The sequence below is a fragment of the Tachysurus fulvidraco genome, chromosome 9 (genome assembly GCF_022655615.1).
Source record: "Tachysurus fulvidraco isolate hzauxx_2018 chromosome 9, HZAU_PFXX_2.0, whole genome shotgun sequence".
NCBI lineage: Eukaryota > Metazoa > Chordata > Actinopteri > Siluriformes > Bagridae > Tachysurus > Tachysurus fulvidraco.
This window is the reverse complement of record NC_062526.1, coordinates 8,554,002-8,811,501: the sequence shown is the minus strand read 5'-3', so window position 1 is coordinate 8,811,501 and position 257,500 is coordinate 8,554,002. Positions and strand designations below refer to the sequence as shown.

The 257,500-nt window shown below is 37.0% G+C and overlaps 10 protein-coding genes, 1 long non-coding RNA gene and 1 pseudogene across 26 annotated transcripts in view; 5 read left to right on the top strand and 7 right to left on the bottom strand.

Moving 5' to 3' along the window:
• The window catches only part of rtkna (rhotekin a), a 56,850-nt gene extending 55,408 nt beyond the window's left edge, over nt 1-1,442 (bottom strand). Inside the window, exon 1 of one of the 2 annotated variants that reach the window (XM_027138561.2) lies at nt 1,149-1,442. In XM_027138561.2, the coding sequence (XP_026994362.1) occupies nt 1,149-1,259 (111 nt within the window). In that variant the 5' untranslated portion in view covers nt 1,260-1,442. The remainder of the gene's footprint in view (nt 1-1,148) is intronic. The other variant, XM_027138557.2, reaches the window with a different exon arrangement.
• Nucleotides 1,443-3,902: 2,460 nt separating this feature from the next.
• smn1 (survival of motor neuron 1, telomeric) lies at nt 3,903-8,382 on the bottom strand. 2 transcript variants are annotated; one of them, XM_027138516.2, is made up of 9 exons: nt 8,242-8,382; nt 6,985-7,056; nt 6,733-6,852; nt 6,070-6,267; nt 5,834-5,995; nt 5,545-5,619; nt 4,809-4,919; nt 4,624-4,697; nt 3,903-4,019 (listed from the first exon to the last, which is right to left on the bottom strand). In XM_027138516.2, the coding sequence occupies exons 1-8, from the start codon at nt 8,287-8,289 to the stop codon at nt 4,644-4,646; spliced, it is 840 nt and encodes a 279-aa protein (XP_026994317.1). In that variant the 5' UTR covers nt 8,290-8,382; the 3' UTR covers nt 3,903-4,019; nt 4,624-4,643. The 2 variants fall into 2 exon arrangements, with proteins under 2 accessions (XP_026994317.1, XP_026994318.1); XM_027138517.2 differs by having other exon boundaries at nt 6,079-6,267.
• A 13-nt stretch (nt 8,383-8,395) lies between these two features.
• Nucleotides 8,396-10,097, top strand: hspb11 (heat shock protein family B (small) member 11). Of its 5 annotated transcripts, XM_027138518.2 has the most exons (6): nt 8,396-8,579; nt 8,661-8,767; nt 8,839-8,907; nt 9,121-9,164; nt 9,268-9,342; nt 9,776-10,097. In XM_027138518.2, exons 1-6 carry the CDS (start codon nt 8,488-8,490, stop codon nt 9,800-9,802), a joined length of 414 nt encoding a protein of 137 aa, XP_026994319.2. In that variant the 5' UTR covers nt 8,396-8,487; the 3' UTR covers nt 9,803-10,097. The 5 variants fall into 5 exon arrangements, with proteins under 5 accessions (XP_026994319.2, XP_047674669.1, XP_026994320.2 ...); XM_047818713.1 differs by lacking the exon at nt 9,268-9,342; XM_027138519.2 differs by having other exon boundaries at nt 9,268-10,097.
• mccc2 (methylcrotonyl-CoA carboxylase subunit 2) lies at nt 9,743-15,837 on the bottom strand. The gene is made up of 17 exons (XM_027138514.2): nt 15,592-15,837; nt 15,086-15,152; nt 14,891-14,975; nt 14,704-14,805; nt 14,448-14,575; nt 13,956-14,068; nt 13,400-13,513; nt 13,200-13,264; nt 12,991-13,090; nt 12,793-12,888; nt 12,176-12,248; nt 12,010-12,086; nt 11,450-11,516; nt 11,137-11,293; nt 10,546-10,660; nt 10,217-10,302; nt 9,743-9,981 (listed from the first exon to the last, which is right to left on the bottom strand). The coding sequence occupies exons 1-17, from the start codon at nt 15,718-15,720 to the stop codon at nt 9,864-9,866; spliced, it is 1,692 nt and encodes a 563-aa protein (XP_026994315.1). The 5' UTR covers nt 15,721-15,837; the 3' UTR covers nt 9,743-9,863.
• Nucleotides 15,838-16,554: 717 nt separating this feature from the next.
• On the bottom strand, nt 16,555-31,123 carry LOC113637547 (transcription factor TFIIIB component B'' homolog). Of its 5 annotated transcripts, none has more exons than XM_047819127.1 (46): nt 30,787-31,098; nt 30,133-30,369; nt 29,417-30,029; nt 29,186-29,289; nt 28,993-29,049; nt 28,496-28,618; nt 28,256-28,389; nt 28,041-28,135; nt 27,841-27,895; nt 27,546-27,674; nt 27,195-27,419; nt 26,912-27,094; nt 26,447-26,596; nt 26,293-26,371; nt 26,013-26,193; nt 25,807-25,880; nt 25,438-25,714; nt 25,314-25,350; nt 24,951-25,225; nt 24,794-24,848; nt 24,610-24,702; nt 24,062-24,530; nt 23,815-23,975; nt 23,591-23,731; nt 23,019-23,130; nt 22,843-22,921; nt 22,714-22,753; nt 22,445-22,631; nt 22,066-22,323; nt 21,616-21,975; nt 21,119-21,526; nt 20,859-21,033; nt 20,400-20,511; nt 20,174-20,301; nt 19,975-20,068; nt 19,774-19,881; nt 19,614-19,698; nt 19,329-19,503; nt 19,141-19,237; nt 18,855-19,050; nt 18,609-18,775; nt 18,251-18,476; nt 18,055-18,160; nt 17,886-17,970; nt 17,365-17,765; nt 16,555-17,174 (listed from the first exon to the last, which is right to left on the bottom strand). In XM_047819127.1, exons 2-46 carry the CDS (start codon nt 30,366-30,368, stop codon nt 17,052-17,054), a joined length of 7,668 nt encoding a protein of 2,555 aa, XP_047675083.1. In that variant the 5' UTR covers nt 30,369; nt 30,787-31,098; the 3' UTR covers nt 16,555-17,051. The 5 variants fall into 5 exon arrangements, with proteins under 5 accessions (XP_047675083.1, XP_047675082.1, XP_047675084.1 ...); XM_047819126.1 differs by having other exon boundaries at nt 23,591-23,734; nt 30,787-31,093; XM_047819128.1 differs by having other exon boundaries at nt 23,591-23,734; nt 26,293-26,353; nt 30,787-31,091.
• A 742-nt stretch (nt 31,124-31,865) lies between these two features.
• On the bottom strand, nt 31,866-54,620 carry si:ch211-204c21.1 (disabled homolog 2). Of its 5 annotated transcripts, XM_047818456.1 has the most exons (16): nt 54,333-54,620; nt 48,508-48,596; nt 44,248-44,449; nt 39,293-39,441; nt 38,484-38,582; nt 38,249-38,380; nt 38,079-38,162; nt 37,536-37,559; nt 37,373-37,405; nt 36,871-36,933; nt 35,363-35,938; nt 34,710-34,863; nt 34,064-34,564; nt 33,881-33,957; nt 33,177-33,273; nt 31,866-33,080 (listed from the first exon to the last, which is right to left on the bottom strand). In XM_047818456.1, the coding sequence occupies exons 3-15, from the start codon at nt 44,327-44,329 to the stop codon at nt 33,205-33,207; spliced, it is 2,043 nt and encodes a 680-aa protein (XP_047674412.1). In that variant the 5' UTR covers nt 44,330-44,449; nt 48,508-48,596; nt 54,333-54,620; the 3' UTR covers nt 31,866-33,080; nt 33,177-33,204. The 5 variants fall into 5 exon arrangements, with proteins under 5 accessions (XP_047674412.1, XP_026994226.1, XP_026994229.1 ...); XM_027138425.2 differs by lacking the exon at nt 48,508-48,596; XM_027138428.2 differs by lacking the exon at nt 48,508-48,596 and having other exon boundaries at nt 31,866-33,077.
• An 11,572-nt stretch (nt 54,621-66,192) lies between these two features.
• On the top strand, nt 66,193-67,236 carry LOC113637589 (transcription factor Adf-1-like). Its single transcript, XM_027138305.2, has one exon. The coding sequence runs from the start codon at nt 66,433-66,435 to the stop codon at nt 67,117-67,119; it is 687 nt and encodes a 228-aa protein (XP_026994106.1). The 5' UTR covers nt 66,193-66,432; the 3' UTR covers nt 67,120-67,236.
• Nucleotides 67,237-72,269: 5,033 nt separating this feature from the next.
• Nucleotides 72,270-190,002, top strand: tmem8b (transmembrane protein 8B). Its single transcript, XM_027138603.2, has 13 exons — nt 72,270-72,611; nt 110,285-110,474; nt 121,624-121,831; nt 129,662-129,795; nt 133,001-133,269; nt 158,075-158,454; nt 171,844-171,940; nt 173,240-173,363; nt 173,896-174,038; nt 176,172-176,350; nt 177,915-178,061; nt 179,101-179,217; nt 189,042-190,002. Exons 1-13 carry the CDS (start codon nt 72,527-72,529, stop codon nt 189,375-189,377), a joined length of 2,409 nt encoding a protein of 802 aa, XP_026994404.1. The 5' UTR covers nt 72,270-72,526; the 3' UTR covers nt 189,378-190,002.
• A 5,021-nt stretch (nt 190,003-195,023) lies between these two features.
• si:ch73-337l15.2 (glutathione hydrolase 6) lies at nt 195,024-205,777 on the bottom strand. Its single transcript, XM_047817980.1, has 4 exons — nt 205,453-205,777; nt 199,955-200,229; nt 199,731-199,844; nt 195,024-197,736 (listed from the first exon to the last, which is right to left on the bottom strand). Exons 1-4 carry the CDS (start codon nt 205,566-205,568, stop codon nt 196,481-196,483), a joined length of 1,761 nt encoding a protein of 586 aa, XP_047673936.1. The 5' UTR covers nt 205,569-205,777; the 3' UTR covers nt 195,024-196,480.
• Nucleotides 205,778-234,227: 28,450 nt separating this feature from the next.
• On the bottom strand, nt 234,228-235,345 carry LOC113637548 (annotated as a pseudogene).
• A 705-nt stretch (nt 235,346-236,050) lies between these two features.
• Nucleotides 236,051-254,851, top strand: tars1 (threonyl-tRNA synthetase 1). 2 transcript variants are annotated; one of them, XM_027138508.2, is made up of 20 exons: nt 236,051-236,242; nt 237,164-237,244; nt 238,755-238,835; nt 239,366-239,556; nt 241,470-241,593; nt 243,134-243,255; nt 244,445-244,562; nt 244,671-244,735; nt 245,719-245,797; nt 245,979-246,125; nt 248,413-248,511; nt 249,675-249,841; nt 250,164-250,326; nt 250,546-250,683; nt 250,801-250,878; nt 250,980-251,080; nt 251,473-251,577; nt 251,827-251,899; nt 251,990-252,104; nt 254,027-254,851. In XM_027138508.2, exons 1-20 carry the CDS (start codon nt 236,183-236,185, stop codon nt 254,173-254,175), a joined length of 2,256 nt encoding a protein of 751 aa, XP_026994309.2. In that variant the 5' UTR covers nt 236,051-236,182; the 3' UTR covers nt 254,176-254,851. The 2 variants fall into 2 exon arrangements, with proteins under 2 accessions (XP_026994309.2, XP_026994310.2); XM_027138509.2 differs by lacking the exon at nt 238,755-238,835.
• A 970-nt stretch (nt 254,852-255,821) lies between these two features.
• Nucleotides 255,822-257,500, top strand: part of LOC113637567 — a 3,946-nt gene continuing 2,267 nt past the window's right edge. The window contains exons 1-2 of the long non-coding RNA XR_003439404.2: nt 255,822-256,160; nt 257,300-257,349. This is a non-coding gene — a long non-coding RNA (uncharacterized LOC113637567). The remainder of the gene's footprint in view (nt 256,161-257,299; nt 257,350-257,500) is intronic.

Sequence of the window (257,500 nt, the reverse complement as noted above, 5' to 3'; positions counted from 1 at the left end):
TGTACTGGTGTATTAGTGTATTAGTGTACTGGAGTATTAGTGTACTGGTGTATTAGTGTACTGGTGTACTGGTGTATTAGTGTACTGGTGTATTAGTGTACTGGAGTATTAGTGTACTGGTGTATTAGTGTACTGGTGTACTGGAGTATTAGTGTACTGGTGTATTAGTGCACTGGTGTATTAGTGCACTGGTGTATTAGTGCACTGGTGTATTAGTGTATTAGTGTACTGGTGTACTGGTGTATTAGTGTACTGGTGTACGGGTGTATTAGTGTACTGGAGTATTAGTGTACTAGTGTATTAGTGTACTGGTGTACTGGTGTATTAGTGTACTGGTGTACTGGTGTACTGGTGTATTAGTGTACTGGTGTATTAGTGTACTGGAGTATTAGTGTACTGGTGTATTAGTGTACTGGTGTATTAGTGTACTGGTGTATTAGTGTACTGGAGTATTAGTGTACTGGAGTATTAGTGTACTGGAGTACTGGAGTATTAGTGTACTGGTGTATTAGTGTACTGGTGTATTAGTGTACTGGTGTATTAGTGTACTGGAGTATTAGTGTACTGGAGTACTGGAGTATTAGTGTACTGGTGTATTAGTGTACTAGACAGTAGGCTATAAGCAAACATTAAGCCGTTGTGTCACAGTTAATACACACTCGAGTGAATACTATTTAGTACGCTAGTATGAGAAGCTCTGTGTAACCAAAGCAACCAGTTTCCGTTTTTTAAAGCTAAAGCTAACATGCGTTGTTTGATTATAACCTTTTTACATTTTAGCTTGAATATAATGTAATATAATAACATAATATAATATAATATATTAGTGGTCTTAACAATATAATATAATATAATATAATATAATATAATAATATTATAATATTATAATATTATAATAATATAATATAATATAATATAATATAATATAATATAATATAATATAATATAATATAATATAATATAACAACTTTCCTACTGAGCTAGTATTAAACACTATGCTAAAGTTGTAAACAGACCACAGTTGTGGGTCAGAATAATACAGTACCAAATAAGTTTAACGTGTTTATTTGTCATGTTACTGGATGTGACTGATAGATTAGTTCATGTATATAATAAGTGAACACATTAGAAGGTGTAAGGAAACTTACCTGTGGTGTGTCCATGAAAACGCTCTGTCTGAACTTCCCCCTGCGAAGCTCCATCTCCAGAGCCGAGCCTCGGGCTACTGTGGCCCTGGACGACTGGTTTCGGCAAAACATTGTGAACGGATTAAAAAGAAAATCCTTCCACAACGTGTCTTATGAGCACGACCTTTTCCCCACTCTTTGGGTTTGAAAAGAGCTGAGAATCCCTTCGTTAGTGAAGTGAAGTGAGCTCAGAGACCAGCCGCAGCCTGCGCCTTACGTTAACACTTAGCGGATTAGATTTAGTGCGCCCTCTTGGGGACACCCATGATAACGCAGCTTGACTGACTGCCATGTGTAGCTACACTGTGCCACACCTACTCTACTGGTCCACTGTGTAGGTGTGTGTGTGTGTATTGTACAGTTCATCTAATCTTTTTCTTCCTTTTCTCTCTCTCTGTTTGTTATTAACTTACTCAAGTAAGTATTTGCTTGGCATTCTGACCTTGTATCAGTACTGGATTTATTTACATCATTTAGCAGACACTGTTATCCAGAGAGGCTTACTTTTTTATTATTATTATTATTATTATTATTATTATTATTATTATTATTATTATTATTATTATTTCAATTTAGTTGAGGGTTAAGGGCCTTGCTCAGGGGCCCAGCAGTGGCAGCTTGGTGGACCTGGAATTCGAACTCACAACCTTCCCATCAGTAGTCCGACGCCTTAACCACTGAGCTACCACATCATATTCACAGTCATATTTTTGTATGTTGTATTATTCTAAACCTTGCAGTGACATTAACTCGTTTAAAATGATATACATGGCATAACATCATTTTTCATTTCTGACAATGATACCAATATGAAAACCTTAAGTATGAGCGAACACCAACACCAATCCGATATCTTTTATTTTAAAACCTGCTTTAAGATTATAAAAAAGAAAAGAAAAGAAAAAGAAAAGAAAAAAATCCCACTAAAATAATTTAAATATAAATATAATAAAGTATAATGATAAAAAAACTGAATCACATCAAATCGATATCAAATCATATCACTTTATTATATATAAACATGAACCTTTAAAAACGTTAACAAAAGTAATCACAGTCTTTTGCATATGTTACAGGACCATGTTATATTCATTCTTAATCAATTCACTCTACAGCCATTTGCTAACAGTAGCCCTGATTCTAATATAATCATCATTATTATATACTGTATAATGATAATAATAATAATAATAATAATAATAATAATAATTATTATTATTATTATTATTATTATTATTATTATTATTATTATTATACAGTATATAATGATTATATTAGAATCAGGGCTACTGTAATAATTATTAACAATAATACTAATACTAATAATACTACTACTAATAATTATTATTATTATTATTATTTTCATATTATTGTTATATATAATAATTATAATAAAAATATCATTATTATTGTTTTATTATTATTATTATTAGTAGTAGTAGTAGTAGTAGTAGTAGTAGTAGTAGTAGTAGTATTCAAAACACTCTTCTCAAACCTCAAAACCTTTTTAACCCTAATCTTAGTGAAATGCATAAACATATCGTTATAAGATCTACATGCTTCTAATAGGATTTGGGAGACCCTATTGTAATAATGTCCCTACAACTACTTACTGGTCCTTAAGTTAGTGCTTCTTGCCCTAAGTATCTATTTACAGTCTGTACATGTCTATTTAGGATCAAGGTTAAAAAACATTCCCAGAAGTGAAAGCAGCAGGGATTAGGGAGGAGCCCAGAGACCTTAAGCTTCAACACCATTCTGGAGTTGGCCTCAAAGCTGGAATGCCTCTTTTATTAGATCTGCTTGTCCATCCATCAGTGTGTGTTAGCATGTTTAATGGCACCTGCTGTCAAAAGAATTTAATAAGTGTTCAAACTATGAAACAGAAATAGCGTGACATATTGTTACGTACATAATAGTGAAAGCCGTTTATTCAGCTTTAAATCCTTAAAATAGACTTAAGTATATTGAAGTCCTTAATCTGACAGGTTTACTGACCTAGTCTACGTTACATTCAAAATGTGGCTTGTTGCCTGATCGAGTGCATCATCCAGGCTCAGGTTTTTAAGGTTACATTTTGTGTCTTACATTTTCATCCATGGATAAAGAAATCTATTACATTGAGCAAAAAATCTTTCAGAATTCATATATTAGCTGATCACACAAAAACATTTAATTTTCAAATTTGGTAACCTTGAAAAATAATTCAAAACTGCATTAGAAGTTTATTCAGACAATAGAAACAGATATGGGTTTGGTAGCATTTAAACATGGTCACAGTATTTCTTTTGTTGTCCTATTTCATGTTAATACAACCCTCTGGTAGTGGTGGCTCATGTGGTTAAGGCTCTGGGTTATTGATTGGAGGATCAGGGTTCAAAAGCTGCCACTGTTGGGCCCTTAAGCAAGGCCCTCAACCCTCCCTTCTCCAGGGGCGCTGGATCATAACTGCCCCTGCACTCTGACCCCAACCTCCTCAGTCGGGGTATGTGAAGAAAAGAATTCCACTGTGCTGTAATGTATATGTGGCGATAATAAATGCTTCTATGCCACATTCTATTCTATTCTATTTTCAGATCATACTGCATTCTGCCAAGTATTCATTCATTCAACCATTCATTCATTCATTCATTCATCTATCCTGAGAATTTAATCCATTTCAATTTCAAACCACAAATGATCAGAATAAAATGACCACACTTGGACACAAAAAAGTGAAAAAAGAACATAACATTTTATTAAATTATGTACAAAGAATTACAAAACAGGAAGTGGAAGATGGGCTTCTTGTGTAGAACTTCAGCATCATCAGAGACTGAAGTCAGTTTTAACCTGTGGTAATGAAAGTAGAACTTGGTAATGCACGATATATGAAACAGAACCAACTCCAGAATTATTGGCACCCTTCATGAGAACTGGTAACTACTGCAAACCAAAGATTCCAAAGTTTCACTCCATCAGTTTTAGAAACTACTCAAGTTTGATTTGTCTGATTTGCTAGAATCATTGCTATTAATGTTGTGAAACCAAATACTGCACTAATGATTAACAAACAAACATGATGCTCTGATTGGAGAAACCTACAAATCTGTCAAACTTTGTTAAACGTTAGAAAAACATTGTGGTTATTCTCTCCATGTATGAAAGCACAATATATTAATTATAAAAAGAGGTTTCAGTCATTTTAAAACAGTCCTGTTGATGACAACTTGGGTTGGAAAGTTTTAAAAGTAAGCTCAAGTTATCCCTCGGTGACTGTGTTATTCATGTATGCTTACTGTTGAGAAGGGTGCCAATAATTATAAAAATCACAAAGCATAAACAAATATAACTCAGTAAGAGAGCTATGAAACCTTTCAGAGTTTTATCAGGCATGTTCACATATTTACACCCAGTTCTTAAAGCAAGATAAAGAAAATAAATATTAAAGACTTACCAGAATTACTTCTTATTGCATCATTTGTGGTGGGACTTCTTAGCAAGAGCTTCTTTGCGACCTTGTTTTAAACCCTTAAAGACACCAGCAATGCAATTAGAAAACAAACAAGGAAGTAGTTTTCTGAGTGAAATGGCATGTCTTCGCTCAGTGCCATGTATGTAGTGAACGCAGGCAGAACTCACCAGGTAGTATCCTGTGTGGTAGCCGCTCATGTACCAGGAGATCAGCATGCTGCCTAAAGCCTCATCATCCTCCAACATGTCAGGACTTATCGGTGGTGGCGGTGGGATCATCTGTGCCAGGGGTCAGAACTTTGCATTAATTACGTTGTTAACCCGAGCAATGCTAGACTTTTGGAGTATTTTGTATATATGTAGCTTTGGCTTGCCAAATTTGTCGTGTCTCCTTGACACCACATGCACAGATGCAGAACAGTGATTAGCTTTGTAAATAAACCCGACTGTAACCCTCAATTTCCTAAAAACTTCATTACAAAATTTGATGCGAGAATGTAACAGTCGATATAATTAACACATCTCCAGCACACCGTGACTTGGCTAGAGTTGGCTTTTTAATGCAGCGATTTGTGTATGAAGTTCTTCTTAATAAAAGAGTTTAGCCTCTCATAATTGTTGTACACATTTGTGGCCACAACCTTCCTCTTCTAAAAAAAAAACAAAAAAACAAAAAAAAACCCTTAATTCTGAAAAAAAAATCTGATTGGCTCCCTGCACTAAAAAAAAAAAAAAAAAGGCAAAAAACATCTGGAAAAAAAAGGATCAAAATTTGACAGATGTAAGCGCAAGTGTTGGGCTTGTTTGTTAAAAAGAAAGAAAGAAAGAAAGAAAGAAAGAAAGAAAATTGAGTGGACCTCAATAAATCAATTGTTTAGTGTTGGGCAATAGTGCAGTTTCTCACCGGTGGACCTGGAGGCATCATTGGGGACCAACCAGGCACAGTAGGTCCAGAGCCTCCTCCTCTTCTGCGGTCAGACTGGAGAGAACATGGTATGGTCTTAAACATGGTCTGTATTAGTTATGGTTATATCCATCACTCTGTTGCAAGCATGTTTGAACCACTCATGTGTACCAGCACTTACTGTGTTTCAGACATATGGAGTTATAATCCCCCTCTCTTTAATCCCATAATAGCAAAAAGTCTGACTATTAAAGTACACACAGAACATCCTCCACATTCATTTACTCACCATTCTAAAGTGAGAGCCAGGAGGAGGAACAGGAGGAAAGCCAGGGCCCCACATAGGAGGTACCACTGGAGCTTTGCCTTTAGCTTTGTTTTTTTGTTGATTAGATTGATGTGGAGTAGAAGACCGATCACTATCCTCCGTCGAAGACTCCACGACTTTCCCCTGCAATTTAGTCAGTGGTAGAATGTGAACACGAAATCATTGTGCTTATTCAACGTAATAAACAGGTCACGTACATCTGCCACCTTTTGTGAATCTCCGTCTAACTCTACAGTTTCTGTGAGAAGGTCGCTTAGATTCTGTTCCTCTTCATTCCCGTAGTCATTGTAACATACGATGCAGGTGCCCTTCTCGTGGTCGACCGAGGAAACGGTAGCAGCATACAATTTTCCGTCTTGAGACCAGTACGCATAGCAGGCATCCCCAACATTCCACTATAAAAAAAACAATTACAATTACAAGACTTAGTATATCTGAGTATTTGTAAATCCTGCCATGTGACCTGTCAGGGAGCTTGTAGACAAAATAACACACAAGTTACTCATTTGAAATTTTTCACTTCTGGAAAAAGCTATAAAACATGAATAAATTCAAATTCGGTAATAAAAAATAAAAGGGAAATGCTTCAGCATACAAACATCCTACAGATCTGTGTGTTATGGTCAGATATCTGTATAATACTAAGGACAAAACGTGGATAAAACATATACTGTGTGGTTAAAGTACACATCTCCTAGATGCCAAGATGATAGAGGACCTAAGGAAAAGGTGATCTTTTTATTTCCCAGTGCTCAATTTTTCCCCTCTGTAGTGATGTTATCATACACCAATATAAAATCTAACATTGAAGATAAACAAGAAGCATGTTCAGATACAAATATCTGTGCTGTGTGATTTACCTCTCCGTCAGGAGACGTGTTACACTTCTTTCTGCTTTTGCTCTTTTTGTTGTTTTTGCGTTTATTGCCAGGTTTCTCTTTTGTATCTGGAGGCATATCATCTTCTCCTTTAAGCGCATTCTGCAGTAGAAAAGAAATGAGGCACCAAAGAAAAACTGGTTATGGTAAAGAGAAGAAAACTAAAATCCTCAGTCGAAAAATTCCTCAGCGTATGTTTCTGAATGGACGTTAAATTGCCTACAGTGAGAATACCTTAAATGATGCCACGGCTTTATCATAAGCTTTAATCAATGCTGTGTCGTCCCAAATGTCCGAATCGTCACTCTGTGCAGAAAAGACAACAACTATAGTCTATATTTACAGGCTGTTATATAGTGACAGCTCATTACTTGTTAGGTTAATCCAGTTAAAATAAGACATAAATAAACACACACACACACACACACACACACACACACACACACACACACACACACACACACACACACATCAGAATCAGGTTAATTGGCCAAGTGTGTTGACACGCACAAGGAATCTGGTTGCAGCTGTTTGTGACTCAAAACTACAGACATAAAGAACACTATAAAAGATAATACAATACAGGCTATACAAGACAATGCAGATTAAATAGAAATACAGAATATATGATGGATAAGATATGTAGATAAAGTGTGAGAAGTGCATGGTAGTGCAAATAACAGTATTGTGCAATATTATGCTTTTGTGCAAAATACAGCAGCAGTAGTGTGTGTATCATACACGGATGACGTGATGACTGACAGTTCTGATAATGCAGTACTTATAGATATGAAGCAGGGAATATAATTATGGTGAGTTGTTAATCAGGGTGATAAGGGGCCTGGGGATAGAAACTGTTCCTGTGTCTGGCAGTTTTAAGCAAAGTTTTTAGTAGCGTCTGCCATAAGGGAGGAGCTGAAAGAGGTTGTGTCCAGGGTGCGAAGGGTCAGCAGTGATTTTTCCTGCCCGGTTTCTGGTTCTTGTACAGTGCGCACACACACACACACACACACATACATACATACATACATACATACATACATACATAAACAAACGCAAACACACACACACAAACACACACACACATACATACATAAACAAACAAACGCAAACACACACGCCAACACAAACATACACAAACACACACACACACACAAACACATATGCAGACACACACACATATGCACACACACACACATATGCACACACACACATATATGCACACACACACACATATATGCACACACACACACATATGCACACACAAACATATGCACACACACACACATATGCACACACAAACACATATGCACACACAAACATATTTAACGAATTCTCTTATAAATATATAGCACGTTGTAGTAATTCACTAGGATGTTTTCACTAACTAGTAAACCCATGTAGCGAACAGTTAGCAAAATTAGCATCCAAGCTAAATCAAATACAGCTAACTCCATTAAACTCGAGTAGATACATTTAATCACCGCTTACCTGACCAGTCCCGCGACAGAACACAACTTCACCTGTTCCATTCGCCATGAAAAATACGCATACGGACCCAATAACAAGCTAAACACGCTCAAAAACACTTCCCGAATGCAGCAGCGTGCGCCGTGACGTGACGGATGTTAATGACGTCAACGACATGCGACGATCTTAGCTTGACTGGCTGCTTGGCAACGCTCTCTCGTCTGTGTTTATCAGCCGTTTAGTCTGATCAACGATAACAGATTAATCATGTTAAACACCGCATTAAGCTCATTCGGTGCTCAGGTCGTGCTAGCAGCGTCCAGCGATGAGAATCATCTACCAGAAAACATGATTGATGGGTGAGTTAAAGTTAGCAGTTTGTCTTTTAGCAAACAGAGACGTTCAGAATGATGTGAATCTAAACATGTCTATTATTGTAGAAATACAGAGACGTTCTGGATGTCGACCGGGATGTTTCCACAAGAGTTCATCATCCGTTTCCCAGATAACATGAAAATATCAGTGATATCCGTACACAGTTTTAACGGTAGGTGTAGAAATAAAGGCAGAATGATGAGTTTACTGAACACTGCATAAAGTCTTTACTTCTCGTTGCAGTAAAACGCTTAAGGATAGAAAAAAGCACACAAGCAGAAGCTGAGAAATTTGAGGTCATGACAGAGACAGGTAGGTACATGGTGTTATTTCTACATTTATTTGAAACCTAGACCAGTGAGGCAGAAAATCAGTACAGACACAAAAATACTAATCAAAACATTATAACAGTAACAGTCAGTTTCCAGTAAAATATGAATTTTATCACTCATTAAACAGGATAACAGTCATTTCAGTTTTGAAGTGTTTCATAAAATACTGACTGAGACACACTTTCTCTTTTAGAGTTTGAACAAACAGAGGGAAGTCTACAAACAAATGAAATAGCAGTGAGTTTTTTTGTTTGTTTATTTCCATTGCTGCTCTCTAATGCCTATTTGAAACGGATTGTATTATGTGACTATATTATCATATCGATGTGTTTTTTTGCAGCTGGATGGCACCAATGTGACACATCTGAGGTTTCTCATCCTGTCTGGATATGATCATTTTGTCTCAGTGCACAAAGTGGGGATACAGGCATAAGAATGAATTTTGCTCAGGATTTGTAAAGTATTTTATATTATGTACAGCAATCACTTTTCTAAACAAAAACAATCTTACTAGATTTGTGCATTAAAGCAACCTGTCAAACATGTCAGAAAATCAGACTATGAGTGTTAAGACTCACTTAAAGATAATCCCAACATTTTTAGCACTGTAGGATTCAATAAGTAGAATCTCTTTATTAGTCTTACACTAGGATTATTGTACCCCAAAAAACCCCCACACATTTAATGACTTGACATTAAAAAGCAGCTCAATAATGCCATATTTTATACATTATAATTAGCTTACTATACAATTTGCATAATTCTTTTTACAAAAATGTCAAAATCTAAAGAAATAAAGCTAGAGAATACTCAGCTGAGGGTTGCAACCTTTTTACTGTTCATATCAGGAGGAAAAAGAAAAACAGTCACAGTGACAAACAAGACTGTTCTCTCTTCACATTCACCAAAGAAATCATGGTGTGTAACTGTGAAACTTCACATCCTGAAGATGCCAAAGCGAGTCTTCTGCGTGGAGGCGTTGAGAGCGGCACTTAAACTGAGTCCTAAGACGAGGCGCGTGTCAGCAGGATCGATGATTCCATCATCCCAAAGTCTGATTGTAGAAACACCGGATAAAAAACATTTTGAATCTTAGAACATGATATAATGTGAGCTTAACATTAAGATGTGAAGATGCATTTCCATATAAAAATGTATCCAAATACTGCAGATGTGTGCTGAGTAGATACGTGTATAGCGACAGAATATTTTTATTATTACAGAAGTTGTGGTTCTAACTATTTATTTGAAACTATGACACCAATAGTTTTCTGTATGTGATGTGTTACCTGGCACTGGAGTAATACGGACTCCCTTCCTCCTCAAATCGTTTAATAATGGGTTCCTTCATAGCAGCCTCCTGTTCTGCTGTGAACTAGAGGAACAGGTGCCAAATATGAACTTTAAACTGCCATTCCAAATCCACAGAATGCTTTCATTCTAATATAATGAAATATAACCAAATACAAGAAAAGACACAATATTGAGGGCGATTATAGTCTACTGTGAAGTGCTACATATTATAATGAGTCTACCGAAGTAGAACGCTAAAAACCATCCCAAAGTTCATTTTCAAAGTTAATCTTGGAGATCGAATCAGAGAGAAGCTTATCCTTACCTCTTTCCCTTCCCTGGCTTTCTGATCTTTAGTAATGGTGGCCAGAACATTTGCTGCTTGCTCTCCTCCCATCACTGAGATGCGTGAGTTCGGCCACATGTACATGAATCTGGGACTACAGAAGATGGATGAAATGAGAAAAGATTCAAATATGAGCAGAGCCTGCTGTCATAGGAAAATGGTCAACTACTGAATGGTGTCTTATAGCGTGGCAGAAACACTACCATTATTTATCACAATTTACATTACATTTGGGCTTCTAGAATTAATTCTCTCACAAGCTTCTCTCAGCTCTTATAATAAGTGCAAGATTTTATTTTCCTGCAAAGAACAGACCATCAAATATTGGAAAACTTAAATCTTTGCCTGTTACAAAACTCTTCCACTTGAATCGTCTTCCAAAACGTTACATAAATGTCTCATTATATATCGTTAGCGATTATACATTTTGTTAGGAGTTACATTTTATAATACATACAGATTATGTGGCAAGTCATTCATCCAATAAAAACGATGCCACTGAATCTCTCTCCTGCTCCTGCGACTTTAGTCCTAACATCAATTATTATACAAACAAGTAAAATGAAGCACCTGTATGCTCTTCCACACATGCCATAGTTTCCAGCTCCATAGGATCCTCCAATGATGACAGTGATCTTGGGCACATTAGCGCAGGCCACAGCGGTTACCATCTTAGCGCCGTCTTTAGCAATGCCGCCTGCCTCGTACTCTCTCCCGACCATAAAACCTGCAAAAAAAGAACATACAGGGCTGGGCTTTATAGTAGTGTGTATATACGTTCAGTGGTGGGACAAAGTTAAAAAGGTACTTATGCAGTATAGAATTACTGCTTGAGAATATACATGACTGGAAAGTGTAGCTGTGTTCGGTAGTCCAGACTTGCCTGTGATATTCTGAAGGAATATCAGGGGAATGTTCCTTTGACAGCAAAGCTCAATAAAATGAGTTGCCTGTAAAACAAAATAAACAACTCTAACAATATTGCATCAAAAATCCAGTGAAAAAAATCCTTACACAAAATATTAGACAGCATCCACCTTTATATCGATCTCTCCTGCTGTCAGCTACAACTTTTTTAAAGAGATAAAACAGTTTAATTCTCTATAATACATTGTTTGGGACAGTTTTAATTTAAATTAATAAGTAAACAAACCCCTTCTACCTACTAATAAACCAGTGTTGCTTGGTACATGTGTAGACACAAGAAGCTAAAAGGCTCTTACATTTTATGGCACAGTACAAACTGCCCCTTATGTATTGGGCTCAGACTTTTTAAAGAAATGTTTTAGAATGTGACATTTCAGAGACCTTTACATTTTCCTAGTCTGTGAATTCAGATTAGTTCCTGTTTAAGACCAGGAAAAAATGTCATATACACGTTTTAAATAAAAGACTGACAAGCGAAGCCAGCAGATGCAAATTTATCAGAACTCAGCAACTCACTTTCTTCGCCGATTCGGAGAACAGCACTCCGTTATTGCCAATGATCCCGACCGGATAACCGAATATCCGTGCGAAACCTAGACAAAAACACCAGCACCGTCAATGAGAACTATATTTATAAAGTGCCGAAATATACAGCTTTATACATAGCACACGAGATATGCACCTGTGACCAGTGTGTCTCCGTAGAAGGCTTTGAATTCATCAAATTTACTGGCATCGACTACACGAGCGATCACCTGTAATTACATACAGCTGTCAAATGTCTGCATTAATGTAATTAAGTAAATCAAGCCTTTTCTCAAATGTCCTGAACAATAAAATCAGAAAACAGGCTTGTTAAACTGAATTATTATTAGATTTTTGGTTTCACTACAGAAAATATTGTTATCCTGTAACAACATTGGCTTAATTGTACAGGATCAAGAATGTCCAGTTTCTGAATGAACACGGACTGTGAGCCTTTTTAACAAGAACAATAAATTAGATGAACACTGCCCCACTGCCACTTTGTGTATAAGACTAATGTGGTCTGTTTAATGTTGTAGTCTACAGTTTTTACAGTTGTTACCAAAAAGGACAAAAATCACATGGAATCGTTTGAGCTACTGTGAAAGGAATTTAACTGATGTCCCCAATGACATAAATTAATTTAGCTGGCTAGATAAGTTGGACAAAATGGCACCATAATCATCATGATCAAAGCTGTCTAGTATTTACAGTTCCTCATGGAATAAAACAACCAGATTGTGTTAAAAAAAAAAAACTATAAACAAAAGGAACCTCTCTGATGTCGAAGTTTCGTTTCAGGTTGTCTCCCACAATGCCATAAAGCTCATCAGCAGGGAACAACGGTGCCTCAGGAGGTTCCACAGTAACCTAAAAAAATGGAATAAAGATGTAACTGGTGACTGATATCCATTTCAAATACATTTCCAATAAAATAAAACAACAAGCTCTACACTTTTGTTGCACACTTACGTCGAGTTTCTTCTGGTAGTTCAGGTTGCGCACTGCTTTCCGTGCCAGGTGAAGAGCATGATTATCATCTAAAGCGTAGTGATCAGTTACACCGGACCGCCTGAAAGAAGAGGGGATTAATCACAGAAATTTACATTAAATAACAAATAATTAAATATGGAAAGAAAGGAAACATACATTATATTTTCAACAAATAGTATAAAGTCAACCTGCAGTGAAGGTCAGCACCTCCAAGGTCTTCAGCAGAGACTTCCTCACCTGTAGCAGCTTTAACCTACAATACACACAACCAGGATTATTTAAATCTACAACCATAAGTATTTACTGAATCCGAAAGAAAAGACAGGCCATAGTCCAACCTACATAATGGAAGTCTATTATAGTCAAATTTTTGTCAAATTGAACATACCAGTGGAGGTCCCCCAAGAAAAATGGTCCCTTGTTTGCGCACAATAATACTTTCGTCCGCCATGGCAGGGACATATGCGCCCCCTGCTGTACAAGAGCCCATCACAACAGCTATCTGCAACAGAAGCATGTGGTCAGATGCTTTGTTAATTTATGAATGCAAACACATATACACTCACCAAGCACTTAAGTAGGAACAGCTGTACACACACTCATTAATGCAACTGTCTAAATAAGCCAATCATGTGGCAACAGTGCAACGCATAAAATCGTGCAAAATTTGTGTAATGTTTACATCAACCATCAGGATGGGGCAGAATGTGGTGACAGTGATTTTGACTCTGTCAGTCAGGCTGATTTAAGTGTTGCTACAATTGTTGATCTCCTGGGATTTCACCACAAAACAGTCTCTTGAGCAGAGGTGTCCAATCTTATTCACAAAGACCAGTGTGGGTGGCCCTTTCTGGATAAGAGTGGACACCCCTGTTCTAGTAAACTGTTACAACAGCAAGGTAGTTATGAATGAATTGAACACCAAAAAGACCTTAGATCCTTACCTGTGCAATGCCCTCTGAAGACAAGCGTGCCTGGTTGTAAAAGATGCGTCCAAAGTGATCTCTATCAGGAAACACATCAGCTTGTCGGGGTAAGTTGGCCCCTCCAGAGTCCACTGGAAATAAGAGAGACTATTAAAGTTTCCAAACTTCCACAACACAACCAAAGCATAAAGAGAGGGAAAGAAACGAGTGTTTTATATGTTCCTTTGATTATTTCAGCTAATTAAGGCTCCATAGACCTCTCAAGATTGAAACTTCATAATAATAAAGCTCAGTTAATGTATCTGATGTCACTTTGACCAAATATCGAATACACTGGTTCAAATTTGGGTTCCCTGTGAATCCATGTACAATTTCTTCAAACAAAAGCTGACACTAATTTTCAGTTTGGAAAGCACTTAGAGTTCCAGATTAGACTGCAGATCCTGACTAGAATAAACTAGTAGCTGAAAATTAAATGGAAATGAAAGCATAAATGAATTTCCAACCCACCTAGGTATATACATGGCAGGTGATTCTGCTGTGCAATCTCCTGAGCACGAAGGTGCTTCTTCACGGTAACTGGATAATAGGTGCCTCCTTTGACAGTGGCATCGTTTGCAACTATGATACACTCCACCCTGCAAAAAAAAATAAATTTGAAATTCAAAATAGCTAAATTAGCAAAATTTCTCTCGTATTCCTAGTCTCTACAGGATAAAATATTTGTAAAAAAAATTAATGAAGGGAAACGGTTATGAATTCTCACCCGGACACCCTGCCAATGCCAGTGATGATTCCTCCGGCAGGCACCTCCTCTTTACCATACAATTCATAAGCAGCAAATTGGGACAACTCCAGAAACGGAGAGCTGCATAAGCAAAACAAAACAGGCGTCAAAACAAACAAAAAATAGTGAAATGAAATGTAAACACTTTAACATCTTTATATTATACCCCGGGTCCAGCAGCCTGTCAATTCGCTCCCGAGGCAGAAGCTTTCCTCTGGATGTGTGCAGTTTCCTAGCTCTCTCTCCTCCACCTGTAGAAATAAAATATTTTGTAAACACACTTTGCAGCTCTTCTAAGGTCACGATGTCAAAAGTTCATAGATATAAATATATTCATTATAGGAATGAGGCATTTGCTTACCAAGCTTTATCTTTTCTGCTCTGTCTTTCAGCTCTTTGACCAGTGCTTGCATACGTTCATAGTTTTCCTGTTGTGAAAGGGGTTGTTTAAAAATAACAGCATGTTTACATATTCTGATATTTAGAATCTATTTACAATTGAAAGCTAACTAATAAAATTGATTCATTTCATTAACTTTGCTGAGTTTAATTGACTGCGTTGCTTCATTCGTTCTATGATACATTATTTGCAACTGCATTATATTTGGTTTTGCATTTCATTCATGTTATCATGAAGAACGTAGAAAGAAAACTAGCTAAATACGAAATTTTTTGTTTACTCCTCTATATTTATGAAGAATCTAGAGAATATAGAGGTATTTTCTGTATTTGCTAGTGCACTCAGAGCCACTTGACATCCAGCCACAATCAGAGCTAAGGGCCAAGGACGTTGCAGTCAACCGACTAAGGTTCACTGTTCTCGGGTAGAGTCGATTACGCCAGCCCGAGGCTTCTTGCGTGGCCTACCTGATACACAGAAGACTGTATGTCCGGCTGGGAGCCCACTGTCGCGACTTTCTCTGCATGATAAAGTCTTGATATGGCGCTTCTGCTACGAAGAAAGGCCACAGCCGGTCTGAAAGTCTGTAGTATCATATTTTCACCATGAATGTAGAACGCAAAAACTACTGCTTTAGCATATTAGCGTTACAGCATTCTGGCTATTCAGCCCGGTGACAACGTTAAAGCTCCGCCCCCACACTCCAGCCAATGAGAACCGTTTTAAGAGTAACCGCCTACATCGCGAGTCCCTTGACTGACAGGTACGCTCTAAAGCCGCCCTTAGCTTAGCTTAGCATAGTTTAGCGTAGCTTGGCATAGCATAGCATCTGTGCATGTATTTTTATTTTTTTTTAGTATCTGTACATATAGACACTAGTATACCAAAACTATATCACGTCACTTTTTAATTCTTGACTCTGATCAGAAGGTTTTGACTAACTTTCTGTAACAGCAGGAGGTTACATTCAGAGTTGGATGGGGGGGGGGGGGGGGGCAATTTTGAATGAAACCCAATCTCAGGATTTATACAGGAACTGATATGATGAAATGATTTTCTGAACATCATGACAGTGGAAATACTTCCTAAAATATTCTGACACACTTCTCATTTAAATGCTGTTGAACATGCTGCTCATGTTACAGGCAGACATTTAAATGATCATGCTTGATTCATAAAGATATGCAGTTATAACTTAGATGTTTGGATTTGACTGCCTGTATGCAAAAGGGGCCCAGATCTGATTTTTCTTTAGACGTGATCTCCAGATCTTTTCAGGGCAGTTTGAACACCAAAAGTGACATTTTCCTTCCAGCCTTCTTTAGATATTGACAACTTTCATAAGCTCTACTTCATTTCATGTCATATCACCCCACTCTGTGATACTGCCTTCCATAAACAGCCATTCTTTGTAAAATATAATAAGCAAGCATGTTAATATTTTTTTTTATTTGTGTTCTAAAAAACAAACAAACAAAAAATCATCCCCAGATATCCACATGCTTAATCATAAATAATAAATATGGCAATAAATATCAAGAACTTCAAGAAAAGATATGTATGTATTTATCATAAATTATACTGCCTAGTGCATTGTGCTGAGTCGGTAGGTTATAATTTGTTACTAAGCACTCGCACTGTGAGGTACTAAAAATATCTCATATTTTTACCATTTGGCAAATTGCCCTGAAGTAAAAATTGGCTACAATCGCTTAAATACAACAGAACATAATATACAGTCAGTAGAACATCTCAAAACAGTGTATTGCAGCACTTCTAGAGCTTAATGGGAGCATAGCACATGAGTATTAAGATAAACAAGCCTAATTTTAAAAGTATGCTTTGGTTATTCTCCTTGATTGGAAGTAGCAAGGGCAAGATCCACAAGAATCTCTGGTTTGTTTGTTGTTATAGTTGTATATATCGCTCATTCGGACTCCTCTACTTCAGTGAAAATATCACAAAGGAAGAACTGGGAAACTCTGGATGGGTCGTCATCGAGATTCTCACTGGCTGTGGGAGAGCTGCTTTGTGTAGGTGATTTCTTTAGCTAGTTAAGGAGAAACAAAAAAAAAAGGGAATGATACACAATATGGGTGTGAATAGCATGTGAAAGTGTTGACATCTGTCTGACCTCATGCCAATATAAGATGTGAAGTTGTATATATAATCCAAGTCAACCAAGTTGACCACACAACCAAGTATGGAAACCTGCTACAAACTGCAACCCTTATCTTTACCTGTGGAGGAGTCACTGGTGGAGATGCACATTGTGAAAGCCTGGCTAGAGAGGATGTACATGTGGATGAGGTTGAGTAAGTGCCTTCTTCTGTGGTCCGTAATTTTACGCGTGGCAGAACCACCCTCGGCCAAATGTCATTTGAGTTTGGAGAATCCGGACCACTTGTTATCAAAAAGCTTTCTTTGACCATTGAGTTTGTTTCCATGCTGGATGTATTGGTAAGCTCTTCTACAGATTGCTTTTTTTTGTCGTCGTACTCCTCCTTCTTTCTGGCTGCTCGTGCATGCTGCCTAGTCGGTGAGGTGAAGCGTGTTGGTTGTGGCTGATCAGACGTTGAAGTATTACCTTCATTTTTGATACATGATTTTTTTGAAAGTATAGGTTTCACCTGTAGTTTGGCTTTTTAGAAATAAGAGGAGTCACTGAGTCAGTGTGATGATTATCAGAAATGTGTAAAATTACTAATACACTAAACCATGAGTGCAGAGCTACAATCAGGATGGTGTTAGATTGCCTTACCTCTCCGTCTAACAGGCGAGTTCTTCATCTGTGACACAGTTGGGTCTTTGGTTAAATCCTTGACCATTTCTGATAACCTTTTCACCTACAGCAACATTGATAGAATCATCATACAATTTATTTAACCTTAGGAATAACTTTTTTGTATTAAAAAACAATATGCTATTACATCTTGGATCTCTGTAGAGACTCTGTTCACGTCTTCAGTGTCTTCCAAGGTAGGCACCAAGTCAGAACCCTCAGGTTTCTCCAAATCTTTATGTTGTGATTTTGAACTTGAAAGTCAGATTAACATTCAATGTTTCATCATACCTTCACAAACAAATGTAATTCTTCCATAATGAATAAGAATAAAATTCTTTTACCATGTCTTTTCAACCAAGAATTGTTGTTCCTCATTGGCTTTTAGGCCTGACTGCATGTGGGAAGACTCCATGGGTTGTTTTTCTTCCTGTTGTTTTGCAGTCTGATTTATTTTTGTAGACTTTTTCTTCACCCAATCAGTTATGGTTAGCTGCTGAGTTTGTGAAACGGGCTGAACTGGTTTTAAATGACAGTGTTTTGTATCTGTTGAGGATTCCTTTTTTTTGCCTGTTTTGTAAATGAGAGTTTATTTATTATAAGAGATTTTTTTTAAGATTAAAAGGGTTTGCCTTGTCAGAAAATATAAATAATGACTCCCATCATGAAATAACATCAAAGCAGCACAATCTCTTTTTCTACCTTTCCTACTTGAAGGGGATTTCTTATCCAATTCTGGTGTGCTTGACTCCTCTGATACAGTCGTTCCACTTGCATGGCATGTTGGTGAACTTATCCCTATTGACTTATCACTTCTCGTCATATCTCCAAGCTGGGGAGCATTGAGACTTTGGGCTACAGTGTCAAGACTACAACATAAACAAATTAGTCAGTAAGTTGCAGTAAACAATAAATGAACTGGATAGATCTTTTTTTTTTTTTTTTTACCTTGACAGTTTAATGGTGCATGGCATGATATTATGCTTTCTCTGTAACTTTTCTTCTAGAAGGAGCATGTTGTCTTTCTGAGGTACACTAGGTACCTGTGCTGATGGTGTTCTGGCTTGTGAAGATGTTGGCTGACTCAGGCTTGTTTTTGTTGAGTCATTTTCAGTGCACTTTCTCGTCACCTCCTGCTTGTCCGCTGGAGGAGATTAGATAGAAATGACTTAAATTAAAATAAAGAGGGATGCTCAGAATATTTTTTTTCTTCATACAATATATTTTTTTGTACCTCTCTTTCTGACAGGTGTTTTATTTTCCTCTAACTTTGACAGACTCTGTGTCGTCTCTTCGATCGATGTTTGGGACTCATTTTTAGTTTTTAACTCCTGCTCAAGATATTTGAGTTTCTTTAACTTACTTTGCATTTAATCAATCGATTTAAGGTTGCAATAAAAAAAAGCAACAAAAATACACAACCTTTTGAAAGTGAGTGCCAGCTTCCTGTGTGCTTTCTATAGGTACTCTCCAGTCATTGCTTAAGTTAGCGTCCGTCTCGTCTGAGACAAGAACAAAGACATCATCCAACACCATGTGAGAAACACCTTGAGATTCTGCCTCAGTTTCCTTAGAGTCCACAGTCGAAGAGGCAGAACTAAGCAACAACAATCGTTAAGGCTTCATTAGTCATTGCATAGTTTTTGATCTTTTAACTAAATAAAGCTTTCAGCTTCATAAAACTTGATATTTATAATGCTTTCTTACCCTGAACTCTTCATCAGATTAAAATGCACGTCCTCGCAGCATGGCTGTACTTTTGCTCCTTCACTGGATGACTGTTCTCTTTCCTCTGCAAATAAATCAATGTCATCTTTAATTGTATATTCTTCCATTATATTTTTGATGTTTTCCTGTTCGAGCTTACGTTCTTTGGATAGGTGAAGAGCACTGGGATTTTTCTCTGTAGGTACCAAGTTATCCTTAGAAATTTTTGGAGATTCGTCTGCAATGGATTTGTGCTTTACCCCCTTAACTTTAGGAGAGAGTAATAAAATAATAATAAACAAAGGCGACAAATGATCCAGTCAGATTTTACACAAATCAATGTTGAGTAGTATTCCCTCACCTCTACTAGCAGAGGTTTTGTTTCTTCGGATAGAGGAAATTTTCTTTCCTGACTCCTCGGTAGAAGTATTTGAATTACCTGGAAGGTTTTCTTCCTGTAAAAAAAATAAATAAAAAAATTATCTGTAATCTGTAATATAATGGATAATCAGGAAAAAATTTCAAAATCATTTATAATACAACATATAAACGTTGGTTACATGAGAGGCTGGCAAGACGGCATGTGTAGTAGAGTTTGGCTGCCTCAGCTCCTTTGCAACCTCATCAGTTTTTGAGAAGGCAGATTTAGAACATGCCCTTTTCACCAGTTTGGGTTGTGGCTTAACTTCTTAATCAGAAATCAGAGACAATCTTATCAATATTATCTGCCAAGTAACAGAACATTTAAAGCCATGGACAACAAATATGAAATGCACACTCATGTACTTCTCCTTCTAGCAGGTGTTGTTGACTTCTCTGACAAAGGAGGCGTGTCCTTTGCCTCTTCTGTGGAGTCAAAACATAACAGTGGGTCGGACCCTCCTGGTGAATTTCCTACCTGTAGGAAAACATTTGTTTAAATCCTTGAAATTAACTTGTGGGGCAAGTCGTGGCCTAATGGTTAGAGAGTCTGATTCGTAACCCAAAGGTTGTGGGTTCGAGTCTCGGGCCAGCCACGACTGAGGTGCCCTTGAGCAAGGCACCAAACCCCCCAACTGCTCCCCGGGCGCTGCAGCATAAATGGCTGCCCACTGCTCTGGGTGTGTGTTCACGGTGTGCGTGTGTGTGCACTTTGGATGGGTCAAATGCAGAGAACAAATTCTGAGTATGGGTCACCATACTTAGCCGTATGTCATGTCACTTTAATCACAAACAGATACTAACACAAATTATTTCAAAATGTACCTTAGTTAGCTCTTCATAAGGAAGGTCTTGTCGAGAGTCTTCCTTGCATTCTACAGCCATTGTCCAGTCCTTGCTTGAATCGTCTCCAGTCTTCTCTGAAGCAGGGACAAATACATCGGCCAGCAAAACATGTGGAACTCGCTCACTGTCTTCAAAGTCTTGATGTGATGTAATGCTAAAAGAAACAAAAGTTAATGATACTTTTAATGATAATCCCAAACTCATACTATCACTTTGACTGAAATTTTCTGGCTCCTTACCCTGTTAAGATGTTCAATCCGGAAGGTATGCTATTAGTACTGGATGCCAAAACATCAATGGGGGCAATTTCCGAACCATGTTTGCTCTCTGTATGGGTGTCGAGATGTGGATTACCAGTTTCCACATCTACACCAGCATCACTGTCCTCGTTCTTTGTTTCCATGAATATGGGTTCATGAGATGTCAAGGGTTTAGAGATTTGCTCCTCATCATTTTGTGCCAAATACTCGGTGACACCAACTGTAGAGGCTTCATAGCTCTCAGGCATACATTCTCCAGCCATTTCCCCATCTTTGCTTGTATCGTTTCCTGTCTCCTCTGAGACAGGCACAAAGACATCACCCAGCATCACACAAGAAACCCTCTCACACTGCTCATTGTCGTCCGAGTCTTGTAATGCTGTAATGCTAAACGTTATTGAAAAATTAATGACAGATGTAATGATGGTCTCAAACTCATATCATTGTGACAAGATTTACGTTTTCTGGCCTCTTACCGTGTTGAGATGTTAAATCCAGAGGATGTGTTTTGAGTCCTGGATGTCAAATCAAGTGGGGCAAATTCTGATCCTATTTTGCACTCTTTGATTGGAATACCCGTTTCCAGATTTCCCCAAGCATCACCCTCCTCATCCTTTGTGTCCAGTAATATAGGTTCATAAGGAGATATTTCTTCTTTCGTAGTTTTCGCAAAATGTTCAGTGACACTAGCTAAAGTTGCTTCTTTGCTTTGAAGCCTCTTTTCTACAGCAACGATCCTGTCTTTGTCTCTTTTATCCTCTGAGACAGGCAGAAAGTCATCAGCCATCTGCATATGAGCTCCAGTGTCTGTGGAGTCTTGAGGTAATGTTGTGATGCTGCAATATACAAAAGTTAATTATAAAATAATCTCAAATATAAAAACTATAATACTGTCAAACTCTCACTCGAGTTTTCTGGCCTCTTACCATTTTAGACCACTGAACCCTGAAGAGCGATTGCTGGGTGCCAAATCAAGCAGAGCAAATTCGGAACTCATTTTGCACTCTGAATGGGGGTGAATTTTTGGAGTATAAATTTCCTGATTTGCAGAAACAACACTGTCTTCTTCCTTCATGTGTTGTGAAATGATATGAGATGCATCAGCTGAGATTTGCTCCTTGCCATTGTCTGTCAAACCCTTAGTGAGGACGTCTAAATTATTTTGTGCCTGCAGAGGATCTATTCTGGAAGGTTAAGGAGCAAGAATTTGTGTCCATAATAATAATAATAAACAACAACAACAACAACAACAGTATTCATACAATTTTTGGAAACACTAAATAAAACAAGCCTGATGAGACTAACCTGGACGATTCCGATGTAGATGGTAAACTTTGTGCCTGGTCAGAAAACCCCAAAAATGATTGGGTTTTAGCTGTGGGAAGGTCAGAGTTCATCTCAGAGTCATTAATGGCTGAAGGCAGGTAGGTCTCGGTGACAGGAATCTCGTACAGGGTCAAGATAAAAGTGGGCTCCTCATCATTGTGACTCTCTGTGTAAACAAAGTGACAGTTGAAGAGAAGAAATGGTCCATCTTTGTACTGACTCAAGTTACATTTCATACAGAAGCTCACCTTCACTTAAATGGACAATTTCTGCTGGGACGCATATATTCTGTAAATATATAACTGGAAATCAGTTCTTATGGTATCGAATAAACAAATGCACTTCATTTAACATTGATGCCACAGGGTCTTAATTACCTCAGAAGGAACAATCATCTGCCCCACGCTGGTATGTTCTCTGGTCTGTGAAGGCGGAGGTGAAGTAGAAGGTGGTATCCTGTCGAGAGAGAAAATGGTCTTCTCTCGGTTTAAAGGCATAAATTCTGTCATTTTATTTGTCTCAGATTAGTTTGTACTGTGCATTGGGTACATACATGTCAGCATCACTTTTACTACATTCTGAAGCCACTTGAGGCTCATCAGCGCTGGTCAGACTCAGATTTACTGTAGTGTTGTTCTCCTGATCTGGTACTGTAGCACTGAGATCTGGAAATATAAGCAAAAGGGGTACACGTTTAACAAATGTAACATACGTCAGTCAAACCATTTTTCACATCCCATTTCAGTTTGGATTCGAGCTGAGAAGGTACAGAGGATATTCATAGGATAGGTACAGAGTAAGGTATAGAGGATTTTCTCTACTTGTATAGGTGGATTCTTGAAAATTCACATTGAGATTTTGGTATATCATGGTCACTGTGCAAACAAAAAAGGGCTAATCTTACTAGCCAGCCTGGTTCTTGAATTTCTCAACATATGTGCTTTTTGTAGGCAACACAAGAGTACCATTATCTCAGACAAAAATTCTGTCTGGGTTTTATTTGATTACTTTAATGATCATGATCTGCTAGGTCAGTTTAGTTTTGTTAAACACATGGACAAACAAAAAGGACACAGATGATAGAACAAAATGCAGGATCGGCAAAGAAACTAATTTGAAGCAAACCCTCTGCTGAATCAGACTCCATTCGATCCGTTGCATTAGACCAAGATGTTTCCTTTTCTTTGAAGAGGTTCTGCTTACTGAAGTTTTCTAATGAATGATGCTGGTCATTAGCAGGGCTATAAAGTACCTTCTCAGTGAAGTCTGCTAAAATATGAAGAAAAGAAGACGGTTATTCACAATACGTTATTTAAATCAATGTCGATTCTTCTTTACATGAATCTTACTAGGCTCACTGCTCTCGGAATTTAGAGTACTAGGTGATTTGTGGTGTTGTCTCTGGTTTTGGAGAACTGTGGCTCTTGATTTCTGACTCAGGTTAGGCTTAGGCTTCAGAAATTTGCTCCTCCTTGTTGGTTTGATGCCATGTTCAGAAGAAATGGATGCACTAATAGTTAAAACAAAGGCATCATGAAAAGACAATTTTCAAAATTCCTACGTTGCCATTTACAACATTTTATGGTGATTACAAACCTGGATTGAACAGACACCTCTTTCTGGGAGTCCTCCTTGACCTCTAGTGCAACCGCACCACTCTGTGTTCCTGCTTTTATTTTTGGTCTTGCCATGGCAGGTTCCTGTGTATCCTCTTTACTTGCTGAGGAGTCCTTTAATGTCTCTAAAGTTTGAGAAGGCCCCTTCAGAGACATCTGAAATTCCCCTTTCACTTCTGTATCTGCCTGCAAAGGCCGTGGAGATCCCGACCCTCTCCCTAATGAGGTCAGCTTTGATTGTGCAGTGATTTTAGAGGAAGCTAGTCTAGGCTCTTTGAGTAAGGATGGCAGCATAGCTTTCTCAGATTTCTCTTTGACATCTAAAACCACCACTGAAGTGTCAACTGTAGTAGCTACAGCTTCATCTGTTTTCATGCAGAGAGGATCTACATTATCCAGAACAACCAGAGGTGGAGGAAGGTCAAGCACTGCAGCTGCGGTGGTCACATCTGTGAAAATTGTTCATTATTTTATCAAAGGACTAGATGCCAAATTCAGAATAAGTCTAAATCATACTAAGAGTTGTACCTTTGTGAGCCATTGGGTGGACCTGAGGTTCAGCCTGCTCTACTGGGCATGAGATTGTTATGTTGCTTAGGCCTACTTCTGGTTGACTGCACACTAAATAGAAAAAATTAAAAAACTTAGAAATACTCTTTGAGATATGGCTAATCAACTTGTGAACACAAATCACACGGTTTAAATATCTTACCCTCTGGTTTTATGGAGGTAGAAATGTCCCTGAGGTTTGAGATATCAGGCTGCACCTTTAACAAAAATAAAAACAAAAGGATTATGAGTAACAAGCCAAGGTTATTGCAATCATCATTAAAGCCAGTAACTGCTAACATTTAGGCTTTTTTGCTCACCAATGCAGGCTCCAATTCTTTACAGTTTTCTGCCTCACTGGAAATGCTCTCATTTGTTCTTTCCTCATGTTCCTCAAACATGCAATCCACCACAGCTTCTTCATTATCTTCCAAAATCTTGCTGCATTGAAGTGGAAAAGAGAGCTCTGTGTTCAATGATAAATCCAGAGGACTCACAGATGGATCCTCCTCATCACTTTGTTCTGAAGCATGAAGGATCTTATCCACCTCTTCACGGGATAACACAACCATTGGCTTTCTTTGAAACGTCTGACCTTTTTTGTGGGAAAGAATTTTTTTTTTTTAGGAGTGGGACATAAATAAATGAGAAAAACATGTGCGTGATCATTGTGGGTGACTTACTATCTAGATCACGTAGGCATGACATGTCCATCAGGTTCTGGAAAAAAAACAAGCTGATGTCAGTCATTTTCACTGAGATTGAAAGGTGTATTAGGAATGAAAATTCTAGGGTAATCCATTTCACCTCATTCAAGGTGTAGTCATCCTCTTCATCTTCTGATTCCCGAGTGATAGCCTCTAACAGAACCATTGGGTTCTCTGGCTCAGGCTCATCCCGAGCCATTGTTTCTTTTCTTTTACCCGCCTTCCGAATAGTAGACAGATCACGCTTTACTTTTCGTGCTCTTCCCATTCTTGTCTGCGTAGTAGAAGAGCTCTCACTGCTAGATGGAGATCTCATTGAAGGCTCCAGTTCATTATTTGTGCCATTGTCTTTTGAAGGGCTGAGCAAATATTGATGCCTGTAATAAGGGGCAGTCAAATCAATAAATAGTGGAAAAATGACTAAACACCTGGGTGTACACAGTATTTGAAATGAGGAGGACTGATATGCCTTGGAGGAGTCTTTTCCAGCACCACCACTGCTTCCATCTGGAGCCTCTCATCCTGCAAAGGACTGCTTGCTGCCTACAAAAATAAAAATTACACATTGCTGAAAGCCAGAAGTGGCAGTGATTTATTGTTCAAAATAATAAAAAAAATGTAGAAAAGAAAAAAATTGCTTTCATTAGACCACCCAAATCACCACTAAGTTCATACCGTCAGAATGGATTCATGGATCTTCTCATTTGGATTCTCATTTTGAACTTCAGCAGAAGCTTGTGGTTCATTCGTTTTCTTGCTTCGTGCTCTAGCCAGTTTAGGCAAAGGCTTCTTACTTCGCCTGGTACCTTTGAGTGAAGCATTATCTGCTACTTCAGCTGTAACTGTAGCATTTAACCTAGCCAGTTGGAAAATATTTTAAAAAATCCTGTTTTATTATTAATGTTGAATATCTACAAGCATGGATTAGATCATTTAGGACAGAAATATTTATTACTGTTCAGCCTCCTGTAAACCTGCTGAAGCATCTCCTCCTTCTGCAGTTCCTTCCTCTTCTACTGTACCAAAAGAAAACACTGGAAACTGGAAACTCTTACAAAGCAATGCGTAGGAGGATTAAGAAGTCCCTGATTAAAATGGAAATGGCTTACTTTTCGGTGCCTTTTTTCTTTTTGTGGTCTTTTTCCCCTTGACTGGCTCATTCCCATCCAAATCACTATTTTTGACTCGCTTTTTTTTCTGCGGAATAGCAGAATCCTCCTCATTGTCAACGCTGCTTTCTTCATGTTGACTTAAAGACTCTTCATGATCACAGACAAGAAAACAAGTCAGCAGTCATTTACATTTAAAGCATTACATTTAAAGTATTTGGCAGACGCCCTTATCCAGAGCGACGTACATAGGTGCTTAAATCTCTAGCATTGAATACATTAATGCTGGCTCACTAGGTTACATACTTAAGATACCATGAGTTTAAAACATTTGTTCAAAGTGTTTTGTTTTTTTTCCATCATAAAGTAGTCATAAAGCCATCGTCTTCAAAACCAAAACATTGAGCACTCCTCATACCAAGCATGCAAGACAAGTAGGTTTATGAAAAGCTAACTGTAACATACCTTTGAGTGATTTTTTGTTTCTTTTGTGCTTTATCTCTTTAACTGGCTTTTCGTTTTCATTGCCCTTCGAGCGTTTGCGCCTTCGTTTTGAAGCTGAGGTACTGCTTTCAAGTTCATCAACCTCATTTACATTTATAACGTCACCCTCGACATTGAGGTTCTGTTCACCTTCAGTATCATCCTCTAAAATGACACGAAATAAATAATTAAATAAATACATAGGTGCCAATGATTATAGAGTTGGCTGTGCAGTTTTACTGGATCATTTTTTTTATATTCATACCTCTTGTTTTCTTGCTACATTTTCTTTGCCTTTTTCTTTTGACTTCTTCCTCGGTGGAGTTGTCTTTGTCTCTCCTGCGTTTGCACCTCTTTTTAGAAAGGACAGTCACATCTGCTTCTTTTACATTAGACACCTTTTGACTTTCTTTTTCTACAGTGACAGCCCCATCGTCCTCCAAGTCTTCAAGATCATCATCATCAACACAAATTTCTTTTGATGTTTTTCCTGTGAAATAAATAGACCAAAATCTTGACTTGAGTTTAATTGCCTAAAGAAATACAACTGGAGTTTATTGGGCTCTGCTGCTTTATAAGCTCACACTGCTCTGTACTTTATAATATGAAGTGTTACCTTTGGATCTTCTTGGTTTCTTGCTTTTTGGCAGTACGAGTTTGATAGTTTTTCTTTTGTCTTTATCTTTTGCCAAAACCTTCTCCAGCAAATAGCTGAAGAACTCTTTGTCAAAGGGTCGCTTGTTTCCTTAAAGGGAAAAAAATAGCATATGCCATCAACATTTTGTATATTAATTACCAAATGCAACTCCAAATCACAAAAGAACAGGTCTTTAACAGAGGACACTAAATGCTATTATACTGTATTAAATATGTTATTTTTGTGGTTGCGGGGACGACGACGGCACACTCACTCAAAGCTTTGTCTACTCTCCATGAGTTGACTCTCTCCTCCTTCTTAAATTTACTCTATGAAAAATGTCATTGAATAAAGTGATTATAAACAAAATGCCATGTGACCTTAATTAAGCACTATATTGCTACCAATTAAATCATTAAAAAAAAAACAATTTGGGCAGAAAAAACAAACAAAAAACAGCAAATTAGAAAATACCTTAATTGCTGCACGGCTACGGTTGGTTAACAGCTGGCCAATCAGAGAGAAATCTGTCCCCACCATGCTAACGGCCAAGAAGAACAAGTCTGTCTCTGAAACACATACTCAGGTTTTAAAAAGTAAAAAATCAACAATTTTATAAATCAGCAGCACAAAATGGTATTGTGAAGGTTTCAACCACAAAAAGGCAAAAGGTCTTTGAGCTGTGCTACCTCTGACTGACCAGCTCTTTACATGGTTTACTGCTCTGAAGCTGGCGTAAGTTGTAGTCGAGCCACGCTCAAACAGTGCAGCAGAATTCTCCACCACTTTTGTGTCTGAGGTCCTTTGTATTCGTACTGTCAAACTGAATCAGAAAATCGGTTGACTTGATTTTAAATATTGTATGTTTGTAAAAAAATATAAGAATAAAAATATGAATGAGGCTGTGACTGTAGCTGGAGTAACAATACCTTTCTTCATCCAGTATGATTGAGCCGTCCTCTGCCACTCTGACCTTTGGCACTAGCATATCTTCATTTTCGAACTCGTCGTCTTCTTCTTCTTCTTCTTCATCTGCTGTTTTTATTTGTTCCCTGAATAGTTTTAATGAATGTACTAGTTTAGAACTGTAGTTTCTAAAAACTTAGGGATTAATGCCACATGCGAGCTTAGGATTGACTTGGGGCTGCTCCAAACACACCAGATAAAAATTTGTATTTTTATTTACAATACTTATTATTTCATATGACTGAAAAAAAAGTAAAAAATAAATAAATACATAAATAAATAAAATAAAATAAACAAGCCTATAGAATGTCTGTTTTAAAGGGCTGTAGTTCCAACTGGAGTTTATAGCTAATATTATTTAAGATGGGAAAACATTGTTCTAGTGCATCTTAAATATAAGGATTCTGTGATGCACTGTTTTTCATATTGATCTTACTTCCGAGTTTTGACTATAACTTACTTGGGTGAAGGTGGAATATTGCTCTCTGCTGGGTTCTCCTCATGAACTACTGAAGACCTGTTGGATTGATAGTGGACCACAGAGGACTTCTTATGAAAATAATTAAAAGCATAGGGTGAAGCTCTAAAAAGCACAGCAGGAATACAGATGTTTTATTTCTGAAAAAAAAAAACAGCACTAAACATATGCCTACCTCATAGGACTGGTATTGGGTAAGTAATAAATAAGGTCCCTCATGGTCATCTTACTGCGATCCAAAACTGTGTACGTCTTGTAACCGACTTTTCTCTTCTCCTTCTAATGAATACAAATTAAGTTTAACTTGGTAAATGTTACATACAGGTATCTGAGAGGAATGTATAGAATTTATAAGTAAAGAATAGTACATAGACAGTTAAAAAAAGGTTTCTTAGGTTCAGTTTACCATAATATCTTTTCTCCGTTCAATCTTCATCAGTTCCTTCAATTTAAGAGCCCTTAATATTTGGTCTTTGTCTGAGGATTTTTCAGTCAGCTCAGAAGAACCTGCCTTATTTGAACAGGAAAGCTTGGTCGAAGCTGAAAACAAATCTGATGTAGATGGACATTCAGGGGATTCTGGTTCTTGTGGTGGTTGATGTGGAACTTGACCAGGCTGTGGAGATGGTGGAGAATCCTCAACTGATTTTTTCCCATGGAATGGAGCCTTTTGAAGACCAGAAGTGGAAGGAATGCACAGAGATGACAACTGTGTCATTGTACAAGACTGTGTAGGCAATTCTGAAGCAGATTTGGAATTACCAGGTGTCCCTGATTCAGACAGCTCACTAGAGATTAGTGAAACTGAATCCTGAGCTTCAGGAACTGAATCATAAATCTGGACATGCTCTTTATTGGGCAGAGGTGATTGGACAGAGCTAGGCATCCTGGCAGACGGTCGAGATCGAGGTGTGGAACTGAATTTGGGCCCAAGAAGTTTTGGAGTAGCTGAGATCCTCATTCTTCTATGTGGAGCTGGAGTTGAAGTGGCAGCTCCACTAGAGGGTGCACCATCGTGTCTACATTAAAGAGGGAGCATAGAAAAATCTCACGTAACATCCTATAACCAGTGTCAGCATGCATACTTACAGTAGATATTTTTATCACGATACAGATACATACTGGTTCGATTTTGAAGGCATTTCAGGTGTCTCTTTTAAACCCACATCATCAGGAGGCTCTTTAAGTGTTACGTTTTGCTGCTGAGATGGTGCTGGCTTTGCCAGTTCTTCAGCATCAACTGTTAGCAAGGTGTCACCTGCTACGCTCGCCCTCTGGGAGGCCTGCTCACCTTCTGTACCAGTCCGATTTCCAGGCCTGAAGTTAGGTTTAACGCTGATTCTTGATCTTCGCATCATCCTGAAGAAATAGAAGAAATTTTGTTTACTAAAAAAAAGTGTCATGTATTTACTCGAGCATAATGAAGAGAGTGGAGAGATCATTCCAGCACCAACACCACACCATTAATACCTACCAGAGACATGACATGAAGCACTAATGAGGCATAAAGGTGCATATGATGAGAATAAGTGCTTAATGTAAGAATGTTAATTAAATTAGACTTGCTTAAATTAAAACTGCTTAGGTTTTAAAAAACAAAAATTTAAGACACCCATTAAAGTGAACATTATCTGTTGTTTGCTACATTAACACTAATTTAAATGAAACCAGTTCTGCTGAGACAGCACACTGCCACACACATGCTTCACAACCTATATCCCTACAAACACACGGATTGTTTAAAGCAAATGACAACCAGAGGATATTATGACTCACTTTAACACCAAACCTCTTTAAAAACGCTGAAGTAAAATAAACAAACAAACAAAAAATTACTAAATTTCAGCCATGTAACTCTGTATCACACTCAGTCAGCACCACACCGGCCGGTTAAAGGCTATTCATGCTGCTGCACTCAGCTGTGTATCAGGGAATTGTGGGGATTGTAGTTTCACTTCTGTTTATTTTCGTTCTGTGGACAGCTGGAAGACTTCATTTCCCACAAGTCATAGCGAAGAGTTCTCACAGACACCGATGATTGATTGAGCGCACGTGTTAAAGCCAGGGGGTTTAAACCATTTCTATGCATTAAGTTCAACTGAAAAATGTCTGCTTTAATGTTATGCAAGTTATCAAAGACTACATTTTAGAGATTTTATCAGAAAAGACACGCAGAAATTAATTTATACAATCTCTCTCTCTCTTATGCCAAGTAAATTGCCAAAGCGGGGGCACGGCGGCTTAGTGGTTAGCACGTTTGCCTCACACCTCCAGGGTTGGGGGTTCGATTCACGCCTCCGCCTTGTGTGTGTGTGTGTGTGTGTGTGTGTGTGTGTGTGTGTGTGTGTGTGTGTGTGTGTGTGTGTGGGTGTGGGTGTGGGTGTGGGTGTGTGTGGAGAGCTTGCATGTTCTCCCCGTGCCTCGGGGGTTTCCTCCGGGTACTCCGGTTTCCTCCCCCGGTCCAAACACATGCATGGTAGGTTGATTGGCATCTCTGGAAAATTGTCCGGAGTGAATGAGTGTGTGTGACCTGCGATGGGTTGGCACTTCGTCCAGGGTGTATCCTGCCTTGATGCCCGATGACGCCTGAGATCCCCGTGACCCGGTAGAAAATGGATGGATGAATGAATGAATAAATTGCCAAAGCTCTCACCTTTTCAATGCTAGTAGTTACACACCTCTTTAGTTCCAAATACAGTAAATTATTTATAATATCAACACTATATTAATAACCATGTTTGTCTAAAATATCCCTTAACTGTCTCCACTGGAAGCTTATATATATATATATATATATAGTGAGTGTGTGTGTGTATAATGTTTGTATGCATTTACACAAAAACTGACACTTGGAACATTATTAAAGAATTTTTTTTATTTTATTTTAACATATACTCCATAAAATATGAAATACAAATTGTTACAGATAAACGCCACTTTTTTATCCCATTCTATTAAATGTAATTCCAGTTTACTGCAACAACTACAGTTACAAGATAAATGTCATAGTGCACCACACACACACACAGACACACACACAATTCTATACACACAAACACATAAGTCATTATGACAAGACTTCCAGTACAGTACAGGCAAATCGTCTTTCAGTCTTCCTTCCGAGCTGAAAAGTCACTGACGTGAAGGCACACTGATAATCAAAGTCTCAGACCTTACATTTCTCAGTGCACAGCACACTCCTTGCTTACTTGTTGTCTTTGATATGTCACTCAGGGTAACACGGCAAGAAAAGCGAGTGTCTGACCATCATCTTAAAAATACATGCATACATACAAGTCTTAGACGTTCTTATGTCAAGTACATGAACGATTTGGGTTGATCAGAATCCATATAAAAGAAGTGAACACTTTTTTTTTATTATTAAAAACTCAAGCTTGATAAAATTTCAATAGAGTGGAGTACTCAATCCGAGACATTATCGTATCAGTAATAGAGCGATGTGAAACATATTGCCAGCTGTAGCTTGCAACTTTTTTTCTAACATCTCCATAGGAGTGACTGTACTCTGCCCATCATTAAAAAGAAAAAAATGACATTTTAATCCAGCTAGTATACAGATATATATATACGATAAACCGTTTGACCATAAACTTCAGTGTGGATAAATGAAAAAGAAAAAGCTTAAGAAAATAGCACTCCTAAATCACTAAATAGTCTGGCATGAAAGGCTATTGTCTGTAAAAACATCTGAATTAACAAGCATCTGCCAAGTAAGTGAAATAAAGACATAAGCATTAATATTGCAATGAACAACACAAATCTGACCTTTTACCTGCGCAGTGAACACTCTGTGTTCTTCTCTGGTACAGTTTGTGCTTTCTTGCCAGTGGCTGCATTAACCACTAGTAATAGTGCCATATAAAATGAAGCAACATCAGTGTACATTTGCACTCTGCCATTTTGGCCTAGGGTACTACAAAAAAGGTCATCTCATATTGTGTTTCTGAAGAAGGAGGGTTTCATGGAGCTTTTGGGTGGCATCTTGGTTGACGGTATACACTGGAGAAGGCAGAAATTTACAGGAAATCCTTGTGCCTTAACAGGAACTGCTGTGAAAGTAATGGACCATAAGATAAGCAGTAAAACATGTAACAACAGATTCAATCACAAAGTAAACATTGTAGATTAAAATTAGCTTGACTAACTTTGTGGATCCATGATCATAAAGGGTCATCATGCGAAGGGGTTTCCAAATGGAGCTCTAAAAGGATCTGATCCCACAACCTTGATAGCAGGAGCACTCTGTAAAAAAATATTTATCACGTTTCATCCACAGCACAAGTTATTAAACCAGCATAGATCAAAGGAACAGAAAAGGCAGTGATCATTTTTAAAGATTATTTTCAGTTACCTTACAAATAAAAAATGAATGGGATACTTTTATCGGGGGGAAAAAATCAACAACACAGTAGTGTAATGTGTTTTATTCTTATTACACCACAGCAATTTGTTGTTACACCACACATTTTTGTTCATTAAAAATGACTTCATTTCAAGTACAATTTAATATTACAGAACATTCATGAAACTACATAATTCCTGTTAACACATACTATAAGCAGCTTGCATTCTACTGAAAAGATTCTTCATTGGACTTAAAAACAGCATAAATGTTAACAAATACACTTAATTGGGAATGCAAATGGTTATAAAATACTGTACAGCATCTCATTCATGGAGGAAATGGAAGAATTTACCAGTATAAATCTAGTGAGTGAACATATTACAATGCATACTTGAAAATAAATAAATACATATTCATATATAATAATAAATGTGAAACCAGGCAAGAGTTGCTCTATTGTAAGATAACAAAATTGTATAACACTACAGGAAAAAAAAAACTTACTGGAGTAATTGCTGGTGCTCCAAAAATAGATCCAAGAGGACTATCAAACAGGTTCTGGCCACCGACTTTTAGCGGTTCTATAAAAAGACGACATCTATTAAAACAACTAGCCCAGACTCATGTATATTCACTGCAATTCCAGGCAAATGGAAGGCAGAAAAACAGTTAAATCTGTCTTCTCACCATTCTTAGCCAAGCCATTAGGGGGCTTAGCCATTCTAAAATCCTTAAACATTTCCTTTATGTCCCTTTTCTCTTTTTCCCCCAAAGGATCCAGGTCCAAAAAGGCATCAGTGTCAACCTTAGGGACTTCTTTGACAGGTCCTGCCCGTGGCGGGATCAGTGGAGGGGGGCTTGAGCTCTGCTGTCCTCCTGATGTTAGTCCTGAAGTTGAAGGAAAAATGCTGGAATGGAAAGGGTTCCCCAAAGCTGAATGCTGAGTCCAGCACCCATTAGAAGCAGGAGTATTGTTTTGTCCCCAGGAAGGAAGCTGTGGGGTGGATGAGGTCCCAAAAACTCCATGGTTGCCTCCCCAGTTTTGTACTGGAGCGGTGGAATAGGATGAAGGCTGTGTGAAAGCATTGGCGATGCTGGTATTTGTGGGGAACATGGAAGAGTGGGACTCATTCCATGTGGCTGTACCAAGATTAGAGGAGGAAGATGAGTGTCCAAGAGACAGCCCTCCTTAACAGAGACACAACATGCCACATTTAATTTAACCAGAAGATGGCGCTAGATATGAATTCTCTATTGCATCTGAGATGCCAGAATGAGATGACATTTTAAGAATCAGATGAAAGGACAAATGTGAAAGTTTTGAGGATTTTACCAAGGCCTGTGAGGGTGTCTGAGGTGCTGGTGTTGCTCTTGCTGAAAAAATCAACAGAGCTCACTGGGGTACAGTCTGGTTGAGATGGAGTTGGAGATTCAGACTTGGTGGGTGAAGTGAATGGATCTGAGGCAGCGTTTTCATTTGTTGGCGACTGAGAAGTAGATAGCAAACCATTAAAAACACTGTGTATAGAATACATTTTAGTGTTTTAAACCCAAACGTTGACAGTCATTGATTTCACAAAGGCAGATAAAAGAATTTAAGTGCAGCACTTGGTCAGTTCTTACCTAATATTCTCTCATTCACTGAAGCATTAAAAGATCAGATCAAATCATTAGGACAGCATGTAACAGAACCTTGTTCAGGTTTGTTTTGATAAATCTGACAATCAGAAAAGGTGACATTGTGGTTTAAGTTATACTTGGCTTGCGTACTTAAAGCTTTTTTGTTGGTATAGAATGGACAACCTGTGTGATTCTGCCACCTAGACATACCTCTGTGTAAATGCGTAGGCAAAAATTCATTTCTAACCATATTACTGTTACTGTATGCAAACAACAGTAAATAAAGGCTCCTAAAGAGATGGTGCTTTTGGAAATTCCATATAATACAACCTCACTGTGCTTCTGCAAAAGCCTTTCCATCCTCACCTTTACACCCCTCCTTCCCCGGCCAGCTTTTGTGTTAAGAGGTGGAGGGCTTATGATAATAGAATCCTTGGCTTGGGTAACAGCAGCTTCAGGCTTGCTTCCGTTTTCATGCTTCACTTCATTCTGAGTAATTTCTGGTGTCACTTTTCCACTGTGGCCGTTCTGTTCGCTTTCTTGTATATTATTTTGAGTCCAGGCATTTGTCTCTGCTGGCCTGCCATCTAGTGGCCACTGGCCATTACTGAATGTCTGGACCGTCGTCCTGCTTGAGAGCTGGTCAAATTGCTGGCCCAAGTAATCTGAATCACCGTTTTTGGGGTCGCCATTGAAAAATTGGTGGGAGTCGGAGTTGTGATTGAGTGCTTGGTTGTTGCTTTTGGAGAAGGGGTCGTCCCGGAAGGGATCTTGGCTGGGGGTGGGGAAGAAGTTGAGCTGAGAGGAGAAGGGGTTCTCAGGCGAGAGGCTGGACTGGGCTCTGAGGGTAGAGGATGAGTTAGTAAATGGATTGCCTTTCACACAGTTCTGGTTGCTGTCTATCTCTGTGGACAGATCTAGCAAGAGGATGTCCTTGGATTCCTGAAACAAGATAATTGACAAGTCTTATCAGTAAAGAATGGAATACCACTAAGCAAAGGGAATGTAAAAACAACACAACACAAACGTGCAACATGCACAGATGCGAAAATGTAAAATGTGTTCATGATATGATGTGTAATCACTGACAATGCCATGCTATGATGATCAACCAGTTCAATACGTGAACTGACTACACAGACATCATGTTTATTAGATAGTTACCTGAACAATAACTCTCACGGTTATTGCGATTTAATAGAAAAAAAAAATACACTTCATTAAGACACTAAACATAAAGACACATGCACAAATCATGTCACTTGACATAATTATGGTAATTACTAGGATTTTCAACTTTACTGCTTTCCAGATCAATAAATTCATTAATTCTACTCCTACAGCCATAAATCTTTCTACTGTACAAACCTTGTTAATATCACAGGTTCTGACTAATCAACACATTTGTTTATTGTTCTTACAGTCCAAAAATATATATGTTTCATGTGCTAGAACCTTTAACAACTGAGCTTTGTGTAAGGCACAACGTCAGTTATTGTTCTTGGCTTCAGTCAAACTCCACTACTCCCAAAAACCTCATTTCCTTAAATCTGAGGCCAATTTGACAGTTTCTTAGCGGACCAGAGTCTTGACAACAAGGTCCAAAAACACAGCTGGAGAAGTGAGCGGGAACCAGACATGTCTAATTCATTTGACATACCACAGTTCTGCTAAAGAGCAAGTGGATATAGAACAGAAAAACAAGAATCCTGCTTAGTATTTTATTCTGATCTATGTACATTTCACATGACATAGTTAGATGTATGACTGGCTCATTTAGATATGACTGGCTCATTTCATAAGTCTAAGGTTGCAGTTATTTTTTAACTTTAACTAGTGTTTTACTGGATGGTTCTGTTTTGATTTTGTCTTACCGATGGAGAGTTCATGTCTGGTGGGGTTGACATGTCTCCAAACAGGTCCAGCTGTTCCACACCCTACAGGGAATGGGGTAGGGAGGAAAACAGGAGGTTTTATGATTAAGTGATTACATGGGGGCCAATCTATGCAAGTTATACAGACTTTATACAGCCACAAAACAAAGAGAGCTTCAAGTCTTAGTTATTCAAGAAAAGTGAATGTGATCTTTTATTTTTTTATACAGTCCAGAAGAAGTGACAGGAGGCTGAATAGATATTGTTGGTTTGTGTATATGATTTCCTTTTTTCTGTCTTAATTGCTTCAAACTGCCTATTAATGCTTTAGACTTGAGTTGATGGTATTTTTTTTTTGTTTTTAGATTTTTTGAGCAATTGTGATAAAATAGAGACTCATCATGTTCATGATTATCAGACTGTTACGCTGCTGTTGTGATGATGTAAAACCCATCACCTTGAGCTCTAACCATAAAACACAAAAATATAGCATAATACTTACTTTTCTATTGCCGAGTGAGGCGTCACTTCCATTCTGGGATGAAAACAAAAAATTTATTTCAATATTTTTTAATATTGAATGTTCTACTGAATGTAGTACTGTATACTTCATTACTGATTTCAAATGCAATTGATTTCCAGTCTCTGTAATAGTAAATACTTACCTCTACCACTTTGTTTGTTTCTTCCTGGAGAAAAGATATAATCAGATCAACAATGGATCAAAGATAACAACATAAGAGCTGCAATAAACTAACAGTGATTGAAGGTTATTCTACTTCTGACTACAACTTGATACAAAAGGTGATATTTCCTTAGTCAACATAGATTGGGACTGAACATCCAGGTTGGTCTGAATTTTGTTTGGTACCATAATAAAAAGAAAGGCAAAAATAAAATAAAATAAACAAAGGATAATGCAAATAAAATGTGGATTGAGTCATGCTTATTCCAAACACAGTCACTAATGATTACTCTACAATCTGGTGCAAATGAAGCTTTTAGTATGAAACTTGTTTTCAGAACGACCAACACTACACTTTTGAGGTGTGCTAAATTTTCTGGATGACTGGCTTGACAGATTTTGTTACTATTTACACAATTCCACATAATAGCTATAATGATACTGTAATAATACTTCCTGATGTGAATGCCTGCGGTTTTTGGGATGTGACCATTTAATAATCTAATGTAAAGACATCCTTTACCTTTTTTGAACCTTCGGCTTCTTTTTTCCTCATGTTAAAGATGAGCTGAAAGAGATCCTTCAGGTCAATCACAAGAGGCTCTGCCTGAAAGGAAACACAACTGCTCAGACTTAGAAGGTTTTCCAAAAATAAGGATGTGAAAAACAAGTCCATTAGAAACCTGATCAGACCTGCTGAGCAGTTTTAATAGCAAAGAACTGATGCTGGCCCTCTGCACCACACACATAGCCGAACGCTCGGTTGTCTGTGACATCTCGAGCTATGAATGAGATCTTGTTCACAGCATGTTCCATTAGTATTGCCTGCAGAGTTGACATCATATATATAATTAGTGTGGAAATGCAATAAACATATTTTTTTAAGTGAGAAAGCATACAGCTCTGCCGGATGTCAACAAAGACTCACCCCTGTCTTCTCTTCTGTAATAGCGATTCCTGAAAGAGAAATGTTCACCCAAACTCTCTGCTTGTGTTTGCCCTGCGACCGAGCAGCTGCTGCCTTGCCCTGAGAAACAGCCAAAAGCATAGACAGAGCAAATATATTTTCATATCACTAAACTCAAAAGTGCACCAAAATGTAACATAGTGTTAAATTAATATTTCTTCACTAACGATTCAGTTGCTTGAACCTGTTATGATCTGAAATACAAACTATTATGGATGACATAACACACAAAAAAGGCCACAATAACTAACTCCTTGTCATCCATTATTTACGTTATTTAGCAAAAAATATCCAATATTTAATACTATAATATATAATACTTTGTACAGCGACTAGAAATGGGGCGAAAAAATAAAGCGCACAACTAGCTACTGTCAAATAAACTGCTGAGAATTGACAATGCAAAATTTGTAATATGTCAAAGTAGTATGTACTACTGTATAGGTCTAGGATTAATGGTCTTATATTTGTTATATAATAATCACATAACGATGAATTACATGAAAATTTGTTCCTTCAATTCTTCAAGATATCTCCACATGCTAAGATTTTTTTTCACAGTGCTGTACAAATGCTACCTATTTGAGAGCATTAAAGCTGTATCTTGAGCATTAAAGAACATTTTACATTTGAATAAACAATTTATTATTAAATTATATTTACATCTATCATTTAACTATAAATTATTAAAAAAAAAACACAATCAGAATACTTTTTCAGAATTTGTTAAAAGAAAAATCTATTTCTTTAAGCATTCAAATTTCTCATACCTTCAATTTCATCATGGAGTCTTGGCTCATTTTGTCCCCTCTGGCCTCAGGTACATCGTCCACGCCAATCAGCTTGGCTTTGTACCGAACACCATCACCTTTGAACCTGGCCAGCAGGAACTCATCTGTTTTCTCTGGAGTAGCTAAAGCTGAGATAGAGATAAGTGTAAGTGCTGATAAATAAAACAAAGACTGAATACTTGAATTAATTTTGTTGTTTAAAGATTAGAATAGATTAGACATAAAGATATATTAGATATAAGATATCAGATATGTTGGCCAAAATCCGGTTCTGTACAGTTAGTATGTTACAATGAGATCTGGTCCTCTTATCTTTGTCATAAGCATTTAAAATATAATTTAAATTTATATGTAAATACATTTATGTATAATATGTATATTAATATACATATATATATATATATATATATATATATACATATATATATATATATATATATATATATATAATTTTAGAGCATTTCTAACCAACTTCCACTACTTATATATTCATATTGACTTTCTGATACTAGCTCCAATCTGATCAAGACTTATTTTTGTGCCCAGCTACAACAACCAATCATGCATTTTAGTCTCACTTGCACTCACTCTATGAATTCCAACATGAACACGAATACTAGATTACACTAAAGTCCGAATCTAATTGTAAAACCTCAAATCTCAGTCTTTTTCTGTTATCCGTTAACAAACTGATGAAAGGATAACACATTATGTAATTTTACTCCTAATAGATTACTTTGAGAAACCATATACAGAGGGAAAATAGATGCATTTCTTGAAAGCATTAAATGAAAAGACAATATTTTCCATCTGTGGATTAACTGTCACCTGGAACCACACCACACACGAATTAATGGCTCCATAGCCAAAAAAGAACCAGTGGTTTTGTAAGGTATTCTGCTGTAACTTGTAAATCCAACAAAATTTTAATTTATGTAATTTATGAGTTATGTATCTTATGTAGACCAAAGGGAATTACAAAGCAGAAAGTACAAACTGTTCACAGCAGCATGTTTATACTGAAACAAAATGCTGAGTGTTTCTTGGCCGAGCCTCTCTGTTTGATAGTTCAAAAGGGGAGATAAGGTCTTCTGCAATTCCCACAACCCATCATTATGTTAGGCGGTTATTAGGCACACTCTGTAGTTCACTTAAAGGTCTTCTTATGTCAATGACTTTGATTTAACTGATTCATGTGGTCAATGTTAATTAACTGGCTCAAAACCGGTCAGAAATACACCTTCGTAATCCAGACCTCTTTTATGGTGTTTGGCCATGCACAGCGGTTTTTAGAGACTGTCTTTCAATATGATTCAATTCGGGTTGATTTGATTAGATTCAATTCAATTCAGTGCAATTCAGCTAAACATCTTGACCGAAAGTAAGCTAGAGTTCGATTCATAATGAGCAATACAGAGGCAGCAGTTGCAAAGAAAAACTTTAGACATAAGGCATTAAATTTGAGAAGCCCTCCCTTTTCTGGGTTGCTCCTAGACTCTGAATCATTACAGTATATAGTTTTACATTTACAGACTTACATTTTCCTCTTTTATGCAGTTGAGGGTTAAGGGTCTAAAATCAGAGACCCAGGAGTGGCAGCTTGGTGGATCTGGGATTCAAACTCACAACTTTCCGATCAGTAGGCCAACACCTTAAGCACTGAGCTACCATTACCCTCAGTTTTAAATAAGAAAAGACAGATGGTATGCGTTTTAGTAGGATTTTAAGTACGATTAAGATGTTCAGTAACATATTGCTTTTATTAACATATGTTACATTTATATTTGACAGCAAAAAAAAAAGCAAACCTTCTTCAGTCAGCATTTTTTCCCGCTGATTTTTTTCTGTGCTTAAAGGTAAGTGCGTATGTGTGTGTATGAGTGTGTGTAATCTTTCTTGATATCACTTCCACAGTGTGATCTACTCACTAGCTGATTTATCTATTTCAAGCCTATAGTATTTTGGGATAGAGTCTCTCTTGCTATGAGGCATCACTTTTCTGCCATCTTTCTCTTTCATCTTATTTAATTTATTTGTTTTCTCCTTTCTCCTATCCCTTTGCACCCTCTCTTTCTTTGCATCTCAGCTAATTGTGTTGGGGTTCTCCACTCGAATGTCTGCCCTGTTTAGATGGCAGGGGCGGAGAAAGGGAGTGAAAGAATGGGTATAGCCAGACAGTTTGTGAACAAACTAAGGGATGCTATTGACTTTCAACACATGCATGGATTCAACAGGCTGGCAGTTCCCCCCTTATTATCAACGGGACACAGGACAACCCCCACACCAATGAATGTGCAGGCCTCTTTCAGTCACTTCCTCCCCTTTTAAACAGATCAGACATCAGACACAACTTCCTTTGATGCTTTGGTCAGTGAAATAAGATGGAAGGCTTGGTGAAGTGTGCCTAAAAAATTAAGATTTTAGTTCATTTTCAGTTAGTTAGACAGACAGCAAACATAAAATAACTCTCTTCACTCATCCTATCTGTCCAAAACAATTCATAATTATCTTTAGAGAAAGCTGTGAATGTGATTGTTGATTTGTCTGAAATTCATGTTATAAAGGTTACTGGTTAACCCCATAACAGCTCCCTAGAGAGTTACATGTTCTCATCATTTCTGTACGAGTTTCCTCAGGGAACTTCAGTTTCCTCCCACCTACTAGAAACATACCTGTAGGAGACCTGGCCATGCTAAATTGTGTAAAATTGTCTAAAAGTGTGTGAATGATCAGGTGTCCATAAAGGTTGAGCGGAATATATTCTCTCCTCACGTTCCACGGTCCAAATCCACCAAAGCACTGTCCAATACAAAGCACTTACTGAAGATGAATGAATGAATAAGTAAATGAACAAATAAATCAATGAATCAGAGTCAGTGATATAAAAGAAAAAGTGAATAGCTCCCTCTTCATAAATGGAGTATGGTGTTGCAATGGTGAAACATTACTGCTTCTTGTCTGCAAACACTACCTCATTGAGCATGTTGTTTATGATGTCACCCCTGACCTGTTAAAGGCCTTGGGTGCAAGACAGCATTATTTGCAGACTAAACATTTCCCACTGCAATCCTGATATGAGGTGCTTTGACGTTAGCAAGTGACAACTACCTAGAAATCTAGCTATTTACAAATGAGTCTGCTGATAAAGCAAGTGATACCAGTAGGCTTTTTTTTTTAGCAAATGTAGTCACACCACAGCTGGAATACATCGGATTTGTCTTCTGGTCTTCTGAAAACTAAAGCAAGCTAGCAAAAACAAAACCTATTCAACTTATATGATCTAGCTACATTTGTTTTCTGAATCGGAAATGCATTACTGACTGAACTGTCCAGATGCACTTTGTAACCCAAGTCATTGTTAGAGCTTTAGTGAAAAGGGATCATAAACAGACAGGCTGGGGAGGGATTTAAACTCGCAGCTGGAAGATATTGTGAAGACAACCCTAATGGAATCCATCACCGGTGCACTCTTCAGCTATGAGCAAGCCTGGCAAAGACAAACAATATCACTATGCACTAGGTCCAGCTTAACAAAAATAAATCCAGAGAACTATTGGGTCAAGGAGGCCCACAAAATCCTGCATAGAGGCTTTTAATGTTATGCTTTTTTAGCAGCATTGAATTTTCTATAATTATTTTTTTTAACCTCTTATACTCTTAATGTATTATTCAGTTATTTAACTTAAGTAAATAAAACAAGGGGTATACTGTTACAAAAAAAATTGGCAACAATTAACAATTTTTACTGAACAATGTCAGGTCATAATTTTCGTTTAGATGTAGTTAAATGTTAAAGATGGAATGCCAATTAAATAACATTGCAACTGTTCCCTCACCGGGCTCTCTGTTCTCTCTCTTGAAGATGAAAAGACAAAAAAGAAAACTGCAGCTTTTCATATTTATGAAAAAACACAGTGCTCTCCAGCCTAGAGACGTGTCGCTGTACTTAAAGTTACAATGCTAGATCTCAGTGTCACTGGAGATTCCTTCCAAAAATGTTTCTTCACAGAAAACTCTACCATGTCAATGATTACACATTTGTTAATTTGTTCATGTGGCACAGCTATTATAAAAGTAATGAAACTATAAGGTATCAGAATTAACCTAGACCATATGATATACACCTCTGACCAATCAAAATCACCAAATCAACAGTCTACTATGTTCAGCAGTATGAAGTATTATACTTCAACATTCCCAGTAAATACAGTGAAACTATTTAAAATGTACATAGTAACAAGAATCAGGAATATACAGCTGGACCTGTAAACAGGTCTTGGTAGATGTAAATGCGTCAGAGCTAAAAGCATTTCAGATAGCTATTTTAGGATCCGGATGTTCTGGAGAATACGTAATGAGCCATAATGAACACACTTGCCTCAAAATAGTGTGAATACTTGAAGCATTATTTGACGTCTGTGGTTTATTTGGATCTACACCCAGTCATACTGACGGCCTTCTGTTTTTTCCAAGTATAGGAAAAAAAAAAACAAGAAAAAGAGAAGTCCTGTATTCGTCAAGTTGAATGGAGTTTCTGTTAAACATTACAAGTCTGACCATTCAGGTGTTCCTCTATGTAAGAAAACCAGTATAAACATATATGTAAAAATGGGTGATATTAGTGACCTAATAAATAGTTCTACCATCCCTGATGTTTTCTTGCATGACAGGAAAACAACAGCCAAAAAAATGATAGCTGTTTCTTTGGAAAAGCGAAAGAAATTACAAAAGAAAGAGGATGTATAACGTAACACTAAACCACAATCCTAGAGAGAAGCTCCATACATAAAACACGAAAACATTAAATAAACCAGATCTGGCCATCAGATTTCAAATCCTGACTCCCAATGTTGCAGTAAGAAAAATAAACTGTTTGCAAATTCCATTAGCATGTACCATGTTGTAACCTCTCAGCACCGAGCATGTTCACATACCCTTCTTCTTCTCTTTCTTGGAAGGCGTCTTCACGGGTGCCTGCTCTGCTGGAGGCATGCCGGACTCCACCTCTGCAGACATTTTTTGAGGCCAGCCTCACGTGACGGGGTGATCGAAAGCGGCTCTCTGTCCTTTTCTCCACTGCGTAGTGTGCTCGATACAGCCTGACTCAGCAGTGGGTCATGTTCAGCAAAGCATGAGCTAGGGGGACATGAGAGAAGAAAAGGTTGAGTGAAAGAATTTAGGGAGAAAAGAACAAAAATCTAAACATGGTTGAGAGCATAAAACAGTAAACCGTTTGGGGAAAAAATGGCTTCACTGTTATTTCATAAGGCCAGTAAAATTAAGATTTAATGCGTGAAGCTGACAACAATGAAGCTGATGAACTAATAATATCTCTTTTTTTTAAGAAAACCACACTCATCCATCACTCAAAGCATACTGTAAAACACTAGGTGACTGCTAACAACTTGATTCATAATTTTGTGTTCATAATATGAAAAATCAGGGGTAACATGCCTTGCCTTTTTTAAGTGAATACCCATTTATCTTTTATATAAAATCTCCTGACAGAAAACGGATTACAAATGTGCTTTCTAAAAATATCACATAAGCCATGATATTCCACATTATTCATTTATGTGGCAAATACAAATATAAAATGAGGCTCTATACTTCCTGTAGCCATCACCATAAGGACACTATTTAAAACGAAATTATGCTCATGGCGAAGATACTTCTCTTTAGAAATGCTAGCCTTGCAATTTTCTTACCATTTCACACAGTATTCAGTTACAATAGTGCAAAATGTGGAAGTCGTGTAGTGTTGCAAAAATGGGGAATCTTGCTGCTTATATGAAGTAATGCTAGCTTCCATGGCAAAGTGACAAAGATGTCTCTTTTCCTGACAATAAAACTTCTAAAACTGTGATTCCTCACAGGACATACTGTACAGTACAGCCATACTTTGGACTGAAAACAACATTTCAACAGTTCTGACACTAAGTTCCTTATTGTTTCTCTTTGGTTCTTAGCAAAGTTGCTTGGAGTGTGACTGTAATGAGTCTGTCTGTGTTTTCCTTTGTTTCTGTCTGCTGCCTTGCCCTGTTGTTAATTGTTTGCTCCGCCCACTTCTTGGTTACCATGGACACTAATTGTACTCAATCTTTCCTCCAGATGTGTTGTCTTTGTCTCTGATTGTCCCTGCTTTGTTATTGGTTCTTGTTCACTATATCTACTCTGTTTGTTCACTTCCCTGGTGTTAGTCGTTGTCTGGTGTAGTATGTTGTCTGTTCCTGTTCAGTGTTCTGCCCTGTTTTGCCTGCTTATCTGTTGCTTGTTTCTCGTTTTTGTTATTAAATCTCAAACTGCAGTTGGATCCTCTTTGCCTCACCGTGACATTAGGATGAAATCATAATATTATTCATTTAATTCTTACCACTGGTAAACAGCAGACCATTCTGTTTTGCCAGTAAAGTTTCTAACATTTTTGCTTCAAAACCAAGGTGAAATATTTACCTTGTTTTTGGCACTATTGTTCCCCAATCAATTTGTATCTTAGAAAGTGTCGAGGAAAGCAGGCACAAGTGCGGGATTATATATTAATAAAACACAAACAATACAGAAAACCTAGTCCAGAGACACCAAAATTATATAATTATATAAAAAAAAAACTACAAACAATGACAAAAGCTGGATCATGAGTGCTGTGCAAGATGTGACTTACATACTAATCCTCATTAAAAACAAAATGTGAACTAGGTGTGATCAGTCATGTGAGATGAGCTGGTGAGGTACAGTGGCTGATCGGAATTGTAGTCATGTGCAGTTTTTGGGGTAACGATGACAAAAGCAGGCTAATGCAAGCAATCAAATTTTTAAAATGATGTAGTTTTTCTTCATTTTTTTTGTAAGGTGTTACTGTTTGCTCATTTAATGCTGTGAGACATCAATTCTCTAATTATAAGCTTGATTTTAAATGTTTTCAACACTGAGCAGATAGTTAGATAGATAGTATATATATATATAATTTATGATATAAGCAACAGCAATTAGAATGCTGAAATCAGATGCTGATGCAATGGCACATACAGAAACTGAACAAAGCTATTGAATTTGGTTGCATCTATAACAGCTGTGCTGTTATGCTATAAGAATATGTTTTCCATTGTTTATTACACCACACCAAAACATTCAGCTAGCTTATCTCTCCAAACACTTTTTCATGTTTCCTCTATCCTAACAAAGCCATTGTTTAACGAGCACTGCAGCAGTTATAAATTCTCTGAGCTTGAATAACCGTGCTGCAGTCGTTTTCAGTCTGTCTTAATGGGAACTGTAATGCAACAGTCAGATTTCCTTTCCATAATCTATACCACACCTTAAAGAAATTAAAAAGGGTTACATTACTGTATTGTTAGAAATATGTGTTAAAAACCTAAGCAAGAAGAAGCTAAAGGAAATTGTTGTTTTTTTTTTTTGTTTTTTAAATGCTGGTATTAGAGCAGATAAACGAACATATGCTGTCAGTATTCTTTGCCTTGGTATTCAAGCTATTAAGAATGTCACCAAATATGTGGATAAAGGAAATGGGAGCTTCCCTTGCATCTGGGATCCATAGAGTCTCCACCTTATTCAGAACATTGGCTGATTGTTTTCTTGCGCTTGTTTTCAATCTTTAAAATCAGAGCAAGACCTTTGCACAAATATTTTGGGGTGTTTTCCTTTTGGCTCGTGTCAACTTATTTAAGAGAAGAAAATGTATGTCAATTCTATAAATAGACTCCTCTGTTCCCAGTGAAAGCAGTGGAACAATTCTCATTAATCTCAGAGCACTGAAACACCGAGTTGGTAGCTGTGGTGTGAGTTTTGACTAATCAGAATGAAATGTTCCCAGAGTTTAAGAAGCAGGATTTACAAATCCTCGTCTAAACACACGAGTTGGATTGCCTTGTTTACGGATGAGTAGTTCCCGGAACACAAGTAGCAACAAACTTTCCTGAACATTTCCCAAAATGGAATAGGTCATCTTTTATTATCTTACAGCCTCTTTCCTTTCCTGTGCTTTTTCAGGCTGGGTGACCATAAGCACTTTTCTCTCCTACCTGACATTAACACTTCCTCTTGCATGCTATAATCAGCTGCACCTCACTGAGCAGTAACTGACCCACAACCACAGCTTTTTTTAGCAGGTAATGCATGTAAATTTAGCTGTGAGTCTATAAATGAAGATTAGATTAGATTATAAAGAGAGCTGCTGCCACAGACTGAACCACACCTGCTCTATCTATGGTGTACAAAACAAAATATCCCACAATCATCATGTGGCCAAAATCCGTTAGATCCTTTGAGAGAATAATAATTTCTTAGAAATTGGACAAACCTGTTGATACACATAATCCTCTAAAGCTGTATACAAAGATGTTTCTTATTGAACTCTTGCTGGAAGCATACACACCTTAATCACGCCTGACAGCTGGTACCAGTCTGTGACAGAATTTCAGAAGAATTTCATGAAGCAGAGCTGCGTTCTTATACGATGAATGCTAACTGTTATTAGTTGCAGATATCTAGAAATAGCATACGATCGCTTGAATAACTGAAAATATTGGGCTGAATATTAAACCTTCTAATTTAATTACCTGATTAAAGAATCATGGAATCCTGAGTTTGAGATACAGCATGGCTTGTTTCGTCATATATTTTTAAAATGTTTTGGATTTCTTGTTTTTCCTTCAACATCACACAAATAAACTCATTTTACCCGACTCCCGTATAAACTTTATAGTAATTTAGCACCACCCATTCACTTTATAACAGATATGCACCTCTTTTTTTAAGATTTGCTAATCTATCTGTCAGTTCCATAAATAGCTATCAAGTCATTTGCCTGTTTTTTTTTTTTTGTGCTTTTTTTTTTTTTACACAGTTTTACATGTGTGTACCACATGTTGTGTCTTATTTCCATTCAATCTGAACAGCAGTCATTTACATAAATTCCGAGGGATTACAAGGGTTTATTACCCACAAAATGGCTTCTGAATTGTGATTTGATTCCCTGTGTTGATGTAGTTCCTTGTGAAAGGGAAATCAGCATGCTGAGCAATGGTATTCTGAAGTGCCTGACTGACTTAATGTCAATATGGGTCAAAATACGCCACACCCCTTTCAAAAATACACAAACCTGATAGTAGCTTCAAATATTGAAGCTTCTCAAATATTGAGAAAAGCAAAGAGATTAACAAGAGCTTTGTACTTACTCTTACTGATAGATCCATCCCAGTGTAGAAAGATGGAATCATGTTGTCACTCAGTTTGAGGAAACAACATATTCCAATGTTGAAGAACCCTAAATTAGTAAAACATCTTCTGACATTAAATGCCACATAACCACAACTTCATACAAATTTCACCCTAACACTTAAGGGTGAAATCACATCAACACTTAACATTTTGACAAAGCGATGTAAAGACAGGAAACAGTGTGAAAGAAGACCGGCAGCTAAAACGTGCACCTACTGTACATACTTTACTATACCACGTTACTGCTAACAAGCTACTGCTCAAGAGCAAGAACTTCCTCAGCGTGGAATATATATGTTCTAGATCTGACTGGACAATCACAAAATTTGGATTTTTTTTTTCCTGTAAGTGACAAACCACATATCTGAACAGAAAATATTTTCAAACTATTCTTTTAAACATTTTTTTTGAAATGACATACTATTTTATGGTGTGCGTAACATACAGGGACAAGTACAGCTCTGAAACACCGATTTTAATTTGAGAAGAACATCTTAATAGACCCTTTACAACAACTCAGTTCACTCAGGGACACTATGCTTAAAAGAATTATTTAGAAGTCACTTGGAGACATGAATTTCATTTAAACCCTCTTTCCTCAGTGAAACAGAATATTCCAGGATTTCCTGGTTATATCTAAGCCCCAAATCCAACATCTATATTTACACCTAGTTTCTGGTCTGATATGACCTCCAGCCGTCCAGGATCTAGTTCCTGAGTAGAAAGTGAACAAGACGGCCAGATCTGAAGCCACCAGTCTGAGGATCCTTCCATTGAAGGAGAACAATGAGTGTACAGTAAACAGCAGCTTTTCTCTCCCCTGGCTCCATGCCTCTCTCTTCACACAGGCTGCACAGATCCCTAAATACACACATCAAGAAAAAAAGGCTGGAAGCCGAAACACATCTACCTCAGCCCTGTGCCAGGAATGTTTCACAGAGGACAAGTCTCTGAACAAAAAGTATCTCAGTGGGTGTAGAGTGAACAGTTACCCCAAACTAGGCTGCAAAGGTTACAGGAAGGTCTGGCCACATATATTTGATTCCCTAGAGACTGTACCTTAGAATTAAACTGTTAAAGAAAGCACAGATTGCAACGATGTAGCAATTAAGCTAGCACCAAAATTAAAGTAGCCTTGTTTGCACAAGTTACAGTCTTCTTCAAGGACAACATACGCCAGAGTGACAATACACACATAATGAGAGGTTTGTATTTTGGAGTGGAAAAAACAGCATTTTATAGTACATGCTGCTAACTTAAAGAGTGGATAGGAAAACATTACGTTACAATTTGTGGAATTATTGAACCCAGCTTTGTGTACTCAACCGATAACATTGTTTTTCATTAACATTGTATTTCATTATTTTCAGATACAGGAGCTAAAACCTCAAGTGACAGCTCGTACCCATACCCATCCGATATAGCTTTCTTTTCAAAGCAGCTGCAAATTTAAAAAAGCTATAAATTAAACATTCGTACTTATGATCATATACATAATAAAGTATAAAGTATAATAAAATGAATCCTAATAAAAAAAAAAAAAGGCATGTCCCTTTATATGTAAACATTTCCCATTTCAAAAATCCATATATCTGATATGTTGTGTATATTATCCAAGACGTCTTTCCTATTATTGTTCTGATTTCAATACCGGGTATTAGATCAATACTATCTTTAGTTTTCACACTACCAAACCTTAAAATAACACGTACTTAAGAATGTGTTAATGATTAAAAATTCAACATGAGTATATAGATTGAGTATCTGCTCTGAAAAACTGCTACAGGTTTAAAGAAGTTCTGGCCATGTTGTTAAAAAGCAAGGACTGCCAAGTTATTTCCAGTCAACAATTAGTCATCCATAACTGAGATATAGAGGCATGTAAATGAGAAAATAAGAAAATAAGGATAGATGATTTCCACAGAGCACATTCTGGAGAGATGCCATGACTCCCACATGCTCCTTAGACAGGTACTGGCATAACTGTTCTACTTTGAGTTGTTATGGTCTGGCTTTACACAGCAAACACACAATCCATCAGCAGAGACACAAAATCAAACAAAATGGAGGGAAGACAAACACATATAAATAGCTTTTGGTGGATTCTTCTGTTCAGTTTACTAGTCACAAGCTTACATCAAATGATTTGGTCTTTGGAACTTTACAGAACCTGGCATGCATGTAAATAGTAACAATAATTCAAAGAAACAGGCTGATGAGCATAGAATATCCTTTTCTGTTACAATCCAGTCAAATAGACTGTATAGCACAAATATTTCTGATATATTGCAGAATACATTTCTGAATAGTAATGCAATTAAATACCATTTACAAAGTTCACATAAGCAAAAACATCACCAACAAATAACATTGGCATATGTCGTGCTGATCCAATAGAGTAATATGCTAATTTAGCAAACGTAAGCTATATCTATAAAAGAAGTTTACAATTACCACGTGTAGCTTATTTGTTGCTATGTAGAATTTTTTCGTTCCCTTTTACCCTGTCCATCTGTAGAAAGGACCACCACAGGAACATTCGTACCAGTGAAATGCACACTAGCATTTAAATAAATGATAATTTATGATGAGAACAGTACACCTCCTAAATACTATAAGCTCTGTGGAGGTCCCGTGGTGGTCAGGCTGCCAAATTGTCCATTGCAACAGATCATAGAGATACAGCTGAACAGAACTACAGTCATACAGTAAATATATACCTGTGCACCTATCTGGGAGGTGCAGGTAATAACTGCAATTTAACATTTAAATAGTAACAAGATAAACATAGCTTCTCATTACAGTGACGTCTATAACTGCTTAGGATAATCTCCCCCAAACCCAACCCCACCCCCAACCCCCACTGTAAAATCTACCAAAAGCAGTTGTTAACATAACTACCCCAAATTTATATTGTTTTTACTCACGATAAAATGAACTAAGTCTCGTTCCATGGGAAAGGGACAGTGTATAATAGTTCCCACAGTAAGTAGAGACTTTAATTTATGGAATAGTGAACAGTGGACAAAGATAACAAAATAGTTTTAAGCTGTCATCTTGTGTGGCCTTAAACGTCAGTGGTGTTGGAGTTTAAAAACATAACAACACCAAACACCAGACAATGCCAATTTACAATGCCGACTTTTGTAAAATGCTTGTGTTTACTTTAACTGGTAGTGAGAAAGTCAGCTCTGGCCATTCGTTTTCAATTATGCTGTATATCCTTTTACAGTCTCACAATGAACTATGGGATGGAATTGTTTGGGAAACTCCTGACAAAGCGTTAGTGGGATCCAGTCCTCCTCAATTCTACATGCCTCAACAAATGGCTTTGAGGTTATTAAGGAGTAAATAAAGTAGATATAACCTTATTTAATACGATTTTCAATTCAAGTCAGTCATTGAGTCAGTACAAATTTGCAAGTGTAAGAACATGTTGGGTCACCATTACAAGAATTCTTTACACCAAAAGGTGTTAAGGACAAATATTTTTGTCAAAAAGAGTTACAAAAATTACACAAGAACATTTACTCAAAATGTTACACAAACTGAGCAGAACTCTAGTTTCAATCCATTGATATGATGATAAAAATTTATATGAAATGGAGGTCAAGCGTTATTCTCTCTTATAGCTTTAAAGTGAAGAAAACAAATGGTCCCACATCTGGTCTCAACTCTTTTCTCTTTTTTTCCTACCACAGAGCAATGCTGAACTTTAAGTGATTGTCCAGATTTTCATTCTTCCTTCACAAGAGGGGGAAAGTGGGACACAAACAAACAGGCAGTGCAAAGGTCATTTACCACAGCATGTGGCCACCCTACTGAAATACAGCTCTTTGCGTAAAAAAGATACCACGACTTCTCTAGTGACCTGTATATGTTGCCAATGAAAGACAATAGTACTACTTTTCTTCCATTCATACAGACAAAGAAAATTCAAATGAGAAAAGTTTCTTAAGTCCTGTATTCTGAATGGGACCTTGCATTATTTTATTTGTCCTTGCTGAACTTTCTTCACCAAACTTTATTTTACTTCTACTGGATAGCCTAGGAGAAATGCTTCAGAGCATGCCAAAGAGAAGGAATGACTCAAGGAGGGAAATTAAGTCGAGCGCCAACATCTGGTTCCAATAAAACTGCACGCATTGTACCAAAAGTGAAAAAAATTCAAGTGTCTTGCACTGAGTCATACTCAAACATTGCTATTTCCCCCCCAAAATGTGATTTCACTTCTTACAACATGGTTAAACACATAGTGATGACTTGTGTTTAAACACCTTACTCAGCTAAGATATTTAGGGGTGTTTAGATGGGGGTGTGGTTAATTTCTGTGAGATTACATCTTTATCTCTACATCCCTGGCCATTTGTAGAGCCACAGGGTGAAAATTAGCATTTTCCCTTGACATTTTTTTTGGTAATGTTTACCTTACAGAACTCCAAACTGTTTGAATTCACTCTAAAACTTCCAGGTTCTGTCAGCTCCTTATGACATGGAGTTCCTTGAGTTTGCAGTGGCATTTCCTCCATTAGATGGAACATGAAGGGTGGCGAGGTAGTGGGCAAAGACAGAAAAGACAGAAAGAGAGAAAACTGCCATAATTATGGTTATTTCTAGGCCTCCCTGACATTTTTTCACCCCTCCTACTTGCTCTTCCTGTCATCTCTCATTTCTCTTTCTTTCTACTTTTCCACATCCTGAACTGCTATAAAGTTCCAGGTCTACACACACACACACACACACACACACACACACACACACACACACACACACACACACACACACACACACACACTCACACACTCACATTCCTGCAGCCTTAGATCATTACTGCAGTCAGGGAAAAAGTGTTTGTACACAATTTTCTCTTAAAATAAACACCATAAGAAGACCCTGGTCATATGTTTTACCAATAGATCGTAGGTTATTCAGTAATGAGTAAAGTTCTTGTCTTTTGTGAACCAAAACAGTAGGCAGAACCTAAGACATAATATAGGACAAGGAATTGACCAATTAACCAATTTGTATTTTCTTGTCTTTTTAGGTTATTCTTTACAATCCAAATCAGTTGAGTTTTTTAATGCTATAACCACAGAATAAATCCTCAGGCTTGTTAATTAAGCTTGATTATGTATGAATAGATCAGAATACAGAGACTGACAATTTGTGAAGCAAGAGCTTGACAATTCCTGGGGGTAAACACAAAACTCATAAAGGGATGGTGAACTAGGCTATAACACACACTACATTTGATCACACCCCGGGCAACATTTTTGAGCTCGCGCCTGGCACGCGATTTGAAACCCAGTCCTCATACACACGCGTCGTGACGAGCAAGAATAGCAAAGCTTAAAGGTCAAAATGTGGCAAAACGAAGATGTCAAAATATAGCACGCAAGCATTGGGGCAAAACAGACCGGTCGTTTCGTGTGTCATATGTAAATAACGCGTTACAGACGGACAGGATTGATAGGGCGCTCCGTTTAAGGCTGTGTTGTTGGTGAGATATGTTGGCTGCGTCCTATTCATGTCGGGTGGTGACTATATTTCTAGCCTGAAATTAACATGTTGCATGCAAAGGATACAATTCAATACAGACATAGACCGCAATTAAACTCACAATATTATAAGAGACGATTTTATTTCCTGGGGCGTCTTAGTTTAAATGCATTTATATATGACAGGTTGTCTAATGGTTCGATTTGGTCATGTGAAAATCGTGCAGTATTTTTTTCCCCCAGGTTAAAATACACAAATAGGTTCTAGTCATCGTTGTACTCACCGACGTGTTGTTACCCAGTGGTGCTTGGACCATGCATAGTCTTCACTGCTGCAACCGTGGAGCAGATGGCTGTGTTTGAATAACCCAAAGTGCAGTCGGTTTGAATGAGATTAGATGATATGAGATGAAATGATATACGATGAGATGAGATGAGATGAGTTGTGGGAGTCAGATGTTAGCAGCTCTACACAGCTCTGCTCAGGAATGTGCTGTGATGTTGCAGCAGCGGCTCGAGACGCAGTGACTCCCCCACAGAGTGCCGCCTTCAGCACGGCTTCCAGTTAACTCTGTAAGAGCCGGAGCGCGTAGGTACTGTATAGTGTCCAGACAGACTGACAGACAGGCAGACACACAGACAGGAAGGAAGAGAGGCAGACAGACACAGGGACAGACAGACAGACTGCTTGATAATGTGTTCCAGTGAGAAGTTCAGAAATAAAATAAAATGCTCTGTAATGGCAACAAATATATTTGCAGAATATAATCGTACACATTTCAATTATAAGCCTAATATTTTGTATAAAGGAAAAAACAAAAAACAAACACACACACACACACACACACACACACACACACACACACACACACACACACACACACACACACACACACATATATATATATATATATATATATATATATTGGGTGGTGTTTTTAAGTTATGATTTTTAAGTTGTGATTTAACAGAAATTCTCCAGCTTTCACTGCTTCAGCTAGAAATGTGTTTCATACGCTGATGTCTCTGCTGTCTGTCAACAGAACAACATGCACATTGTACATAAAGCTTGTTTTTAGTTACATATGTCTTTAGTTTCTCTTGGCAAGTCATAGTCTATGGGCATGAGTGAAAACAGTTCTCCAGGTTTTAAGGTGAACAAATTTATTAGGAGTTTGCATTCTTATTTTTGGTATTTATATACAGAGATCATCTTTACTGGTACAGATACATACTAACTATATGTTACATACAGATACATACTAACTATACTTACTCTTTTTAATACATTTTTTTGACAGCCACAATTGTGTCACAAGAATTCAGAAGAAAGGGAGAGAAAAGGAAATGTATGTCACACTACCCTGGAATGACACACTGCCTTTCTTGCTCTTCCTGTGTCTCTGAATTTTGCTGACACTGAAAATGACTTCTATTTGAACTGGCAGAGGCCATTCAGGCTTCCAGTAAACCAACAAAAAAAAATAAAAATAAATGCTAAAATAAATAAATTCACAAACAAATAATAATTGTTATTATTACTATTAGTAACAACAACAAAAAAAATCAAGTGAAAAAATAATATCAAATAAAATAACATGCAGAGGAGTGCTTGATCCTCTATTATTTATACAATGTACATATAATATGATATAATTCATAATCTATTCATAATCATTTGTTTTAGAGGTCAGTAGTTTGGATACAGATATGATGTCCAATTAAGGGTAGGCAATTTTCAGACAGAATGATCAACTTTTGAAAGTACATATTTATTTATTTATTTATTTATTTATTTATTTATTTATTTATTTATTTATTTATTTTTATTTAATATTTATTTTGTCCCCTATCCATGTTCACCTTTTTTCAAGAATGCATTTAAAATGTTAAACATAAAGTTGATTTTTTTTATATGTGTATTTCAACATTACAATTATAATTCAAATAAAACTCTTTTCTACTTGAGATGTTAAACAGCTTCAAGTCAACCCGTAATCAAGTCTTTCTGCTTTCTTCCCACTGTTCTAGGTTATAGATAAGCAATATCTCTATCTAGTTCCCAGGAGATTCTAAGAAATGTTATCATAATTACTCTAAGATAGTGTGAACCTTTTAACCCTTTCCGGTTGTGGGCTCACCAACACAGTTTGGAGAACATCAACTGAACTTGTTGTAAATGTTTTTCTATTTCTCTTTCTGTAGTAAATGTTTTACCAGACATTCCAGTCAAGCTGTGGAACATTGTTGCCATGGCAGAGTTGACTAGCTCTGTGTTCATCTCACACTTTGACTGTTTAAACAGCAAATCTGAGTCATACACTGACCTCTAAATGTATTTTCTCTCCAAGTATATTTCTAACCAAAAAAAAGCAAGATAGGAAGAGCAGATACGTCAGAGCGATGGAAAATCCATGAAAATCCATGATGCTCTCTATCTGTGAACCACTTTCATGGCTTCCCGGAAAGCCTCTCATTCTTCCGTGGCATCCAGCGGTTACAGGCTGCATAATTTCACCTCATCTTTTGCCCTCGATCTTCACTCACAAGAACCTCTTTAACAGGAAGGGCTTCATTGATAAAGCCTACATTCATTGTGGGGTCATAATCTGATGAATTTCTGCGATGTTCAGTCTGTTCTTTGTGCTTACAGTGTTGAAGCACTGATGAGTCTTTGTGGGTGAATTGCATTAGACCAAATGTTTGGGGTTACGAATGAGGCAGCATATCAAAGGCATTTGCTTTACAGTGGAGTTCAGTGCTGTCCCATCATTAAAATGACCTATTACTGTGTCAGTACTTTAAAAGTTGTTATTTTTCTCTAGATGTTTAGTGGAACTGGTAGGGCCAGTGGCTAATTGGCTAATTGTGCACAAACATGTTGGGTTTGAGACCCAGAGATTCTGAACTTTTGCTTGTGTCCCACACAAGTACAGCAAAATGAAATGGACTCATGTTTTCATTGTGAAGATCCACTATTAGGCGGTTATTGAAGATGAATGAAAGAATATATTTAGAATATTAGTACTTGTTCTAAATCTCAAATAAAGGAACTAAAACAAACACAGTCTGGTGATAACCTTCTCCAGATGTTTTGCTGAGATCCCCAAACTGTATTAAAAGGTCAGCAAAGTCACCTTTAAAACCACTTACATCATATCCTCCTCTACACAATTCTATCGTCACTCAAGCTGCCTAGAATTGCACAATGAAATTCAGAGAAACACAATCACAATCTCACACACACACACACACACACACACACACACACACACACACACACACACACACACACACACACACACACACACACACACACACACACACACACACACACACACACATATATACTCTCTCTCAATGGATGGCAGTTGTTCTCTCAGTGGATTCCTTTCCTGAAATTCTGCTTGCTGACTTGCCCCTTTGTAGGTTTGTGGCTCATTCCTGGTAGTGTTTTTCACATCCATCAGGCACAGATGTTCTCTCCCTGTAGTCTTGGAAAGAGCTAAGAAAACAAATATTTCCCATAACTCCTGAAACATTTTGTTCCATTCTAATGGGTTGTTGTAATCATTAGAAGAAAAATGTACTTTACAGAACTAATAGTTCTGTCATATGATTTGTACAGTATTTGAACTTAGACTAGTGTTAAATATATTGTTATAAATCCAGTTTTGTCATGTGTGTTTACAATACTGTTTGAGTTGTTGTACAGACTACACATTTAAAGGATTTACACTGCAATGATTTTGAGTAGAATTTTCCTGGGTTTGTATGTGTGTCTGTCTGTCTGTTTTTCCATATTTATGTTTACTCAAACGTACCACTTGTTATTTTTTCTATGACGCAAAGGTTTTGGCAAATCTGACTTCATCATAATGCTAATACTTAATGTTCCAAGAGACACCAGGTCAGAGCACTGTTCAACAGAGTAGAGTTCAAGCTTGCAATTCAGCTGCAATTCAAGTGAGCATTAACAGAGACGCAGAATACTGTCTGAACAATGGTAAGTAAAGCTCTTGGGTTCTGCCACAGCATCATTTCCTCTGGCTTTGCTAATTGACAGTACTTTTAACTACACAAGAAATGATGGTTTTAATTAATCTAGTGTTTTCAATATACTTTTTGTAATGTCTTACCAAATCATGAACTACTGTGGATTTCAATGGGGTTCAGATCTAAAGACCTAAGGTATTTGCACATTCAGCTTGTTTTAATTTAAGTGGACTCTGTGCCCTCTATCTGGGCCATATGTGAAGTCTTCAGATGAACACAGACCCCCAAAATCTAGCCAAAATTATACCGTCTTGGGAGGTGGTCTGAGTATGGTTCATTTCAAGTTTGCTTTGTGGTTTCGTATGAAGCACGCCCAGCACACTTCTCAAAAGGTTTTTTTTAATCATTTTGATCCTCTAATTGTCTTCTACATTGTTCAGGTCACGTTACAGCTGAGCCGAGCTAACAAATGTAAATGTTATTGTTCTTATTAAGTTGTGTGGTCAGAGGATAACACAAAGGCTCTCTTTGATAGTTGTAGTAAGGATTACAACTCATTCAAGTAACACAAAAATGTTGGAACGGTTTTCTAAAAGAAAAAAAAAAGGCCAACAAGTTCAACAAGACCTATATAAAATGACAGAACATGGTTATTTGGAAAATTCTTTTATTCCTTTTTTTATTATTATTGTGTAAAACTAATATGAAGTACATGGCAAATGTAGGTGCAGGCATACTGCTCCGGAAGAAATTATCCACAAATGTAAGTGTTTGTTGGTCTCAATTCAAAAGTAACATCTGAGAATGGGAAATAGTCTGAGGACTCATAAAAGCTAAAGAAAACCAGCAAGTGAGCCAAGTGCACTTTCAAGACCAGGTGTGAATGCAAAGAGTTCTCTTTTTCTCACCCCAATTTTTAGTGCACTAAAAGAAGCTGAGTTTAGTTCTTTTATAGAGGTCCACATGTGGTGAAAACATACAACTGTGTTGATTTATAGGTAAACCTGAGGATCGTTGTCTTTGATCATTGTTATAAATGTCATTGTTACAAATCATAACCTACAGTACCAGAACAGACAACTGGGTTTTGAGCTAAAATATCCTAGGAGTTAGAGTTCAAATGATCTTATGAGATAGATTTCTCCATTTTGCTTTGAAACCATTTGAACTATCATAGATAAAGTTTTTTTTTTTAATAAAATTGATACCTTGAAAAATTGCTTGACTTCAAAAATGTCATAGTGCATAAGATATTTGGAAAAGCAACAATGCCTTTAATTTTCTTTTTCAAGAGTATACAATTTACACTTAAGTCAACAGGTAAATATTTTGTCAGTTGAATGTTTTTGGCATTTTATCCGCAGTGCATGCCAAACACTGTCTTCCCTTTGCTTGCCCTCTTCCTCTTCTGTTAAAGCCACCTCCCAAGTGGGCAACAAACAACCCAGAGCTTGTGCCAAGTGACTGGGGAATGCTTCAGGCTTCACATCACATTCTCCTTCTACAAACACAGCAACAAACACCCCAAAGACTTAATGCCATGTCCACCCCCATGTTGACTGAGTGGAGTGGTTCTGAGTTGAGTGGTTCTCCCCCTCTGCAAGTGATTAAGAAACTGAACATCCTCAGACTTACTCTCTGTTGTTTTTTCCTGTTGGAAAGAGGAAACCAATAGCCTTTTTCCCTTGAAGTGTGGGTCAAAGTCCTGGCTTACAAATCAAGCACAACTGACCCTAAGCACTTGGGGGTGCATGACTTTCACCAAAACAATGGTGCCTAAACACGACCAAAGTACCTTTTTTCACACTCAGCCAGCGGCTGTATTAATGTATTAGGTGGGATAGTTTGGCTTGTTGCCCAGCATATAACAGAGGCGGCCTTGTTGCATACTAAACGAGGTGTACCATGGCGCTCAGTTGCTTTTGCAGAATCGAGCAAAACATTTCTGTGTTTTTGTGGGGGGGAGAATCAGCTTAACCTCACATATGGAACTTGTTACTGTCCTTAGAGACGAAGCAGTCAAGGCCAAGACAAATGCTATAATAAGGATCACACACCAACCCATGCAGAGATATAAAACAACCTCCTGAAATATTAGACAGCAATGCTGACTTGGGGGGGTAGAAAGGTGAAAATAAGGTATGTACCTACTGTATACGAGACTGTGTTTACAAGAGCTAAATGAGCAGAAAGAATTTAGGGGATCGGTTCTCATCATTCAAAACACTCCCCTTACTCACAGTCTCACAAATATATATGTATGTGTTTACATAGATTAAAATTATGTAAGCTGTCCTAGTTTTTTCTTCTCTGTCACACTTTTTGATCTGTTTCTCTTCGGAAAATGAGCAAAGATGTATACATATTATCCTAACTATACATGACATATAAATCTTATTTCCAACTTTCCTTTATATATACTTTTTCATTGATAAAGAAAAATACTGCATCCGCGTTGTATAAAATGTGCCTTCTGTTGTGTCTGGTCAGGCTGTCGCTGCCAGCATTATTAAGCTAGTGTGAAAATTATATAACACACTCATGGTAATCTATGCTGGACTAAACAAATACATAATCACAGTGCTTTTGGTTCAGGAGATGTTACCAGCAACTGCTTCATTTTGAGTTATTGAACCACTTGTGTATGGATTAGTGTCAAAGCCTTTTTCATGACAGGTTGACAAAAATATATCTCATTCACAGTCTAAAGGAATGCTTCTGCTGGTCAGTAATTATACATTTACATGGCTCTCTTTGAGTATAACTATAAAGAAATTCTCTTTACTTGGTAAGACTGTGTTAGATATAATGTCGGAATTCACATGTAAATAATAAGATGCTCTCAAAATGTTTTAAAGGTGCAATAATAGACTTAGTATAAATAATCTGTTAAGCAAGGGAATAATATTAGTATTTCTTATATGGCTGAGAAAACCTTGTTCCAGACTGGACTTCCTGTCTTTGGCTATAAGTGCTTCATGTCAGTCTTTTAGAGACAATCATTTACAATAAGCAAAAAAACAAACAAACAAAAAAACAACAACAACAACAACAAATAAACATGTAGTGCTTATAAAAAAAACTTCTAGAAATAACAAGATATGCTCCAAGATGGTAAAATGTATTAGTGGTTGTTGTAATCATTTTCTACCGCTTATCCAAACTACTCGGGTCACGGGGAGCCTGTGCCTATCTGGGCATCAAGGCAGGATACACCCTGGATGGAGTGCCAACCCATCACAGGGTTGCACACACACACTCTCATTCAGTCACTACAGGCAATTTTTCCAGAGATGCCAATCAACCTACCATGCAAACCGGAGTGCCCGGAGGAAACCCGAGGCACGGGGAGAACATGCAACATGCAATGGGGCACGGGGAGAAAATGCAACATGCAACAAGGCAGAGGCAGGAATCGAACCCCAACCCTGGAGGTGTGAGGCGAACGTGCTAACCCCTAAGCCACCATGTCCCCTGGTTGTTGTAACAACCCTTAGCAATAGTTACTAATTGAACGTGCTGGACACTGTAGATTTAGGCAGCTGATATTTACATTCATGGGAAGGAATGGAAAGTGGAAAGGTATTAAAGGAAAAATAGTTCCAGTGTTGTTGTACTTCATTTACTTAACTGCTAGAACTACAATCTTGACTGGCTGACACATTTTTTTCCTTTGCAACATGGCATGAATATTGAGAATATGAAAAAAAAATACTTAAAAAACCCCAAAACTTTTAAATACGTGTAGAGTGCCACATTTAGACACTTCAATTGTCTGTAGGGGGACACGGTGGCTTAGTGGTTAGCACGTTTGCCTCACACCTCTGGGGTTTTGGCTTCGATTCTCGTCTCCGCCTTGTGTGTGTGGAGTTTGCATGTTCTCCCCGTGCCTCGGTGGTTTCCTCCGGGTGCTCCGGTTTCCTCCCCTGGTCCAAACACATGCATGGTAGGTTGATTGGCATCTCTGGAAAATTGTCCGTAGTGTGTGATTGCGTGAGTGAATGAGAGTGTGTGTGTGCCCTGTGATGGGTTGGCACTCTATCCAGGGTGTATCCTGCCTCGATGCCTGATGACGCCTGAGATCCTGAGGTAGTTCGGATAAGCGGTAGAAAATGAAAGAATGAATGAATTGTCTGTAGAACAAAATGAACCCTTGAGGATCATTAAAGCCTAAAGATATCTTTCATGACATGAAGCAGCTGCATTTCCATCCACATTATATCATGCTTTATGCTGAAAAGGGAAAAGAAGAAGATTTTAGTTAACTTCTTTGCCACTTTGTGAACTGACAAGCCTTAAATTATTAATTTAATGTGGGCTAGAGAAAGATTTCAATTTGAGTGTTTATATGCCTGTAATATCAGGGAGGGATACAGGCATTTAGTATCTAAGACCATTTATTGAAAGAATGCTGGAGGATTCATTCCCAGAATTTTATTACAGAATATGACTCACTAAAAAGCATCTGATCTCCAGTACAATATCTCACTGCCCCTTCCAAGTGAGCCACGTCACATGAGTTTCTCTTCCTTTGACAAACCTTGCAGTTTTGCAATAACCCATAGTGTAAGCTTAAGTTCAGAAAAAAAATCTGTCATTTTAAAGTCATCACTTTTATTTCCTTCGTGTGTTTATGACACAGAGGCGAAAACAGGTTTGAATCCTGTTGAAATCTTTTCAGATGCAGATGTTGGAATGTTTTCAAACACCAGCTGTTTGAGACAGTCTAACATCTGGGTTTAAATATGACTGGTATCTATGTCTTTAAAAATAATGTTTCTAAATGCAAACAAGAAATTAATAGAAATATAGAACATCAGAGCTATATACTGTAGGAAGAAAAAAGAGAGATAGAGAAATCATACTGTGTATGAAATACAACTAAAGACCAATGCAAATTATATAGAAAGAGGCATCAATTGACTCCTAGAAGTAAATCACTGCAACATGCAACTATTTAAATTATTTGGCCTGTCATTGTTGTTATTCACTCAACAGCCACATTATTAGGAACACCTTACTAATACTAGGTAGGATCCCCTTTACTCTCAGAACAGCCTCGGTTTTTCATGGCATGGATTCCACAAGATGTGGATTTGGGAAATTGAACATATTTATGTGGGGTTATTAGAATATGGGTACACTGTGGCCATAAAAGACGTTTAGCGACAATTCAACAATAGGATGAACTGTTCACAAAAGGTTAGGTGGATACATGGACTTGTGCTTCTGATCTTATCACATGCATGTGATTATTTATCAGACTAGTCAACATTTTCTAATCAATCTTCAGCTGCCCAGTCGTAATGAATATGTGCCCGCTCTAGAAGATTTTTCTTTTTCACAGACAGAAGTGAAACCTGATGTGGTTTTCTACTGTTGTAACCCATCCGCCTCATATTTTGAAATTCTGATGCTTTTCTTCTCAAGACATTTTTAAAGGGTGGTTCTCAGTTAGTAATTTGTATTGCACCGCTATCAAACTGGATATCTGCTTGAATGATCAGTTGTGCTGCTATTCCTAATAAAGTGTCTCATGGGTGTACTTATATTGAACTTGAAAAAGTGCAAATTTGCAAAAAATGCAAGTAAGATGCAGCAGGATTTTAACTTCATATGAAAAAAGGTGTGGTGTATGAACTTTATCTCTGACATCCCTAACCATGTATTTTTTATATGAATTGTGTCATGCATATATCAACATATTCAGACCCACCCAATAACTTGTGCTAGTTAGGCTTAGTTTTTTTCAGAATGCCTTTGCGTCTGCAATAAATATATCACTCCACATCTGTATATGCTTAGAGGAAGTTATGGGAAGTGACTGTGTTGAAAACGTCCTATGTAAACTCCCATTAGTGCTGGATCATCAAATCTGCCCACATATTTCCAGAAAGTTAGGCAGTCCTTTTTTTTTTTTTTAAAGTGTACATAGATTTCCTTAATGTACATATCATAATTTCATCACTATTTTCTGGTGTGATTTAAATGAACCCTGTTGGATTCCTTTTTTAGTGTATGTTTTTTTTTAGAGTAAGTAGGAATCATATTAGTTTTAATTTTTTGCAGATAAAATGTATTATTTTTGTGATGTGATTACAAGACGCTTCTTAATGATTACAAGAATTTAACAGATGGAAATAAAAAAAAAATATGCAGCCATACAACATGCTGGAGGTATACAGATAAAAGGCTTTGTGTATTTATGGAAGGATGTATGTGTGAATATACGAGAGACTGATTGCTGGAATTGCTTGTGTTGGTGGTCCTCGAAGTTTACACTTAGCATGTAATCAGTGATAATATAACTGTTATTCTGACTTACACACTTAGAACTTATTAGAAATAATGTAAATTATACGTACTTAAACAAAAACAGGTCAAATAAACCATGTGAATTATTAACCTGGATTTGCATTCTTTTAAGAGGCAATGTAAAAAAAAATATCATCAATCCTTTGAGCTGCCAATGATCGTTAGACTTAAGAACAGCCTTTGTGGGGAAGAAATAGGGTGGATTGTACTGTAGCTTGGATAAGAGTGAGAAATGTCATGTCCTTCAAATAATAATATGCCGTCTTTTAGATGGTACTAACAAACTAATAAACTTGAGGCAAATACCAAGACCTTTAGGTTTCACAGAACCTATAGTATCATCAGACATTAGGGTGACATCTCAAAAAGAAAGTTTCAATTTCTCCAAGTTTTCCTGTTTATTTTGTATTTAGCCAGGCTTTGATAGATCTGCCAAAAGCAGATACACCTAGGAGGGACTTTGATTCTATCAAAATTAAGCATAACTTGATGAATAAAATATAAGAAAAAAAATCAATGGTGACAAACACTGCACTGACAGTCTCTCCACTTAAACAGTTTGGAAACATTTCCACAGTCCTAGAAAATTAGGAAAGCAGTTGGTCACTGACCATACAAGAATGATTTTAGAAACCAGAACTGCTTTACTATGCATATAAACCAAATATATGAAGAAAGAAATATGTGAAAAAGGACACACAAAAGTATTTTGCTGCTCTCTAGTGGACTCTATAGACTCATGAATGTAACTTACTGAGTGTCCATGAGTGTTCACTGAGGTCTTCATTTTTCATTAAGGATTCCAAGCGCACTAAGGTTGGACATTGAAGCCTTTCTGATAGTGAAACACTGTTGTACATGATGTACACTGTCTGATAGTGAACACATTGTTGTATATGATGTATACTATCTCATAGTGAACACATTGTTGTACATGATGTACACTGTCTGATAGTGAAACACTGTTGTACATGATGTACACTGTCTGATAGTGAACACATTGTTGTATATGATGTATACTATCTCATAGTGAACACATTGTTGTACATGATGTACACTGTCTGATAGTGAAACACTGTTGTACATGATGTACACTGTCTGATAGTGAAACACTGTTGTACATGATGTACACTGTCTGATAGTGAACACATTGTTGTATATGATGTATACTATCTCATAGTGAACACATTGTTGTACATGATGTACATTGTCTGATAGTGAACACATTCTTGTACATGACAAAACTAAGGATTCCCCTGGAGTTCTTCACCAAGTAAAGAAAAATATTATATTTAAATTCATGCACTGAAAAAAGCTCAACAAAACAATAAAATAGTTTAATGGCTAAAAAAACAATTCTGACATACCTAATAAATACCTTCTAACAAATCACACCCATTTTTACATTTCAAGCATTTGGCAGATGCTGTTATCCAGAGCGACTTACATTCTCATAATTTTTTTTATACAACTGAGCAATTGAGGGTTAAGGGCCTTGCTCAGGGGCCCAACAGTGGCAGCTTGGTGGACCTGGGATCGAACTCACAACCTTCCTTTCGGTACACGTTGGTAGCCCATCACTATAACCCCTTTGTGAATAAGATTGGACATAGTTGCTAACTACTAGGCTACCACATGCCCCATATGTGGGACCTCCCCAAACTGTTACCCCAAAGGTGGGGGCACAAACGTGTCTAGAATTTCTTTGTATGACTGACCAGCATCTTTACCTATGATAATTAGAAAATTGTGTTCTACAACGACGCAGATGTACAAGCAAATAATGAGCTCTTTGGCGTTCCATTGTTTTGACCCTTTTCGTTTTCCACACACACGCCTCGTATAACGCGTACATACGCACGTAGCGCACGCAGTGACTCCGAACACCACATAGCGGCGACGCACAGACCGCCAAAAGACCTCCTCTGTGTTCGCGCGCGTGTGCGGAGCTCTGCGTCAGTACGCGCTGATTGGTTAAGCGTCAAAGCACATCCGTTAGCGTTTACGGAAATGTTGAAACGAGAACCCAAGAAACTCTCAAGCTAAAACGCACTAAAACAACTTATAAACCGAATGGGGCAGTTCGAAGATCAGTTATCTGAAGAAGTGCGACGTTATAAGCACTTATACGACCCTTCTTCGAAACATTACAAACAAGGTGACGTGATGTTGAAGTCCTGGAAGGAAATAGGCCAAAGACTGGGAGAAGATCCGGAGGTGTGCATGAAGAAATGGAAAGCCATTCGAGACAAATTTGTGCGTCTGAAGAAAAGATTAAAGAACAGAAATTGCGATTCTGGACCGGACGAAGAGAAAGAACCGGAGTATTGTATGAGGTTGTCGTGGCTTAATGGATTTATTAAACACCGAGACGCGAGGAACGACTTGGTCCCTAAAAGTGAAGCTGGAGAATGGAGGCGGTCTTCAGTCCAGCAAGCGACCTGCAGCGACGACGACGACGACTCGGCGTGCACGGAAGTGACGTCAGTGAGCCAGCCTGTCAAGAAGAGGAAGCGACTCTCCAAAGGGGAGGATATCGTAGACAAAATATCGACTCTGCGCCAGGAAATGGTGAACTGTACGACTCTGGTGTCCCAACTGAGCGCCATCACGGAATCCCGTCGATGCAGTGACGAGTTTTTTACTTTTGCTCAAGCTGTAGCGGACTCTCTCCGGAAACTTCCGCCTGAGCGCGTGGAGGCGACCAAAGTGAAACTGTTTACTGTGCTTGGAGATGCACATAATGCAGCAGGGCTTTAAATAAACACACACACACACACACACACACACACACACACACACACACACACACACACACACACACTCTCTCTCACTCACACACACAGATAGACAGAGACAGACACAAGCACACTCTCTCTCTCTTACTCACTCTCTCTCTCTCTCTCTCTCTCTCTCTCTCTCTCTCTTACTCACACACATTCTCTCTCTCTCTCTCTCTCTCTCTCTCTCTCTCTCTCTCACACACATACAGAGAGACAGTCAGACACAGATAGACAGACAGACACAAGCGCGCACACACACACACACACACAGACAGAGACAGACACAGATAGACAGACACAAGCACACACTCTCTCTCTCTTACACACACATACTCTCGCTCACACACACACACACACACACACACAGTCTCTCTATCTCTATCTCTCTACATGCACAAGTATCCTATAATCACATTTCCTCTGTTTTTCTTAAACAGTTCTACAAATTAGATATTTTTATATGAAACTAAATTAAACCTTTGGTGTTCTAAAAGTTTCATTTATTTTTGTGTGCGCTCTTACAGCACGAACATTTATCCACAGTTTTATTCAGATATATTTGTGGCAGCCTGGGGAAAACCCTTCATATACAGTATGTGGTGAAAACATTTTCTACTCAACTTCTGAAAATTATAAACTTTTTTGAACTAAATTATCCTTTACTTTTGTAATTACAAGTACAAATATTCCCAAATTTTCAAGTGGAGAGAGTAACCATGGTGCAGGAGCTTCATAATCATTTTGACACCTAATATATGCTTGCAAACTGAATTCTTTAGACAGACAGACTGTACAAAGTGCCTTTTTACCCAATGTGGATCTTTGCAGAAAGCACAGGCAGAATATGCAAAATAAAAAATATATTTCTGTTTTCTGAGAGTTGAGTCATATTGGTTAAAACCAGATTCTTATAATTTTCATAAAATTGAGGGGTTTGCTCAGACTGCCAGATATACTGTATATTTTTGAACAGCTCAGTAATTGTTATACTTTAATCCAGTTACAGAATGTTGAATCAATCGCTCGTTTTGTAAAACGATTAAAATAGGACAACGTAGTTAACTTGTGTATGCGTGACTGTGTAAGTGGGGAGTGCTATGTCTTTTATGGGTGCCAATGAGCCTCAGTCATGTGTCTTTGAGTAAAGTTGTGTGTAAAAACCACACCACAATTGTATGCAGAATTTACAAAAGTTTGCTGATTTTTTTTCAATGTATTCATGTGTGTATGTTGATAAATGGCCAAAGATTCATAAATTATTGGGTAAACAGTGTAAAAAGACTGAGTTCACAGAGCGGAAATGGGCAAAAAAAAGATGATCACAGGCAGAAGTGAAAGTATTTGCTGATCTTGAGAGAAATTACGAAGGTAAACTTAGTGTCCATTAAGTAAGAAATGTTCTGACAAAAGCTGAGTAAAAGTATTAATGCTAATTTACAAGGTTTCCCCACAGTCCCCACAGTCTCTAAACATTGTTGCCTCTGAAAGTGGTCTCTAAATGAACTCTAAATTATATATTAATTCTGCCATTTGCACTGCTTATTTTTCCCTCTGTCCAGACCAGCCTTCTTTTATTTGGTAGCATGTCATCATAATTTAACAATATCTGTATGTTTCTCTGAGTCCTGTGAACTTCCTTGTGGGCTGTTGATTATAATCTTATAGCAGCATGTCCTCAAGTGTTGTAATTCATAATTAATCTACAGTATGGGATGGAGTATAGTGATTTGGAAGTGTTTTAAACTATAATTAATCTGGAAACAGATTCCAATCTGGCAACCCTGATTTCAACATAACCTCTTCTACAGCTGTATGCTTTATAGCCACTTTACTAGATTGATATTTGAATATAGTTCTTAAACATGGATGATACTAAAATAGACCTTTGTTTATACTGATTTTACATAACAACATTCATTGAAATGGGATGGAAAAGGTCGATTACAAATAACAAATAATTAATATATATATATTATTGAAAACTAGTTATTTAGTTTTTCTAACATTTCTAATTAAACCCTACATATTTAATTTTAGGCTGTCATAGTGGTTTAGTATATACAACCCCAATCTCTGACCAAGTGATTCCATAATCACATTGAGAGTAATATTAAGCACATAGGAATAAGTAGGACAGTTACAGTTACTGTGTAGGTTTGAATAGAACATTAAGTGTCGTCGGTCATGTCTCAGTACATTTCTGCAGGTCTCTGAATTAAACAGGTTCATCCAAATTTGAGCAGCACGCAAAGCTCTAGCGTTGAGAGAAATCCAAGGTCGAACGACATTTGCCACCGGTGCTCTCCATTTCTCATCTCCAATCCTACCAAAATGATGGAGTATTGGGTCTCCAGATATGCTTGTGACATCAGTACAGACGATGAAGTGGTGGAGGGTAACAGCAGCCCTGAGCACTTCAATAATCTCTTGTGGGCGGAGGAAGCTTTAGGAATATTTCATGCTGCATCTAGAGTTCCTCTGTCTTACTGTGACAAAGTGGTGAGGTCCATGCACAAGACCGGGAAACAGTATCATTTACAGCCACTACATAAAGGTTTTCTGGTAAAATAATGTGGAAAATCCTACCTGGGCCTTTACAAGCCCTATTACCTTCATCCAAGTAAATCATTAATTTTGAATAATGGGTAGGATTCACAACAATATGGACACAAATGCTGCTAAGGTATTTAGCATTTAAATTCTTCCCTTGTTTCTATTTTTTTCCTGTTACAGTGCAATGTAAGACTTACTTATTTATTTAATTCTCTGCTTTCTGTACATGTTGGATAGCTACACTGAGCATGAAATTCCTGACAAAATTGAACTCACCTTGATAGCTGCACAGTTACGACACCTCATTACGCTTCTTTTGTTGTACTTCGAACTCATTTTCCAGCTTACATTCAACACTGTTCAGGTGACTACAGCTCTATTCAGTGTAAAGAATCTGTATTAAGAACCTGAAGTATATTAAGTAAATTAAGTAAATTTTCCTGTAGATTAGTCCTTAGCTTTAGTTCATATTTTGGTTGTATGTCACCTTAACATTTCATAGATAAAGAACAAATCATAAACATTTTTTCTGCTGCATATTGAACTAACTGTAGCCTATTTGTTAAAGATGCAGGATGACCACCTAGTAATGCATTACAATAGTCCAGTCTAGAGGTCATGAATGCATAAACTAGATTCTTAGCATCAGATAAAGATAGGTTGTTTCTTAGCTTGGCAACATTTCTAAGGTCGAAGAAGGCTGTTTTTGTAATATGGGCAATATAATTTTCAAAAGTTGCTGTTTAATATAACACCCAGGTCTTTCAGTGATGAGCTAGTAGTAACAGTAGATCCCTCTAAATGGAAGTTGAATTGTGAGAGCTTCTCTGTACTGGTATTTGGACCAATAAGTAATATTTAAGTCTTATCAGTTTATAAGTAATATTTAGAAGTCTTATAAGTATAAAATAATTTAACAATAGAATATTTATCATCCGTTATCACCTTTAACACACTCGGTTAGACAATTTCCATATTTCATCTGGTTTTGATGAGATAAATAACTGGGTATAATCAGCATGAATGTATATTGAGAAAAGCAGGGGTCCTAAAACTGATCCTTGAAGGACCCCATAATTAACTGGATGATTCTCCATTTAAATCTACAAAATGGTATAGATAAGACAGGTAGGATCTTGTCTTATATATACTGTATGTTATATAATTATTTAAAGTACTGCTGTAAAAATCTGTTCTCCATCCTGATTTCATCTTGATATTTCTAGCTGTCTCAGCCAAAAGACCAGAATGATTCATCATCTTTTCTCAGTATGTTCATGCTGGTCAAGCTGGCCTCTCAGCGTGATCCTGTTTCCTCACAAGCTAAACCAACCATTTTCCATTTTGCCCCTTAGATGGTCTTGCTCCCAATATTCTAAAGGCTAAATGAGGCTATACTATCACCATAATGGGTTCTTCAGAACCCATGATCCTAATTGAATCCCAAGACTTTTGTTGTAATGGTGTAGAGCAGAACTATGTTGTACCAGGCAGTAGTGATGCCTCACAGTTCCAGGGTTCCCAGGTTCAACCCTGAGCTCTGGTTATATTCGGTATGGAGTTTTGTAAATGTTCACCATGTCCATGTAGTTTTTCCTCCAGTTTCTCCAGATTCTTTGTATATTCCAAATACATGGTAATAGATGATTTTTTCTACTCTAAATGGTCCCTATGGATGATAATCTGTGGGCATGGTGCTTTACAATGCATTAACATCCAATTCAAGATGTACAGTATTCTCAACTTACATCCAGTGGGCAGGTCATGAATACTGTACACTGCAACCATGACCAGGGAAAAGCAAAGCTGTTACTGAAGATGGAAAAATGTATATGTAGGCCTATATCTAATGTCAGTAAAGTCTGAAATGCTACCAAACAGCTACTGCAGTAATATTATGGGCTATAATGACTAGGTAATATTAGTTGTGATTATTATTATTATTATTATTATTATTATTATTATTATTATTATTACTATTATTACTATTATTACTATTATTACTATTATTATTATTAAATTGAATAATATTTCAAATTGTGTGAATTCCAGATGCAGGGTACAATCAGATTTATAAACAATTATTTATATAAAAAATAACTACTTTTAGTCTGTGTGCAGTACATCGTTAATTTGTTAAAGGCTTGTGCTGTTTTTGTGTGTGAAAGTAATAAAGCCTTTTATCAGTCCACTCCAACAGAGCTGCGGCTTTCAGCGACTCCGGTAATCTGATTAAAAAAAATAACCTTTTCCTCATGTTGTGCTGTAGGGGGCAGCATTCATCTTCTTTACACAATGAACTTACCAACTTCGATGCAACTATCAGTTGACGATTAAAATAAAGACATCACTATAATGCCCTTTGTAGATACTCTTTATATAAAGTTTATTCTTATATAACTTTAAGAGAAAACGTCTACATTTGTTAATATGTAAAGAAACATAAATGAGTGAAAAAGTTTAAAACAATACCAAATAACAAAAAGAAAGTTTAAAACAATACCAAAAGTAACTTTTTTTTTAAGACGGTTAAAGCTTGAAGCTCAACGGTGACAACGAACCCACGCTAATTTCCTCTAATTCCGCGTATCGGGTTTGACTGAAGGTTTCCTCCTTCAATGAACTACTTTGGAAAGAGAGAACCATCCAATCCCAGCTGCAGGGAGGAGGAGCCTTCTCGGAATCGCTCCCCACGCCACCCCTCCTTCCACCTGACGTCATGCGCGAGCGGCCGGTCCGTCGCGAGACGCGAAGATGTGGACGGGCGCGGTAATATAAACTGGCGGCCAGCCGCTCTCGGAAGGTGAACCTCTGGTCGTTTTTTAATCGCGATGCGGCGGCTCGGAGATGTGAGGTCGGAATCGGGCCGCCTGCAGCTCCTTGTGCTCGTTTGCGCTCATCTTTGCTCCATCACAGGTGAGTCCGTTACCGCGAGATGTCCGGTGTTGATGCGGAGGAGCTGTCCTTTGTGCTGGTGCTGAAACACTTCGCTTAATGTCGCTGGTAGCAGTAGCAGTGCTGTTGTTCCGGATGTTTTAATTGCTCATCGTGTAGTTAAATGAACGTTCCTCGGTGTTGAAAATTCACAGTTACGACTATTAGCGCTCTCTTTATGTTCTCCAAGCTTTACTTTTACTGAAACGCACTGATCTGTACAAATAAACTGGCAAACAAAGTGAATATAAGATATTTCCGAAGTAGTGCATCATTATAAACATCAACATTAGAGACAACACTGAAAAACTTAGCTCTGTCCTCCTGAAACACATCAGTGTACTGAATATTTAGAAAAACAATAAAAGTCAAGACAGATTCGCTAGAGGATTTATGTCACCTCTATATCTTCCTTCCTATCTATTTCTATTGCTGCAAAGGAAAAGCATGGCATTTAAGTTCTTACACACACATTAAACTGTGAGATCTAAAGTCAATAAGACAGCTTTTAGTCAATGCGCCTCATCATCATGTAGTGACTTACACAAACATCTAAAACTAATCATTCATTAATCATTAGCAGATCTTAAGATATATGTGTATAAAGGAATTGTTTTTCCTTGCTGTTCTAAGTGTTATTGGTTATATCCTCTCCCTAAATATAGTTTGCGTTAAATGTTGTTATACCTTCTTTGCCAGGGATTGTTTTTTTTTTTTATATCTTTATCTTTAAATAAAGATGAACAAACAAACAAAAATATAAACTAAACAAAAACAAACAGAACAGAAACTGAAGCATATGTAAAGAAATTCCTTACAACAAAAAGTCTTCTTTGTTATATGTACACCTGCAATCCATATGAGCTGATATTTATTATAAGTAAATTATTAGAGCAAATCGTTTCTCTCTCAGACGGTGTAATTTTAATTCCAGAGAAGACACTGTTCATTGTTTACAGCAAAATGTAGATCATTTGTAAAGATACAGACAAAGATAGCAGATGAGATACCAGAGTGAGACAATAATAACCTTTGCAGTGTGATGGTGATTAATAAATCCCACTGTTGACATTAGCATCTATGTAGAGAGTATCATGTCCCTCCATGTGGAGCTTAATACATATAGGAAATGAAAGTGTTCATCTGATACTTAAACCCTGGTGGTGTTCATTCAACATTAGTCCATAAGAAAATTGACTTTTCTTTCATTCCTATGAGAAAAAAAAATTCCAGCATGTTATACATTTCACATCAGGTTTATCTGCATGATTAATGCCTTAATGCTTAATGCTTTTTTCTAAAAAGGGATCTGCATAGAAGCTTTTCTAAAAGCAATCCCCTCAAATACACACCCAAGAGCCTGAAGAGGTGGTAGATGGAACCTTTTTTTCTAAGAATGTGGAAATTGGCTCTGGCTCTTGCAAGGCAGAGATCTACGAGATGTAACAATGTTATTTTTAAAAGCTGAAAATTATACATTGGGCTTAATATCACAACATCAGTTCACAACTTATAAGTTGGCCTTTACAAGGCCAAATGGAGGAGGTGCTGGTGAATTGCTTGGATCACCTCATGCTGTATGGTTTGTATCAGTTTACATCTTTAATTCACAGTTGTAAATGTCTGCGTGTGGTACATTAATAAGTAGTGTATATCGGTTTAACAGTACTTGTGATTTCAGCACTGAACTGAAGTGTGATTTCAACCAAATATAGAATTATTACCACACAGTATCCACTGAAAGACTGCTATCAAGTTGAGTGTTGAAACAAATTCATAAACACTATTGAACTGATAAACAGTGCAACGAGTGATATGTGACAGTGAGGGAACACAGAAACCATACGCAAAGCTCTTGCGTTTACTCACATTGATTGCGGTATCGATGAGTAGCTAGAGCAGAGTGATCCGCAGAGGCACACATAACCACGCTAGAATGATAAGCAGCATGGTCTCATGGGAGAATGAGTCACAGCAGACTGAACGTGGCAGTTTAATCAGATAGACTTCCATGGAGAAACAGATGTCGGCAAAGATCTGTGTGCATATGACTCTGTTTCAGAGAGGACTCTTCTGCCTTACTGCTCTGTGTGCCCATATTGCTTAGAAAGACGGGTGGCAAATTAAAGAAAAACCAATATGATGTGACTTATTAAGGTGTCAAACCAGCATGAGTTGACAGAACAGATTGAATGTGCTGTTAGGCATAGATTCAAATCATACTTCTGAAATATATTTCTTTAATTGGGGTTTGTTCGAAAGAGCTGTCTAACAAGTCACTCCAGAATCACCCGTAGCAGTTTATTAAGGTTGAGATCAGTGAACAGTGAAGAAGGTAGCATATGAATTACACCATGATCTTAGTCATCAAACCATTCAGTGAGCCCCAGTCCCCTTGTGTCATGTCCTTGGGGGTGGAGTCATCCTATAAGAGACCACTTCCATCAGATTAGAATTGTTTCCCAATAAGCAGAAGAGCTTTGCATTCTTTTGCAGTGACACTTCATTCTAAAGAAACAAAACACATAACATAGCCATCATTTTTTTCCTTTAATTTGTTACCCACCTGTACAACATCCTTGGAGCATTTTTATTAGGCAAGAGTGGAAAGAAGGAGAAAAAGGAGCGCAAGAGAGAGGAATGCTAGTACAGTGGTAGCATTTAATTTTGTTTTCCGGGTTAATGTCATTTCGCGCTGTTGTTTAAACCCTCATGAGAATAATACAGTCATGTAAAATTTCCCTTTGACTAATATTCACACTCTTACTAAGATCATAAAAAAGCTCTGTTTAGATCTATTGTTATTGCCTGTTGTTTTGGAATTTGAAACCTAATGATGTTTTATAAAGATTAATGAAACTGTACATACTTTAGAAAATATACTCTTAGATACGTGCAAATTCTAAAAGAATTCTACCTGAAAACTTTATTGTTAAGAATAAAAACACTTTTGTAATGTAGAAGTTTCAATGGCTTAGTCCTTTTATTTTTCAACCAGCATCAAGTATAAATAAATAAAAATGTATGTATTAAAAGCAAACAAACAAACAAAATCACCAACAACTAATTAATAGAACCTGCAGGCCAGTGATATATAATTCTAAATTATTTTTATAATTATAATTGATGTTATAATTTGTAGATTTTTGGAATGATTTTCTTACAGCTTAATGCAGAATGCTAGGATAGAGCATATTCCTACATTCTTAAAGGAAGAGGTTTTTATCTAGAAGTCTAAACAACTCTTACATTCGTTCCTTTAAGGAAACAATTAAAGGTTTGTTTCTCTGTCAGAAAAGGTTCCAAATAAATTAAATAACTAGTCAGTAATAACTATTTAAAGATTCTCTCTGATTTAGAGAAGACATAAGCAGAGTAACTTTATGAAACTTTGTGTTGTCCTAAGAACCCTTAAAGAGCTTTTGTTTTGTTTGCTTTAAAGGTGTGCTCATGAACTTCCTGCTTTACAACAGGTTTTTGGATCTCTTGCCCACTGAGAATAAACGCACACCTGTTTTTAGTCAAATCAAGGAAATTACCCAGGAGGTACCTCCTATTAAGCATCAGAAGATTATTTAGCTCTTGTGTTTGTTACGATATCCCTGGAGCTTCAGGGAAAGTGTGCAAGAGATTAGTTACTTAATCATTGGTGAGACAGACGCACAGCTTGTCTTGGGCTTGTTTTGTTGAATGTATGATCGTATCATGAGGCCGAAAACAATTCATCTGGTGCAAAATCTGTTCCATGTCTTAGAAATCTCATGGTTCGGAAAATGTAAATGAAATTAATCATGAGATTAAATGCTATGAAGTGTTTATTTTTTTGCGTTCTGCTGGTTGTTGCAAATGAGATATGTTTTGTGCCATCACAATTATTTTGAAATGAATTCTTCGCTCTCTTTAAATTGTCTTTTTTGTCTTTTCTGAAGTAGATTAAGCAAACAAATGTCTAGATGTAGTAATTAATATATAATAATTTCTACTGCTAAACATATCTCTTTATCTAACTCTGTATTTTAAATAAATGTTAATATCAAAAAATATATATGTATACATTGTTATGCAATATGGAATGCACTTTTTATACAATATGGAATGCACTCAGGACATATCCCTTGACAACCGGGTAGGAAATTATGTTTAATAGGCTTGTATTTTTTTTCACAAAACCAAAAGAACAACACTTGTTTAACTGATTAGTTCTGATTCCTGTAAGTAGTGTTATGTCATGCATAATGTTCTCATTCACGTAATGTCCAGAACTGGTTAAAACCATGAGATAACCGGCGCCATGAGAACCCCACAGGGAATTTTGGGCATCACTGCTTTGTGCAAACTTGATCAGAATACCATCTGACAAATGCATATTGCAGCACCCTGATTGATGTCATGCCAGAACAAAACTCAATATGTGCTGCACTGAGTTGCTAATCTGGTCTTCAGCAGGAACTAATGGAAGTCTGGCTCTGTGAGTTCGTCGGGCTTGCGGTAATCCAGACAGAGTGAGGAATCTAACAAAAACAGCATCAGCTTTCACTGTCTGGGCCAGGAATATGACCAGTATGTGACAGGTGTGATTAAAAAGGTGATGGCTTGGAGTGGCCAATAAAAGTCAATACCAGATTAATAATTTAGCACTACAACTGTGGGTATATACTATATGCATGATAGCATTAATGCATCAATTCAGTGTAAGTGATTTAATATTAAATGATCCAGTGTAGAAGATTCAGTATAGGTGATTCAGAATAGATTAATCTGTTTGCATGTTTATGTGTAGTTGATTTAGTATAAGTAATCCAATATAGATAATTCAATATAGATGATTTAGTATTGCTGACTCAGTATAGATGATTCATTGTAAATTAATTCAATTGAATTCAATTCAAGTTTATTTGTATAGCGCTTTTTACAATGGGCTTTGTCTCAAAGCAGCTTTACAGAACATAAACATAGAACATAAGGTAAAGATAAAGAGAAATATAGAGAATTAATATAATAAAAATTCAAGATATACAGTATATAGTTCAGTGTGTATGTATGTATGTATGTGTATTTATCCCCAATGAGCAAGTCTGAGGTGACTCAGGCAGCAGTGGCAAGGAAAAACTCCCTTAAATTGGTAAGGAAGAAACGTTGAGAGGAACCAGACTCAAAGGGGAACCCATCCTCATATGGGTGTCACTAGAGGGTGTGATTATAAATATACAGTCAAACAAATGTTGAATTGGTGTAAAGGTCAAATGGAGTTCAGATCTCCTCTTGGTATCATAGAGTCCAACTGGAGCTGGTAGATCTGTAGATGTGAATTAAATTAGGGATGAGAATCAGTGTTACATTGTGATGTAATATGGGATTTCTTTGCCAGTTTGGAAGTGTTAGTTCTTTATTCATATGCTACACACCCTTTGTTTACGCTCACTCACACAGACACACGGTTAGAGTTTCAAGTGACCATTGATAATACAATGGAAGCTTCCAACTATAAAGACTCCATTAAACATCTGACTAAATAATGTTGCCAAAATGATGTGTTTTGTTTAATTTGCCTTCCATGTTTAAGTGTAATATTCATTATTCATGAACTGTAGCCATGTGACATAAACACTTTTTACCTAGCAGTTCCTTAATTACCAATTAACAACGATAGAGTTTAAAAAAAAAAAAAAAAAAGTTTTATTAATGACCAGGAGCATATGTATGTATGTATACACAGTAGCTACATAAAGCAGCCACAAAACATTAAAACCACTGACAGGTGAAAAGAGTAACATTGATTATTTCGTTACAATGGCACCTGTCAAGTGGTGAGATATATTAGACAGCAAGAGAACAGTGAGTTCTTGACATTGGTGTGTTGGAAGCTGGAAAATTGGGCAATCGGAAGGATCTAAGTGACTTTGACAAGGGCCAGATGACTGGATCAGAGCATCTCCAAAACAGCAGATGTTGTGGAGTGTTCCCTGTATGCAATGTTTAGGACCAACCAAAAGTGGTCATTGGTACTCAAGGGTTATTGTTGCACATTGGAACTGAAGGTTTAGTCTGTCTGGTTTGATCCCATAAAAGAACTACCGTAGCACAAATTATTGAAAAAGTGCTGTTGTCAGAATACACAGTGCATTTCTGCTTGCTGTATAGGACTGCATAGCCTTAGACCAGACATGCTGCTGCTCACATACAACAGTGCCAACAATGGGCATCAGAACTGGACCAATGGAAGAAAGTGAGCTGAGATGTGTGTATGTGTATGTTGCTTACCTGGTAATGATCTGGCATTGAGATGCAACTATAGGAAGAAGGCAAACTGGCAGAGGCAATGTGATGATTTGGACAATTTTCTGCTGGAAAACCTAAGTTCCTGGCATTGTTGCAACCCAAGTACACCCACAGTCGTGGCTATGGTATTTCCTAATGGCAGTTACGAAAATTGTTCAGAAATAGTTAGACAAGCATGATAAATAGTTCAAGGTGCTGCCTTTAAAATCCAATTTCAATCCAATCGATCATCTGTGTGATGTGTTGGAAAAACAAGTCTAATCCATGGAGTGGATCGCATCTTTCAGCTGCTACCGTCTTGTTGCCAGATACCAAAGCACACCTTTAAAGTTGTTGTGGAATCCATACCTTAGTGGTTTTAATGTTAAGGCTGAAATAAATAAATAAAATAAAATAAAATAAAATTCTGATAGTTTTCCATTGTACATTGCACTGCATGGTTTAAGCCTCATGATTCAGCTAGTCTATTAATTAGTCCTCTGTGAGTTAGGTGTATATGAGCAGGGACCACACAGAAATCTGTAATACAGAACTTGTTCAAAATTGGAATTTCATTTAGCTTGTTACAAAGTTTGACTGATGAAAGGCATGAAACCCTCTTGCATCAGTGCGGTCTCAGATGTGTTTCGGGCTCCACTATCACTCGCTCTTCTATATCTGCAGTTCACCTCTCTGAGAATCACAGAGCGTGCTGCAAATTTCCCACCAAAATGAGCACTGACAAGCAGCCCTGCTGTGTTAGAAGTGCGTTCATAAGGGTAGAACAGTCTGCATAGCAATCTGTCAGCTCATGCCTCTTGAATTGAGTCATGCTTAAGAGGAGACATGCTAATTTCTTGTGAAACTAGGGCATGCTACAAATCCCACAGAAAAAAAAAATCTTTCTAGAACAATGGGAAAGTATCTGTAGCAAGCAAGACGTTGACAGAGCATAGGTCAGACAATTTCTAACCCGACCATTACTCAGAAGGCATGGATGATTACTCGAGTAGACAATCTGAGTTACTACAGAAATTCTTTTTTTTTGAACTACAGAAAAGTGGGATTTCACATTTATGTGTTTTTTTTATAGCAATAGGATATTTAGGAATAGAAGTCTTCCCAAAAACACGAATACAATAAATTATTATATTTAGCCATGCACAGCATCCAAGTACCTTTTACTGATGCAAGTGATAGATGGATGTGTTTATCTTTCTGTCACAGTGGTAGCCCATCACCTAGCAGAGTGAAATTATCTCCTTAAAATAACACGCCAATAGCAAGACCTGCTTTATTAATCAACGGCCTTGTCATCTCAGGGTTCAGTGTTATTAAACCAGCAATGGCTTGCCCATCCATGAGCTGTCACCTGGGATGAAAAACAAGAAAATTAAAATGACACCAGGTCAAGGCTCATCTATGATCTATGTGAGGTGCAATGAAAAATGCTTTAAGAAAAGTGGGAGCTGTAGAGCAAATCACAAAGAGAATTCATCTAAGCGTGATCAGATTGAGTTAATACACCTGTGTTATATCCACTTACAAATACAAAGAAGCAAAGGACATAAAAGTATAGTGAAGCTCAGAGAAAAGTGTGGGATGGATAGCAATTTATTAAGCTATAGACAAGCAAATACAGCTCTGGCTATATTATATTGACCTTTCATATCATGTTTGCCTTGTGCAAGTTATTTACACATAATCCAGAGAAGTGAACAGAGGGCTCAGAACTCAACCAATTTGCAGCAGATTTCTGATCCTAAATGGCAAGCTTTGTTTTGTACCAGCCCATGCTGAGCTGACACTTGTGTACTCGCGTGAAGGGCACATCCTGCTCCAGAGGGCTATACTGTCAGCCTCTGCTCCTCTCGCCGCCTGGGTCTGGCATTAGAGCTGCTTTGCTAATTACACTCATCCTCGCATATCCGGTCCCTCGCTGACTCACCAACTGCCACTAGGGAAAAGAGGTTTCCATTTTCTGTCAGGACCATGTTCTCTCTCTCTCTCTCTTTCTCTCTCTCTCTCTTTCTCTCTCTCTCTCTCTCTCTCTCTCTCTCTCTCTCTCTCTCTCTCTCTCTCTCTCTCTTTGTATCTCATGCCCTGCATCTGCCTTTTGTCTGCCTCTGTCATGTATTTCATGCAGCTTTGGTAAAGGTTACTGCAGCGTGTTCCTCCCATCCTCAGGGAAACATTAATTAGCAGGAGTGTGCAAAGAGTGTACAAAACTTTGCTTTTGTGGCTCCAAATGAAAGCTTTCTTGATTGCGGTCCATGTCAAGACTAATGACAGAGTAGTAGCTAACGGTTTAAGGAGAGAAAGAGTGAGAGATGAGATTGAGCTAAATTGCCACTTAGGCACCCCATTTGGAAAGGGCTTTTAGGAACCTTTTGTCTAAAACAGCTTCAAATAAGGTTGATAGCACATGTATGCAGGTGGTGGGGATATAAGAGGTGAGTGCTTGAGCACATACCCCTTTACTCAGTGATGCCCTTTTGTATTTTGTTACCTTCTTTGAAGGAGCCTTCAATCAATCAATCAATCAATCAATCAATCAATCAATCAATCAATCAATCAATCAATCAATCAATCAATCAATCAATCAATCAATCAATCAATCTGTCAATCAATCAATCTGTCAATCAGTCAATGTCAGTCAGTCAGTCAGTCAATCAATCAATCATAATTTATTATAACTGAAAGGTCTGCCTGTCTAACATGACCTGATGTTTTTCTCCAGCTATAACCTGTGACCCTACATTTGTCGTATGGTGGCTCGGTTGTTAGGGCTCTGGATGGATGGCAGGATGTGAGTTTGTTGTGTTGTGTACTTCCAGTCTTAGTTCCTTGAGCAAAACTTATAATAAAATTCAAAGTAATACATTTGTGCTCTGGTTAGAGATATTGAGCTTATTGAAAAAGATTCACACCTTTAACTTTTAATACTGAACTTTATGCCAGTTTCACTTTAACCTTGCTTCTCATTGGTTACTTGAGCCAATTCTGGGAAAGGATCTTAACTTTTACTCAAGCATGACACCATGGTTCTTTATAAAAAAATCTGTCAGCATTCCAGTCTACATACAATGGCGAGGAGGCTCTGTTGCATCAGTGTTCCTGAAGAACTGAGGCATGGCTCAAGTCTAGTCAAATTCTGTCTTATCAAGGTTGCTGAACCATGGGACACATGAAACTAGGAGACAGGACCTAGCTGTAGAGAGTGATGATTATTAGCAACAGGGAAAGCGAATTCAAAACCTAAATCGTTGTACAAGTACAGTATGAGAGCAAGAAAACAACAACAACAACAACAAAAAAATACAACAACATTTTTTTTAATATAAACAAATCTAAACTGAAATTCACAATTCTGTGGACACTAGAAGAAAACCACCATATCCAGAAAGCAGAATTAGTTAAAAATATATTTTTTTATTATGGTATCATCTATTAAATATTAAACATACAGTAGATATCTGCTGTTTATAAATAAGCAGAAAAAAATCAGAGTAATTATACTACATTTTGCAATTTTGAAATGGTTTATTGATTCATTTTCTATAACAGTGTGTCTCATGCAGTTGTTGATATGGTGAACTTTTCTGTCAGGAGACATATTTAGCATGTTTGGAAGGAGTCACCAGTGTCTGCGTTTTGTAACCGTCAAAGTGTTTCTTCTCCTTTTCATGTTCCAGCACAAGAAAGTCTTTATGGCTGAGCCATTTTCTTTGTGTTTTATGGGTCCAATGACAAGCAGTATTTATTTATTTATTTATTTATTTATTTATTTGTCTATTAAAATGCAGGACAGATAAAAAGAAATGCTAATGAGGAAACAATGTACTACAGTCGATAGAGAAGTAGATGGTGAATGTGCAAAACAGATTGAGATGAAATGATTGGTGTTTGTTATTATTAGCATGTCTTTCTACATTCAGCAAGCAGGTGTTCCCGGATTTAATGGTATCACGATCGCCAAGTCAAACAAACTGCAATATTTAGAGGAGCTTGCTTAATTTTCAAAATTTGTAGATTTTCCACATTTTTGCCCCAATTCGTGTCAAGCGACATCATCACAACACACATTCTGCCACAACCATCTTCAATGCATAACAAATTTCGCAAAAAAAAAGCTACACAAAAAACAAGCACTTTTTTCCACAACACACAAAATACCTATGAAACCTGGATTGCGGAAGGAGGATCAGTGTAAATTTTGAAAGTAATCCAGAGCCATGGCATAAGATTGGTTTACTCAGCAGCATATGGCAAATGATATAAACAATTTGAGATTCTGCATGTGGAATTCATATTCTTTCTCACAGAGGATTGATTGAATTAGTTTTCCCGATATGTTAATTAATGAATTCAATAACAAACATATCTTAACACTTGCCTAAGTGGTCGTTATTCACGCATGAATAACTCACGTCGTAGTTAAGGTTAACTTTTAATTGGTACGTGTCTAAAATCATCTTAACTGGTGCATGGCTATTCATGAACAGTTATTGCAAAATGCCACCTTAAAATGCTCTATAAAGAAATAAAATTTACAATGTGTTAGTCTTTAATTAATATTAACATTCTTTGGGACATGCTGTTTTAGGAAGATATCTTCAGGATGGTGATGGTAATGCGCCAGACTGCATCACACCACGCCATCATCGATTGCATTCCTATTTTCACAGCGCACCCTGTAGTATTTTATTCCTTCCACATCTTTGGGTATTGAAAAGTCTGAAAGGCTGAAAAGCACTCTACAGTGGTATTGACGTTAGTCTGCCTCTTTACACAAGGAAACCTTCAATCTACCACTGTTTACTTAAAGTAATTACACACACACTCAGAAGCCTGACTTTGCACCTCCTAGGCTTGACTCTGTTGGAGACCTGCTATCTGTAACTAATAAATCATGCTTCGGTTAATTTATAGGTAAAATATGAATTCATCGATGTGTAAAATTTAATACATTGGTGTGTTTTGGAGTGCTTGTGCATTCTTCTCAATGAAACAAGAAGCTCATCTGCTCTAAGCAGGTTTTATCTTATTTTCTCTCTGAGAGCCATAAAAAGGAATTACGCTCAATATACTTGGAAATGCTTATAGGCAGGCGAGTTTAATTATATGAGTGGGGTTTGGACTGGGCTAATATTTAAAGTTTTTAAGAGCTGATCCACACCATACTGCTGTACCGCATTTAAGCTAGCCTTTATAGCACCTACATGTATTATGATGTGCAAATAACTATCACAGGACATACATTCCATGAAGCCGTACTTTATTCTACCACCCACAGGTTTTTGCATTCTGCACAAGGCAGCTTTTGTTTTGCCGGTGGTAAAGCTTTCCCCACTGCTGCCTGCTGTGGATGTCCAATCAAAAACACATTACATCAATGGAATATTAGGTATATGAGGTTGAACATAGCAACAGAGTCAAGAACCAGACAGACTCAAGAGCCAGAAAGACAGACCATGAAATAGTAATGTAAACTAAAGAATTTTCTGGGTCTGTCTTTCTGACTCTTGAATCTTTCTGGCTCTTGACTCTGTTGCACGTTCGGCCTCATAATATTCTATTAATGTAATATACTTTTGATTATAAATCTAAATATCTAAAAAAAAAAATTTATATTGTAGCTGCATATTTTTAGACTTTCTAGCTAATATTTATTACAGCAACTGTTTGAAATTTGCATTTGACATGAATGTGATGTAATATATATTTTTTGTTTTCATAAATAATAATAAAAATGATAATGATAATAATAAAAATGATAGCGTAATAAATATTTAATTTTACGTAGAAGGATGGAACCAAAAAAATCAGAGTTATAGTCAAAAAGTATCTACATACTAATTAAACATGCTCAATAATGAAAAAAGTCAAATAAATTGTTTTTATTAGAATTCTAACTAGTCAAAAAGTTAAATACATGATTTTAATTGATTAATACATTGAATTTATTTGTTTATTTATTTAAGAATTCTGCTAGCTTACAAAAACCTTGCTGCTTGTCACAAGACACATGCAAGAATTAGTGAACAACCTTTTGGATTAGGCAAATTCATAATGAGTTATACAGGCACAGGTCAGGTGATTGTGAAACAGGATAAACAGAACGAGTCCAATCAGAACTGTGAACACACTCAAAAGGCTTGGTATAGCCAGAACTCAAAGTAAACTGGGTGTATACTTCATTATACTGAGAATGAGTCTCTTACAAATGGTGACTGTGTGTGCACATGCATGTGTGTGTGTGTAAATGGGAACAAGTCCGTCTGATTAAAAGTCCGGTGACTGAGGGTGAGGCAGTGTGTGTGGTGTGTGTGTGTGTGTGTGTGTGTGTGTGTGTGTGTGTGTGTGTGTGTGTGTGTGTGTGTCTTCTGAGAAGTGGAGTCTGGTGTGCATGATGTGCATGATGAGAGTGAGAGTTTGTAGACTAAACTAGCTAGCAAATCTAACATTAGCTAGTTATATAGCTACCATTAGCTAGTTATATTTGATGGTAAAACTTTAGGTAATATTTAGTATTTAATTCAATAATAATTCAATTCCATAATTGGTGGGGCTTCAGTGCTTCACTTCGCTGATCAACAAAGCTGCTAGCACAACAAATTAACACCTCAAAGTCACATTAGGCCTAAAATATTGAAACAATCTGAGCTATAAGTCACATTGCAATGTCTTGGCCTTGTCCTTTATAATGCAATATCATGCCTTCTAGTTACATTCTGTTTTTTCACAACGACCAGATAATGCTTATGCTTTTAAGATTTCTTAAATTTCATGGATAAATAGCTAATATTTTAGCTAATTTTACAGCTGAACATCACAAATTATGCTATTTATAATCTTTAGGTTGTACTTGTGGTTAGACCAATATCTTCTAAAAATCCTTTAAGAACAATATGTTTTTCTCTGAAGAGAAATTTTGTCCAAATTATACAGCTGAAAAATTGTGTATTAGAATTGATTTTGTCTTGGGGTGTGTAAAAGTTCATGTAAGATATTAATAGCACACTTGAAGTTGCGCTGCGCTTTCTTTGTTTTAGTCTCTTTGTGTGAAAAAACAAAGAGAGGGCTTCTGTTGAAGTCTTCTTGCATCTTCTATGCTGCTTTCTTTTTAGTACCCTTTCACGTAAAAATGGATAAAGATGCGTTTAGATCTGCAAAAAAATGTTATTTATTGTATGCATCCTAAATTTGTTTTGGATATTATGTCTGCATTTTACATTTTTATGGCCTAGAATGAAAAGAAAAGGGAAAACAACCCCAAAGCAAAGCCAAGATCTTGAGTTTCCAAGTTTTAAAATTTCACAAATACAAATACAAACAAAAATATAATGACTTCAATTCTTTTGCAAGTTTTTTAAATCAGTGATGCTCTGCATATTATATAATGCGACATCACAGAAAGAACAAAGACAAATATTTAAATGATAAGTATTTATGTACAAATGCTAGATAATAAGAATAGATATTTATTTATTTTTTTAGGTGATATCACATGAAATTCCTATAAATTAAACTGCTTTTTGATTGAAACTATATATTTTTTTAACATTTAAAAATATATACACTATGGAAAAAATTGGATATGTGTGGAAATGCCCTTCACAGAAATTTAACAGATATTTGAAAGCTAAGTAAAGAAGAAATTGGTCAAAGAAATCACCCAGAAAAGTTTGCTGTTGAGTGAGTGGATAAAAAATATATTAAAAATAAATCAGAGATTTACCTACACTTAAATTGGGGATATTAAGTATATTTGCTTGGCGCTGCTAAATTTGGTGGCATCAGCATCGTTTGCATATTTTGAGGAAAGTCCTTTTTGCAAATGTATTTTTTGACAGGATGTTTTATAATAATTTATAATGCTTTCCTAAGACTAATTAATAAGGCTAGTGAGACCGGTGAGTTTGCTTTATCCAGTTCGAACAGATGCTAGGAAACATTTACATGGGTTTAATTACACAACAATGTATTTATGCCAGCGTTACACTATCTGCAGAATTCATCCATTCTCTAGGTTTGGGTTATGCAATTATTTGCTTCAGCCAAACAATTTCACCTGTTATCAGGCTTACAAAATCCACAGTGAGTTAAATACAGCATCCAGACTGGGATAATTAAGTGACATCCAGGCTCAGCTGGCTTTCCAGGCTACATCCCAGTTTCTCACACTTCATTCTCTGCATTCATTTTGACCTGGAATAGTGCTATCTTTCCAATATAATCCACCCCTCACTGCTGCTGGGGTTCTCACCTCTGATGAAGGTGGCCAGTAAGACACTGTTCACCCAATGTCCTGTCAGGTGCAGTATGTCAAGTGCCACAGATTAGCGTTTTGGCAGGAGTTAATTGGACCGTCTGGTCTCTTTTTCTTTAATCTTAGAGGCTGTAGTGAGACTGTATTTCGCTTGAGTCATAGGAATGGAAATGTTAAAGTGTTGGAAAAAAATGGTGAAAAAAAAAGTGTTAAAGTGATCAAAGACATTCTGGATGGTTGGTACCTTACGGAGATAATTTACAGGTTGTATTCATGCAGGAAAACATCATTTCTGTGTAAGTGGAATATGGACTTATTTATTAGTTGATGGTTTACATTAACAAATAATATGTACAATTACAGTATAAATGTCTGATTTGTTATGCAAAAGTAATCAAATAGTTTATTAAATAGGGTTTATTATTATTATTATTATTATTATTATTATTATTATTATTATTATTATTATTGTAGACTTAATAATATTGTAATTTTATTGTTATATTATTTATTAGTATTATAAATAGGTTTTATTATTAGTATTGTAGAATTAATAAAAAAAACATTCTGATATTTATTGCAAAAATTTGGAGTGAAGAGAAAATTCTCTTTAAGGTTATGTGAATTTCTCCCTCGTGTGTCCTTTCACCTTATTGCTGTATCATTAAATCTTCTGACATTCTTACTTGTACGCAATTAAAAAGCAAATGTTGCCGAGGAGGTTTAGATTTTCATTTTTAACCTTTAAAGAACATCAAAACACCAAACCAAAAAAAAAAAAAAAGTAGCACAACAGTAAAGAATTTACTTTTTGGGTTAAGTAGAATTTCAAGTGCTAGAACTACCGATTAAAAAAATTAAATATATAATGTAATATAAAATAAATCTAGTAGAATTTGCTACTATGTTGTATAATTACATCATAGAATTTGTCAAAATGTCACCACACAGATCTTTATACCACCTTTGCTACTGTATAATCAAACTAAAACAAGGACAAAGTTCTCTCTTTCAGATTTGAGGTTATCGCTCTACCTGTTCCCTTCTGCTATTGTAAACTCAGCTAAGAACAACAACAAAAAACCTCCTCAACAAAAAGACTTTTCTTCAGCATGTGTATGAGATCAGGATGACTCCTGTGTGACTGAATGGTGCAGCTGATGTCCCTGCAACCCTGCAGCACCAGATTATAACAGATGTACCACCACAAACCCTCTGACAGAAAAGCTCTAGGGAGACTGATGGCTGTTCAATGTGCTAGGACTGAAAGGCACCGTGAGACAACCTAAAAGCCGATTCCCTCTTGGTCATTTAATAGTATTTCAGAAAGGTCATTAATACTAATCATAAAACCCTTCACTGCTTCCCCTCTAGTGAGACGTCTAATTAGATTACACATTTCCCTTTTCTCATCTTTTCATTTTCTTTCAAAAATCATCCACCATTATTGCTTATCTGATCTAATATTCCTTTTTCCCTTGCACTTGTCATTTAAAATGAGAATTGATCGCTCCTGCGCGCCGTTAATAATACATTCGAACGTGTTTTTGCATCAGTGGTAATGTCACTAGCTTAACCCCAGCTATAGTATAGCTGAAAACAGCAGCATCAGCACATCACAGGTTTCTCTGCCAGCAAGCCACTTTCTTGTCATTTGGATGGCAACTGAAAGCGGATGTTTGGCGGATATGATTGGCTCGAACAGCTGCCACTCAAACCCTCCAACCTGCACACAATCACACATGGATTGTGAAGATGATTTGGCAGTGAAAATGACCTAGAAGTTTGGAAAGTCAGCAGTCAGCCAGACTTCCCTCCTTCAGATAAGATCAGTGATTGAAGACATCCTTTTCAGACACACAGCATTAAAACCCATTATGTCATAAACTTTATTTACGGAGCACTTGGTTAATACCTGTCATAAACAGCAAATCAAATTTCCCCTTGGTTTTACACTGGCCGTGAGAGCACTTAACATTGCACTCTTTCCCTTCCCTCTTTGCAAAGGTGGGAACCCTGATGAATTGCTCTGCTGTTAAATTTGAAATATGTCCCTGCTGATTTTAGCATTTGGGGCCTTAAAACAGGCCTGTTGTCAGGTAAAAGTGCATTTTCATCAATTTTTGCTTTGTTTTTTCTGACCTTTTATATTGCCAACAGTTATATGTGCACTTATTGCTGCAAGATATTTGAGTAACATAAAGTACAGTCATATTTCTGTGCAGAAGAATGTCTTCTGTACGCTGACTTTATAGGATTTGCTCCTGTTAAATGAATTGCATGCAACTAGCTTGAGGTCAAATCTTAAAAAATGTTGTTTACTTAAGGTAGGTATGAAATTGCAGATACGTACCCGCTGTTGAGGCTAAGAGAAGTTCATAAGCTGGAAAAAAAAACCAAAGGCTTTTGGGAAGTTTGGGAAAAATTACTTTGTATCGCTATTTGTCCTGTCATGCATCTAGCCATGCATCATTAATAATAATAAAAATAATGTACAATACATATACATTCAATTAACATGAACTACCTTCTTAGGTTACATTTTGAGCCGAACTGATTTTTGTTCTAATTATTTTAAATATTGTTGAATTTATTCTCTCTCTCTCTCTCTCTCTCTCTCTCTCTCTCTCTCTCTCTCTCTCTCTCTCTCTCTCTCTCTCTCTCTCTCTATATATATATATATATATATATATATATATATATATATATATATATATATATATATATATATATATATACACTTTTGTAAGCATACTGTACATGTAAAGCTAACATTAAATTAACACTGAGCTCATTAACACTTTCTTTGAATCCCATTACTCATTACTTTCACAAAACGCGAAGCAACACCACATTTTATCCTGCCACAATTTGTCAAAATGAAGGCTCTATGGATACTCATCTAAATACTCGCCTCACCTCTCTGTAGACGCTGTCTCAGATTTGACATGCAAAACAAAGAAACTGCTTGTCTATTTTATTATTGTCCAACTTCTTGTCAATTTATTTCTATTCTCTGAATATTTTTATTCTTCCTGAATTTGGCAGACAACCTGCCATACAGCATACACCCAAAAATAGGGTTCCTCCATATGTGACGCTACAAGGGATACTGGCAGTGCAGCACGGATTCACACACTGAAAACAGGTCTGACGCAAATAAGCCTGTATGTTTTCCGGTGCATTATGAACTCATACAGTAATCACAAGGGGTTTTGTGTTGGTCTGAAAAAATTGCCAAAGAATAGAGTCTTACAAATATACTAATTTACAGACTGGATGTAGGAATGTAGTGAAAGTGTTGGAGAACTCTGAATTCTCTGGCTGCAGAATTCATGAATATTTTTCATTTACACAAGATTTCATTAATACTGTCAATTATTATTATTATACAACAGCACTGCTGAATGCCTGATTTTGATTGGTCAGAAGCTGTTGATTTATGTTCTATAGCAACTTTGACAGATCTTTTGGCTTTTCATAGGATGGGTTTCCTTCTAAATTTGGTCCCTCTCAAGAAGTTTTTCCTCACCACTGTCACCTCCGGCTTGCTCATAAGGGATAGGATGTTAGAGATATATTGTTTTTATATACTTCTGTAAAGCTGCTTTGAGACAGTGTGAATTGTCAAAAGTGCTATACAAATAAACTGAATTTAAAAAATGGAAAAGCCCTTTATAGCTGTTATAATGCAAGTGATAACAGGAAACAACTTGCTTTATTGGTGTTCTACAACATTAAATTTAACTATAAATATAAAAAGTATGACATGTTCTTTTATATATAAAATATATATAATCTATATATAAAATGTTTGTATATATATATATATATATAAAATGTATGTATATAATGTTTTATTTACAAATTGTAATATGGATGTGGTATAAGAGGTGTAAAGCACTTCAGGACATGTTGTTATTGTAAAATAACACACCACCTATCACTGATTCTTGTTCTATAACAGCATGACCCATTATGCTTTATTCCGTAATTTAAAATATAGTAATTAATATAGCAAAATATACTATAGAAACATTATATAAGTTCAAAAAACGTCTTTTAATATAACAGTTTTAAGAGTTTTGCCCAAGAGATAAAACGTTGGCACAGGTTTAGCTCTTCAGGTTTACTTTGTTCTTGCTGTAGCAGAAGACTTAGAGTTGTTATTAATAATCGCTTCTACCGCTCTTGAGCACCCAGCACGGCTTATTGCAACAGCATAATGAAGAAGTTACTCTTTCCTTTCTGTTACTTTAGGAACGATTGTCTCTGTTTTCAGTTGATTACGAAACATTAAACCTCTAAAAATAATCCACTGCTGGCAGAAAAGTTCGTCTGAATTTATCGAATCTTGAGATGTAGAAGTAGTTGATTTATGATCCCTTGGAATCTTCGCTAAAACATGCATGCTTTGCAGAATCTTGAAGAAAACCTAAAAGCCAGGCAGATTTCTTGTGCTTTTACTTCTCAGAGCCTGAGCATGAGGAATGTCTCAGCAGGAGCGCTAAGGTTTTCAAGGCGAAACATGGCAGATATGCAGGGTTATGCAGCTGAAGGATGAAATGACTTTGTTCTTCTTGTGGAAGTAAGGTCTCACCTTCTCTCAGGCAGAATCAGATGCAGGCCCAGCGCAAGATGTACAGTTGAAAAGGGAAGTTGAGGAAAGCAATAGCAAGTCTGTGAGCTGGATGAGAGTTATTCCTGCTTTGTTCTATTACCAGACTGTCTAGCCTGCTGGGCCCCCCAAGCATAGCTTTGGAGAAGGCACGAGACTTCCCCACAAGAGCACTTAATCATGTATCCATACTCATACTCTATTTTTTCTTCCTTTCTGTTTTTTCTATATATATATAATATATATTTATTCATCCCAGCATGCACTCTGACCTACTTTGAAACTTTTGGCTCTCCAGCAATCATTGTATAAGCTCTTCTAGTTTGGCATCTGTTTAGTCTTAATTTTCAAGTACAAACCTGGCTGATTATGCCATGCTTTTAATTTGAAACACAGTAAACAGCAAGACTATATATGTCTCTGAGATCCGTATTTGGTGTGCAGACATTTTATAGTGTCTGAATTCCCAGTGGACAAAAGAACTTCCGTCGATATGTACAACTGATACACTATACTTCCACACCATAGTGTCTCTCTGTCCTTTAACATTCAATCTATTCAGAAGATTCTGCCTGGATACAGAAATGCATAAGATGCAGTAGTCTAATCTGATTTTAGATAGACAACATTAGAAATGTTCTCTTTCTTTTTTTGTGTTAAAAGGGGAAGTAATGGGGAGTAATAAGGTATTGTTGTCTTATACTTTTAATTGTTGAAAGTATTAGTTTCTGTAAAGATTTAAAATGATCTGTAAGTGTTGTGTGATCCTTTCTGCGAGGCAACATTATTTAGCCTTTCTAACTTGGTAACAATTAGAAGTCAGGCTGTTCCTGTTACTTCGCTGTAACATTTAACTTCAGGAGTGAAAAAAAAATATAGAAAGGCTCTTTATAGCTGCTATAATTAAATGTAAGTGTTAACAGGAATCAACTTGCTTCATGCAAGTTATACAACAATAAATGAACATATGAACATAAAAATTGTGAGATGTTCTTCTTTAATATACAAAAAAATGTTAGAATTGGAGGAGTACAGCACTACAGGACATGCTGTTATTCTTTTTCTATGACAGTAATTAAATAATAATAATGTTGATGATAGAAGTGCATCGGTAAACAGAAGTGAAATCAATGTGATTGTCTCTTGTCCGTTATCTTTGTCAATAAAAAGATGGAACACAAAGCACACATAGTTGGTACACAAAGAATAAAAAAAAATCTCTTTTTTTTGTTGCTGTGTGTTGTTTCTAATTGTTTATGCAATGCAAAGTCACAGTGATATGCTTCTGGCACTTTCCCAATCAGGTATTGTGTAAATTTAGTCCAATGTCACCTCGACTGCTGTCTTATCCACTACCTCAGATTAGAAGAGTTTGTAGAGTGAACGACTGCACGAATGTACGCTATTGTTTTGCCACAAGGTCTCCACAGCTGCAAAATCTCCCATAAAAAAAAAAAACATTTTCAACCGCTGAAAGGTTCATTTGTTACAAGATTACATGTGAAACATGGGAAAGGAAGCCCTTCTACACTATAAATGGAGTATCGAATATTAAGAGTAGAACCAGGGTCTTTTATAATTGCTGTCATACTGTGAGTGGATTATTGAAATAGATTTGTATAATTGAATTAGTTCTTGTTGTCAGGTACAACTAGAAGTGTTAGTGAGCATGGAGGTTTTCTAATGTAGCCTTATGTGTGTTTATGTTATTTTTTATTTAAATTGAGTACAGCCAAAAAAAAATAAATAAATAAATAAATTTTAATGAACTGATTCATTAAGAATGTCCGCTATTCTGTTAACCCTCTGAAGCTATTCACTGCACAACCTTTTATTACCTTCTGAGTTCATTTTGTTGAATTATAATTTGCAATTAGCACAGCTTTGGATTCTAAAGGTGTACACGGCTAGCTGGGGAAGGATTCGGATGTGTCTCGATGTAGTGTTCCCTGCTGCTGCTCTGGTCATATTTCCCGGTGAAGGCGAGTATCGATTTGTGGCAGCGCAGGAGTGACAGAGCCCTCGACCAGGCTCTGCAAACTGTTCAATAACACAGATGGACCAGTTTATCAAACGCCCTCTCCATATCATGCCGTGTTTATTACCCTAGCCATCCTCATAAAAAAAGAGTGCGCCGCTCACTTCGCTCTGCATGCTGAAACGTGATTTCCAGCCCTTAGCAGCACATAAGCAAGTGTGCACATTAGTTAAAATGGTGCAGCCATGACAGATATGGAGTCATGAATCAATACCCACTTTCCCAGTTGAAAATTTACCAAAGGATTTCATATCATATTATTGTAGATTCACACAAACTTTAATAAAGAGGTTATATGAATGAATGCTAACATAGTAATAGAAAAAGATGGGATAGATTCTAATATCATCCATGCAATATTACAATAACACATTATCTATTAAGATATGCACCACACATAGGAAATGACACTATGACACTAATACAGGTTGCCACATGGGTATAAAGTAGTGTTGCTGTGCTTAATTTGTGTTGTCTTACAAAATTCTTCATAGTCTGACATTCATGCATGATGTGAAGTTGTTCACATCACCATAGCAACCAATATAGTGAATCTCGGAAAGCATGAAAGATTTGGAAGAATCGTGGCTTATTTTACCTCACCTCACCTTTTGCAAGACATTTGTGCCTCACTATGGTTGCAACCTTCTGATAAAATTTTTTTTAGACAAATATTCATTTATATCAATTATATTGACTACAAATGCAAAGCTAATAAATACAACAGTGGGGTTTTTTAATTATGCTTATTGTGGAATCTTCAAACAAATGTGATAATAGCATGTGCAGTTGTTAAAATGGTAAAAACGTACTTTAAAAGAAATATTTTTTAAAGATTACTTTTATAACATGGGAAAGTCTTCACAATAGAAAACGTATTCACAATAGAAAAAAAAGTCATTAAAAAGTCATTATTTAATTAGAAATAAGTACTGTATTGCGGTACTGACAAAATGCGGTGTAAGAGGAATAAAACAGTTAACACTGTAATGTTACATATAGTTGCAGTGCTTTTTTTAAGCCATATCACATCGACTCTGTTGTTGATTGTTTTCCTATAACAGTTTATTTAGTCAAGGGTCTAAATAACTGCATTTAGAAGTAAAGCAAACTTCCATAATCCATACTCTAGACCATTAGGTTATATGTTATGCTTCAAAATGACAAGCTAACTAGGACAACTAATTTCTGTACTATTCTGTAAAATACAGAATAAGACCCCTTAAACACCTGTTACCCCAAAACAGTAAAATTTACAAGGCAATTTGGAGAAGCAGTGAAAAAAACAACAAATTTTACCAAGAAAGCAAAAAAGTAGATTAACTTTATTCTTCAGTAACTTCACCAAACAGCCTCAATGTTGCTGAGCCTCAGGCTGTTACCTGCCTGTTGTGTAGCCTAGCTTCTGTATAGAGCTTTGTAGAGGCAGGATTTGCTGGAAAAGGGTTTGGGATAAAAAAAAAAAAAAGGCCCTGCTGTATATTGCTGTCTACAGTTTAGATGTCCTGAGTGACTAGTAGAGTTGTTCAGTCAGTAAGTGAACAGGCATCTTTAAAGCCAGCGCAAATATTATTAAATAGTTTATTACCTCCTAAATTATAGATTAAAGGTAAGGTTGCTGAAAGCAGTGGTGTAGCTAAGGGTTGGATTACAGGTTTGATCTTACAGATAATATTTTGATTCCTTTGAAATTAATTCCTTACAGGGCCACAGGCTCATAACTATTTATATAGTCTATTATTCCTTCTATCTATTCTTTTAGTAGTTCTGTAACTATTAATATATTTCGTTTTAGGCTTCATGTGGTTGGTTCATTATCCTTTAACTGCTTATCCATGGTGGATGATACATTTAAAGGGAAAGACCATTTTACAGCTTTTCCATTAGTAAATGATTTGTTTTGTATTTAAAAAATGGAGCAATATTCAGGTAAGGGTTTGTGAGACTGATTAGATTTTATTAATAGCTGTCTGCGGCAGCAGGTAAAATGGAATAAAGATATTTTTACACCGGTTTAAATTTGTTCAGTCCCTGTGAGTCATACTTACGTAACTTTTTCCACTTCTGTTAAACACAAACTAGGAGGCATACAATGTTAATAAACATAGTACTTAATAATTCAGAGCAATCAATTTAAAATTCACATCAGGCTAAGCCATCCTTGGCTCTATATTAATTGTAGGTATGGACAAAATCCTCTGCAAATCAATATGGTTCCTTTAAAAATGTATGGCTTTATCAATCAATAAAGGGAAATGATTTGGACGATAGTGGAGTTAACATGCAGGGATTTGTGTCGGTATAGTATATGGAACAGAGCTTTGAGTCAGTGAACACGCATGAGCACGAGTGAAATACAGGATTGAGTAATGTAATAGAAATTCTTAAGGATAAAAAGGAAATCAACTCCAACCTGTTCATCTTGCTTTTTCTTCTTCTTCTTCTTCTTCTTCTTCTTCTTCTTCTTCTTCTTCTTCTTCTTATTATTATTATTATTATTATTAATTGTAATTTATTTATATAGTTCTATGTTAAATCTGCTGTATTTTCTGTGAAATTTGAATGAAATCTGTTTTGCAAGATAAATAAAACATTCACGATGCAACAAGCTGAAGTCCTTTTCAGTTTAAATAAACTCTGTGGGCCAACAAAACTCTTGATAAACTAAACCATATACAGTAGAGAATAATTAAGGCATGTCAAAGTCAGAACTAGAAACATCTATTAAAGTGTATTGAGATTAATCTAAATTTGGCCATTCAAATTTTCAATCAAATCAAATATGGAAAAATTTTATTTAAGAGTTACAGTATAAGTATAAACTCCAGGCAGAACTTTGGCATAAGTTTCCAGTTTAATCCTTAACCTGGGTTACTGTCTGAGTAGAACTGTTCTTACAGTGTCTATGTGAATTTACTCCCCAAAACATTTTGAAAACTTTAAATTGTCCCTATGTTTGAACGGGTGTGTGGGAATTATATGTGTAAATGGTGCCTATTGACCCATCTAGGGTGTTTTCTCAACTTAATTCCAGTGTTCCTAGGATAGACTCTAGATCCACCATGACCCTGACCTGAATAAAGTGGCTATTGAAGATAAACGAATGGAAAAATGGTATAAATCAGTACATATGGGTCATGGTAGGTATGCACATACGGACTTAACTATACCACATCTATTCACATATTCAGTAGCATGTGCAACATTTATCAAACTGACATACAGTAATGCCCTCTGGAGCTGCACCAACAGTACCCAGTCCATATATCGCTAAATCTGCCGCTTCTTTTCACCCCTGCCGATGCAGCCACCAATGCCATCTGGCTTGTATTCATCCCTTAGCATGTCCTTTTCCCCAGGGCTCAAAAAGACGGCACAGACGACTGAGCAAATTTCCAAGGTTAGACTGTGAAGTGCATGACGAGGACTGTGCCAGCTCGTCATGTCTGCCAAGACAAGTGCCAATGTCAGACTCTTCACTAGCTGCTTTGAGGACTAGCTGTAGAAATCCAGTCAGTGGAACTGAGATCAAGAGATGCAGATAAAGCAAGTGGTAGAAAGAGCGAAAGAAAGGGAGAGAACAAGCACGCAAGAAGAAAAGTTCTCGCTATTCACCTCTCTCAAGGACCAACATTTAGGATTTAGCAAACTTTTTTGAAAAGTCACCTTCACTGTTGAAGGCCCACTTCACTTTAATTGCATTAACCTTTATCCATTAAAGAGCCTGCTATTCACACACCACATTCTCTCGCCGCCTCATGAGGCTGTGCTGACCATGAAATGGACTTCAATTGCTGAGCCTAAAGGTTCTGAAGGCTTTATTCAAATCTAAATCAATGGGCTTTAAATAAAGCAAGAAATCCTCCTCAATCCTGAACTATTATGTGAATATTTAGATGAGACATCATTAATGTGGGAAAAGTATGAATACTGGCTGAGGTGCTCACCTTAAATACATCATTATAAATGATTTATTAAAAGGAAGATTAAAGCAAAGTGAATAGGATTGCTATTTTGTTTAGTTAATGTCCTAGTTGTAATAAGACTTCAAAGGCTTTGATCATAGGGCTTGTGTTTTACATGACCCAAGGTTAGAACGAACCTGTTTCTTGATGTGTGTGTGTACCGTATCTGGATTTTCATAGAGATAATCAAGTGGTATAATACAACAATAAAATATACAGTTTTTTTGGTCTGGTATCACAGTGGCCATCTTATTTTCCTCTATCGAACGGCCTCCAACTGATGAGAGAGAATGAGAGAGTTTTGGCAGCCCAGTTTATTTGCTCTTGCTGAGGCCAGAGCTGGTGTTTACAGCCTGCAATGATCCACTCTGAGGCACTGGATAGATGAGTGATATGAGACTCATTACTCCTGATTGCATTTATCTACTCTGAGCCTAGACCTTCTGAGGAGAGGCCATAGTGCTGATGGATGTAAACACAACCGAGGTCAAACGCTGAGGAATTAGACCCTGTTAAAGCAAGAATTTAATTAATTTGTCACTGAAATAAAGCATGATATGTTGTACAAGTTGTAAGTCTTTGTGAACGAGTTTATTTATACTTACACACATATAAGTAAATAATACACCCTGACTGTGTGCTTTTCTTTCAATAACAGGATGTTATTTTACAAGTGTTTTAATCCTTTCACTACACAGTGATTTGCCAAAGATTAAAATTTGTAATTGATTTAAAAAAAAAAAAAATGACACATCAGATGCTCAACAATTTGTAGTTTAATTTAATGTTGTGGAACGCCCTCGAGTCACTCGTTTTCTATCTAGTGAGGTTAATTAGATAAAAAAAAAAAACACACAGCTTGTCATGTTACCTAGAAACTGGATAGCACAAGTCATCTGACCTGAAGACTCTCCAGTGAAGGAAAACATGTTACTAACACCGAAGAACCCTTTTATAAATATTAATTCAACACCATGTCAATGATTACATTGTTCATTTTATAGTTTTTTTGTAATTTGAACTGTAGTCTGCACTATTGGTAACACCACCATAATTTAAATACATTTATTGTGCGGATGATCTGAGTTACTGTTAGCAACTTATCATGTAGTTATTAGTGTACAAAACAAAACAACGAAATTAAACAAAACAAAAAACCTTCATAAATACTTTGAGTGACGAACGGGGATTGACCATGGAGAGAAGTTTTGTTGCTACTGGTTTGTAGGATTGAAAATGGAATATCTAGACCAAAAGTCAAACACTTTACTGCTACAACAGTATAGATTTAAAACCATCATTTAAAAAAAAAGGAAAAAATGCAATGTCTTCTGTTCACTGTTTAGATGCTTCAGTCATGTCATACAGCACATTATGTTTAAATAATAGACTATTACTAAAAAAATACCCACACACAACAAAAGACGGTTATAATGGATCGATTTTCCTCTCCTCTGGTAATGAACATTATGGTCAAGTGGCTTTGGGTGGTTCTGCAGAGAAGTATCATGACCATGGCAATAGAAATGTCATTCATGTTGATGATAACAGCTTTCAAAAATTTTCAAATGGCCATTCAAGCAGGCTTGTTCATCCTCATAATCATACTGTTAATGCAAATTAACACATGCTCAGAACCTTTCACATATTTGCTAGGTCTGTTTTTTCAAATTCCACTGGAAATAATTAAAGCTTAAAAACAAGTGTTTAAAAATGTCCATTAGACATTGTTCTTACTCAGACAGCTTAAATACCCAAAAGCAGTAGCAGTTTGAAGAATGCATTTATACGGCCAAAGGTTATACCCCCCCCCAACCCAAAAAATTAAATAAATAAATAAATAAATAAATAAATAAATAAATAAATAAATAAACAATTTTACATAATTACAGCAAAATCTAGCTGGTTTTCATTATTTTATCCAGGATGCTGGCATTTGCTGTAATTTTTTTTTGGACATTGCAAAAAATTACACTATTATGTGTTACAGCTCCTCTTTTAATCTCACTTTTTTGTAAGTTCAGTACTTGACAGTACAGAATCTTACATAGGCGAAGATCAGTACATTGAGCTTTATGGCTAGCAGCTATACAATGTTATGTCATCCTCAAGCAGTCACTGCAGCATACAGGGATTCAGCTATAAACGTATAAACATGTTAGGTTGAATGAACAAGGAACGTAACAGAGACATATTATGTACATCTAGAGATCACATGCTTTTAACAACAATAGCAAGCTTGAAGCTCAGTCAGGGAGTCAGACAGGCACTCACTGCTATTAATTATGGAGCAGTCACTGGAGCAGTGTGCTTTTTGAAAAGGGAAAGAGCAGACCACTTTGGGACAACTGACATGATTCAGTCTTTAATAACAAAAAGCACTTCATTTCAATCTTCTATTCTTTGACTTGCAGAGTGGAAGAAGCTTGATCATCTGTTACATACCAAGATGGCCAAGTGAGCGATTACAAAGGCAGTGTGGGTGATGCTCAGGGTGATAGATTTTTACCCCCTTGATAGAAGTAGCTGGGAATATTTATTATGCCTTTAGTATTCAGGGAGATCAGTGCTAATATCCAAGCCACAACCTGAAAAGAGCAGTGTTCAATCTTGACATTTGGCTGCTGAGTTTCAGTGATGCAGCCAACCTTCACAAGGAAAGGTGGCATCGAATTAGGTGGCATGAGAAAGAGTAAAAGATGGAATTCATAGCAGTTAACCAATTTTCTATACAGGAATAAGCACTTATTTTTGTGTCTGATTTGTGTTGTAGAAGGTAAAAACAGTGATATCTGGTGAAGTTAGAAAAAAAATGAACAAATATATTTAATTGCATTGATTTTTATCCCACTTTTAAAATTAGCCAATGCCTATCCAACCATCCCAACAGCTACCAACCAGATGGGGTGGGATGAAGTGGGAGGTAGAGCATTTCATCCTGGCAAGTCGTGGCCTAATGATTAGAGAGTCTGACTCGTAATCCTAAGGTTGTGGGTTCGAGTCTCGGGCCGGCCACGACTGAGGTGCCCTTGAGCAAGGCACCGAACCCCCCAACTGCTCCCCGGGTGCCGCAGCATAAATGGCTGCCCACTGCTCTGGGTGTGTGTTCACGGTGTGTGTGTGCACTTTGGATGGGTCAAATGCAGAGAACAAATTCTGTGTATGGTTCACCATACTTAGCCGTATGTCACGTCATGTCACAGAGCAGCGTAACACAGTCAAAGGAAAATGATATCTGCCCTCTTCCACATACATAATCACACAGTGATCTTCTTTGGCTTCTAGCCACAGATGTCTATGGCTTCATCTAAATTTGAACTTGCATCTTAATGACAATAGTACAAATTCTTTTCTGTTGCACCACTTGGGATCCCATAAAATGCATTCATAAAACATATACTTGCTCTAGCACAGTAGGTAGTGCTGCTGCCTTTGCAGTCTTGTCTTTTCTCTCCGTATACAGATTGTTTTCCTTCAGGTTTAGCTATGGTAAATTACCTATATTGTAGTTGTGAAGGGTGTGTGTGTGTGTGTGTGTGTGTGTGTGTGTGTGTGTGTGTGTGTGTGTGTGTGTGTGTGTGTGTGTGTGTGTGTGTGTGTGTGAGTGTGGTGCCCTGTGATGCACTGGCATGCCATACAGCCTGTAGTAGGCCTGTGAGCTGAGTATTCCTGTGCGCTGGTTCTGCCTGACCTGCAACCCTGAGCACAATAAAGCTACTGAAGAATTCTTATGTAAGGAAAAAATTAAAGAAACCGGACAGAACATGCCCAAACTGTTTGTTAAGGTGTTATACTCCTCCTTCTGTAAGGCATTGTGTAATGGCTTGGTCAGGAGTTGCAGCATTTTCTCATTCTTCACGGCTTCCTTACACGTGTCAGCCTGAGAGATGTCCAGGTAATGATGGTGGCAGAGCAGATTACACCTCGCTCTGCTGGAGGAGGCTCGTGTGCATGGCTTTGAAGGATGTAATCTGGGGATTTGGGGTTAGAAGGAGGAGGATGAGCTGTTAGAAGGCAAATTGAACTTTGGGCAAAGCTTCTGCCATGCTGTACTGCCGTTAGAGCTTAGTGTCAACCTTGGAGTGTGGAGTCATATAAAATCTAAAAAAAAAAAAATGTAGTAAAAATATGGAAGCAGTCCACAAACCTGCTACATAGAGATTGTGATTTTTTTTATTCAATCAGTTCATGGGGATAATGTGTAAAAACCTATTATGTGATTATGTGCCCACAAATGTGCATGTTGTTATTATTATTATTATTATTATTATTATTATTATTATTATTATTATTATTATTATTATTGTTGTTGTTGTTGTTGTTGTTGTTGTTGTTGTTATTATAAAAAGTTATATCATAAAATATTATATTTATATAAAAAGGCATATAAAATTTTAATTATATTTAAAATCCCTGTAAATACTAGAAACACTTATAGCATTTAAAAGTGCAGTTCAAATGTAAAAAATAATTCTTAAATACATTTCTAAATAAATTAGTTCCTAAGCAGGATGTAGTTGGAATCCTATCTGTTTGTGAACTGATGATTTGTTGTAGAGCTTCAGACTTCTGGGTGTAACATGCAATTCAAGGCACTGAGTAAACTTTTATATAAAAAAAACTTTTATTTTTATATAATATAATATATATATATATATATATATATATATATATATATATATATATATATATATATATATATATATATATAAAAATAACAGCACTTTCTGTCTTGAAATTAAGAAAGAACTTACTAATGATAGTGCAAAATGTTTTGAATTTCACACAACAGCATGAAAATTTGTTTTATTTCTAAGCCGAATGCTCTAGAGGTCACTGATCCACAATCATCAGTACTTTCATTTCCCAGTAGAGGGGACGGACAACTTTAATGTAGCTTAAAAGGGCATATTTGATGTATTACTTTTTGAATTGCTACTTGGTTCTCTCCACACGAGTCACATAGGCAATGCAGTCTTACTTACAGCATGATACAAAATCTCACAGAGTTCTAGGTGCAAGGATTATCTGGTTAATAGATCTCAGTTTTCCTTTCAAGATGTGATCTCATAGTAATTCTATAACGATTACTTCATGTCAGCCCCTCATGTTTCCCAGCATTGTATCATGTGTCATACTAATAGTGATAGAAACACTTCCACTCTAATATTAACTTCAGAAATGACAGCCAGGAGTGGATAAAAAGAGAGGCCTGTTTTAGATATTTTTACCCTGTCAGCAGTTTATTTATTTTCTGTGAGTTTTATCTGTCTATTTCATCCACTGTATGTCTTTTAAAGCTTTCAAAATTGTCAGCTGTAGATGTCAAGTACATTGTTTGTGAGTGGGAAAATGTAAACTGACCATGATGGAGTTATTATGAACCCATAACGCTAAATACAGTACCACGCTTACATTCCTAGTAGGACATCTATTCTTAATTTGTGAAGGTGTTTGTGAGCTGTGTATGTCTACTTCATAGATATATATTTCAAAGTGGTTTAAAAAGACAGCTGTAGAAGTCAAGGACGTTGTTTGAGAGTAGGAAAATGTGAAACGACCACGGTGGGGTTATTATGAACCCACAAATGGATGTGGATGTATGAAGAAGAATTTGAAGCAACAGTGACAAAGTTTGGACAAGAAAAGAAGACCTACTGTACATAACTACATACTGTAGATACAAGTAGGATCGACGCAAGAATCAGTACAGAGAGAATTAATTTGAATTAATTAATTAAACCTGACCTCTTTTTACTCACTTTTTTTACTTTCTAATTAAAGTAAAAAATCTGAAAAAAAAAAAAGAGGATTAATTGCATTTTAATCGATCGCCTTAATTGCGTCTGACTTGTTTGGAGACAGAAAATTAATGATTATTTAGTATTATTTAGTATCTGTTTATAAGATATCTGCTCAAATTAAGGATTTTTTTGGCTACCCAGTATTTGTAAACAGGAGTGAAAATATCAAAATGATTGATTCACACATCGATTTATAAAGATCACAAATAACAAGTGCTCATGTGTTAATGAGTGAGGTTGCTGTGGAATGGCTCCTAATGAGTAATTCCAGAAAAAATGGTAAGAAAATATATTTAAAAATGTCATCAAACAAAAAGAAGAAAGGAGATGAAACCTGTGTGAGGTAGAATTTCATAAAACAAGAAACCAGATCTATATCGAAACAAGACAAAATACTGGAAATGCTGAAATACCGAGCATATATATAATCAGAATATATATATATATATATATATATATATATATATATATATATATATATATATATATATATATATATATATATATATATAGTGTAGTTAAACCTAGTGTAGTTAAAACATATTTGTAAATACACTACTTTAAATATAAAGTGCCTGTATCTGTGGCTCTGTATTAATAATGTTGTTAGTGGTTTAATATGAAACTTGAAAATATTTCAGTTCAAATTCTGTGATAAGGAGAGATTCGTTTTTATCTTCAAATTGCAGAAAGGACTATCTTATTTAATATCAGCCACTGGTCAGGATCATTTTCAAGAACATTCTCATAGTGACTTTCAGGCTGCAGTAACTGAGTAAATGAGGTTGTCAGATTAATCTGTTTTCATAGATAAAATTAAGCAGGAATCTGTCCTAATACAAAATGTACAAAATGGAGAAGAAAGACACACTTCTCAACACACATTGGTAGTAAATCTATTTATTTATTTAGTAAAGCTGTTACTAAAGTATGTATCTGAAGGAAGCCAAGGCCTGTACATATAAATGTACAGTTTTTTTCCCCCTAGGTTTTTCCATACTCTTTTAAATGCCACTTAATTAATAAGCACTAAAAGATAAAGCTGCCTGAATAACTGGTAAAATGTCTGTTTTTTTTATTATAATATGTATATTGTAGAGTGTAATGAAAGCACTACAGTATACTGTATATTTAGATTACACATATTAATATTAATTTAGCTCAATCGTTTATTTCTTTTCCAGGTCAAATCTATTCTTTTCTTGATATTCCGCTGTCTGTTGCCAGAATGTGTTTGGTGTTGTTTGTATGCACATCTGGTTTTACAAAATGTGTACAACACTGTTTACCCTCCATCCTGTATGTGTCCCAGTGGGTTGGACTAAGCCGAGGACATTCAATGTTCTTCCTGGCATCCTTCCAGCTGCAGTAGGAGCTTTTCAGACACACACCCACACACACACACACACACACGCACGCACACACACGCACACACACACACACACACACACACACACACACACCCACACACACACACACACACACACACACACACACACACACACACACACACACACACACACACACACACACACACACCCACACCCACACACACACACACACACACACACGCACACGCACACGCACACGCACACGCACACGCACGCACACGCACACGCACGCGCACACACACACACACACACACACACACACACACACACACACACACACACACACACACACACATGCGCGCACACACACATGCACACTCTGATGGACTTGATCTACTGTCTATTCTCCTGATGCTCTAATCTGTCCTAATGTTTAGGATATTGCCTTGACAAGTTGTGAGAAGCATGAATTAACAGGAACATCTGTTCTGCTTGATGTACAAGTCGTCCATTATAATACAGACACCTTGAAACGAGGGATTATGAAACCAACAAAAACATGTGAAAGACCAGATTTTAAGAAAGAAAAAAAAATGTTTTTCCATTCTTTTCCAAAAACTGAAAAGAACGGACATAATAAAAAGTTTTTGCACTCTAAAAAGTGGACCAATATGAGTGTCTTGAATGTTTTCTTCTTCATTTATCAGAGCCTTGAAAGTACTTGGAAATATGCTGTTACACCAGAGATGGGGAGAAAGAAAGAGTCATCATCAATTATTGATCTGCCATCAATGCTGTAGGCAGAATGTGGCTGGGGAAGGGGGAGGGGGCGATGTGGTGAGGGGGCTGATATTAATTTTAATGCCCTTCAATCCCAGGGTGAAATTGAAAAGAAGGGCACCTGTATTGAGCCGCAGTAAACTTGGTTGCGTGTGAGATATTGACATGAAATGTAATAAAAAGCAGCCCGTGATTTATCACCGGTCCCTTTCATTGAGAGAGGATGGAGAAGGCTCATGAGGTTTGAGGAGGAAAAACAAAGACGTGACTAGCCTTGATGCTTACCATATGAGCCTCGCTCGTTTTCATTTAATTATCAAACATATTTCACTGTGGAACTTTAACGTTTTCCCTGGTGGTAATTTTGATGATGCTAAAACATCGAGATGTCAGTAACTGACATGTTGAAATGGGAAAGACGGTCATTAGGTATTTGCAGTATGAGTGAATGTGTTTTCTACAGGTTTAATTAGTGTTGCAGTCAATGTATTCTTCTGTTTTTATGAGAAGTTCACTTAATGTAAATTTAAGTTACTGCCATATCTAATTTCCATAGGGTTATTGTTAAGGAAGATCTGGGTTCAAGCCCTGACACTGCCAAGCTGCCAATCATTGGGCCCTTAAGCCTTAACCCTCACTGCTCCAGGAGCGATATATCATGACTGACCCTGCGTTCTGGCACCAACTTCCAAATGTGGGTTATTGTGAAGACTGCTATAATGTATACTGTATGTGACAAAATAAAGGATTCTATTCTATCTATAAAAAGAAAGCTAATATTAATGTATGATCCAGCTTGGCACTGATATCTATGAGTAGAGGATATCTTATAGTGGCAATGGTGGCTTAAGTGGTTAAGGCTTAAATGGTGAAAACAATTGCCCAAAGTTCAACTTGACATTAGCAATAGCACACTATACTACCCAGCATACTCACAATAAAAGTTTGTTGCATTGAAGAAGCTTTCTTTGTATACAGTACAACCAGTGCTGTAACTAAGATCAAAATTGTAGTATGAGCCACAATGTATTCCATGTAGTCTTTTTTTTAGTTTTATTTCGGCCTATTTTATACACTGTACTGTATGTCTTTCAAAGTTGTTTAAAAAGCCAGCTGGTTGTGTGTGGTAAAATGCAAAAAAAACCATGATGGAGTTATTATGAAACCACAAAGCTGAATATCATGCTTGTTTATAAAGGTGTTTGTGAATGGATGTAGATGTGTGTAAAGGGATTTGAAGGAACAATAACAAAGTTCTGTACCTTTTTCACTCTGCACTTCTATGGTGTAAGAAACGAATACCTACCGACAGTAACAGTAGTTTACAAGAATGTTCTAATACAAACTTCCTGGTTTATTTTTTCAGTGTGAACACAGTACAGTACTCATGCTAAAGGTAGCATTTTAAAACCAATGTACTGTATTTCATCTAGTAGTAAATTATAGAATTGAGATGTTGTTATTTTGTATATCCAATATTCAATAAAAAACAATTTTTCTTCTTGCAGTGAACTAATGCATATACTATTTTAGCAAAAAGATACATACAGTAATTGAGTAATTACTAAGAATGTGTGACTTTACAAACAAATAAGTGGAAGCTTTTTTTTTTCTGTAAATGCATAATATTTATTATAAAGCCCTATAGATCTATACTCTCCATATTCTTGGCTTACCTGTGGGGTGATGATTAAGTCGATGAGCAAACCTAAAGTCTCTTCAGTAGCTCTGAGATCCATGGAAAGCCAGTCATGCAGTTTTTTTTACCCACCTAGTAGAGTTGATTTTGCTACTACATAATCAGGATGTCAATCGCGCCATTCTATTTTTGGCAACTACAGTATGAGACTGTGAGTCATTAAAAAAAAACCTTGCCGTACATACAGAAGCCCTGCAGATTGACTGCAAATATATGACAAAAATATCCTAGAATATTTGTATTTATTTTTAGCAACACATTATCAAGCTTTGGTGCTGGTATGGGGAACATGAATAAGAGGTCATATGAGCTAGCATTGAGCTGTGTAAGCATCACATCAGCGTATGTAACCGTCAAACACCATGGTGTTGTGTTGCTACTTAACTGGCAGGAGGACAAATCAGCTTGTCAGAGGGTTACTGTCAGCCCACCAGTTTTACATCTAATAGATACACAATGGTTCAGAAATTAGATTGCCTAATGGATATTAAATGCGTGTAATTTTTTAACTATGTGTTCTGGCTAAATGTGAAAAATGTCTGGCCAATACTTGGTAAAAGCCGGCTCATTAAAATTCATGCTAAATTGTTGCTAGTTTGGAATAACAGTACCCCAGTAAGCAAAGATCCAAATGCTCTCTGCCTGTCTGGATGGTTGTTCGCACAGTAATTTTGTTCACACTCTGATGCTTTTGTGCGAGGAGCCGACGTGTGGGAAGCGACGAGGCTGTCGAAGCTAACGGATGAAAAGCCCATGCTGGTGTCATACATCTGAGAGTCCATCAGCTTAATAAAAGTGTCAGTGTGGCTGATTTGTTATGCCTGTAAATAACAGGGGGTAACAGTAGAGAGAGAGGGGAAAAGAGAAAGCGGTGTAGCATTTAGAACCTCAGGTACAGCTGCAGTCCATGTAATTGTTATATTGCCTCTCGGTTCAGTTCTCAGCTGCTGGAAGCTAGACAGATTTACTTTGACAGCTTCCTCCTGCATTGTCCTGACCCAGACCGCCATGTTTGCACATTTTCTATAATTGCCTCATGTGGACCAACAACCTGTATGTGAAACAATCCTCTCTGTGAAGCTATAGTGTAATACTTACTGAGGCCCAGAGCTACCTTCAAGCCCAAAGCAACCATTGAAAGCAGTTAGAGTTGAACAATGGTATTGTTTTTTTGGCAAAAACTTTCAGCATCCTCAGCTCATGAGGCTAATTTTGCTGGATAAAAGCTACTCCTACCAATTAATCTCTATTCATTTGTACAATGAGCTGGTGTTTTTGGCCTAGTGATGTGCAAATGCTTCAGGAAATGTTAAAACCATGACTGCCTTTAAAAAGAGTCTGGTGTTATAGGAACTGAGAGCTGATAAAAGACTTGTTTACTCAGAGATACTCAGAATAACAAGCTGGTATAATAAGGCTTAATGATTATACAAATGATGACTATAGAGCCTAGTAGCTGTTTTTCTTTCTTTAGTACTTGCTAGGGCTTTACCTTTAAAAACAAAAAAGCTTTACATTTAAAAACACATATTTCAAAATGTTTTGAGATTTGAGGAAAATTCAAATCCAGAACATTGTGATTTTCTGTAAATTATTCCAAAGATGAATAATCCAGGCTTCCTAAGGAAAAGTTGCTTCAACATGATCAAAATCAGCATTTAGCTGATCAGAGTAATCTGCCATACTTACAACCAAGATCGCAAAGTGAAATAAAGAGACATGATGTCAAAATGGAAGCTATGAACAGTAATGAGGTTGATTCCTATTAAACAGCTAACTCTGGCTGCTGTCTTACTAACAATTACCAACAAGATAATGTTGCTATAACCTAATGAGCTAGAACTTTATCTAAATAGTTACACCAAACATCATCATAGAAATTTGTCCAATATTAGTTTGACCACTCTGAAAGTGTCTACTTTTCCCTGGGAATCATGGATGCTTCATCTTTGGTCTTATTTGCATAAAATCTGTATGTATATTTAATCTGTATGAGTAACGAAATCAGTCACAGAACTGTAACTTATATAGTATTACATTGAATGTTTGTAATGGGAAATCTAACTCCTGGCAAGTTTAAAGCAAACAAACAAACACTTATTAAAAATGTATTAAACGCACAACAGAAACAAAAATATTTGATGTGACATAATGTGATATATAATTCAAAAACTTTTTTCAGCCTCCGAGCTCCATAGATATCGTAGATGCCTTGTTGAGAATGCTAAATATCAAAATAACCATGATGAAGGAGTAGTCAACATCCAGAACAGGAGCATTTATAAGGAACACTTCTTTTTGCCCTTGGGAGACAAATTGCAATAAATCGGGCTTGCCTGTTGAACACATGGGGAATAGAAAGTAGAAAATACCTAGTTGCCAGTGTATAAATGTTCTCCCTCACACGTAACAAGAAGATTGCTAGCCATTACGGTTGCTGACAGTGGTGCCACAGGAAGGCAAGGCTCATTACAGCAGATTGCGAAATGTCATCTTGGTGTCTCTTCTCTGGCCCTGTGCTGGAGGATAAGAGCAAAATTAATTTTGCATAGAGATTGTTTTGAAGGGGAGCCAAATGGATGAAGGATTTGATTAAATCACCAATAAGGAAGGGAAGTTCAATCATAACTGATCATCATATGTGGTTCCTCCAAACCCTCCATGACACAGATGGTAAAGATACACGTCATCTCAGAGGTTCTCAGCTGTAGTCGTGGACATTCATTACCTCATGGTCCATCTTAGTGATGAGCTTATTATTATGATCTACATAAGTTGAGTTAAATGTTCTTTGTTGGATAGTAGGGAACACATTCATTGAGCGAGCATGACTGGAGTTAAGAACCTTGGATCTAATCTATTCACTCCTCCTCTCTTCTTGTTTGTGCAGGTTGCCTGTTCGTGACAGATTATTTCACCCGGACACCTCGCAAGCTGAATGCTTTCCGCTCATTCGCCAGCGTGGAGCTCTTCCACTTCACCGTGCCTGATGACACTGTTGTTGCCGTCTGGAACCTCATCACATTTAAGGAGCAAGGAGGAACATTTGGAGACAACTGTCCTGACCGCAACGTGACAGTGTGAGTCTTCAAGACCATCAGCTTTTATTAAATAAGCTATTATTTATTATAAACTCATTTCTGGCTTCAACAAGAAGTCAGAGGGGCCAACATTCCTAAAAAAAAATACAGCAGGCAAGAAAAAAAAAAAGAAATTTAATAAAACTCAATAAAACAAGTTGGTGTACAAGGTGTTTATCAGCTGTGCACCAAGCAACAGTAAGGTCTGGTTTATACTTTATGGACATCTTAGGTATTACATCTGAATTTCACTAGATAATACATCAACCATATAAACATAATAGGCAAATAAGTTAACATTAATACATCAGTCTAGAATCAAGCAAGAAGGAAACAATTTAAGACACAACACTAGTTTGTTTAGTCTCTTATAGACACAGGTTTATATGGTGCTTGCTTGCTCATTATGTTAGTATTACAATATGCGGATATGTTAATTTCTGTTGATATAAATTACAGAAATCAAATAATAGCAACGAAAAACAACTGCACAATATCATATGCATGACTTTTTGCTAAAAAGCTAAAAAGCTAATGCTTTTTTTTTTCCTGGTGAGTTTTATTTACACTGCTCAGTGTACTGTACATAAAGCACCGGACTGAGATCTATCAAAAAATGTCAGTTGAGGTCTGTTACTCAGTTAGTTTGACTGGTTATTTTCTGCTCTTTCAGCATTTATTACATCAGTGCAGAGGCCAGGTTTCTGTAACTGAGTGCAGTGTACACTAGAGATCCATAAATATTATATGGGTGATAACATTGCAAGTTTTATCCATAAATATTTCACAAATGGATTTTCAGCAGTTCCTCTTCAAACCTGCTATTTTTTAATTGAACATGGAATCACATGTTACTTTAAGAACATAGAAAGGAATTGAACCAATTTTAGCTATTTTTTAGATCTATTTCCAGTGGATTATTGAATATTAAAATGTCTTGCTTCTTATTGGAGATTAATTGAAAAGGTCGAAAACCTGGGCTGAAATTAAAAGAAGGCATTTTACCCAGAGAAGAGACACGTAACTGACTCTTTGGTTACCCACGAATTTAAAACAGATGAACAAAGTCCAGGCTTCAAACAGAAATGCAAAGTAGATCAGATTGACAGAACTGAACATTTCACACTGTACAAAGTGTTCTAGCTTGTAATTGTCTCTTTTCTTTTCTTTCACACCATTCGAGTATGAGCCGTGTGCTCTCTTTGTCGTGTTGTGCTGGAGCACAAAAGTTTGTTAGCACTGATCTCCTGCTGCATTAAAGCAATTCACAGGGACATTAACAAAGCATTCAAGTCTTCAAGGTTCAGCCTTCATTCTGTCATTAAACATCCATCAAATACGCAACCTTGCTTGTGCTTAGTGTTGACGTTTTTGGGTTTAAACACTGACAATATATAATGAGAAAAAGCATGTCCTTGAGCAAACATTGCAGATATGACTGGTAGCGATAACAAAGCCCATCTCGGTGGGGTGTTAGTCATGCCTTTGACAAATATTAAAGATAGAGAAAGTCTGTTTTATGGTTCAACTGCTCTTTTGTGTTTGTATACTTTAGTTCCTCCGGTGACCTTAAAGTCAAAACACTGTAAATGAAAGGTTAAGGCGCTTAAAGTTAAGGAAAAATTCTGTCCATGCCAAAGATGCCAAAAATGATGATAAAACAAGAATTTTCAGTGCTTCCCATAATACACAGAACAGTGAATAAGCTATTTTGCTACCTAAAGGGGAAATACACATGGATAGTATAGAGCTTTGTCAGAATCTTTTATACATTGCTTAATTTCAGATATAACTTTATACAGTAGGAGCATAATGCAATAATTACAGCATGCATCTTGTGTACTAAGGAAAATGGTGAACTTAAGACCTGCTCATGAATCAAATGTTTTATCTACTCATGTAAATGGAAACAGTAGGAAATAGAAGGAATAGTAGGAATAGAAACAGTAGTACACAACTAATGAGCTTAAATCTCAATGTTTATAAAAATATTTGTCTTTGTATACATATATCTCAGTATATAACATTGGCTTATTTACAGCATTTTGAAGACACCCTTATCTAGAGCGACTTGCATCTCATTTTTTATAGAACTGAGCAATTGAGGGTTAAGGGCCTTGCTTAGGGGACCAGCAGTGGCAGCCTCGGATTCAAACTCTCAACCTTCCAATTGGTAGTCCAACACACTAAACACTATGCTACCACATCCCTATGTGCTTATCTTCATCAGATTTCCAGTTTCATTGACTTTGTGCTCACTGTAGCCTCAGATTTCGGTCGTGTTTTTCTGCTGTTGTAGCCAATCCACCGCAAAGTCTAGAAATTTGGCCATTCTGAGATGTTTTTCTGCTCATCACAGATGTAAAGTGTTATTATTTAATAGTTGTGGTCAATCAAACAGGGGTCCCTATTAAAGTGGCCAGTGACTATAAGTAAGATTTGTCAGTAAACAGTATTAAATGTTGATGAATAAGTTTTTCATTCAAGTTTTTAAACAAACTGAGAGAGCTACTAAAATGGGATGACATGCTTTAAAACCAACCCTTTGGTACTTTTGTGTTTACATTACACTTATGATATACATGCAGAATGGCAATTTACTAGTTAAAGTACTTTGCTGAATTGTTTCTGTATATTTTTTCTCCTTCTACTCACCCCTAACCCCCTACTCCTCCAACCACCACCATGAGGTCCCATTACTGCTGTGCTAACGTACGGGGCCAGGCACTCGTTCTGTCAGTTCAGCTGTCAGAAAGCAAGCAGGGGGTGACACAATGAGATGGTAATTAAACGAGGATGCTGTTGAGTACTGGGGAGAGATAAAGCAGAGAAGATAACACTGTAGGGAAGGTGGAAATGCTCTGTGATGACTAGGGGATAGTAGAAAACAGCTGCACACCCCCACATTGAGATCGATATCTTATGGTAGGTCTAGCCATGACAGCTTTAATTAGGTCCAGCAAACACCCAGGAATTGGAGTGCAGAAAAACCCCTGAGGTCTTACTAGCTTTATACCTTTGTGTTAAGTGTTGACTTATGGTCCTAGGAAGGATAATCTAACTATTTATAATTTTATTACTTTAGTCATTACATTAAAAAAAAATCACAAAACACTTCTGGTATTAAGGATCTGAATGATCTGATCTGGAAGATCTCAGATTCTTCTGGGAGCCATGCAGCTAGAAGACTCTTCTCTGTTCTGGCACTAAGGTGGTATAATGAACTTCCCCTAGAGGTCCGGACAGCTGAGTCACTGGCTATTTTCAAGCGGTGGTTTAAGACCTACTTATTCCGGAAATACTTCAACTAGCACTTATTTCCTTATCTTTTGCATTAAAAAAAAAATAAAAAAATAAACTTTCATTGTAACTTTGAACAAATGTTTTAAACTTAAGTATGTAACCTAGTGAGCCAGCATTAATGTATCCAATGCTAGAGATTTAAGCACTTATGTACGTCGCTCTGTATAAGGGCATCTGCCAAATGCTGTAAATGTAAATATAAATGTAAAATGGAGCAAATCCAGGAGGCTGGTTATGTTGTAAATGTACTCATTCAGTTTGACTGAATGGGTTAAACTCAGCAAATATTGTTCTGTTAGACTTGAATGTTTTCCACCTGTGGACGGAAGTAAATAGACAAAACATTATTGCACATACAGTACAATGTTGGGTCTGGGGAATTTAGATTATACTTAAAAGTTTCCATGTCTAGAAAAAGTTAAGTACCTCTCAATCCAGACACCAAAATCTTACAATCCCATCTTTATCATTCACCTGATGCATCAGAATGCGTGTTATTCACCAACCCCTAAAAATGATTTAATAAGAGTGAAAACAATAACAAAGACATGTACAAGCCTTACATGAGAAATGTAAGTCTAGAGCCACTGACTGGTTCTTGATGATGTTTTGCCTTCACTGTAATTACACTGTTGGTCTGATATTTGAGAGCTTAATTCCCATCACATGGCTCACTGAAGCACCATCTCTGTGTACCTTTTCAACATGAGACAGAGAAACAAACCCTTGCCTCAATTAATGTCTCCAGCTCAATCTGTATTCTGTGCTTGTTTGTTTAGATGAGAACAAGAACAGCCAGATTTATGCCATTCATTTGCATAATATCAGATTCAAAGGTTGAGCACATCAACAAACTTAATCAAGTCATAAATTGCAAGACAAGTGACAAGAGCACAAAAGCTCCCGGGGTTTCATTTTGAGTCTGTTTTCAAACTTTGGCTGTTTGGTATCTGTGACTCTGTATTTATGTAGTCTAGTGTGATTTATCATTCATGTATCATTCTGTAGCTGCAGGCAAGTGTGGGTGCCCTAACAGTTTGTAATTCAGCGTGCCATTATTGTGTAGTAAAGTGTAGTACCAACATTTCTAGATGTAAGAAGGTGAGCTGTAAGTTTGGTTTATTAAATTGGTGATTATTACACTCCCAGGACCTGTTGGTGGGATTAGACTTACAGTCCTCACTCTCTTAACTACTGTATATACCTTTATTTTTAATAGTTTTTTTGTAATTACAAAAAAAAAAGCTTTAAGATAAACTAAATCATAAAATGGGATTAAGAGGGTTAAAGTACAGGACTAGAAATGTGTAATGAAGTGTCAAGCTTCCACTTAAAGCTGCCGTCCACACACTAACAGTAATGGACTATAAAATACAATATATCAGGAAAACTAGAGAGTCAGACATTGCCATATTCTAACAAATGAACCTTTTTACCCTAAAAACACTTCCTGCTCTCTCTACTCTCTTTGTTTAACCTTTGAGAATGTGAGATAATGTGTTTCAGCTGCTCAGGGCTGCATTTCATGAACATTTTATAACGCTTTGTTAACTTCATCTTAAGACAGTTGTTTAATTAATGAGAATTTCTTCAAACTCTTTTAAACTAAAGGATTAATAAAACACATTAGTAAACTAACCTGACTCGTTCATCATTCAGCGTGTACTTCTTTATTTGGATATAGTGTTAGGTAATGTTCTAAGTTCAACAGTCCAAAGCAAGAAAAACATTCAACCTAACAACATAATTAAATCTAATTATATAGCTCGTCTTTACTAATTAAGCTCATATGGCAATTGTTCAAATATAGGAAGTCAGATGATTATGGATTAGAAGTGGAAACGGGGTCTGGATTGTGGAGCTGTTTTCCGCAGTGCTGGGGGGTGATCAAATATACACCAAATGGGAATAAGGCATGGTTTGCTTTGTGCTGATTTCCTTTCCTTTTGCTTCATCTACCCAAGCATAATGTGTAACCTAAATAAGTATGTAGCTTAAAGGATAAAAGAATCTTCAAAAATCTTAGTCAGGTAAACACATTACACACATTATACAGATGGTGTTTACTCTATTCATATTCAAATGTATTTGTATAGCTCTTTTAATAACGGACATCGTCTCAAAGCAGCTTTACAGGCCATAAGAAATATAGTGCAGAAAGATTAATATTATAAAAAATTTCAAGATATTATTTATATATTAGATATTAGATATATTAAATGTGTTTGTATTTAACCCAAATAAGCAAGTCTGAGGTGACTGAGGTGACTGTGGCAAGGAAAAACTCCCTTAGACAGACGGAACCTACATTTGAGGCTTTTCTAATTCCGTCTGTGAGAGCTGAGATGCTTTGCAAGAATAGAAAATTTTCTAGATTAATATTAATTTTCCTCGTAATTTTTCTCATTGTTTCTCAATCTCAAGACAGGGGACACTCTGGACAGGGTGCCAACTCATTGCAGGGCAGAAATAGACACACGTACACATTTATATGCTTCGGACGATTTAGAGATGCTAATCAGTCTGCAGTGCATGTCATTGGACTATGTGCAGAAACCAGGGTACACAGAGGAAACCTCTTAAGATTAGGAATATATGCAAGCTCTGCACACACACACACACACACACACACACACACACACACACACACACACACACACACACACACACACACACACACACACACACACACACACAGACACACACACACACACACACACACACACACACACACACACACACACACACACACACACACACAGACACACAGACACACACACACACACAGACACACACACAGCAGGGACAGGAATTGTATCACTAAGCCCCCATGCCCCCTAGTGCTATAATTGTTTTGTGGGAATCATTACTAATTTGATTGTGAGACCTCCGTAAACAATCTCTCTTTTACTTTTTATCTCCTACTCTTTGCATGCCAACCTACCATTTAGAAAATAATATAACTCTCTTTCTTTCACTCCTCTTGTCTTTCTTGCTTCCAAGTGTAATTTCTGTTTGAAGAATCTTACATCTATCATTTGCCATTTGAAAATACTATTTACTGATTGATTACTGTCTCGGTTGCTGATCCATGTATACACTTTACCTTCAGACTTTAAATTGATTTTTAAATATTGACTTGTTCTGCTTCCCAAAAAAGAAGTAATTCAAACTTTTTTATATTGTTAAATTTCTGTTAGCATTTGGAAGACAAAGGCAAAAGTTTTATTGTTTGTTAGAAAATAAGATTAATCATTTTTTGCAAACCTTATCGTGGTCATATTTGCTAAAAAACTTTCCGGCATGTCTGACATATGACAGACTTCTCAAAAATGTGCCGTATTATGCATGGAGGCAGTGCTAATTGGTTCATAACAGACTTTGACATGACCTGCATCTGAAAATGAAGCTGGGGATTTACAGCATGTCTCAGGCCAACCAGTGGTGCACAAATCACAGAGGAAGTGACAACCGATTGTTGTGTAAATTTAAAAAATAAAAGCAAGACAGAATAGAAAAACAGCACCTTGGTATCTAATTAGCCCCCAGATGTTGCTGAGGTTAAATTAGTTTTTTGTCTCATGGTATTTTGAATGATTTAACTTTCCACGGCAGGGTGCGGGTGCACAAATAAGACTTAATATATGAACATAAGGATGAGGATCTGCAGTGAGCCAGCTGGATCCTACAGGGGGAAGAGCTGAGTACTCTTAATATGGAGTAGGACGCGGCAGCATAAATAAGTGCTTCATCATCAGAATGCCGAGGCACAGCTGGTGTCAGCTCCACCAGGGTCCAGATAACCAGTGAAGCAAATATGTGCAGACCTGTTCTAAAATACCTTATTTAACGGACACTACATCAGAAACTGCTGATTTGGCTAATTATGGATTAAAGCAAAGTGCTTTATGAGCTTTAAGAGTTAAATCTATGATCAACAAATGTTTCCTCAACTAATTTTACTCCCTAATTTACAAAGAATGGCAAACGCTTTTATGTGTGATTTATAAATTACATAAACAATGCCTCATATTAAACAGTAACAGAAGCAGCTGGTTTATACAGTAGGCTATTATACATCAAGTATAAGGTTGATTTAAAACATTAAATCTTTGAATGAATGCAAGAAGTGTAAATATGAGCATGTGTATGTCAAGGGAAATGTGTGTGGAAACTTTTGAATTTTCTGCATTTCGTGGTTATATAAAATGTGACATAACAGCGTCATAAAATGTCACAAGTATAAACAAACTTAATGTGCCTAATCTAACAGCACCCAAACAATTATAATCTTTTATGTCTTTATTGAACACATCCCTTTAAACATTCACAGTGTTGTGGAAAATGTAAGTGAACTCTTGGATTTAATAGCTGGTCGATCGTTCTTTGGCAGCAATAACTTTAACCAAGCTGCACAACATTCAGAAAAAAATAAACTTCAGACTTCCTTACAGAACTCTTTCAGTGCAGACGTATTCTTAGGATATCTACGTGAACGGCTCTCTTGAGGTCATTCCACAGCATCTCTGAGGGCATAAATGACTGGTCTCTGACTGAGGCTCTCTGTAGTAAATTTACTTCAATGATTGAGATCATTGTTCTGCTGCATCACCAACTCATGCTGAGCTTCAGCTGAAGCACAACCACAGTGATATTATCCTGTAAGATATCTTGAAAATCTTCTTTCCCTTGATGCTGGAAAGTGGTCCAGGCCATGAAGCACTAAAACAGCCCCAAATCATGATGCTTACTCACCAGACGTAACCATTAGGATTATGTTTCCATGTTGGCATCCGGTGCCCTTTTTATGCCAAATATAGTGTTCTTCACAAACAACACAGTCTTAGTTTTTATCAGTCCAGTAGCATTCTCAAGTGTCAAGGTGGTCTTTTGTGGCAAAATTCAGGCATGCAGCAATATTTATCTGGAAAGCAGTAGCTTTCTTTTGGTTTTCTGCCATAGAAATCATGCCTGTGCAATGTTTCTTGTATATATTGTATTACAAATATTTATCTCTCACTCTTTTTTTTTTTTACCTTTATGGTGTCCAATTTTTGTAATCTTATCTGGGCAGCCATTTCTTGAGAAAGTAGCCTAGCCAGCGTACTAAATGTCTCTATTTCTAGAAAATTTGTCTACCAGTGGACAGATCAATATCTAAGCTCTCTAAGATAAGTTTGTAACCCATTCTAGCTTTATGCAAATCAACAGTTTTTGACTGTACTGTATGTCTTGAAATCTCTTTTTTTGAGAGGCATGGTTCACATTTGCAGATGCTTCTTGTGAATAGCAACCTCAGAATGTTTAAGTCAAAGTAGCTCTAACCCATGCAAATAAATATTAAATAGTATTTTGCTCACTTAAATATATGGTCTGCTACCAAGGGTATTGTTTTCTATATTGTTTAACACGGGATGTAAATATCAGGAAATGAAAGCTGATATGTCCTGTCACATGGAAATTTGATGTATGGCCCATTTTAATAGGGCTGCACAATTAGATGGAACAATGTCAGGATGTTTGTGATTTGGTGTTTAGGTGGTTGTGTAGTAATTTGCAATTGAGTTCTTCTGAAAAAAAAAATATTTGAAGCTAACATTACACATGCGGTCTTCAGAGTTCAGATGTAATTATGATCCTTGTTCATTTTAATGTATCTGAATGATTTCAGTGTGCAATTCTGTGAACTGCTTTTTATCCACTTTTGTGAGATGACAGTTTTACAATGGGTTTCAAATCAGATTTGGCTTCAGTGAGTTTTAACATTTCTGATTTTTAAAATTAATTTAATGGTGTCCATAATGGATAATGGTGTGTAGCATATCCAAAATTATGCATGTTTCAATTTTCTCATTAAGATACACATTGTAGCGTGAGGCACATAATGGGATAAAAAAATCTGACTCATGAGTAATCAGGCTCATTTCATTTTACAATTCACTCTTCTACAAAAACCTGACTCGTTATAAAGGTTTCTTATTTTTTTTGTCTTGCTGGGACTTTTCATAGTATCTTGATTTTCAATTGCTCAATTATTATTTATCACAATTATACTGAAAATAAGACTAAGGTAAACTCACACAGCCACGACACTCTTTTTTACTCATGGACAAAAATAAACCTGTACACCACAAGGACAAAAGCCTCTCTGCACTGACATGCTCCAGACATACAAGCTCCTTGGGTGAACAGAGAGACAGAGGAGGGTGGTATGATTTTGCGAACAACCCTACAGTTGCAGTTTGAGTTATTATCTGCCAAAGACTGTAGACAATGAGATCTGAGCACTATACCGCTCTGGGATGGTGTCTGTGTGGGAAGTGAGGGAGAAAAACCCACCACATCCACAGTACAGTGGCCCTGTTGAAGAAGATATGCTTAAGGATATCATTACAATCTGCTGCTGCATTTGCACATGGACTTGTATTGTTAAATATTAATGGAGCTGAGACACACTCTACAGAGCACAGACCTACTCACTGAGAGCAAGATACACACACAGATAATAAGTGTTCATTTCTATTACACAGTGTTCTCTCTCTCTCTCTCTCTCTCTCTCTCTCTCTCTCTCTCACTCACACACACACACACACACACACACACACACACACACACACACACACACACACACACACACACACACACACACACACACACATACAGAGAGACAGTCAGACACAGATAGACAGACAGACACAAGCACACACACACAGAGACAGACACAGATAGACAGACAGACACAAGCACTCTCTCTCTCTCTCTCTCTCTCTCTCTCTCACACACACACACACACACACACACACACACACACACACACACACACACACACACACACACACACACACACACAGTTTATTTTAAGCATGCACATATTACTAATTCTTTTAGTCTGCTACATAGTATAAAAATAAAAAAGAAGAGTGAGAAAGCAATTGTCAGCTGTTATTGTGATTCCTATTCACAAGAGTATTTTGCATTTGAAGCCTGTCAGGATTCCAACTGACATAGTACAGGATCCCAGCTCACTGGGCCAAGCGAAAGAAATCATGGAAGGTGAAGGCTTTCATGTCATATGATCCGTGGCAGATTCCGGCTGTCAGACCTCTTTTTAATCTTGAATGGCAGCACTGAAGGAGAAAGGCACCATTTTAGCCCTCTGTCTCTCACATAAAAAAATAAATAACAAAAGACTTTCGAAAACATGTAAGCATTCCACTCATTGATCTGCATCATTTTTCACCACTTTAGCTAAGATTACGGCATAGCAAAAAGCATTGTTCTGCTTGAGTACCTGACAAATTCCTGAATCGTTCCTCTAAACATTAAAAATAGCTCAATGTTGGAATATTTATTTTACACTTCAGTTTAGTTCATGCATAATTTAGTATTAGTCGCTGTGCTTTGTTTAACTTCCTGTAAAAGAGAGGGAAATTGGAGCGTATTTTGAATTCTATTTGACGTCCTTTTTCCGTCTCTCTCTCTCTCTCTCTCTCTCTCTCTCTCTCTCTCTCTCTCTCTCTCTCTCCCGTACACAAACACACACACACACACACACACACACACACACACACACACACACACACACACACACACACACACACACACACACACACACACACACACACACACACACACTGTGTTGCTTGTTCACCCAAATCTAATTAAATGTGCTGAGCTTATTGCTTGTTTGATTTATGAAAGCAGTAATGACAGAAGCACAGCTATAATTTTAGTAAATCAGAACTTTAGATAGAACTAAACAGTGATGACTTATGAATCCTGTATTGTTCTCCGTCTCTTCCTGTCAATGCACCTCCATATATCGAATGTGTTCTCTGGTTTGCAGGTATTTTAGGTCGGGAGCACCGCCAGTCATCAACCCCTTGAACACCCGTTTCCCGAAGGACACCATAGTCCCAGGGTCCTTTGCTGTCACGCTGACATGGACGCTGCCCAACCGTACCACCGGTGTGTTCAATGTTACCAGTCCTCTCCCTGGAGACTGGTTCTTGGCTGCACATCTGCCAAAGGATGAAGGGAAAATCTCTGTCAAGGTGAGAGCAGACTGTGAGCTCATTATAAAGCATTTTATGCAAATGTTATTGATTCTGGTGGAAGCCTTTGGTTCATAATGCTAAATCAAACATTCAGACCTCTTGGATAATGGCTGTCGTCCTGTTAGCAAGCTCTGGAAAATTAAGAGCAAATGTGTTATCCTTGTCGGTCATGAATTATTACTAATGTGCTCAGGTGCCAAATGTGTCTAGTTATTAGAATCGATTTTCTCTGTTGGAAAGACAGAATATACAACAGACTGTTCTTGTATTCATATACAGTACATACAAGTTTTATGAACTAAATGAATTTTATAAACTTTTACACACTAAATGTCTGTACACATTAAGGACGCAAAAGAAAACAACCCAAGCACATAAACTCAAGCACTATATCCTTAGCAATCCTAGTTTATCCATCCATTTTCTTAGCACTTTTACTACACAGTGTTGTATGGAACCTGAGCAAATTAGGGATATAGTCCACACTACAGACAAGTTAGAGATGCCAATGAGACTACTGTGTAGGTTTTTTGACTGGGGAGGAAACCGGAGTACCCAGAGGAAATCCCCTTAGCACAGGGGCAACATGATCTGTGCATACAGGGCAGATGTTATAATTAACCACTAACCCCAAACATGCTAACTACTAAGCCACCCTGCCTCCTGTGTTTACAGTCATGGTGGTTTAATTTCGGCATCTTATTTGATCATATTTTGGGCAATAAAATCACAGACATTCATTAGACAATATTACAGGTACAGTAGGTACAAACAAAATGTCTAGTTGAGACTAATGTTAATTTTTTTTTAAAATGGAGATGTGAACATTTGATGCACTAAAGAGATTGTGTTACATAACTTGGTGTTGGAAAAGTCATTACAAACACTTGCAAACCTTTCATTACTACCAAAATATTGGCTCCAACTTAAAGCAAATGCATCCATGTCTCATTTTTTCCAATGGACAAAATGTGTTGACTTTCCCAGAACGATAATCAGGGTTATAGTCAGGGTCAATCATGCATCATGGGAAATGCTTAAATTATTTGGTGTCAGCAGCAGCTAAATTGGGATCTAATAATGGCTTTCTGCAAGTTAAAACAAATATATAGCAGGCTGTGAAACTGAAGTAAGAAAAAGAGACGCAGCAAATGGAGCACATTTAAAAAAGGCATGTTCATACCCTAGCATTCTGAATAGTCATACACAAATTAGTACATGTTGTGCACTTATGACCACCATTATCCGGCCCATAATGGATATAAAACTAATGGTGTTGCTGCACATAAACATTTTAAATCAAATGTGCTTTTTATTGTTTGTTGACACAATTTCTTTAGTGTGCAATAAGTGTGCATTTAGATACAGGCTTAACGATGTGCAGAAAACACGCACAATCAATAACGAGGAATGGCTCGGCTATATCAGCTAGTTAGCGTTGTCTTTGCACATAATATAAACGCTTTTTCAGACCTAACCTAATGGTTGTGAAATTGCTTGTTGTCAAACTCTATTTTGTAAAAAAAATCATCCTCTTATGATCTACCAATCCATATAAATCCCAGATTCTCAAAGAGCCGAGTTAATATGCGGAGACTTTTCTGTACCCCGCCACCGCATTTATAATTGGCTGCTTATATTGTGGTTCATCTCTGCATCGTATATAGACAGTAGGTTAGGATTTTTCTTCCAGTTGTAGTGAGTAACAACAGCTTTACTCTCTGTGTAGAGATGACTGTCTCAAAATAGAAAGTTTTCTCTAATGTATGCAATATTTTGGAATATTATACCTGGAAATGGACTATATTGCAATGTGGCCATGATAAATGGCAAACCCTGGATTCAATACACCATACTCAACCAGGAAAATATGTTAATTTCACCTGAATCTCTGAATGATAACGGTAGTGCCATTTTGTATATATTGCACTATTCGGGATTTTTATGTATTTATATTTTATATCCAGAACGGTTCACAGTGCATCTGATTATGTCTAGAGGTGTGAGTCTCTGGGAGAACAACGCAAGTCATGTGAATGGTCAGATATAAAATTTAGGAGCTGTGCGATACGTTCGTATGCTACCTTCATTCATCATTAGTCTCTGCCTGGTTCGTGTTGCAGTTCTTTACATACTGTAAGTCTACTAGTTTGTTCAACTTTGTGAAATACAACTCGCTAAATTAACATTAAAGTATATCTCAGACAGGTTCCTAAGAAAATAATAACTGCATGAGTGGAATTAAAAAAAGGAAATTGGCTCATGCACGCTCATTTCCATGTGAGACCAATTATGAACTGTCAGAGCAAGAATTCACAGAGCATGTTGATATGCTGGTATTTCGATCTCTTTTTTTTTGTCCAGGATTTTCTGGGTGCTTAGTGGTATGGATTTATTATTTTTTTAAATAAAAGACCTAAAAAAACTTTTTAGCCTATTTTGGGCTTAAATCCGAATATGTAATATATACTGATATTTATATAATAGAGCACTAAACAGATAAAGATACTGATACACAAAGTGCCATTGCATTACAGCCCTAATCTAAAGTTATATTTTCCAGGCTGGAAGAATAATATTAATACCTGTAGAAGAAAGTCATATGCAAGACAGATTGAGTTGAATGACAAATGTTTTTATCAGCTACTGTGTACAACAACTCAGAGTCAGTTATGGAGACTGGCCATTTTTCTCCAACGCTAGACAATGTCATCAAGAGGTTTGACACGGTCAGAGAGACCCAGCTGTCCTGTAAACAGTAAACAACAGCTGTCTCATAAACATAAAAGTCAGCTTATGAGTCAACATGTGAGCTGTTCGACTGAACCGGTTAGACATTATGAGGTGTAATATGGACTCTGCAGCCTGTTAGATTCAGCACTGAAATCTAGCGTAGATTCATGTGGGATAAGATTAAAGTCATTATTTGCATCTTGTTAAGCAAAAATTGGCCATTAAATTTCTCTAGCATCTGTGTGACTAAAGTAATTGTGATAAACAGCAGGAGTCATCACCTGATGGACTGGGGTTTGGATGTAGTTCCAGCAAAATATTTCAGTGGATCTGACCAAATACTCAAAAATAATTAGGCACATGTTAACAAAATGGTGGTGTTATTCTTGTTTAGTGAATGATCGCAGCTTCTGTTGTGGATCCTCTGTCGCATCTTATCCAGTGGATGTCGCATGCATTTACGCAAATGATTTATCTAAACGTAGCAGATTGGTAAGGAGAATAGTTTTCAAAGATTTGCACAGATTTGACAATAAAACCGTCAACTACAAAAACAAGATATAAAAAGACAATTAGACAGAGACATATGTGTTATTCTCCAATTCAAATCCATCTTATCTTGGCACCAAAAGTGAAACAAAATATGACCACTTAAAATAGTCTTATTTATACACATAAACTAGTGACAAATGGTTAAGCATTAAAAGCCAGCTGTTGTCGCAGGTCAGTCATGTTAGTAGCATCTGGGGTTTTGTAAGCAAGAAAAAATTTATGTAGCTGGAAATTCCAAAATTTCTTACACTGTGGTAAATTGTCAATGCTTAGTATGCACGAAGGACAGAAGACCATTTCAGCCAGCCCCATATTGGTGTCTAATCAGTGAGCACCTCTGCAATGTAACATCTAGAAAGTCAAAGTGGCACAGTTCACCGGAGCATCTCTGCTAACTCAAGCTGCTATTATGGATCAGCAATGACCAAACGCTCAGTGCAATGACAGTTTGTCTCCAGCTAACCACACTCTCTTCCTGAATCAATGAGATAATTGGGAGCTGTCAAGAGCCTGGAGATATGATTTCGCCCAGTACACCAAGGTTTGATTTAGACTGTGGCCACACAAGTGGAGGAAATCTGTCAATTTAGTGCTGGTTTGTCTCTCTGTAGCATTTTCAATCAGCTGCTGTTGGCAGGAAAGTTATTCATAACACTCATTCTCACTGGTCTGCTGTGCATTATTAAGCCCAGTCAGAGATTTGTTGAAGCAAAGACCAAACTAGAGAATGGTGAGAATGGTGCAAGGTCTAGCTTAAATCTCTAGTTCCCCAGAGTGTTGGCCTTGTATGGTTCAAAACACACTCTAATTGTGTTTCCAGGTGAGGAGGCAGTGGGGAAGCCATTTAGTCTACTCAGGTTGCGTGGCAACAAAATTTAATAGGGTGGCACTTAGACTAAAAAACTGCTAGACGGTAAGATGATCTGAGTCACAGCTTCTGTTCAAGCTGTGCAGGATTTTATTTTTTTTTTCCAATGCTTACCTAACTAATACAAAGTGAGACGTTTTGGGCAACAGGGAAGACTTTTCAAGCACATCCATGCCATTACAGGAGCTGGAGATGAGAAAAGCACAGGGAAAGACATCTGAGACTGTGGCACTTGTTGCATGCAGAGAGACTATATGAGATTTGAAGTATATTTGCATGTCATATGATTAAATAAAGCTTTTGTAAGGATGCCAAGCGGATTCAGTTACACAATGCTGAAATGATGCAGTGGAATCATAGAGATGTTGGGAGTTGGATGTTTGGAGGGTTTAGGCAAAGCTATATTTCTTCCTCCTCCCATTTTCAGCACCAGCTGTGCTTTATGTCTGCAGCCATGCACAAACAACAGATGGGGCTCCTTCTCCAGTTTGTTATTTAATGGTGGAGGTGGTTTTCACTTCTCTTTCCATCCTTATTATCCTGCCTTCATTGCCAGTCTACCATTTTAAGCCGATGGCAGATCTGCATCTGTGTGCTTTGTAGGGTGTTGATCAGAAATCAGCAGCCACCACAGTAGGAAAAGTATGAGCTAAGAGAGAGAGAAAGATGTTTGAGAATTGTAATATCTAAATAATGCTTTTTATAAGGATGCAAATGAATCATTAAGATATTGCTAATGAATTATGCAATCAAGGTTATAAGAATATCAGAAAGCAATGATAAAATCAAGCTAACACTATTTTTTTCTGCATGTCCAGATTTAAGGTCTGAGATATCACATAGCCAAAAGAAATCACCCAGTGAGACAATTTTAGGTCTGGTGGCTGGTAGGATAAGTGATTGCTAGATAGATTGTAACAAAATGAATGAGCACACTAATCAAGCTGAGAGCGAATTAGACCATGATGATACACAAGAGATAATGAACACTTCATGACTCCACAAATGGCTTGTGGAATGACACCTGTCCAACAGCACTGATCCACAAATCAGCCTATAAAGATATGAAAATGTGCTTCATGACCATTAGCACAAAAAAAAAAAAAAAAAAAACCACGACAGTCCAGAATGAATAAATTAACAATGGAGTTACTAATGAGATACTATATAGTAAAGTATATAAAAACATACAGTATATACATATTATCTATCTATCTATCTATCTATCTATCTATCTATCTATCTATCTATCTATCTATCTATCTATCTATCTATCTATCTATCTATCTATTCACTTTCAGTAACTTCTTTATCTTGGTCAGGGTTGTGTTGGATCAGTGCCTACATCAGGAACACTGGCATGAGGTGGGAATACAGCCTGGTTGGGCTGCCAGTCCATCACAGTACCACATCCACACACACACACACACACACACACACACACACACACACACACACACACACACACACACACACACACACACACACACACACACACACACACACACACACACACACACACACACACACACACACACACACACACACACACACTCATACCTAGGGGGATTTTAGCATAGCCAACCCACCTAGGACTTTTTTTTTTTACAAACAAAACCTCTGAATGTATTACAAAATAACTTTTCAGCCAATTTGTATGTTAAATAATTAATGATGATTAGAAGATTAATTAAACAGTAATCACTGAGGCACTAAAATCATTACACAAGTCATAGCACTCCACCAGAAGACTATTAGTTCTTTCCTTCCTCTTACTTTAGTCCTGGTCATTTTTTATACTAGTACATGAGTGTAAGGAGTAGTGTGCAGTTTAGGTAGTTTTCAGTCTCAGGGTTATTGTTTTGCTGCATTGAGCCGACAGGTACAGCGATAAATTAGCCACTTGTTCTCTACCGTATGTAGTAATAACATGGCTGACTGACCTCAGTGGGAAAGCGTCACTGATTTGCACTATGTCTCTGTCAGGACTGTCTCAAATATATGAGAATCCCCTCATCACCATATCTGGAACGTACAGTTAGCCATGAAATAATATATTCTACCTCAAAGTGCCCTCTGAACTGTAACAGAAGAAGTCAATAGAAATAAGAAAAGATGTCACACAGAAGCTTTTTTGCTGCACGAACTCCAGTGTTCTCACCTGAGAGGTTGGGGTGATCATGTATAAGAGAAATGTTGAGGGAATTTCCGTACTCAGCATGAAAAATCTACCAGAATGGAAGGAGAGGGGGAAGGATGAAGAAGAGGAGGAGGGGTGGTATTTGGACGCAGTTTGACAATGATTAATGTCTTTGAGGACAGGGCTACCTGCTACTGAGAGAGGCCAGAGGGTGAATGATGAAATGCTGCATTGTAATTTGGCAGCATGTACCATAATAAATAATACAAGCTCCGATGGAACACCCCTCCAACCGCCTCCCTCACTTTTTTCTCCCACCTTTCTCTCTCTCACCTCATTCCCTTGTGCAATCTCCATGTGAAAATTTGTCCTTGCGAATCTATACAGCACATCTGTTCTTTAATTTGAGCTGATGTGACTTTTGGATGCTGTGGAAATTCTTTGTTTTTCTTGCAGTCTTTGGATCTCAGCTGTGATTCTCTTGCCAGTGGCTTCCACAAAAGCAAACAGCAGCTGAGAATCGTGCAACATGGTTATACAACTGGGATTTTACATCAGCATACATAAGAACTAGGGCATGTATTGATTACATCTGTAGGCCTATTTGGTTTGGGCCAAACACATTTAAATTCTCGACAGCATACTGTACTATATGCTAGATTTAAATGTTGTCTTGCATTCCCACTGGCTTCATTTTCTAATGTCTAGATTGGTCTCTAGTGGATTGGTTCCTTGGCAGTGCCTGAATAGTATTAAACGTCTACACATAAATGCATAGCCAATTGCAGAACATATACAAAACAATGTGTCCAACTGCAAATCTATGTGGATGAAGCCCCTGACACATTTCTATCTATCCTGCTTATAGCACAGAGTCTACCTTGTCACATTCTTATTGGTTGTCAACCCATTGCTTTGCTTCTTACTTGCATAAACTCTGAATAACCTTTCCAGGTTGCTTTCTTCCTACTTCATAGAATTGCCAACTCTCATTGAAAATGCCATTGTCTTGTTGGTGCCTATGTGAGCATTTGACAAATTAGACTAAAATCCTTCTTTATTTGTTTTTTCTCCAGCAATCTCTTTGCTAGCAGAGCTTGTCAGTTCCTGCTATAATATAAAATTCACATTAAATCCTAAATATGATCTTCAGCTGAAAAAATGTTATCCTTTTAGATGCTTCCATTACAGAAAAATGGATGAATAACTCATTTCTTTGTTGTATAACAGCTCAAATGTCAAGGATTTCATGTTCTTGCAAAGTAACTAGCGCATGTGTCAGTTTATGCTAGCCGTGTGTTTGATCTGTTTCTGCCATGTGAAGCGTGAGTTGCGAAGCAGCATCCAACGCAAAGGTGTTGTCACACAACAGAGTGATAGCTGACAGTTAAGGAACATGATGCTGCCTCTTGTTTAGACAGTAACTTGGTCTCAGTAGGTCCTGATGATTGCTTTGATCTCAGTTCACAGCCAAGCGCAAGTTGAATTTAGTGATCAGGACAGCTTGTTTATGTTTTTTCATCTCTCTCTTTAGGGTCTTCATGAAGAATGTCAGTACCTCTTCCAGCCTCAGCTTATAGTCCAGAGGCTTATTGGGATTTCAGTGCTCTACCCTGGCTACTTCATAGACCAGATGATTCCAGGTCACAACAGATCTGTTCTCTACAAGTGAGTGGACATTTTACTCTTGCACACCATCACATGGAGTCTAAATAAACAGAAAGATGAGCACATATACAAATGCAGATAGATGAGCACACACAAGCATGCAAATATACTCAGGCAGTAGTCCAGCTAGGAATGAGAGAGTGCTCCCTGATATGATGATGCTGAAAGGCTCATTTTTTGTAGGCATACTCCACAATCATGAGTCTGATATCTTTTTAGGTTCCAGTGCTTTAGTGAGGCTGATAAGGACGTTTGTGCCATTTGCAGCACTCCTCAGCATACTAACAGCAGGATGTCTGTACCACACACACACACACACACACACACACACACACACACACACACACACACACACACACACACACACACACACACACACACACTTCATCATTCTGTGCACATCTTTTTCTGTTCTCTTGCACGGGCCTCCATCATTATTATGTTCAAATATTAATTAGTGTCTCAAATAGCAAGCAGCACTTTCTTAAAATAGAAATGAAAGCATCTAAGACACATAGGTGTGAAATCAGTGCAGTGCATAACCTTGGAAAATTAATGGTGTGAAATTTTTTAACACTTCAGTTCAATAAACAGCACCAAATCATATAAAGGGTTAGTGTTTATACCCTTTCCTGTGCATGAAATTGAACAAAATAGAAATTGAAATGTTTGTTCATGATATCTGGTTGTTGTTTTTTGTACCTTCAAACCATGAAATACAAAAGTTTGAATTTTATATACTGTAGATAATATTTTAATGCACTGTTACTGATTATTTTGTGGGTGTCATTCTATTAAAGAGAATGGACCAAAAGTGAATGGACAAAAAGTAGAGTCCATGATTTTTATGTCAGAATATTTCTGTAATTTATGATGAGCTTCTCCTCACATTCTGGCTGCTGTCAATAAAATACTGTATCTGCTTAGAGGACACTTTCAGCCTCTGTAGTGCCTTGGATATTGAAAACAAACAAAAAAAATATGCAGACAACTAATATTTAATCATTCAGGATACAGAGACAACTCTAGAGATCACCATTGAAAAAGAGCATTATTGTGTGCTGTACAGTACATAGCCTTATAAAAAAAAATGCATTCACAATTCATGCCATATTTAGTTACCAGCACTCAAATTCTCATTATTTAAATAGTTAATTTATACCGAAACATATAATTATTTTATTTATTTAATTCACCAAAGATAACCCTGAAATCAACATGCCATTATATACCACAATTATAAAAACGGGGAGTTGCAGCCTTTTCTAAATATATTGTCCAAATATGGGCATCAAATCAAGCTCATGTCAGGCTCACTACACAATTTAATAAACTTTTCACCAGAATAAACATTACTCAGAAATTGAAATTATTTAATTACTTGTGAAATAAACATAACGGTGCAGAAAATTGGAAATAGCAATACATCATTTAAGCCTGAATGAAATGGGAGCAGATTCCAAAGAGACAATTTAAATTCAAAGAAGTCTGTTTACTGGAACGGTCGTGATGGATCATGTAAACAAAATGCGTTCTGTTTGATTAAGTGTTTGATGCCTTGTTCACATTGCTTAATTACCATGCTACAAAAGTGGAGACAGAATGAACTGTGTCATGGGTGGAAAAAATGGAAACTCGCCTAGGTCTGTAATTAGTTTATGTCTATGAATAACAAGAAATCCTGAGCCAGTTATCCTTCTCTTTAGGGTTCAACATAACACAATTAACCAATTTCAGTATTACATGCAGATATGACATATTACATGTGAGAACATGATATACAATATATGGCCAAGATTGTTAACATCTGACCATCACACCCATAATGCCTTTCCCAAAAGTAGGTAGAACATAATTAGATACACGTAAACACTTGCTAATTTTTTCCTGCTTCCAACACATCAACTTTAATAACTGAATGTGCACTATTGCATAATATATACCACCCACTGACAGATGCCACCATAATTAGATCATCAATGTTATCAATCTTTTATATGCTGTATAACATTAGGTTCTTTTGTATTCACTTTCTGAACAGGTTGTGGAATTCAGTTTCCTATGTTACTATTCCTTATATAATACTCTAAGCCTATTACACCTATTAATAACTGCATGCTAGAGAACATCTTAAAGCATTTGAGCCTGTTCAACTGCATTTGTGTTGATCCAAGCCCAGGAAGGTTTGAGGATTTATTTTCAACCCAGTCCACTTTCCAGCCCACTTTAGAAGAATAGATATTTTAGAATTTAATGACTGTTATTTTATGAACAGTAATAATATTTACATTGCATTTCATTTTCACATGAAGTTCCTCAATAACATGTAAATAACTGTGACCTCTTGACAGTGATGTTATTACCTCTTTATTCTTCTGACTGCTCAGCGACTGAAAATGATAGCAAAGTGATTGGTCACATGGGCATTATGCACTTACCAAATCTGTTATTTCAAACAATTATGAAGACATATATATGTATAAAATATAAGCCTTGCATGTCACAGATAGTTTGTGCCACTGCAGCTAGCAAGTATCCCACTGAAATGTTGACAACATTGTCAGCAGTATGTGGCCATGGCTTTGCCAGCTGTCAGGTTTTGTGGACTCTAATTACTGTGTTTGGACACATAACCACCCAAAAGCGTCCTTTTATTAAGCATTGCTTTATCTTTTTACTCTTTATCTTTATCGCTTGCGTATAATCTGTTCTATTGCTGAACATGTGAGAGGCTCTGAAACTAGCATTCTCATTTTCTCACTTCTCAATATTTCTGTACTCAATAACTTGCAAATGAACCTTTAATTGTCTATATGCATAACGTTTACTTCAAGTGTGAAGGAAGTGGGTAAGAAAGCATCTCGTGAAATTATTTTTTTAATAGTGTATTAGTCTGATTTAGATCTAGTGATGTATATTTGTAATATTTATATATAAGCATATATATTCCATATACTGTATATAGATACATAGTATTGATTATATTAGCAGTGATATCAATGGGCAGTATGATAAGCAGAATTTCCATCGAATATTATTTGGACAATAGTAATAATACTGTATGTGTAAAATAAATATGCTCCAGGAGATTGTCTTAGGACTGAAGGTTCATACATATTGCCACACTTAATACTGTAGAACATAAGGAATTGTGTCCAAACATACCAAACAAACCACTTAAATTTAATTCCTGTTTGTCTTACAGAGTATTTATCCCCAGCTACATATCTTCAGTAAAGGTTCAGCTGGTGGACTGCAACACCCGGAACAGGAGCACTGAGAGCTGCCCAGTTCTGTTGAAGTTGCGAGCTAGAGCTCCACCAGTCCACAACTCCAGTGCTGTGGATTGCAGAGAGAACATGCCATGTGAGCTGGAGGTGCCACTGCTTTCTTGGGAGCAATGGTACTACATTCTGGTGGAGCGCTACCTTAGCACCGCAGATGTCTACTTCCGAATTGGTGTACAGGTGAAAGGTAAGAGCCTAAAGAACTATTTCTGTGATAGATATTTTTCATCAGAGTTATTTGGACTGTATAGTCAAAGGAAGTTGTAGTCATAGACTAGTGGTCATTAGAGCACAAGACCTGAAGATCTAAATGTTCTAGGGGTCTAAAGGGGATCTTCAAAAAAAAGTTGCTCAAATAATATTGGAGAGCTAAGCTAACTGGCTGAATAAAGAGTACATTCATTAGCATGAACAGGTGTCACTAATTTATGAATGACTGTGTTCAGGTCCAAGTGGTGTAAATAAAGCTTTGTCTATATTTTGCCAAACAGAAATACATTTATTAGAAAGCATTGCAAGCAAATACACACAAAAACAATAACTGTGCAAGATAGATTAAATAAACTGTCTAGTTAAGATAAATTAGTTGAGACAAGTTATGAACCCTATATCAATCATATTTGTATTTTCATTTTAATTATATATACATTTTAAATATATATATAAATAAAAGTAGTCACAGTAAGATAAAATCTCACAATAGTATAATCTCACAATAGTATAATAATCTCCCCAAACAGCAGTCAGCCACAAGAAATAATAATTAAAACAATGACTTAAATCTTCAAAATAATTACAATTCAGAACATTTCGTACTGAAACAATAATTACAACAAAACAAAACAAAACAAACTTCCATAACAACCTGGTCATGAGTGCCTCATGTTAAAATGTAAGTGCAGATACAGATACAAATACAGATACTGTATAGATATGGTATATATACTGTAGTATATATACAGAGATATAAATATGGTGCACTAAACAGATACATATCCTCCTTTTAGACATTTAATCAGGTTGTTGTGACTAAGCTCACAAACACGATATTTTTCACAAGAGTCAAATATAGCAGGTTTAAGAGAGACTGGTTTGTGACTAAGCCAATTTATTACCAGACTTCTCTGTATTAGAAAACTACACAATGTTTGGTAACTTCTTCTACCTAGTCCTCATTCTCCCATTAGAATTGTTTTCATCAGTAACTCATGCTGTGATATTTTGTTGTGTATGTTACAATATAATTTGTTCCTTGGGAAAATTTATGTGCCATTCCTTTAATTATTAGCATGAATTAGTGCCAGCTGGAACTGAAAGATCTCTCTGTTTTGGCCTCTTCATGTCGTATTGTGCCACAGCATCCTCTGTGGAGCACTTTGATGTAGACATGCTGTTCTGTTGTTGTATATTGCATGAGAAAATCCTTGAGACGTGTGAAGTCTGTGGCAAGAAAAGGCGCGTGTGTGTGTGTGCTTGGGTGAGGGTGGGAGTGTGGGTGGTTTCTGGAAGACATTGTGTAGTGCCATTTTGTCCAAATAGAGTGCTTGAGGGCACAACTCAGCACGCCAACATCTCATCTAACGTGATCCTAGACAGGGAATTGCCACTAGAGCATTTGGAGGCCTGAGCTGGTGTATATGCTTGAACCTGGAAACACTGAGATTAAAGCGGAACAGATTGATAGTTTGATGTGGGATTCATAACTTATTTATTTGTATTCATAAGCATACATATTGAAGGCATGTGGCTTAACAGCTTATTGTTTTCTGATGAAAGCATTTCGGCCATAGCAACGTATCAGGATATTGAAACCATGAGAGGGTTTTTTTAATACTGATTTTTCTCACTTAAACCAAGTGGAACAGGAAAATTAAAGTGGGCTTGGTGATGAAGGCTTAGCCATGAATCTTGATAAAAAATTGGAGCCTCACTGGGCTGAGCCAAAGCCACTGTCACGCAGAGGAGTCGCTGTTATTTTTCTGCCTGTTGTCACAGTGAAGTGTTGATGAATTTCAGTTCACAGTGTTTTTACTAAAAATGATAAATATAGCAATTGGGTTATGTGGAAAGTAAAATAGATGAGAGATTCATCCACATATTTCTTTATCAGAAGGGTAGGACCCGGTCCAACACTTACCTTGATGAAAATTTAAGACCAAAATATAAATATTTCAGTCTCTGTTTTCTCTACTCTCAATCCCGACCAAGGATAAACGTGAAGGTAATACTATATTAAATACAGTATTTTGCAATAAATCTTGTATTTCTTTATAAATGCATTCTCAATACCATCTAGTCTTCATAATACAATATTTCTGGCAAAAGCTTGTATAAATGCTTTTATAAAAGTATATTATAAAGCATGAGTTTAGAACTGATGGCCTGTTATAATGCCCTATTACACAGCCCTTGCTTTAGGCATTAGACCATACACCACTGTCTTATTTAGGTCAACTGAACATGTTTAAATATCTAAATGTGCTCAAGTGCTTGTTATAATCCAGAACACTATTAACGACATAATAGCAATATTATAACACTTCCTTTGAAAACCTAAGCCTATTTCATGCATTATAAATGAGCGTTGTCATAACGGGTCATTATTGCTCATAAATCACAAGTGTACACAAGTGTATGACTTTGTAATGTCACCTTACATAACGCATTATAATCTGTACTCTGAACTGCACTATAACCTCTACAGTGTTTTAATAAAGAAATTATATATGTTTGCATTTTTTTGTCATGTTTATATTTATATTAAATGTTGTGCATTCAACTATGAGCATTATGCTTTTGACTTTACACATTATCAATGAACTTTTAATGGCTTTTTTTTTATAATGTATGATAGGCTTCATAGGTCACGTTACAGGGTTCTAATGATTATTCAGTATAATCATGTACAAGTGTCATCACATGACACTATAAACATATAAGCTCAGGTTTTATATATAACCATGACAACATATGAGTAGTTATAGAGACGTAGGCTGTTTTATTTTATGGGAAATATGGGAAATACTGTATTAAACGTATTAAAAAAGCTGTTTTATCATTATTATTTGTAAATCCCCCAAATCTTGCTTGCATATATAAGTTAATATCAGGTTAGGGACAATAATCCACAGGCTGAGAAGACGTGTTCAAAATCCTTAATAGGAAAAGATACCTTGTACACATGATATTTAGTGTCTGCTTCATTGCTTAATATGGGTTGAGAGTAAATAATCTGTAGCATATATTAAATCATATTAAATATTCATCATTTTAAAGTAGTAAGGTAGTGAAATGCTCAGAATGATTGCAAGCCAGTGAATAAATTTGGTATAATGATCAGAAAGCATGCTGCTTGGCAGACCACAGTGGAGTCCACAATGTCTGACCCCAACAGTATTAATGCAGCGCCGTGTCATATGGGAGATGATGAAGTGGCTGCACTGAGTTGAGTGCATTTTGGAGAACCTTCCATAGCTCAGAAAGAGAGTGATTCACAGCAACGTCAATTTTAATATAAGAGGGGTTCCATTTATTGGAAAGAAAGTGGATATCCAGATGCTGTTGCAACATAACTAATGCTGCCTCCAGACTCTTGGAGACCCATCATTCATTCAGACTAATGGAGCTTGAAGATTCACTAATATGATTCAAAATTCGGCAGCGACAAATCACTTTGAATCTTAGGCTTGTGTAATAGAGATGAATGGATATTATAGTCACCACCACTATAAATTTACTCAAAGAGGAATCTGTTTGAATGAATTGACATCCTTATTTTATTAACAGTGACCTACTTTTTAAAATTTGAAATATACCTTGTAGGGGCCACGGTGGCTTAGTGGGTAGCACGTTCGCCTCACACCTCCAGGGCGGGGTTCGATTCCCGCCTTGTGTGTTCGGAGTTTGCATGTTCTCCCCGTGACCCGAGAAGTTCGGATAAGCGGTAGAAAATGAGTGAGTGAGAGTATACCTTGTAGAAATATACCTTGTAGAAGTAAAGGCCATATTACAGGCAGTAAGCAATAACTAGGTAATAAATAGAAGTCCACACTCTAGTTCAGGTACTAGTCACTACAATTAAAGTGTTATGTAGTGTATATTGTCCTAAGTAAAGCAAATTTCTTATTTCTGGTTCTAATTAATGCTTAATGAATATTAATGGAAATGTCAGCATGAGACTTATGTCGTTATGTAAATTTCCTGAATCTAAATTAGATTTTGTTTTGTGTTTAACAGGTCACTCCATAACCATTGTGTGAGTTCAACATAACAGAATTTTTTCTTTCACTGGACAGTGTTTAATACTTGATATTATATTGCTGAAATAATTATTTATAAGAGCTTAAACCTTTTGAAATAAGCTTGTATAAATGTATATTTACAGTACAATTATACGAGAGGTCATAAGCTGCTTATGCAGGTGTTCTGGAGCACTATGAACGCTGCCCTGAAGTATCCAATCCATTCCTTTGTGCATCCATCCAATCATCCATCCGTCCTTCCATTCGCCCATTCAATCATCCATTCATTTATTCATCCTTCCAATCATTAATCAATCCATCCATTCTTCAGTGCCAGCTTTATCCTTATTAGGGTCAGAGTGGATATGGAAACAGAAACACTTGGTGTAAGAGCAAAATACACCATGGATGGGACAATAATGCACACACGTTTACACACTCATTCATAGTAAGGGGCAGTTTAGGATAGTCCACCTATCAGTGAATATTTGAAAAATAAACTAGAGAACCCAGAGGAAAGCCACATAGCCACAGGGAATACGTGCACAAAAACAACACTGAGCATAGAACCAACCAAGACATTATACAAGACGGTGCTTCTGCATCTCAATAAAAATAAATGAAGCATGGATAGTTATTTTATTTCTTTATAATAATTCTTTGTCTTTGTGCATTCTCTTCACTTTCACCTAAGTGTGGTGCTGCAGTATCCCTGAGTATGTTGTTAAGGTAAGCAGGGATCAGGAGGGGGCCATTGATGTTCAATGAGGCTGAAAAGGTCTTAGACCAGCTTAGATGAAGCATACGCAAGGGAAACAATTGGCCATGATGGGCTGCTCTACCTGTGGACCGTATTATTGCTCTTGAATGAGGAACAAAAAAAGCTGTGAAAACTGTCTTCCTCTCAAATTGCATTGTGTATTGAGCCATTAAGAAATGGAGCGTGGCTTTACTGCAGCACACTTTATTGCTCTCAAGTCCGAGAGCCCGGTCTATTCTATCAAATACACCTCCAAAATATGATATTCTCATGATTTTAGATGCTTAAATTTGTGACTGGCATTTAAAGTAAACCAAAGGATAAAAGAGAATGCTAGTTAGGGAGCTCATGCTTCGCGGGAGTGTGTTTAATAGAGAAAGGGAGGTCAGATCCTTCTTTCACAATTTACATGCCTTATTAGCAGTCTTTGGTTTGTCATTGAGGAAAAGATGTGCAAGCATGAAAAAATTAGATATACATAGTTATTAAATTTGGAACAATTTCAAGTTTAATTATCTAAATATCATAAATTATCATTGATCGGAATAAAGAGAACAAGCATCTTAGGACACTGTAGACTTCATTTTGTCAAAAAAAAAAAAAAAAATTCTGACGATCCACTGCATAACTAAAAATATATGCACAGAAAGTTTTAGCAAGTTTTGAAGGTACAGTATAGTTTAACCGCTTGGTTTATTGGGCCCCTGTAATGATCTTGCTTCCCTTGTTCATGTGTTCCTGGCTCATCTATTCATTCCTGCCTCGTGCATTCCTGCCTCATGCTTAGTGTTCCTGAGGTAGGCTTATATGTTAAAATCTTTGGAGACAAATTATATATTCATTATGTTTAATGTTGTTTGTGTAATTGTTCTTGTTACCGTAGTTGAAACAATAATGAATATATGATTGACTCTTGAAACCAGACTTATGCATTTTCTCTTCATTCACACAGTCACAAGAGCAACTATTTTCAAAATGAGGAAATGTTCTGAATTTTCTGTATATTTCAAAAGAAATTAGGAGCATTTAAGTGAAAGATTGATAGTTTGTTTCTGTGAGACTGAGTTAATTTAAATTCACTTTTCCCCACTGACAAAATTTGCTGTAAATCATGGAAACTCCAAAAAAAAAAAAAAAAAAGAAAAAAAAAAGAAAAAGATTTATATATTCAGCTGAAAATTTCTTTGTCAAAGTTACAGAAAATTAACTTATACAAAAAGTTCCAGATAAGTGCCTAATGGTGATAGCATTTACCTTTATAATATCTTTTAACGGATACCGATGAGTTTATTTCTATAAATAAGATGGTTCAGACCACTTAGGACTAGCTTCATGGATTAAATCCATCATTAGGGTAATCAGACTAGAAAGCAATAATATAATAATAAAAATCATACCTATCATGTATCTCTGGAAAATTGTCCGTAGTGTGTGAGTGTGTGAGTGAATGAGAGTACATCCTGCCTTGATGCCTGTTGACGCCTGAGATAGGCACAGGTTCCCTGTGACTCGAGGAGTTAGGATAAGCGGTAGAAAATGAATGAATGAATACTCACCACGTTCATCCATGTAGCCCGTCTCTGGTCCAATAAGCTGGATTGTATGTGAATGCATGCATTTAAATAAGTGAAGAACTGCACCAAATTTTGCCATGTATTTCATACAGAACATTGTCATCCCATCTACTATATTTTATCAAGTATTTCATTTAGTCTGTTGAGAAACAGTGTTGGCTCTGAACCTAGTATAGCACATTTTCTTCATCCATTCTGATTTCTTTAATCTGTCCTCAAAACAACATTCACTTCAATTCTTTTTGCATCCTTTTTTTTTTTTTTTTTTTTTTGACTTACTAGAATACACTCAGTGTATTGCCTGACCTTGTAGAGTCACTGTCTCTCGGATCTAACCTCTAGGTCAGCGCTTTTGTCAGACTTAATTCTATTACGCTGTATCCTGCTCTCCCCCCACTCTTCAAATCAATTTCTTCTAACAGCACACACTGGCATTGTGCCAGGATTCTCAGCTCTCCTACATTGACCACCCACCAGCTGAACTCTTCATCTTCCTGAACCTCCTTTCCACCACTGCTCTGGGACCTTAATTAGCAATATATCCAGGGTCAGTGGAGAATAAAGATCATCTTGGGGTTCAACGGAAAGCTTCCTGAGTGAAAGAGAAAGCGAGAGAGAGAGAGAGAGAGAGAGACTTATGGGAAACATCAGTGCCATGGGAGCAAGTTTCGTTTCTTGCTCAGCTCTTTCCTCATGAACTTTAAATTGTATGTTAAAGCAAATGCCAGCTTCACATAGAAATGAGACAGTTGTTAATTAAAACTCAGTGTTGCTCTGAAACCCTGATTTTCCAGCTTGGAATTCTCAAAATTGCTAATTGCTGTTTATTAGCAGGGCTTTGAATTCTTAGTGTACAACCATATCACTGCTTCTTATTTACTTTCTATAAAATAGCCCGAGACCCTGAATGGTACAGTACTATTGACATGAACAGCAGTATTATTTCCTGCTATTATTGTGTTCCTTTTCCACAAATACAAAACCGCTGTAGCCGCTGCAATTAATAACGGCTAAAACTGTGAAAATACAAAACCACTGTGTTGACCCTCTTGATGGTAGCTTTAATTGCGATCATTGCTCATTAGCTCTAGGCATCAGAGAGCCCTCATTTTCCCTGCTCTGTGTTTGAGTGACATTCAGAAAGGCAAATTGAAGCTGGCAGTTACTAGTTTTCAAAAGCAGTTTCCAAGACAATGGTTACCAGCTTTCAGCATAATGAGCATATTTCATCACACGTCTGTAATTGAAACATCAGCCACAGATACAAAGGGTTTAGCAAATGGCACATATGCTAACGTTATTTTGCCCATGTTTGTTTGAGACTTTCAAAGAGAACAGATGTAAGTGTGAGTATCCCTGCAATTATCATAGATCTTTATCTTTTTTTTCCCTGGCTCTGGAATACAAATGACTTTAATTAGGACATTGAATCGTGGTAAGCTCTCCACATTAACGTGAAGAAATCATACTGAAGAGAAAATTAATTCGAAGACTAATCCATCAGCTGTGAGATTCAGTGTCTAAACCTGTAACTCGTTGAATAAATACAGATTAATGCTATGAATTTAACTGCTGTTTGTTGTTCAAAATCAGGATTAATCTTGGTATTGTAAGGTGTTCTCAGATTGCTTCAGTTACTGATGCAGAGGTTACAACATCAGGACGTTTGACGCAACAATTTGAAGAGGATCAAAACAGGCCAGTTGTTGATCAACAGGCATGAGGAGACAAGGCAGATCACAGTACTTACAGCCCATTCACATGTAGCACTTACAGTGACATTTGGTGAATTTATAACGAGAAGGAATTTCGTTCTATTCGTTCCCTATTCATTTCCTAATGTTTCTCCTAATGTTAGTGACAGGTTTGACATTGTCAAAGCTTTGGTTATTCTTTCAGAAAGAGGAAATGAAGAGTACTTTAATGCTATAAACATATAATTAAATTGATTGACAATTCCCTGACATTAACCACTGGGTAGCATGATATCCTGTAGGCAGGAGTGTCAAGGTCCACCGTTTGGGTTAACAAGTCTCCCTTTTGTCTGCTTGCATTTCCTTTGGGTTCTCTGGTTTCCTCCAGCCTACCACAACCATACCAAAACTGATCCTAAGTGTTCATGTGTGTGTAAGCATTGTGTGTGACTAACAGAATAAATAAATGAATGTTAGTTACAGTAGCTTGCTAGTGCTTGCTTTATAATTACATTATTTTAATTTGTATGTTAGCATTAGTCTAATGTTTCCTTGAAACCTGGGCTGGGCACAAAATTCATATAGCATTTATTTTATAGCTTACACAAGTCTCATAGGTAGCTGGCTATCTTGGGAAAAGTCGTGGCCTAATGGTTAGAGTGTCTGACTCGTAATCCGAAGGTTGTGGGTCCGAGTCTCGGGCCGGCCACGACTGAGGTGCCCTTGAGCAAGGCACCGAACCCCCAACTGCACCCCGGGCGCCGCAGCATAAATGGCTGCCCACTGCTCCGGGTGTGTGTTCACGGTGTGTGTGTGTGTTCACTGCTGTGTGTGTGCATTTCGGTTGGGTCAAAATGCAGAGAACGAATTCTGAGTATGGGTCACCGTACTTAGCTGTATGTCACTTTCACTTTCACTACACTTCACTAAATAAGGAGGAGCTAGTTCAGTTCAGAATGCAAACTTTTTTGTGGTATGTACTATAGTGCTATTCTCACCAAGCTGGAATATAATATCTACTAAAGAGATTTTTCTATTCTCACAACACTGCAGATGGACCAACGTTTATGAAACAATTGAATGATTCCACACAGCTGGATAGCATTTTTATTGTCTATTCTGGAATTAAACTAGAAACTGTCCAGGAAAAGTGACTCTGGGGGAATTCAGGGATTAAGGACAAAGTTGGATTAAAGTATATCAGTGGACTCATATTGGAATTTGGTCCACAAACTGACCTGGAGCTAAAGATTCAGATGAGCATTTAGGGTTCATTGACATCATGATTGTGTTCACACACAGAGAACAAGCATGAATCAGCTGTGAGATCTGACACCTGCCAGAGAAGGTAGGGCAGCATTCATCCTTAATGTTGACACACTGACAGCAGTTAATGGCAGGCGATAATGAGAAGCAGACATGTTTTGAAGCTTGCGGCTGTGCTTGATGTACGAGCAGAAAGGTGGTGTGAGCATTACCCTTAAGCCTGAAGGTTGAGCAGGAATACCAGCACAGAACTCTGGGTTCTTTCACATATTTGGCACAAATAAACCAGACTGTATTCATGAACTCAAGGGCACTTTTGAATTTTTTTTCTTTTAGAAAGTCAGGCTTTCAGGCCAAGCACTCCCACCAGTCTGGCCAAAAGGTTTGTATGGACGGTGGTGTGTTAGCCAAGGCTATTAGTCATTGGTCAACAATCACTAAAGAGGCACACCACAGGCAAATTTTCCTGTTGTAACATGTCCCTTTTAAAAGAGCCGATCCTTCAAAAACAATATGTGTTCTAGAACTGTTTTAAGCTCAAAGGTAGGAGTTACTACTTAATGTGCCTTAATGTTTGGATTTAAGTGCTGATCAAACAGTTGCATGGGCAGTGTGAGGTTTGCCTCAGAACACAGACATGACTCAATTATTTGCTGCTCACAAGAAAAACTAAACGGATTTGTAAAAAAAAACACAATTCTCCCTCTGCTAACAGCTGGCAAAGTGTTTCCACCCGTTTCTTAAGGTTTCTTAGGTTTTCTTATTGACCGGCCGGGTGTAGTACCTTTGAGACTTCTGACACCCTTTAACCTTGGCTACTGGCATATTACACATTACACAGTATAATATCCCAAAATTTGTTATGTACCTTGATAGTACTTGTTTAATTACATTTTAATAAATTGATGAGACTTGAAATCCATGGTACCGTAATAAAAATAATATTAATAATATTATATTGTATATCAAAATAATATTAATTATGTCTTAACTCCAAACTTTCTAGTGCTGTTGGTATAAAACCAGTTTGAATGAAACTGAATAAATGAATAAATCTTTGTTAAAATTATTATAACAGGTGCTGTGTATTAGGCTGGCAGCCTAAACAGGGGCTGCTGATTATGAAGCTGGCAAAAGTTAAAACCGGGAAAGATTAGCAACACAGAGTACATAGTAGTTGGGACTGCTGTGGTTAAGCATGAACCAATCCACAAAATAGCACGAATAGCAACAAAAAGGTTATGTAAGGTTACTTCAGAGTAGTCCTTTTGCCCTGTAAATACATTTGACTTGTTTGATTTGCTTATTCTTGCACATTATACCCAAACCACAAAGAAAGAACAAGTGGGAGTAGAAGCCAATGTCCTGCAGTGGTTGGCATGAGAACAACACTTCAAACGAATCAATGGATCCATAGTGCATTGTAAATCTGTTTATATATGCTATATATGATATTTTGTAGCGCCTACAATTAGCCTGAAAAAAATGATTTATAAATGTTTGTCGTTGCATGCAAAAATACTTTAAATACTTCTATAAAGTGTTATAATGCCTGGCATAAATATATTATTCATACATAAATATTCCTACATAGTTACATACAGTAATGTACTGTATATAGAAATGTCTCCTCTTGATGTGCAGCACATTATCTGTGACATGATTTTTTTTTTTTTTAATTTCCTGTCATATGCACTTTTGTTAACACTGACATATGCCTTTGTGGTGATTCAGGTCTTGTCTCCACCTCCGCCCTGTTATTGGTGTTCTTTCCTGATTGCGTCCATGTGTTAAGGCTTTGATTATTCTGTCTATTTATATCCTCCTGTGTCTTTGTGCTTTTGTGTAGTCTTCCCATTATTGTGTATTTCTGAACCTTTGTTTCTGAGCCATTTCTAGTTTCATTTTTTTTTCTGACTATGACTATGAATTGTCTGACAGTGGATTAGTATCTCTTCGATTAGTATCTATTGCCATCCACCTGTGATGTGACTCCCTGCTGGTGTTATGACCATGAATACTGGATATTACCATTTAAAATACATTCTGAGGGACATGCTGATTTTATGCACTTGCATCCTGCCTATACACACACACACACACACACACACACACACACACACACACACCACAATGTTGCGATGCATTATGACGTGCACAACGAATATTATCACAGCCTGTGTTATATTATGTTACATTAATACCTATGATATTTCTTTCGGAATAGAAATTATAATATGGTATTTACCCTGACATTCTTATAGCTACTTATGAGCATTGATGTATGATCATGCAAAGCATGATGAAGTATTATGTATGCTGTATAACACTGCATATATTTTATGCATGGCCCAGGCAGATGCTAATAAACAGTCAGCTTATACCGTAGTTAATAAGAATCTGAAAGGCCTCAGGCCCAGTACAAACAAGAAGGTTTTAGATGCCCTTGTTATATTTCAATGCCTGTGTAAATGTAAAAGTAAATAGTTAACACACTAATGTACAGTACACAATAATGTAATAATGTAATTATAATTACAGCACAGGTGCTGTTTATGTAACCACATTTCATAATAAAATTAAGCAAGTTTTCATTTTCATTGATGTAAATGGAACAGCTTATCCTTTACTATATTGGTAATCAATATATCAAGAGAGTTTAAAGAGCACAATGAAAATCTGTTGCATCAATTTCTCATGTTTAGTATATTGAATTTCTAATACTCACAATTTTGAACTATTTTTAGGGCTCTCAAATTTGTCATATTGGTGACGTTAACTGTTTTCCACAAAAGTTAAATTCTAATCCCTTAACACACATGTTCATGTGACACTCTCATAGTTCTGGTATTATGTAAATCTTCAGGTTTCACACAAACTTGTGAGGTCCATGCCAGCTCGAGTGCAAACTGTCATTCAAATAAAATAGACACATACCTGTACCATTTATCTTCCTAAAAAATAAAACCCTTCAAATTCATGAAATAATTCTAAAAATCTCACTATTGTTATTACTGATAATATAATTTGTAGTTCTGTATTAAATTTAATGCTTGCAAAATAGAATCATTTTGTTTACTGGTCTCAGACTTTTGGTTCACAGTGAATTTAATGAACCTATATTATAAATGGAATATTCAAAGACATATAAAAAATGGCTGTTATATTGTTTAAGGAATGATTATGTTTTTAAGGGAAACAACTTGTATGTTTAATGACAATAGCTTTACATACACAAGAATAACACCGGATACATGTTCTAAAAAAGGAATGCAGGGAAAAAAGGAAACATAAAGCAGTATTTCCATTATCTCTAATTTAATGGCCTTAATTTGTGGTGATATGCCTACAGAGCACCTATTGCACTGTTAATTAGTGAAACGAAGCAAGGCTAGGGCAGGAACACAGGCCACTGGTCTTGGTAAACTAATTACCTGCAGTATACTCCACACAGCAAGACAAACAATTTAGAATAGAGCCATGGGCAGATGTTGCAGGGCTTATTTAATGCTGCAGAAAGTGTGAAGGATTGATCAGAACATGAATGATCACAAGCATAACAGTGGCATTCTGAAAAATAATCTCTGTGCAAGTAAAGAGCATTATTTGTATTGTTCCTTCGCTCATTTCAAGCTCTTTGGTCACAGAATCGTAGCAGTCACTTCATTTCATTTCATTTTCTTTGCTGTCTACTGCTGCTTGTATTATGAGTGAGCACGAATTCAACTTTTTATGAACCATAGTATTTTATTTAATAATTTACAAGATCAACAAATTTTGGCACACCTTCACAAAACCGTGTCCAAATATTTGTAAGAATTTGAATATCAATAATTATAAACAAGATGTTGAGATTCGTAAAGTAAATAGCTACCAGATGCCATTCAATTAAATCGGTGGAAAGAACTTGCTGTACTGCGTCACTGTGGCAATTCTAAACATGTCTGGATTGTTTTAATACATGGCCATCATCAGCTAAACTGCTTTAGCAAGCATTTCACAATGTTAGCACTGAGCTTCCCCCCATCATTTTAACAGTATTTTCTGTATCTATAGCCTTTTAAATGTTCTGTATATTTTGAGGATTGGACCACACAAATCACCACTTCCAAATAAATGTATTATTATTATTATTATTATTATTATTATTATTGTTGTTGTTGTTGTTTTTGTGTTTTTTGTATCTTATATTTGAGAAGATTCCTGCAAATCTGCCACTTTTTCCACATTTGCAGGGAAGGAAATCTCAATAGTGAAGTATGTAAATAATTACGATTTTTGGCCTGACATCAGAATTCATGTATAGTTCGGTGTGTGATTATTAAGTATGAGGTAATACTGTATGATAGCCTCATGATGTCATGGTTTCTGATATGGTGAAGTTTGGAAAATTTTCCGCCAATTAAGATTTGAAGAAAGCAACCTTCCTGTAGCCAGTTAATCAGTTTTGAAACATACCTTGACATCCTAGGACTTAAAAAAAAAAACTGAACATGTACACATTTGTGAAAATGCACACAATAATCTACAAAATGTGTGCTTGAAACTCAAGCACTGTGGTACAGGCCCCTTTTTTCTTTTATAATTGCTGTCTGGAGTGCCAAAAAATTTGGAGCAAAAACTATTTACTGTGTGCAGCCAGTCAGAGAGAAGAGTCAGACATATGTATGAATTAACAAGTCCATCTTGTTTACATTTTCCTCAGGCTTATTAAACTGGCTCTGGTGCAGACGCCAGGGTGACCCACAAATCGCTTTAATACTAAAGGACCACCCTTAGGTTTATGGGTCATTTGTCTAGTAAGCTAAATGCTACTCGTAAGAAATGTGTTGAACATAAAACAGGACGTATTCACATTTCTGGAGGCTTGAAATGCGGAGAATTTTAAAACGAAGCCTGATAATCTTCTTTTTCAACATCCAGCCTGATACTTATAGTGGAGGAGGCAGGAGAAGTAGGGCAAAAAAGGAAGAGTAACATTTATTACAGAGTAGAGAGAGAAAGAAAAGTGAAAAGAGTCAGATGTGAAATGAAATGAGCTTCCTTCTCACCACAAGAACTCTTATCAAAGCAGGAGTAGAGATAGTCTTTCTTGAGTCTGCTTACCCATCCTTATCAAGACTCGGGGCCTTGAGAGAAGCAATTAAATAGGTTTAGTGTGTTTTGGTTCTGTGGGCTTGTGTTAACTTAAAGAATAGCATTGAATTCACTGTGCAGGTAGCAGGATCACAAGGGAACGTAGAAAATGCAAGGCAAAGGATTTATTCTACCATTAAAGCACAACATAATCCAAGGATGTATTTGAAAATTGTTGATAATGTTATAGAAAAACATACAAAAGATAAAGCTTGGAAATGCACACCAGAATAAAAGCAAGAATGTACTAAACTAACAGTTTATACACAACAAGCTAAGAAGAATTAACTACGGTTAATTGATTGAGACCGTGTTTAGTGTTTAACTGAGAAAAATCCCACAGTACAATGTTTTAAAAGCAATAAAAGTTCCCAAAAACTCGTACCTTGTGCTCTTTATGTTTCTGTCCTCATTCTGTGAAAGCCTCACGTACAATATTAAACTTTAAATCCACTCTGTGTGGACAAGCCTTGCGCATTAGATACTAAAGACATTCCAGAGGATTCTCATCCATCTTACAAGGTGCAGGAAGACCTTGGTTGACATTGCTCTCAGATAATGCTGAGACACAGGAAAGAGCTTTTTATCTTCGTCACAATATAGCCAGGATAGAAGCGACTACATTTTTTCAGTCCAGCGGAAAACTCTCATGTAAGGTTGACTGTCAAACAAGAGGAGTTGTGTAGTTCCTGTTGTTGGAAGCCCGAAAGGAAGCTCAGTAGATTTAAGCTGTGTTCCCACGTCATGCCACAACTACCACAACCCTAAAAAATAGTAACTGAAAATGAATGAATGTACTTTTGGCCCAGTATCTGCAGTGGTTATCCCAAACAGACTCTATCAGCTCTCCTAAACATTTTCACTAATTCTGGATCTGGAAAATATGCAATTTTAATAAGGATTGTTTTATGTCATGTTATCAATTTAGAACAACCAAATATAATTTTAACTGAACAATGGTGAAGTCTGTTTAATATAAATTGCATACCCTTTAACACTTTACATAAAGTTTATATAAAGCTTCATGACCTACATAAACGGCTTATTCCATCAGTTGTTATAAAGACTACTTTTGTCAGTTGTGGATGTGACAAACATAACACTTGGGTCAAGTGAGCTTTGGTGTACAATGAATTTCTTGACATCCTGACTTTCTGTCTTTGAGAAAACGTGGCATGTCAAAGTCACATAATAATGATGTAGCACAGGGGTATTCAATTAAAATTCAAAGAGGTCCAGTTACTAAAATTTCCTCCCAGCAAAAGGTCCGAATCTTATATTGTCACTTAAAATAGTGTACCCTCATGTTAATAAAATCAATAACGCACATACATTTCTATATAATTTATTGTTAAATTTCAAGTGTTTTCACAGTCTGAACTTGTATGGCACTTGAATGGAAAACAATACTGTAGTTGTCTTTACTACATGCCAAATAACAGACAACAGACACTGAATTTCTTCTGAATAAAATAAATAAAAAGTGCAAACACAGCTTTGCTTTGTGAAGCCTGAACTTAGGGCCTATATTTCAAGTAATGTAAAACATTCAGAATCTTTTGAATAAAATAAAAGTTATTTTAATCTTTAAGAAAAAAATTAAACAAAAAGACTTTTGAGTTGCCCCTTTTTTAAACATTTACATTAATAACACAGGAACCTTAGGCAAAAGAACATTACAGGTAAAATAGAACAGGGCAGAATTTACTGAATAAAAGAAAAGTGCAGATCTTTGAGCAGCTCCCTTTTTCCTCTCTCCTTTCCACCTCTCCTTACTCCCTTTCCATCTTCCGTTCCTAGTGAGAGAAATGAGCATGTAACTGTCCTGCCAGCAGTTTGAATCTTAATTGTCCTGCCAGCGTAATTAGGTGCATTACTGCCACCTTCTGCTCTGGAGTATGGAACAGAAACAATGTTTTTGGCTTGGCTTTTGATGATGCTCCTGTCGTAATCCGGACTGCGGTCAACCATTTGGTGATGCCCGATGTAGCATATCAAACATCAAAACCAAAATCCTCCAGACCAAATGCGCATAACTCACTGGTCACTTAAAACCCATAAATATTATACACAATTTCATTAAATAATACAATTAGCAATGTGTAACTTGTTACACAGTTTCAAGGGCCTAAAAAATAAGTATTACTGTCGTACTGTATGTCGTATTGTAAACCTGAACATAATGGAACTGGATTTTCAAATTCTGCCCAAAATCCTTCAAACTTTTCAGATTGATTTTCATTTAGTAAGTTAAACAGGAGCAGAAAGAAAGGTAATGAGCTTTTGTATCTGTGTTTAAGTGCATTTGATCATCTTGCCCAAGGCAGAGATTCACTGTCGCTAATGAAAGGCTGTCACTTTTAATTGCATGTAATCATACTGCATAACACCTTTTGACTGGATGAAGGCCTCTCACCTCTGAGCCTCATAAAATATATCTATTTATATTACCATCTATTCAGTTATTGCTTGGTGACTTCTGTAAGTCAGTAAGTTGTGTGAAATGGATAAGTTGTGTCAACCTTGCACTGCTGAGTTTTTCGTTCTCTTCTTTTCTTTTCACGTTTGCATTTACCGATGATAATTGATATGTTTCAGATATCTGGCAGGCTTTATTTTAACATATCCTTCTGGAAATCATTTGATATAGTGCTGTACAAGATGTATAATACACTATGTGAAAATAAGTGAAGTTCAGTCAATAATCATGACTAACCTCTTGGTATGTAGAAGTGTAGATGTGAATACTGGGCTGTCTGAAAGGATGTTGCTTAACCCCCATAGTCAATGCACTTAATTAGCATGCATACAGAGGGCAAATCAATTCCTCACACTGCTTAATATGGCATGTCTTCTGACTCTGCAAATGATGATTCTGAAATACCACAAATACCAAATCAGGAAATGTCAGATAACACGTCTAAAGATCAATGGCATTCTTACAAGCCATCAAACTCATCTGAAAATTTCTGACCTACTTAGGAATGACTGCTTGTGATATTCATAACAGGAAGGCTAAGAATCATTATATGGGCAAAAATATATGGACAGCTGAGCAGTACAACTAGATTAGTTTTCCTCCAAACTGTTGCCTCAAAGGTGAAAGTACACAATTGTCACAATTGCCTATTATTTTCCAACATGACACGGCCTCTGTGCACCATACGAGCTCCGTGAACACATGGTCTGCCAAGGTCTGTGTGGAAGAACTTCAGTAGCCTGCACAGAGCCCTGACCTCAACTCCACTGAACACATTTGGGGTGGATTAAAACATTGACTGCAACCCAGTCCTCCTCGCCTAACATCAGAGCATCAGCCTGACCTTACTAATGCTCTTGTGGCTGAATGGGCACATACCCCACAGCCATGCTACAAAATCTAGTGGAGAGAATTTCCAGAAGAGTGGAGGCTACTATAATAGCAAATGGGGGACTAAATATAGTGTATCTGTTAATAGCTGAACAATAAGAAATCTATTAGTAGGGCTGTACAGTGCAAAGTCTTGCTGATGGTATAATAAGACTGATATTTGGCAAAACACTACACACACACACACACTCACACACACACACACACACACACACACACTTAAAAGCAGATAGGCAGAAGATAATATGGTGTTAACAGATTACACTGAAGGTTCTTCCAAAATCCAGAGGTTGGTGCTGTACCTGGTGCTCCTTACTGTAAGAGGTCTGCGGCTGCTAGAATATTCAGCCTCAAGATTCTAGACACCTGCCAGGAGCAAACATTGGTCCATTTATGTAAATAATACCCAGAAAGTGACATACCAGACCAGGAGTTTTAGAAAAACAGGATAAAAAATGGAAATGTATACAATATTCATACAAAATGAATATTTACTGTATGTCTCTTAATTTGTACTGCTTACTTCTTATGACTGCAGGTTGTTGTGATACACCCTTAATTAATCTGTAAATAACATACAGTACACCAGAAAATAATCTATAGTTCCAGAAACAAGCGCTGGTGTTTCTACAAAGGCTGTCATCAGACTATGGAGCTGTCATTCACCTTTTGAGCACCAGACAGAAGGTTTTATACAACAATAAAATATTTTAAACACTTCAGAAGAGATCCAACTGCAAGCCTGAGGCAGATTTTTAAGATGCTCTTTCTGAATACAAAACAATCTCAATTTAGCACTAAGCCTTTGCATTTGCATTTCTCACCAAAAGTATCTAACCCTATGCCACTATTAGAATATGCATTTGCAGCTGTTTAGTACTCTAAATATCTATTTGGATGTAAACCTGAAATGGAAGTTGCCTAAACAGAACGGCTTTTATTTAAAAGCCATTTAGCTTCCCAAAAAAAAAAAAAAAACCCCACAAGAAAACACATTGCTTCATGGTATAAATAAATATCTCACATGACATGATGCATGTTTGCCTGTGAGCTTCATATATGAACAGGATCACACTTAAGATTCATTCCTTCAGGTCTAGGAGTCCAGAAGGAAAAATAAATACTGTTCCTCCTAATTATATCTGTATTTGTATCCATATATAACATGGTATCTATTTAATATGTTCACTCTAAATAATGTATTCATATTCACTTATATCTCTAGTTTACAGCTAGTAGTAACATTGCAAATATTCCTTCAGGAAATGCTTTTTATGGTCCAAAGCCTCTTGCAGTTAGGCTGAGCAGATCAAGGTGAAGGGTCTTGCTCAAGGATCAACAGGACTGGCAGCTTAGAGATTTCAGGATCTGAACTCACAACTTTCTGATCAGTTGCCCAAAGCCTGAGCCAATGAGCCTCCACTTGCCTCATCACAGAGCTGTGTGTATCATAAACATGATTCAGATGAGTCAGTAATCTGCATTGCTGAGAGAAATATCGAGTTGCCATGCAGATGCCACAGTAATAGCTTTGGGTTAATGTGTGTCACTAATGATGGTGTGGTATAACCAATATACTGTTTGCTGTAGCTGGTGCTGGTGGTCATTTCCTGAGAAGGAAATATAAAACCAAGCAAATTCAGTTAGACTGTCCAAGTGTCAGTATTACACAGAGGCAGCTGTATTACGAAGAGCAGCCAAAGCAGTGCACCAAGAACATAACCATAAACTAGATATGTGAGGATGAGGAGCACATGACAACACACACATGACAATGACAAAAACTTGCCATACTACAGTACATGAAACGTACAGAAACCTGGACATATGTGCAGAAAATGTTTAGTGATAACAGAAAACACATATGAGTGCTCAGTGAGACATGTTATAAGGTCTTGTGAGACACAGTGGCTGATGGGTAATGTCATTAAGGGCAGATATCGGCATGATACGAGGATACATAATGAGCTGTATGGACTGTGTACACTGTCGATTGTCGTTGCATGTTTGTATATGTTTCCAGGTATTTCACTAACATGCGTAACAATCATAACATGAGAAATATGTTGAATAGTAGCCACTGAAAATGGCATCTCATAAATATTTCATATAGATGTGCTGTTTAAGTGAAAACTGTCAAAGTATAGGTAGTCATCAACTCACTGTCTAGCTGTCATGCTAGTCTTTTGAAATCTCGGCTTTGAAATGAGAAAAAGATAAAGCAACATATCAAATATTCATCAAGTGTCAAGTGATTTCCTGTCCATCAAAATTCAAAATGACTTATATGAGAATTTCTTCTTCTTTGGAAGCTGCCTATATAAAACCCTTGTGGCAGGAAAACAGGGCTAGGTACCGGCTTTAGCATTAAGTGGCTTGCATATTGAACCAGAGTTTTTGAAATTGATAGCACTCATACCAGAGCATTCAGCAATACATTGATAGATGTCTGCAGGGAAGAAGTCTAGTCTTCAGACGTAGCCTTGTCTAATGTGCTCTTTTCCTTGCACCTTGTCTCTCTTAGCAGGCTCAGTTACCATAGCAATGCAGCAGGAGCCGCGCTGTGTGATATTTTGCTTGACCTCTGCTGAAGTCGAGCTCAGTCAAGGGCCAACACAGCCCCTGGATCTTCATACAAATGATTACATACTGCATCTCTTTTCCTATACTGGCGCTCTCCTGCCAGCACTGCAACTGCGAGATTACTGAGGAACATGTAAGGAAGAGAAAATTCTGTTGTAAAAAATAGTGCTAATTCGAAATACACAATGGATTCGACAGCATCACTACTTAGAGGTGCGATTTGGCGTAGGTGGAAGTCTGAGGGTGGAAGTTACTCCACAAACATGTGCCAGCCTCCCACTTCTCAGCTGTCCACTCAACTCATTCATCTTCTCTCAGACCCACAGTGGGAGTTTTGTGGAAAAAAATCTCAGCTTACTCTCAACCCTAGCTCACATTCGATTTATTATTCTTTTAATACTTCAGGATCTTTGAATTATAAAGGTTCTATTTGACAGTTTTATCTGTGATTTAAAGATATTAAGTCATTAATTTCTGACCCTCAGTATGGTCAGAGCGTATTCTGTTTTTACGTATTCAAATTACGTATTCTTTTTAATGAATCATTTAAACTAATATTTTGTTAAAGGTAAATAATATATTCATGACACTTACTCAAAAGTATAATATAATCCAGTATAATTTTAGTTTTAACTAAGATTTTTCTGTTCTGATGTAAACTTTGAATTTTGAACTACAGTGACACTTTAATATTAGTAGTATTAATCTTTTTAGGATTTAATATATACTATAATATAAGAGATAAATGCTGTATAATGGCAAAGTGACTTACAGTATAGAAGATGATGACGGATACAAAGCAACAAATAAAGTGTTGGACTAACACACACAAACATGACAACAACAAAAGCTTGACAAAGAAATAGGAAGCAACAGGAAACAGGTGTGAGTGATCAGTGGGTCATGTGACATGCTGGGGCAGATGGGTAATGTAGTTCAATGCTAATTTCTGCATCACTATGACAGAAACTACTGCTCAGGGATACGCTTCAGGTTCATTGACCAGGATAAAGTGGTTAGTGAAGATGAATGAATGAATAAATATTCTAAGATCATCTGAGAAACAGGTTAAAAAAAATGTTTTAGCACCTTGATAAAAAAATCTTTAGCCTTGAAGGAAAATGTGAAAAAAGCATGTGCGGGAATCGAAATTCCATGTAAAACAAAAACCTCAAGAAAGTCTTAAAAAATCTTAAAGTAAATGTCACAGTTTAAGTTTAATCTTTATCTTATATCTTATATCTTATATCTTATTATCTTAATAGATATAGAGCTATTACATTCTTTTTTATATGGGCTTGTGTCCCAAGAGTAAATGTGAAACCTTTAGCTTAACAAAATTGGAGATTTCTTACCGCTTACTCAGCTTGCCTTTGGTTTGCTTCACGGACACACACACACACACACACACACACACACACACACACACACACACACACACACACACACACACACACACACACACACACACACACACACACACACACACACCTCACATCTGATAGAATGATTGAGACGAGAGGAGAGAAATAAGAGATCACATAAATTTCTGTGGGATAACAGGTCTCAGGTGTGACACTTCAATCATTACCCCACTAGCTTCCAGTACAGACCCATGTTAACAACCCCCCACCACCACTCGATGCCCCCATGTTAAAAGACAATTACCAGAAATAGTTTTATAGCTGCACACCTACCCATACTCGCTTAGACGTTTTATAGCGCTGTTAATCTCACTGACATTATCCACTCTTTTCACACACTGCTTTTTAAATCTATATCAGGTTCAGCGCTCCTTTCATTACCTGCCAAAAGATAACATTCACTTCGGTTTTATTGGTGTGACCCTGTGAGGAGACAGGAAGTCATGAATGGAGCAAAGGAGGAAAAACATGGTTTTGTTCTGAAATCCAGAACAGAAAAGTGCAAAACAAACAAAGCAAAAAAAAAAAAAAAGTGTGAGAATGCAACTGTTCACACCAGTTACAAGCCCAGGTCTATTTACAAATCAAAGTGCTGTCATTGCTCAACCAGATCTGTATTGATTGAAAAAGTTAATGATAGTGTAGTTTCGGCTTTATCTCTGCACTTATTACTGATGGTGTGCATTTTTATTGTCACACAGCGTTGCCTATTTCATGGTCTGTAAACAACGTTTAATTAGAACTAGTGTAGGATAGAGTAAGTGTGTCTTACCTAGTGTGTTAGGTCCTAGAAATTGCTTAAACACTACCATATTTGTGTGTAATTTCTTCAATGTCATCATTTTCATTTTTGTGTTATTTTGTCTTTTTTGTGTGCAGCCGCTCTTTGTTAAACTCTTGGTCTATTAGTCCTGAGCCTGAAGCCATAAAGCACACTTTGATCTCTGCATATATTTTCATCAATCAACTAGCTTTGCTATAAATTTCCAGAAGGAATGAAGCTACTTTAAACTGTGAGATGATGCTGGTTATTTCCAATGGAGTGAATTTCCTGGGCGGTCATGCGAAGTTTTTTCCCCTGCAAATTGCTTATTTGTGATGAATGTCACTCTTGTGGACAAAGCTGAGCACCTATTACCCTGTAATATCTGCAGAACACAGGAGGACAATTGCATGTCACTGCTACATTGAGAGAAAGCTGGAGGAATACGAGTTTAATGGGCACTGGGAGTAGCACCTTATGGAAAATAAAATACTTTTATTTTAGAGCCTAGATCCTGAATGTTTGGTTGTTAATCTTTGCTTGTTTGTCTTGCCATTGTATCCACATCCAAATTTTTGAGATGCAGGAAGTGCTGAAAATGTCAGCGAGCACTCCCACTGCTACAGCAATATGTTCATCTTTGTTTGAAAGCAAACATCCAGCGGGAATGAAAAACCAAACGTTGGTTTTTGAGGGTTATGATTAAGGCAGTGCCTCGACGATTTGCACAAACCGGCTTTTCTCGAATTTTACTAAAACAAAGGATTTTTTTCTAAAAAACCAACTGCCAGAAATATTGAGATGCTGTGGCATCGGTTGCTTAGTCATCCCCTCATTTATCCAAAATACAGTTTTTTCCACTATGGAAAAATGATACATGATAAAAATGGAGGAGGGACATAAGTTATATTTTTTTTCTTCTTCTGATAATGCGTTCCTCTTGCAGCACCACCTGTGGTCTCACATGCTGAAAACTGTGTCCAGCTGGTTGAGATGCCGTAAGCATCCGCTTGTTGATGCTTCTGGTTCCCCAAATCTTCACAAAAATCTCTAATTGCATGCCTCAGCCCATTATCATTTTCCAATGGCTTGGCAATAATCTTGGAGGAGTGGAAGAATGGCTTGATTTGATCAGAGACACTGGCTAAATGGAATACAATTAACATACTAATGAAGGGTTCTTTCAGATATGACAGATAGGTCCTCTGTTTCTCCCTCTGATTTTTTTGGCCCCGTTGCCCCTGGCTATATGGGTTACCACTGGTTCCCAGGATACAGGCCACATAATTCCTGCAACTATTCCGTATTAATTAGTTTTCATATATTTAAATAAATGTAATGTGTTTAGCATTAAAAATGCTTATGCTGTTGTTTCTTGTTTATTTTTATCTCCTGTGCCACAGTTATTATCTGATTTACAATATACAATGTTTAAATTGTGTACTTTGAAGAATGTACAAGCAAAAAATATATATAAAATGTGTGTTTTCTTAAATGTACTTAAATAAATAAATAAATCATAACGTCTTACTTATTAATGCCTATTAAACCACATTTAATCTGAACAACAACTTTTTCATTTTTTTCTCTAAAACTGAAATCCTGCTTGGTATGTTGTCAAAATCTAAAACAATTGATTATTGATATAAGATTGAAAATAAGCCAATTAATATGAGGGAAGGTACTTTGACTTTACCATTCACCTTTTACTTCAATACGCCTTGGCTTGTTTATTGTAGGAAACTCTGCTATTGAGACACTCCAATGTTCGCAATATACAATAAATATACAATACTCTCTCACACACAAGCACGCGCGTGCACACACACACACACACACACACACACACACACACACACACCAGCAAAAACTTTTCTCAATCAGAAAAGTAAAGCTGGAGTTGAATTTCTGGATAAAATTAGAAAGTCAAAATTGAGATATTCCTACAGTGATAAAGCTCTGAGGTGTAGCTCACGGTTGTGGAGGATTGACAGGTAGAGGCTTTTATCTTTCCTCTGACCTGATGCTTAAATCACCTTGTCGCTTTTTCCTTAGAGAGTGCAACATCTTCATTTCACATTAACTTTGGTTCTTTGTCATCCTTTATCATTCTCATACTCAGTCAGTGCACATCTTATGAATTTCAACCTGAATCCTGATCCTCTGATCCTCTCCCTTTAGACTGCTCCAAGCCGAGCATCACTAAAGGCTCATCTGCCATGAACATGCCCCAGTCATTTGGCACAGCGATGGGTTTTTCTCTGTCGGAAACACTGCCGGCTGCCAGCTTGCCCAACCTGGCACGGAACAGCTCAGATCAGAGTCCACTGCTGAAGGCTGAGAACAGCATCATCTACTTGGCTCCCACAGCTGACACCAATAAGTGCTGGCCAATACGACCTACATTACGCAATGAGTTGGATACCTTCTCTGTGCACTTCTATATTTTCTTTGGGCCCAACATCTCTATTCCTCCAGACCGGGCAGCGGTTTTCGCCATTAATCTCATGCCAGTCCTGGACAGCGGAGGGGTTCTTAACATGGAGCTCAAACTCAATGTGGTAAGCAACGATTTCTAACATATTACACATTCAATCTTTCAAAGCCGTCCAGCTTTTAATGAAAGGATTAACATGTTTACTTCAGGAAATGCATTGTAAAATGCCAACCTTTGTAGTCAATTGTGCCAATTGACATCCATTGTAGATATAGAATACAAATAAATGTTCTTTTATTTTGCTGTTTTCTATTCAGTTGTGTTAATTATGTATCAGAGTTGCATATTAAAATAAACCAAAACATACAGATAATGTAAGGCCTATTCCATCTCCATCTCTCAGGGTAATATAAACTTCTCTAAAATGAGCTAGTTGCTAAAATAAAGGCAATACCACTTTTACTTCCACGCCAAAGTTGATAATTGTCCTATAAAAGCACATCCAATAGGGTTTTAATTGAATTTAAGTTTCTGTTATCACTTGCCTTACAGCAGCACACCAGACTATTTTTTTTACTTCTCTCTTGATAAAAAGAGGATAAAAAACAGCTTGTATTGTTACAGAGAAAGCAAAGCCCATTTGTTTAGAAAACCTTCCTGTAGCAGAATACTTACCGAATGTTACAAAGTGCTGACAGTGCCGACTCCTTCCCTAAATGTTAAATAAATATGTCTTTACTGAAAACCTCATTGTAAAACAGAAACAATTGTTTTTTATCATTTTACTATTAGTTCTAGATAATGTGGCACTTCCACTATACACAGGCTCTCTGACTTACTAAAAATACAAGCACATGATGTTTCATACTGTATGGTGTGAGCTTTAATGGGACTGCTATGTTCTCTGACATAGCAGTGTCTCATGTGGTTGAAATATTAAATCTTCAATAATTCAGTTCTTTATATTTCCCTTGTACCAGAGAGAACAGATATAAAAGAGCATGTGTGGAATATAAAAGGCCACAGTTAGGCCGGTTGCGGGTTTCAACAATACACTCTTTGTCGATGACTGAGGACTTCTATACAGTAATCTTACTAATAACAAATGCTAGGAACTAATTTTCTCCCAGTTCCCATTGGAAATTTCATTTGTTACAACACAGCATAATAGAATCTGTTTCATTGATTTTCAAAAATAACTGCACTAAAGCACTAAAGCAAGTGCATTAAAATAAAACTCAGGTTTAAATTGCAGTTGGAATTTCAGCTTCATAATCAACATCTACTGGCCAATCACAATCAAGAATTCAACAGCCGTCAGGTATACAATTGTATATTTACAGCATTATGAAGACGTGACTACAAGACAAACCCTTTTTCATAGTAGTAGAACTAAATTGAAAGAAAAATGATCATATAGCATAGGAAAAAGTATCCATTAACCAACTTGTGCATATAAATTCAATCACAGAAGTGCCTCAGCATTTCACCTGCTTGTTTTTTTTCCTGACGATGCCATTAACAGGCATTATTGGATATCTCATGCAGGACTATCGCCAAGAAATATATGCGGAAAGCTATTTATAAAATCCCCGCTGAGAAATAGACAATAAAGACCTGAGCATGAATTTTGAAAGTGTCTAGCTGTCTAAACATGTTCATAAATTCTAACGTCTTTGTACATCATACGTTAAAGGATGATTTGTGTTCTGTTCAGGGATGATTTTGGCCCACACCACACTATCACTAATCAGTAAGCAAGCAAGAGGAAGATAAGCCTCATTTTTAAAAAACAATACCTGATCTGGGACTATACAAAGTTGTTCTCCAGCACAGTCATTTTGAATAAAAGGATGTAATATTTGCCACACATAATCCTGAATCCGATTTTCCACTGTTCCAGTCGAACTTGTTCAACTGGGAAAGGGTGTAATTATAAACGGTCCTGTATAATTCTGGTCAAGCCAATGGAGGTGAAACGACCCGTGCCAGGGAGCTAAAAAGTCATTTTCCTCAATCAGCACTTTAGAAGCTAGCTGGAGATTAGCTTTTCTCTTTGTCATTTAATGGTAGAACTGGGCATTGTAAAAAGGCCTGTTTTAAATTTGAAGTAAAGACTAGCCTCTTGAGTAGGTGCAGTAAAGTAAATGATTTCCGCCTGCTGCCATATGCTGTCGAATAGGAATTATCTCGCAAGGACGGTGAAGTGATGGATGTCGTTGTACAGGTTTATGAGCAAGCAAGTTAATGGGAACCATTTGTGCTTCCGACCTTGCGTTATTGGCTTTGCCTGAGTCAGGGCTTGTGATCAGAAAGTTGGATAAAAAGGATTAGAGTCATGGAACCAACAGGTGTTAAAGGAATTATCCATACTTGATGTGAAGACAATGTGAATAAGATGTTGGTAAGAATTCACTTGCTAACCTTGAATGGCTGACAACTTAAGCAAAATACTCAATAAAATGTTTTCAATTCAGTCAAGGTTAATGGTGGCATGATGACAGCACTGGTCAATGCTCATTCTCACTTTGCGTGTAGGCACAGCTGGTCTGTCATAAAAAAAGTAGCAACCTCATTACACTTTCCTATTATGGCCAGAGATGAGCTTTTTGGCTCGACTGCCTGCAGATCTGGGCAGAACAAATGTCTGGTAGGCTGTGCATCAACTGCTTTTCCTAAAAAGCATTTTGTATCGAGGCAGCTGGGGGATGAAATGTGACAGGAAAAGAAACCCATTAGGACACAGATCTAAGTGAACATTTGAAGTGACACCATTCAGACATTACTGGTAATGGATACACAAAAGTAAACAGATCCATATTAAATAATCATGAATAAAATAATGAATTACATTTTTGATAATTATACATTATGAGATGGTGTCCTTTATTGTGGTTTGTCTGTAACTGGTCATTATATAAAAACATAAATTGATACAAAAATTACACATTTGTCCAGATATCTTTAACATTTATTGTTCGTTGAAATCCACCTGCTTCATCCATTTCATACTTCAACCACTTGCTGACTGCATATGCCAATGAGGATCCACATAAACAGAGGAATATGAAGAGTCACCAAGGCCCCATCCCTCCATCTGGGCTCTATGAAGCTCACTGCACTTCACAACTCTATCTGTCTTCTTCATTATCATTTGTTTGCAGACATTTCAGTTCTTTAAGTAAAAATCTTCTTAGCCTGTGACCACTTTTGTTGCAATGGCAACGGGGCTGTAATACATGGGGGAAGAGAGAATCGGTAGAGGCAGAGCCGATCGGCCCTATACGCTCACTACGCAGGTTGCGCAGGGCCCCGCAAATTACGCAAGGCCCCGCCTCCCCTGCCTCATTTTACAGTGCGTGTTAATGTTTACTGTGTAGATGACAATATGAATCGGAGCTATCCATCTGGCCATGAAAAGAGAAAAAATAAACAAAATGAGAGTGGAATGCGAGAACTGCAATCAGGTAAACTTGTGTTCTATTCAAGTTTGATGTCAGCAAGAGCAAATAACAGTAAAGTTAAGTCGATGTGATTCTGCCTCTAGTCTCTTTCTGACTAGCTAAATTAGCTGTGCAGTGCTTCCAGTGCAAGTGTGAATGTGTGGCAAATGGTTTACATGGCTCACGGGTCAGGTAGGAGGGCCCCTTAGCAGAATTTTGCTTAGGGCTACAGGGAGGTCAGGATCGGCTCTGAGTAGAGGACATGGCTAACTATCTCCACTGCCAAAACATTCTCATTCCAGTAGTGATGAATCCAGTGTAAGTCAGTTTAGTTGCTGGAAATGTAGTTCCCAGGCTGACCTTTTGGAAAGCAAAAATCATTATATGTCAAAGCATCAAAGAGGTAAACTTAGTAAAAAACTGTTACAAGCTTCTATAAAATTCAATGCAGCAACTGACCTGAGGCCCTGTTGCAATTCTTTGGACTACTTTAACTTTAACAAATACTTACAGTACAGAGCATGCTGCTCAAAACTATCTCTTGTAGGAATAATTACTCTAGCTCTTATGCATTTTCAAGAAGTGTGGTAGTTTTGCCAGACCATGGTATATGTAAGGAGCAAAACACAATGGGGTGTTATTAAACTGTGCAATCCCGATAACACCCTGAATTTGATTATATCTTTATAACAGCATGCCCAGTATATTTCATTCTCAGTATTTTGAGAAATTTGCAGTCTTGCTATACTGTATTTACAGCCCACTTTCAGAGAAAAAACAACAACATAGCAACATGTCAATATTCCATATCAACCAAATTCACATCTACTACTATACTATTCGAATAGGCTCAATATGTAATAGATTGTTTGACTTCTTTTTAAAACATATTGAGCAAATCCTACTTCAATCACATTTTTTGCTCATTTATGACATGTGATTAAAATAACCAAGTATATAAAACTATTTTCTATACAAACACTATTTGACACAAACACAAAAAGTCATGTGGTTGTGTCAAAGCCCAGCTATGTTCAAAAAGAGAGGTTTGAGGCAATACATTTTTTAAGCTACTGAAAATACAGAGACTTTCTGAGTTTTGAAAATAGCTGTCTGTGTACTTCATGCAGAGATCAGAAGTATCATGAGCCTAATCATGTCATGAAAAGGACAAACTTAATGCATGTAGTGAAGCTCAATATGTTTATACAGAAGTACAATTATTTATTACATATTGATCCCATTAAAAAAAGGTGAGCTTGCTTAAATAAAAAATGCTTTATTAGTTATGCATTTTAATACATTAAAAAAACAGTCTTATTAGGCTTAGATTAAGTCCTTGTGTAAAAGGCATTACTATTTACCTTTGATTTGCCTTGCACCTTGTAATCAAAAATGAATTTCTGCACTGCAGTATAAGTAAAGCCTATTGACGATATAAACTCTCAAACACAATTTAATGGTACATGGTTGATCTAGAATGAAATACAATGAATAAACAACCTAGTCCATATTGGCAGAAATTTATTTGGTATAGTTAACCAATATTTAATTAACCTAAATTCCCCTGAGAAGTCTCTCTCCTATGATCCAGATTCATGGCCATAGGCATAAGGACAAAACTGGCCACAACTTGAATAGAACACTTCATGGACATGATTTAAGCTTTTGGCTTGAGGAAATATCACAAGGTCAGTGCATAGCTCCATTCTGTACTGTAGTCTATGTTCATGGTAGTAATATTTCTCAGGTAGCTGTGAAAATCACTAACTCTATGGTTAATATTACAGATTGGTTGAAACATTCTTGCCTGCACTTAAATACATCAAAAACAGTAGCAATGTTCTTCACCAAATCCAACAATAAGTTCAGTGTTGAGCCAGATGTTTTTGTGTCAGGGGAAAGGCTACAGATTGTGTCAGAGTACAAATATTTGGGGATTTTAATTGATTCAAAGTTGTCTTTTAAATCGCATGTAAAAAAGTAATATAATATAATAATCTGTAATATAATCGGATTCAACCTCAGTAACTTCAGACACATTCGCCATCAAATGTCAACACAGGCAGCAAAAATGTACATGCACTCTATGATTTTTTCACATGTCTCTTACTGTTTGCCTGTTTGGTCACAGGCTAGTGTTACAACCCTGAAACCACTTCAATCACTTTACAAACGAACTGTAAAAATTCTGGATAAGAAATCAAACATTTCTCATTATTGTCCAATATTACAAAAATATAGATTACTCAGCTGGGAAAACATGGTAAAATTCTCAAATCTATGTCTTGTTTATAAAATTATTCATGGTTTATCATCCCTTCCCCTCCATCAGTTTGTCAACATCCGAACGGCTGATCATCGTAGAACCAGAGGTGCGGTGAGGGGAGATTGTGTCATTCCCTTTAGATAAAGTGTATTTGGCCAAATCGCTTTTTCTGTTCGAGCTGCTACTCAGTGGAACCTTACCCCTATAAACATCAGAACACATTTAGTACATTTAAGATCCAGTTAAAGAAGTGGTTCGTTATTAACCAGAGCTGTCAACATTAGCTTAGTTTTTGACCTGCTCTTGTTGCCCCCTGATGGTTTTTTGTTTATTGTGTGCGTGTATGTGTTCATGTATTTATCTGATGTTTGTTTGATTGCTGGCGTCTCGTCTTTCTAATGTACATTATAGCTAATACTTACAGTAGTACTTTTATTAAATGTATTGTAGCTTATTTCAATATGTACTTTTATTTACTTTTATCTTTTTTAGGGTGACTATTACCATCTGTCTAGGGACTACAGGTGAAAAATAACCATCTGGCTAACTCTGGCATCCTGACAGAAATGTTTATTAATGTGCATTGTCCCTGTATTAAATAAATAAATAAATAAATTCATGTAGTGTACAAAGAAATTGTAATGAGTGTTAATGTGTAAGGGATAAAGTGCAAATTGAAGCCAGAGTTTTAATCCTTGGATGTGACGTTAGACAATTTCTGGTAAATTTTCAGTAGGGCTCATGTGTGAAAAGATTTTGAACATTTTTTAAAAAGCTATCATTTTCAGAGGTGGTTGGTTAAAAACATTAGAACAGTCAACCAAAAAAAAACAAAAAACAAAAAAAAATCTTTAAAAGCTACAATTTCCAAGCTAGCATTTTCATACTGCTCAATTCAGTGTTTACTGAAACTGCATCCAAGCCATTGATTTTTGATACATCATGCAACATGGGATTTTCAAAGCAAGCATGTAGGGGTACACACAGACAAAATGCTCCTTGAAAGCTGTAGTTATGAACAATGCAAAGCTCTCAATATTATTATTACATGAATATCAATAATGTCATGGGCAGTTAGTGTGGACCAAAACAGCCTGGAATGTATCGGTCTACTCCTCATAACCCTGTCATTGCCTGCTGAGTTTCCTGCAGAGAGATCCCATTAATATAATTACATGGAGATTATTCAATGTTCAACACCAAATTGGTAATGCAGCCTGTAAGGACCTGCGATATATGGCACTATATCAGGGTCAGAGAGAAATCAGTTGAAGAAGAGGAAATCTGTGCTTGTAATCCTAGCCAGGCTAAGTAGTAATACATGGATAATACTAATATTGTATTAATACTTGGGTTCAGTACTTGGGTTTCCTACTGTACTTTCAAACAAGAAAATCCCTCACAGAAAAAAAATGAAATGTCACTTTTACCTTACCCACAATGAAGTCCAAGATAATGCAGCAGGGTGCAGAAAAAGATGTAGACCAAACAACACCAGGGTGAGTTGATTCAGGCTCCTCAACACCCAGTGCATGAACACCAAAACTCTTTCCCAAGTTTATATCTAGCTCCAGAATATTCAACTCCAGAAATTTAGTCACTGATAACCAAAATCCTAAATAACACAAACTAATTTTTGCATAAAGGATAAAATGCATTGCCATGTTGCAGGTGACTGTAGCATTAATGAATGCAGACTTAGTGTTGGCAGCATTTCTATAGTAAAAAGCAAAAGTTGATATGTATGATATAAAACACAACATTTTATGCCTTTATAGTTTTGTTTTTCCAATAATTTACCATAGTAAAAAAGACAACTTGTCTGTTGATATCTGTATATCCAATGCTCACATAATTGTAGGGATGTAACTGAAGGTGAAAACATCATTTGAATTAAACAGATGTGTTCTGAATAGATACAAATAGAGATATGAATAAGAGATGCATTATTCTGTTTAGTTTTCGAAAAGCTTGGCAGAACATTTTTTGTGACACAACAACATTAAAAAAATCGGAGACTCAAAAGACAAACAAAGGCCATGTCCATTAACCAAATAAAAAAAAAAAAAAAAAGCTGTGCAAAATGATTAAAAATAAATAAATAAATAAAAATAAAAAAAGCCCACTGCACATGTGTAGTTTGGATCGATTTTGAATTGGAGTGATGAGAAACTAAGAAACAAAAATAAAGGCCAGGTAAAGGTCACATCCAAGTAGAAATTCAAATACTAATACATAAAACTTGGAAGAATAAAATAGAAGATGGAATTAGTGTTTACCATCACATTTATTCTCGATTTCTCGACATTTTGAGCTTGATGCAATTGATCTTCTTTGAAATCAATATTTTATGACTATTGGATAGCAATACATGTCATTATATACCAGTGAATGTGAATAATTCAATGGAATACAGTTTATAATTCAAGCATCAGTAGATTATTATTATTAGCCTGAATTACTATGAGATCACACTGAAACAATCAAGTGACAAGTTTTGCTCCATTCTCATCTTTACTTTTCACGTCCCTCCATCTTATAAAAGCTAATATAAAATGTAAAAGGTCTATTTAACCCTGCCATGGCTGTTTTTTGCTAATATTAATATGATGAATCCCACACACATACTCACTGACACACACACACACACACACACACACACACACACACACACACACACACACACACACACACACACACACACACACACACACACACACAAATCTATTGTCCCACTAGGCACTAGATTTGTCCTCGAACAGCTGTCAGTGTGCGAGACAGAAGAGTGGAGATGGGCGAATGAGCTAGAGCAAAAAATAAAATAAAAAACCCTCTAGCCCTTGGCTTTGAGTGCATGGCTGAGAGAGAGGCAAAACACGAGAGAGACAATTCTCTATGAAGATAAGTCGACATGCCTGTATGTGTGGGAAGGGAATGGAAATGTTCCCCTGGAGTGTTTTAAGTGGCTCTTGTGGACAGTTTGAAGCCAAACCTAACAGCCTAAGCCTTGTCAGAGCTGCATGTGGTCTTAGGTTACTGCTGCAGGACCCAAGAGCCTGATGCTCTCATACAAATTATGTCCTTCAAGATGAGAATTGAGATTAAGAACTGAGCTCCATCCAGGATATTTGAGACAGAAGAGCTGGCATGAATCATCCTCAGTTTTCAACACATGGAAGAAAAACTGAGGACCCCTACAACGAATAGTGATTAACACTTGGCTCTGATTTACTAAGATCTCAAATAACACAAGCTAATTTGCCCATGCATGGACACAAAGTGGGTATGCTTCTGGTGATTTACAATAATTGCATGAATTATGTCAAGTGCAAAGTAGGGGTTGGAAACAATATGTAAATAAGGTTTGTGTCTGTGCTGTTTATTCTTGATATCCACAGTGAGATCTCTTAGAGCTTTCTTAAAAATAGAAGCAAAAGTAAAACATGACATTATTGCATATCCAGTATTTCACCTATTAAAGGTGGTAAGAATTGTTAAAAAATATAAAAGCAAAATAGGAGTGTGCTTTTATTAATAAGATTCATGCGAATGAAAACCTTTGTTTGAAAGCAGAGGCGTGTAGCAAATATGCAGCGAATATCAAATATGAAACGTTTGCTGTGGTAATATTTATTCATCATTTTAAGTCTCTTTGTTTATTCTGAATATACCAAGACATAAACTTGATGCACTTTTTTAAAACCTATTTTAAAACTATGGATTTTTCCCAGAGGAAATGGATTTTTACTAACTTAATACATGCTTTTCAGTTTGGCTTTGCTAAATGAATCCATTTGCATCTATTTTGTGCATTTACATTTCATAGAAATGCTTCACAAATCCATATTTAGTAAGCCAGGTTTTCAAAACAAACATCAGATATATGTTTATATAAAAACCCACGTGCTCGTATAAAAGCTATGGCTATGGAAATTATTTTTGCACATTTTTTACATCACAATATACTCACTCACCTGAGTCCCACCTCCAGCACTTATTACCAGTCTTACCAGTGAAGTTTGATTTTTTTGGTTGAGAATGTTTACTGATCTTTCCTGAACTGAACTTTGCTTAATACACACAAACCAACAGTAAACAAGGGATTTAGTGTGTAAGCTTTTACTGCTTTAAGCTAAGAAGATGTGGATGGGTTCCCTTTTGACTCTCTTTCCTCTCATGGTTTCTTCTCATCTCTGTACGTTTTTTCCTTGCCACCATTGTCTCTAGCTGAAGTAAAGCTTCTGAGGAAGAATAATCTTAAGACCAATATCTGTTCAAATAATTATGATAAATTCAGATTCAGACATACAGTAAGAGGAAACTGCACCCAAAAGGGTTATGTAAATGTCTATAGCCTAATGAATCTGGATCTCGTCATATACAATGATAAATGGTAGACCATCACTGTGTCTGCTGCCATGCTCTAATGGGCCTTGAAGGGCTTTAGTCATTTTTTTATTAATTACATATAATCCAGTAATTCACAGCTAAAAGATAAGCAACGTGACAAGTAAAGCTTTGGATATGGACATTATTTTATTAAGTCCATTTAGAAATGATAGGATTTCATCCATCACCTGTTTGATCCAAAAGCTCACCAGAAAAAACATGAACATGAAAAGTTGACTTTTTAATTGTATTTATTTATTTATTTATTTATTTATTTATTTATTTATTTATTTATTGCTTTGGCTAGAATAAAACTCTCACCAGCAGCAAACAGAAAACGGTACACAAAAAATTGCCATCTGTATTTTTGAAGCTGATAATCTTCAGGAACCAATTTATCCTGGTCAGGTTAGAGTTTGATCTGGATTCTATCCCGACTAAATGATAATTAGAGCAGATATAACAACTGAACCTAAAAGGATAGTAGAGTTGAAATTAAATGGATTCCAATGCACTTTAAGATATTGTAATTCTTATTGAGGGAAATCCCAGAGACAGAAAAAGATGTTGTCACTAGATAAATATTCTCCTAAATCAAGTGCTAATACTAAGAACATGTACACACATATGAGAAGTGAACCAATGGTAAAAGAGGGTCAAAGCCAAAACAATAGCAGCTTTATTTTTCTAGCTTTTTTCCCCCAGTAGTCTATAATCTTAGTTTCTAAGTGAGGTAACTTACTGTGACCAAATATCACAAGTTATATCGGCCAAGACAAGTGGGGACTTAATATTACCTTATTTTATAAAATGCACACAAACATCCAAGACTGTGAAAAATAAAACTAAAAATTGAATAAAAGGTGGAAAAAAAACTATGAGTAAGGTTGTCATACACAGAACAAAAAGATTCAGCAACAAAAGCTTGAGAATGAAACCATGCAGAAAGCAGAAGTTAAATAGAAGAGCTAATTCAATATCAATTCAATTCAATTCAAATTTATTTGTATAGCACTTTTTACAATGGACTTTGTCTCAAAGCAGCTTTGCAGAACATAAACATAGAACAGAAGGTAAACATAAGGAGAAATATAGAGAAATTATATATAGTGACATATAATTTGCGATCATTGACATATAACTTGCTGGGGCTGATGGGAAATGTAGTTTAGTGCCAAATTTACTAAAAAGCAAAGTCATCTTCTGCTTTGCCCTTACATAGCAAAACCAGCCGGTATCTGTTCTGTGGTTTAAATACATAAGTAACATGAAGAAGCAGCGAACATTAATTCCTTCCTGTGATAAGCTTTACTGGTTTGAAGGACCTTTTGTGAGCCATATTGTGACAAATGTGGTTTTCCAATTTGGTGGCTGATTTGGACATTATCCTGCAAGCTTTCTAACTTAGATGTTGGAAAAAACCCTTCATGTTGCTTGTTAACTATGAGGACGATTTGAATGACGGCCAAACAGTACCCTAAGCTCAAACCTGGTAGTCATCAGTCATTTTTTTGAAAGAGTATTTCTCAGAATGGAGTCTGGTCTTTGGCCAAATCAACACAGGTGCTTGGCACAGTATCAACAGAAAACATTTTAAATGGCAAGCTGTTATGATTGTGGTGGCGAATACAATGATAAGGGCTCTACATATTTCTGTTTGAGCTTTACAGCATTTGCATATATGGTTGAAGAGAATGACAGATACAGACAGACAGATATGGCATGTGGAGACAGGACGGAATGAGGCACACATTGTTACTTTTATTCCAGCTAATACTTGTGTACTTTCTGAAACAGAAGTCACAGACCAATCAAATGTAATGTAAAATTACATATTTATAATAAATAATAATTACTTATATTGGTTCATTGGTTCATGATATTCGCTGTATTTCTACCTCCAAATGATCAAACTTTGTAGAATGACTTTAGGTCCTCCTTGTTATAATGCGTAGATATTATTAGCTATTACAGTATGGTTATGAGCAGGAAGTCAGAGAATGAGCAAAACCAAGCTAAACTAAAAATAAACTCAGTTGTTAATCCCAAACAGAAACTAAAAATCATTTACAGAAATCAGAATTGCTATTACGGGATTGATAATTTAAACAGTAAATACAGTATTTTTCACCATAGTATTAGAGATCATGTTTGAATCGTGGTTTTATATGACTGAGAGTCAAGCAAGCAATAATGACCATGATTTCAGTCTTGGGAAGGTGGGCAGGATACGCTTTCTCTTCCTTGTCAATCACACAAACACAGGTCTCTCTGAGCTCATTTCCGCTGTAGAGGATAGATAGTGTGTTACAGTCCCCTGTGACACAACAGTTGAAAGATGCACTGAAAAGGTTGGTTTATTGTGTCAGAGGAAGCAAATGTTTCAGTCCCAATAATTTAGTCCTACATAAAGTAAGTGCCTAGTATAATGCTTCTTTCTCTTTGTGGAATAACACAGCTTCGTTTCTTTGTGTTTGAGGTTATTTTAAATGAAGCTTTACAATAGTAACACCAAATAACAAAAGGATGAATCAGCTATTGAATATTGTGCGATGTGAGCTTGAGTCATCTAAAAGGCAATGCAAGATTTATATTTAAATATCAAGACGGAGTCAAGAATGAGAACTCTATTTTACATGAGCATTAACCGTGACCTGGCTGTGGAAGTACCTCAGAGATGTTAAACCCTTCATCAGTGGTTGGGTTAGAAGCCTAGATTTAAAAGAAAAGAAAATCTTTTCCAAGCCAGCAGGCACAAGCCGCTTCTTTTTAGGGCCAATCATTAGTTGTTTTGCTATAATAAGGCAGCAGCAATAACGCAAGGTGCTTCATGATTTAAAATCCTTTAGAACATCATTCAGAAAGCATAATGCTCACAGCATGAGTTACAATGCTGATTAGCTAAAAAGGACATGACACTTTCTCTTTCTCTCTCTCTCTCTCTCTCTCTCTCTCTCTCTCTCTCTCTCTCTCTCTCTCTCTCTCTCTCTGTGTGTGTGTTTGTGTGTGTGTGTGTGTGTGTGTGTGTGTGTGTGTGTGTGTGTGTGTGTGTGTGTGTGTGTGTGTGTGTTTGGATCCCTTTCTATAATTCATGTGCCAAGGGAGATACAAGGATGAACATCTCTATTTTCAGATGGCTGCAAACGTTCAGAGGGCATATGCTGCCACATGCTCGCCCATTGCCCTCAGAGTCCCACAGTGCTTTAGGCACAACATTGCCTTTAATAATTATTGTGCAAAATATTTTAAAATATCAAAGTAGTAATTCATTCAGTTTTGCCAATTTGGCCTTAAGGCAAGCATTCGGCACATAATCCATTTCAGCTTTTATAATGTATGTGTGTTTAATGCTGATGCCCCTGTAATTGAATATTAATGAATGTTTTTATATATGTGTTTTTATTTTCCAAAGTCATCAGTTAAAGGGGAGAATATTACAGTATTTGGCTGTCTGCATCATGGAATGCCTCTGGCCCTTCGAGACAACTCCTCCGTCAAGTGCGAGTCTGGTAAGCCATGCGTCCTGTATGCTTAGCCCCAATCATATGAATAAATAAATGACTCCCTATAGAAAACAGGATTTTATTTTATTTTCATTGGGCTGCTGATTTCTTTATCCAGCTCTTAGTTACTAGACAGATATAATTGGAAATCTACAAATACATGGAGTTCAGGAAATATTAATACATTTTTTTTTTTTTGTTTGGACCAGAAAAGCTAGAAAAAAAAACAAAGCTGAATGGTGACCATGGTTACCTTTTTAAACCGAAACTATTAGGTCGAGTTTCTTAAGTCATTTTAACTGGAGAGAAATGATGATCATTTACTGTTTATTATTCAATTAATTTAATTAAATTGATCATTTACTGGGGGGGGGGGGGGTGGTTAGGTGGCAGCTTAGTGGTTAGGACGTTTGCCTCACACCTCCAGGGTCCGCCTTGTGTGTGTGGAGTTTGCATGTTCTCCCCGTGCCTCGGGGGTTTCCTCCGGGTACTCCGGTTTCCTCCCCCGGTCCAAAGACATGCATGGTAGGTTAATTGGCATCTCTGGAAAATTGTCTGTAGTGTGTGAGTGTGTGAGTGAATGACAGTGTGTGTGTGCCCTGTGATGGGTTGGCACTCAGTCCAGGGCAGGGTGTATCCTGCCTCGATGCCCGATGACGCCTGAGATAGACACAGACTCTCCGTGACCCGAGAAGTCAGATAAGCGGTAGAAAATGAATGAATGAATGAATGAATGAATAATCATTTATTGCTTATTTATTTAATGTTTTGGCATTAACCAGCAAAGCCATATTTACAGATTGACAGTATGTAGCACTGTGTTTGTTAAACTGACGGCAAAACCCAATTTAATACTTTAATACGTAAGACAGATCGCCCTAAGGCAAGGTTACACATTAATAAAACCTTTTCCATTTTAAAACATATCCAGATTATTTATCATGTTTACTCTATGTGTTTAGAAATAATAATGGATATTGTTTTAGTCATTTTTGGCCAGAATTTGCTGCAGTGAAATCTGACAATGCAAAAAGAACTTTTTTGGAGCACATTTCCCTGATATCAAAGTTAAGAACACTAAAGCAAAATTAATTTAAACCAAACCATATTGTTTTCAAAATGATAACAGAATGAAAGAAGATGGGCAAGTGGTCTCTAAAAATTCAGATTTAATTCTGCCAAATAAAATAAAATTAAATGACAATAAATTGCACAAAAGTGGCGCTTTACTTTTTAGTTTTCTTTAACATTCACCTCGAAGTCATAACTGTAACAAATGTCATCTATTGTTTCTCTTCTTAAAAGAGTCAGTTTCTGGATTCCTTTTGTCCGTGAACACCACTACAAACATCACCAAGCTACGAATCCCCTACCCCCAGACTGGCACCTGGTTCCTCAGCCTCCGATCTCTACGTTCCACAGAGCATGGGTAGGTTGAACTAATCCTGATCAACTCCATACACGTTTAAAGCGGCATATAGTCCACACAGTTTTCCTCAGAGACATTCATTTGAATGCAGATAATATTTTCTGCACATGACTGGCATGGACTATCGAGCAGTACAATCGAGGTAGACGTTGACATAAAGCCTTTCAGATACTGTGCAATGTTGACAGCTACCATGCCAAAACTTTTCAGCACTTTCAAAACACGAATGCAAATTAGCCAGTGAGACAGAGAGTTCATCTCAAGTTTGAGACCACAATTTCAGATACAACAGAAAGACGTTTGTACTCGGAAAACATTAGGGAATATACCTCCATATTCGCTTCTATAGTTTATAGATGCCTTTAAACTTAAGTCATTTTCATCTAGTTTTACAGGTTTTCCCTCGTTGCCAAGCAACGTTCAGGATAGACATTATATTAAAGTCAGAGAAGGCTTAAAACAATCCCAGGAGAGAGTTTATATTCTGTCCAGTGAATTTGTACTAATGTCCTTATTGTTGTCCTTGTTGCAGGTTTGAGGCGTGCACTAATATAACAGCAGAAGTTTATCTTCGCTCCTATCTGACCCCATGCATCAATGACTGTGGTACTTACGGCCAGTGCAAACTCCTCCGCACCAATAACTACTTGTACGCTGCATGCGAGTGCAAAGCAGGTGATCAATCTTACCCTTTAAAACAGCTTTTCTTGGGATACTTTATTGCTTCTTAGATCCTGCCTACATGCATACAGATATTTCTGCAGTTCGCTCTGCAATTTGACCTTCAGATCCAGAGTGGAAACTGTGCAGGGATTTTATCAGAGCACAGCTTAACAAAAGTGCTACAGTTTTTCAGTTGTTGTTTACATGCTTACGTGCTTCAAATGTTTTTGTTTTTTTTTTGGTATTCAAATGTAACATTAAGCAATAATTCACACGTATTTATTTATTTATTTATTTATTTATTTATTTATTTATTTATTTATTTATTTATTTATTTATTTTTACAAGTCACTCATAAATATGGTCATGCTGTTGTTTTTGAGCTAATGCGCATTGAAACATGGGTGGAATGAGCCACGATAAGAAGAGTTTACTGAACTTTTTCTGGCGTATGACAGTTCACAGTAACCAATAGGAGACTAGAACACAGTGTAGGGTAAAAATACCTAAATGTTCTCTTTACTACAATATATTGCATCTAAAATAGCTTAAAATGGAATTTATATTTACTTTACAGATTTTTCTGAACACTTTTCTTTGTACTTCAATCAGTTTAAAGGGTAATGGGATGTTAATCGCCAAAATCTTTCCCTAATTTCATGATAATCACCCTCTTGACAGTTAAACGACAATCAGACATAATTGTCAGGTTAAGTTAAATGATGAATCACATGTATGTCACTCATCTCACCTTGTGAATAAGGGGTCACGAATCAAATAGTAGCTTAATTACAGGACATGGGACAATGCTGGGAAATATGCAAATCAATGCCTCTCAATTACCTCCCAATTAAGCATCCTCTTGTGTCTCACGTTTTGTTTCTCCCTCTGGATTCTGTCTTGCGATTTCAATTGGCAGTTGCCTAAACTAACTTCCCGTTTAATGGATATTTGTAGGCAAACAACTGGCATTGAAACATGTTCTCTTTAATCTAAAGAAGGAGCGCTCTGACTCCTTACACAGGCACAGCATTTCTTCTCAAGTGTCTGCAAGAGCTCTGAATGATCGTTGCTGTTGCCACTCAATTTGTATTCGAGCTGTGAGAGATGGGGGAATTTTTGTTTGGGAATTGTACTGATTAGACAGCCCTAATTAAAATTAGTGTCTTCAGAAAGGACTGTGATGTGCCTATTTTCCACAGCATTTCATCACAGCAGGCTTACAGTATCCAATCTATATTTATGAACCTGTTCACAAAGACACATACTGTAGATGAGCCAGCAAATGTGTGTAAAAAATCTTGTTCTGCTGTTTCAAGCATGATATGTAGGTGTTATTTGGTTGAGTTCGTATGTGTAAGGAAGCAGAAAACAAATTCCAAAACTTTAAACATCCCGATGACCATTAATTAACTATGAGAACACAGTGAAGCATGGTGGTGGTAGCATAATGCTAAAGGTTATCTCTTGGCCTCTTAGTTTCTTCCTTGAGTAACCATGACCTGATCACTAATATTTGGTGAATGGTCTCCTCTATGCAGAATTGTGCTTGTTTAATATTCTTGACACTTTATAATAATGTATTTACTAGTGCTCTGACAGAATCACCAGTTTGGGATTAACAACACCCTACTTTGGGATTTGGGCTCACACTTTGTTCCAGATTTGTTCTGATAGCTCATTAGCCTTCATGATGCTGTGTGTTTAGGTATGTTATCTAACAAAATGTGGGGCCTTCCAGAGATTATGCACACTGGTGGACTCCATTCAACAAATTATGTGAGTTTTATGAGAGCTAATTTGGGAGTTTTATACCAATGGGGTTAATACTTATCCAAAACCCAACAGTTATGTAAATAATGTCCCAACCAATATTGCTTTTTACTCGTACTTCAATATTCTGGTTATTTTGTAATACAAGTTGACAAAGAATGCCAGCTAATTCCATTTCAGTTCATAACATAACATAACATTCTACATAATGTGGAAAAGATTAAGAGGGCTTGAATACTTATGCCAGGAATTGTATGTTATACTGTCTGTTATGACAAGCCTTTAATCATAACACTGTACTGTGAAACATCCCCAATGAATTTACAGTGGGTTTTGTAGAGCGTCAAAACCTTTAATGTGTGTGTATTCCAGGTTGGGAAGGCTGGGGCTGTACAGACAACACAGAAGCTTATTCATATGGATTTCAGCTACTGTCTACGCTACTGCTCTGTCTGAGTAACCTGATGTTCGTGCCACCAGTGGCTATCGCCATTCGTAGCCATTACTTGCTCGAGGCCTCCGTCTACATCTTTACAATGTTCTTCTCTACTGTAAGTATATATTTGATTATCTGCATTGAACATTGAGTCTGTGCAGGAATTAATAAGCAGTGATGATGAGCACAGTCATGATTACAATAGGCTGGAGCTTTTTGGAGTAAAGTGCCAAAATGACAAAAAGGCTGTTATATTTTACAATTTTATTTAATTTTTACACATAAGAGTTGATAGAGTTTACACAGATTGTTGAAAAAACATAACCTCCATCAACCAGCAGTTCTGTAGGTGGAAATGTTGAAGAGAGCAGAGAATGACCGGACTGGTTTGAGCTTACAGACAGTAACAAAGTTAACCATGATGATCACAACATGCCAAAGCTTGATGGATGTGGATGTGCTACATACAGTACAACAAAGGAAAACCACATCATGTTCCAGCCCCATCAGCCAAGAAAAGAAATCTAATGCTACACTGAAAAAAATCTGAAACTGGTCTGATCATATGGAATAATCAACCTGATGATTAACATGATCGGAATATGATGCGAGTATGATTAGTGTGTATTCGCTCAGGTCTAATCAAGGATCTAAAAACAAAGTCTAAAAGACAACCATGTAGGTTTCAGAATCATGACGACTTGAGTGTTTCTGTTATGACTCAGCCCGGACTTTGGCCACGTGCATTTGTTTGCTTATGTTCCTCGTCACATGTCTGCCCTGCCCTTGTCTGCCCTGCCCTGTTTCCACGCCTGCTCCGAATTGTATCTGATTGTCTTGTGTATTTAACTGTGCCACGTTGCCTTGTGCAGCGTCTTTAGTCCGGGTTATGTTTCGTGTTCCTCTGTTATTAAACCCTGTTTTGTTTTGCTATCCTGCGTTTGGGTCCGCTTCCTGCCCCGCATCATGAGAGTTTCATTGCTCAAGATATTGATGCTTACATTAATATTAAGATTAAGAGTGAAATATCAGCATTTGAATGTGTGATAAAGTATGATTAAGACAAACGTAAGTGGTAATTTGCATTCAAGAATAAAATTAAAAAGCAAACAAACAAAAACGAGCTGAGTGAGCTGTCCAGAATTCGAAACAAAATATGAGAATAATGAGGAAATTGTGGAGGTTGGTTGAGGTGTGATTAAATGAAAAATGGATATTTTTTGTTAGAACTGTAGTAAACTATTCACTGGATCTGTATCTGTATTGATTTAGATAATCTGCAGAAATCTCAACTATGTTCAAGCATTTTCGATAAAGTCAGATTTTTGTATAAGTCTTAAACCCCTTGTCTTTGAAAGTTTTGATTTTTGATTACAAAGAGATTTTCCACAAAAGTGATGACTGGAAAGACATCACCTGCTTTTTTTTTAACCAGTCTGGCTATTCTGCTCTGTGAGGAACTCTAGAGACTGTTATATCTGTAAATCCCAGGAGATCAACAGTTTCTAGTACTTACAACCATCTGAGATCTAATTTTCTCCCAATCTGATGAAAATGGTCAACCAGGGGGAAAGCAGCCTCGTACTTCCCCTTAACGGAGTCCTGATTACATCCAGCTGTATTACTGGTCAAACATACATAATAGCTCTTTTTCTATCCTTTTTTTTTTCTTTCTACAGTTCTACCATGCTTGTGATCAACCGGGCATTGTAGTGTTCTGCATTATGGAGTATGACGTCCTACAGTTCTGTGATTTTCTCGGCTCCCTCATGTCCGTCTGGGTTACGGTTATTGCCATGGCCAGACTTAAATCCATCATTAAGCAGGTAATAGTGACATGACGTGTACAGTATGTTTACAGTGTCAAACCTTAAATCAGCAATACCAAAATAAACAAGCAGTCTTCACCCTCTAAATTATGATTTAATGTACTGTAACTATATTGAGTCCTATACTAGAACTGATACTGGCCACTGTGAATTTATTTATTCTTTTTTTTTTTTTAGCTCTGATATGTTAAGAAGTTGTATAGCTCTGATTTAGTGCTGAAATATAAAAATGTGAATATTAGTACTCATCTTTTCAGCAAAATATGCATTGAAGCGAATATTTCCAGCATTTCCTTCAGTGGGTGTAAATATTTCCTTTTATTTTTCCTCTGGAGCGCTCATGGCCATTGGGGAATTTAAGACAGAAAGAATGGAAACAGAGGAGACAGAAATTGTGTTTTTGCTGGAGAGAGACAGAGAGAGAGAGAGAGAGAGAGAGAGAGAGAGAGAGAGAGAGAGAGAGAGAGAGAGAGAGAGAGGTAACTCATTTTTCAATAAATTAATGTGCCAGAGAGACTATATCTTGACTAAAAATTATTTTTCAAATGGTTCGTTATGGGTGGCCATGGTGGCTTAGTGGTTAGCATGTTCGCCTCACACCTCCAGGGTCAGGGTTTGATTCCCGCCTCCGCCTTGTGTGTGTGGAGTTTGCATGTTCTCCCCGTGCCTCGGGGGTTTTCTCCAGGTACTCCGGTTTCCTCCCCAGTCCAAACGCATGCATGGTAGGTTGATTGGCATCTCTGAAAAATTGTCTGTAGTGTGTGATTGCGTGGGTGAATGAGTGTGTGTGCCCTGCGATGGGTTGGCACTACATCCAGGGTGTATCCTGCCTCGATGCCCGATGACGCCTGAGATAGGCACAGGCTCCCCGTGACCCGAGGTAGTTCGGATAAGTGGTAGAAAATGAGTGAGAGAGTGGTTCGTTATGTTAGGAGTGTGTCTTAGCATTGGAGAGATACAAGAGGACATGGACTCACAGTCTTTCACCTTTTAAATATTTGAGAGACCTAATGTTATTTATTTTCTTTTTGTGTAGGTGCTGTACCTGCTAGGGGCTATGTCTCTGTCTATGGCTCTTCAGCTGGACCGTCATGGCCTGTGGAACCTTCTAGGCCCCAGCCTTTTTGCCTTGGGTATAATGGCTATTGCCTGGGTAAGAATCCTCTAATACATGTCCTGCCTGAAGAGATACTCTAATGCCTTCTCAAGAAATGTTTTTAATAGAAAGTTACAGCATAGAAGTTGCCTAATCGTGCCAGAGAACATACTGTAGATGAAACTGGAGTTGCAGGGTTAGGACTTTGCAGAATGCGTGATGTATACTGTAGGTTTATAAATTTAGAAATATTTGGCAAAGATACCATCTGGCTCAAACTAGACCTCGGAAGTTCTTTATGCGACTGCTGAATCATGAAACAAAAAGTTCGAAAGTGAGATTAAAAAAAAATTAATTTGCCCACTCAAAGTTTTTAGAGTTTATTTTCAACTTTGGAGTAATTGCTTGTATTAAATGCTTTGTGGTAGATGCTGCAATGCACCACACTCCAAAAATAGCCCATGAATCTCTTGGTCTGGAAATCCGTAGTTGTTGGTAAAGCGCTCATTCTAAGTGCTAGGTCTGGCCTTTCCTCATCCTGGCTAATTGCAAACGTAGCACCTCGTTATTTGCAATTTGATAGGTGATTTGAATTTATTTGGTTCAACATATGGCCCTTTCGCTTTTCACTAGCACTAAACATCACATTTATCTTAGGTAGCGGTCATTAGCATGTCGGCTAAGATAAAATGGAGGGCACTGACATTGCTTTATACAGGCGTTATTAGTCATGCCTTTATAGTTCCATTACCAGCCAGCTTGTTCTTTCTCTATCACAATAATGTGCTTCCTGAAGTAAGCAGATAAAAAATAATGGGTGTTGGGAGAGGAGAGGACTTAGCTGTAGCCCCCGAACAAGAGAGATTGATGTGATCGGTGGCTTGAGAGAAGCCTCCCTCGAGCTGAACAGTGGTACATGTAAGACAAAATGGAGAGCCGAGGCGAGATAAAGTGGAAAGGAGTGAGCTGTGTCTTCATGAGGTGAGTCGGCAGTGACGAGTATGAATCATTCACTACATGCGGTGACCGAGCACACAAATCGATTTAGAGGGAAAGAAAGGAGGAACCAGTCACGATCTACTGCACAGAAAAGAAAGTTTCAATCTGTGAAAGTTTGACATTTTTAGTCTGGGATTATTTCTTCTTAGTGGTTTATATGGAAATAAGGTTTTGAATAACGTGTAGGCTGCATTGTACTCAGCACGCATCAGACATTTCATTACAGAAAAATGAATGTGCTCATAAAAAAAAAAGGGGGAAGGTTTTTAAACACTGCCACAGATACAGTTTATGTTACAAAATATTATTATAGCACATAATCATACATCGGCGATTACACAGCTTTGTTGTATACCTCATTATAGATACTATACATATGTTAGATTGTTATATCACAATAGTTACTAGGGCAATATAAAAAGTTGATATAGTACACAAATAAAGAAGCTAAGACTGAATACAATGGATATAAAAAGGTTTACACACCCCTGCTCAAAATGGCAGGCTTTTGTGATGCAAAAAAATAAATAAAGAAAGAAAGAAATAGAAATCGTGTCAAAACTTTTTCCACTCTCTGAGGAAACAATCATAAACTTTTTTAAGGGAAAGAGGGAAAAAAAAACCACTTTAAATAAATGAGTGTGTACATGTCTAATGAACTAACACCTTGTTAAAGCAGCTTTTGATTTTATTCCACCGCTCAGTTATTCCATGGAAGCGTCTATCAACATGGCACATCGTGACATGCCAATATTTTCCCACTCTTTCTTGCAAGAACATTCTTCACATTGTAAGCGCTTCAAGTCACCTCCAAGATTTTTAGCTGGATTTAGGTCTGAGCTCTGGCTAGCTCATTCAAACATTGATCTTCTTTTGTTTAAGCCATTCCTTTGTTGTTTTGGATGCATGCCTTGGGTTTACCGTTGTGCTGAAAGTTGAATTTCCTTTTCATCTGTAGCTTACTAGTAGACTTCTGAAGGTTTTGCTCTAAAAATCACTCTACTGTATTTGCAGCTATTCATGATTCTCTTCACCTTGATCAAAGCCCCAGATGTGGGAGGAAAAAAACAGCCCTAATGCTGCCACCACCATGCTGCACCGTGTGGTGTATTTCTTGTAATGTGCTTTTTTTTGTACCAAACATACATTTTTCAAGTATGGAATTATTTTAACTTTTGGAATTAGTCTTATCAGACCATGCCTCATTTGGTCACCTGGGGTGATTTAGTTAAGCTTTTTTTCAGAGAAAAGGCCAAGATTTGAAAAACATGAGATATTGTTATCACAGTGAGATTGTTATCTCAGATTCAAAACACTGATGCTTGCCTACAAAGACAAAAATGGATCAACTCCCTCTTAACTCAAAGCTCTTATCACTCCTCACACTGCACCTCGCACCCTCAGATCTACCAGCACTACCAGCACAGGTAGGTGCTGTGATCAATACATCATGACTCTTTTCTCTTCTGGCACTGAGGTTCCCCTAGATGTCCTGTGAGATGAGTCACTGGCTATTTTCAAACAATGGGTGAAGACCTACCTTTTCCTGAAACACTTGAACGAGTACTTTTTCCCTGTTTGTTGTATGTCCATAATTAATGAAATTAAATACCTGAACCTTGTTTTAGGTTGAAGGTATCTTAAGTCTGTAACATAGTGAACCAGTGTTAATGTATTCATCAATAGAGACTTTAAAGCAATTTCGTACGTCAGTCTTACTAATGTCGCAAATGTAAATGTAATTTATGTGCTTGTCAGATATTTCTGCTGCTCCTTTAACATTGTAGATTTCTTAGCAGGCTCCCTGGTTCGTTTCTGTCTTGTATTTTTTTCTACATTTTGAAGAGACGTCCTGTTCTTGGTGATGTCACTGTGGTTTTCACTACAGTATTTCTTGCTGACTGACTTTATGATGTTACATAGTACATCTAATGTTTTGGCAGTCCTTTTATACCCCTCTCCAGATCAATACCTTTCAGCAAGTGTGATACCATGCATGCTTTGTAAGCTCTTTTCAGACCATAGCTTCAGCATTCGGATGAAAACGAGAAGATGTGAAGAATATCTGACTTTAATTTCACACTGAATGAGGAACAAGTTCTGATATGATTGATCTTGGTTTCATTTTTTTTAAAACTGCCATTTTAATAAGGGTGTGTAGACTTTTTATATCCATTGTATCTCTCTCTCAAACAAATATTGTTCAGAATGGACAGATAATGTATTCTAAATGAATACGGATACGGATATGAATACACATTTTTGTTCAAATTCTTGCCAGGAAGGTTCTAAGGGCATCTGGTTGAGACTAGAGCTATGAATCTGGTCTGGAATTTTGTCAAACCCAAGAAAAAGTTGCATGAGTGGGAGGTTTTCACATTCATGTGGGTGTCAGCAGCAGAATGTATTTACACAATACTTAGTGCCCGACTGGTTAGGGTCATCATGGTTTAAATTACATTTGTTTATATTTTAAAAAATAGAATGGACTATTTTTTTTTTAGAAAAATAACTTGCAGGTAGAAAAAAAATACTGCGTGAATGGGATTAAAACAAAACATCCCCATTACTAGCTATGAACTTGCGAAAAATTATTAAATTATTTTAGGTCACAGCCACTTTAGGTTTCAATACAAATTGATAGATTGTGGCATTGTGTTACATTGGAAATATATCTATTTCTGGGCATGTAATGGATTTATATTCTACTCTTGACTACAGCTATAAATATACTTGTTTTCTGAATTAATTTATTTTATTTACATTAAAAAATACTTTCTGCTTCTTATATTTTCCTAAGTAAACATTAGAACTTTTTCTTTTGCTTGACCAATGATGCAATTATTTCTGTGTATCATTATTTAAATACATTTTAAACATTTTATTTCAAGTATGTATAGGTAAATATCAAATGATGAAAGTCACGTGACATACGGCTAAGTATACTCAGAATGAACACACACACACCGTGAACACACACCCGGAGCAGTGGGCAGCCATTTACTGTATGCTGCGGCGCCCAGGGAGCAGTTGGGGGGGTCGGTGCCTTGCTCAAGGGCACCTCAGTCGTGGCCGGCCCGAGACTCAAACCCACAACCTTAGGATTACGAGTCAGACTCTCTAACCATTAGGGCACGACTTGCCCATGATGTCTATTAGTGTCACTCAGTCTTCCTACATTAAAAAATATGATTGATATTCCTTGATATAATGTGAATGTGGAATTCTCTTTTCGATTTAAACCGCAGGTTTTCAGTAGAGTTCAAAAGCAATAGGACTGAGATGTTGATGGTCATTACGGTATCGCGTTTGTGTCACATCAATCATGCGGCTGTGGTTTTGGTGTCAGAGAGGCAACCTAGTTTTGTGTTGCAATATTCTGGTACTTGGTTCATAAATACTATCAATCTATCAAATACAAAATCCAGTGCACATCCAAGCACAAAACAAAACATCAATACCTGCATCTGCATCTCAATTGCATTTAATTCCTTTAAGTACATTAACCGGTCTATTCATTCACTTAAATACCTGTACTATCCACATAATGGTTTTCTGTCTCTTAATCGTCAGAAAAGCCTCATGTTCCTGGTCCAGGTTCTCAAAGTGTGGCATCATATATCCCGTAAGCACAGCTCTTGAATGCATTTTCTCCCGCAGCACAAACGAGACAGAAAAACTGAATCAGCGTCTGAATTAACCTCACGGCATAATTGCATGGCAGTGTGCAGACTGTGCAATTTACATAAAATTATAGACCATTTTAAGCAGCACTGTATATGAGGGCATAGGACCTATATAGAATTTATAGAATACAGATAAGTAAACGTTGCTTTCAGGCAAAGTGAAAAGCAGATTGAAATGTCAAGCTGTACTGACGAGTGTTAGTAAGCAGTATACCTGAATAATCAAAGTCCCACTGTGTATAATTCATTGCACATTTGGGACATTATATGCTCCAGTTATTGCCCTCAGCTAGCATATTTCTCAGACACATCTTCAAGTATCCCGTGCTGTTTATGTATTTATTAATCGATGTATTTTTTTTTTTTTTTTTACGTCGATGAAATTTCATTCTAAAAATAGAGTTCATCTATCATGGAATGTGCCACAGCTGCGGTGTGAATGTGGTGCGTTTGTCTGTCAAAGCCTTTTTTATATCAATCAGCTTGCTCGTATGTGTTTTGTAAAAAAAATGTGAATGTGTATATGCAGCCCAAATGAGAGCAGCAGAGCGGAGCAGAGGATTGCATTCGTGCAGAAGTAAAGTGTGATTGAAGAATAAAATATAGACACATTGAAAGTGACAAAGAGAGAAAGAGAAAGATAGAGAGAGAGAGACAGAGTGAGAGAGAGCAAGAGAGAGAGAGCAAGAGAGAGAGAGAGAGAGAGAGAGAGAGAGAGAGAGAGAGATCTGTAATAAATTTGCTAGAGTGTCTTGTAGATGACTGCAGCACATACTGTATATCAAAAGAAAAAAAAAACACCTACATTTAAATAAGGAGTTGTCTTTCATATCACAGAAGCACAGATAGGCATAGACAAATTCACACTCTTATAAATGCTACACTCCTATCAGATGCCCTATGATATGATTTAATTGTTTTGCCATTGAGAAATTTTGAGAAAGCAGTAACTAGATTTTCAGGTGTAAAATGTCAGTGTTCGAAAGTGCCAAGTGTCAAGGGACTATTGATTTGTGCGTCATCCAATCAATGTGAGCTCTCAGACTATTCACCAAGTTTGGGATAAAGTCTGTTTTGCTGATGAATGCTACTTCTGAATATATTGGATACGTGAGGATCTTTCAGAATTTCTCCATTTTTTGTGGGCCACTTTATCATCTTATTCAGGACTATGGATGCACAGAATCAATCCCTAGAGTTAGATATTTCTTATTGAAAAATAATGTTGTTTTTAGATTGTTTTTAGGAGGAAAAACTAATGCGGACCTTCCTGTACTTTTCTACAGCAGACATCATTTAGGATTTATAGTAAATGAAGGTATTAATTGTATTTATTAGGAAATCTTCTCTGAACTAACCTTAATATTTATGTGGTGCTGTTGTGATTATTTGTCCCTTTTCAACACACAGATGGAGAATCCTCTCACCTTTTCTCCAGCAAAACTCATTGTCACAAGAAATCCCGTTAACAATAGTATACAACAGATTAATAATATTTATTAAGAGTAGTAGTTTATGTGTTGTCGATTATTTCATCTTTGGTGCATGAATTTGAATCCTAATTAAGCCTCAATTGAAGACTATAAACAAACGTTACATTTCTGGATGGTGTAGAGATGCAAAATCCCTCTATAAGTGTCTCCAATCTTGGGAAACACTATAGTTTTGTGCTCCATCAATCATTTGTGTACTGATCATGGTCTATGTTTAATATCTTTATGTTTCTGAAATATCCATTTAGGTCCAAGTCTTAATCTCATAGCAGAGGCAATCAGGTTTGATGCTGAAATATCCTAGTAGTTAATAATTTATAATCCCTTTCATCTGTTTATTGTTTAATGCATCTGATAATTATTTTTACTACCGTTCATGTTGTAAATGTTTTCTTAGACGTCTTAGAACAAACACAGTCTCAGCTGAGGGATGATGCGCTGTTAAAATAAGGAATACTGTTGTTCCAGCAATATTCCTTAATCACATTTAGTTCAAAATGAGAACCAACTACAGATGTACAGTGATAGAGCCAATTTCACGGTCATATCTTTACAGTAGACATCCATTTACTGCATGTCCTTTAAAGAAATAATAATATGGAAGAGTTTAAGTCAATTATTACCAGCTAATCAAAATAGAATGGGAAAAAAAAGATGGAATGCAGTTTGAAGTGCTAGGACATTGAAGAACACTGCAATGTCAGATGTTAAGGATAAATGAGCAAGGCTGAAGATTCGTCTTAAAGAAAACAACAAAAGGCTTAACATCATGTCGAAGCTGCGTGGGTGTGGAAATAAAGGAGAAAGGTGAAGAACAGCGGTGAACTCTTCTGAAATTCCACAAACAACCTACTTTCAATAGAAAATGTATAATGGCACCCAATATTCATCTGTATTTTTCTGACAGGAAAGACATACTTGACTAGAAGGGTTATCTATAAGAGTATGATGGAAGGCTATTCTATAGTGTTAAGAGGATTGTGAGATTTTGACTGGCTTTTGAAAATAGTTCAGGTAAAAATTCAAGGTTGCTTATAGATATGCCATTGAAAAGCAATACAACAGGGTTATACACATATCTAACTCCTTGATATTCCTTGATACAATGTGAATGCTGAATTCTCTTTTCGATTCAAACCACAGGTTTTCAGTAGGGAGCAAAAAGTATTAGGGAGACTGAGATGTTGATGGTCATTGCAGTATTGCCTTTGTGTTACATCAATCATACGGCTGCGGTTTTGGTGCCAGAGAGGCAACCTAGTTTTGTGTCGCAATATTCTGGTACTTGGTTCATAAATACTATCCATCTTTACAAAATCCTGTGCACAACCAAGCACAAAATAAAAAATCATACCTGCATCTTTTACTGTAGTTTTTCCTCATCTTTTCTCCTCCCCTTACAAAAAAGTTCTTGGTATTGAGTTGCCATCGAATAGCTTCAACCATTGTCAACAAATCCTAAAGGAATCTTGTACCGGATTATAATTAGATCTTTGATCATAGTTTGGATTCATTGCGATACAATTCCTATAAGAGTTGTTTTTTCGGACAAGACCTGGGATCCATCTGGGTTCCTATTCGCTTCTATATATTTACGTATAAGAATCTGGAATATGGTGCTGTACAGGTCACTGCAGGTTGACCAGAGTACAACATAGTGCTATTATTCTCTGTACAATATCTACTTTGAGTTGAGTTTCATCATATTGCAACTAAGACAAAGTTAAAAAAAAAAAAAAAATTTTGTTTCATTAATTATTAAAAATTATTTAAAATCCTGTAGCAATGATATTAAATGCTATTTATGTTTGTCCGTACTGGAACCTTATAGAAATGGTTCCATAGGATATTATATATGATAGACATTATAATCAGAATACTGTATAAGTTTCTTATTGGAAAGATTAGGCAAATCTTTTAAGATTTTAAAACTGTGAAAATGAGCTTTTTATATCTGTGCAAATTCACAGACTGTACATACTCTGAGGAAAAAGGACATTTTCAAATTTTACATTTTTATTTGCTTTTGTTTAAATGATTGAAATTTTTTAGTGGACGTATACTTAAGACATTTCTTTTACGGTGCTTTAGAGATATTTTATATATTCCTTTTGGTTCATTGTTTTAAAGGTAACAATGTTGATGGAGTTGACTGAAACATACTCGTAGATGACATGGCTCACATTACAACAGTTCCTCTAATAATCTGTTCCACTAATTTTTACATGGGACAAATCCCCAGGTTGCCACCGAAGAAGGTAGCAAACATGAAGTGGTGAAGAGCGGAAATGGAACAAAATACTTCAGATGATTAAAAAACATGGTAGCAAACATGAAGATAGTGTAGCAAACATGAAGTAGTGAAGAGCGGAAATGGAAGAGCGGAAATGGAACAAAATACTCCAGAGGATTGAAAAATGTATTCTTCTATTTGCTGTGCTTTCGGAGAGTAACTACCTTGGCGTGTTCGGTTTGGCTATATACCTGTCAAAGCCGGCACAACAAAAGAGTTCTGGAAAGTGCTCTCTGCAAAGTAGAGCTGTGTCTTATCTCCCCAGCTTCAAATGTTACATTAGCATCGCAAAGGGGTCAAACCAGACGCACAGTCTCTACTCCAGCGATAGGGTCTGGGAAAAGAATGGTACTAAACCTGAGAAGTCGTCGGTCTGAAAAGGTATCGTTTTTATGATTGCATTTACAAGCTAGACTGATGCAGTGAGTGCTCTCGTGAAAAGTGGTCCATGCTGAAGTACTTGCATTACTGATAATGGCGTCAATGAAAGTCTGAGTGGAATATGAAATAATGGAGCGTGTGGGGTCGAGGGAGGGTGTGTATGTGTGACTGGGGTTTAGTTTAGCCTCATATGCTTCATAAATATCAGGATCTAGAGTGAAGCAACTAATTTTACACCTGGCGACTTGACGATGTGCATTCGACTGTGAAACTTGGTAGGGTCTCTTCTTTTGTTTCTCCCGAATTTCATCCTAAATATACAGGTAGTTGTATTTGGCCTGAGATTATTCTGTTCTAGATATATACAGTAATTACTAATATCTCAGTGAGGGTTGTGTTAGAGGTGAGTGTAATAAGGTTTTCATGCTAAAATAACACACAATGCTGCTCAGTAGTATTTAGAGATTTGTGTGGGATTTGCGAGTGCAGATGCTATGGAAAAAACCCTGCCTTGGGAATTTCTGTTTGAGAAAATAAGTGATGATTTACATAATCTGCAAAAGCAGCCTAGAAAATCGACCCGTCTCTGAATACTTTACTCACGAAGACACTGACATGACTTTTGGACTTATATATCTTTTTGGACTTATATATATCTTCAATCTTGTAACTAATAACTATAAGTACAGGTTATATCAATAGTACTAAACTTTTGAGACATAATTATGAGGCCACTATTATGCAAATAACTTCTAGAATGAATCATTATTAAGTGTTGTTTGTGCCATAATTTATTATTTATTATGTATATATTATTTATTATTATTATTATTATTATTTCTAAAAATGCTCTCAGAATTACACATTGCAGCACCGATTTGGTTGTATATATACAGTATATATTTGTGTGTGTGTGTGTGTGTGTGTGTGTGTGTGTGTGTGTGTGTGTGTGTGTGTGTGTGTGTGTGTGTGTGTGTGTGGGTGTGTGTGGGTGTGTGTGGGTGTGTGTGTGGGTGCATTTTTTTGCAGACCGTTCGCACCATCCGACGGCGCCGCTGCTACCCTCCAACGTGGAAACGCTGGATCTTTTTCCTGCTCCCAGGCACCACCATTGCCACTTCAGCCGTGGCACTCTATGCCTTCGTAGAGACTGAAGAGAACTACTTCTACATTCACAGCATCTGGCACATGCTGATCGCAGGCAGCGTAGGTTTCCTGCTGCCACCCCGTGCCAAGCCAGACGCCAAGGTGACGCCGATGAGGCGCCAGCGTGGATGCGGGTACCAGCTCTGCGTCAACGAGCACGAGGAGATGGGCCTTGTCGACCCAGCCATCATCACCATCAACAGTATCTGCACCAGCTGATGACTCCTTTGGAAATGAAAAAAAAAAACAAAACAAGGAAAACAAAGCCAGAGAACTTGTCACACTGTAAATAAGATCTGAGAGGACACGTATAAACACTTTTGCTGTTTTTACTTGACTTTTGTTTTGTTTTGTTCATATCGGGAAACTCTACAGTGATGTGTTGCACTGATGTTAGTGAACACGGTATGTAATGAAATCTGACTACTCACATACACTTGAATTTTTTTTTGTTTTGTTTAATCATTATTATTTCAGTGGGTAATTGATGCTTGGATTTCTGCTCTATTTGCCATTTTGCATTCTTGATATGTCCAGATGGATTGCAGTGGTTACAGTGTTGCACTGCTGTTTGTGAACATGGTACTGTTTTAAAGATGAACATTGCTGCTGCTATAACAGTGACTGTAAAAAAAAATGTGTCATGTGATTATTTATTGCTGTCTGAAATCTGAAAAGACCAAAAGTTCTACTGGAGTTGACATTAGAGAAGCGACATAATAGAAGTATTTATGAAGGAACAGATTTTGATTCCTTTCTCTCTCTCTCTCTCTCTCTCTCTCTCTCTCTCTCTCTCTCTCTCTCTCTCTCTCTCTCTCTCTCTCTCACACACACATCACAAAACTTGCACTGAGACACAAAAAAGTGATACGGTACATTTTTATATCTACTGTATGAGTATGTAATAGGTAAAAAGTGTCCCTATTGTAAAGATATAGTTGTTTTTCAGTGGATTGTTCTATGGATTGCATTTTATTAACTATTGATTGTTAAATGAAAACGTGGCCACGAATTTGTTTTTTTTTTCCTAAAAAAAGAAGAAAAAAAAAGAAAAAAGGAAAAGAAGAAACATCTAATAAATAACCTTAGTTTCCTGTTGTAAATACCTGGTGAGGATTTGGGTCAAAGAAGATCATTATAAACGGATAAAAAGAATAAACATTTTATTTTTTTCTGTAATAAAGAGCCTCGTATGTCTTTCCTGGAAGGTTTAGGGATGGCGTGCCCTATTTCTGATCTTAGTAGAAGCTTGTGGAATGGCATAATGTGCCAGTATATTGAGGAGAAGTAAAGCTGCCACTGTAGGTCTCTCAGAAGAGGTAGAAATGAATAAATTATATATCAGCTATCCTGCCGGAGACTTTGATGGCTGTGTGGCATGTAGGAGGAAATCTTCACATGGCCAGGATGTCATTACGATGACAACAGTGATGCTTTCAGTGCGTTGCTTTCCTTCCAATGCTCCAGGACAGATAAGAGCAGTGCGTGTTTTATCTCTGAACAACAGTTTCTTAACGCTGTGCTGCTTTTACAACCATTTTCAAACGATTTACACTCTTTAGGGGTTTTTCCCCCCAATGCTCACTCAACAGAGGGAAAAAAGGGTGAATCACAATGAATCGCAAATCAAGCTACTTGTTAATTCAATTTAGCACATCAGGGTTTCTGTGGCTTATTTATAATTAAGGTGTTATAGTGGTTTATTTTTGAAAATCAAGTTCCACGACCTTCATTTACTGCCAATAATACACATTCCCTAAAGGACTATATGTCATGTGTGAGTACTCAGTGTTCAATTATCTTTAGGGCTGCATTGAAAAAAGACACAACACTTGTTCTTACTTAGTCACTAAGCAACTGCATGTGCTACATGGGTTTGTAGCTCAGGGTGACTTACAGTTCAGTACATACTGTATAGAGTAAATGCTTCATTCTGGCCAGGGCTGCCGAATATATTTTATAGGTGTCAAATAATACCAGCAGCAAGTCTTTGCTTGAAATAATCTTGCAGGCCAACAATAAATCTCATACCAATTTCCTTCTGCACTACACGTTCTCTGCGGTCCTGTTAGACGTACTGAAAAGCCTCTCTCACAGATGAAAGAAGCAAATCGGAAATTAAGCAAGGATAAATGATCACGGATGACACTGTAGCATATTTCAAAGCATATTTCAAAGGTCTCCTGCTAAGAGGAATGACTGACAAGTGGAGAACAGAAACAAGCATCTGAGCAGATGCTTATGTTTATGAACATCCATGTCAATAAATTACTCTCTAGCACGTTGTGCTGGAGGCACTGCATATCCTCTGATGTTGAACTACTAATCTGCACTGATACAAATAATGCACGGCTAAATCAATAGGGCTGCTGTTATTACAAGATGTCTGTATAACACTTTCACAGACTGGGTGCTACAGCTGCAGGATAGTCTTAATTATCGTATATTAAATTTATATTAACATTCCATTTTCTCTCAACATAGTCATTACTAGTCCCTGCCACTAGCTACCTCAGTTTCATGACATAATATCTGCATCTCAGCCAATGTATCTCAAAAAGTGCTGCAAATTCTAACCCTTTTCCATAATTGTCAGACCGACAATAGCTCCAGTCTAATCAACAACAGACAGAAGACTGAAATCATTTCCACCCAGAGAGCATGGCCATTTTTGCTCTCTTAGACCCTGAGCCTTACCTGACTGTATCATCTTCATGGTTCAATCTCCAATGAACTCCCAACGGTACATCAAGCACTTTCCTGTTCCACCTCCTAGAAGTCTTAACATTACATATATGAACATGAAGTTAGATCAGAACGCAGCTACACACCTACATACATGATATAAACACCTGAACTAATTCCATTTTATTTGTATTGCTCTTTTTTTTTTTTGATTATATGATATTGCCAGTGAAGAGTTTTACAGAAATACAGATGTAGATGTAGATTGTGGACTGCAACAGATGCTCTGTATTTGGTGGTGCAATGATATGAAACAGAAATAAGTAAGTATAATAATCAAAGCCACTTGACAAAGGTTGACACAAAAAGTGATTATAAAAACAAAGTCCTAAATTTATCATGATATCCTATTAAGACATTGCTATTACATAGGTGCATAATCATGAAATCTGCAAATAATGTGCATCGTAAATGTATGGGGTGAAATTACAGACGCTATTAATATAGTCACTGTGTGCTTCCTTCTTTGCTGCTACAGTACAATAACCTTTACTCTTCTTAGGAATTTGTGTTCGTTCAGCCACAAGAGTATTAAGTGAGGTCAGGCACTGACACACAGTCTGTTTTCCAGTTCATCCCAAAGGTGTTTAGTGAGGTTGAGGTCGCGTGTTGGTACAGGCCTCTCGAGATCTTCAACTCCAACCCTGGCAAAGCTCAGTGTGTCCTGCTGGAGTGGGGTTTGGGCTCAACCCCTTCACTCAGTGAAGAGAAATCTTATGGCTACAGCATACAGTACAAGGACATTGTAGAAGGTTGCTTCCAAATTGGTGACAACAATTTGTGGAAGACTTTCATATAGATGTATATGAATTTTATCATTATTATTACTATTATTATTATTACTATTATTATTATTATTATTATTATTATTATTATTATTATTATTATTATTATTATTATTACTTAATTCTATAATACTATAAATTAGTCTAATTTATATAATACTATAAATATATGATTCTATTTATAATGCCAATATTACTACTACTACTACTACTACTACTACTACTACTACTAATAATAATAATAATAATAATAATAATAATAATAATAATAATAATAATAATAATAATAATAAGCATTTTCAGCCATAAATAAGAGCTGCATGGTATAAATCCACATTAAAGCAGAAATAATAAATAAATTAAATCAGAATAAGAGCAAGAAATCCTCTGCTAAATTGTATTAAATGACAATGCCAAGATTTGTCAAGCAAAGTTCCTCAAAAAGTCTTATTATTATTATTATTATTATTATTATTATTATTATTATTATTATTAAAAATAATAATATTATTATTTTATTAATGTTTGTACTTTAGAGCTTTGGGGGAAAACAGTGCTTACTCCATTTAGTGTCTTGGATAATTCAGGACTGGTCTTTGTACACTGTTGCTCTCAAATCCCTGACTGAGGCTTTAAATTCATATATTGTTTGATTATTATTGTATATCAATTACATGACAGCAGCTCAGTGAGAGACAACAGCAGACCTTCTATACAGGCGGAGCTGAACGTAACATTATTATTCAAATATGAACTTAATATTCACAGACTCGTATTACTATAGCATTGGAGATAAAAAGGCCTCGCTTTCACAGAGATAAAAACCTGTACTAACCAGCAGGTTACAGACACAGAGGAAGAAAAAGAGAATAGAAAAATAAATTTTAGATCATCATCAAAAGAAAATAATTTACAATGTTAATTTTATGGGAGCCAATCGTGCACATGACAAGACATAAAAACGCTGCATAGTGTGCTTGATAAAGTACAATCCAATCTGTTCTGACAAGCCTACAAAGAATTACTTCAGAATTGTCCTAATCAGATCATCATAATTAGATTTCTATGATCCTAAATCTTGCCGATATGTCAAGCTGACTTTATTATGCCAGCAGACAGGAGTCAAACCTTAAAACTGGGCATCCTGAAACCACACATCTGGAGCTCTGATGAATTCTGTTTTGCAAAGGAGGAGAAGAAGAGGAAGGACACATTCCTTGGGTCAGAGGGAGGAAAATCAAAGCCTGCAGCGGAAGCCCGACAAAGCCGGACAACATCTTTCACAATCAGAGGAAAGGAAAAGATTCTGCTTCCACAGCAATAATGGAAGCAATTTTTTCCATCAGAGAAAACCCACTCACCTACAGCGTGAAAAATCAAGATTTATCAAAGGGGGATGGGGAACGCAGATAACCCCTAAGGCAGCACTCTGATAAGAGATGTGTGAGGCACGGCATCAATATACACGCCTTGTACACATTCATTTAAATTAATGTAACAAGCCTGCAGCTCTCCGGAGGTTGGAAGATAATGTTGTCTGTCTGGGTATACAACATGTTTGAATAGCAGAGAACGCACGGGTAGCTAATAGCTTTCGCGTTGATAATTTACACGTAATACATAACGCTGCAGAAATTTCTGTCCTGTTGTGACCTTCGGTAATAACGCGAGTGAGGCATCGATGATTACGACTTGCTGAAACACATGTTTAAGCGCATGTTTAAGCTTATTAGGTTATATTAAAGACAACATCAGTTCTTAGTTGTTGAGGAGGGTGAAACATGGAGTCTTTAATACACCGGGTGTTGAAATGGCAACTGGCTGGATAAGCACATATCAAAAACACCTCTTAAATGAAAAGACAAATTCAACACAAAAAAAAAGACTAAAAAAGCAAATCAATAAACATTTTCACTCCGGTTAAGTCAATGAATTAGACTTAACTGGAATGTACACAAAGAAAAAAAAGTTTTATAAGTGATATAAGTTATAATTATTGTTTTATAAAGAGCTGGATACAGCATTTATGTGAGCTTGTGAATAAAGAATTATATTTCATTAGCACACGATGTCATGACCTGAGTTAAATGCTCACATTTTCCTCTCTAGTGACTCACTTTTCCAATCTTTCAATTCAATTATGGTCCGAACCCAGACACTTTTAATTTAGACGGATTTGAAATTGTTTTGATGGACCAGATCAGAACCTATATTGGGTCGGTTCTGTCCCACATGTCATATGTGTGACCCTCATGCTCTAATACTTCTTGCATACTTACATGGACCCAAATGACTTGACTCGTTGCATGATATTCTCACATTTGTGAAACATTTAATGATAAAATGAACATAGATTTGGGTTGAGATTTGTTTTTTAATGACACTTTGATGAAATTTCAGTACATAAATTTGTGCATAATGTACATTCATGTTGCTTGCATATTATTGTAGCGGAATCTGTGCATAATATAGTGTAATTTTTTAAAGACACACGTATATGCATATGCTATGTGTAACTGGTATCAGAACAAATGTCAAAATGTCTCCTTGAGTGCATTTAACCTGGCTTGCATGTGCTTAATCCTAGATTTGGGAAGCCATCACATGTTTTTGAACGGCTGGTCATGCTTGGATAGAAACGCTAACTGCCCTCTTTTATATGCATGATTTCAGAGATATCTTGCTTTGGTTAACAGATACTGACGATTTCTCTGCATGGGGCAGCAATGCCATTTTCCCACCTGAAGAGAAGCGCCAGTGATGCGCCATTGGACATAAGGGAACAGATATCTATGCTTTTCCAGGATTCAGAATATGATAAGATAAACACTGTTTTGACTAGAAATAACGGACAAAAAAAAAAAAGAAAAAAAGAATGAACAAACACCAATCAAACCTAATACAAACCACATGTGTAAATATGTGTGCTCCATTATCCTTGGGTTAGCAAGTAGGAGATCACTGAAATGTGTAGAGATTAAATTGATGAACAATCTGTTTACCTGATTAGTCTTCCTTGTTGGGAAAAGAATGAAGTCTTATTAAATGCATCTACATCAATGCTGGACAGCTAAGCTGAGTAAAGTCTGTTTTACATTGTGCGATCTCAGCAGTTTTTTAAGATCCGTGCTTGTCATACAGTACAAAATAATCCTGATATAATTCCCTAACAGAGTGTTGGATAAAGTGGTCTCCATTGCAGTTTTCGGGGTGGAGTTTCTCCAAAGAACAATCATGAGTTTAAAGTAAAATGACTACTTTCTGCTTAGGTGATTGATCAGTGGAGAAAATGTTGTGGTGTTAATAAGTTGTTTTGTTTGTTTCGACAGTGCCGCTGCTGTATTTATAGCTGTACCGAGATGATACAACTTGTAGATGGCTTTTGGATGAGTGCTGCAGCAGTGCTCATACTGAGATTTTAATCAGATGATATTAGCGAATAATATCACAATCAGAACTTTGTATTCGACTGTCTTTAGTAACTGCTGTGGGGATGCATGTGATATTATGCATTATAACTTCGCCAATTTCAACTCACGAATGAAGAATTCTTTTATGAGTTGTGATTTTTGTCTGAGACAGCAAAATCTGATCAGTGCAAACTCGGCTACAAGGTGTTTCCTTTGGTAGCCCTTGGTGTGATAATGCAGGATAGCCAAACCAACTGTTCTCTCATTCACCTGCGCTACTTAGTGTAAACAAAAAAATTATTATTATTATTAAATTATTTTCTTTCTTGTCAAGGAATGTAATAAATAATCACGCTATTGGAATGCAAAGACGCATAAACTGTCAGTAGCCATCAATATGCGCATGAGTAGCTGGAGCTCCATGTGCAGCAACGTGGTTTGCATGTAACTGCAGTAGCAAAGACAGAGAATGATCCACGCACTCGTCCACCTGCTCGAGCTCATGTCTTACATCAGAAAACCGCATATAAATGTCTGAGTCATTTGAAATGGAAGACAGACAAAAACCTGAAGTCATTTCTGGCTCTAGATGGAGGAGAGGGCTGCTAAGACTTTCTTTAGAAGACAATCTTAAATCAATCCTGTTGTGCAAAAGAACGGCGGCGTTAAATACAGCTGAAAGCCCTCCAGTAAAGGCGACAACTTCTACTTCCTTTTCTTCTTCGTTGTCTTCTGTATCATCATTAAGAGAGGTGTCGTCCTGAGCGAGTCTCAGAACCAGTGGGATGTTGAAGTGGCGTGAGCTTGTGCTAAAGCTGTTAAGGAGAATACCACTGGACGGCAAAAATCGCCCTGATCCCCATGTGGTGTTGAGTGAAGCTGACATGATGACAAAATTACCTGACTGATCCAGCACAGCAATGTGACTGTTTTGAGTATTAAAAGAATATGTGTCTACAAGGCCTGGGTACTTCTGAGCCAGGCTTGAACTGTTGCGCAGTTGAACTAAGTTTAAGAGATCTCTGTAGGCAGCAGAAGTCTTGTTAAAATCTGCACCATCCTGAAAGGAGAGGCTTTTCTGCCTGACTTGCTCTAATATATCAGATAGCATCTGGCCTGAGAAAGGCAAACTGGCTGAAAGGACAGAATATTTCTCTCCCTCGACGATAACAGAGTCATTGATTTCTCCACGGCTTTGCTGAATGGTGGCTAAGAAGGCTGGCCTCTCGCTCAGGGAGAGGTCTTCGGACAATTTCACGGCCAGCGTTTCTAGGAAATTGTTCTCATTCAGGCTGGCGCTCTGCAAAAGCTCTGACAGATTCTGATTTTTGACGATCGCTCCCACCGATTTCACGCGGCCGGTCGCATCACAGAACAGGTCGCACAGCTTGGAAACCACTATTTGCTCCTTATGGCTTTCCAAAGCCCTGGCGAGGATGTCATCTATGAGGAACCCTTCTTGCGCTAACGTTATGGCTTCTTGGAAAAGTCTTCTCCATTTGGATCGCCCCCACTGAGAGTGGAGCTCTTGGATACCTTGCAGTACAGACGGGACCGGTGACTTTTGGGGTGCAGTGGAACTTATTGTCTTGAGTGAGCCAGAGGTGTTGTTGTACAGGATGGCTGAGAATATACCACCTATAAAAATCCACAAAAATAATAATGATTAAATCTAGATTCTAGATTTTTATATGTCATATACTCAGTTATATAAAGTATACAACTTGAAATGATATAAAACCCTGATACTCCTTCATAATGTATATTATAAATAATATGTTTCTGCAATATATTTAACATGCAGGTGACTTGCATGGAGTAACATGTAAAGTGCAGTGTGCAGAATTTCAAAAGAGTAAATGAGTCTTTACGGAATCCTATGAGATTCGTAAGACGGACATGTCTGTATTGAGGAGTCTGATGGCCTGAGGGAAGAAGCTTCTTCCCTCTGGAGGCTCTCTGTTTTTTGCCATCAGACTGTGGAAGCACTTCCCTGATTGCAACAGGCTGAACAGCTTTGGGAGTTAAAGTGTTTCAGAGGTTATCGTCAAAGTAAAACACAATCCAACAAAATAAATAGCATCCACCACATGTACCAAGGTTATTTGCCACGGTGTGCTGTGACTCTTCTAAGACTCATTACATGAGAACCATTAATTATCACACTAACTGAATAATCAATAGTAATTACGCATGAGAGGGACACTGCAAGAATCTTGTTAACCTCCTAAAGAGCCATTACCAGTCCAACTGCTGATGTGAACTGAAATAATAAAAGCTACTCTATATAAACTTTTGCTTTTTACTTTAATGACTATTGGGATGTTGTCCAATTTTTTTAGACCATACTGGATGTTTTTAAATGTATTCGTTTTGGGATCAAACTTTGGTGCATACGGAATGCCCTACAGAATTATTACAGCCCTTTAAGGCAAATGGCAAAAAATCGCTATAGAAAAAGAACAACAGTGATATTTTGAGCGCCATCATAAAGGGACATTTTATGGGTTTTTAAAAGCATTAAAAAATGCCCTTCCACTCTAAAATGTTTTTGGGATTTTTACAAAATGTTCATGTGAAGTTTAATTCAGACCATTTTCAGTCCGGTTCTAATCTTGGGATAATCTTTGCCAATGATTTTGGGTTTCTTGGTTTTTATAAGCCACAGTTATATACAGTATACAACTTGCAGTGAAATAAAAACCTATCCTAGACACTCCTCTTATACTGTAGGTGTGCCTACAAATAAACTACATTTAAAAAGAATGAATAGAAATAAGTAGAAATAAGAAAAGGTAACAGAATGTGATGAGCATATGTTACATGTCATAAGGATTTGGGATGTGGAAACATTCTTGAACCATTTATGTGTTGATTCGGAAATATCTTTAGCTTATGATTGTGTTATAAGCCTCTAGTTATGTATATGGTTAATGCTGAAACTCCTGACAGAGGCACCCAACTCTTCTGGGCTTATCTATGTAACCCATACCAGCTCTACATTGGTTTATATATTTTTTAATTTTATTTTTTTTTTTACACATGAATACACTACAATTGCACAAATTAATCATGCCATTCAGTTTTTATATAATTTTCATTCACTTTTTCCTCCCTTTCCTACCTCCATAATAAAATCAATCTTTTTGTAAATTTATTGAAATTCTATATTTATTTTTATTGACTCTGTGTTCTTGATGGTCGATAAAGCATTTTACTTCATGTCGTACCGTGTATAGTTGTGTATGTGATAAATAAAATTTGAATTTGAAATCTTCCAACATACTGAAGCACCAAAGCATCAATGATTCAGCATCATATCTAACAGTGGGTAACTGGTGCTTTTCATTTTACCCAGTCCCCTTTGGTTGCCAAACAATCTGACAATAAAGCACAATTTTGGGCTCGTCTGACCACACCACCTGATGCCATTCGTAGTTCAGATGAAGTGCAGGCGCTGCATGTCCATTTGAATGGTTTGTAGTGACAGTTAATGTTTGGGAATGTCTATAAGAAAAGCTAGTTCCTTTTGAAAACCTATTGTGATTTCAGACATTGCTCCCAAAGTATTATTGCTATATATAATGAAATTATTTGCTTAGTAGATACTAAAATAAAGCTATATTACTAACCTACTCCGGCTGTGTGTGGATGGACGACTCCCAGGCAGAGCAGAGAAGCGATCGCTGCATCCACCACGTTTCCTCCTTCCAGGAGAAGAGCCTTACCAATGCTGGAACAGTTAGCTGCACATAGCAAGAACAACACTACCTTGTTAAAACAGTGAGAATCTAATCTGTCCAAAGATGTAGTTTCGAAGGCAAAAAGTCCATAAAGTAAAAAAAAAAATCCAGACCTGATGCTGTCAGAACAACAGCATGGTGATACAGCGCAGTGTGCTGATGGTGGTGGTGATCTTCTCCGTCATGGTGTTCATCATCTTCCTCCATGGTGGTGTGTTGATGGTGATCATCATGTTCCTTGGAAATATCCAGCCCATCAGGATCAGGCCAATATTTGTTCCTCTGAAGAAGTGCGAACACCAAGACGATAGCCAGCAGAACCAGAGCCACTGACACACGGAAACATGTGAGACTCTTTTCTGCTTTTTCCTGCAGTCTATTCGAAGGCCTAAATGGAATACAGGGTATAATAAATAAGGAATAACGCACCATGTTGTGCTACAAAAATAATGCACGCTAGCTTGGTAGATGTGGATCATAGCAGCTAAAGTCTATTATTTAACTTATACCACAACAATTTGCCAATAAAGTTTAATTCTTTGCAGGAAACCACACAATACACCTTAATGGTTTGTAGTCACAGTTAATGTTAGGGAATGTCTATGAGAAAAGCTAGTTCCTCTTATTGCTTATGTTATAAAGCTATAAAAAGTTTCATCATCAGTCCATCAGTTCTCTTTCTCTGGAGGTTAATGAAACAATACATAAAAAAATAAAAAAATAAATAAATAGATAGATAGATAGATAGATAGATAGATAGATAGATAGATAGATAGATAGATAGATAGATAGATAGATAGATAGATAGATAGATAGATAGATAAATAAATGTCAGCTTGTCATGATTTTGAGAAATTGCAAAGTGCAAAGCTCTATAGTCTGAAGATGTTCATGTGTCAGGAAAGTTACCGACTGTTCCAAAGTGCTGACAGCTTCTGAGACTCCTTCCATAAAGGTTACAGAACCTTTCCTAACAGACAGTTTCAAAACAATCTTTTTTTTTAATCAGCTTATTAATAGATTTCCAAGTCCCTACACAAGTCCCTACACTTGAGTGGTTACTATAGGAAAGGTAATGCATAAGACCTAGTGCTGTGTTTATGTTTATATAAATATATAAAAAATGAATGGTTTTAAGAAAGCATTTCAAAAAAATGCGAAAATGAAAAAGTTCTGGAGAGATGAAATTTCACCCTTGAATGAATCATTAGCTTTAAAGGATTTAAGGTTTGGGCTGGGTTTAAGGTTTGTGTTGTTGTTGCAGACTTTTTTTTAATGTTTTACCAATTCAGAATGTTTAGCTGGCTAAACATTCAGTCTACAAAGCCATTATCATATCAAATAGACATGGCCACTGGATACGTCTTTGAATCATTGTAAAAGGTATGCCAAAATACAATACACCACAGGCTCTCGTGTATCATCTGTCTGCATCTATCATCTATTCTCATGTATCATGTATCATCAAAAGATCAAAAGGCTGAATCCTGAAGATGCCACGGCTGTCTGAAGCACAGCTGGGAGTCTAAGATAGTGAAACTAGCCGTGCTCTCTCCCCTGTCAATGAGAGTGATGCTAGACAATTTTGTGAGCTCATGTATACAGAACAGGGCAGTTAGCACTTCAAAAACCCAATCAGTCACCCTGAGATGTAGCATTAGCAGCATTTCAAAAAGATGCAGCAGCTTGTGATGCCTTTCTGCAGAAGACTTTGTGCCTCTGATAGGCAGCTACTGTGTGATAAAGGAGAGTTAGCTTACATATATATATATATACCCTGCCCTCATCACGCTGCTTCCGCAGTTGTTCTTACCGATGGCGCCGACTCTACTTCCCCAGATCAGCCTCGTCTCCTCAGCCTGCCCGCCAAGGTCACTGATTCCGTCAACCGACCTCCAGCCCAGCACAGCACTAAGTTATGTGTTTTATGCTCACTTCTCTCTTACTTTTCTCACTCTTTCTTTTCTTTTCTTTTCTTTTTTTTGTAAATAAACGGCTCACACTTGGACCCTATTGTCCTGTGTGTCTGTGCTCGCACCTGCAGGCGCAACATGGTACACTCGTGGAGAATGCAGACATGTGCCCAGCACACCGAACTGCAGACGACACGAAACAGCTATTGAAACACCTTCTGGAGGTTGTAACCCAGGTGCTCACACAAAGTCTGCAGTCCATTACGGAGGGGTTGCTGGCCATGAAGTAGTGCTCTCCCACTGCACCTTCCCCTCCCCGGCCCCTGCTACGACACTTACCGGTTTCTGACAAAGCTCACAGAGGCATACCTCAGCACATTTCAGAGTATAGCCACCAGAGGAAGATGTAACTTGGACGAGTGGTTCCGGATCTTAGCGCCATACTTCACCTGGGGAGGCTTACCTTGCAATAAGACTCCCCGAGTAATGCTGGGCATTGTGGAACGCGCCCTGTATATATGTGTGTGACATATTAAATGCCTTTCTAGAGTTAAATTAGCTGCTGTAATGCTATGCTGTACCAAGTTAAAAGCATTGTTAAATTTAGGAAAAAAATCTTTTTATATGCCATGGGTGGGATTGAAAATCCAAGGAAGTATATTTAATGTGACACTAATAAAAGTAATAAATGCATCATTAAAGAAAACCAAAATATATTATAGGATATTTTTCATTTTGGAGCAACGTGCCACATAAAGACTACTGTATTACACTAGATCACTGTGAAGATATGACAGGTTTGGAGTGAATTATTCAGTAGGATTATACAGTAGGGTCAATTATTCACTGCGTGTCTACCTTTTATAAAGCCTAGCTAAAGAATTTATTCAACCCAAAAAAAAAAAAAAAAACTAGAAAAAGGGGAAAATGATTTATCAAACAAGTCATCATTTAACTTTAGTAACGTCATGTTTTCAGAATTATATATATATGTATATACACATACATATATATATATAATTCTGAAAACATAACGTTACTAATGTTAACTACAGTATATATACTGTATATATGTATATATAAGGAAAACTAATGATCAACACTATTGTGTTGTTCTTATATATTATCCTCCATGTCCTTGCTTACAGCCATCCTTTCTATTCCCATTTCCCGAATCATTTCGCTGACATATGAGCGTCTTAAATAAGTAAAGGTGTAGAAGCTATACATAGTGCTGCCTAATACTGTTTTGAATGTATAATTATCACTTTAGTTTGGATGGCTTGTAAATTATTCATTTCACTAGGATACTGCCTTCTTAAATAAGTGACGTGACGGTCATTATAAACATTTTAACCAGTTTCATGAATACTTTACATCAAAATCAAATCAGAAGTTGCATTCTTAGTAATAATAATCTAACAACATGCTGAGCTACTGTAGATGAGGACAAAAAAGTATCTGAAAAAAACAACAACCTTGAATCGAACCCCCTTATTCAATCGACACAGTCACACTGTACTGTATGCGCTTACAATTTGCCTTTCTTTTTGAAATTTTATTAACTTTATGGTTAAAGGTTTCCCATTTGAAACCCTGCACAGTAAAAGTGACTTGGTCAACTCTTTGCTGCTCTTCGTTTCTGAGTAGGTTTTCCACTCCATGGCTCTGGGGATTTTGTACTCATTCAGCCACAAAACATTACTGAGTACTGATTTTGAGAGAAAAGTTGATCTTTCAAGGTGTTTCAATTGGGGTTGAGGTCAAGGATCTGTGCATGTCTCATACTCGAGGCCACTCGAGGTCTTCTACTCTGACAAGGTCTTTGCCTTACTTTGTACTCAAAGACATTGTGATGCTGGAACAGTCTTGGTCTTCTCCCTTGAATAAGTTAACTTCGGGTCATTGTAAAAAAAAAAAAACTACAGGAATCTTGAGTTATCTTGTTTCATGTTTTACACTGCTCGTTTACTTTTATTATGTGTGGTGTCAACAATCTTAAGTGGATGAATAAATAATGGCCTGTCTCATACTTTTGCATTAGTGAGAACTTTATAATATTTATTCTGCATTTTTATATTCATATATTGACAACTTGGTAACAATATCCATTGTTAAAAAAAATATAAAAATTAAACTGAACTGAATAGAACATGGTGTCTGTTGCTAATTATCTAGAGCTAAAATTACATCACTGTATGATATCACAAAGTACACATATAAATATGGGGTTAACACTGCAGAAGAAGAACACTCTTTCCGAACCCTGGGTAAAAAGCACTGTGAAACGTTCCTCTACCTGCCGTTAAATGTGGGGTTTAGAAAAACATAACCTGGGGTTAAGTGCAGTGTGAAAAGCCCTACAGATCCACTAAAGCGAAATTGTAATGCTAAACCATACAAATATGTTATAGACAACAGTTTGCTTACAACTTTGTAGAACATACAGCGAATATGAGGCAGTGTGATTACCTTGATCAGCTTTAAGTCAAATAGCAACAATTTTAAATAAATGGTCATTCAAAAGACGAACATAAGCTTATAATATAGGGAGATGGAAATGAAAACATTGATGTTTGTTAAACTGTTGATGTCATGTATACAGTATATGGTAGCCCCTGCCGCTATGAGCAAGCCACTGCTCCTCCAATACTGCTTTATAATAAAGTGATAGAATGGTTATGACTGTTTAATGAAGGCATCACATAGTCCAAGTTCTTCTTGGAGTTGATCTTCTTTTAATTACATACTGAATGTTGATTTGTGTAGGTATGTGTTATGGTAGTTATGATATAAAAATTGAGATTGAATTAAATAGTAATAATAGTTGAATAAAAAAATATGTATTGTTATTATTAATACTTGTCTTGTTAATAAGTTAAAATATAAATTGTAAAAAAAAGGCATGCTTGTTGAAATAATGTGTATTAGTGAATAAAGTGCGTTTGGAGAAATAAGCATGGTGTGTTAATCTTTCACTTTTATAGAAGTCTACAAAGAATTTAATATTAATGAATTTAATATTAATTACAAATATATTCTTTTTAAAAAACAGAATATTATCTTGCTTTTGGACAAAATAAGGTGAAATAGAGTGAGTATCGAAGAAAACACTCCCTGTACTACAAACCCCTTAATTTTTTTTCTCTCTTTTATTCCTTTTTCCCAGTTTTTCCTTCTTTTCTTTCCCTCCTTCAAGCAGTCCCTTCTGCCCTGGCCAAGTGGTTAAGGTGCAGGGCTACCAATCAGAAGGTTGTGAGTTTGATTCCCATGTCCACCAGGTTGCCACTGCTGGGCCCCTGAGCAAGGCCCTTAACCCACAAAAATTATGTTAAATTGCTTTAACATATAAAAATCGAGGTTTCTTTTATGCTTAGTTCTAGGGGATTCTGAAACTAGGGATTGTAAAAGCAGTTATGTAAAATATAACCGCTTATGAGCTTTGGCTCTGTGTGTGTTGTGCGTTAATTAAGGTTTGGGGGCTGAATCTCTGGTGCTGTGTGAAGCCCAATTCAAATACAGCTGAATTCAATCATCAGTGAATATACTTGGAGTTCGTGTTGCTGTAAAGGCTGAACAGTGGAGAGCCTAAATTCCCTTAAACAATGTAACTATCGGCTTCCACAGTGAGGTTGTGTAATAAAACAATGCCGATAGTGAACATTAGAACACAGTGAGCTTAATCACTCGTCACTTACAGCTTGAAGTAGACTGTCACTTGTTCTCCATCGCTGTCCTCATTTGCGCGGTCGGTTTCTGTGTCATCACGAATATCCGTGGCTACCTTCATGTACAGAACATCGCACTGCACCATTTTAACTCAAACAGGCCTACACGAATATGTGATAAAGCCGTAGTTTTCTTTTGTTTTGAAAGTAAATTTCACGTGTTATTTCCGGCCTGGACCTACCTGCCACTCCTGTCCGGAACTCACCTGCTCTCAGCTGACAAACAGGACCGACCTGTCTGAGAGCTAAATGCAAATGAAGCTCATGAATATTCCAAACGCGCGCGACCCTATTGGTGAGTTCGCAGTCCTGATCGTTTCTTATTCATTTATTCATCTTCCGTACTGTTATCACAAGCATGTTCATTTTGTCTTGTTTTGTTTTAAGACAAAATATTCTACGTTTGTTACTTTTTCTTTTTTTTCCCCTCGTTATCCTAAGATAGTGCATACAAAGGAATAATAATAATAATAAAAAATTGTAGGTATTAAAACGACGCGTTATGCCAAAATTAACATGGCCCCGCCCCTTGGGACATGTATTATAATAGGCCCTCGCTGAAAAACTAATACACGTAGGTGTATATCTTGCATTTAAACCTACTTCCTATTTTTTAAGGATTTATAATGCTACTCATTAGTGTTTTTTCTTCTCAAAAGACCCAAACAAGGTCTGACTGGGATGGTATTTGACTCCCACAGATTACATTTACAAATACAATATGAGTGTGAAGTAAATATTAAGGACATTTTAAACATAGGTGTCCTTTAACACAACTTATGTGCATGTTCCAGATGTATAATATCAATAAAAGACTATGCACATAAAAGCAGCGATTTGCCTGTACGAGCCCATACCATCACCGAAATGTAATTATTAAAATACTTTTTGCATTAATGTGTGAATCCGCATTACAACCTATACAGTGGTGTAATCTAGTTTTTTTGTAGTGAGTATACTGTGATTCCCCCCCCTCCCAGCCTCATACACACCCATCCTAGAGCGACACCCCATAGGCACCACCACACTCACTAATGCATAAAATATGCATCTACATGTAATTGAGAGCATTATTAAAGACTGCTTATGTGTTATCAGCATTCCAGTTTATTATAAGCAACAAAAGACAGTCAGCTGATAAAACCTGTGCTCCAGGTCCCATATTCATATAACATTTAAGGCTAAATGTAGCTCTTAAAGGTAAAGTTCACCCAAAAATGAAAATTGTGTTATTTCCTCACCCTCAATTTGCTCCAAAACTGTACGAGTTTCTTTCTTCTGTTAAACACAAAATATGATATTTTGAAAAATAACACAATTTTCATTTTTGGGTGAACTATATCTTTAAGAGCTACATTTAGCCTTAAATGTTATATGAATATGGGACCTGGAGCACAGGTTTTATCAGCTGTCAATTTTCAATGTACATTTAAGAGTGAACAATAAACATTTGTTCAGTTCTATAACCAACATTCTTTCATTGCAGAATATTATGAACCAAATGAACTGGTAGTTTACAAAGCTTTCTAAATACATTTGTACTCGGGCTGTGGGTGAAATGTCACCCGAGGCTGCTGTAGCTTTAGGCGCAGGCTTCCGAAAACACTCAGAGTGTAGTTTGAGTCTGCTTTCGTTTCATATCTTCTTTTACATTACTTAGTTAATTTCTAATTTGCGCCAAAAAACGCCAAGCAACTGATTTTCCTCCTTGGTAGGTGACGTCAGATCAGGTCATAGGCCACGGAAGCCCCAATGGTCCAAAAACGTTAGTGATTCGCAATCGCAACCACAGTCAGTGTTCGCAACACAGTGCGGGGTGAATTTATGAACGAAAGTTCTGTCACAAAACGATATTGTTACGCATCCTCACGCTTTTTAAGTGGGTATACGGAAATCCTTGGCCTTTCCTAGTGGGTATACGGAAATCCTTGGCCTTTCCTAGTGGGTATACGGCGTATACCTGCGTATCACGTAGACTACACCACTGAACCTATACTCAAAACATCTTTTTTCCATGACTCTTCCATTATAGCTTATGAAAGATGTAAATTTTAGTACAATCAGTCAACCATAAACACATTGAATCCACATGAAATATTTGGAATATACCAGAGGAAGCTGATATATCATCCAACTCTCATCACAATCATAGAAAAGGAAATGTTATCCGGTTCTTTTTCCATTATTTTCAATGATATTGTGATATTAAACCTTGTTACCCAATTTATAAATAAATTAAGTAAATTATGAATTAAAATATACATTTGACTAAATCGTTAGAATGTGTTTAATGTCTTGTTCTCAGCATGGATGTCATCCATTGTTTTGTGTATTTGCTAATTTTAGGCTAAACTACTCATTCTGGATACATTGAACTGTTTCACTAATTAAAGACAAAAATCCAGCCAGTTTCAGAAAGAAACCTTGTATGAAAGAGGAAACCTTATAATCAAGAACTCACGTAACACCAGATCTTCACAGTTCATCACAAGGCCTTCAAAGAAGCATGAGAGATGACTGTGACAGGTCCCAGTAAACCAATTTCAATATCCCGGTGACCAGAGGAGGTGAAAATGTGATAAGACTTTCAAAGAAGCCTATGATTCCACCGCTTCATTTTCAAGGGCTCGGTGGGTCCTTGCTTTATTTATTTTTTGACATTTACAGGGAGATTTTCAGGCATAGGGAACATATTTGAATGTAAAGTCCGCACTGTGACACCAGGAGGGCAGACGCACATCAAAGTGTTGATGTGAGATGGAGGCTGAGATTGAACATCTTAACCACGGTGACTGTGAAATGTCATTCACATGACTGTGTGTGTGTGTAAAGCCAGTGTTGTCTTGGAATCTGTTTCAACATTTATTCTAGATGTGACCTGGAAGGTCAATGCTGAAAGGTCTGCATCTGAATGTCACTGCATTTTAGGAATGCAAAGGAAAATAGGTATAAACAAAAGAAATTCACCTTGATTGTCTTGTTTTTTTTTTGTTTTTTTTTGTAGGAGTGTGTTCTTCCTTTTTTAGGATATGTGTAATTTTAATAGTCTGAAATTTATGACAGCCTGGAACTATGTACAATGTGAGCTTGCCATTAAACAACAACAAAAAAGGAAGTGAAGTGTTTCTTAATGGTCTGAACAGAATCTCATATGTATAATGAGTTTCTCAGGAGTCTCACAGCCCCCAAGGCCTGGAGTATTTTCACAAATTAAGTTGCATGTTAAACACGTATTACACTTCACAGTGGCTGACACTGTAGCATTTATATGCCTTTGTAAACTTTTATTCAAATAGAACATTAATAAAATGTCTTATATTAGATTTGTATTACTGTGAATGTGAATAGTTTTGAATGTAGACAAGATTTTCCCTCTTTTCCCTCTATTTATATTTTTCAAGTCCCTCAGTGAACTGTAGCTTGTGCTTTTACCTGTGGCCAAAATCCTGGTGGTGTGTTTAGCCCAGTGTCTCTCTGTACAATAATGCACACAATGGCATTGAGCTTAGCAACTCCTTGTGGAGATTTAAGAGATTGCATTACCTGAGAAAGTGTGAGAACATAAAAGAATAAGCGAATGAATGAGGGAGGGTTGGAGGAAGGGAGGGATGGAGGGTGATGAAGGGTGGGTGTGAGTGAGTGAGTGAATGAAGGTGTAGATGAGAGTATGAGTGAGTGAGTGAGTGAGTGAGTGAGTGAGTGAGTGAGTGAGTGAGTGAGTGAAGGTGTAAATGAGAGTATGAGTGAGTGAGTGAGTGAGTGAGTGAGTGAGTGAGTGAGTGAGTGAGTGAGTGAGTGATTGAGTGAATGAGTGAGTGAAGGTGTAAATAAGGGTATGATTGAGAGAGTGAGTGAGTGAGTGAGTGAGTGAGTGAGTGAGTGAGTGAGTAAGAGTGAAGGTGTAAATGAGAGAGTGAGTGATTGAGTGAGTGAGTGAGTGAGTGAGTGTGTGAGTGAGTGAGTGAATGTTTAAAAGTATGAGTATGAGTAAGTGAGTGATTAATTAAGTGAGTGAGGATGTAAATGAGCGTATGAGTGAGTGAGTGACTGAGTGAATGTGTAAATGAAAGTATGAGTGAGTGAGTGAGTGAGTGAGTGAGTGAGTGAGTGAGTGAGTGAGTGAGTGAGTGAGTGAAGGTGTAAATGAGAGTGAGTGAGTGATTGAGAGTGTAAATGAGAGTGAGTGAGCGAGAGGGTGCATCAGTGAATTAGTGAGTAATATGTGCCAGTTGATCTATGTTCCTACCCTCACCTACTGTATGGTCATGAGCTTTGGGTCATGACCGAAAGGACAAGTTCCCGGATACAGGTGGCCGAAATGAGTTTCCTCCGTACGGTGGCTGGGCGCTCCCTTAGAGATAGAGTGAGGAGCTCGGTCACTCGGGAGGAGTTCAGAGTAGAGCCGCTGCTCCTCCACATCGAGAGGAGTCAGATGAGGTGGCTCGGGCATCTGTTTCGGATGCCTCCTGGACGCCTTCCTGGGGAGGTGTTCCGGGCATGTCCAACTGGGAGGAGGACCCGGGGAAGACCTAGGACACGCTGGAGGGACTATGTCTCTTGGCTGGCCTGGGAACGGCTCGGTATTCCCCCGGAAGAGCTGGAGGAAGTGTCTGGGGAGAGGGAAGTCTGGGCATCTCTGCTTAGTCTGCTGCCCTGGATAAGTGGTTGAAGATGGATGGATGGATGGCTATTTTCAAATAATAAGGTGGTAGTGCTACTTTCAGAGCCAGCACTTAATCTTAAACTGTTTCAGGCATGTTCTCTTCAAAACAGCAGATTGTTGGCGGATAAAATGCTTTTGGGTTGGAAACAAAATGTATTTTCTCAAAGTTCCTAAATTTGTGACATGCTATAGTATTTTTTTACCTCAGTCTCTGTTCTTTGCTGATCGCCCAACCTTTGTCTGTTTACTAGATTTTGACTTTCCCTTGTATATTGAATTATTTGCCTTGTTTTTATTAAAATGTTCTCCACCTGTTTTAACCTCCATCTCATGATGAGGATTTTGTAAATTTTGTACTGAGATATAAAAGTTTTAAATATTCACTGCAACATAAAAGTAATAGCCAAAAAAAAAAGAAAAAAAACAAAAAATGATATTAAAAAAATAGGAAAAGCACCATGCATAAAAACTTCTCTTATAAAACACAATTGATTTTTTCATCTGTTCATTTTTCACATATAATTCAATTCAATTCAATTCAATTCAAGTTTATTTGTATAGCGCTTTTTACAATTGACATTGTCTCAAAGCAGCTTTACAGAACATAAACATAGAACAAAGGGTTATTATAAGAATAATATAAAGGTTAATAGAATACAAAATTCAAGATTAATATTAGATAGATTTAGTTCACAATGTGTATGTGTAAGGAAAAAACAATGTGTAAGGAAAAACTCCCTTAGATGGTAAGGAAGAAACCTTGAGAGGAACCAGGCTCAAGGGGAACCCATCCTCATATGGGTGACACTGGAGGGTGTGATTATAAATATACAGTCTAACAAATGTTGTATAGATGCAAAAGATCACATGGAGTTCACATCTTTTTTGTATAGCAGAATCTAAGTGTAGCTGGAAGATCTCTGGATGCCTCATATAATGAGACAACAGTTTGTGAAAGAGTTCAAATAGTTTTTTGTCAAACCCGTAGTGACGTCTGTTACACAAAGCAGAAGTAATTATATGTGACAGCTCATAAGCTATCTTCTAAAACATAATGACAAAATATCTAAAAACAAGCACCAAGGAACATACAGTACAGTATACTGAGACTGAAAGTGTGGTGTAGTTGCATGCACTCACATTCAGATGAAATGTTACAGAAACAGATTCTGTGAAACACTCACACGCGCACACACTCACACACACACACACACACACACACACACACACACACACACACACACACACACACACACACACACACACACACACACACACACACACACACACACACAAAGCTTTAACGTAGTAACCTCTTCAAAAAATTCATGTTTAGGCAGACACATTTATTGCATTTTGGAAAATGTCCTAATTCAGTGTGACTTACAATTTATCTCTCTTTTTTATACAACTAAGCATTAAGGGACCTGCTTAAGGGCCCAGCAGTGGCAATTTGGTGGAGTTTGAACTCACAACCTTCTGATCAGTAGTCCAACACCTTAACCACTAAGCTACCACATGCCCGAGATTAGAGCTCACAGCTTCCTTAAAGTAAAGCTTATTCTTCGTATCTTCTCTAAAAGAAATCCCTCTGTTACAGGGTTCTACTCAGCTTTAAATCATGTGAATGATTTACAAACAAAACAGCAAAACAATAGTCTTGTTAAATACAATTAATACTGTATTATAAATACAATAATACAATAATAATACATTAATACATAATTATATAATGCGACATGAATATAACAATAGCGGCTATATCATTTCTTTTTTGAAAAGATAGAATGTCTTCAAATCAAATTGTATGATTTAAAGTACTTATTTTGTTTGTTTATTTGTTTGGTTGGTTTGCTTTTCTTGAGGTATGTCATTTTGTAAAATGAAACAGTAAAAGGTGGCACTGTGAGAAGATTTTACACTGCTGTGGAAATCAAAAGGCAATATCTAAAATGAAATATTACTGTGTACACTACACCTGGTAGTATTGAAGAACACAAGGTAAAACGTAAAGACAAACTGTCTTCAATATAATTTCAATATCCAGAACAGATTTAAAGCGATAAATTTATAGCTTGAATTTTGACAGTGAGAGGCAGCATGGCCACGTTGGCCATAAACTATTTGTGTAAGTGCTGGAATATGTAATGCGCACAGTGTTGAGTTTGGTGTTGATCATTTTGCACATTATTTTCTTCTGGACTCAGGGGGTAAATTGCTTTCATTTTGGTTTTCCAGTTCGACTCCATGTTATAAAATGTGCTTGAATGCTGTTTACGTATTAACACAGTCAATATATATATAATTTTTGTTACATGTAATATCAGTATAAATATTAGAAATATCAGTAGAAATCAGTAGAATTATTAAGTTCATTAAACGTATAGAAAATAAAATAAGATTACAGTTAATGTACGAATCTGCTTGCTGTGCATCTGTGAATTAGTATATTCAATTATTCATAGGATAATTGTTGTCATAAAATAAGGACTGTGATGTTTAGGATTAGGAGAATGTCATGGTTTTAATGTGCTTATTTCCTTAATAATGTATTATGTTAAATAACGGTACTGTGGCTTAGCGATTAGCATTTTTACTGCACACCTCAGGGGTTGGGGATTCAAATTCTGTCTGATTTGGATCTAATTTGGCTGTTGTGTGAGTGAGATTGCACCCTTGGCACGCCGTCCACAATTTCCCCCATTTTGTGCCCCCAGTTCCATGGAATAGCATCGAGGCTCCCTGTGACCCATGTAGGGTCACAAAATTCATGCACGTATAGTTGGATTATGTTACATTAAGAAGATATTCACCAATGGTAGTCAGGATTTTGGGAATTTAACCCTTTTTACCAGTACACCACTCATCTGACACATTCAGTTTAAACAAAAGACACTTTTGGCTTTCAGTGTGTGATATTTGTCATCTATTGTTGATTTATTTTTGGGAGAACCTTACACAGATTTATAATTGTTGAAGATACCTTCAAATTTTAGATGCACTTGGAGAGAGAGAAAAGGGGTTGATTTCACCATTTACTTTGAAGATCGAATCTTTTGTTTGAAAAAAACAAAAGAACTGTTGTTTTTTTCAGAACTTTTGTATAAATATATTTCCCTAGTAGTCTAGTTAACAAAGAAAAGCTTAGGAAAAGCTATATATTCTTAAAAACCATCGTATTTCTTTTAAGTCGCTGCCACTAGACAGTAGAGTGTGACATAACAAAGAAATTCAATGCTGAACATGGGCACCACCAAAACAGGAACAAATGCCATTTGTGGCTTGGTAAAAAGAGCTAATTCATGGACTGTTAGATATTCATTTTGAGAAATGGACAGGCTTTATACATTGATATTTGTTTTAGAAGAAATGATGTCATGATGTTATTCAGACCTGGCAACCCTAATTATATAGTTACCTGAAATGTCCTTGTGAGTTCTTTAAGGTGTAGATTTACACATTCACACTTTTCATACTTACTGTACAGTTGGCGCAGTTGTACAGAGTGTCTTATTGTCCTTAAAAACATTGTCTCATTATATACTTCTATATGAATAAAAAAAAGAGAGATGAATATACAGTCTGAATAGCTTTTTCACATCGTTATTGAGCGTATTAGTGTTGGTTGGAGGTCAAGGCATCATTGCTAGCACATCCTTCCCTTGACAAGTCATAACAACCCACTTACTGATTAGTCCTTGGCACAGTGCACACACAGCTGCTTCATGATGCCTACATGTTGACATCTTATTCAGGTTATCCTTACTCTCTTTAATAGATTCCTCCAGTGCACTTAACAGGCTGTCAAAGCTTTTTCCTGAAAGGAACATTTCAAATGCTGGATTGGTCTTGATGGACAGTTCTCCAACTAATGATTGACACAATCCCAGAATTCCAGCTCAGACGTGAAAATACTAAGTGAAAGAAGCTGCACCGAAAGCAGTAATAAGAATCGTTTGACCTCTGTCGTTCACTCCGATACACACTGATTTCTGTTTGACCTATTTTGCATACTAAACTCAGATTCCACTAGCGTAGTCCACTGCCTGTGGAAAAAAAATGCCTCATGTTCTGAATCTCCCAAACCTCCAGAGAATGCCATTCAATTTCAATTTAATCTGAGTTTATTTGTGCAACCCTGCTTGCCTTGTCCCGAAGCAATTACTAAATGACTCAGTTCATCCATCACAGCATTCCCAGCAGGTACTAGCAATATACATTTAAAAAGATGCATGTACATATTTCTTTCACAATGACAGAAGTGTAACAGTTATTGATTACTTTAACTAAATGATCCGTTCTTTACACAGCATTAACATGAAGTATATATCGTTTAAAAATGGGGTGCTACTGTGCTGCAATAAAATCATTTGTGTAGCAGCTTTATCATGGTGTGGCACTAACATTAACATTTTCTGGAGATTTTTATAGGTCTTCTGTTCCCATGCTAATATAATATCTAAATGTTTGTCTAGTGGAACTGCACTGGGCGCCTGTGAGTAAGTGATCTGATTTTTGTGGTATTTACAGTGCAGTTATCATCATAGGCAAAAAAAAAAAAAAAATGGATCAAAGTCCAAAGGGAGTAATGTTACCTCGCTTAGATATTTCTTTCACTTTTGACACAATTGCTGAACAGTATAAGTATTAACTCCCTTGCCAACATAGTTTCATCTTCAACTTGTTATAATTCACTAGATTCTACTGTCGAGCTTTCTAATAACCGAGGGATGGTGTTCTTATTATAGAGGACAAAAGAAATTCTAGAGAGAAATCTAGAAATCATTGTAATCATTTACATCAAATAATATGTCTCATTCATAGTAAAAAGTATAAGGTACCATTCTTTAATAGATTAAAAATTGGATTGTAAAATGAAACACAACATAAAACTCTGTTTTTGGAAAATAACTATTGTCGTCATGAATCGTAGGCAAGGATCCTGAGGCATCTAGAAATGTAGCAGCTAAAGCTGGCTTCCGTGTCATGAAGTTTTCAGATATTCTGAGGAGATGCCAACTAGATCTTTCAGGACAAAAACCTCCTAATCAATACACAATTGAAGTAGTGACACATTGTGATCAATATGCACTATTTTAGCGCAGTAGCTCAGACATGCTAGTTCAAAACTGCATTTTTTTAATGTACAAATATGACTTTAAAATGATTGCAGTCATTGGAGATGTCTATGTTTACTGATTTAAACAATAAGCCTCTTGATAATTAGCTTGTAGCAGCCATGCCATCATTAGTGTGATAGTTACTTAGTTTTGAGAATCGTACAGATGATTTTATAACAGAAGCTGTATTCGGTGTGTAGCTAGTGGTTTAAAGAGAAGCAGCAGTAAAGCACATACAAACCAAAATGTTAGTTTTCTGCCTATAGAATGTACCAAATACACTTTTGGTATATTTTTGACTCACTGTGTGTAAAAACTTAAGCCCATTGAAAGATTCTACCATTTCTGTCCACAATCATTATTTTGTTTTGTTTTTTTTTTTTTGTTTTTTTTTACATTTTCCAGGATCTGCAGAACTGAAACCAATACCTGCCACTATAATTAACACTGCTCTTATCGTTGCTCTCTCCCAACTCTGTGTTCCCAGGCATGACTCAATCATAACATCTGCTGATGACATGCAAAATGTGGACCCAATTAACAACAATAATTAGGAAGCCAGCATGGAGGAGGATAAACTCCTCACAGCAGGGTGTGAAGACAATCTCTCAATCAGTGTCAACAAAACTACGGAAATGATTGTCGAATTCGGGAGAGGAAGTGAAGATCATGAACCCTTCATGTTCAGGTGCAAATATCGAAGTAAGGAATAGCAGATGCAGCAGCTAGTGTTTCATTCTTCACTGTTTCTGTGTCATAGTTATTCTACTTACATGCCATTTTAAATGGTGTAAAATGGAACCTGATTTCTTTTTCCCAGAGGCCAAAAAAAGGACCTGTTGAGCCTGGTGAGCCCATATTCAACATTAAATGTCTTGGTCATGTACAATCCATAGTTGTGTTTAGTGGCTCATGAAAGTAGACACTAAGAGCTTTAAGATTTTGCATTTTTAATATTACTATTTTAATTATTATTTACATAAGTAAAAAAAAAATTGTGTACATAGTGTATATAAGACTAGATTTGTAGTTTAGACATGATATATGTTGTGTATATATAGCGATTAGACATGATATATGTAGATGATGTGGTTCATCGGATGTGTTTACAGTATAATGCTCTGTTCACCTTTGGTGAGCTTTAATACTTGGCCAGTTTATAATGAATTTGTTGAGTTATTTTTTGCATGAAGCTTATACTTTTGGACTTTATACAGTCTTTTTAAGTCTATATAAATTTTACAAAGTAACTCTTGGAATTTCTAGTCTGAATCATAATACTACTTCTTATTACCCCGGCCCACTGTTTTGCTTGAGTTTTGGGCAGATCCCACAAGCTCAATCTAATTATTATCGATCCATGTATATATGCGTTTACATTCCCTGTTCTAATCAGAAATGTATGATGTATGTCTTTATGTCAACTCAGTATCACTACATTTCACTTTCTTCAGCGTGTTGCCACTATCTCGCACTGAAATGCAATGAGCCATGGTTTTAATCATAGAAGATGATAATAGCCTGAAAGCATCATTTCCTAGCATTATTTATAAAGGAATGTCTTATTTGCTCAATGTTCTCATTTTTGTCTTCTTGTTCTAGTCACCAACCCTTGTATCTATGAAATTCTTCTGTCTTTATGTACACCTGTTCTGTGTCCCCCCGGTTAGTCCTGCTATGTAAGAACAATGCATTAAAGGTGTCGCTATTTCGTGTGCAATGATTTCCTCTTGTCACTGATGAAAGGCAATACAGTTTGTGTGTCACATTTTTACTTTTTCTGCTTACAGGTAAGAATGCTTTTCCATCTAAACTGAATTGCACAGTGCAATGCAATGCAGTTGCTTGGATTGCTATTAAATGTGGATTACATTCGGCATTAAGATCAGCATTTGATTTTTAAAAAGCAATCCCTTGTTGACTGTTTTTCTTTAAAGAGATCAAGTGATGTAAGAGAAATGCAATGATGGTTCTGCTTTTTTGGTGTTGTACACTTTCTTCATTTCACTAATGAAAAGCAATACAATTTGTGTATTGAGCTTCGGGTTTTTTTTTTCTCTAGCGTGATTGCATTTCGCTCTGGCATGGAATCATTAACGCCGTTCCCCTTGTCAAAAAAAAAAACTCAACAGCAATCCAGTTCCTAAGGAAAGTAAATTAAGTTGCCTAGCATCTCACCATCTCCTACAGGTGCATGGTGGAAAGCATACTGATGAGCTGTATCAAGCTCATGGTTCAGGATTGACAATCTTACTATTGCTTACTGCAATGTTCTTGAACCCAAGGACCCTTAAATATCATCACATGTCTTTAGCTGGTAAAACGTCAACTGATCACTGCACCTACTCTCCATGAAAGGATACATTGCAATCACAATAAAACTGGAAAATGCTTGCTAGGGGTTATCTTGGTCCATTTCCATGGAAACCCTAGTACTTTTGATGTGAGAGCATGATTCAACACTGATACCAGGCAAGTGACCAACGAATTAAGAAAGTTTAGGAGCATATTTCCAGTCCTGCACCTTCCCACACTGAAAAACAGTCTATTTCTAAAGTACATACACTCACTGAGCTTTTTTTTATTAGAAACACTTGTACACCTACCTCTTTAAACAATTATCTAATCAGCCAATAGCGAGGAAGCAGTGCAATGCATTAAATTGTTCAGATATGAGGTAGCAGCTTTTTTTAAACCACATCAACCATCAGAATGGGGAAAAATGTAATCTCTGAAGGTGGCATGATTGTTGGTGCCAAACAGGGTGATCTGAATAATGATTAAATAATGAATATTGTTTCATTATATAGGCAGAGTTACCACAACAATTTTGTTTTCTTGTGTTAAAAATAAGCAGTATGTTTAATCCATTCATTATGCTTAAACTGGAGTATCCACTATACAATTCCTTGTGAATTAGCTGTTACTATCCAAACAGGAGTGTATTATAAATATAAACTTCTGAATTAATTCCTGCACTAGTGCCATATCTCCTTACTGACACTCACTAACTTTCAGTGAGTGCCTTCTCCTATTCGTGGTCACGCTGGATGTTGTGCCAATCCTGGGAATGCTGGGTGTGAAGTTGTGAAAGCTGCTGTTATAGAAAATTAATCAACACTTTCAAACCAAGGTCATTTTTTTATCACAGCTCTTAAACTATTAATTAAATGATTCTTGCTGCTCATAAAGCATTTTCTCACTCACATTTTGTTTAATCATATTTTACCATATGCATTCTATAATGCTGACGATTGTACTGGCAATCCACCATGGAATCAGAGTATTCAGTATAGCTTCAATACTGTCTGTAACAAGGGCCTCTTCATTTTCCATGAATCATTTTCAAATTAGCTGAAAGCTGTCCCATAAGAGAGGGAAGATGCAGAAGGGCAAACTCATATCCATCTCATGGAAGTAAATAAATGAATGCTTCTCCGCTATCTGGCATTTCTGCCTGTCATCGCCCTCCCAGTGATTGGGATGAAGCTAAATGGTTAGCCCCTGAGACTTTGACACCATGACGTCTTCACAATGCTACATGGGCCTTGGCTCTGTTTCAGCTTGTGCAATTACAAGATTAGGGCCATCTTTCCTGGCTTGTATTACTTTAGCTACGTTGCCTATTGTGGGATGATTTTATCTATGATATAGGCCGTGATTTATGACAGTGTGCGGATATTTCAAGATGCTGTACTCAATGTCATAATCATCCTGAGTGTCCTGAATTCAGGCTCCTCTTTTTCAGACCTTTTACATATACTGTAACTGTTAAAAGCTGGCTGCTACATTCATGAGTCATTATTGCTCATTTTATTTTTGCAATGATTTGAGGCCATTTTTATCTCTGGGCTAATATTGGACAGATATTCAGTGTATTGAGGCCATAACTGGTATTGGTTGCATCTCCAAGACAAATAATTATGAGTCAATAGTGCCTTCTAAAACAATTTGCTGAGCTGTGCTCCCTCTGCAATTTGTTAAGAGTGGGGCTTTAAAGGAGAATACTCTATAATTTAAAACCTACTCACAGTTTAAACAGACGTATATGAATTAAAGATGATTTTCAGTCATTAACCCTTCTGTACTAGTTTGTGTTTCAAAGCAAGTAGGAGATTAAAACCAGTAAATACACCTCTAAAAACTAGGACTAAAATAAGCATATCAGAAAAGCTAACTTATAAGTAAATTGTCCTAGAATTATAGCTGTAGGGATGAAATCTTTAATGCAAGGTCAAAAGAAGGCAGACTTGGTCAATGCCAAAATAACCAAACTGAAAACTGTTAAAGCAGGGAGATATACTGTACAAGGTTGTTTTTTAACAGTAATCTCCAGCTGCATAAACAGGAGTATACCGTTAATACACACTGAGCTAGCAGCAAAACAACATAAAGGTAACACAACTAGACACATATGCACAAAATAGTGAAATATATTATATTTATAATTTATTTGTAATGAATATTTAAATACATGAAAATTTGAAAACATATGAATCCACTTTTAAAAGGAGAAGTGCATCAGATGCCGATTATTTTGCCAGCTATACAGGTTTTCACAATTTTATGATTGCAGAAATGAATCCAAAATCGAGGAAACTGCATTTTGTAAATTACCACATTTTTTCAGATATGAGATAAGACTTCATCACAACATGCATTCAGCCCAAGTAGGCTTAAAAAGTAATGACATAAATGTCTCCTGTGGTAGTTTGCAATTCTGACAATTTAAGTTTTCTTAAAAAAAAAAAAGGCTTCTGTGAAATACTGTTTTTAAATAGCTTCAGCAAAATCAAGCATTTTTGACCTCAACAATCAGGAAAAAAAACTCCTGGAGGGTCTGGTTATATAACTGTGGTCATTTCTGTGCCTAAAAGTCTTCTTCCTCATTCAAGACGTAGCTTAACCCAACAGATAGCACTTTATACCGTGGTTCATTAGTCTGTCAGACTCTGATACATGCCCAATAATCTGCTTTACTGCAGCACTCATTTTTCAAGGCTTTACTAATTGAAGTGCAAAGGGCATGCTTGTCTGCCATGCAGAGTTCTCATTCAATACACGATCACAGTCCAGGCTGGCTTGAGGATATTGGATATTGAATAAGTTGCCGTGAAAAGGTTAATGCATGCCAGCTTTAATGTGGCATGGTTAAAATGTGTCTTAAAGCTTACCGAATTCTGAAGTTCTGAAATGTACCAATGTTTGTGCAACATGTTGTACGGTGTCAAATGAATTCATTTGTTTGAAATGTGAAAGCTTATCAAGCTTGAACTTGATCTGTAGAACATGACCTTCAGAGTTCTGCTTTGCCATTCAACAGATAAAAAAAAATTCTGTAATTTCTGTAGCTTGTGTGGTGTGTGACCTTTATTAAGGGCCCTTGAGGTCAATTATCCATAGAGTTATGATCAGGAAAAGCTTTTAATGATGCAGCATGAGCCATTTCTCTTTCATACCTGTTTGACTGTTGCTAACTATGTGACAGGACATAAAATTTTGTGAAGATCACCTAATATGTTTGGAAGGGGAATATGTGATGCTTGGGGGCCTTTTCAGACTTATAGAAACAGACAAATTAAATTGGACTGAAATTCAAAGCAAGGACTTGCTGACAGAGCACTCCTTCACATCTCCACTGATGAAGGTGGAAATATGCATTAGTTTCGATAATAGGAAAGACAAATCCAGTACATTTTAAACAGGCTTGATGCTCGAATTTCATGCACGTTAATAAAGACTGTTTAGAACAGCAAATTATTGTGTTGAACCATTTTATGATTTATTCATGCCAAATAAAAATGGAAGAAAATCAAAGTCATTATTTGTATATCTATCAGAAACATATTGATTAAAAACAAGGGAATTAAAAACTAGTGAATATTAGTAGGAATATTAATGGAAAGCTATTCTCACAGTGAAGTTAAGTGCAGGTACAAGTTAAAGCATTGTATGTTTTGGTGGTAAACATCCACATCACAGTTCTTTGGTGGGCCTGGGAGTTCAAACTTCTGGCTAGCTATAAATGCTTTATATTTCACTGTATTATTTGGTCTATTATTATGTATGGACTTAATCTAGAAACTATTGTATATTCCCCTAATTAAGTATTAGATCATGGATACACAGAATCACACTTCATCATATGTATAAATGCAAATCAGCCACTATACACTATAGTCTTTTCTAGAAGCTTCCATCCAGACCAATATTTTTATATGATTTATATATTTATCTATGAAATAACACTTTAGAAACAAAATGAACTGTCATTATATGTACCTACATCTTTCACATTAGAGGTGTTTATATATATATATATATATATATATATATATATATTGAAAGGACCAATGAAAATAAACCAGTTTCCCATTCAAAATCCATACTTCGGGTGAGCCAAAATCTGAGGTGATGCCAGCACGTCACAGCTCTACATCTAATGTACAGGTAAGCCATTAGCTAGCTGAGTGGGCTAGAGAAGGTAAACACTCTATATTAAACCTAAGACGTCACTTTTAATTCAGTAGCAGTTACCTGTTGTGTTATATCTGTCTTGTAGCTAAAGCCTATAAGTAATGCTCAGGATAATGTGAAAGAAACATCTCATAGCTAAAGTTATCTACCTATATATTCAATTTTTTTTGTATAGTGCTTTTAACAATGGACATTGTGTCAAAGCAGCTTTACAGAAAATAATATAATACAAACAAAAAATTTATTATACAAAGAGTAATATTATACAAAAGTTCAAGATTAATATTATACATCTTTAAATGTGTTTGTGTTTATCCCCAATGAGCAAGTCTGAGGTGACCTTGAGAGGAACCAGACTCAAAAGGGAACCTCATCCTCATTTAAATTACACATGGAGGGTGTGATTATAATTTGTTTAAAATAACACCAAAGAGTGTTATTATACTTAATGTTCTTTCTACGGTCATTTACAGTCTAATAATTGTGTATTAGGATGTTGTTGTCCTCAAAGACCACATGAAGTTGGCATCTCATCTCTGAATGTCTGAAATCTTCATGAAGTGAAATTCAACTGGAGCTGGTACATCTCTAGATACCTCAGGATCCTCACATGGTTGGCATCTTCTTACTGAAGAGTGTGTCTGAGCCCTGAACTCTGAATAGCCCTGAACTGAAGGCTATTCCAAAGTTTGGGAGCTAAATACAAAAACGCTTTTCCGCCTTTAGTAAAGTTTGATATTCTGGGAACTACCAGAAGTCCCCAGTATGTAGATGAAGTAAAATGAGATAGCTTAGCTACCTTACAAACCTGGCATGTTAAAAAACACTCCAAAAGCATTTGGCTAACATACAACTACACTTACCTTTTTTTTAAATATAATATTGAAAATCGAGGTGGAGTTCACTTCATAATAATTGGTTAGTTAACATAATCGCATTTCTCAAATATAGACCATTCTTGGATTAATTGTAAAGATTAAAAAAAGTATTTTTTAAATACATTGCAAAGTATTTTTAGAAGATTGCTTATTTCCTCTTATTTGAGTTATTTTCTAAATCAATACTTTTACTGATACTCAGCTGGTGAATTATTATGCAAATTCATGTTTTGCATTATTTCCATCAAAACAGGCTTTTTGCCCAAGAAAGAACTCAATATACACTGGCATATTGTCCTTTTAGCAGCTGTCATCAATATTGTGACTGTTTAAAATGCATCTAATTCACGCCAGCACTAGAAGCTGTCAACTTGTTTATTATTGAGGACCATGTCAGAAAGATAAAAGCAATGAATTTCCATCTACCAACCCACTAGTGCATAAATACTCATACTGATAAAGCCTGACCACTGTGACTATCGGAGACTGTATGGGGAGCAAGCCAGAGATAAGAAGAGTGAATGAAAAAGAACTCACATTCATTGTAGGTGTGTGCTTTAGACACCATGTCACTGTGTTCTAGACATTTGGGGATGTTATACCAGCACTGTGGTCTGTACTGTATGTGGTGTCTGTCTTTTTGAGGCTAAAGGTTTAACCACATTTCAACACAGTGCAGAGTTTCACAAGGAAAAGTGGATTAGACACCAGAAAATGAGAGGCTGAGGAACTCAGAAATGGAGACTGACTGGTAGTTTGTCTGTTCATGATTGCATTCTGACTTTGACTTTGTCTACCACTTAAAAAACTTCACACTTTTCAAACTATGGGAACGGAGTATTTTTTACCCTTTTCAAGTTCAGTTGACTCAGATGCTCTTTGCTTCTTTTTGTTTTCGGATGTTATGTATTATTTCAAAATGAAATCTGAAATGCTTTCTTTTCATTTTTTTTAGCATTTCTTTTAGCGTTTCTGGTTTCTAATCTTTTTCTCCTTGAATATTTTGAACACACAGTATGACACATGCATGAAAATTCTCTCTGTAAGGATTGTATTTGTGGCATAATTATTTATTCAAACTTTGTGGACCTTATTTAGAATGAACATGGAACTTTCTTAAAAATTCAATTTAAATTATTTGAACATTAAAAATACTTACATTGGGCTATAAAAGCAATGCTATTTAGCTATATTTACCATCTTAGGCTATAAACACAATGCTATTTGACAATACTCACTCACTCACTCATTTTCTACCGCTTTATCCGAACTACCTCGGGTCATGGGGTTTGACAATATCATCTCACTATTGTATTGATAACAACTAATCCATTGCACACCTTTTGACAGATGGGTTTGATTCTATACTATTTCCTGTATACTTTCTATGCCTCCTGTGGCATTACCCCGTGCTCTCATTGCCATATATAAATGAATAACAGAAATGACATTTGGCCAGATTTCTCTCCTCCATACATGTAGTATATATATATATATATATATATATATATATATATATATATATATATATATATATATATATATATATATATATATATATATATATGGAGGAGAGAAATCTGGCCAAATGTCATTTCTGTTATTCACATTTCAGGGCATGATAACTGATCTTAGTGCAACTGTAATGCATGATTCCAAGTCAGCATGGTTTCCTGAAGAGGCCATTACAATCACAACCGGTGACCTGTTTAAACACAGCATGGAGCACTGAGGTTTTTTTTGGAGTAATAGAGTTTCTTAAAACAGTTCATTCAACAGTGTCCTTTGTAAAAGTTTCTTTTTTCCATTGCTTTAACGTCAAACTGTTTGAAGTGAAGCTTCCAGGCATTTTTTTTTTACACATTTTTCAAAGTAACACAGCTGAGTGGCTAAAAAGTCTGCAATATTATTATTAAAACTAGTTACAAGCTGAATCACAAAACACTCCATGAATATGGATGAGATAGCATTAGGTCAAACATGTCTATCTCACATCTATGTCCTCATAGCTGGGCTATGATGTATTTGTGTATTTAAATAAATAGTATTGTTGATTCTGGATAAATCTGTCATCTAGTTTAGCATATCTAGTTTTAAAGCTGCATTCTGAATTGTGTTTTATTTTTGCAGGTGGGCTCTTCTTTAGGTCCAGGGCCATGAAGAAATATTTAAATGAATCTAAACATATAAAGGCACCTATTACAAATTATTTTCACAAAATGAAGCTCCTGAATCTCAACAAGTGTACTGTATCTAAAGGTATACATTTGGGACCAAACTACACTTTGTTGCCCATGTACTGTACATCATTATAAAACAATTGGAGTCATAATTCTTTGGCAAATCCCAGTAGGAATGGCCATGCCTAACTAACCATTAATGTGACTTTTCAGCATTTATGAAAGATCATCTGATATTCAAAATAAAATATGATGGTGGATCATTGATGCTTTGGGGCTGTTTTGCAGCTGGTGGTTATTATTAAGAAGGAGCCAAAAACCATGTGTCAAAAGATTTCTGGCAAACTTTAAGACCAAATAATGAGCAAAAATGCTTCCATGCATACTCAACATGTAGAAACACACACAAAAAAAAACACTTTTTTATTTTTATGCAAAGAATTTTTTTTGTTATTCGGGATCCTGTATAAGTATCTAAACCCTTGTTAGATGTTACAGATAGAGAACCAATGCTGTTTAATCTCTTGAATAGCAATTGTATATATATATATGTGTGTGTGTGTGTGTGTGTGTGTGTGTGTATATATATATATATATATATATATATATATATATATATATATATATATATATATATATATATATATATATATATACGGTATATATCTTTTTAATGAGCATACAATGCATATTTCATTCATACAATTTACTAAGGTTAGACAGAAATTAACTAAGAAATTAAGAAAGTAAACAAGTAATTTATCTAATTTGTTCTCTCGCCAATTAGTTCTCACCAATTTCAAGACAATAAGGGTATTACAAAATCTGGGAAAAGTATTTCCACTTTAAATCAGTGCCAGTTTTTATTTTTCCCAGAGAGCCCAGCATTCAATAATCCCACTTTTCTTTCCAAAGACCTTGATGAAGTAAATATATATATATATATATATATATATATATATATATATATATATATATATATATATATATATATATATATATATATAAGTACAATACAGCATACATCTTTATCATCATCACCATCAGTATGCTTACTTGTTTATTTTCGCTTTCTGACTGCTTTCTGTTTTATGTTTTGTTTAGTTGAGCTGAAAACACAGCTGTGGGTTTGAAATTCTCACAGTGAAGGTCATACTGTAGAGCTCAAACTAACAAAGAATTGATGCCTCCTTACAAGTCTCCTAACCCAACAGGATGGTCATCATGGCTCAGATTTTATTATCGAGAGTCTAAATGCTAAATGAGATGAGTTGCTTGATATTTTGTAGGCACAAGTAATGTATACAGAGTGACAAACTACTTATAGAAGATGGATGGATGGATGGATGGATGGATGCATGGATGGATATATATATATATATATATATATATATATATATATATATATATATATATATATATATATATATATATATATATATATATATGCCTACTTATACTACATCCTGCCAAAATCAACCACATGTCTGTAATACAAGAGCAATATAAATTAATTCAGTACAGAGTTGTGGAAAATACTTATTGTACTTCCTTACATTTTTATTCAGGATATTCAAAGTACTATTTGTTTTTTCTTTGCTCCTTGTTGGTTGCTATATAACCTTAAAGTGTGTTTGGACTTTTTTAGCAGCAATGTATATATGTCTTTATGGAAGGAGGACTTTGTAAAAAACAAAAAAGAAAGAAAGAAAATAATAATAATGATAATAATAAAGCTGAAGTAAAGTTGTTTACAGGAATATGGGTCATTACATTTTTTCTCGTATCATATCAGTCACTCATCAATTATTTTCCTATAGCAGCACAAACTGCCGTGGATCACGCCGTACTTACATTGAATTACATTGAATGTTTCATAAAGTGACACTGCAGTGTCTGGATATTCACGTAATGATATGGCAGTGCAATATGTAATTTGTTAGCTGTCTCCAGTCACATAGCAGTAGCACAGGAAGATTTTCCAACTAGACAGCAAAACAATTCTGTTGCCATGAATAAGTGCAGTACTTCACTATCCAAGCACAACATGTGCTGGTTTTACAGCATGTGCTATTCAAGCCTCTAAAATCCAACGCTGATTACATGCAGGACAATCAGATTTTGTGTATTCTGTTGTCGAGCATATCTCTTGGCAAACCAAGTGTGTGTGTGTGTGTGTGTGTGTGTGTGTGTGTGTGTGTGTGTGTGTGTGTGTGTGTGTGTGTGTGTGTGTGTGTGTGTGTGTGGATGAGTGCTGTTTTAATGTAAAAGCTCATATCCACAGTGCCTTTACTGACACCTGCTGTTTTATCTCAGCTTGTGTGTCAGTGCTCAGCTGTATTTGTAAATATAATCTCAATTTTGTGTGTCTGGTTGTTTTCTTAGCGTTTTTCTGTCTATTGTATCTCTGTGCTGTGTATACTTTGTTGTACCAGTTAAAAATAAGAAGCAAGAGCAAAAGAGTTTTTCTTTAAATGGTTCAAAAGGGCAAATTGGTGCAGGAATGGAATCAGAATAAAGTACAAATGTTGGAAATAAAGATAAAAAACCCAAATAACTGGATAATAAAAATTATATACTGTTAATTATCAATGATTATTTGTTTGCTTGTTCGTTCGTTCGTTCGTTTTTTTGTTTGCATAAGCTTCGCAAATCCATATGGGTTTTGTCTTGGTTCTATGGCTTTGTCCCACCAGAACAGCAAGCATTTTTAACATGCTAAAATGCTTGTAATATAATGAATGTGTGAATGTGGGTTCATGTGGCCCTGCGATAGACTGGCATCCCATCTGGGGTATATTCCTGATCCACCAAGATCCTGACCAGTAAAGAGCTTAGAAGGAATCTTTTTAAAAGATTCCAGGTTTGTGCTTTAATTATATCCCACAATGAATAGAGCCAAAGTCACCTTCCATCATCTCTATACACACAAACAACACACAACACACAAGCATACACACAGCCTTGCTACTTAAATACATACATTTGCATCCTAATCTCATTGTGCAGTGTGTGTTGTGCTCCTTGTGTTCGCTTAGTTAAAAGGCTGAGCATGTAGAGTGGATTTGAGCAGAGGGCCATAGGAGTACCTTTTCTGCTGACGAGCACATACCCTGGAGCATTGGGATTTCTGGGCCACATTTTGTCAACGTGACAGAGATTTGGGAGATATAGAGGTACGACATTGGCCAGCGCATGTGCGTGTGTGTGTGTGTGTGTGTGTGTGTGTGTGTGTGTGTGTGTGTGTGTGTGTGTGTGTGTGTGTGTGTGTGTGTGTGTGTGTGTGTGTGTGTGTGTGTAGTTTAGGTAGAGTGGGTTGGCAGGTGTTGCAGATATTTTTATCACTGCAGAGATGTCAGAGATGCTGTCCTGAAGATGAATACAGAAAGAAAACAAATAGGAGGTTAAATAAAGAAGGAGAAGGAAATTTCTTATTCATTTCTTATAATAAGAGGAAACTCAGTGTAGGCTAAACCCCTGAGGACCTTCGGATATAGACAGATAAACAAATGGGGAAAACATCCTGAAATAGCAGTAATAGATTTGCAGGAGGCAGCACAGGTGATTAATGGGACAATTCCCCCCACCCCGCCGAAAAAAATAAAAAAAATAAAAAAATTACAAACTTGGATGGTGACTAAAAATGAAGTGAATTTCTTCTGCCATAAATCGAATGCAGTATGCAAACCAAGGTTTTCAAACTGGTAATAAGAATGTGTGGAGATTCCTAAGCTGAAGGAGAAATTCTAGGACTAAGATTAGTTTCAGTTTTATTGATTATTAGTTTCAACCAAGAAAAAAAAATACTGTGACAAATCCTGAAACTCTGAGGCCTCTGAATGAAGTTAGAAATATGGTCAAATGGTCATAAATCCATTAGTCAGTGTTATACACCGTTAAGGGTTATATATGCAAAAAGAAAAAATGTTGTATGTGTGTGTATATATTACAGTTTTCAAAAAGGGATTTATTTTCTTCACTTCACAGTGTTCACAAATTAGATGAAGTATTCTTCACATCTCCTCAGAAATCTCTATAGTTCTGACGCAGCAAACACACACACACACACACTCACTATCAGTTTAACCATGAATTACAAAGAGTACGCTGTGCTACCTAGACTACACAGTGCACATCTGTGATGATCAATGAATACTCCTCAGTCTTTCTTTAGAAAAAAAGGAATGAAATATCTTAAGTAGGTCTGTTTAAAATAGAAAATAGTGTTACTAACGAAGAATGAAGAAGGAGATTAAAGAAAGAAGCTCAGGATAAAGACATGTAAGACTCACACACAGATATTTGAGAATATGCTGTACCAAGAGTTTTATCAGTATGCTGGGAATTTATTATTCAAGTCCTGAGCTCTTGTATTAGAACAGTAGATGAGATGTGCATTGTTGATGGCTGTGTGCACTTTTTGCTTCCACCGCTTCTTTCTTTCACTCACTCCTCTCCATAGTGCTTATCAATCTGCACAAAGCTGACTTTAAAACACATTAATTTTGGTCATTGCTTTTTTTGGGGATGCTGCTAACAGCTTATTATTTACCATGGGGCAATACAAACAGGCTCTGAGGGTTCGGGTTAAGGCTCTGAGGGTTAGGGTTCAAGCCTCACCACTGTCAAGCTGCCACTGTTGGGCGATTGAGTATGGCCCTGAACCATCTCTGCTCCAGGGGTGACGTATCATAGCTGCCCCTGCGCTCTGACCCCAACCTTCTCAGATGGGATATGCGAAGAAAAGTATTCCAATGTGCTGTATTGTATGTGTGGTGATAATAAAGGATTCTATGCCCCAGTTTCTTTCTTTCATTCATGAATTATGTTAGTCTTTTAATTGGTCTACCTAGTTTCTGAGCAATATGCCTTAAAACCCAACTGCCACATACTCAACCATACATCTCCAATCACAAAAACAAAATGCAATATGGAATACATACACCTTTTCTTTTGCTAACTATTCTATATGTTTACATCCATTGCATTTTTACTATTGCACGTTTTACTCATTACAGAGCTGCTGTATGTACTGGTCCCAAAAATGTCAAAACTATTGTCTTGTACTGTCTTTTGTCTTGTCTTGTAATCTTTATTGTTTTATGTAGCTCAGTGGTAGCTGTAGCTCAGTGGAAAGGACGTTGGATTACAGATCAAAAGGCGATCCCACCATTTCCAACATTCTTCCAGGCCAGGCCAATGAGCAAAGACTTACACCCACAACTGCTCAATTGTTTAAGCTAAGATGTATGTAAGATGCTGTGAATGTAACTTTGAGTTCATTTATAGTAAAAAGAACTCCCAGGTGATCAAATGCTTCTTGACTTGACCTCCAATGGCATGTGTGGTACAATTTTTTTCCCCATTCACAACTTTCAACAAGCTCCATTCTGTATTCAGTTTATGTCCTGCTTGAATAAAAGTGTTTCGATTTGGTAAACACTAAGAACTAAGCAGGTTGAACAATGAACAGTAATTATTTCTAATGAACTGTCTGACAGAATAACTTTTGTAAAACCTACCCAAAGTTGAATTCTTCTTAGACACACCTACAAAGATATGACAAATATGCTCAAGATAAGAATGCTGGACTATTTTGTTTCATTTGTGCCCCTGGAGATAAGGTTAAGAAAATGGCTTTGGAAGTTGTCTCCAGGTCACATTTGAACAACCTTTTTGCATAAAAGCTACTGAAGTCACAGACCTTACAAATGACTGTTTAAAATCAACACACCAAGTAGTCATGCATTTAGCATCACACTGCAATGTGTAATGTGCAGTGACTCCCCAAACATAATTTGCTAGTTTTAGTTTGTTCAGTTTCCCTTTTATGTCTCAAAAAATAATTTCCGCTACAGGCCTGGGTGCGAAGTTGTTACCCAGATGATTTTCTTGGAATAAATAAATGCCATGCTTAAGGTCGATTTGCATAAGCCATCAGCTTGTCCTTTGAGTCTGACTGTTTTGAAAGGCCCTCGTCCCCCATCAGAAAGTCGCCGGCATCACCTGTTAATGCTAATCTCCTCCTAAGTGGTTTAAATGGGTAGAATTAAGCAAACAAGGGCAGCATAAGCCAAGTGCTTTCATGTTTTCCTGGGAGGACATCTTTTTCATGGTGAAACCAGTTCAAAGCCTAGCCAGGGGAATTCTGGAACTCAAACAATATGTGAAATGGACTCAGTGAACCTGAAGAAATTTAATTTCACCTACTTTTCAGCTACAAATTTTTAATATACAGATTAGCCGAGTTCAGGTTTAGTTGTTAGAATGTTCTATAATGTTCCTTCCCACAATCTTTCTGCCCAGTTTATTCACCTGCCATTTCTCAAGAAAGAACTGAGCTCTGCTAAATCCTTGGCAGAGTGAAGGCTAACATAAATGTCCTTCGACAACACATAAAGCCAGCAAACTGCTGCTCTTCCTGCATCACATAGCTATGTAACACACTCAAAGCACTGTCTGTCCACTTCTGCATGCATGAGCTCCCAGACACAACTGGTTAATGTCCCTGTGATTGACAGGAGAGAGAAAGAATGTCATTCCTTTAACACAGAGAGTATGTCTAACTGTGCTCCTTTGGCTCTTAGCCATGGATGACTGAGGCATCGTTGATTTCCTGAACTCCTGACCATAGACTTGGTTCTTTTCAAGATCTTTTTTTATCATAAATGACTATAAAACAAATCTCAAGTGACTTGTATAGGAAATGTGAAATTATGCCTCTATATTTGTAATAAATTGCCTCAGCACTTTATTTCTGCATTTCTTCACCCTAAATAGTCCCTATTATTAATAAGGCACTAGCTGTGCCATGTAAAACGTTGTTGTTCTTACTTTCACTAGCTTCAGATATAACCTAGAAAAGCAGTTATGGATCACTACGCTGCCCAGCAAAATCACACAACACAAACCTTGACAGTAAATGTGTAATAGACCTAGTAATGGCCAACCTTTACTAATTTATCTGGAAACATACACTATACGTTTGTAGGCACGTGACAATCACACCCAAATGTGAGTCTTCCATAAAATTGTAGACAAATAATTGAATTTCACAACAATTTCCCTTTACTGGATATAAGGGACCCAAACCTGTTCCAGCATACTGTAACAATGCCCCTGTGCACAAAGTGAGCTCTATTAACACAAGGTTGGAGTGGAAGAACTTGGCCTGAACAAAGCCCTGACCTCAACCGCACTGAACACCTTTGGGATGAACTGGAACTCTTTCTAACATGACATCAGTACCTGACCTCACTAACATTTCTGTGGCTGAATGAGACACTCCAAAATCTAGTCATAAGCCTTCCCAGAAGTGTAGAAATTGACAGCAAAGCAGGAACTAAATCTGCAATGGAATGTTCAAAAAGCATATATGAGTGTGATTATTAGGTGTCCACAAACATTTCCATATAGAGTCTCATGACAGGTAGAAGCTCATCTGAATTCTCCAACCTGATTTTGTTCTAATCAAAATACCCCTTCTTAATAAAGATATCACCCAGATAACGTTTTAAAGAAATGAGAAACTAAAATAGTTTTACTGTAGTTGTTAATAATTCAAAGTAATTAGGGTTTTAAATAAATATCAGTCTGAACCCTTGTAATGTGATCTATTTAATGCATATGACATATGCTAGTGCTATGTATTCCGCAAACACTTGAGTGTCAGAGCATGCTCTTGGGCTACGAGCCAAGTCAAATGTGCAGAAAATTACAAGAACTCACTGCTAGAGCTCAGGTCAATCTGACACAGTTTCACCTTCTTAAGCAAGTGTCTGTGCATGAAATTGAATCTCGCACTCAATCCGTGCCGGAACACTCTCTCACCTCTCTTCCCTCACCTGGGTAATAAAGTGGCACATTTATATGCACTTCAATGCCACTCTAAATTTGTAAGTTCCTCAAGGCATTATGATTTATATAGCAGTACTGGGACAAGGTAGTGAATTCCCATATAGGACTGAGTTCAGCCGAACAGCAGCTGTATTCCAGAGATATCTGACTTAAAATTTAACTTGTTAGACAATAGGAAAACTGAAACTAAGCAAAAGGATACGTTTCCACTAGTTCCCTCTAATTTTTTTGCTCATTTCCCTGAAGGTGTCAATAATTCTGAAAGGCACTATATATACATTAGAGTGAAACTGTTAAAATCATAAAGCCAGTTATAAATTTTTGGATCTTGTAATGAAAACATATGTAAATTATTGAATAACAAACGACGAATAAATTGTAAATTTAAAAAAAATAATAAAACTTGCCAGGATTCTCAATTCTCATATTTGTTTGAATATGATGGGTTAATTATTTATTCATTAAAATAATAAATGAAATAATTAATATTAGCAAACTAATATAGAAAAAAAGGTATTAGAAATATTGCTATAACAGTAAATAGTTCTATAGCATTTTTTGTTCTTTGTGTGAATATGACTGATTAATTATTGAATAATTAAAAGAATAAATGAAATAAATAATCAATCAATTTCTGTCGAATGCAGCATTCCATACATTTACTTCTTCTTTGTTGCCAAATGGTTTGGAGCAGATATTTTCACTTTGCCAGGCATGTTTATGAATAGATCAGTGTCCCTCAATCTGCGGAACAGCTATTTGATCTGGTTTCTTTAGCATGCATGAAGCTAAAATTAGCGGTCCAGGCAGCTTTTCCTTTCTTCTGTGTGCCAGGATTCAATTTTCCTTTGTGCTTGTAATTGGAAAGAGCTGTGTAAGGTGCTCCCAGGCACTGCAAAAAGCAGCTGACCAGTGAGACTTTAGGATTCTCCTTATCCAAATCATCAACATTCTTATTATCCTGTTCTGTGCTGCATTGTCCTGCTTGATTGGCATCAATCCCTGGCTGTTCAGCATTCTTCACCTATTCCCTGGAACTCTGGGCTTTTGAGCAAATTTCTGAGGCGCTCCCCTTCCTCACTTCTTTCCTCTTCTTTCTTTTCTCTTCTTTATTTGAACCTCAGGATCTAAGTAACTTCATTAGCTCTTGGTCTTCCTCACATTGGTCTTTGTATTTGTCCTTGATTTTCTTCAGCTTGTTCTTTTGTTCTCTCTACAGAGGATGAGCTTGTTCTTTTGTCCTCTCTTCTTCTGGATGCTCAATGCCCCCCTGTTTCTGCTTCTTTTTCATCCCTTCTCTGTTTTGTACTCATATTCTTTTTCCCTTGTGGCACAGTGTTTTCCTGTGTTGCAACTGCTTGTTTGAAACCAGCATTGGTCATTCACCTGTTGGATTTAAAGTGTGTGCCTACGGATGTGGTGTCTGGAAAACTGATGTCAGTTCTAAACTTCTTATTATTAATCCCTTCATTAGTCCACTTTTCTTCTTTGTGTTCACACACCTCCTTCTCCTTCTCCACTTCCTCCTGTTTCAGCATCTGGATTTCACCTGACTACTCTTCATTAGCTTTTATGTTTTCTCTCTCTCAGCCTCAACTTCATCTTTTCCCAGCAGATTCTCTTCTCCTCCTTTGCAGTTCAAGAGCTGTCCTTTTGGTTCAGTTTTGGACACCTGGATATGATGGGCCCAACAAGCACTTGTGATCATTTTGGCATCCCAAACAGCACTGAAGCACACAGCCATTGTTTGAGGCTCCATGAAGATCAGTCTCAATGAAGATGTACCCTGGTTGCAGGTAACATTTAACTATCATCTCATTCTGCTGTTGGTAACGCCTAGCGAAGATGAGATAGTTCTCTGAACCAGTGAACCACAGAAACTTTTCATAACAGAAGGTTTTTCTGGCTTTTTGAATAGTTTCCTTTGAATTGTGACCCCTCTTTAAGGGTTTGCTTGATCTTTTTTCAACAGACTTATAAGCCTTCTCTGCAGCCTCAACTGTTTTCTTCTCATTTTTGGCAGCATTTTGCTTTTGGTTATAATATTTTTTTGAATTGGCATAAGCGGATAACCCGAGGTCCACGTCCACCAATATGGGTTTATTTTTTTGTACCTTGCCCTTTTGTCCTTTGTCTTCATTTGTATTTTTCTTCTTCTTTGGCTGCTCAGACCCTTCATTAGTATCTTCTGAAACTACTTTCTATTTCTCACCTTCTTCCGAGCCAATGTATGGATTTTTTAGTAGTATTGTGATGTGAATGGTTTGTCATTTCAGATTTTTAATTGCACATACTACAGGATCTCCAGCTGCTTGAGCTTCTTTATTGTTTCGATATCAAATTATAACATAATTCAATGACAGTATTCAAATCTTAAAACAGTAATATAACATAAAAGAAAAGAATAAGGAAAAATACAAAAAGTGGTATTAACCAATACAATTAATTAAAAAATGGGAATTAACATTATTGTTAAGGCTTCTAAGTCTTTTTAAAGTTTCAAAATAAATGTTCATTTCCAGCTTAAAATGAATAATGTTTGGTTTCCTTTCAGACCACTTACATTTATGTATATAAAACTTTACAAATAAAATAAAAAGATGTAAAATAAAAATATGACATTTTTCCATTTTATTTTCCCCATAAAAAAACCCACAATTTTTCTGTATATTAACTTTTGTCCCACATATTAGCTTCATATATTTATATTATAGAGTGTACAAGAATGTGAAATATAATTTTTACATTTTTGTAGAAATGGGTTTGTTGTATAAATTAGGTGTATAATTTTTAAATATACTTCACAAATTTCATTGTTAATGCAATATTTGTTATTGTAAGTCCAAACTAATTTCCAATTAATATTCTCAAAAATATTATTCCTGTATTGTTTGCTTCACAATATTACAACATGGTGAAGTAACTCTCTAAAAAAATGTATCACATTTACAATCTTTAATATAAATACCATCCAAAACGATTTATTTTTGAAATGTTAGCTTCTTATAAGAGTCCATATTACTTGGACCTGTAGGAATTGCATCAAATACAATGCTATATTCTCATAGAGAAACTGGGACATTGAATTTTTTAAGAAACTCAGAATATGTAAGTAAATATCCTTTATCATTTTAGCAGTTGTGAAATTATTTATTTAATAATTTAGTTTTTATTCCAGTTATTCTGCTGTGAAAACTGAATAACTGAAAAAAGGAGTTTATTTAAAAAAAAATATATATATATATATACATTTACATATCATATCATATCATATTAGCCTATTTATTCATTAGCAACGATCTCTAACGTCAATATTGCATCATTTTACAGCGACACTGACGTTGCAGTATACGGGGACATCATTGGCTGAAATCGGTTGTCATGTCACGAAAGAACACGCCCATTACAGCCGAATAGTTGCATCAGCATTAGAGCTGAATACCGGCTCAGCGCAAGGTTGCAGAGAGTATAAAAGTACCATACGGACTGTATATTCGCGTTCCTGAGTTATTTTATCATTATAAAATGGCAGAAGAGGCCATCAGTGAGCAGATGAAAGACCTAAAAGTTAAAGAAGGGAAGCAGGTAACGTTCTATATTTATAGCAATGTGGTTAGCATGTTAGCTAATTGTCTGCACTGTCAAACTTCTAATGCTAGCACAGCTAACTGTTCCACTTAAAGTAGTAGGATAATTATTTTAAAATAATGGAGGTAACCTCACTTTTTTTTGTGCATGTGGTGTAATTTCATAGCTGGCTTTATGCTTATTGTTCATTAATCAGAATTAGAATAAGATTCAAATTTCGTTTTATTGCCAGAGGATATTGTATGGTTTACATGTGTGTTGGAATTTGTCTTGGTGCTTAGTAATAATAGAGAAGAAGCATAAATATAGGAAACAAAGGTTATAATAGTAAATAAATACATAAATAATAATGTGTATAAACAAAGATTTACAAAAAAAAAAAAGAGATTGGATATAAACAAGAATAGAGACATGACGTGTACACTAATGCAGGATGTGCAAATATACAATTAGGAATAAATTAACATAATAAATTATATAAATAAGTAATTAATTCAATAAAAATAATGAACATCATATATTACAACTGAAAGAAGAAATTAAGTGTACATTAGTGCAGGATATACAATAGTGGCCCAGTGTGAGAAAGGAAGGTGCATTATAACAGATTTGGGAACATGTAATATGATGTATCTGAGCAGTGGTGGGGTTGTTTATTAATGTCCAAGGTGGCGAATAACAGACCGCAGCATTCTGCCAGAGGGGATCCACAACCACAAAGAGATTGTGTCCAGGATGAGAGGGTCAGCTACGATCTTAACTGCCACGCCAGTCGTATCCAAGAGCGTTCTTAACTTCCTAAGTCAAAAACCAAAACCAGCAGCCTCAACTGACTCATGATTGGGGAGTATGTTTAACCTGCAGTGTTGTATGTTATCTACAAGCAGTCACACTTCCTATTTTATTCATCTTTCTCAGGCCAAGACAGCAGACAATGCTGGAAAAGATGGAGGGAAGAAGAAGATCAAAGAAGCTGGAGATACAGGGGGCAGAACTGAGGTAAGTGACTAAGGAATGAGCTTTTCATTCAGTTTCTCTCTGCTTTTCTCCTTTTACTGTTAGCTTTGACTAGTCGCTAGTTATTGCTATCCTCAAACCGGAACCACTGTCACGTTGTGACTTCACTTTGCTATTGTAATATAACCCAGTATTGAATATGGGATTGGATTTGTCTTAATGTCGGATTCATTCACATATTTAAAGCCAGGAAGGTGTGTTATGTTGACTGTTACGACACAGATCCTGAATGTGTGCTTGTCTTAGAGCGAGTCGGAAACTGATCCTGGGTTTGTTTGGCTTTCACACTGCATGCGATTAATCAAACCAAAACTTATTTCATGTATTCACATCCAAGTCATATGCATATGGAAATTGCAAAAATGATCTGAGCTAAAACAACAGTCATCGCTATGTGAAATAAATGATTAGATAACTAGATATTTCCTTTTAAATATTTTCATTTGCACATTTCTCTATTTAGTGTTCTGAGTTTTATATTTACCTTCTGTTCCCTATCCAAGTGAAACACCTAAATAAGTAACATTTCCTCACACTACTGCATTGCGCACTGTATATTCACATTATGAGCTGTTTGGGACTTAATTCACCCTAATACAAACTATCACTTATTAAATCTTATTTTACACCAAATCAGAGTATCTGGGAACATGTTGGAGTGCAAGCCTTTGATTTAACTTTAAAAAAGCCATTACTGAAATGTGTAAACAAGGTTTTCCTGATGTAAGTAATTGATTGTTAGAATATCAGACAATCTCTCACAAGATTTTGTGATTGTAGAAATGAAAACAAGCAAACTTGAACTCACTATGGATTTGGCCCACAATGTCATGTAACATCATCATGTCACACTTTCAGCCAAAGCTATCTTCAATTCACAGGCATCCAGAATGATTACAGAGATTTTAGAAAGTAATTACACAGAGTCACTGGTAATAGTTTAAAACAAGAACCAGTTTGTTTTCTACAAAAAAAAAAAGCCAAAAAGACTGCAACTTGCACTACAAATTTTCAAAAGCTTTCAATTTAGTCTGCAAGAATTGCAGTAAAAGTACGTATGTTCTGCATGTACTGGTTAGACACGTCTTTCACATTACACTTTCAGTTTCAGTCTCTTGGATTGTTAATAATTTTATACTCTCTTGCCACTGACTTGTCGTTTGTATGAAAATCATTTTTGTTCTAGTTTACAAGTTTATTTGCATTAATCGCAGAACACACTGTTAATACATCATTCCCACATCTTACCGGATGTTCTTAAACTGAAATACGGCCAGTTGCGGATGGAAAGCAGCTGTTTTTGTTACGTCAAGTTTTAGTCTTTATTGACCACAGCCTTCACAAAAGTTTGTGTCCAGGATGAGAGGGTCAGCCACAATCTTAACTGCCACATTTCAGTCGTATCCAAGCGCGTTCTTAAATTCCCGAGTTATTATTGTGATCAAAACCAGCAGCCTGGCAGTCACACTCCGATTTTATTCATCTTTCTCAGGCCAAGACAGCAGACAATGCTGGAAAAGATGGAGGGAAGAAGAAGAATAAAGGAACTGCAGATACAGGGGGCAGAACTGAGGTAAGTGACTAAGGAATGAGCTTTACTGTCAGCTTTGACTAGTCGCTAGTTATCGCTATCCTCAAACTGGAACCACTGTCACGTTGTGACTTCACCTTGCTAGTGTAAAATAATCTAGTATTGAATATGGGATTGGATTTGTCTTAATGTCGGATTCATTCACATATTTAAAGCCAGGAAGGTGTGTTATGTTGACTGTTATGACACAGATCCTGAATGTGTGCTTGTCTTAGAGCGAGTCGGAAACTGATCCTGGGTTTGTTTGGCTTTCACACTGCATGCGATTAATCAAACCAAAACTTATTTCATGTATGGGACTAGTCCGGTAAACAAAATAACAATCAATAAAACAACAATCATCGCATTTGCTTTAATGTAAAGACTTAAAATTCTGATAATATTTATATTTGTTAATGTGTTTCAGAGCGGTGAAAGTGAGTATTCTGGTGGGGAAAAAAATACTGAAACAGTGCTGATAATGTTCTGACCTCACAATTTTTTTTCCCTGTACTTTTTATTTGCTCATGCAGCTGAACCCTCAGCCTCAGTATATAGAAGATCGTCTGGTCATGTACAACAAGCTAAAGGCTGAACACGATGCTCTGATTGCCAAGAGAGCTGAGATGGAGAGCAAGCCCATCAAGATCACCCTGCCTGATGGGAAAGTGGTGGACGGCGAGTCGTGGAAGACCACACCCTACCAGGTGGCGTGTGGCATCAGGTTAGACCAACACAAGCCACCACACAACTAGCTTTTTATGTTGCTGTATCATTAAAGTCTGATTTCTGCTTCCGCATAGTTGCCCTTAAGTGTTCACGCTATTTGTTCATTATTTTCATGAACCAACGAGTCGGTCAAGCAATAAATGAAATTCAAAATAAATTCTTTGACTGTTAACGAGCGGAAGATGAATGCGTTCAGGAGCAGCTCAGACCAAGCCTAAATCATTTCCAACGGGTGAAAAAGCCAGTTAACGGATATTAAGAAGGACGCAGAGTTTCTTAATCACTTCTGGCAACAAAGGACGTTGCTTCTGGCAGGAATTACTTTTTCATTTCATTAAGTTCATTTGTCTTTTAAAATATTCTGGCCTCTGAAACATGAGCTGATTCAAACCTCTCCCCTCTTCTCTCTGCAAAACTCTGCAAAAAAAAAAAAACATCTAGTTTGGAGGGATGCTAATTTTTCATGTTCACTTCTTTTAGCATTGTTCAGTGGGCAATATTTCTCAGTAGTTTTTTTATTTTTATTTTATCCACTCTAACTATGAGACTTCGTTTTTTCTGTAATAATTATAATAATACTATTATATTTGAATATTATAATATTTAAATAACCAAGAGAGTTAATGAACAGAAAATCTCTTTTTAATGTAGAATAATAATCGAGTATTGTGAGCATTTCAGTACACAGAAATGTTCCTCCTTTTAGCAGCAGCGTGTGTTTTCGTTTGCCAGACACAATACGGAGAACTAAGGGCCTTTTTACACCTGGTCACTTCATGTGTTTTCTCTGATCCGATAGCTATCTGATTTGTTAAAACTGTTCCATTTACATTAGGCCACATAAATGCGTCTTGGCGAATCGGATATAAATCTGATCTTTCTATTCCCACCCAATATGCAAATATATTTTACCTCATTTCTGGGGCAATTGAAATGGAACACGCTTTGGTGTGTGCGGTTGCTACTAAAACAGCATTTACTGTTTGCTGCATTTTCGCTGGCCGCAGCAGTGCATTTTAAGACCAAACGAGACACCTGGGTGAAAGATCGGAGCCAGCACTGGTGGGAAAACATATTTGTTTCTGGCACGATGCACGACTCGCGAGTCACTTGCGAGTGACGTATTCCGTTTGGGAGGAGTATAGCGCTGACGTATGTGGATTGAACAACCACATGCATTTACACCTGTCCAGTTTCATCTGAAATGCATCCCAGACCACCTCCTGAAGTGGTTTGAGCGATCGGATTTATATCCGTCTCGAAACCGTTTCGGCGGGCATTTACACCTGGTCTTTATACAATCGGATCACAGAAAACGCATGAAGTGACCAGGTGTAAAAAACCCTAACAAACCGGAATAGTCAAAGCAAAAGCTTTTACTCCTCTTTTTTTTTTTTTTTTAGTTCAACACCAGTGTACACGGGATATGTCACATAGCCCTCATTTTACATTGTCTCTCTTCTAAGTCATGCATGTAATGTCTGGTTTATACTCGACACAGAGCGCAAGCTAGAAGTGATGCAATAATGAATTACAGCAGTGCTATATAATAAAATATAACATCGTTTAATATGTTGTTGTTGGCCTTTTGGCTGCTTCTTGTTCGGGGTCACCACAGCGGACCACATGTTAGCTTTGCTGCAGTGTGTGTGTGTGTGTGTGTGTGTGTGTGTGTGTGTGTGTGTGTGTGTGTGTGTGTGTGTGTGTGTGTGTGTGTGTGTGTGTGTGTGCGCAGCGATCATAGAAAGTGATTAAAAGGAGTTTAAAAGGAGACTCTTGTGCAAAAAAGCACAAAAATCTGCATCACTCGATAAATGCATCTGATTATAAAGCGTGAGTTCGTGTTGTAGTATTTGCATTCTCCTTTGTGGCATCTTATTGAACATTTTCCTTTGTTGTTTTGTCCAGCCATGGCCTTGCTGATAACACTGTGATTTCCAAAGTGAATAATGATGTGTGGGACCTGGACAGACCGCTGGAGGGAGACTGCAGTTTGCAGCTTCTCAAGTTCGATGATGAGGAAGCACAAGCAGTAAGTGCAAAACCATTTCCTTTTTTGACTTGATTTAGTGGTGAGTCAGCAGTTGGTCCTGTTCGACAGGTAACAGTTGGTTAATGAAGCTGCGGAGAAAATGGCCAAGTTCCAGAAATACGTTTTTAGTAAAAATGGAACTCATTCTAGCATCTACATAACATCAATGAATGTCCGTTTGTTAGTAAACTTTATTTTACCTGGATGCCAAGAAGACGGCAACAACATTGAACATCTTTTAAAAATAGTTTTGTAATAATCTGCAATGTATCATTCCAGTATTTGCCTCAATGATTGTAGCTAGTTCGAGCTACAGTGCTACAGTACACACATAAATACTAAGATGTTACCACCAGATGTAGGAATATATAACGCTGACATGAGCAAATAATCTTATAATGTAATACCTGAGGCAAAAAAAGTGGAGCAATATTATTTTATAACCTGTAAGCCATTTTTAACAGAACTAAAACCCACATGATAATGACTACCTGTTAAATGATTAGCTTTGGATTATCAGATGTTTACTAATCTAGATGGAATCTAGGGAATAGCAGCATTTTGCAGTGATTCATTATCTGCAGTCTTTTTTGTATGAGCTATATTTTACCTCCTCCCAGACTGAATGGCCAAACGTTTGTGGACACCTGATCATCACTGCCATATGACTTTAGCTGTGTACCAAATGATGTACTATGCATTTTGCACTGCATGAGTGGTAGCTTCGTGGTTAAGGTGTTGGGCTACCGATCCGAACGTCGTTACTTCAAATCTTAGGTCCATCAAGAGCAAGGCCCTTAACCCCAGTTAATACTCAGTTGTATAAATAAGATAAATGTAAGTCGCTCTGGATAATTGGCGTCTTCCAAAGGTCTTAATGAGGCAGTCTGTTAGATGTAGCGTATGAATTTTAGAAGGGGTGGATCGTCTCAATCGGAACACTATCTGCACAATTGGGATGTGGAAGCTTAGTGGTTGGATTACTGCTCAGAAGGATATGAGTTCAAATCCCAAGTCCACCATTGCTGGACCCATGAGCAAGGCCCTTAACCCTCAATTGCTTATTTGCATAAAATATAAGTCTCTTTGGTTGTTGTGTCCATTAAATTCTGTAAATTTCAACGAAGGTGCCGCCACTGGGCCCCTGAGCAAGGCCCTTAACCCTCAATTGCTCAGCTGTATAAAATAAGTTTAAAAATGTAAGTCGCTCTGGATAAGCGCGTCTGCCAAAAATATTGTGTAAATGTAAACAATAGTGTAGAATAGTACATGAATATGCCATTTAAGATGCACTTGTGTGCAGTGTTAGTACAGTCACAAGCCCAGACATGGCATGGTTCCAGCATGACTGTGATCCTGTGCTCTAACATGAGGTCCATGAACACACTGGAGTTGGTGTAAAACATCTCTAGTGGCCTGTACTGTATTGAATGAGCAAATCCCCAAAACCTAGTAATCAGTAGTGATGGACAGGTGTCCACGTACTTATGCCATATAATGTATTTTATTTGCCTCCACTGAAATTAAATTCTGTTTGAAGGTCTATTGGCACTCCAGTGCTCACATTATGGGCGAGGCCATGGAGAAAGTGTACGGAGGCTGCCTGTGTTACGGACCTCCTATTGAGAACGGTTTCTACTACGACATGTACCTGGACAATGAGTAAGCGTGCTAACGATATTTTACTGTTCAAACTATACTGTGTATTTGTTAGCATGTGATAGCTCAGTTTGGAGATGTGGTATCTCAGTGATTAACGCAATGGACTGCAGCTTGTACCTGAGAAAGGCCCTTAACACTCAAATGCTCAGTTGTATAAAATGAGATAAAATGTATGTCGCTCAGGAGAAGGGCGTCTGCCAAATGCCATACATGTAAACGTAGCATCTGTTTGCTTCTTGTGCTTTAGACGAACAAGGCCTGGTATGATTTTATTGATTTTTCTTAAAACAATAGAACTGCTACAGTATATCCTTTGAATGTTAATTCTTTGTGTTGTCATGTTTGTGTAAGCAGAGTAAGATTAATGAGATCTTCTCCAGCAGACAAAAAGGAGATTCAGAACTGCCAAGTGGAGTTAGAAGAAATATAAATAAGATATATTTATTATATTTGGTGCTAAATGGTGCCACAAATGACAAATTTGACTCTGGTGTTTAAATCTCTTAAAATCCCTGTGGCCTAGTGAACTTGACGTACTTTGCATAGCATTTATACGGGAGGTGAATTTAGTAAGTTGTTTACCAGACAGTTTAATAACTGCAGAGGAAAAAAAAAAAAAAAAAACGCGTTACAGGACTGGAGAAGTGAATAGGATTTGAATTGCACTCTATTCTCCCAGCACAAGGTCAGACTTTTATTAGTTTAATGGATTCTAACGTCGGTGGCTGAATATTCAGTACGCGCTAAAGAAATGTTAATTTCATAGACACATCGGCCAGTCTGTTCAAAGCCAGCTTGGGGACGACGTCTTCTAAACACTTGACCTTTCCCTTGACTGGGCTCTTTTGCTGTGCTTTAAAATTAGTGCAAAGGGAGGAAATAATAAGCACTGTTATTTTCTTGCTGAAAAGCCAATTTATGCTAATGATATTCTAGGAGATGATTTGACTGTCAAGCTGCACCTTGTTTATGGTGTAGACGTGTCAGCTGCGCAACAGCAAAAGCCAAATAAGGTGACTGGTAATAGAAAGTTCTTCTGAATGTGGCATCCAGGAGATGTTTGGAATTTCGTTCTCACAGCTTTAGGAGTTATTTATATTTATTTATTTATTTTTCGGAAGCCATGTTTATTCATGAGCACTCAACTATTTTCTCTCCCACTCTGACACACACACAAACACTTTTTCAGAGGCGTATCGAGTAATGACTTCCCCTGTCTCGAGAACCTGTGTAAAAAGATTATCAAGGAGAAGCAGCCCTTTGAACGGTTGGAGGTAAAGAAGGAGACTCTTCTGGAGATGTTCAAGGTACATGTTTTCCCTTTGACTCAGTTTGGCAGCGGGAGGTGGGAGCTCATGAAAGAGGACAAACTCTGCTTAAACCGAGATTTAGCTGAAATTCTGTGTCTTCCGCAGTACAACAAGTTTAAATGCAGGATCCTGAATGAGAAAGTTACTACCCCGACAACTACGGTTTACAGGTAGGACTAACTCTTACATTTATCATGCTGCCACAGATTTAGCTTAGAAATGAATAATCTACTGGGTCATCTTTCAGCCTTGTTTTGTTTTGATTATCGTGCTGCTTACAATGAACTCCTAATGCTAGGATTTATTTTTTTTAAGTTGAATCTTCTCTTTTTTCATAGGTAAAAACTAGGTAGGTGCAATATATCCATGAAAAAGGTCATAGAAAAAAACTAAACAGATATCAAACCTATTTCTTCTCTCTGATATGCCCCCAAGTGCTTGTTCATTAGTATGTAAACTTTGAAAGTGTTATCTTTACCCACTACTGTACTGGGTAAGGTTAAAACCATCTCAGACTGAAATCCAGCAGTGTCCTGACTCATTTTGTTTCAGACTCGTGCAGATAACATAATTCATTTGTGTCTGATTGAAAATCTGTCAAGTCGATTTGCATTCAGGCGGCAGAACGGAACACTAGTGGACTGGGAAAAAAGGTTAATTCCGAGCATGAGGATGATTGACCGGAGCATGCAGAGCGGTATCAGTGAGCATGCTCATTAAAAATAAACACCTGGTGATTATACCTCAACTCTGAAGCATTTTGTATGTTATAGTGATCTGGGGTGGAGGGGTGAAAGGGTTGTGTATCAGGGTGGTGGTGAATCTTTTCTTGAGATGTTTGCGAAGCACAAATACATCCAGGTTGCTGCCATTTTGTGTTGATGGAATCGGAGCATAGTCTGTGTATTAAGTCATTGAGCACAGTATCAGAATGACACCTAATACCGGATTTAGTGTCTTTACATCCCTAATATATACTTCTGCACTATGTCTGCTGTTGAATGTAGTCTAAATATCATTATACATAGCTGAAAAACTAAGTCTCTTATTATGACGTGTTTAAGTAAAGAATGTTCAGAGCATGTACTGTATATAAAGACATTGTCACAGAGCAGCTTTACAGCTATACGTGTTCTTTTCTCTTCCTGTGAAGGTGTGGGCCCTTGATCGACCTGTGTAGAGGACCTCATGTGAGACACACTGGGAAGATCAAGGCCTTGAAGGTTCATAAGGTAAAAAAACTGCCCGATTATCAGATTTGTTCATCTAATATAAAGGTATCAAAATGATAATTCGGTATGTTCAGTTGATTGAGTTTTCCCAGTGCGAAGTCTTTTTGGAGTTTGGCCTGTCATCGTGTACATAAAGCTGTGTGAGTTGTCTTGTCTTAACTCTTGCCTTCTGAATGTTTAGAATTCATCCACTTACTGGGAAGGCAAAGCAGACATGGAGACCTTGCAGCGCATTTATGGTATCTCCTTCCCCGACCCTAAGATGCTGAAGGACTGGGAGAAATTCCAAGAAGAGGCCAAGAACAGAGATCACCGCAAATTAGGACGGGTATGTACACGAATATGCAGATGCGTCATTTACGTCAAGTCGCAAATGTACTTACTTTATATTGTGCAGAACGAGAGCATTTTTAGGATTTCTGCTAACATGTACAGTGTGGTTGGATGCAAGAAAACACAAAGCCACATGTCCTACTAGAGCTGAAGTGAGATGATTAGACCATAGCAACATTTCAATACACTTTTATTTTTCCTGAAGAAAGTTTAAAGGAAATGTTATAAGGCAACTAACTGAATCGTTGAAGCACGGCTGGTCGGACAAAAATATATAGATGCGGAGACAAAAATGACCCTTTCTTTTTAAATAATTTACTTTTATAGATTGTGTTAAATCTACCATGTTGCTGGTATTTTGCTATCAAGGCTAAATGCTGTATGATGGCTTGAAGCTCTCATTAGGTATTGTGATAAAGTATCACCCACACATCAAGATTGATCGTCATGCATGACTGAGATTGCTGAGTTGTATTTCATGGTGCTGACTAAGACTGAATATCTTTCCTGAGATGATGTGCATCTTAATACATTTTTTATCTGCTGATGAAAAAAAAAATGATGCGGATTAAGTCTGCTTTGATGTGACGCGATACTGGATCGAAGCGATTCGCATCTAGCAATGTCATGAATTTAATGGTAGATTTGAGAAGTGGGCATAAAGAAAATAATCTTTAAACTACGTGAAGTGAAGCCAATGCAGTTAATGGCATTTCTTTGTTTAATCAAAGGGGGAAAAAATGGCTATCCAGGAAAATAATGATCTGAGGCTCAGTGGTTCTGAAGCAACTGAAATGTCCAGTATCGATTATGCAGTGCAAAGGATTATCATGTAGATAAAGGATCAGTTTCTTTACAATCCAGAGGTACTGCTTTAGTCACAACCTACACACATTACATTCTGTCATCTTTAGATCTGATCTGTGGAACCGCAAATTTATAATTAGTCGCAACTCCATCTTTTCTTGTTTCCTTTCAGCTCATGAGACCAAGGTTCACAAATATACAGGTCATATCACTTAGAGTTGGCGAAAGTAACCACAAATGTGTCTCGCACTCTCTGGTTCTTTTTTCCTTTAGTGAATTATGTTCATCTCTCTCTCTCTCTCTCTCTCTCTCTCTCTCTCTCTCTCTCTCTCCCCCCCAATTAAATTCCCAGTGGCATGTCTACTTCATTGCTATTAAAAAATATAAATGCTAAAGCAAAAAGAGTTGCACGGTTTTGCCTTAACATTGTCATTTTTTTATTTACTTACTAATTAGTAGCATTTCCTTTTGTGAATCTAATTCTGCTTTATACATTAAAGCAGTAGTGTCTCCCCTACAGATTGCCTAAGCAGCCATATTTTATCAGATATTGTTCTCACTGATTTCTTACCGGCGCTTTAGACACATCTGGGAGATTAGCTAGCTAACGTTACTTACTTTTTCTATATGCTATTTCAATTATGCTTATACACACGCTTGTGCAGACTGATGATGTTAAAACCAACGCACGTGTTCTCATTTACACATGGAGCTGTAGAGACTGTCATACACAACATTCGGGATGTTTATTTTTGCTGATTAGGATTATTTTTAGTGCAGCTTACAATAGGGATATGTTTTATTGCCATGGGAGCTGTCTGATTCTAACTAAACACTGTACGCAATCTAAACAACAGCTTCCTGTTTCATTTCTTGTGTGTTTGTCTGCATAATTGACTCCCTGATTGTTCTCCAGGTATTAAGAGTAAAGAGGTATTTATTGAGCAGCCACCCCCGAACTTCAAGTTCTCCAAGTTTTCTTGTCCCTCGGCAAAACTAGGTTTACTGTTTGTGTGGAAAGATGGCTGTTGGTGATTAAACTGTCTTGATCTGTTGTTGATCAAACCAGCAGCAAAAGCATGGACGTGAAAAGTAAGCAAGTCTTCCTGGTGTGTAAATGACTCGGGCTGCGAACCGTCCACGCTTTCACTATAGCTGCTGTGTGTGTGTGGAAAATCCCAGGGCTCCTGTGTGCTCTCTGTTAACTAGCAGCGAGGCCAGGGGGTAAAGCTGGCAGATGTCTGTCTCCTTAATGCACCATCTGCCAGGGAGCACACCGATGGGCACATGGGGACCACTTTGTCACAGCTAAAGCGAGAATGATAATCAGAACCCTGAGCATTTTGGTAGTTTTTTCCTCCTGCTTTGTTATTTCGTTAAGTCTTTTTGTCTGTTTTTTTTTTCCTCATACATGAAGTAAATCTTTGTGTTTCGAATGCAGACAATCACACCAACACGTTGTTTCTTGTTTCCAGGAACAGGACTTGTTTTTCTTCCATGATCTCAGCCCGGGTAGCTGCTTCTTCCTCCCAAAGGGGGCCTACATCTACAACACTCTGATGGAGTTTATAAGGGTAAGCTTTCTCTGCTACTCTGCTAGACATCAGTGTAGGAACTAGTCAGAACATTGTCTTGTGTGTTTCTGTGTGTGTGTGTGTGTGTGTGTGTGTGTTTGTGTGTTTGTGTGTGTGTGTGTGTGTGTGTGTGTGTGTGTGTGTGTGTGTGTGTACATAAGTGTGTTACCGCACCCATAATTAGAGACCATTGAAAGAACTGAATAACAAACCTGATGTACCTTTTTCACATTGCACCTCTGCTACCCACAAACTTGTTAGAATTTAAGAGAGACTTTATTTTAAGTTTCAATGCATTGCTGTTTGTCTGAGTGAAGATGAATCACCAGGAAATCTGTGCGCAGGTGTAACACAGTACATTGTACATATCTAGATCACATTAAGGTCAGCTCTTCAAAACTATGAATAGCAACTATTTATGTAAGCTTAATTGTATCATTTTGAAACTAACATTAGACAACTAGTTTAGATAGTTAAGTAAGTTTTGTGTATTAGGTTTCACACACAGCTATTTTTGTAATAAATCTGTGAACTCAGTTTGTTGTGTTGTTGTTCCGCGTCGTGCCGTAGAAAAATGATATTTCAGCTATTACTAAAGCAAGCACAACATATCAGGCAATATATCACGCTAGCAGATGCAAGATGATGGAGACACTATTGGAAGTGAGGTAGGAGTGCGTTGTGTGGCTGTCCGAGGCGATGTATTTGTGTGTGTGTGTGTGTGTGTGTGTGTGTGTGTGTGTGTGTGTGTGTGTGTGTGTGTGTGTGTATATGTATATATATATATATATATTTAGCATGTTTTGCTGAAGTGCCTGTATTTCCTGCCTTGCAAGTTAAGCTTGTATTGTACTTTTATTAACAAACACATGTCATCCACTCAGGTGAGATGCCATCACACTTATGTGCACTATATTTCTATTCATATTTGTGTAGGTGTGTATAAGCCTATTGTTCGTCCCCTCCCTTCAAAAGTAAGCCTGAGAGAGAGCCTATATTATGTTTCTAAATATTCCAAATGTTCTCAAATGTTTTTTTTGTTTGTTTGTTTTTTGTTTTTTTTTTGGGCCAAATGTTTTACTCATGTCCCTTCCTAAACGCAGCACAGCACTGTGTTGACTGTTGAATTTGTGATGTAACTGTATCTTGTTTCTGCACTACAGAGTGAATACAGGAAGAGGGGCTTCCAGGAAGTGATCACTCCAAACATCTACAACAGCAAACTGTGGCAGACGTCTGGCCACTGGCAGCATTACAGTGAGAACATGTTCTCCTTCGAGGTGGAGAAGGAGATCTTCGCTCTTAAGCCTATGAACTGCCCTGGACACTGGTAAGACTGTTGCTCCTTGATACTGGTTTAATATATGAAGCATTTTGTGTTCTGCTTGGTTCATGAAAGCATGCTAGCGTGGCTAGTAGTTAGGAATAAATAAGGCATGGCCTGGTGCAATTCCAAGCCATGGTTTGAACCGTTTTGAGTTTCTCAGGAGTTGTGGCACATCTCACACACCACTGGCTCTCGTAGAAATCACTGACTGTTGAGGAAATACGTCAACTTACAGAATCAATTCGCAGCTGTCGAGTGATTTCATGGGCACTTTAACATTGTGATGTGCAGTTTGATCTCCATCTGTTTGTTTATATCCCTGCAGTCTGATGTTTGATCATCGGCCTCGCTCATGGAGGGAACTGCCTCTACGTATGGCTGATTTTGGCGTGCTGCACCGCAACGAGCTCTCTGGAGCTCTCACCGGTCTCACCCGTGTCCGTCGCTTTCAGCAGGACGATGCACACATCTTCTGTGCTATGGAGCAGGTGTGGAGCTTTCTACTGAGTGTCCTTTGGAATCGCTAATAAGTACTGTATAAATCAAACTAGAGCTGTGATGAAAAGAATTAAACCTCTAGATACATGAAAATTCAATGAACTCATTAAATATGAAGAAGAAACTACAACACATTGGAACATATCCATGAGAGAGAGAGGGAGAGATGGAATAATATTCTTTAATTGTTCAAATTTGTGCACATTTAGATTGAGTCAGAGATTAAAGGCTGTCTGGAGTTCCTGCGTGCCGTGTATGACGTATTCGGCTTCACCTTCAAACTGAACCTCTCCACCAGACCAGAGAAGTTCCTTGGGGAACCAGAAGTGTGGGATCATGCTGAAAAGGTAATCCGGATCCGGAGTGGCTTTCTGCACGGTCACATTGCCGGGTTTCGGTTTTATTCTGTAAATCCACTTCCACAGTCAACACAAATTGATCTTTCTTCGTTTTTGTTTCAACAGCAACTTGAGAACAGTTTAAACGAGTTTGGGGAGAAGTGGGTATTAAACCCTGGAGATGGTGCTTTCTATGGACCAAAGGTAACAAAAGAGATAAAAAAAATTTTAACTTTTCAACAGAATCATTTTCTTTTTCGTGCTAGTTTGCCTGACCACTTATGCTCTTTTTTTTCTCCCCTCAGATTGACATTCAGATCAAAGATGCCATTGGAAGATACCACCAGTGTGCCACCATCCAGCTGGACTTCCAGCTCCCCATCCGCTTCAATCTAACCTTTGTCAGGTGGGCTACACCGGCTGCGGGGTTTCTTCCTCAGTGTTCTTATTATCGTGTACTTCCTGTAGTCCGTCATTGTACTAACCAGTTCGTCATTTAATGCAACAGTGACATCTAGTGCTCATCTATCTCATTACACTCCTTTTCTTTGCAAAACGATTTTTGTCAGTTGCTTTGTTTCTTAAAAAAAAAAGAATAAATTAAGGAAGTTGTATCTCAGTTGTTAAGACGTTACTCATCTCTTCAGTTCAAATCTCAACAAGCTGTCACTGCTGTGCTCTTAAACAAGGCCCTTAACCCTCTTCTGCTCAGATGTATAAGTGAGGTATAGAAGAAGCAATAAGGTACTTTTGGTTGACTCTGAACTCATTACCCACTTCATGTATCTGTCTCTACAGCCATGATGGAGATGATAAGAAGAGGCCAGTGATTATTCACAGAGCCATTTTGGGCTCCGTTGAGAGGATGATTGCAATTCTCACAGAAAACTATGGCGGGAAATGGTATGTAAATGATACATTATGCTGCACTATTTTTTTTAAGTTAAATAAATATGGATGCTACATTTTATTTAATTAAATTTTTTGCATTATAAGCTGCATATGAGACATTTGTTGTTATGATCATGGATTTACTTCAGCTTGGCTGTATACTCAGTTTTTATGTTAATATGTTGACTCATCACTTCCTTTGTTTGTTTGTTTTTTCTTCTCAAATTTCTTTCATCAATTTATATTTGTTTTCTGTCCTAGGCCTTTGTGGCTTTCCCCACGTCAGGTGATGGTTGTGCCTGTTGGACCCACTTGTGAGGATTACGCACAAAAAGTGAGGATCCTAGCATTCTGTTAATGCAGCACATCTAGAACTCTACACTAGTAGCTACCCTTTTAATGTTGTTTTTTCTCTTTTGTTCAGGTGCAAAAAGAGTTTCACAACGTAGGTCTGATGACGGATGTAGATCTGGATCCAGGCTGCACTCTGAACAAGAAGATCAGAAACGCACAGCTGGCTCAGTACAACTTTATTTTAGGTAAGCGAGTTCACATGTAACTGACCAGTAGGCCAGAAAATCAACACTCTCTCTATTTTGATTGCACACCCCAATTTTTTTTTAAATTAGCTTAGGAATTGAAAACTGAGTAGACTTTTTTTTTGATGCAGGATGCATATCAGAAATGGATTAGTACAACTAATTGTTTTTGAAAAACTTGAATGGAGAAGGTAATGGATTAGAAAGCTCCAAGCCTTTACTATCTTGTTGTAATCCACTGATTATTCACCTGTGGCAGATTGTAATGCAGTTTACTCATTTCACTCAATGTACGCTCGAAAAGAAGCATTCATTTGTAACAGGGTTCACTACAACATTCTTATATTTTGTACTGTTTTGTGAGTTCACAGCCTGTAAGGCTGATTGCAGCCAGTGTGGGTTTATGAGCGTTTTTATGAACGTTCTTACCGAGAATCAGAATATCAGATCCTGCAGTTGGGCCATAGAAATATTAGATTTCAGCTATTGCTAAAGCAAGCACAACATACCAGGCAATATATGAAGCTAGCAGATATAAGATTTTGAAATTTCTGCCTTACACCTCACACAGATCTCAATGCTGTAAATGCTAAAGCACACGGAGTTTATTAGCAGACTTCAGGTCTGTATTAAAAATGCAAAGCACCACGTACATAAATAGTAATGACAGCATTGGTGATGTTTCGAGATGCCACCTGAGTCTTCATAACTTCAGCTATCGTGCACATGAAGAGTGCAAATGTCGCTTAGAGAATATCAGCAGAACAATTAAAAGCTGCTGTAATTTTAGCTTTCGAATGAAGACAGGTTTTCAGCCAACATCATCCGAGACAAAGCTGTCTGTTTAAAATGCAGTGTGGGGAATAAATATATTTTTAATTAGAATTTTTATATGGCCTCATCTGTGTTCACTAGTTTATTATTCTAGCTCTGTGTTTTGTTTCCCAACCTGTCAAACAAATTAGGCGTGAGCTGGACAGTGTTCTCACACTCACGCCAACACAAAGCGCAGTCAGAACAAGTTACACAAACCAGATGACTCACTGCTGCTCGATGTGGCTGAGTTTGTAAAAGGACAAACCACAGACAAACACAAAGACCCCATTACTATCACGAGCACTTCAGCTCAACAGCTGGATACTGATACAAATACCAAAACAAAGTCGCGCTTCCCACTAACTTATTGAACAAATAAAAAATGGTAGCTGTTCAGTAAGAAAAATGATACTCTTTGAGTATGATGATGTACTTTGTTTTGCTCTGTTTCTCTCTCCTAGACAGTGTGACACATTTGCTGCTTGGATTGTCAGCATGACTCACAAGCAGCTCAGGAGCCTCATATTATAAAGTTTTTCGGGCCCTAGTTTTAATAATCCTGCACTCTGTAGCTTTAAATATAAGGATATGTGCAGTTTGTTAAAAGAGACATTTGCATAGCTTCAGGTCAAACCGAAGGAAAGTCAAGAGCATGAAGACCTACAGTGTATAGAATATACTGCAAATCCATATATCATTATTAGGCATGAGTTTAGAAAATCGAAAAGCTTTTGGTCTCAGAAGTTCTCCAAATCATCCAGCAAAAAATTTTGTTTAGTAAGCTGACCGCCTTTAGCCTTTTCCGTTTCTTCTGAACAGCTCTTTAATCCTGTGTTTTAATCAGTGGTGTTTTGCTGTGTTGCTTCATTTTTGTTTAGTTGTGAGATGCTGCTATGGTGAGTCTGAGCAGAACTTTTAGAACCCGTGTCCAACCTCTAATCTTGACACTGAAGTGTCTGTGGAAGGGGAAAGCATGATAAACACTGGTTTACCATACGGTTGACTCTGTAATATGATTGTACAGTGCATTGTAGGATAGTAAGAATACAGTATTTATTACATCAGGATGCTTGTGTCATTCATGATTTATTACATTTCATGTGCAGTGGTGGGAGAGAAGGAAAAGAGCAGCGACACTGTGAATGTGCGGACGAGAGATAACAAGGTCCACGGGGAAAGAAGTCTGACCGACTGCATGGAGCGCTTGAGACAGCTGAAGGCTTCGAGAACCCGGAATGCAGAAGAGGAGTTTTAAGCTCCTGGTGATGTACTCCATGCCAATCTGACCAGATGTTTTACACCTCAGATATAAAAATAGTTTTTAGGCAAAATGTTCCCCAAAAAAAAATCAAAGCAGATCAAATTTTTGCTGTATTGTTCCCTGCTCTGTCATCCGGACCGATTGTAAGGATGGGTTGTGTCACACCCTGCAGCCATAAACACAAACCACTGCTGGCATGTCTCATGAGCTCATCGACACTTCCGGATTTTATACAACAACAAAAAGCAATAATGTGTTTAAAATCTTAATGGCAGAATAAAAAATAAACTTGCTTAAATTTACATGGCTACAGCTTTACTTTAAATCATGTATCAGTCATTTTCCCAACATGAATCAAAGGTCTAATAAAACGTTTTCTTTTTTTTTTTCTGGAGATTCAGGAAAGGTATATTTTCACTTTTTGTAAGTTTTCTGTCTTATAGAGCGGAGGGATGTTATAGCCTAGTGGTTAAGGCTCTGAACTACTGATCGGGTGGTCATAGGTTCGAATCCCAGGTCTACCATGCGGTGCCTTAACCATCTATTGCTCAGTTGTATAAATTGAAATAAAATGTATGTCACTCTGGATAATGGTGTCTGGTAAATGCCAGAGATGTAAATAAATCAGGGGCTGTCTGCAAATAAATAAAAAAATAGTTCAGTAATACCATAAAAGTCTTATTATTTAAGTGTGTGTCTATCAATCTCTTTATATATATATATATACATATATATATATGTATGTACTGGTGCAGTCACAACAACCTGGAGCTGAACATGCTCCAAAATGTGAAGATGATATAGGACTTAAGGAGAACCCCCCCCCCCCCCCCAACACTCACACACACACACACACACACACACACACACACACACACACACACAGTTTTACTTAGCTGTTACTGAGTGGGTTCTGTGCTCTTCTATAACTGTTGGTTTGGGTCAGCCAGCAAATCAGATTTAAGAAGACTGCAGCGGACTGTTAAAACAGCAGAAAGGATCATTAATGTAAACCTGCCCAACCTTCAGGACTCTATAGTGAAGAAACGGGCAGATAACATCATTACAGCCCCTTCTCACCCCGGCCACAAGCTGTTTGCTCTTCTCCCTTCAGGAAGACGCTACAGATCTCTGTGCACTAGAACATCTAGGCAAAAAAACAGACCCCCCTCCCCCCCGCGCGCGCGCCCCATATCCGGGTTAAACAGCTAATAAAGGGATTATTACTTGTGTTCTGCAATTTATTCTGTAATACATTCTCCACCTCTAATTACTTCCTCTTTCTCAAGTACTATTTAATAACTAAATCTTTACAATTTAAAGGTTTACTGTTCTCATGCCAGATATGTGTGTATGTGTGTATGTATGTATGTAGCCTATCAGGGGCACCTTGTGTTTGTGTGTTTTTGTATATGTGTGATGTGTGCATTGTTGTTCGAAAATGTGTGTGGTGCTGTGTATGTGTGTGAAGTGTTTGTTTTGCGTATATGTGTGTGTTTGTGTATACGTGTGTGTGATGTTGTGTGTGTCTTGGTGTGTGTGTTTGTGTATACGAGTGTGTGATGTTGTGTGTGTGATGTTGTGTGTGTCTTGGTGTGTGTGTTTGTGTATACGAGTGTGTGATGTTGGTGTGTGATGTGTATGTTTCTGTGTGTTTGTATATGTGTGTTTGTTTGTGTGTGTTTGTGTGTGTGTGTGTGTACGTGTGTAATGTGAGCTAGAAATAGACTTTGCATAATATGACAGGTTTTAAAACACAGGATCAGTGACAGTTTCACTTTCTGTATGGCTGCAGACCGGCTGATTTCTGGGAAACAGCAGCAATAAAGAAACACAAGCTTGTGTACATTAGTGTGCATTACTGCAGTAAGAGGGGCATCAAGAACTAAACTAAACAACACACGTCGCTCAATTAGGATCTATGGCTGAAACTATAGCATTGTGTAATGTGAGTCTGATATAAGGTCAGCGGATTTAAGGTGAGTCAATGCATTGTATTTATTTAATTACTCTATTCTATTTCTTTCCTTTAATTTAAATAGTCTTGTGATGTGTTCACTCAATACGAACGTCAGACTAACTGCGTTGTTTACAACGAAAATATCCTGTAATGTTTCTATGGGGCTCTTGTAAATACAAAAAATCTTTCTTTTAAATTTGTTTCCGTGTCTCTAAAGTGTAGACTGTAAAACTAACATTACACATAGTATGGTTAGTATTCATCTATCCTTTCCATATATCCTGCAGCTCTTTCTGCTAAGAGATTGAAATATCTTGTATGAAGAGATATTGTAATGATATTGTAAAGATATTGGTGTTGTCATAATATACTATGAAACTCTCACAAGCAAAATGCAGTACACCTAGACGGCGAGTTTATTACTGTCCCTAAAAACACAAGATATGGGATTATAGCGCCGCCTCATGGGGAAAACCCCCACAAGTTAATTGATTATAAGAGTGATTATATCTTCTTCCTATAGAGAAAAAATGACAAGTCAGAGTAATTATTCCGCCCCATTGTGGTGAACAAATTAAACAAAAAACAAAGAGTAATTAATTACAGCTACAGCTTAATAATAATAATAATTGTTATATATACAAGATAAAACAACAACAATAATAATGAGACTTTAAATCCCACTTCTGCTAGATACCCGTGAGTGACAGCTAGAATAAATTTGTCACCAAATTCGACATTTTACTCACAAACTCACATTTATTAACCACTTCATGCTGAGCAGGCTTCTGGTGGATCTATTCCAGGAACACCTAATCTGATAGGCCAGTCTTTTACAGGGTACACACACATTTACACACTTGTTTTATCTCGGCCAATCCGGCCACCGTGTTGTTTTTGTGTGGTAGGAAAAATAACAGAGTACTCGAAGAAAGCCTCCACAGACACAGAAAGAACATGCAGATCATCATCACTATTATTGAGTTGTGTTGAACGCTGATGTTACAATCTCAGATCATTAAAGATTGCTGGCGTTTATAGGCGGGATGTTTTTTTTGCATGAGACAAAGAAATTCTATTTAGTAGTAGGATCTCTGCAATGTGGGCTCAGAATGTAGTGAGCACTATTTGACTCTTTCAAAACTTCTATGTTTGCAGGAGGTTTCCACCTGATGAGCATGGCTGCCATATCATAACAAAAATAATAGGTGAGTATAAATGGCTTAAAAATGTCCAAGTCTGAAAATCACTTTAAACCTTTACGTTAAGGTTAAAGTGACATAAATAAAACCCAAGGTTTAGCTCATTGATGTGAAATGTTGAAAAAAGAATGTTTTTTTTTTTTTTTTTTAAACAGCT

What these genes read in the sequence shown, in the direction of transcription:
- smn1 (XM_027138516.2), bottom strand. Translation starts at nt 8,289, where the DNA reads ATGGCGAATGGAACAGGTGAAGTTGTGTTCTGTCGCGGGACTGGTCAG. An exon ending in TCTGTCGCGGGACTGGTCAG is followed by an intron (nt 7,057 to 8,241) that starts GTAAGCGGTGAT and finishes TTTTCTGCACAG; the next exon opens with AGTGACGATTCGGACATTTG. An exon ending in ACACGTCTCCTGACGGAGAG is followed by an intron (nt 6,268 to 6,732) that starts GTAAATCACACA and finishes TTTTTTTTATAG; the next exon opens with TGGAATGTTGGGGATGCCTG.
- hspb11 (XM_047818712.1), top strand. Translation starts at nt 8,488, where the DNA reads ATGTTAAACACCGCATTAAGCTCATTCGGTGCTCAGGTCGTGCTAGCA. An exon ending in ATCCGTACACAGTTTTAACG is followed by an intron (nt 8,768 to 8,838) that starts GTAGGTGTAGAA and finishes TTCTCGTTGCAG; the next exon opens with TAAAACGCTTAAGGATAGAA. An exon ending in TGAGGTCATGACAGAGACAG is followed by an intron (nt 8,908 to 9,120) that starts GTAGGTACATGG and finishes TTTCTCTTTTAG; the next exon opens with AGTTTGAACAAACAGAGGGA.
- mccc2 (XM_027138514.2), bottom strand. Translation starts at nt 15,720, where the DNA reads ATGATACTACAGACTTTCAGACCGGCTGTGGCCTTTCTTCGTAGCAGA. An exon ending in TTCTTGGGGGACCTCCACTG is followed by an intron (nt 13,265 to 13,399) that starts GTATGTTCAATT and finishes TGTGTATTGTAG; the next exon opens with GTTAAAGCTGCTACAGGTGA. An exon ending in GAAACTTCGACATCAGAGAG is followed by an intron (nt 12,249 to 12,792) that starts GTTCCTTTTGTT and finishes ATGTAATTACAG; the next exon opens with GTGATCGCTCGTGTAGTCGA.
- LOC113637547 (XM_047819126.1), bottom strand. Translation starts at nt 30,368, where the DNA reads ATGATGCGAAGATCAAGAATCAGCGTTAAACCTAACTTCAGGCCTGGA. An exon ending in GAAACCAAGAAGATCCAAAG is followed by an intron (nt 27,420 to 27,545) that starts GTAACACTTCAT and finishes TTTATTTCACAG; the next exon opens with GAAAAACATCAAAAGAAATT. An exon ending in TACCTCCATAAAACCAGAGG is followed by an intron (nt 24,703 to 24,793) that starts GTAAGATATTTA and finishes TTTTCTATTTAG; the next exon opens with TGTGCAGTCAACCAGAAGTA.
- si:ch211-204c21.1 (XM_047818456.1), bottom strand. Translation starts at nt 44,329, where the DNA reads ATGTCTGCAGAGGTGGAGTCCGGCATGCCTCCAGCAGAGCAGGCACCC. An exon ending in CTATTAAAACTGCTCAGCAG is followed by an intron (nt 38,163 to 38,248) that starts GTCTGATCAGGT and finishes GTTTCCTTTCAG; the next exon opens with GCAGAGCCTCTTGTGATTGA. An exon ending in TAATGGCTTGGCTAAGAATG is followed by an intron (nt 33,958 to 34,063) that starts GTGAGAAGACAG and finishes GTCTTTTTATAG; the next exon opens with AACCGCTAAAAGTCGGTGGC.
- LOC113637589 (XM_027138305.2), top strand. Translation starts at nt 66,433, where the DNA reads ATGGGGCAGTTCGAAGATCAGTTATCTGAAGAAGTGCGACGTTATAAG.
- tmem8b (XM_027138603.2), top strand. Translation starts at nt 72,527, where the DNA reads ATGCGGCGGCTCGGAGATGTGAGGTCGGAATCGGGCCGCCTGCAGCTC. An exon ending in AAGGGAAAATCTCTGTCAAG is followed by an intron (nt 121,832 to 129,661) that starts GTGAGAGCAGAC and finishes CTCTCTCTTTAG; the next exon opens with GGTCTTCATGAAGAATGTCA. An exon ending in TTACAATGTTCTTCTCTACT is followed by an intron (nt 176,351 to 177,914) that starts GTAAGTATATAT and finishes TTCTTTCTACAG; the next exon opens with TTCTACCATGCTTGTGATCA.
- si:ch73-337l15.2 (XM_047817980.1), bottom strand. Translation starts at nt 205,568, where the DNA reads ATGGTGCAGTGCGATGTTCTGTACATGAAGGTAGCCACGGATATTCGT. An exon ending in GTGACAGTCTACTTCAAGCT is followed by an intron (nt 200,230 to 205,452) that starts GTAAGTGACGAG and finishes TATTCCATTTAG; the next exon opens with GCCTTCGAATAGACTGCAGG. An exon ending in TCCACACACAGCCGGAGTAG is followed by an intron (nt 197,737 to 199,730) that starts GTTAGTAATATA and finishes GGATTTTTATAG; the next exon opens with GTGGTATATTCTCAGCCATC.
- tars1 (XM_027138508.2), top strand. Translation starts at nt 236,183, where the DNA reads ATGGCAGAAGAGGCCATCAGTGAGCAGATGAAAGACCTAAAAGTTAAA. An exon ending in GACATGTACCTGGACAATGA is followed by an intron (nt 243,256 to 244,444) that starts GTAAGCGTGCTA and finishes ACACTTTTTCAG; the next exon opens with AGGCGTATCGAGTAATGACT. An exon ending in TTCAATCTAACCTTTGTCAG is followed by an intron (nt 251,081 to 251,472) that starts GTGGGCTACACC and finishes CTGTCTCTACAG; the next exon opens with CCATGATGGAGATGATAAGA.